General features: G+C 40.9%; 1 protein-coding gene and 3 pseudogenes across 3 annotated transcripts; all 4 read right to left on the bottom strand.

Moving 5' to 3' along the window:
* Positions 1-66723: 66723 nt before the first annotated feature.
* On the bottom strand, positions 66724-68495 carry LOC105605926 (serine/threonine-protein kinase 24-like; annotated as a pseudogene).
* Positions 68496-69699: 1204 nt separating this feature from the next.
* LOC121819374 (endogenous retrovirus group K member 9 Env polyprotein) lies at positions 69700-75202 on the bottom strand. Of its 3 annotated transcripts, none has more exons than XM_042248325.2 (2): positions 74695-75202; positions 69700-71875 (listed from the first exon to the last, which is right to left on the bottom strand). In XM_042248325.2, exon 2 carries the CDS (start codon positions 71872-71874, stop codon positions 70039-70041), a length of 1836 nt encoding a protein of 611 aa, XP_042104259.1. In that variant the 5' UTR covers position 71875; positions 74695-75202; the 3' UTR covers positions 69700-70038. The 3 variants fall into 3 exon arrangements, with proteins under 3 accessions (XP_042104259.1, XP_042104260.1, XP_042104261.1); XM_042248326.2 differs by lacking the exon at positions 74695-75202 and adding an exon at positions 73878-73945; XM_042248327.2 differs by lacking the exon at positions 74695-75202 and adding an exon at positions 73873-73945.
* Positions 75203-83431: 8229 nt separating this feature from the next.
* LOC101115948 (ankyrin repeat domain-containing protein 26-like) lies at positions 83432-146321 on the bottom strand (annotated as a pseudogene).
* Positions 146322-148865: 2544 nt separating this feature from the next.
* Positions 148866-230605, bottom strand: LOC121819488 (ankyrin repeat domain-containing protein 26-like; annotated as a pseudogene).
* Between the last annotated feature and the right edge of the window lie 24438 nt (positions 230606-255043).

Consider the following 255043-nt stretch of genomic DNA (forward strand, 5'->3'; position numbering starts at 1 on the left):
AAAACCATAGCCTTGCCTAGACAGAACTTTGTTGGCAAAGTAATTAATGTCTCTGCTTTTGAATATGCTATCTATGTTGGTCATAACTTTCCTTCCAAGGAGTAAGTGTCTTTTAATTTCACGGTTGCACACACCATCTGCAGTAATTTGGGAGCCCCCTCAAAATAATGTCTGACACTATATCCACAATTCCCCATCTATTTGCCATGACTTGATATGACAGGTGCCATGATCTTTGTTTTCTGAATGTTGAGCTTGAAGACAATGTTTTCACTCTCCTCTTTCACTTTCATCAAGAGGCTCTTTAGTTCCTCTTCACTTTCTGCCATAAGGGTTTGTCATCTGCATATCTGAGGTTATTGATATTTCTCCTGGCAATCTTGATTCCAGCTTGTGCTTCTTCCAGCCCACTCTTTCTCATGATGTTGTCTGCATATACGTTATAGAAGCAGGGGGACAATATACAGCCTTGACATACTTCTTTCCCTATTTGGAACCAGTCTGTTTTTCCATGTCAAATTCTAACTTTTTCTTCATGACTTGCATATAGGTTTCTCAAGAGGCAGTTCAGGTGGTCTGGAATTCCCATCTCTTGAAAATTTTCCAACACTTTATTGTGATCCACACAGTCAAAGGCTTTGGCATAGTCAGTAAAGCAGAAACAGATTTTTTTTAGAACTCTCTTGCTTTTTCAATGGTTCAGCAGATGTTGGCAATTTGATCTCTGGTTCCTCTGCCTTTTCTAAAACCAGCTTAAATATCTGGAAGTTCACGGTTCATGTATTGCTGAAGCCTCGCTTGGAGAATTTTGAGCATTTCTTTACCAGCGTGTGAGATGAGTGCAACTGTGCGGTAGTTTGAGCATTCTTTGGCCTTGGAATGAAAACTGACCTTTTCCAGCCCTGTGGCCATTGCTGAGTTTTCCAAACTTGCTGGCATATCAAGTGCAGCCCTTTCACAGCATCATCTTTCAGGATTTGAAAGAGCCCCACTGGCAATCCATCACCTCCACTAGTTTCTTCATAGTGATGCTAAGGCCCACTTGACTTCGAATTCCAGGATGTCTGATAATACGTGAGTGATCACATCATCGCGATTATCTGGGTCATGAAAATCTTTCTGGTACAGTTCTGTGAATTTTTGTCACTTCTTCTTTATATCTTCTGCTTCTGTTAAGTCTATACCATTTCTGTCTTTATCGAGCCCATCTTTGCATGAAATGATCCCTTGGTATCTCTAATTTTCTGGAAGAGATCTCTAGTGTTTTCCACTCTGCTGTTTTCCTCTATTTCTTTGCATTGTTTGCTCCTGAAGGCTTTCTTATCTCTCCTTGCTATTCCTTGGAATGATGCGTTCAGATGCTTATATCCTTCCTTTTTCCTTTGCTTTTTTCTTCTCTTCTATTCACAGCTATTTGTAAGGCTTCCTCAGACAGCCATTTTGCTCTTTCACCTTTCTTTTTTCTTGGGGATGGTCTTGATCCCTGTTCCTGTACAATATCATGAACCTCCATCCATAGTTCATTAGGCAGTCTATCAGTCTAATCCATTAAATCTATTTCTCACTTCCACTGTATAATCATCAGGGATTTGATTTATGTCATACCTGAATTGTCTAGTGGTTTTTCCTACTTTCTTCAATTTAAGTCTAAATTTAACAACGAAAAGTTCATGGTCTGAGCCAGTCAGCTGCTCATCTTGTTTTTGTACACTGTATGCAACTTCTCCACCTTTGGCTGCAAAGAATATAACCAGTCTGGTTTCAGTGTTGAGCATCTGATGATGTCCATGTGCAGAGTCTTCTCTTGTGTTGTTGGAAGCAGGAGTGTTCTATGACCAGTGTGTTCTCCTGGTAAAATTCTATTATTTGCTCTGCTTCATTCTGTATTTCAAGGCCAAATTTGCCTATTATTCCAGTGTTTCTTGACTTCCTACATTTGCATTCCAGTCCCCTAGAATGAAAAGGACAACTTTATGGGGTGTTAGTTCTAAAAGGTCTTGAAAGGCTTCATAGAACCTTTCAACGTCAACTTCTTTAGCATTACTGGTTGGGGCATAGGCTTGGATTACCTGATATTGAGTGATTTGCCTTGGAAAGGAACAGAGATTATTCTGTCGTTTTTGAGAGGGCATCCAAGTACTGCATTTCAGATTCTTTTGTTGACCACAATGGCTACTCCATTTCTTTTAAGGGACTCCTGCCCACAGTAGTAGATATAATGGTCATCTGACTTATGTTCTCCCATCCCAGTCCATTTTAGTTCGCTGATTCCTAAGATGTCAGTGTTCACTCTTGCCATCCCATTTGACCTCTTCCAATTTGCCTTGACTCCTGAACCTAACATTCCAGGTTCCTATGCAGTATTGCTCTTTACAGCATGGACCTTGCTTGTTTCACCAGTCACATCCAGAATTGGGTATTGTGTTTGCTTTGGCTCCATCCCTTCAGTCTTTCTGGACTTATTTCTCCACTGATCTCCAGTAGCATATTGGGCACTTACCAACCTGGGAGTTCCTCTTTCAGTATCCTCTCATTTTGCCTTTTCATACTGTTCATGGGGTTCTTAAGGCAAGAATACTGAAGTGGTTTGACATTCCCTTCTCCAGTGGACCACATTCTGTCAGCCCTTTCCAACATGTCCGTTCCACCCTGGGTGGCCCCTCATGGCATGTCCTACTTTCATTGAGTTAGACAAGGTTGTGGTCCATGTGATCAGATTGGCTTGTCTGTGATTATGGTCTCAGTGTGTCTGCCCTCTGATGCTGTCTAACAGTGCCCACCATCTTACTTGGGTTTTTCTTACCTTGGTCGTGGGGTATGTATTCATGGCTGCTCCTGCAAAGTGCAGCCACTGCTCCTTACCTTGGATGAGGGGTATCTCATCAGGGCCGCCCCTCCTGACCTTGAATGTGGAGTAGCTCTTCTCGGCCCTCCTTCACCCGCACACAACCTTTAGTGGTGTTGAAACTACAAATCTGTGTGCCAACCACAAGTAAAGTGAAGTCACTCAGTTGTGTCTAACTCTTTGCGATTCCATGAACTGTAGCCCACCAGGCTCCTCCATCCATGGAATTTTCTAGGCAAGAGTACTGGAATGGGTTGCCATTTCCTTCTCCAGGGGATCTTCCCATCCCAGGGATTAAACCATGGTCCCACATCGGGGGCAGACGCTTTACCACCTGAGCCACCAGGGAATCAAGCTTTCACAAATCAAAAAGATAGTAAACTGAACATAAGAGACGACTTGCAAATGATGTATCTGATAAGTGGTTCCTATGAAAAAATAGACTAAGAACAAACGGCACTGAAGTCTCCAAGAAAAAACGCACCACTCTTGTCTCATCCCCCAACACCAACTCCAAACTAAACACTTTCGCTCACTCTTACCTATCCCTAAATCCCATCCTTAATCTAACAATATCCATGTGCATTCAAAGGCATCCATCCATCCACAGGAGAGACAGAGAGAAAGAGAAAAAGCAAGACAGAGACTGAATTTCGAAAGGAAAAGAATGACATGTCTAGAGAGAGACACTGAACAAAAGAGAGGAAATGAGTAGATTTTAGACTTTTTCATAAATCTATCTCAAGTTAGAAGCAATGACAGTGCCAATCCACCGCATAAGTGGGAAAATGACCCAAGCTTATGAGAGTAAAGGAGAAGAATGCAGGGAGGCATTATAGGCTCAGCCACCCACAGAAGCCAAGATGGGGCACTTGAACCAGAATCTCAGTGGAAAAAAGAGGACCAGAAAGTTGGGTCCTCTTTTAAATAAGAGAAGGTGACCTTCCAGTCTCCCTTTCAGTCCTCCATTGGGGGAGGGGAAGGGCTGGTCTAAAACAGGCAGGAAAGGGATTGCCTTTTCCGAGGTCCCAGAGCCCATCCAGGCCTGTTTCTGCCCCATCCTGTGCTAGGTGAGCCATGTATTGAATCTTGCCTTTGGGAAGTCCCAGGGCACAAGCTCCATGTGATAGCAGCCCCAGGTTGAAAGGCATGTAGGTTTTTTAGGCTGACAGACCGAGGCAGTAGATGAGAGATTGACCCCACTCTGCAGATGGAGAGACTAGAGAAACCCTGAGGGGCATATGTCTTTTCAAGGGCCACATCACAGATGAGAAGAAGGAGCCTGTCTGGAAGAGCTGTGTCCTCAGAGCTCAGGCTCTGGCTGCACCCAGGTCTGCCACAGCTGTGGGGTGAGCAGTGTGGGTGTCACTGGGCCTGCACATGGCCTAAGGGGGTGGCTGAACAGACAGAAACCCATAGGTTCGCCTGGGGAGCTTTGTGTAAGGGACCTCGGCAAGGAACCCAGGAAATGACATCACTTCCTGGCAACAGAACCCAACAGAACATGGAAACTGGATCTCCAGGCCTCACAGCGGAGAGGAGCCCCCAGCCAGTTCATGGGCAGCCAGGATGTTTCACTGTTTGCCCCTTCCTAGAGGCTGCGGCCTCAGGAGAGCTCACCAGCAGTATGTGGGAATGCAGTCGGTGCTGCCTAGGACACCCCACCCGAGAGGCCTCTGGCCCTTTGCCCAAAGGAACAGAAAGGTAACACAGAAGCTCCAGCCTGGGCCAGGTCCCCTCTCCCATCGGGGTTACCCTGAGTCCTTTCCCTGTGTGTGTGGATGGGGGTTTCCTGGGGTATCTCTGCCTCAAGCAAGCCCCTCAGATGTGGCTCAGAAGTCTGTGGGCTGGGTGTGTCCACACACCAGGGGAGAGCAGGCTGGGCAGAATGGGGAGAGTCCAGGCAGCACCGGCTGCCCAGGAAGACCCCACACCCTCAGGGACGTCTCCTTCATCCAGGATGGGTACCTGAGCAGACACATGTTTCTGCTGGCAGCAGAATTTCGAGCAGGCAGAAGCAGCCTCCATACTGGTAAGGCCCAGCTCAGTAAACTCCAGGCAGGGCTGGCTGACAGTGTCATTTCAGAGCTTCCCAGTCAATGTGGCTGATGAGGGGGGCACTCCGTTAACCTCCCAGAGGGAGGTGTCAGATCACCATCCCCCTGCCCGTGAAGCCCAGTGCAGGCCCCAGGTGAGCGTGCCCATGGAGGGATCAGCCCAACTGGGAATGAAGAGGAAGCGGGGAAGGCCTCCTCCACACACCACCCAGGACACACCCCGGGGCCCAGTCTCAGGCTTCAATGGAGCTCAACACACCCGGCTCTGACCCTGAGCCCTGAGAAACCCTGCCTCTGAGGCATCAGGTGGACCTGGAGCACAGCACTGCAGAGCACAGAGGTGAAGAGGCTGGGGCTGTGCATGTCAGTGTGTGGGGAGGGGTTGCTGAGCTACACAGGGAGGAGTCCCCCAGAGCTGGGTCTGGGACTGGAACAAAGCCTGGCCTCACACCACCCATCTTTCACACTGCAGTCAGAGTGCATCCTATGCTGGGGATTCTTTGTGATTCTCTGGGTAGCTTTCTGTCCCCGTATACACACATCAAAATACTGGTGATGGGTAACCTTCTCTTCTCTCACAGCTCTAGCACTGACCTCTCGTTACAACCAGACTCCACTTCCAAGTCCTGTCCCTACAGCTGTGGGTGCTACAGGTTCAGGACCCAGGGATCCACTGAGGGGAGATCGAGACCTGAGACTTCCCTTCCCAAAGACACCGGGCCAGTTGGGTACTGGCCAGCACACTGGACATATCGGACCTCTGTGCCTGCAGGACCCCCAGCCACAGGCACCAATGTCCCACGCCCTTAATGAGAACATCCACCTCCACCTGCACCTGTACTTGCTCGGGCTTTGGCAGGAGAATTCAAGTCAGGGGTGAGCTACCACCTCTTCAGGGATGGCCTGCCCTGCCTCCTGCCCAAGACCCAGATGCCCACGATGACTGACCCACCCCTGCAGGGAGAACGGGCCCCCACTCTGTACAGAGACCCGGAGCCCTTTCTGGAAAAACCTCCTCCAGGGGAGTGGTTGGCTCTGCAGCCTCCATCCCTGCCTGCTTCCCGTGGATGTCATCAATTCGCTCCCCACCCAGGGCAGACTGAGTGCCCTTTCCCTGAGCTTATTTGCATCTGGTGTGTGTATCTTTCTTGTGATTTTTTTATGGCTTTATGTATTTTTTTCTGTTAAGTTTTTGTCAATAAATTTTACTATAATTGTTGCAATTTGGGGATATTAAGGCCTTCACAATGCTGTGTAACCATCACCAATGTCTACATTCACATCTTCTCATTCTATCACCCCACTTCCCAGCAAAGCCAGGATTCATGTCAAGCACTCCCTGTTCCTCCTTCCCCCAACTGACAACATTTAGTCTTCTTCTTTCTCCACTTCTTCCCATTCTTAGGGTGTCTTCAATCAATACCAATCACTGAAATGATCGAAATACAGATTATCTTCTTCCTGACAGAAAGGGAACCTTATAGGCACCTAGTCTTGTTAGACTCTTTGCAGTCCCATAGTTTTTACAGTCCATGGAGTTATCTAGCCAGAAAACTGGAATGGGTAACTTTTCCACTCTCCAGGGAATTTTTCTGACTCTCCACATATTGTAAGACTAAGCTTGAGAATTCTTGTTTTTATTTCATTTGAAGTAGCCTTTGGGTAACTGAAAGGACAGTGTAGGTACTTTCAGGATGTCATCTGCAAAACCAAGCCCTTTCAGCAAATGTAATCTGAACCTCCATGTAGGCATTGCTGTGGTAAATGTGACATCTCAGGCAGAAGGGAGATGCAGAGCTCTTCCTGTTGCACAAACAAATTCACAGAAGAAGCCAAAAGAGAGAGCTGGAAAATGAACAACATCAACGACCAAAATGTGTTCCTCATTGGACAAAGCTAGAGAAAACACAACATCCTATGGCCCAAAAACCCTCTTGGAAATGAATGTTCAATAAGGAAGAGAAGAAACATGTGAGGGTGGACAGGCCATGCCCATGGCCAGTGTAGTTTTGAGACGGCCTGACCTCTCAGATGAAGACACATGCCGGTGTAAACCCTTTGCAGACAGCAGCGATGGTCATCACCCTGTAAGTGTTTAGTCTGCAGTCAACATGCCCTGGGTACCACACGAGGTAGCAGACCTGGGTCTTTTCCTCTGCCCCACATCCCACCCTCAGGAAGGCAGCTGGTTCAGCCATGAGCAGCAACCACCTCCAGGGTAGACTCCACCTTCTCTTCTCTATGCACCGTGAGCCTGCACACAGTGGGCCTTCAGAACCTCAAGAAACTCACCCCATCCCCACTAGAGCCAGAAGCCTCCCCTGGCATCCAAACACCTGTGGAGTCACTTTGGCCCAAGCCCTAGTTCTGGACCCCTGGAGCCTACATCAGCTTTATAGTATGAATAATCAGGTCCTTCATACACAGATGCCCAGTTGTCAGATCTGAGCTTTGGATTCAGTCAGCTCTGTCCCTCCCAGCAGGGAAAGGAGCACATGAGCTGAGTTTCAAGGGAGGCATTGAAAGGACAGCAGTGGGTACAACTTGTTGCAAAATGAGGGAGGGTGCCTGCACATCTCAGAAAAGGCCTCTGGTGTGCAAGTTTGGAGGAGGGCCTTGATGGTCCAAAGGAAAGAGATACACAGGGCCAAAGGCTTTTTGCCTCTTCTTTAGCAGTTCCAGTGGTAGCCTGTGAACATTCAAAAGCCAGTGTGGTTACCTGAGCACGACTCTAATTTCCTCAGAAAGCAAGAGAAAGGGAGCAGGGTGTGGGAGGACCCAGAGTGTGTGGCGGGGTGGATGAAGGGAGGTGTCATTCCTTTCTTCAGTGCAAACTGATTTTGTGAGTCTCCGAGCTACCAGATGGCAGTTACAAAGTCAGGTCCCCACAGCACCCAGTGTGGGCTGGGTGCCTTAGCCCCTGTCACAAGGACAAGCTTCACCATGTGACCCCCCCCTGAGTTCTAACAGCAGGAACTTCGGGGTATGTCTGGGTACACACCTCCTTGCTATACCTGAAGTACTCCCTCTTAGAGCCCCAGTTTTGTCCTCTAGAATAAGGACATCAATTACTACCTTAACAGGTTGGTACCTTAAACCTGTGACGACTCTCTATGGTAATCCTACAATTAGTAGCTGGTGTTAAGAGATATTGGGCTTCCCTGATACCTCAGCTGGTGAAGTATCCTTCTGCACTGAAGGAGAGCCCAGTTTGATTCTTGGGTCAGGAAATCCTGATCTGCTGCACAAAGATCAGGCTACCCATTCCAATATTCCTGAGCCTCTCTGTGGCCCAGCCAGTAAAGAATCTGCCTGCATGCGGAGACCTGGGTTCGACCTCTGGGTTTGGAAGATCCCCTGGAGAAGGCTGCCCACTCCAGTTTTCTTGCCTGCAGAATTCCGTGGATCCTATAGTCTATGGCATCGCAAATAGTCAGACATGACAGAAGGACTTGTCCCTTCACTTTCAAAAAATATCGTCAGAATCCAGATTAGACTGGAGTCACCCAGTGCCATCTGGCGTTTCTTTCCTGACGCCAGCCAAAACCCACACATTTGTATTTGCAGGGCCTCCTCTTAGTCCGCTGGACAGAAAAACCAGCGTGGTTCCAAAAGCTCACAGATAAGTGGGAGGACTCACAGGCAGACGACTTCCATCTGGTCTCAGGTGGACTTCGGGCCCACAACAGGAGCCAGCACTCTCAAAAACCTGGGCTCAGCAGCGCCCTCTTTCTCAATCCAGTGCCTCTGCCCTGATGGGAACAGAAAGGTCACCAATCACCCCAGGCTGACCTCACGCTCCTCCCACTGTTGTAGACTGAACTCACCAGCCCTGCCCCTATCAGCAGAACCAGAGTTCCTCTTCCCCTTGATTGCAGCCTGAGTCCCTGGGCCCTGGGTCCTGATTGGTCACTGCCCAAGTCCTGAGCCCATCACAGTAGCCAGGGAGAATGGAACACACAGATTGGACAGATTCAGGTCGTGTGGCCATACTCTTTAGGACACCTGTGAGGGCCTCACCATATCTAAGGGTAGAGACAGGGCGATGCCCCAAGAGCAGGGCTGAGAATCAGGTCACTGTGTCCTTGTGCTCCGTGTCCTGGGACGAGCTTGCACAACGTCTCTACACAGCACTTTGTTCTCTGCAGACAAAATATTCATGACACACCTCTTCCCTTCCCAGGCGTAGTTTCATGCAACACTATTCAAGGGAGCAAGGCCTCCTGTTTGAAGATAGGCATGGAGATCCCCCTCCTAGCATCTAGGCTTCTTCTGTGAGTCATGGTAGAATAACTGATTCAGTGAAAAAATGCCCACTAGCACCACCACATGCTACTCTGGGTTTTCAGGATTCTTGACTGTTCTGAGTAGAGGACATGTTCCAGGGGCCCCTCAAATGGAGTGAATTTTGTCCAAGGAAGCCCCTGAGACACTGAATCCCTCAATCACCTTGCTGTATGCCTTAAACTAACAAATCTTTTAAAATGCATAATATCTTGATTATAAAGTAAGGTATTCACTCATCACAAATTGTTATAAAATTTCTCAAGTTTTCCTTTCAATTGTTAGTTTTTCGTATGTGTCTTAATAGCTGTGGTGGTGTTTTGTGAGGCAGGGATCCAACTTACTTTCCCAATGGGTGCAAAATAGCCCCAATGGGCCTCCTCTCTTCCTTTACATATTCAGTTCAGTTCAGTTCAGTTCAGTTCAGTCGCTCAGTTGTGTCCGACTCTCTGTGACCTCATGAATCGCAGCATGCCTGGCCTCACTGTCCATCATCAACCCACGGAGTCCATGCAGACTCATGTCCATCGAGTCAGTGATGCCATCCAGCCATCTCATCCTTTGTCGTCCCCTTCTCCTCCTGCCCCCAATCCCTCCCAGCATCAGAGTCTTTACCAATGAGTCAACTCTTCGCATGAGGTGGCCAAAGTACTGGAGTTTCAGCTTTAGCATCATTCCTTCCAAAGAAATCCCAGGGCTGCCCTCCTTCAGAATGGACTGGTTGGATCTCCTTGCAGTCCAAGGGACTCTCAAGAGTCTTCTCCAACACCACAGTTCCAAAGCAGCAGTTCTTCGGCACTCAGCTTTCTTCACAGTCAAACTCTCACATCCATACATGACAACTGGGGGAACCATAGCCTGGACTAGATCGAACTTTGTTGACAAAGTAATTAATGTCTCTGCTTTTAATTATGCTATCTATGTTGGTCATAACTTTCCTTCCAAGGATTAAGCGTCTTTTAATTTCATGGCTGCAATCACCATCTGCAGTGATTTTGGAGCCCCGTGAAAACAATGTCTGACACTGTTTCCACAGTTCCCCATCTATTTGCCATGACGTGGTGGGACAGATGCCATTATCTTCGTTTTCTGAATGTTGAGCTTGAAGACAATGTTTTCACTCTCTTTCACTTTCATCAAGAGGCTCCTTAGTTCCTCTTCATTTTCTGCAAAGAGGGTGTTGTCATCTGCATATCTGAGGTTATTGATATTTCTCCTGGCAATCTTGATTCCAGCTTGTGCTTCTTCCAGCCCACTCTTTCTCATGATGTTGTCTGCATATACGTTATAGAAGCAGGGGGACAATATACAGCCTTGACATACTTCTTTCCCTATTTGGAACCAGTCTGTTTTTCCATGTCAAGTTCTAACTTTTGCTTCATGACCTGCATATAGGTTTCTCAAGAGGCAGTTCAGGTGGTCTGGAATTCCCATCTCTTGAAAATTTTCCAACACTTTATTGTGATCCACACAGTCAAAGGCTTTGGCATAATCAATAAAGCAGAAATAGGTATTTTTCTAGAACTCTCTCGCTTTTTCGAGGATGCAGCAGATGTTGGCAATTTGATCTCTGGTTCCTCTGCCTTTTCTAAAACCAGCTTAAATATCTGGAAGTTCACGGTTCATGTATTGCTGAAGCCTCGCTTGGAGAATTTTGAGCATTACTTTACCAGTGTGTGAGATGAGTGCAACTGTGCGGTAGTTTGAGCATTCTTTGGCCTTGGAATGAAAACTGACCTTTTCCAGCCCTGTGGCCATTGCTGAGTTTTCCAAATTTGCTGGCATATCAAGTGCAGCCCTTTCACAGTATCATCTTTCAGGATTTGAAAGAGCTCCACTGGCAATCCATCACCTCCACTAGTTTCTTCATAGTGATGCTAAGGCCCACTTGACTTCGAATTCCAGGATGTCTGATAATACTTGAGTGATCACACCATCGCGATTATCTGGGTCGTGAAGATCTTTCTGGTACAGTTCTTCTGTGAATTCTTGCCACTTCTTAATATCTTCTGCTTCTGTTAGGTCCATATCGTTTCTGTCTTTATCGAGCCCATCTTTGCATGAAATGATCCCTTGGTATCTCTAATTTTCTGGAAGAGATCTCTAGTGTTTTCCACTCTGCTGTTTTCCTCTATTTCTTTGCATTGTTTGCTCCTGAAGGCTTTCTTATCTCTCCTTGCTATTCTTTGAAACGATGCGTTCAGTTGCTTATGTCTTTCCTTTTCTCCTTTGCTTTTCTCTTCTCTTCTGTTCACAGCTGTTTGTAAGGTTTCCTCAGACAACCATTTTGCTTTTTGCATTCCTTTTTCTTGGGGATGGTCTTGATCCCTGTTCCTGTACAATATCATGAACCTCCATCCATAGTTCATCAAGCAGTCTATCAGATCTAACCCGTTAAATCTATTTCTCACTTCCACTGTATAATCATCAGGGATTTGATTTAGGTCATATGTGAACTGTCTAGTGGTTTTTCCTACGTTTTTCAAATTATGTCCAAATTTAGCAATAAGAAGTTTGTGATTTGAGCCAGTCAGTTCCCCGTCTTGTTTCTGCACACTTGTTTCTGCCTCTCCACCTTTGGCTGCAAAGAAGGTATTCAGTCTGATTTTCGTGTTGAGCATCTGATGATGTCCATGTGTAGAGTCTTCTCTTGTGTTGTGGAAAGCGGGTGTTTGCTATGACCAGTGTGTTCTCTAGGCAAAATTCTATTATTTGCCCTGCTTCATTCCGTACTCCAAGGTCAAATTTGCCTATTATTTCACGAGTTTCTTGACTTCCTACGTTTGCATACCAGTCCCCTAGAATGAAAAGGACAACTTTATGGGGTGTTAGTTCTAAAAGGTCTTAAAAGACTTCATAGAACCGTTCAACGTCAACTTCTTCAGCATTACTGGTTGGGGCACAGGCTTGGGTTACCTGATATTGAGTGGTTTGCCTTGGAAAAGAACAGAGATCATTCTATAGTTTCTGAGAGGGCATCCAAGTACAGCATTTCAGATTCTTTTGTTGACCACGATGGCTACTCCATTTCTTTTAAGGGATTCCTGCCCACAGTAGTAGATATAATGGTCATCTGACTTAAGTTCACCCACCCCAGTCCATATTAGTTCACTGTTTCCTAAAATGTCAATGTTCACTCTTGCCATTCCCTATTTGACCTCTTCCACTTTGCCTTGATTCCTGAAACTAACATTCTAGGTTCCTATGCAATATTGTTCTTTACAGCATCAGACCTTGCTTGTTTCACCAGTCACATCCACAATTGGGTATTGTGTTTGCTTTGGCTCCATCCCTTCAGTCTTTCTGGAGTCATTTCTCCACTGATCACCAGTAGCATATTGGGCACTTACCAACCTGGGAGTTCCTCATTCAGTATCCTCTCATTTTGCCTTTTCAGACTGTTCATGGGGTTCTTAAGGCAAGAATACTGAAGTGGTTTGCCATTCCCTTCTCCAGTGGACCACATTCTGTCAGCCCTCTCCATCATGACCCGTCTGCCTTGGGTGGCCTCACGGCATGGCCTAGTTTCACTGAGTTAGACAAGGCTGTGGTCCATGTGATCAGATTGGCTTGTCTGTGATTATGGTCTCAGTGTGTCTGCCCTCTGATGCTGTCTCACAATGCCCACCATCTTACTTGGGTTTTTCTTACCTTGGTCGTGGGGTATGTATTCATGGCTGTTCCTGCAAAGTGCAGCCACTGCTCCTTACCTTGGACGAGGGGTATCTCATCAGGGCCACCCCTCCTGACCTTGAACATGAAGTAGCTCCTCTCGGCCCTCCTTCACCCACACACAACCTTTAGTGGTGTTGAAACTACAAACTTGTGTGCCAACCACAAGTAAAGTGAAGTCACTCAGTCGTGTCTGACTCTTTGTGACTCCATGGACTGTAGCCCATCAGGCTCCTCCATCCATAGAATTTTCTAGGCAAGAGTACTGGAGTGGGTTGCCATTTCCTTCTCCAGGGGATCTCCCCATCCCAGGGATCAAACCATGGTCCCACATCGGGGGCAGACGCTTTACCATCTGAGCCACCAGGGAATCAAGCTTTCACAAATCAAAAAGATAGTAAACTGAACATAAGAGACGACTTGCAAGCGATGTATCTGATAAGTGGTTCCTATGTAAAATAGACTAAGAACAAACCACACACAAGTTTCCAAGAAAAAACACACTACCCATATCCTATTCCCCAACTTCAACTCCAACCTGAACACTTGATCCCACTCTAACCTATCCCTAAAATCTAACCCTAAGCTAACATATCCATGTGCATTAAAGGCATCCACCCATCCAGAGGAGAGATGGAGAAAAAGAGAAAAAGGAAGACAGAGACAGAATTCGAAAGGAAAAGAAAGACATGTCTAGAGAGAGACACTGAACAAGAGAGTTGAAAGAGGATATTTTACAGACCTCTTCATAAAATCTATCTGGAAGTTAGAAGCAATGACAATGACCATCCACTGCAGAAGTGGGAAAATGACCTGCAGGGAGCCATTATAGGCTCAGCCACCCACAGAAGCCGCGATGGGGCACTTGAACCTGAATCTCAATGGAAAAAAGAGGACCAGAAAGTTGGGTCCTCTTTTAAATAAGAGAAGGTGACCTTCCAGTCTCCCTTTCAGTCCTCCATTGGGGGGGGCGGGGTCCAATAATAGGCAGCAAAGGGAGTGCAGTCGAGTTGCAATAGGGATCTGTGGCTTTCTCTCGAGGTGCCACATGGCTGTCACACGTGCCATCGTGTTTTGAGTCGATACTCGGGGTGACAGTCGAGTCAGTGCAGGGGAATCAGGCTTACCTGAAGTGCATGGGACATTGGGGTCTTTCTGAATTGTGGCACGACCCCTGGAGTTCCTCTCGACTTTCAGGTTGAGACCCCCCCCCTTTTGAGGTGCGACGGGAATGCTGGGATTCCTCTCCCGACAAAGCAGGGAAATGGACCCTCATCTCGAGATGAGGAGGGAAAAACGGGGTTCTTCTTGAGTTGTGGCGGGACACTCAGTGTTCCTCTTGAGTGGAGACAGATATGTCAGGGAACTTCTCTAGTTGCATCAAGGGGGTCAAGGACCCTTTCCAGGCTCAAGAGGGAAGGTGGGATTTCTCTTGAGAGGCCACAGCGGAAAAGGGCTTCATCTCACGTTGAGCAGAGAATCTCCTGGTTTTTCTCGAGATGTGGCAGGAAACTTGGGGTTGCTCTAGAGTTGCAACAGGGATTTCAGGGACCCGATCGTGTTTCCTCAGGAAAGTCAAGTCTGCATGTGAGTTGTAAGGGGTCTCTCAAGATTGCTCTCCAGTCAATGCCCAGTCCTAGGTCCTCATCTGGAATTGAAGCTGGAACCTCACGTTTCCTCTCCTGTGCTGACATGTATCTCAGGGTTCCTATGGAGTTTCAACATGGGAGTCAGGCCTCATCTCATGTGGAGACATGGAAGTCCACTTTCCTCTCGAGCTGTCAAAGTGTGTCAGGTTTCCTGTCGAGTTGACATAGGGATCTGTGGCTTTCTCTCAAGGTGCCACAGGGCTATTGCCAGGTCCAGCCCTGGTGGATGCAGGGAATTCGAAGCAGAGATGGAGTCAGTGAGGAAAGACTTGTTTATAAAAAGAGATTAGGAGAGAATAGTGTAGTAGTAAAATTAGTGGAGAAAAGTGGGTGAATAACTTGGTTTATAGAAGAGACCCATAAAGCTCCAAGACAAAGGGCTTGCACCATCTACGTAGGCCACCGGTACATGCTTGAATAGCAGAGGGTGCCCCACCTTGGGCTCCCTCTCTCATGGGTCTTTAAGCCAGGGGAAATAGGTAGACACGGAGAGCCTCTGTGCTCCAGATGGGAATTCAGCCTGAAAAGGAGAGAAAAGAACCACATGGGGGAGACTAGCATTGGTGCCAGACCCACAACGTTATTTTCAAAAGCAGCTTATATACCCCAAGTTGTACATAAGGAAATAATGGAATATGCAGAGTTTTGCAGGGGCAGCAGTCCTGACCCTTATTGAGACCAGGCTTTCTTTTCCAATACCCTCGTGTATACAAAAGGTCTTAGGTGGTTTTACATCATCTTCTGGCCAGGGGGCCTGTTAACATTTTTATGGCTCTTTTCCTAGATAAATGTCTATCAACCAGAAAACTCATTTTCCCTTGAAGTGTTTTTTCTTTAATCCTCATCACCCTCAAAATACTAAATAAAGTTACATTCCTGAAGAAAAAAAGATGAAGTGGGTTATAACAAAGAAAGTACTTAACTCAAAGATCTAATGTTGCTAATGCCAGGGCTACTACCTGTCTTTTCTATATGACAACTATATCAACAAATAAAAGATATGAAACCGTGGCAGCAAGTATTGGCTCAACAATGAAATCCTTAATCAGTGCTTTTCTAATGATCTTGACTCCTCAGAAGCCCCTACAATCCTAGGATCTTTTAAGCTTTCTGTGCCTCTAGCGGTCAGGAGGCCACAAAAAATCACATGCTCAGCTGTAAGGGTCCGGACAAACCTGTCAGGCAGGCTAGAAAGCCACCAGATGGGTTTTTGGATTGAAACACTCTTATCATGCCCAGGAGACACACGTATTATCTAAAAGCTCTAAATTAACTTTTTCCAGAAAAAGTTGGTGGGGGGACAGCCCCCTGTTAATGTCAGAAGAGTAGGTGGAAAGCATAACACAGTATAGCAGGCAGACTCTGGTTTTGGGGGTAGATGCTCCAGAAAATCCAGGGGGACACCTGATGGCTGATCCCACCTTTGCATTTTGTCAGGCCCCTTTCTTCATGACCTTTGCCAAGGGCGGGATTCCCCATGCTGGCTCCCGGTAGGCTGTCATACATGCCATCTACTTTTGGGTTGATACTCTGGGTGAGAGTGCAGGAGAATCAGGTTTATCTGTAGTGGACTGAGACATCAGAGTCTTTGGGAATTGTGGCACGACTCCTGGAGTTCCTCTCAAGGTTCATTTTGAGACCGCCTCCTCTTGAGGGAACACCGGAATTCCTTTCCCGACAAAGCAGGGAAATGGACCCTCATCTCGAGATGAGGAGGGAAAAACGGGGCTCTTCTTGAGTTGTGGCAGGACACTCAGTATTCCTCTAGAGTGGAGATGGGTATGTCGGGGAACTTACTGAGTTGCATCAAGGGTGTCAATAACCCTTTTGAGGCTCAAGAAGGAAGGTGGGTTTTCACTCGAGATGTTGCAGCAGCAAAGGGCCTCATCTCGCATTGAGGGGAGAATCTCCTAGTTTTTCTCGAGTCGTGGCAGGAAACTTGGGGTTCCTCTTGAGTTACGACTGGGACCTCAGGGAACCGCTCGTGTTGCCTCAGGAAAGTCGGGTCTCCATGTGAGTTGCGAGGGACCTCTTGGGATTCCTCTCCAGTTGGTGTCGGGTCCTAGGTCCTCATCTGGAGTGGAGGCCAGAACCTCAGGTTTCTGCTCCAGTGCTGACATGGATCTCGGGGTTCCTATGGAGTTTCAACAAGAGAGTCAGTCCTCATCTTGTGTGGAGACATGGAAGTCAGCTTCCCTCTCGAGCTGTAAAAGTAGTTTCAGGCTTCCTGTCGATGTAACATAGGGATCTGTGTCTTTCTCTTGAGTTGCAACAGGTCTATCACACCTGCCATTGTGTTTCGAGTCGATACTTGGGCTGACAGTCGAGTCCTTGCAGGAGAATCAGGTGTATCTGGAGTGGATTGGGACATCGGGGTCTTTTGGAATTGTGGCACGACCCCTGCAGGTCCTCTCGAGTGTCAAGTTGAGAATGCCTCCTCTTGAGGTGCGACAAGAAAGCCTGGATTCCTTTTCCAACGAGGCATGGAAATGGACCCTCATCTGGAGATAAGGAGGGAAAAACGTGGCTCTGCTTAAAGTGTGGTGGGACCCTCGGTGTTCCTCTCAAATGGAGACGGGTATGTTGGAGAACTTCTTGAGTTGCATCAAGGGTGTCAATAACCCTTTCGAGACTCAAGAGCGAAGGTGGGATTTCTCTCAAGATGTGCAGTGTAAAAGGGCCTCATCTCAAGTTAAGGGGAGAATCTCCTGCTTTTTCTCGAGTTGAGGCAGGAAACTCAGCGTTCTTATTGAGTTACGACGGGGACCTCAGGGACTTGCTCGTATTGCCTCAGGAAAGTCGGGTCTCCATGCCAGTTGTGAGGGGCCTCTTGGGATTCTTCTCCATTCCGTAATGAGCCTAGTTCCTCATCTGGATTTGAGGCCGGAACCTCAGGGTTCCTTCTAGTGCTGGCATGGATCTCAGGATTCCTATGGAGATTCATCAGGGAAATCAGGCTTTGGCTCGTGTGGAGACATGCAAGTGCACTTTCCTCTCAGGCTGTAAAAGTAGTGTCAGTCTTCCTGTCGAGTTGACATAGAGATTTGCGTCTTTCTCTGCGGTGCCACAGGGCTGTCACACCTGCCTTCATGTTTTGAGTCAATACTCAGGGTGACATTCGAGTCAGTGCAGGGGAATCTGGTGTATCTGGAGTGGATTGGGACATCGGGGTCTTTTGGAATTGTGACACGATCCCTGGAGTTCCTCACTAGTTTCAAGTTGAGAAACTTGGTTTTCCTCTCGAGTTACATCAGGGACCTCAGGGTCCCGCTTGTTACCAGGGACCAGCCCCGGTGGGATCCAGCATACTGAAGTTTGGATGGCGTGGCAAGATAAATGTATAGATATATAGAGAGATAAGGAATGAATTTTCAGTTAAGAGAATAAGGGAGAGAAAAGAGGCTGATATTCCTTGGTTTATGCAGAAAGACAATGAAGCCATGGACAAGGGACTCGCACTGTACATGTTTGCTGCTGGGGCTCTCTTGAACATCGGATGGTGCCCCCACCTTGGGCACCTTCTCAAGTGGGTCTTAGAAGCCCAGGCAGGACAGTCCTTTTTGGGGGTCACAACAGTGGAGGAACCAGGTGTCTGGGGAGCTGCGACATGACAAATCAGTCTGTCTGAGATCCAAAACGGTGAAATGCGTCTTGTGAAAAATTACAAGCATATCCTCCACCGCTAGTTAACAATGGATCGGGACCTTTCCATTGTCTGGAGAGTAGATCCTTCCATTTTACCAACGGCTTTACATTTTGTTGTTCGGGACACCAATGACGAAGCATTGCAGTGGTTCTGGATGAATCAGCATTCAGGTTATTTATTACAAACAGAACATGTTGTAAAATCTGATGGGGGAAACTATACTTAAATTCCCCTTCCTTTAATTTTTTTTAAGAGAATTTATTTTATTTTTTTTTAATTTTAAAATCTTTAATTCTTACATGCATTCCCACACATGACCCCCCCCAACCTCCCTCCCCACAACAACTCTCTGGGTCATCCCCATGCACCAGCGCCAAGCATGCTGCACCCTATGTCAGACTTGGACTGGCGATTCAATCTTACATGATAGTTTACATGTTAGAATTCCCATTCTCCCAAATCATCCCACCCTCTCCCTCTCCCTCTGAGTCCAAAAGTCCGTTATACACATCTGTGTCTTTTTTCCTGTCTTGCCTACAGGGTCGTCATTGCCATCTTCCTAAATTCCGCATATATGTGTTAGTATACTGTATTGGTGTTTTTCTTTCTGGCTTACTTCACTCTGTATAATTGGCTCCAGTTTCATCCATCTCATCAGAACTGATTCAAATGAATTCTTTTTAACGGCTGAGTAATACTCCATTGTGTATATGTACCACAGCTTTCTTATCCATTCATCTGCTGATGGACATCTAGGTTGCTTCCATGTCCTGGCTATTATAAACAGTGCTGCGATGAACATTGGGGTACATGTGTCTCTTTCCATTCTGGTTTCCTCGGTGTGTATGCCCAGCAGTGGGATTGCTGGGTAATAAGATAGTTTTATTTGCAATTTTTTAAGGACTCTCCACACTGTTTTCCATAGTGGCTGTACTAGTTTGCATTCCCACCAACAGTGTAGGAGGGTTCCCTTTCTCCACACCCTCTCCAGCATTTATTGCTTGCAGATTTTTGGATTGCAGCCATTCTGACTGGTGTGAAGTGGTACCTCATTGTGGTTTTGATTTGCATTTCTCTAATAATGAGTGATGTTGAGCATCTTTTCATGTGTTTGTTAGCCATCCGTATGTCTTCTTTGGAGAAATGTCTATTTAGTTCTTTGGCCCATTTTTTGATTGGGTCGTTTATTTTTCTGGAATTGAGCTGCAGAAGTTGCTTGTATATTTTTGAGATTAGTTGTTTGTCAGTTGCTTCATTTGCTATTATTTTCTCCCATTCAGAAGGCTGTCTTTTCACCTTGCTTATAGTTTCCTTTGTTGTGCAGAAGCTTTTAATTTTAATTAGATCCCATTTGTTTATTTTTGCTTTTATTTCCAGAATTCTGGGAGGTGGATCATAGAGGATCCTGCTGTGATTTATGTCTGAGAGTGTTTTGCCTATGTTCTCCTCTAGGAGTTTTATAGTTTCTGATCTTACATTTAGATCTTTAATCCATTTTGAGTTTATTTTTGTGTACGGTGTTAGAAAGTGATCTAGTTTCATTCTTTTACAAGTGGTTAACCAGTTTTCCCAGCACCACTTGTTAAAGAGATTGTCTTTACTCCATTGTATATTCTTGCCTCCTTTGTCAAAGATAAGGTGTCCATATGTGTGTGGATTTATCTCTGGGCTTTCTATTTTGTTCCATTGATCTATATGTCTGTCTTTGAATTTGTATTTTTAATTTTTGGTGTGCTCTTTCTACTATAGCTTGTCCCTGGGGATTATAGGAGATGCTTGTGTTACGTTTTATTTGAAACTTTGTACAAAATTCCTGGAAAGACTTAGAAGTGTAAGCAGGGGCATTATCAGAGTTTAAAGCCCTTGGCAGACACAAATATGAAAAAGCAAGTAAAGAGATGTTGCATTACATCCCTATATGCCTGTCCAGTGAGAGCAGTGGCAACCACAACATAAGAAAAGATATATATGGTTACATGAACAAAAGACAATTTTCGAAATTAGGAGACATGAGTTACATCCGTCTGCCAGAGTGCATTAGGTCTGAGACCACGAGGGTTAACTGCCATATACCAACTATTTATAGTAGTGGGACAATGTGAACAGGAACGAACAATCTCTTGAGCAGATACTCGAGGAATCCGAAATTGATATCGTAATACAGTAGCATTTTGATGATGAAGTGAGTGAGAGGCTCAGGCTTCTTCAAAAACAGAGGCCACTGTAACCCTGGTTAGTGAATCTTCCAAATCATTTAAAGAATTTAAAGGTCCAAGCAGTCCAGAATGAGCTCTAATGGTGCCAATAAAAAATGCTTGGTTACGTTTCTAAATTTGCTGCTGCAATTTAGTTAACAAGTGGAAGATAGTAGCTTTGTTTTCGGGTAGAAGTGCAGTCTCAATGTGCGTAAACAGCCCAACCACATACTGAGAGTCAGAGTAAAGGTTAAATTCCTTGTCTGCAAACATAACAAAAGTGTCTATGCCCCAACCAGTAACGCTGAAGAAGCTGAAGTTGAATGGTACTATGAAGACCTACATGACCTTTTAGAACTAAGACCTAAAAAAGATGTCCTTTTCATTATAGGGGACTGAAATGCAAAAGTAGGAAGTCAAGAAACACCTGGAGTAACAGGCAAATTTGCACTTGGAATGCAGAATGAAGCAGGGCAAAGACGAATAGAGTTTTGCCAAGAAAATGCACTGGTCATAGCAAACACCCTCTTCCAACAACACAAGAGAAGACTCTACACATGGACATCACCAGATGGTCAACCCTGAAATCAGATTGACTGTATTCTTTGCAGCCAAAGATGGAGAAGCTCTATACACTCAACAAAAACAAGACCAGGAGCTGACTGTGGCTCAGATCATGAACTCCTTATTGCCAAATTCAGACTTAAATTGAAGAAACTAGGGAAAACCGCTAGACCATTCAGGTATAACCTAAATCAAATCCGTTATGATTATACAGTGGAAGTGAGAAATAGATTTAAGGGCCTAGATCTGATAGATAGAGTGCCTGATGAACTATGGACGGAGGTTCGTGACATTGTACAGGAGACAGGGATCAAGACCATCTCCATGGAAAAGAAATGCAAAAAAGCAAAATGGCTGTCTGGGGAGGCCTTACAAATAGCTGTGAAAAGAAGAGACGTGAAAAGCAAAAGAGAAAAGGAAAGATATAAGCATCTGAATGCAGAGTTCCAAAGAATAGCAAGAAGAGATAAGAAAGCCTTCTTCAGGGATCAATGCAAAGACATAGAGGAAAAGAACAGAATGGGAAAACTAGAGATCTCTTCAAGACAATTAGAGATACCAAGGGAACATTTTATGCAAAGATGGGCTCGATAAAGGACAGAAATGGTATGGACCTAACAGAAGCAGAAGATATTAAGAAGAGGTGGAAAGAACACATGGAAGAACTGTACAAAAAGATCTTCACAACCTGTATAATCACGATGGTGTGATCACTCCTCTAGAGCCAGGCATCCTGGAATGTGAAGTCAAGTGGGCCTTACAAAGCATCGCTATGAACAAAGGCGGTGGAGGCGATGGAATTCCAGTTGAGCTCTTTCAAATCCTGAAAGATGATGCTGTGAAAGTGCTGCACTCAATATGCCAGCAAATTTCGAAAACTCAGCAGTGGCCACAGGACTGGAAAAGGTCAGTTTTCATTCCAATCCTAAAGAAAGGAAATGCCAAAGAATGCTCAAACTACCGCACAATTGCACTCAACTCACATGCTGGTAAAGTAATGCTCAAAATTCTCCAAGCCAGGCTTTAGCAATACGTGAACCGTGAACTTCCTGATGTTCAAGCTGGCTTTAGAAAAGGTAGAGGAACCAGAGATCAAATTGCCAACATCTTCTGCATGATGGAAAAAGCAAGAGAGTTCCAGAAAAACATCTATTTCTGCTTTGTTGACTATGCCAAAGCCTTTGACTGTGTGGATCACAATAAAGTGTGGAAAATTCTGAGAGATGGGAATACCAGACCACCTGACCTGCCACTTGAGAAATCTGTAGGCAGGTCAGGAAGCAACAGTTAGAACTGGATATGGAACAACAGACCGGTTCCACATAGGAAAAGGAGTAAAAGTCAAGGCTGTATATTGTCACCCTGCTTATTTAATTTATATGCAGAGTACATCATGAGAAACGCTGGACTGGAAGAAACACAAGCCAGAATCAAGATTGCTGGGAGAAATATCAATAACCTCAGATATGCAGATGACACCACCCTTATGGCAGAAAGTAAAGAGGAACTAAAAAGCCTCTTGATGAAAGTGAAAGAGGAGAGTGAAAAAGTTGGCTTAAAGCTCAACATTTAGAAAATGAAGATCATGGCACCCGGTCCCATCACTTCATGGGAAATAGATGGGGAAACAGTGCAAACAGTGTCAGACTTTATTTTTGAGGGTTCCAAAATCCCTGCAGATGGTGACTGCAGCCATGAAATTAAAAGATGCTTACTCCTTGGAATAAAAGTTATGACCAACCTAGATAGCATATTCAAAAGCAGAGACATTGCTTTGCCAGCTAAGGTCCATCTAGTCAAGACTATGGTTTTTCCAGTACTCGTATATGGCTGTGAGAGTTGGACTGAGAAGAAGGCTGAGCACCGAAGAATTGATGCTTTTGAACTGTCGTGTTGGAGAAGACTCTTGAGAGTCCCTTGGACTGCAAGGAGATCCAACCACTCCATTCTGAAGAAGATCAGCCCTGGGATTTCTTTGGAGGAAATGATGCTAAAGCTGAAACTCCAGTACTTTGGCCACCTCATGCGAAGATTTGACTCATTGGAAAAGTCTTTGATGCTGGAAGAGATTGGAGGCAGGAGGAGAAGGGGACGACAGGGGATGAGATGGCTGGATGGCATCACTGACTCGATGGACGTGAATCTGAGTGATCTCTGGGAGTTGGTGATGGATAGGGAGGCCTGGCGTGCTGCAATTCATGGGGTCACAAAGAGACGGACACAACTGGGCGACTAAACTGAACTGAACTGAACTGATAACAGCTGTGAGTTCTTCTCTTCGAGCTGAAGTTTCCTGTGTCTGTGGAACCTTATGTTGATTGTTTGTAACTATAGAAGCTTTACCATTAGCCGACCAGTCAGTAAAGGCCATTTGAGCATCAGGAATAGGAAATTGTTTGCCCCTAACAGGAAAAATAACTGGGTGTCTAGATATAAAATTTAACAAAGCAAGTGAGGGTAAATGATGCAGAATTTGACCAAAATAGTTTCCTATAGCAATCTGCCAATTTTCATCAAACATTAGGAGAGCATCAAGCTGTTCTTTGTTATATGGAATTACAATTTCTGATGGCTCCTTACCAAATAATTCAATGCTCCACTTTCTTCCTTTTAATATCAGCATAGCTATCAACCCTGGATAAGAAGCCACTACTTTTTTTGCTTGAGCAGGAAGATGGACCCAGTCTAAGGAGCCGTTTTGCCCTAAAACTCCCATAGGTGAAGTTGGTCATAGCCAGGCAAAGGAATTTCCAGGCAGCTGCCAATTCAATTCTTTTTAGATAACTATCAGATAAAGCTTCTACTTTGTGTAAGGCTTCCTGAGCCACAGTGGTTAATTGCCGCTTTGAAGTTGGGTCAGGATCCCCACGCAGAATGTTAAAAAGAGGCTTTAGCTCATTAGTGGTTAGTTTAAGATAAGGCCTTATCCAATTAATATCACCTAAAAGTTTTTGATAATCATTCAGAGTAACAAGATGGTCCTTTCTTAATTGTAGCAGGGCATGAGTCACTGTTTCTGAATTTATAACCCTTCCTAAGTAAGTTATGGGTGGGTTAGTTTGAATTTTCTCTGGGGCAAGTTTTAAGCCTCTAGCTGACAATGCCTGAGTCAAATCTTGGAGAACAGTTTGTAAATGAGCTCTATCTGGATGAGCTATTAAAATATCATCCATGTAGTAAATCATATATGCTTGTTCATATTTAGCCCTAATATCCTCTAAAACAGCATTGGCAAATTTTTGACATAAGGTAGGGCTACTTTTCATTCCCTGAGGTAACACTTTCCATTGAAACCTCAAATAAGGCTGTTTAAAATTTTCTGATGGCAGACTAAAGGCAAATTGCCTTTTATCTTCAGTATTTAAGGGAATGGTGAAAAAGCAGTCTTGTAAATCTATTACAATTATATTATATCCCTCCGGAATGGCTACTGGGGAAGGGAGCCCAGGCTGTAAAGCCTCCATGTCCTCCATAGTGGCATTAATTACTCTGAAATCTTGTAGAAGTCGCCAATTGCCAGATTTTTTCTTAATGACAAAAATAGGAGTGTTCCAGGGGCTATTGGAAGGCTCAATAAGTCCCAATTGTACTTGTTCAAAGATTAACGCTTTAGCTGCCAGTAATTTTTCTTTAGGCAGAGGCCATTGTTCCACCCACACTGGGTCTTGAGATTTCCATGTAATGGTCGGCAGCGAAAACAATGGCCTCCATTATAAATATGGATACCCCAATCCAGTACGTAGCTGTTGAGAAGTTGGGCAAATTGGCTCAGTTATTCCTGTCTGTTGTTTACCTAATCCTTTTGATGGATCATAGCCCAACTGGAGCATTTGGGAGGTCACTTTGTCATCAGGGCTGAAAAGTAGCACTTCAATTTGAGACAGCGCGTCCCTCCCCCATAGGGTAAAGGGGAATGAAGGAACTATATAGGGCTGAAAAATTCCGCAGGTATCTTTAAACTGCCAATCTAACATTTTTGCACTCTTAGCTACTGCGGGGGCTCTCTCTAATCCCACCAACTCATTTTCAGTAGTATGTGTTGGCAAGGAGCTGAGCCAGTCTTTCCCAGCAATGTGAGAAACATCTGTTCCTGTGTCTAATAACCCCACAATAGACTTGCCACTGACCAGAATAGTTTTCAAAGGGCGTTTCTGAGTAATTTATTTATCTAAAAAACCGTATCACTAGACCCAAATCCTTTCTCCTGCCTTTCACTTTGAGAGCTGTGTGCTCTATGGCAGTGTGGTAAGGCAAAAGTAAAAGTTGAGCTATTCTTTGTCCCTGATGAATTTGTATAATTTTAGTTGGGGATGAAATCATTATCTGAATTTCTCCTGTATAATCTGAGTCAATCACTCCAGGGATAATTGTTAGACCTTGCATAGCTAAGGAAATTCTGCCTAATATAATTCCCACCAAGCCTGTCTGTAATGGACCTTTAACCCCTGTAGGGATTTTTATAGTGGGGCTATCTGTTGTTAATATTGTTGAGGTGGTGGAACTGAGGTCCAGTCCTGTGCTGCCTGGGGTTGCCCTGATGAGTTCTGCGATGGGATGAAGGGTATGAATGGGTTCAGTGTCGTTTCCCCAGTTGTTGTTGGGGCCTGTGGCTGGCCCCGCAACCCGTTTCCCAACTGCTGGTCAGGAATTAGCAAGGTTCCGTTTTTGTGTAATCTTGACCTGCAGTCCTTTACCCAATGATATCCTTTCTGACAACGAGGACAAGGAGACCTAGGGAGGTTAGCAGACACAGCTGGGGAGGCAGAATTTGGCAGATAAGAACCGGCTGCTTTTGGGGAGCAAGCGTGTATAATGTGCCCCTCTCGTCCACAAGGGAAGCAGGCATTGGATAAACCAGTATTCTGGCCTGGACTACTGGAATGACTCTTTGACGGGTTATTCCTGTTTGTAAAAAAAAGATTGTACTGCCTGTTGATAAGAATTTCCCTTTCTAGCTGCAGCTATGGAAACATCCTGCATCACTGCAGGTCCTATGTCTGCACATTGTCTGATATAATCTACTATTTGCCCAAAATTTTTAATAGGACGTAGGATATCCTGCCAAGTAGAGTTAGAATTTTCAAATGCCAGTTCTTTTATCAGTATTCCAGCTGCCTCAAGATTGTAAATTACTCTGTGAACTGCCTCTGTAAGTGGTGAAATAACGTCCTCATATGGCTCTTCCAGTTTTTGCTTAATGTTTGAAAAAGAAGAGGTTCCTTCCCTTGAGGCAACAATCGCCAAGCCCTGAGGGCACAGGCAGTTACTTGGTCTAGAGTCCTTCTGTCTAATCTCATCTGTTCTCTAAGCGTTCCAAATTCATTAGTCCCTACCAACATACTTTTTACAATATATCTCAGGCCATATTTTTGGTTGGTATCGGCCTGTTTGTGGGCAAGGTAATCACATTCAGCTCTCCAAAGTACATATTGCCCTCCAGACAGGCAAGCTTTATCGACTGTCTTCCAGTCATGGGGTGACATCCATCTGGCCGCTAAGGCCTCTACCAGTGATACAGTGTATGGGGCTGTAGGCCCACACAAAGCACAAGCCTCTTTGAGTTCTTTAATCATTTTCATTGGAATGGGTTCCCAGTGGGGGGTTCTTCCCCCACTGCTTCTGTCAAATATTATGGGAAAACAACCCTCAAGGTGGGGATCAAATTCATCCTTGGGGTTAGAGAGAACTCTTCTCCAGGGAACTTTTAGTGGAGGCCCCTCACCCCTATAGGAAGGGGGGGCAGGGGGGACCGTAGCATCCCATGTCTTTCTTTTCCTACTCCAGATATCTTTTAACAGTTTGATGTTTAAACCTTACAGATGGTCTAATTGGGGATGTTTCCCTTAAGTTCCTGGGAGCAGATGGCCTGACTGGGGACGTTTCTCTTAAACTCCTGGGAGAATCTTTATCTAAAAGGGAGCAGTCCTCATCAGAATGGTATCGAGCTGCTGTTTCCTCTAAATCTTCCTCATCCTAAGGGGAAAGCTGATCTTTCTTCTCATCCCTATCTTCTGCATGCTCCTCGGCAGTCATAGCAACTAGCCATTCATTCAGCTGCCGATAAGTAGATATTGCCTCTTTTCCTCATCTTCCTCTTTTACATGTACCTTTTTTTCTTCACTTTCCTCTCTAACATGTACCTTTTCAGATTCAGGAGCAGGGTCTAAAGCTTCTCTAATCATATTCAATAAGGAAAAGGCATCAGTAGGCACTTTCTCCAGATCATGCTGAGTATGTTTTTAGCCATTTTCCTACTTTTTCCCAAGTATCTAAGTTAACAGTGGACATTGCTCTTGTACAAATGTAAAAAAAAGAATGAATATTGGCTTTCTTAACTTTAATTCCTCTTTTATTTAACAATTGCAAGATTACCCCTATAAAAAGTTGTTCTTTTGACTCACTGTTACCCATGTCAGAGATTTAAATCTTTTAAAGATGGTTTCATTTCAACCTTTGTAAAGGGGGGTTTCTTTTCAACCCTTAGAAAGAAGGTTTCTTTTAAACCCGTTCAAAGAAGGTTTCCTTTCAACCCTTTTCAACACTTCCCACTCCTACTCACCCTACCTATCTTATGCAGGGGTGTCCGCAACAGCCTGAGTGAGGTCCTAGCCATCCCGAAAACTGAGCAGTGGGGGAAATCTACCTTTGAAGAGCCTGTTCCAAGCGCCACTTACCAAGGACCAGCCCCGGTTGAATCCAGGGTATCTGAAGCATGGACGGCATGGCGAAAGAGAGATATAGAGAGAGATAAGGAAAGAATTTTCAGTTAAGAGAATAAAGGATAGAAAAGAAGCTGATTTTCCTTGGTTTATGCAGAATGCCAATAAAGCACCAGACAAGGGACTTGCACTGTTCACGGAGTCCACAAGCTCCCTCTCGAATAGCGGTAGGTGCCCCCACTTTGGGCACCTTCTCGAGTGGGTCTTAGAAGCCCAGGCAGGACAGTGAACTCAGAGGGCCCCTGCACTCCACGAAATTAGCCTGAAAAAGAGACAAAAAGTGGAAGAAAGTATGACACGTGGAGGCCAAGCTTGTGCAAGACCTGTAACTTTATTTTCAAAAGGAGCTTAATACCCTAAGTTTTGCATAATGGAAGATGCAGAGTCATGCAGGGGCAGCAGTCCTGACCCTTCTCAATATCAGGCTTTCTTTCTGCATACCTTTCTGTATACAAAAGGTCTCAGGTGATTTACATTAACTTCTGGCCAGGAGGCCTCTTAACATTTTATGGCTCTTTTCCTTGATAAATGTTAATCAACCAAAAACTCATTTTCCCTTGACGTGTCTTTTCTTTAATCTGCATCACCCACAAAGTACTAAATAAAGTTACATCCTTAAAGAAAAAAAGGTTCAGTGGGTTACAACAGAGAAAGTACTTAACTCAAAGATCTAATGTTGCTAATTATTTTTCCTATATACCAACTATATTAATTAATGCAATCCCGGGTACACAACAAATAACAGATATGAAAACTTGGCAACAAGTATTGGATCAACAGTGAAATCCTTCACCAATACTATTCTAATAATTTTTAACTCCTCAAAAGGCTCTACATTCCTAGAATGTGTCTCTCACGGTTGGGAGGCTGTAACAATCACATACGTAGTGGTAAGAGTCCAGATAAACTGTCAGGAAAGTTAGAAAGCTATCAGAGGGGTTTGAATTTAAACACTCCAATTACGCACAGGAGACTTAATAACTAGAGTTCTAAGTTAATTTTCTTCAGAAAAGGTGGTGGGGGATAGCCCCCCCCCCCCCGATGGTAACAGAGGAGTTTGTGAAAAAATAGCAGGACAGGAAAATTCTGGTTTTGGGGTAGATGCTCGAGCAGGTCCAGGGGGTCCCTTGGTTCCTGACTTGGCTTTGCCAGTCACGCCTCTTCTTCATGATCTTTGTCATGGGTGGGATCTCCCATGCTGGCTCCCGGCAGCTCGTGTTGTCTCAGGAAAGTCAAGCCTCCATGTGAGTTGCAAGGGGCCTCTTGGGATTCCTATCCAGTCGGTGCCAGGGCCGAGGTCCTCATCTCTAGTTGAGGCCTGAACCTCATGTTTCCTCGCCAGTGCTGACTTGCATATCTGTGTTCCTACAGAGTTTTAAAAGGGAGTAAGGCCTCATCTCATGTGGAAACATAAAAGCCCGCTTGCTCTCGAGCTGAAAAATATTGTGAAGATTACTGTCGAGTTGACATATGGACCTGTGGCTTTCTCTCGAGTTCCCACAGGGCTGTCACATCTCCCACGGTGTTTTGATTTGATACTCAGGGTGACAGTCGAGTCAGTGCAGGGGAATCAGGATTATCTAGTGTGGACTGGGACATTGCAGTCTTTTTGAAATCTGGCATGACACCTCGACTTCATCTCGAGTTTCAAGTTGAGACCGCCTCCTCTTGAGGTGCCATGGGAATGCCTGGATTCCTTTCCCGAAGAAGCAGGGAAATGGATCCTCAGCTCAAGATGAGGAGGGAAAAAATGGGCTCTTCTTGAGTTGTAGCGAGACACTCGGTGTTCCTGTTGAGTGGAGATGGGTATGCCGGGGAACTTCGTGAGTTACATCAAAGGTTTCAAGGACCCTTTTGAGGCTCAGGAGGGAAGGTGGGATTTCTCTGGAGACGCTGCAATGGAAAAGGGCCTCATCTCGCGTTGAGGGGAGAATCTCCTAATTTTTCTCAAGTTGCAGCAGGAAAATTGGCATTCCTCTCGAGTTAAGACAGGGACCTCAGGGAATCGCTCGTTTTGCCTCAGGAAAGTCATTCTCCATTGGAGTTGTGAGGGGCCTCTAGGGATTCCTCTCCAGTCGGTTCAGGGGCATAGTTCCTCATCTTGAGTTGCGGCCAGAACCTCAGGGTTCCTCTCCAATGCTGACACGGATCTCGGGGTTCCTATGGAGTTTCGACAGGGGAGTCAGGCCTCGTCTCATGTGGAGACATGCAAGTCCGCTTTCCTCTCCAGCTGTAAATGTAGTGTCAGGCTTCCCGTCGAGTTGACATAGGGATCTGTGGCTTTCTCTCGAGGTGTCACAGGGCTGTCACACCTCACTTCGTGTTTAGAGTCGATACTCGGGGTGTCGGTTGAGTCAGTGCAGGGGAATCAGGTTTTCTGGAGTGGATTGGGAATTCAGGGTCTTTTTGAAGTGTGGCACGACCCCTGGAGTTCCTCTCGACTATAAAGTTGAGACTGCCTTGTCTTGAAGTGTGACGGGATCACCGGGATTCCTTTCCCAACAAAGCAGGGAAATGGATCCTTTTCTCGAGATGAGGAGGGGAAAAGGGGGCTCTTCTAGAGTTGTGGCGGGACAGTCGAGGTTCCTCTTGAGTAGAGCCGGGTATGTCTGGGAACTTCTTGAGTTGCATCAAGGGTTTCAAGGACCCTTTCGAGGCTCAAGAGAGAAGGTGGGATTTCTCTCGAAATGCTGCAGCAGAAAAGGGACTCATCTTGCATTGAGGGGAGAATTTCCTGGTTTTTCTCGAGTTGCGGGAGGAAGCTTGGGGTTCCTCTCGAATTACGACGGGGACCTCAGATACCTGCCCATGTTGCCCCAGGAAAGTCAAGTCTCCATGTGAGTTGCGAGGGGCTCTATGGATTCCTCTCCAGTCGATGCATTGGCCTAGGTCCTCATCTCATGTTGAGGCTGGAACCTCAGTCTTTCTCTCCAGTCCTGACATGGATCTCAGGGTTCCTATGGTATTTCAACAGGGGAGTCAGTCTGCTGCAAGCCAGTGTGGAGAATCCCGCCCATGGCAAATGTCATGAGGAAGAGGCCTGACAGGGCAAATATGAGATCAGGCCTCCAGGGACCCACCCTGGACTTTCTCTAGCATCTACCTCAAAACCAGAGTCTGTCTGCCTTATTGTATCATGCCTTTCACCAACTCTTCTGACACTAACAGGGGGCTAGCCCCCACCATCTTTTTCTCTGGAAAAAGTCAACTTAGAGCCTTGGTTAATAAGTTCCCTGGGCATAATAAGAGTGTTCCAATCCAAACCCCTCTGATGACTTCTCGCTTGCCTGACAGGTTTGTTCAATACCCCTGAAGTTATGCATGTGATTGTTTATAGCCTCCCAACCATGACAGGCACGGGAACCCTGTAATATTCTAAAAATACAGAGCCCTTTGGGGAGTTAAGAAATTATTAAAATAGCACTGGTGGAGGGTTTCATTATTGAGCCAATACTTGCTGCTAAGTTTCCATTATGTCTTTGAGAATATACATTAATTAACATAGCTGGTATGTGGGAAAAATAAGTTGTAGCCTTTGATTTAACCACATTAGACCTTGAGTTAATAAATTCTTCCCATGCTATAGCCCACTACACCCGTACCCTATCGGAATGTAACCTTATCTAGTGCTTTCAGAGAGTGGCGCCTGACTTAAGAAAAATCACCTTTGGAGAAAATAAGTTTTCCAGTTGACTAATCATCATCAGAAAGGGTCATAAAATGTTAGCAGGCCTCTTGGCCAGAAGATGATGTAAATCACCTGAGAACTTTGTATATTGGAAAGAATGCAGAAAGAAAGTGCAGTCTCAATAAGGGTCAGGACTGCTGACCCTCATGACTTTGTATTATCCGTTGATCTCTATGTACAACTTAAAGTATAAAAGCTTCCCTGGAAAACAAAGAGTCGGACCAATTCCTGGAAAGACTGGTTTCCCCCTTTTCTTGTTATCTTTCTCTCCTTTACAGGATAATTCCCGTGTGGAGCACAGAGGCTCGCCGTGTCTATTTATTTGTCTGGGCTTCTAAGACCTGAATGGGAAGGCGTACTGCAGCTTCACTCCCTCAGGAGAAAAGGAGGGTACCTGCGGGGATGCAAGTCCCTTGTCTCAGGGCTTTATTGGCTTCCTGTGTAAACCAAGGTATTTCAGCCTCGTTTCTCCTCTATTTTCTCCACTACACTATTCTATCCTAATCTCTCTTTATATCTCTAAATAAATAAATCTTTCTTCGCCAAAGCCATCCCCTATTCAGATACCATGGATCAACTGGAGCTGAAAACCACTTTCCTCTCAAGTTGTAAAAGTAGTGTCTGGCTGCCTGTCAAGTTGACATAGGGATCTGTAGCTTTCTCTCGAGGTGCCACCATGCTGTCACACCTCCTATCCTGTTTTGAGTCAATACTCAGGGTAACAGTCTAGTCAGTGCAGCGGAATCAGGTATATCTGGAGTGGATTGGGACATTGGAGTCTTTTTGAATTGTGGCAAGACCCCTGGAGTTCCATTCGAGTTCCAAGTTGAGACTGCCTCCTCTTGAGATGTGATGGGAAGTCCGGGATTCCTTTCCCGACAAAACAGGGAAATGGACCCTCATCTCGAGATGAGGAGGGAAAAACGGGGCTCTTCTTGAGTTGTGGCGGGACACTCAGTGTTCCTCTCGAGTGGAGACGGGTATGTTGGGGAACTTCTTGAGTTGCATCAAGGGTGTCAATAACCCTTTCGAGGCTCAAGAGGAAAGGTGGGTTTTCACTCGAGATGTTGCAGCAGCAAAGGGCCTCATCCCGCGTTGAGGGGAGAATCTCCTGGTTTTTCTCGAGTCGTGGCAGGAAACTTGGGGTTCCTCTCAAGTTACAACAGGGATTTCCTTGAAATCCTTGATGCAACACATGGTGTTCCTCTCGAGTTGAGACAGGTATGTCAGGGAACTTCTTGAGTTGCATCAAGGATTTCAAGGAACATTTCGAGGCTCAAGAGAGAAGATGGGATTTCTCTCGAGATGCTGCAGTGGAAAAGGGACCCATCCTGCATTGAGGGGAGAATTTCCTGCTTTTTCTCAAGTTGCGTCAGGAAGCTTAAGGTTCCTATAAAGTTATGACGGGGACCTCAGGGACCCGCCAGTGTTTCCTCAGGAAAGTCAAGTCTCCATGCGAGTCATGAGGGGCCTCTCGGGATTCCTCTCCAGTCGGTGCAGCAGCCTAGATCCTCATCTCTAGTTGAGGCAGGAACCTCAAGATTTCTCTTCAGTGCCGACATGGATCTCGGGTTTTCTATGGAGTTTCAACATGGGAGTAAGGCCTCATCTCGTATGGAGACATTTAAGTCTGCTTTCCTCTTGAGCAGTAAAAGTAGTTTCAGGCTTCCTTTCAGGTTGACCTAGAGATATCTGCCTTTCTCTAGGTGCCAAAGAGCTGTCACACCTCCCATTGTGTTTTGAGTCGATAATCGGGGTGACAGTCGAGACAGTTTGGGGGAATCAGGTTTATCTGGTGTGGATTGGGACTTTGGGGTCTTTTTGAAATCTGGCACTACCCCTGGACTTCCTCTCGTGTTTCAAATTGAGACTGCCTCCACTTGCGGTGCGATGGGAATGCCCGGACTCCTTTCCCAAAGAAGCAGGGAAATGGACCCTCGTTTCGAGATAAGGAGGGAAAAACGGGGCCCTTCTTGATTTGTGGTGGGACCCTCGGTGTTCTTCTCGAATGGAGACAGGTATGTTGGGGAACTTCTTGAGTTGCCTCAAAGGTTTCAAGGACCCTCTTGAGGCTCAGGAGGAAAGGTGGGATTTCTCTGGAGATGCTGCAGTGGAAAAGGGCCTTATCTCGCGTTGAGGGGAGAATCTCCTTGTTTTTCTCAAGTTGCAGCAGGAAACTTGGGGTTCCTCTTGAGTTAAGACAGGGGCCTCAGGCTCGTGTTGCCTCAGGAAATTCAGTTCTCCATGGGAGTTGCGAGGGGCCTCTCAGGATTCCTCTTCAGTAGGTGCAGGGTCCTAGTTCCTCATCTCGAGTTGTGGCCTGAACCTCAAGCTTCCCCTCCAATGCTGATATGGATCTCAGGGTTCCTATAGAGTTTCAACAGGGCAGTCTGGCCTCATCTCGTGTGGAGAGCTCGCTTTCTTCTTGAGCTGTAAAAGTAGTGTCAGGCTTCCTGTCGAATTGATGTAGGTATCTGTGGCTTTCTCTAGAGGTGCAACAGGGCTGTTACACGTGCCATCGTGTTTTGAGCCAGTACTCAATGTGACAGTTGAGTCAGGGCACAGGAATCATGTTTATCTGGAGTGGATTGAGACATCAGGGTCTTTTTGAATTGTGGCATGATCCCTGGAGTTCCTCTCGAATTTCATGTTGAGACCGACCACCTCCTCTTGAGGTGTGATAGGAACACCTGGATTCCTTTCCTGATGAATCAGGGGAATGGACCCTCACCTCGAGATGAGGAGGGAAAAAGGGGCTCTTCTTGAGTTATAGCGAGACACTCGGTGTTCCTGTCGAGTGGAGATGGGTATGTCAGGGAACTTCTTGAGTCGCATCAAGGGTCTCAAGGACCGTTTCAAGGCTCAAGAGTGAAGGTGGGATTTCTCTTGAGATGCTGCAGTGGCAAAGGGACTCCTCTCGGGTTGAGGGGAGAATCTCCTGGTCTTTCTCAAGTTGTGGCAGGAAACATGGCGTTCCTCCTGAGTTATGATGAGGACCTGAGGGACCCGCTCATGTTGCCTCAAGAAAGTCAAGTCTCAGTGTGTCCACATGAAATGAGTTGTGAAGGGCTCTCTCTATTCCTCCCCAGTCGGTGCATCAGCCTAGGTCCTCATCTCGAGTTGAGGCTGAAACCTCAAGTTTCCTCTCCTGTCCTGACATGGATCTCGGGGTTTCTAGGGATTTTCAACGGGGAAGTCAGTCTGCCGCAAGCCAGTGTGGAGAATCCCGCCCATGGCAAAGGTCATGAGGAAGAGGCCGGGAAAGGCAAATGCAAGATCAGGTATTAAGGGACCAACCCTTGGACTTTCTCTAGCATCTACCACAAAACCAGAGTCTGTCTGCCTTATTGTATCATGCCTTTCACCAACTCTTCTGACACTAACAGGGGGCTAGCTCCCATCATCTTTCTCTGAAAAAAGTCAACTTAGAGCCTTGGTTAATAAGTTCCCTGGGCATAATAAGAGTGTTCCAATCCAAACCCCTCTGATGACTTCTCGCTTGCCTGACAGGTTTGTTCAAGATTCCTGAAGTTAGGCATTTGATTGTTTATAGCCTCCTAACCATGACAGGCACTGGAACCCTGTAATACTCTAAAAATACAGAGCCCTTTGGGGAGTTAAGAAATTATTAAAATAGCACTGGTGGAGGGTTTCATTATTGAGCCAATACCTGCTGCTAAGTTTCCATTATGTCTTTGAGAATATACATTAATTAATATAGCTGGTATGTGGGGAAAATAAGTTGTAGCCTTTGATTTAACCACATTAGACCTTGAGTTAATTATTCTTTCCATGCTATAGCCCACTACACCCTTACTCTATAGGAATGTAACCTTATCTAGTGCTTTCAGAGAGTGGCGCCTGAGTTAAGAAAAGTCACCTTTGGAGAAAATAAGTTTTCCAGTTGACTAATCATCATCAGAAAGGGTCATAAAAAGTTAGCAGGCCTCTTGGCCAGAAGATGATGTAAATCACCTGAGAACTTTGTATATTGGAAAGAATGCAGAAAGAAAGTGCAGTCTCAATAAGGGTCAGGACTGCTGACCCTACATGACTTAGTATTATCCATTGATTTCTATGTACAACTTAAAGTATAAAAGATTCCCTGGAAAATAAAGAGACAGACCAGTTCCTGGAAAGACTGGTTTCCCCCATGTCTTCTGTTCTTTCTCTCCTTTTCAGGCTAATTCCCATGTGGAGCACAGAGGCTCACCGTGTCTACTTATTTGCCTGGGCTTCTAAGACCTGAATGGGAAGGCGCTCTGCGTCTTCACTCCCTCGGGTGACCGTGAGGGCGCCTGCAGCCTACGTAGATGGGGCAAGTCCCTTGTCTCGGGGCATAACTCCCTTCCTGTGTAAACCAAGTTATTTCAGCCTCTTTCTCCTCTATTTTCTCCACTCCACTATTCTATCCTAATATCTCTTTATATCGCTTAATAAATGAACCTCTCCTAGCTGAAGTCATCCCGGATTCGGATACTCTGGATCAACAGGAGCTCGACTCCATTTTCCTCTAGAGCTGCAAAAGTAGTCACCGGCTTCCTGTTGAGTTGACATAGGGATCTGTAACTTTCTCTCGAGGTGCCACCGTGCTGTCACACCTCCTATCCTGTTTTGAGTCAATACTCAGGGTGATAGTCGAGTCAGTGCAGGCGAATCAGGTGTATCTGGAGTGGATTGGGACATCAGGGTCTTTTGGAATGGTGGCATGACCCCTGGAGTTCCTCTCGACTTTAAAGTTGAGACTGCCTCCACTTGAGGTGTGACGGGAACACCGGGTTTCCTTTTCTGACGAAGCAGGGAAATGGACCCAACTTGAGATGAGGAAGGGAAAACAGGGCTCTTCTTGAGTTGTGGTGGGACACTCGGTGTTCCTCTCAGTGGAGACAGGTCCAGTCGAAACTCCATAGGAACACCAGCATCAATGTTAGCACTGAAGAGGAATCCTGAGGTTCCACCCCAGATGCAGATGAAGACCTCGGCCCTGGCATTGACTGGAGAGGAATCCCGAGAGGCCCCTCACAACTCGCATGGAGACTCGATTTTCCCGAGGCAAAACGAGCGGGTCCCTGAGGTCCCCATAGTAACTCGAGAGGCACCCCAAGTTTCTACCGCAACTCGAGAAATACCAGGAGATTGTCCCCTCAAAGCGAGATGGGGCCCTTTTCTGCTGCAGTGTCTCAAAAGAAATCCTGCCTTTCCTCTTGAGCCTCGAAAGGGTCCTTGACACCCTTGATGCAACTGAAGAAGTTCCCCGACATACCTGTTTCCACTCCTTAGGAACACTGAAGGTCCCGCCACAACTCAAGAAGAGCCCTGTTGTTCCCTTCTCATCTCGAGATGAGGGTCCATTTCCCTCCTTCGTGGGGAAAGTAACCCGGCATTCCATCACACCTCAAGAGGAGGCGGTCTCAACTTGGCACTCGAGAGGAACTCCAGGGGTCGTGCCACAATTTCAAAGACCCTGATGTCCCAATCCACTCCAGACAAAACTGATTCCCCTGCACTGACTCAACTGTCACCCCAAATATCGACCCAAAACACAATGGGAGGTGTGACAGCCCTGTGGCTCCTCTAGAGAAAGCCACAAATCCCTATGTCAACACGACAGGAAGCCTGACACTACTTTTACAGCTCAGGGGAAAGCGGACGTGGATGACTCCACTCGAGATGAGGCCTGACTTCCCTGTCGAAACTCCATAGGAACCCCGAGATTATGTCAGCCCAAGAGAGGTACCCAGAGGTTCCAGCCTCAACTCCAGATGTGGACTTCAGCCCCAGCACCAACTGGAGAGGAATCCTGAAAGACCCCTCACAACGCGTATGGAGACTGGACTTTCCTGAGGCAACTCGAGCAGGTCCCTAGGTCCCCGTGGTAAGTCAAGAGGAACCCCAAGTTTCCTGCCGCAACTCGAGAAAAACCAGGAGATTTTCCCCTCAATGCAAGATGTGGCCCTTTTCTGCTGCAGTGTCTAGAGAGAAATCCCACCTTCCCTCTTGAGCCTCGAAATGGTCCTTGACACCCGTGATGCAAGTCAAGAAGTTCCCCGACATACCAGTCTCCACTCGAGAGGATCACCCCGGGTCCCACCACAACTGAGGTAGAGCCCCATTTTTCCTTCCTCATCAAGAGATGAGAGTTCATTTCCCTTCCCTTGTTGAAACTCCATAGGAACCCCGAGATCCATGTTAGCACTCAAGAGGAACCCTGATATTCCAGCCTCAACTCCAGATGAGGACCTAGGCCCCGGCACCAACTGGAGAGGAATCTGGAGAAGACTCATGCAACTCACATGGAGAACTGACTTTCCTGAGGAAACACGAGAGGTCCCTGAGTTCCCCATCGTAACTCGAAAGGAACCCCAAGTTATCTGCTGCAACTTGAGAAAAAACAGGAGATTCTCCCCTCAATGCGTGATGAGGCCCTTTTCCACTGTGGCATCTGAAAAAAATTGCCCCTTCCCTCTTGAGCCTCAAAAGGGTCCTTGACACCCTGGATGCAACACAAGAAGTTCCACGAAATACCCGTCTCCACTCTAGAGGAACACCGAGGGTCCTGCCACAACTCAAGAAGAGCCCATTCTTCCCTCCTCATCTCGAGATGAGGGTTAACTTTCCTGCTTCGTCGGGAAAGGAATCCCGGAGTTCCCATCGCACCTCAAGAGGAGGCGGTTTCAACTTGAAACTCGAGAGAAACTCCAGGGGTTGTGCAACAATTCTAAAAGACCCCGATGTCCCAAGCCACTACAGACAATGTTGATTACCTTGCACTGACTCGACTGTCACCCCTCCTATCGACCCAAAACATGATGGCATCTGTGGCAGCCCTGTGGCACCTCGAGAGAAAGCCACCGTTCCCTATGTCAACTCGACAGGAAGCTTGACATTACTTTTACAGCTCGAGAAGAGAGCCGACACGGATGTCTCCACACTAGACGAAGCTTGACTCCCCTGTCAAAACTTAGGAACCCCGAGATCCTTGGCAGCACTGGAGAGGAACACTGAGGTTCCAGCCTCAACTTCAGATGAGGACCTTGGCCCCGGTACCGACTGAAGAGGAATCCCGAGAGGCCCCTAGCAACTCGCATGGAGACTGGACGTTCCTGAGGCAACACGAACGGGTCCCTGAGGTCCCGTCATAACTCGAGAGGAACCCAAAGTTTCCTGCCACAACTTGAGAAAAACCAGGAGATTCTCCCCTCAACGCAAGATGGGGCCCATTTCTGCTGAGGCCTCTCGAGAGAAATCCCACCTTCCCACTTGATCCTCGAAAGGATACTTGACACACTTGATGAAACTCAAGAAATTCCCTGACATATCTGTCTCCACTAGAGAGGAATACTGAGGGTCCCGCCCCAACTCAAGAAGAGCCCCGTTGTTCCCTCCTCATTTCGAGATGAGGGCCCATTTCCCTGCTTCGTGGGGAAAGGAATCCCAGCATTCCCATCACACCTCAAGAGGAGGTGGTCCCAACTTGACACTCGAGAGGAACTCCAGTGGTCGTGCCACAATTCCAAAAGATCCTGATGTCCCAATCCAATCCAGGCAAAGCTGATTACCCTGCACTGACTCGAATGTCACCCCAATTATCGACCCAAAACACAATGGCAGGTGTGACAGCCCTGTGGCTGCTCAAGAGAAAGCCACAAATCCCTATGGCAACTCGACAGGAAGGCTTAGACTACTTTTACAGCTCAAGGGAAAGTGGACGTGGATGTCTCCACTCAGACGAGGCCTGACTCCCCTGTCGAAACTCCATAAGAACCCTTGGATGCATGTCAGCACTGGAGAGGAAACCTGAGGTTCGGGCCTCAACTCCAGATGAGGATCTCAGCCCCGGTATGACTAGAGAGGAATCCCAAGAGGCCACTTGCAACTCGCATGGAGACCTGATTTTCCTGAGGCAAGACGAGCGGGTCCCTGAGGTCCCCGTCGTAACTCGAGAGGAACCCCAAGTTTCCTGCCACAACTCGAGAAAAACCAGGAGATTCTCCCCTCTTCCGGAGATGTTGCCCTTTCCCACTGTGGTGTCTTGAGAGAAACCCATCCTTCCCTCTTGAGCCTCAAAAGGGTGATTGGCACACTTGATGAAACTCAAGAAATTCCCTGATATATCCGTCTCCACTCGAGAGGAATACCAAGGGTCATGCCACAACTCAGAAGAGCCTCGTTGTTCCCTCCTCATCTCGAGATGAGGGTCCATTTCCCTGCTTCGTGGGGAAAGGAATCCCGGCCTTCCCGTCGCAACTCAAGAGGAGGTGATCTCAACTTGACACTCGAGAAAAACTCCAGGGGTCATGCCACAATTCCAAAAGACCCTGATATCTCAATTCACTCCAGACAAAGCTGATTTCCCTGCACTGACTCGACTGTCACCCTGAGTATCTACTCACAACACGATAGCATGTGTGACAGCAATGTGGCGCCTCGAGAGAAAGCCACCAACCCCTATGTCAACTCGACAAGAAGCCTGACACTAATTTTACAGCTCGAGAGGTAAGCGGACGTGCATGTCTACAAACAAGACAATGCCTGACTGCCCTGTCTAAACTCTATACAAACCCTGAGATCCATGTCAGCACTGGAGAGGAAACCTGATATTCCAGCCTCAACTACAGATGAGGACCTAAGCCCTGGCACTGACTGGAGAGGAATCCAGAGAAGCCTCTTGCAACTCGCATGGAGAATTGACTTTCCTGAGCCACCACGAGTGTGTCCCTGAGTTCCCCATCCTAACTTGAGAGGAACCCGAAGTTTACTGTAGCAACTCGAGAAAAACCAGGAGATTCTCCTCTCAATGCGAAATGGGGCCCTTTTCTGCTGTGGCATCTTGAGAGAAATCCCACCATCATTTTGAGCCTCAAAAGGGTCCTTGATACCCTTGATGCAACTTAAGAAATACCCAGACATACCCATCTCCACACAGAGGAACACCGAGGGTCCTGCCACAACTCAGGAAGAGCCCCATTTTCCCCTCCTTATCTCGAGATGAGGGTCCTTTTCCCTGCTTCGTCAGGAAAGAATCCTGGCATTTCCGTTGCACCTCAGGAGGAAGCGGTCTCAACTTGAAACCCGAGAGGAACTCCAGGGTGTGTGCCACAATTCAAAAAGACCCCAGTGTCCCAATCCACTCCAGATAAACCTGATTCCATTGCACTGACTAGAAGGTCACCCAGAGTATTGACCCAAAACAAGATGGCATGTGTAACAGCCTGCCAGGAGCCTGCATGTGGAATCCCGCCTGTGGCAAAGGTCATGAGGAACAGGGCCTGACAAAACGCAAAGGCAGGATCAGGCCTCAGTTGTCCCCCTGGGACAACTCGAGCATCTACCCCCAAAACCAGAGTTTGCCTGCTTTACCATGTGATCCTTTCCACCTACTCTTCTGAGATTAACAGGGGGCTGTCCCCCACCACCTTTTTCTGGAAAAAGTTAATTTAGAGCTTTTAGATAATAAGTCTCCTGGGCATAATAAGAGTGTTTCAATCCAAAAACCCATCTGATGGCTTTCTAGCCTGCTGACAGGTTTGCCAGGACTCTTACAGCTGCACATGTGATTGTTTGTGGCCTCCCAGCCACGAGAGGCATGGGAAGCTTAAAACATCCTAGGAACATAGGGGCTTCTGAGGAGTCAAAATCATTAGAATAGGACTGATTAAGTGTTTCATTGTTGAGCCAATACTTGCTGCCAAGTTTTCATATCTTTTATTTGTAGATATAGTTGATAGATAGAAAAGACAGGTAGTAGCCCTGGCATTAGCAACATTAGATCTTTCAGTTAAGTACTTTCTTTGTTATAACCAACTGCATCCTTGTTCTATAGGAATGTCACTTTATTAATATTTTGAGGATGATGCGGATTAAAGAATGAACACCTCAAGGGAAAATGAGTTTTCTCGTTGATAGACATTTATTTAGGAAAAGAGCCATAAAAATGTTAACAGGCCCCCTGGCCAGAAGATAATGTAAAACCACCTAAGTCCTTTTATATCTGGGAAGGTATTCAAAAAGAAAGCCTGGTCTCAATAAGGGTCAGGACTGCTGCCCCTGCATAACTCTGCATATTCCATTATTTCTTTATGTACAACTTGGAGTATGTAAGCTGCTTTTGGAAATAAAGTTGTGGATCTGGCACCAGAGCTAGGCTCGCCCATTTCATTCGTTTCTCCATTTTTTAGGCTGAATTCCCATCTGGAGCACAGAGGCTTTCCGTTTCTACCTATTTCCCCTGGCTTTTAAGACCCACGCAAGAGGGAGACCAAGGCGGGGCACCCTCCGCTCTTCAAACAAGTGCCAGTGGCCTACGTAGACATTGCAAGTACTTTGTCTCAGAGCTTCATTGGTCTCCTGTGTAAACCAAGATATTCAACTGCTTTTCTCTACTAATGTTCCAACTATGCCATTCTATCCTAATCTCTCTTTATAAATAAATCCCTTCTGGCAGACTTCGTCCCTGCTTGGAATTCCCTGATTACACTGGGGCTGGACACAGCAATGGCAGTGTGGCACCTCAAGAGAAAGCGACAGACCCCTATGACAATTCAACAGGAAACCTGACATTGATTTTACAGCTCGAGAGGAAGCGGATTTGCATGTCTCCACACAAGACGAAGCCTGACTTCCCTGTTGAAACTCCATAGGAACCCCAAGATCCATGTAAGCACTGGAGAGGAAACCTGAGGTTCTGGCCTCAACTCCAGATGAGGACCTACGGGACCAACTGAAGAGGAATCCTAAGAGGCCCCTCGCAACTCGGATGGAGACTTGACTTTCATGAGGCAACACGAGCAGGTCCCTGAGATCCCCATTGTAACTCGAGAGGAACACCATGTCTCCTGCCACAACTCGAGAAAAACAAGAAGATTCTCCCCTGAATGAGAGATGAAACCCTTTTCTGCTGTGGCATCTCAAGAGAAATCCCACCTTCCCTCTTGAGCTGCAAAAGGCTCCTTGACACCCTTGATGCAACTCAAGAAGTACCCCGACATACTCGTCTCCACTCGAGAGGAACACCGAGGGTCCTGAAACAACTCAAGAGCACCTTATTTCCCTCCTCATCTTGAGAAGAGGGTCCATTTCCCTGCTTTTTCAGGAAAGTAACCCAGCGTTCCGTCACAACTCAAGAGGAGGTGGTCTCAACTTGAAACTCGAGAGGAACTCCAGGGGTCATGCCACAATTCTGAAAGATCCTGATATCCCAATCCACTCCAGACAACGCTGATTTCCCTGCACTGAGTCTACTGTCATCCAGACTATCGACCCAAAACATGATGGCATTTGTGATAGCCCTGTGGCACCTCGAGCAAAAGTCACTGTTCCCTATTTCAACTCAACAGGAAGCCTAACACTACCCTTACAGCTCGAGAAGAGAGCAGACGTGGATGCCTCCACACGAAACGAGGCCTGAGTCCCCTGTGGAGACTCCAGAGGAACCCCGAGATCCATATCAGCACTCAGGGGGTACCCTGAGGTTCCGGCCTTAACTCCAGATGAGGACCTTGGCCCTGGCAGCGACTGCAGAGGAATATCGAGAGGCCCCTCGCAACTCGCATGGAGACTTGACTTTCCTGAGGCAACATGAGCGAGTCCCTGAGGTCCCCAATGTAACTCGAGAGGAACACCAATTTTCCTGCCACAACTCGAGAAAAAACAGGAGATTCTCCCCTCAGCGCGAGATGGGGCCCTTTTCTGCTGTGATGTCTCGAGAAATCCCGCCTTCCCTCTTGAGCCTCAAAAGGGTCGTTGACACCCTTGATGCAACTCAAGAAGTTCCCCGACATACCAGTCTCCACTCGAGAGGAACACCGAGGGTCCCACCACAACTGAGGAAGAGCCGCGTTTTTCCTTCCTCATCATGAGATGAGGGTTCATTTCCCTTCCCCTGTCAAAACTCCATAGGAACCCCGAGATCCGTGTCAGCACTGGAGAGGAACCCTGATATTCCAGCCTCAATTCCAGATGAGGACCTCGGCCCCAGTACCAACTGGAGAGTAATCCGGAGAAGCCCCTTGCAATTCGCATGGAGAATTGACTTTCCTGAGGCAACATGAGCGGGTCCTCGAGTTCCCCGTCATAACACGAAAGGAACCCCAAGTTACCTGCCGCAACTTGAAAGAACCAGGAGGCTCTCCCCTCAATGCGTGATGGGGCCCTTTTCCACTGCGGTGTCTCGAGAGAAAACCCACCTTCCTTCTTGAGCCTCAAAAGTGTCCTTGACACTGGATGCAACTCAAGAAGTTCCTGAAATACCCGTTTCCACTCGAGAGGAACACAGAGTCCCACCACAACTCAAGAAGAGCCCCGTTCTTCCCTCTTCATCTCGAGATGAGTGTCCATTTCCCTGCTTCGTTGGGGGCGGGGGGTATCCCAGTGTTCCCATCGCACCTCAAGAGGAGGCGGTCTCATCTTGAAACGCGAGAGGAACTCCAGGGGTCCTGCCACAATTCTAAAAGACCCCGATGTCCCAATCCACGCCAGACAAAGCTGATATCCCTGCACTGACTTGACTGTCATCCAACTATTGACCCAAAACATGATGGCATTTGTGACAGCTCTGTGGCAACTCAAGAGAAAGCCACCATTCCCTATGTAAACTCCACAGTAAGCTTGACACTACTTTTACAGTTCGAGAGGAGAGCCTATGTGGATGTCTCCACATGAGACAAGGCCTGACTCCCCTTTCAAAACTCCATAGGAACCCCGATTTACATGCCAGCACTGGAGAGGAACCCTTAGGTTCTGGCCTCAATTTTAGATGAGGGTCTTGGCCCTGGTACCGACTGGAGAGGGATCCTGAGAGGCCCCTCGCAACTCGCATGGAGACTGGACTTTCCTGAGGCCACACCAACAGGTCCCTATGGTTCCCATTGTAACTCAAGAGGAATCCCAATTTTCCTGCTGCAACTTGAAAAAACCAGGAAATTCTCCCCTCAATGCAAGATGGGGCACTTTTAGCTGAGGCCTCTCGAGAAAAATCCCACCTTCCTTCTTGAGCCTTGAAAGGATGCTTGACACACTTGATGAAACTCAATAAATTCCCTGACTTATCTATCTTCACTCTAGAGGAACACCGAGGTTCCCGTCACAACTCAGAAGAACCCCATTGTTCCCTCCTCATCTCTAGATGAGGGTCCATTTCCCTGCTTCGTGGGGAAAGGAATCCTGGCGTTCTAATCAAACTTCAAGAGGAGGCAGTCTCAACTTGATACTCCAGAGGAATTCCAGGGGTCGTGCCACAATTCCAAAGACGCTGATATCCCAATCCACTCCAGACAAAGCTGATTTCCCTGCACTGATGCGACTGTCACCCTGATTATCGACCCAAAACACAATGGCAGGTGACAGCAATGTGGCACCTCGAGAGAAAGCCACAAATCCCTATGTAAACTCGACAGGAAGCCTGACACTACTTTTACAGCTCAAGAGGTAAGTGGATGTGCATATCTACAAAAAAAGACAAGGCCTGACTCCCCTGTTTAAACTCCATAGGAACCCCGAAATCCATGTCAGCACTAGAGAGGAACCCTGAGGTTCCAACCTCAACTCCAGATGAGGACCTCGGCCCCGGCACCAACTGGAGAGGAATCCTGACAGGCCCCTGGCACCTCTCAAGGAGACTTGACTTTCTTGAGGCAACACGAGAGGTTCCCTGAGGTCCCCGTCATAACTCCAGAGTAACCCCAAGTTTCCTGCCGCAACTCGAGAAAAAACAGGAGATTCTCCCCTCAATGCAAGATGGGGCCCTTTTCTACTGCGGCATCTTGAGAGAAATTCCACCTACCATCTTGAGCCTCAAAAGCATCCTTGACACCCTTGATGCAACTCAAGAAGTTCTCCAACATACCCGTCTCAACTTGAGAGGAACATCGAGGGTCCCGCCACAACTCAAGAAGAGCCCCGTTTTTCCCTCCTCGTCTCGAGGTCCTTTTCCCTACTTCTTCAGGAAAGGAATCCCGGCGTTTCTGTTGCACCTCAGGAGGATGCGGTCTCAACTTGAAAATCAAGAGGAACTCCAAGAGGTGTGCCACAATTCAAAAAGACCCCAATGTCCCAATCCACTCCAGATATACCTGATTCCCCTGCACTAACTCGACTGTCACCCAGAGCATCAACCCAAAACACGATGGCATTTGTGACAGCCTGCCGGGAGCCTGCATGGGGAATCCCGCCCATAGCAAAGGTCATGAGGAAAGGGGCCTGACAAAATGCAAAGGCAGGATCAGGCCTCAGTGGTCCCCCTGGATTTTCTCGAGCATCTACCCCCAAAACCAGAGTTTGCCTGCTTTACGGTGTTATGCTTTCCACCTACTCTTCTGTCATTAACAGGGGGCTGTCCCCCACCACCATTTTCTGGAAAAAGGTAATTTAGAGCTTTTAGATAATGAGTCTGCTGAGCATGATAAGAGTGTTTCAATCTAAAAACCCCTCTGATGGCTTTCTAGCCTGCCTGAAATGTTTGTCCTGACTCTTACAGCGGCAGATGTGATTGTTTGCAGCCTCCCGACCGCAAGAGGCATGGGAAGCTTAAAACATCCTAGGATATAGGGGCTTCCGAGGAGTCAAGATCATTAGAATAGGACTGATTAAGCATTTCATTGTTGAGCCAGTACTTGCTGCCAAGATTCATATCTTTTCTTTGTAGATATAGTGGTATATATAAAGAACACGTAGTAGCCCTGGCATTAGCAACATTAGATCTTTCAGTTAAGTACTTTATTTATTATAACCCACTTCATCTTTTTTCTACAGGAATGTAACTTTGTTTAGTACTTTGATGGTGATGCGGATTAAAGAAAAAACACTTCAAAGGAAAATGAGTTTTCTGGTTGATAGACATTTATCTAGGAAAAGAGCCATAAAAATCTTAACTGACCCCCTGACCAGAACATGATGTAAAACCACCTAAGACCTTTTGTATACGGGAAGGTATGCAAAAAGAAAGCCTGGTCTCAATAAGGGTCAGGACTGCTGCCCCTGCATAATTCTGCATATTCCATTATTTCTTTATGTACAACTTGGGGTATATAAGCTGCTTTTGAAAATAAAATTGTGGGTCTGGCACCAATGCTAGTCTCCCCCATGTGGTTCTTTTCTCACCTTTTCAGGCTGAATTCTCATCTGGAGCACAGAGGCTCTCCCTGTCTACCTATTTATCCTGGCTTCTAAGACCCACACGAGAAGGAGCCCAAGGCAAGGCAGCTTGAAGACTGGTCGCAGGTGTCCTACGTAGATGGTGCAAGACCCCTGTCTCAGAGCTTCATTGGTCTCCTGTGTAAACCAAATTATTCAGACTCTTTTCTCCAATAATTTCCTACTGCACTATTCTTTCCTAATGTCTCTTTATAAATAAGTCTCTCCTGGCTGACTCCATCCCTGCTTGGAATTCCCTGGATCCACTGGGGCTGGACCCAGAAACAGCCCTGTGGCACCACGAGAGAAATCCACAGATCCCTATGTCAAATCGACAGGGAGTGTGACACTACTTTAACAGCTTAAGAGGAAAGCAGATTTGCCTGTCCCCACACAAGACGAGGCTGACTCCCCTGTTTAAACTCCATATGAACCCCAAGATCCATATCAGCACTGGAGAGGAAGCATGAGGTTCCAGCCTCAACGCCAGATGAGGACCCAGCACTGACTGGAGAGAAATCCCAAGAGGCCCCTCGCAACTCACATGGAGACTTGACTTTCCTGAGGCAACACGAGCAGGTCCCTGAGATACCAGTCGTAACTCAGGAGGAACCTCAAGGTTCCTGCCGCAACTCTAGAAAAATCAGCAGATTTTCCCCTCAACGCGAGATGAGGCCCTTTTCTGCTGTGGCATCTCGAGAGAAGTCCCACCTTCCCTTTTGAGCCTCAAAAGGGTCCTTGACACCCTTGATGCAACTCAAGAAGTTCCCCGACATACCCATCTCCACTCGAGAGTAACACCGAGTGTCCGGCCACAACTCAAGAAGAGCCTCATTTGCCCTCCTCATGTCGAGATGAGGGTCCATTTCCCTGCTTCATCGGGAAAGGAATCCCGGTATTCCCGTCGCACCTCAAGAGGAGGCAGTCTCAACTTGAAACTCGAGAGGAACTCCAGGGGAGTGCCACAATTCAAAAAGACCCCAATGTTCCAATTCACTCCAGATAAACCTGATTCTCCTGCACTGACTTGACTGTCATCCTGCGTATCGACTCAAAACATGATGGCAGGTGTGATAGCCTGCCAGCAGCCAGCATGGGAATTCCACCCATGGCAAAGGTCATGAGGAAAGGAACCTGACAAAGCACAAAGGCAGGATCAGGCCTCAGTGGTCCCCCAGGACTTTCTCGAGCATCTACCCCCAAAAAGAGAGTCTGCCTGCTCTACTGTGTTATGCTTTCCACCTACTCTTATGACATTAACAGGGGGCTGTCTCCCACCACCTTTTTCTGGAAGGATTAATTTAGAGCTTTTAGATAATAAGTCTCCTGGGCATAACAAGGGTGTTTCAATCCAAAAACCATTCTGATGGCTTTCTAGCCTGCCTGACAGGTTTGTCCAGACTCTTACAGCTGCGCATGTGATTGTTTGCAGCCTCCCGACCACGAGAGGCACAGGAAGCTTAAAACATCCTAGGAACATAGGGGCTTATAAGGAGTCAAAATCATTAGAATAGGACTGATTAAGCATTTCATTGTTGAGCCAATACTTGCTGCCAAGTTTTCATATCTTTTTTTTTGTAGATATAATTGGTATATAGAAAAAACATGTAGTAGTCCTGGCATTAGCAACATTAGATGTTTTAGTTAAGTACTTTCTTCGTTATAACCCACTGCATCCTTGTTCTACAGGAATGTAACTTTATTTAGTACTTTGATGGTGATGTGGATTAAAGAATAAACACTTCAAGGGAAAATGAGTTTTCTCGTTGATAGACATTTATTTAGGAAAAGAGCCATAAAAATGTTAACAGGCCCCCTGGCCAGAACATGATGTAAAACCACCCAAGACCTTTTGTATATGAGAGGGTATTGAAAAAGAAAGCCTTGTCTCAGTAAGAGTCAGGACTGCTGCCCCTGCAAAATTCTGCATATTCCATTATTTCTTTATGTACAATTTGGGGTATAAGCTGCTTTTGGAAATAAAATTGTGGGTCTGCCACCAATGCTAGGCTCCCCCATTTCGTTCATCTCTCCATTTTTCAGGTAAATTCCCATCTGGAGCACAGAGGCTTTCCATTTCTACCTATTTCCCTTGGCTCCTAAGACCCATGCGAGAGGGAGACCAAAGCGGGGCACCCTCCACTCTTCAAATGGGTGCCAGTGGCCTACCTAGACATTGCAAGCCCCTTGTCTCAGAGCTTCATTGGTCTCCTGTGTAAACCAAGATATTCAACATCTTTTCTCTACTAATTTTCCTACTAAACTATTCTTTCCTAATCTCTCTTTATAAATAAGTCGCTCCTGGCTGACTCCATCCCTGCTTGGAATTCCCTGGATCCACCGGGGCTGTACCCGGCAATGGAAGTGTGGCAACTAGAGAGAAAGCCACAGATCCCTATGTCAGTTTGACAGGAAACCTGACATGACTTTTAGAGCTCAAGAGGAAGCGGACTTCCATGTCTCCACACGAGACGAGGCCTCACTCCCCTGTTGAAACTCCATAGGAACCCCAAGATCCATGTAAGCACTGGAGAGAAAACCTGAGGTTCTGGCCTCAACTACAGATGAGGACCAACGACCCAGCATGGACTGAGGAGGAATCCCAAGAGGCCCCTTGCAACTTGCATGGAGACTTGACTTTCCTGAGGCAACACAAGCAGTTCCCTGAGATCCCCATTGTGACTGAGAGGAACACCATGTCTCCTATTACAACTCGAGAAAAACGAGAAGATTCTCCTCTCAGTGAGAGATGAGACCCTTTTCCACTTCGGCATCTCGGGGAAAATCCCACCTTCCCTCTTGAGCCAAGAAAGGCTCCTTGACACCCTTGATGCAACTCAAGAAGTATCCCGACATACCCGTCTCCACTTGAGAGGAACACCAAGTGTCCCGAAACAACTCAAGAGCCCCTTATTTCCCTCCTCATCCTGAGAAGAGGGTCCATTTCTCTGATTCTTTGGGAAAGTAACCCAGCATTCCATCGCACCTCAAGAGGAGGCAGTCTCAACTTGAAACTCGAGAGGAACTTCTGGGGTCCTGCCACAATTCCAAAAGACCCTGATGTCCAAATCCACTCCAGATAAACCTTATTCCCCTGCACTGACTCTACTGTCACCCCTAATATTGACTCCAAACACGATAGCAGGTGTGACACCCCTGTGGCACCCCAAGAGAAAGCCACAGATCCCTATGTCAACTAGACAGGAAGCATGACGACTTACAGCCTGAGAGGAAAGCAGACTTGCATGAATCCACAGGAGATGAAGGCTGACTCTCCGGTTGAAACTATATAGGAACCCTGAGATCCATGTCAGCCTTGAAGAGGACCCCTGAGGTTCCGGCCTCAACTCCAGATGAGGACCTCAGCCCAGGCACCAACTGGAGAGGTATCCCAAGAGGCCCCTTGCAACTCGCATGGAGACTGGACTTTCCTGAGGCAACATGAGGGGGTACCTGAGGTCCACGTCATAACTCGAGAGGAATCCGAAGTTTCATGCTGCAACTCAAGAGAAACCAGGAGATTCTCCCTTCAAAGTGAGATGAGGCCCTTTTCCACTGCAGTCTCTCGAGAGAAACTCCACCTTCTCTCTTGAGCCTCGAAAAGCTCCTTGACACCCTTGCTGCAACTCAAGAAGTTCCCCGACATACTCGTCTCCACTCGAGAGGAACACTAAGTGTCCCGCCACAACTCAAGAAGAGCCCCGTTTTTCCCTCCTCATCTCGAGATGAGGGTCCATTTCCTGCTTCTTCAGCAAAGGAATCCCAATGTGTTCCTGTCGCACCTCAAGAGCAGGCGGTCTCAACTTGAAACTCGAGAGGAAAGCCAGGGATTGTGCTGCAATTCCAACAGACCCCATGTCCCAATCCACTGCAGATACACCTGATTCTCCTGCACTGACTCGACTGTCACCCTCAGTATCGACTCAGACCACGATGGCACGTGTGGCAGCCCTGTGGCACATCGAGAGAAAGCCACAGATCCGCATGTCAACTTGACAGGAATCCTGACACTACTTTGACAGCTCAAGAGGAAAGCGGCTCTGCATGTCTCCACACGAGATGAGGCCTGACTCCCCTGTGGAAACTCCAGAGGAACCCCAAGATCCATGTCAGCTGTGGAGAGGAAACCTGAGGTTCCAGCCTCAAGTCCAGATGAGGATCTAGGCCCTGCCACTGACTGGAGAGGAATCCCTTGAGGTCCATCGCAACTCACATGGAGACTTGACTTTCTTGAGGCAACACAAGCGGGTTCCTGAGGTCCCCGTCATAACTCGTGAGGAACCCCAAATTTCCTGCCTCAACTAGAGAAAAACCAGGAGATGCTCTCCTCAACGCAAAGATGAGCCCTTTCTGCCACGGCATCTCGAGGGAAATCCAACCTTCCCTCTTGAGCCTCTCAAGGGTCCTTGCCACCCTTGATGCAACTCAAGAAGTTCCCCGACATACCCATCTCTACTTGAGAGGAAAAGCGAGTGTCTCGTCACAACTCAAGAAGAGCCCCGTTTTTCCCTCCTCATCTCGAGATGAGGGTCCATTTACCTGCATCGTAGGGAAAGGAAACCCGGCATTCCCGTTGCAGCTCAAGAGGAGGCACTCTCAACTTGGAACTCGAGAGGAACTCCAGGGGTCGTGCCACAATTAGAACAGACCCTGATGTCCCAATCCACTCCATATACACCTTGTTCCCCTGCACTGACTCAACTGTCACCCCGAGTATCAACTCCAAATACAATGACAGGTGTGACAGCCCTGTGGCACCTTGAGAGAAAGCCACAAATCCCTATGTCAACTCAACAGGAAGCCTGACAGTACTTTGACAGCTCGAATGGAAAGCGGACTTGCATATCTCCACAGGAGATGAGGACTGACTCACCTGTTGAAACTCCATAGGAACCCCGAGATCCATGTCAGCCCTGGATAGGAACCCTGACTTTCACCCTTACCTGCTGGACAATCTACCCATGTTGGTCACTGACAGTGAGCCTGACTACTCAGCAAGTTGAGCTATGCTCAGAAGGAAACCGGAGAAGGCAATGGCACCCCACTCCAGTACTCTTGCCTGGAAAATCCCATGGATGGAGGAGCCTGGTAGGCTACAGTCCATGGGGTCGCTAGGAGTCAGGCACGCCTGACAGACTTCATTATCATCTTTCACTTTCATGCATTGGAGAGAGAAGTGGCAACCCACTCCAGTATTCTTGCCTGGAGAATCACAGGGATGGGGGAGCCTGGTGGGCTGCCATCTATGGGGTCGCACAGAGTCAGACACGACTGAAGTGAATTAGCAGCAGCAGCAGCAGCAGAAGGAAACAGCTGGAGCTAATCCACAAGGACAGGTAGAATAAGTCCAGGTTGATGAACTCCTGGCCATGCGTGCACTTGAAATTCCAGGTCGTCTTTGAGAGCAACCTTCTGCTGTTTATAATGCCACAGTCCTTTCTTTAGTACATGATGTCCTATGTGTGCTAAGTGAACTACAATTATTCACTGTGTATCTGACTTACAGATCGACTCCTTTAAGTCCTAAGGAATCAATCACTCTGTTGTTCAATTGTTGTTTAGTCCCTAAGTTGTGTCTGAATTTTTGTGACCCTAAATGCCAACTAACTTTACAGCATTCTTAAGGGCTGTCTCAAATGAAATATCTCACATTGGAGAATAAAAAATAAAGCTACAAAGTCGGAGTAATTATTTTTTTTAACTGTATGTCTGAATACACTTAAAAAAAAAAAGGTATCCTCAAAAGTTTTCCAAAAAATGACACAAAAGCATAGGTGAAGTCAACTTAGCCAGAAATAACTATAAATGTGGGCACTTTGAGGTAAATTGAAACAGGTTTAGTATTTCTCTTGGTTTCTAAAAGTCAGTGTCTTTAATTAAAAATAAAACTACATTTAGATGACTGGTGTTTTGACTTCCAACCAAGTTTTATTTCCGGTACAACTATCCAGGCTAAAACACCACTCACGGCAAAACTTGCCCATTTTTATGTGAATGTTTGTTTATACTCAGCTCTCTTAGCTCCACATCATCATGTCCTGTTGTGTTCCACGTTCGTGGAAGTACACTTACATGTTCATTTCACCTTGCTGTAAGTTCTTTCCAAATGTCTGACAGAGAACCTGGATGAAGTGTGAAGGTAGCCATCAGAGAAGTACCACATGCGAACACCCACCACACTCTCCAGGATTATATGATCAGTAAGGTTTCTGAGTGGGCCACACAAGACTCAAAAGATTCCAGTTGGTTTTCTTTGACCTTAGACTTGCCCATGATGTCTTGCATAAGGTTAAGAGTCTGAAGACAGGTGACCTGCTTCCAGATACTAACTCCACCATTTCTTGCTGTGTCATCACAGGCAAAGCATTTAAATCCTCTGAGCCCCAGTTTCTTCTTTCTACCTACCTACCTACCTATCCATCCATCCATCCACCCATCCATCCATCCATTCATCTTCTACCTTCATCTATCACAGCAGGTTGTGGCAGAGGAAAAGAGGAAGTATAAAGAGGGAGGCACTTTGAAAACTGCAAATGCCCAAATTTATAGCAATTGTTCAGATGATGATAGATGGACAAGGGCTTAGGGCCTAGGCTTAAACTTGGGCTTTCTATTTTCTGAGAGTTTCTGGGATTTGAGGCAAGAGTGAGGTAGGGAGCATGGGCCAGGGGATGATGACTCTCCGGATAGTTCCATGAGGTGGTCCCAGGGCCAAGTCAACATGATCGTCATTAAGTGTGAAAGAAATGAGTGCCACACGTGGGAGGAGGAGAGTAGTGGTAACGTGGAATATTTAGTTGGGAGCTGAGGACCTGTTAGACCTGGATCCTGCACTAGAAGGAGGGCAGTAGGAGGAAGTGTGGAAAGAGCCTGAACCAGACCAAATGGAGCCATTTCTGGACCCCTGTTTTTTCATTCTCCTTATGTGCTGTTGTATATAGAAACCTTCAATTTCCTGCTTGGTTCCCCCTTAAAGTAATTCTTTAAACTGTATGTCTCTTCAAATTATTCATTTGTGCATCTTTCAAAATGCATAGTAACAATATCATTTGAAAAAAAAAAAACTATATGTCTCTTCACATGTGTTCAAGTTAACATCTAAGCCATTTCTTCATCAACTTAAATTGTTGCAAAGGATATAACCTCTGGTGAATCAGAAATAGGAAATTTTAAAAATAAAATCCTAATATGACTTCTTCACTGTTTCCAGGACAATCTAATACCACAGCATTTTTATATCTACCATAATTCATTTTAATATACACATACAAGCTCATCTTTAGTAGGCAAAAATTATTTCATTTCCTCCTTAAACTGGTATTTCCACTCTACTTTCTTCACATAATTTTATGTTAATGTGATACATTTTATGCCTAAAATCCTTTCATTGATCATCCATAATTATCTGCAGCAAACATATATATATATAACTTGAATTCAATTTTGTACATTTTAATTTGAAGGTAATGTTTAAATCCTATAGCCAAATAGCTCTAGATTTTAAAGGAATAATTCTAAACTGAATTATCACTATAGGTACTATTAATATGTGATTTATCACACAGTATTTTATTAATATTAAATACAAAAAGTAAAATTTTATTGGAAAATTGTTCATCAGACTTATTAAATTAAGATGCATCTATTTCCTAAAATAGATGGCAATCCTCACCAACATTAATCTCATTTTACAATTATTGTTGTTACGTTTGTTGTATACACTTTGAAACATTTTTCATGAAAATGAACAAGAAAATGAAAGGAACTTTATCATAGCAATGTCCGTTACCAAGCTCCCTCTGATAGGGTAGTCTATCATCAAGATGATTTTTAATGATCTAATTTCTGATGGCTCAATTAAGTCTTCCCTCAATTTTCATGAAAGCAAAGTATTAGAAATCATCTGAGTTGCAAAAAGATTTAATACTAAATCAACAGACTCTTACACTTTCTTTAAAAAACACATTTTATCTGGCACCTGGGAGATGTGTGGGCCCTGGAGAAACTCATCATAGTGAGCAGAGAGAGAGAGGCTGGTCTCACCTTTACGGAGAGGTCTTTGTAGAAAGCAAGACCCTCTGCCCACCTGGGACCACTCACTGCCCCTCAGATCTTGGCAGAGCAAGCTTTGGAAAGGGCACACTGGCAGGCTGTGGATATTCATTTTTTTTTAATCCACGTATTGATGTAACCTTAGCAAGCATTCACATACCGCCAAGCCTGTGGGGGTCCAACTGCGAAGGCCCTCCACCTGCAGACTGTCTGGGAGCTGATTCCCAATGACCTGGGTGCTGAGTCTCCACAGAGCTGTCAACCCTGGACAGTGGGGGATTCCTTGACCTCTCCAGCTGCCATTCTACAAACTGGGTTGGGGCAGGGGTTGGGGGGGGGGGCGGCATTTGTGTGCATTGAAATGTGAGTGATTCTCAGTGAAGATGGAACCAAAGTTGAAAAACATTTGGGAAAAGCTCTCTTTTATTTCCCCCTCTTAGAGGTTTGCAATCAAACCAGAATATTAAATACTAATAACATTCTTTAGTGCAGAATTTTGAAAGCAGTTTGCTGCCCCACCCCAATCTTTTTTCCCAAAGAACACACAGTTATATAGAAAGAGACTTTAAATTATCTGCTCTGATCCCAAGAGCGCCAGATTGAGTCTCCTATGAGATCTATGTGGTCTGACTTGTTCGTGACAGCTACAGGCCTCCCTAGTTTCCAGGGGACCTGAGATTTGTTGTTTATCAAGGGCTGTTAACCTGCTAGGGCAGTGTTACCCTCTGCCCCAGTTTTCCGACTGATGTTACCCATTTTTAGATGGACGTTCTGGTACAACAGGAAGGCTTCTGTGCTACTGATGTAGGGGCAGCACCCACTGCAGCCATGAACTTGAAGCCTGATGATCAGCTCTCAAATAACCACTAGTGGACGGTCAGTTTGGTGCCTCCCTAGCTGTCTTTCTGTGCCGCATGGTCCATGATGGTGTGGGCCAAGTCAAGAGAGGAGTATAAGTAGATGCAGAGTACAATTAAAATCAAACATATATGAGTGGAATGTGTGTGTGAGAAAGAGACTGTATCTCATCATGCGACTGTCTTTATTACATCCAGAGCCACGTGCATTATAATCGTCTGGTTTGAATTGTCCACCTCTTCATTGCCAAGCATGAAGAGTTTGTTACATTACCATGATGAAGATGAGAATACACAGTTCAACTACCCGCTGGGGAGAGACGTCCCTGACGCTGTTCAGTACATGAGAAAGAGGGCTGGGTCACCTGACTTGGGTCCCAGTTTGGAACTTCGCAGGCATTTGATCTAAGACACCACCACTGACAATACACAAGAACAAGTCCCTGCTATCCTTTCCTCCAGGACTTCAAGTTAGAAATCAGTCAATATGCAATGTACCAGTGCTAAACATTTTGGTTATCACAGAGATCCAATCAGACTCTCCACTCTGACAGCAGCTCAGGACTCAAACAAGTCTGTCGTACCTGCTGGGAACAAGGTTCAAGACTGAGCTGGTGGAGCATCTCCGTTCTTGGAACACAGGAACCGTGAAACGTTTCTGCCTGTATCACCGTTTTGCACGCCATCTTCACTCTTCATAGAAGAAGACAGCTGATGAGAACCAGAGGCCAACCACATGGATGACTGATCCAACCTCAAATTGAACTGGATTGGCCCTTGGGAAGCCTCTGCTCTCACCTGTGAAGCTGCAAAATAACCAATGCTTTTTTAAAAAGCTTCTGCTAACCGAGGAGAACAGAACTCAAAACAGCTGGAAGGAATGAGATAAGGCATCAAAACCAATCTTTGATCTGAAAACCACTGGAGATTTCCTGGGAAACTATCCTCCAAAACTCCCTTTTATGGGAAGACAAGGGGAGTAGAAATCAAACGGTTTGCCTACAGGTGAAGGGGGAGAGCTCTCAGCACTTCAGGTCATGGATTCTAGATGTTAAGGTTCAGAGAAACCTGCGGGGAAGTGCCAGGGAATAAACACAACAGCGAGTCTGTGAGCAGGATACTCTACATGCTCAATGAAACCTCCTGGACAAATTTGGCTTAAATATTTTCTTTTTAATGCTTTGTAGGAGGGCTGGTAAGAAGAGATGGGTGAGGAAAACAAAGTAACAAGATTCCAATTTCTTCCATGTAATGAGGTAGGCAAAATACAACCTCAAACAATAATATGTCTAAGTGTAAATCTTAAGGAATATAGCTTTCTTTATTAAACAAGAAGTATGGGGTCTCACAGAGTCTGACATGACCGAAGTGACTTAGCAGTAGCAGCAGCAACTTTTAATTACACTAATCTTCCTCCTTTGGTTTCAAATTGTCCTGATCCTCTTCTTAAGATGCTTATTGTCTATGCCCTTCATGTGTCTTATGATCATAATTTTAACTCTTTAAAGCAGCTGGATGATATAAATATGGATCTGTGAAAAATATGTCATGTCAATCTTTCCTACCATTTACCAACTTATTAATTTTTTAAAACTATGGTACAATTGATGCAAGAACACTGAAAAAACCAGATGATGTTGCTAAACTTGGAACTTCTGGCTTCTCATCCTTTATAACTCCTCTGAAGGTTGTTAACAAGATTATTCTTTTAATCCCTTTGCCACTCTGCCATCTTTACTGTAGGTTTATGGATGTTCATAACATCCTTGCTTAACAACTATTCTAGGAAGCAAATTCTGTTCATTCATCTCAAATATACTGTTCATTCCCATCACTCAGGGCCCAGGCCATGTCCCAGCCCTCCCGACCTAGTCTTCTCTCCAGACCACACTAGCTCACTTCCATGCTACTTCCTCCTAAATTCCTGCCACACTCTCTTTGATATCATTGAAAATTCAAAACTTACCACCTGACATTGTCATTCACATATATATACTATATATAATATGTAAAATATAGTATGTAAGATATATGTAAAATATAATATAGAGAAATTATAAAGAGTCCTTGAAATAAAGAATTCCACTGAATTGGTTCCAGATGACTTGGTGTGTTTCTTCTTGTCCTCTACTTGTATGACAGTCATTTGAAATTCTAGAACTGCAAGAAAGAGAGGACTAGGATCTTGCCTCCTGGAGCTCCCGTGGCAGTACTTTTATCCAACTTCCCTGGTCTCATGCCCCCTTGAGCTCTCCTGTCTCTCTTTCTCTCTTTCATGGCCCACTATTTTATTTTTTTATAGGTTTTTCTACAATATTTTCTCTTTACCTTTTTTTTAAGTGTGTTTCATCACTTCCATTCTTTACTGTTTAATCTTTCTCAGAAGCACAAGTACACACACACACACACACACACACACACACACACACACACACGTTCCCATACAAGCTCTGTGTTTAGGTGCTGTTTGGGCTGTCTCTGTGTTTGACTTACATTTTCATATTCCACAATATTACCACATGCCAGGAGAGGCAACCATTTTCCTGTCTGCTTCTCCTTTTGACCCACATTACACTAAAATGAAAAAAAAAGGAAGTGTTGCAGACAGACCACTGAATGCTTTAAGATGATGGCCTTTTAGACTTACATCTCACATTTTCCAAAGCATCAGAACCCTGGCCAGTCATTTGGCACCTTCTGCAGGACACAAAGAGCCACAGGCTAGGAAAATCAGATCTGATTTAATGAATCTGATTGAATCTGATTTAATTCAAGGTGGCCACCACATACCTAGACCACTCTGAATAAACCGTTTCCTGCTGTCGAAAATAACTATACTAACCAAAGCAATCTACAGATTCGACGCAATTTGTATCAAATTACAAATGGTGTTTCTTGCAGAACGAGAACAAAAAATTTTACAGTGTGTATGGAAATACAAAACACCCTGAAGAGCCGAAACAATCTTGAGAAAGAAGAGCAGGCTCCCTGAATTCAGAGTATAACACAAGCTATAGTAATCAAAACAGTGGTACTGGCACAAAAATCAAAATATATTGCATAGATCAATGGGATAGGATAGGAAGTCCAGAGAGAAACTCATGCACCTCTGGTCAATTAATCTAAGACAAAGGAAGCAAGACTATACAGTGGAGAAAAGACAGCCTCCTCAATAAGCAGTGCTGAGAAAACTGGACAGCTACATGTATAAGAATGAAATCAGAACACTTCCTAACACAATCCACAAAAATAAACTCAAAATGGATTAAAGACCAAAATGTAAGGATAAACATTATAAAACTCTTAAAGGAGAACATAGGCAGAACACTCTCTGCCACAAATTATAGTGATATCTTTTTTGACCCATCTCTTAATTGTAATGAAAATAAAAACAAAAATAAGCACATGGGACCTCATTAAACTTACAAGCTTTTGTACAGCACAGGATATCATAAACAAGAGAGAAGACAACCTACAGGATGGGGGACAATATTTGCAAATGATGCAACTGACAGGAGATTAATCTGCAAAATATTCAAGCTTTCCAGGAGTCATGTACACATGTGTGAGTTGGACCATAAAGAAGGCTGAGCGCTGAAGAACTGATGCTTTCAAACTGTGGTGCTGGAGAGTCCCTTGGACAGCAAGGAGAACAAACTAATCTTAAAAGAAATCAACCTTGAATATTCATTGGAAAGACTGATGCTGAAGCTCCAATACTTCAGCCACTTGATGCAAAGAATCAACTTATTGTAAAAGACCCTGATGCTATGAAAGACTGAGGGCCAGAATGAAGGGGGTCACATGGGATGAGATGATTAGAAGGCATGTTTGATTCGATGGGTATGAGTTTAAGCAAACTCTTGGAGTTGGTGAAGGACAGGGAAGCAAGACATGTTGCAGTCCATGGGGTCACACAGAGTTGGACACGACTGAGCAATGAAACAATAACATGCAGAGGTTCACAAGGAAATGTGACTGTAAGGGGTGACTACCACTGGGGGTTGATATCAGTCAGTTCAGTTCAGTAGCTTAGTCGTGCCTGACTCTTTGTGACCGTATGGACTGCTGCATACCAGGCTTCCCTGTCCATCACCAACTCCTGGAACTTATTCAAACTCATGTCCATCGAGTCAGTGATGCCATCTAACCATCTCATCTCTGTCATCCTCTTTTCCTCCCGCCTTCAATCTTTCCCAGCATCAGGGTCTTTTCCAGTGAGTCAGTTCTTCAAATCAGATGGCCAAAGTATTGGAGTTTCAGCTTCAGCATCAGTCCTTCCAATGAATATTCAGGACAGATTTCCTTCAGGATTGATTTGTTGGATCTCTTTGCAGTCCAAGGAACTCTCAATAGTCTTCTCCAACACCACCATTCAAAAGCACCAATACGTCAGTGCTCAGCTTTCTTTTCAGTCTAACTCTCACATACATGTATGACCACTGGAAAAACCATAGCTTTGATCAGACAGACCTTTGTCGTCTAAGTAATGTCTCTGCTTTCTAATATGCTGTCGAGGTTGGTCATATATTTTTCTTCCAAGGAGCAAGCATCTTTTAACTTCAAGGCTGCAGTCACCATCTGCAGAGATTTTGGAGCCCAGAAAATTAAAGTCTCTTACTGTTTCCATTGTTTCTTCATCTATTTGCAGTAAAGTGATGGGACTAGATGCCATGATCTTAGGTTTCTAAATGTTGAGTTTTAAGCCAACTTTTTCACTCTCCTTTTTCACTTTCATTAAGAGGCTCTTTAGTTCCTCTTTACTTTCTGCCATAAGGGCGGTGTCATATGCATATCTGAGATTATTGGTATCTTCCCAGCAATCTTGATTCCAGCTTGTGCTTCATCCAGCCCAGCATTTTGCATGATGTACTCTGCATATAAGTTAAATAAGCAGGGTGACAACATAAAGCCTTGACGTACTTCTTTCCCAATTTGGAACCAGTCTGTTCCAGTTCCAGTTATTGCTTCTTGACCTGCATACAGATTTCTTAGATGCAGGTCAGGTGATCTAGTATTCCCATCTCTTTCAGAATTTTCCAAAGTTTTGTTTGGCTTTGTTTTTGTGATCCACACAGTCAAACGCTTTGGTGTAGTCAATAAAGCAGAAGCAGATGTTTTTCTGGAACTCTCTTGTTTTTTTCTGATGATCCACTGAATGTTGGCAATTTGACCTCTATTTCCTCTGCTTTTTCTAAATCCAGCTTGAATATCTGGAAGTTAAAGGTTCACATACTATTGAAACCTGGCTTAGAGAATTTTGAGCATTACTTTGCTAGTGTGTGAGATGACTTCAATTTTGCGGTAGTTCGGACATGTTTTGGCATTGCCTTTCTTTGGGATTGGAATGAAAACGGACATTTTCCAGTCCTGTGGCCACTGCTGAGTTTTCCAAATTTGCTGACATGGTGAGTGCATCACTGTAATAGCATCATCTTGTAGGATTTGAAATAGCTCAACTGGAACTTCATCACCTCCACTAGCTTTGTTCGTAGTGATGCCTCCTAAAGCCATGGCTTCACATTCCAGGATGTCTGGCTCTAGAGGAGTGATCACACCTTTGTGGTTATCTGGGTCATGAAGATCTGTTTTGTATAGTTCTTCTGTGTATTCTTGCCACCTCTTCTTAATATCTTCTGCTTCTGTTAGGTCCATACCATTTCTGTCCTTTATTGTGCCCATCTTTGCATGAAATGGTCCCTTGGTATCTATTACTCTCTTGAGGAGGTCTCTAGTCTTTCCCATTCTATTGTTTTCCTCTATTTCTTTGTATTGATCACTGAGGAAGACTTTCTTATCTCTCCTTGCTATTCTTTGGAATTCGGTATTGACGCAGGTATATATTTCCTTTTTTCCTTTGCCTTTCACTTCCCTTCTTTTCTCAGCTATTTGTAAGCCCTCCTCAGACAACCATTTTGCCCTTCTGCATTTCATTGTCTTGGGGATGTTCTTGATCACTACTTCCTGTACAATATCATGAACCTCTGTCCATAGTTCTTCAGGCACTCTATCGGATCTAATCACTTAAATCTATTTGTCACTTCTACTGTATAATCATAAGGGATTTGATTTAGGTCATACCTGAATGGCTGCAAAGAATGTAATCAATCTGATTTCAGTATTGACCATCTGGTGATGTCCATGCCTAGAGTCTTGTTTTGTGTAGGTGGAAGAGGGTGTTTGCTATGACCAGTGCATTCCCTTGGCAAAACTCTGTTAGCCTTTGCCCTGCTTCGTTTTGGACTCCAAGGCCAAATTTGCCTGTTACTCCAGGTATCTCGTGACTTCCTACTTTTTCATTCCAGTCCCCTACCATGAAAAGGACATCCTTTTGTGGTGTTAGTTCCAGAAGGTCTTGTAGTTCTCCATAGAATGTTCGACATCAGCTTCTTCAGCATTAATGGAATTCCTGGGAGTTGATATACTACTTAGTAAATGATAAGAAGTAGGAGAAAAAGGCATCTTCTAAATAACAGGTGACTTGGGTGAGGCACTTATGGGAGAACAAATAACATTTAGGAAGGATAAATGGTACCTTAGGAGGATATATGGGAGTTAGGGGAGTTTTGTTGATAATGTCTGTTTGTCTGGTCCTATCTCAAAAAAAAAAAAAAAAAAGTCTTCCAAGACTTTTTCCAAAAAGCAAACCAAAAATAGATAGATTGGTAGATAGGTAAAGATAAGGTGAAAAATCTTAGGCAAATCCTATTTATCTAGAGGAACTTTCTCTAATTTTAACTCTGTCTCCAAAAGTAAATCAAAAGTCAACTAAAACTGACTCAAATGCGTTCCTTTCTATAGTTGAATAATACAGAGCTTCTTTATCCATTCATCTGTTGATGGACATCTAGGTTACTTTCATGTCCTAGCTACTGTAAGTAGTGCTGCAATGAACACTGGGGTACATGTGTCTTTTTTGAATTTGCTGTATGATGCAGGGAACCCAAAGTTGGTGCTTTGTGACAACCTAGAGGCGTCAAATGGGGAGGGAGGTTCAAGAGGGAGGGGCCATACGCATACCTATGGCCAATTCAAGTCAATGTTTGGCAGAAACCATCACAATATTGTAAAGTAAATATCCTTTAATTAAGAATAAAAATTATAAAAAAGTTAATTCATGCAAAAAACTCAGGCAAATCTTATTTCTCCATGAGGAAAGGACTATGATTCTGTGTTTAAAGTTACATATAGTAAGTTTATGCCACTATTAACAATTGTAACACATCAAAACATTGACGAAAGCCATAACAGCAGTATCTAAATATCTAGGTAGAGATAAAAACTGGAAAGTACAAAAATGCTATCAATCAACACCACTAAATATTAATGACAAGTCTGCTCGTTTGGGTGCTGTTTAAATAGCTGGTATTAAAGCTCAGTCTGAGTTTATAAAGGGCGTCCCTGGTGGCACAAGTGGTAAAGAATCCACCTGCAATGCAGGTGACCTCGGTTTGATCCCAGGATCTGGAAGATCCCTTGGAGAAGGGAATGGTTCCCCACTCCAGTAGTCTTGCATGGAGAATTCCATGGACAGAGGAACCTGGTGGGCTACAGTCCATGGGGTCACACAGAGTCAGACACAATTGAATGACTAATTGAATGACTAATGACTAATTGAATCACTTAGAATATAGAAAACTCAACAGTGCTGATGTTTAAATCTGCTAAAAAGTAAGGTAGATGCAGGGAAACATCACTTAAAATGCTACATAAATTTTCATCATACACACAATACAAAACTAGATTCCTTTAATAAATATTTTATCATCGCGTTTAATGGGAAACAACAAAATGTGATGGAAACGGTCCAGTAGAGAAACTTTTCCTATTTATCTTTCTAAATCATGTATTTTTCCTTTCAACTCTGTATATCTTGTTCTTCTGTTTACAAAAGTAGGTCATCACACATATTTGACACATTTGTAGATCCTCATGAAGACACTCTAAAGGCATCAGAGGCAAACTGAGCATCAACTGAAAGAAAAGGAAAGAATTATATTCTTTACCTAAAATACTCGGGTTAACTAAGATTAGTAAAACAAACAAACAAACAAAAAACCTGAGACCTTTCCTAGTATTCTGAAAAATGAAATATATCTATACATGACACAGCATAAAATACTAATCAAGATTACAATTTTATAATCTACTTATGGTCGCATGTGGGGCTGAGTATCAGAGCTCCTGGTTTTCTCATTCTTCATTCATGTACTCATGCAATTGAGTGACTTGATGAATACTCATGTATTTGTGCAAAGGTTCTGTGACAAGCACTGGAATTACAAGATGAAGGTGACCCAGTCCACCCTGAAAAATGATATGCCCTAAACTGGAAAAACAGACAAACAGGCAATTTCCATACAGAGTCACACATACTAAGATATAAAAGACGGCACAAGGAACATTGAGGAGAGGAAGCCAGCTTTGTGTCAATACTGCCAGCTCTTTGGTGGAGGTGATATGTATGTAGCTACTTGAAGGACAGGAAAAAGTACAAGAGATAGAGGGGAGAAGCACGTACAAAGACTGGAGGTGAGCAAGCGAATTTGTGGGATCCTACACAGCCTGGCTAGTTAGACGCAGAGCTAAGCGGCAGAGTAAGCTGGTAAAGAGATAAGGCCAACTACTTTGGCAGGACCCAAATTGATGTGGGTGTTTGGAGCATTTCCTAAGGGTAAAAGATAAACTGGTAACGTATCAGGGGCAGAGAAATTTTAAAGTCACCCACCAAGTGACAGCTACACAAACGTGACTGCTTGAGTCTGGGTTTCCTAGCCTTAACCACTACCAGACACTTGAGAAGTTGATGAATGCCACGTTTTCTGAGAATAGTGTCAGGGTGTAGGAAGACAGCTCCACAGGGATGGAGGAAGCAGAAGAAGAATACAGCTAGAAATAAAAAGAAATACACAGACCTTCAGAGACTGTTTTTCAAGCTATGGTACATGATGAATAAATGAAGAGGGATATTTTTCACTATGACTGCTCATGTTTTCACATTTTTAATTAGCTATGTATAAAAAAATATTTAACATAGCATCTGTTATCCAAACAATGGAAAGAGATGCCATTTATTGTTTACAGTGATTTCAGAAATCAATGTCTAAATTTAATTCATACATTTTGGCAACATATCTTCTCTTAGTTCTCTAGCTATGCTCCTTGTCCAACTCCCGCTGCATCTGAAATAAGTCAAATATTTATCTTTAAGATAAAAAGTTATATGTTTATAACTTATTAAATGTGACTTTTAAATAATACTTTTAGAGAATAGACCTAACCTGAAGATTACCTCAGTATACAAAGAAAATCACATTTTAAAAAAAAGAAAATGAATTCCTACTTATTCTGCTTATAGATAACAGAGAACATATATATGGAATGCTATTTAGATTAATCTGATAAAAAGTACAATAAATATCAGTCTATCAAGTACACATAATTTCAGAGAATTAGGGAATGACCCATAATCCTCGGAATGAGCCACAAGATTACTATCTTTTCCCCTAAAAGCTCCTGGCCTAAATATGTACTTCTGAGACTTTATTTTGATTTCTAGGTGAGTATCCTGTTCAAATGCAGGAAGTAGTTTGAGTCAAATGTTAGTAAGGAGAACACATCTGTGATTTTCTTTAAACTTTTCCATTTACCGAAAACACAGAAAGGTGAGAAAATTATATACAAGAAAATAATGTGCCAGCAAGATTTAATTCTGAAGATGTTTAGAGAGAAGGATTCTCTCATAAGCGTTAGTTTCCGAACTACGTCCCATAGAAGGGGAAGGTCCTACAGGGGTCACTGCAGGGGTGAGGAACAGAGAAGTCACTCTTTAGCTAAATGGTTCTATACTTGTCTCCATTTTATATAACATGGTTCCACGCAGAAGTTTTTTTTAGAGGAAAGGTTGTTTTCTTTGAAGAAAAAACTTTTGTAAGATATGAGACTCATTGATTTACTCAAAGTTCGTAATTCTACAAAAGAAGTAACAAAGCCAATGGCATTCTTACTGAGTCTTGTACCAGCTACTTCCTCAGGTCAAGAAAAAACACATAGATTTTTCACTATTACATGGACAGAATGAATATATAAATCCTTCTTATATAATTAAACAATGCTTGTGGCATGACATGACTTTCAAACTAAATTATATGCTTTAAAAGCATAAATAAGAATAAATCAATAGCAAATTCCTATTTGTAGCAGTTGATATAGTTAATTTAGAAAGGATAAATATTAAAAAAAAAAAAAAAACAAGACAGGAACTTGAAGGAGAAAATCTTTATTTGAATCAAGCAGGCCAAAACTGAAGAGATTCGTCATTAAAAGGATGTTCATTTCCTCCAGATAAAACCTGATTAACTAACTTAACACAAGTCAACAATGAATTATCCACATTTTGGGTTATTTAGAGAAAAATTTAAAACATGCAACAGATCTCTACTGTCTAGCATACTTCTATCCAAGCTCTCATCATTAGTTAGTTTATACAAAAAATATGAGTGTAATCTCAATTATAATCTAAATCTGATCAGAAATTACAGTTGAACTTAATTTCCTCAGTCTGAAGTTTCAAGGGGAGAACTTATACTCCTACCCTTCATATGAGAAGAGAGATTTATCTAACGGGTGAGTTTGGGACAAGGAACTAAGAAGTGCTTGCTTGGTTCCAAATCTCTTCTTTTTTTTTTTTTTTCCTGTTATAAAATTTATTCGTGAAAGCATTCAGACATGTTGAGGTTTCAAAAGATGATATGCAGGTTTCACTACAAGATGCAACAGAAAACCCTCCTGGGAGGATAGGCCAGCTGGTGTGGCGTGACATGGGCCAGGCGCTCCAGCCAAAGTGAGACAAGGACGCTTCATTGGGGGGAAACTTGAAATAACTTAAAGCTTCATGAGGCGTGATATGTTTCCATTTAAAACACTTAAAAAATAGTACCATCAATGAAAACAGGAAAATCAACTTCTAAGTGTACCGAAGGGGTCTTAGGGCACACAGGAGGAAAAAAAAAAAAAATCTGCATTTGCTGAGGTACAAACAGCGGGAGTGTTCCCGAAGAGGGGCATTTAATTATTATTAATGGCAAATCCTGCAGAAACAAAATAAAACCCAAATCACTGGTCACATAATTCAAAATTTACATGTAATAAAGGCAAGGCAATAGACTCAAGTTATGACCTGTCAAATATTTACTCCACTGACGGTATCTACAGAAGCACTTGGCTGATGTGTACACAGTGATTCCTATGCACTCGGAGAGGGTTTCCGTAAAAATGACACTATTTACAAGTCTGTACACTGACCCACCAGAGCGATTTCTCTGTCTCCTGGGGTGGGCGGGGTGGGGGGGGGGTAAGGAGGGGGGCGGGGGGTGCTTATCAACGTAAAGCAGGATACCTGAGGTTTCATTTCTTCAGTCGCCTTATCATAATCCCAGATATACATTTCAGGGTTTATTTTTTTCAAAGACACTTTCCTTGATATGTGCACTATGGTTAAAATTAAAAACGAGAATAATAAAATAATCGCTTGGAGGAGCTGGCCTTCCCCCATCCCATCCGGGAGTCCATCAGGCCCCAGGCCAGCAGAGACGGGCTGTGGGGCCCTGGACAGGTGACCCTGTGGCGGGAACGGGCCCCTGATGGTGCGCCTCTTCAGCGGAGTCAGTAAAGGCTCTTGTTGAGTTTTGAAAAGGAAGAGGGTGAAGAAGGAAACAAAATAAAAGGAAAAACAAAACCCCAAATGCCAAAAGGATTTCAATGGGATGAAGTTCCTCCACCACTTAGAGAATATCTCTGCAGCCGCTGCACCAGCTGGGCCACCATGGTGTCCGAAATGCCGGGGCAGGCCTCCTCCGCCAGGTAGATGGCTCCGCTGCAGCTCCTCGATGGAGCCCAGATTTCCACCGCATGCCTGGCTCTTCTCCTTCAGCTCTGCAAAGAGCGGATAAATAATTGTAGATAAACACTGAGAGAAAGGCCTCTTTGGGATGTCTTTCATCTTGTTTCTTTCCAGATCCGATGGCTGGAGAGCTCCGTTCTCCAGACTCTTTGGATCCTTCTCCCGAATCGTGAAGATCCAGTCCCCCGAGTCGCTGCCTCCAGAAGCCTGGCCGTCTGTGTCCGTCTCCGTGTCGGAGTCTTCCAAGCTGGAGTCTTCATGGCTCTGCTCAGCCTTCCACCTCTTGTACCTGTCGATGAGCTCGGTCAAGTAGGAGGTTTTCTTTGCATTGTGGATTATGAACTTGTGCTTCAGTAACTCCTTAGCAGTGGGTCTAAAGCTCAGCTCCTTGTTCAAACAGGCCTCCACGAACTCCTTGAGGGGTTTGCTGTAGTTCCCTTCCAGCGTCGGGGGGTTGTTCTTTGGGATAAGGAATAGGACCTTCATGGGATGCGGCTAGGAATGCGGCGGCTCCCCCTTGGCAAGCTCGATGGCCATGATGCCCAGGGACCAGATGTCCACCTTTGAGTCGTAGGCTGACTGCTTGATAACCTCGGGTGCCATCCAGAAAGGGGTGCCCACGAAGGTGTTTCTCTTTATCTGGGTGTCTGTCAGCTGGCCCGCCACTCCAAAGTCTGCCAGCTTCACCTCAGAGAGCAGAACGTTGGCAGCTTTAATATCTCTGTGAATTTTCTTCTCTGAATGCAAATAATCAAGTCCTTTCAGTATTTCTCTTAATATAGTAGCAATCTGGGTTTCATCTAAAGGGCCAGGTTCTAAAAGGTACAGTGCAGAAACCCTGCCAAGATATTCCATTATTATCCACAATTCAGTGTCCTTCAGGTAGGATCCATAATATTTGGTTACGTAGGGACTGTTGCACTGACTCAGCACTGTGATTTCCTGCTGAATGTCCTCGATCTCGTCTTCTGCCTCCTCCAAGTCAATGATTTTTATGGCGACCACTTTCTGAGTCCGATTGTCAATGCCTTTGAACACCTCGCTGAAGGAAGCCCTTCCCGATTTTCTCCAGTTTGGTAAAAAGCTCTTCGGGATCTGCTTTTAGGTTCTGCATGCCGGGCAGGCCCGACTGCACCGGGGAGTGAGCCATGGCGGTCAGGACTGCCACTTCCTGGGACAGGACGGCCGGGCCGCGGCGATCCGCGCGGGCGACAAGGCCCGCGGGCAGCGCGCAGCCCTCCTCGGGCGGCCGAGGGCGGGAGATGGGGGACCGGCCGACCGGAGCCCGAGGCCACCCTAGCCCCCCGTGGGTCCTGGGCCGGGCGGCGGGCTCACGGGCGGACGGCGTGCCTCGTCTCCATGCATCGCGCCGGGGACGGGCTGCGAGGAGCGCGGGGCCTCCCTGCGAGCGGCCGCCCTGCTGCTGCTGCTGCCGCAGCCGCCGCTGCTGCTGGACTGGAACCGGGTGGCCTGGGCCCACGCTCTGGCCCCTGGAGCTGGAGTGGGGCGCGCACCGCCGGCCGAGCCCGCGAGCGCCGAGCGCGCCCTGGCCCGTCCAGGCCCGCCGCCCCGCGCCCGCCCCCGCGGCCGGGCCGGGGACCCCGCCCCGCGCTTCCGGGAGGGGGAGGAGGCTTGCGGCCGCCGGGCGCCCTAGGCCGCAGGGTGCGCGCCGCCGCAGGGCCGGGCCTGGTAGAGGTCCGCGCGGCTCCCGCGGGCTAGAACAGGTGGAGGGGGACGCGCGGGCGAGTGCGGAGCTAGGGGCCTCAGTTAGCAGGGAGGCAGAGGTCCCCCCCGGTGGTGAGATGGGAGGGCGCGGATCTTCCGAGTCAGGGATGGGCCATGTGCCCACCCCGCCCTGCAGGCCCGGGCCCCAAATCTCTTCTTTGAAAAGATGTTATGTGCCCACAGCACTGTGAACTTGGGTCTGCAGTAGGCAGCTTGTGTCTGGGATGGGGGTCAAGCATTTGCTTCCTCTCCTTAGGCCTGCATGGGAAAGTGTCTTACTTGGGATGAAGTTTTCAGAGGCCTGCTGTGACTGCACAGCTAAAGCACATCCTCCAGTTTCACAGCTCTCAAGTACTAAGACCCAGCATAGCCACAGTGCTGTCGAAGAAACTTTAGATTGCTCTTCTATGATGGCAAGAAGTCAAATGAGAAAACAGGTTGAGACTGCATTGAACAAAGGCTGCTTGTCTCTGCATCACCAACATCACAAAAACATTATTAAAATGATAAACCCGTGTGCACTGACTGAAATGGATATTTTAACCACAATGATTACACAATGAAAACTGGTTGCAATTTCAAGACTCCACATTATTGCTATCTTAGATAACATTCATCCAGATGATGTCTGCCGCGGCCAGCACAAGCAAGAGTCACACCTGCACAGGGAGAGAACGGAGCGTCCCCGCTAAGAAAATAAGAGAGAGACAAAAGATGGGGTTGAGAGGATCAGACCAAAATGGCTGATACCTTGCTTTATTGTGCTGCGGTATATATAGGGTAAAGTACGTGACTTAAGGCACTCACAAGGTTGTTTTTTAATCTCAGGATACAATCACCAGACCCTTACCATTGTATACAGAACACAATCAGAATATCTATCTTCTATGAAATATACACAATAAGATAATCTATCTTCTATGAAATGTTGCCGAAACCAAACATCTTGGAGCCTTAAGGGTTATAAAAACTCTTGAGGGTGGCGGGACAGGGAGCTTAGGCACGTGTCCTAGGGCCTGGCATACCTGCCAGGGAGCTCCCAAGACTTAACCCTTCACGGGTCATCCCCCGCAGCTCCCCTCTCTTTATTTTTTAAAAGCTCCATAAGATGTTGGTGTTGCAACATGTTTTTATGTATTAAAACTCTCATATGTAGAAATTCTTTAACAATGCTACGAATAAGACAAGGAGCTAGACAAATTATGATAAGCACAACAGTCAGAACCGCGCCCATAGCAATTATACTTCGCCACAGTGAATGAAGGCTAGGAAAGTTAGAAAATAAATTTTGTAAAAAATTATCGACGGTATCAGCTATATTCAAAGTAGCTTTTGGAGAATTTTCGATGTCAAGAATTTCATTGTGCAATTGTAAAAGATCTAAAGAAACATTAGTATTAAACCAAATTCCTTGCAGATGTTTTTTCACCTTATCCCACGGAAAGTCAGAAGTATTGTAAGGCTTTTTTGTAACACAAATCCATTTATAATTAGCATCGCATTGAATTTTCATGCGAAAATTAATGCTCTGAACTTGTTCTCCTAAAACTCTAACTACATCATATAAAGCTGATAATCTATCTTCTATTTTTTTATCTATATCTTCTTGAGTTCCCATTACTTTAGTAACATTATATGACAAGGAATCTACAGTATGAGCAGCTTGAATGGATTGTGCTAAAGATACAGAAGCAGTAACAGCAGTTGCTATAAGGGTGATTAAAGACACTATACCCAGAATAATCAGGCTCAGACCTCTTTTAGGACGGCTAAGAGCCGTATTAATGCGTTGTAACAATTCTAAAGCAGTTTCATCATACCATTCTTCAGTTATTTCAACAGGTAACATTACAAAAGCAGGTTGTTTTACTATTATAACTTGTTCTCCTTTGGCTACACCTCTAATGCAATTAGTAAGTATGCAATTAGAACAATTTAAATGATAAATATTCAATGACAGCGTTATTTCCATATGGCCTTGTATCAACATGAATGGGTAAGGAACACAAGCTCGGGGATATAAAAATCCTGTAACTCCTACATCACCATATTTACTCCCACTAATATTGGGCTGTAAATATAGGCTATTGCCATGACCAAAAGCAGCCAAAAGTTTCCACAGTTCAGTTTGAAATATAGGAGCAGTGTTTACAGAAAGAATGGGTGGATGCTGTCCTCGATATTCGGGGAAATCAGGTGTTCCTCCAGGTGCCCAGTCCCATAAAAGGGTGGTATTGGCATTGTTGATGTTATACACCGATGCAATTCGTGCTCGACATAAAGTCCAAGGAGTGTCTATTCCTATGCCGATGCTTAAATGTTTGTCACAAAACGGAATGTCGAGGGGTCCGGTTCCATCACGGTACGATCTCTTTCCGTTTTTTTCATCAATGCCTGAAATAGTCACTCGAGGATAGGATATATCAGCTGACACCTGTATACAATGAGGATGCTGTGATTGATAAGAAAAGCACATAGGGTATTGAGTAGTAAGACCATAAAAGGAGATACTGGCTTGCTGAGGAGAAATGTGAATATCTGATTTTCCTCCTAAAAGACTTGTATCATTAACATATACAGGTACTGTTTCTTTATCCCATCCTAAGGACTGAATCATAGGCGGATCAGGAATGTATGCCCAAAAAGCCGCAGCTGCCCCGTTTTGTATCCGCTGTAACAATAATAATAACATGATCAGTATATTAGTAGGTGTCACTGGAGGTTGTACATGAGCCTCATTCCAAGCATAACGCATCAGCGCCTCAATTTGCCTCTGGGTAGGCAGCTCACTCGTGGGCTCACTCAGTGTCATGCGTTGCATTTGATGTGTCAGGGAGTTCCTCTGCCGCGCGTACCAGCCTTTCCGGAATCCAGCGCGGCGCTTCGGCATCCTGTGGAAAAACACAAACATGCCCTCGTCCCCATATTAGTACAGGGTCTGGCCCATACCACAGATTGGTAAGTGGATCCTTCCATCGTACAAGTGGTTTTTTGCATGAGGATTGTTCTCCCCAAAAACGCTGGGCTGCTGAATTGCCTTCTGTGTCTAAAGTTAAAAAATTTAAAACATAAAGAGCATGGTTTAAGGCGTTATGCGGTGAGGGGCTATACAGTTCATTCCCCTTTTTTTGTTTTAATAATTGATGTTTAAGGCGTTGATGGGCTCGTTCCACAATACCTTGTCCCTGTGGGTTATAAGGAATTCCTGTTTTATGATGAATTTGGAAAGAAAGGCAAAAACGTTGAAAAGAACGGCTAGTATAACCAGGTCCATTATCTGTTTTAAGGGTTTGTGGGATTCCTGAAGTAGAAAAGCAAAACAGCAAGTGTTGAATACAGTGACGTGTTGATTCTCCAGTGTGAAGGGAAGCCATGAGAAAATTGGAAAAAGTGTCAATAGAGACATGAACATATTTAAGACGCCCAAATTGAGGAATGTGAGTAACATCTGTTTGCCAGAGGTGATTAGGGCGTAAACCTCGAGGGTTGACACCATATTGAGGGAGAACAAAGAATTGAGGACAAGTAGAGCAAGATTTAACAATTTGCCGTGCAGCTTCACGGGAAATTTTAAATTGCAAGCGTAAAGAATGACTATTTTGGTGATGTAAATCATGGGATTTTCGGGCTGCATCAATAGCTGATTGGAAAAACACTTGTTTAGTAAGAACGTCCGCAGTGTGATTGCCTTGTACCAGGGCACCAGGAAGGGTGGAGTGTGCACGAATATGTCCAAAGAAACAGGGGTGTTGGCGGCAATGGAGAACCTGTTGAATCAATGTAAATAAGTTAAGAACTTCAGGAGAGGTGGTGCCGATAATTGGAACAGTTTCAATCATCTGTAAGGCACCGACCACATAGGAGCTGTCTGTAAATAAATTGAAGGAAGTAGGTACAGTTAGCAACGCTTGGTGGACTGCAAATAATTCCACAACTTGAGCAGAAGAAAAACTGGTTTGTGCGTAATAGGTTTGATGGTTAATGATTAAAGCTGCAGTTCCATTAGAAGATCCATCTGTAAATATAAGTGTCGCTTCGGGAATAGGTTGTCGGCGAACTATTTTTGGAAAAATAAAGGCATGAGAGCTAGCAAATTGTAACAATTTATCAGAAGGGTAATGATGAGTAATCCGTCCCGGGTAATTTGCAAAAGCTATAGACCAATTATCTGAAAATTGAAAAAGCCAATCTTGTTGTTCTAAAGCATAAGGAACACAAATGAAGGGGGGTTCCATACCAAAATATTGGATGGCCTCGTGACGTCCCTTTGCTACAATTTTTGCAACAAGTTCATAGTAAGGGAGCAGATGTTTAGTTGGAGTAGCAGACAAATATATCCATCGCGAAGGTTTATCTTGATAGAGAACCCCTGTGGGTGCTCGGGGGGTAGGAAGTATATACAAACCCCATGATCGTTGGTAATCACAATAAGTAATCTGTTGTTGTCTAATAGCTTCTTCTATTGATTGTAAAGCAGTTCGTCCTTCTAAAGAAAGTGTTTGGGGTGACGCAGGATCAGAGTCACCTTTAAGGATGTCAAATAATGGCTGCAAGGTATAAGTGGGTAATTTTAAATAAGGACGTATCCAATTAATGCCTCCTAAAAGTTTTTGAAAGTCATTTAGAGTTTTTAAATGGTCAGTCTGCAGTTTTACTAATTGGGTATTATAAACACGAGGATATAAGGAGAAACCCAAATAATTATAAGGAAAATGAGTCTGAATTTTTTCATCAGCAATAACAAGACCATTAAGGCTTAAATGTTGTTTTAGAATCGAAAAAGCTTGATACAATAGATGTTCGTCAGCATGAGCTAGTAATATATCATCCATATAGTACCTGTATATGTTAATGATACAAGTCTTTTAGGAGGAAAATCAGAGACAACCTCACCAAGTCGCTGTGCCTGTCTCAATGCCTTTTGCAGCGGAGACATGTTCTCAGACGGTGGAGGGGGCCCTGGAGGGGGATCGAGACCAGCCACAACAGAAGGAGCATAAGCAGGGGGAAGAGGCGGAGCAGAAGGAGATTTGGCATTGTTACTAGGAAGCTTGATTCCTGCGTTCTGTAAAGCAATAGTGAGGTTTTTAAAGCATTCAACCAATTCATCTTTAGATGTTAACGCCCCTTTTCTTGTGCTAAAAAACCCCAATCTTCTTGATGGTATTTAGCAGCTTCTTCGTCTAATTCTGCCTCATCTGTGGATGAAAGTAAATCATCATTATCTGAAGGATGCAATAAGTTAGAAAACGGAGGGTCGCTTTTAACCCCCTCGGGAACAGCATATCTGGGTTCCGAATCAGGAACATGGAGAGGATCTTCTTCCTGTTTTAATAAATTTCCTAAACGTTTTAATTCATCATTATCAAAGTCCAGGCAGTCACGAATTAGTGTCCAAAAGGATAAAGTTTCGACAGGGATTTTTTCAGGGCCATGTAAAGTATAATGAGTCCGAATTTGTTCCCCTACCTTCTTCCATGTCTCTAAATTTACTGTACCTTCTCTGGGGAACCAAGGGCAAACTTCCTCGATGAATGAAAGAAAATTGATTAATTTAGGTTTAGAAACAGTAATTCCCCTATGTTTTAACATTACAGATAACATATGCACAAACAACTGACGACTATGTGTCTGTCCCATATTTATACTCTCAACTATATACCTTACTACTCCTCCTCAATTTAATTCACTTGTTTACTCATATACTCACTCTTTTCAATTAATAAGAGTAGTGGCGAGGAAAACTGTCGAGCTCGAGCCCCACGTTGGGCGCCACCTGCCGCGGCCAGCACAAGCAAGAGTCACACCTGCACAGGGAGAGAACGGAGCGTCCCCGCTAAGAAAATAAGAGAGAGACAAAAGATGGGGTTGAGAGGATCAGACCAAAATGGCTGATACCTTGCTTTATTGTGCTGCGGTATATATAGGGTAAAGTACGTGACTTAAGGCACTCACAAGGTTGTTTTTTAATCTCAGGATACAATCACCAGACCCTTACCATTGTATACAGAACACAATCAGAATATCTATCTTCTATGAAATATACACAATAAGATAATCTATCTTCTATGAAATGTTGCCGAAACCAAACATCTTGGAGCCTTAAGGGTTATAAAAACTCTTGAGGGTGGCGGGACAGGGAGCTTAGGCACGTGTCCTAGGGCCTGGCATACCTGCCAGGGAGCTCCCAAGACTTAACCCTTCACGGGTCGTCCCCCGCAATGTCAAGTCAGAGATAAAGTGAGCTTCATTTATCATTTTTAAATGTTTGCATTAACTACAAATTTAGAAACATTCTACAACTGCTCAGCAAGATAGTTTTTAGAAATTTAAATCAAAATTCTATGAGTAAAATAGCAATTAAAGACATACACTTGTACAAGAGAATAACAAAAAATGTTAACCTAAAACCAGAAATTAATCTTCCAATTTAGTATTACAAGTTTGTTGAATTCATAAAAAGGATTTATCTAGGATTCTTTCAAATAAAAACACATCCATATGTGGTTAGTGTTTAGATGCCAGTGATTCACTTATGCTTGCTGCTGCTAAGTCACTTCAGTCGTGTCCAGCTCTCTGCGACCCTGTAGATGGCAGCCCACCAGGGTTCCCCATCCCTGGGATTCTCCAGGCAGGAACACTGGAGTGGGCTGCCATTTCCTTCTCCAATGCATGCAAGTGAAAAGTGAGAGTGAAGTCGCTCAGTTATGACCGACTCTTCACGACCCCATGGACTGCAGCCTACCAGGCTCCTCTGTCCATGGGGTTTTCCTGGCAAGAGTATTGGCGTGGATTGCCATTGTCACTTATGCTTAGGGGTAGATAAACTGTAGTGGGTGCAGCAAAGCTTGGAAGTGATTATGAACCACTGCCAAAGTGAAATCAATCAGAAAGTAAGTCAAACATCTTAAAGTATACTTTAAGTTACTAGGCAATAAGATTTCCTTTCTAAAGTAGAATTTCAATGCATCTTTTCAAGAAATTTAAAAAGTACCTCTTAAAAACAAGAGATCTAGGACAAAAAAATCATTAAATGTCTCCTTGATTAGCACGGTTAATGACAGCTTTTACTTAGTGTGCATAAGTCAAATAAACAACTCAGAAGTTCACCAAATTGAAAACAAGGATCATTCATATCAGAAATCTGAAACCCAATGAACAAAAGATAATAGAACTAACTTCGGTCAAGTAAGTCTCCGTGCTGTTATTTGAAGGACATGGAATTGAGGTAGAAAACCCTATGTTTGCTCTTGGAGTAAGATTTCCACTGGGCACTAAAGGATTATTGAAATTTCTGACACAAGGGGGCTCCAGGACTGGCCTCGTGCTAAGAGGGCTGAGTAAACATCTGTTCTGCTCTTTCTTCACCTCAAGTTTGGTGCTGATCACTGCCAGCCTCTCATGAGTCCTGAGGAAGATGGAAAACAGCAACTTTACTCATGTTTCCCTAAATTATCAGCATTTTTTAAATTGCCATATAGTAAATGAAATTCCCAATAAACTGTTTGAACACTGAAAACACAGAGCAGACCTCCTGTAAACAATGATAGTTGTAACCTTGCTCTAAAAAAGTAGACATATCTAGGGCTCCTCAAGTAACAAGTCACATTTGGGAGAGGAGAGAAAGGACATCAGAGAGAAAAGATGGGGGCCTCAGAGTGAAACCTGCTGCCCTCTGGGACACACCTGCCTCCAGGAAACAGTTCAGGGATGAAGAAACACCACATCCCACAAAGCCACCTTCAAGCATTTGCTTTCACCACTCTTGTATACAGGTTTCACTCATGACCTCAGAGAAATTATGCTTTTGGCTCTGAGGCATCACCTAGAGCCACAGTCTCAAGGGAGGAGGAGAAAGTCAAAGGGTGAGGCTGAAAAGAGCTAAAACGGCCCCAGGATCAATTATAAGTATCCCCTGCTTTTCCAAAGTTCACTTAAAAAAAAAAGTTCACTTTATGTTACTTCACTTCTACAAAGGGCCTATGTCAGAACCTGTTTTTAATGATTAAGAAAAAATGAAATTATCTGAAGACAATTTTTGGCCTCATTTAAAAAGCCAAAACTCTAAACAGTGTTCAGTGTATGTTTTGCAGCAAGAGGCACCAGGCTCCCCAAGCAGGGAGACTGGCCCCACTGAGCTCCTTCCCCAGAAGCCACACCCCACATCTCAGCATCAAGTCGCCACAACCCTAAACCCTGTCTGGGAGCACCTGTGCTTCACTTGTGCTCATTCGTTTTATGTATTGAGTAGCATAATGTGTCCTCGGGTACCTGCTTCTTGGCTTTATGCTGCTTTGGCTTATGAAAGGCTTCCTAGGAGTGCTCTGCTTTCAGAGAGTTGGGAAACCTGGACTAGGCACTGCAGGTGGGATCTGCCCTTTCCATTCTCCAGACCCCTCAGTCAGGTCACGATATCACTTTTAGCCACTTTGTGGTTTATCCTGCCTTTAACCCAGGTGTTAATTTCCCCTTATTTCATAAGTATGCCTTTACATAGTGTGGAACAACTTGATACGGTACTAATAGTTTGTCTTAAGGCGCCCCCTTAGCAGTGACCATCTAGTTAGCTTTCACTTCCTACTAATCTCATGTACCCCACTCTATAAAAATTAGGCTTTAGAGACAAATTAATGAACTAAATTTAGTTTCTGTGATTCTCTGTTTTGACTTACTTGTCTAGTTTATCTTCCAATGACTTTATAACTTCACGTTCTAGGTAGAGTTGCTTACATTTTTCCAACTCTGCTTTATTAGAATCTTCTTGCAAACTTTTCATTTTGGAGAGTTCAGATTCCAAGTCTTTAATTATGAGTTCCATCTGTTGAAATTCAGCTTGTGTCTAAGGCAAATTGAAAAAGATAACATTTTTAAAATAATCATTAACCTGGAAAAGTATATTTGTTCCCTTTAGATTTTAGTCAGTGATTCAGCGTGTGATTTCAAAGGTGAAAAAAAGAAAAAAGAGAGAGAGAGAGAGCAGAAGTTTAAAACGATTATCATTAATGTGAAGTGAATTAAATCTGAATTATAAAATTAAAGTGGAATCACTGTTATAGTAGTACTTATATAATCTGATAATTCAAAGAATAAGAGGATCAACTTAAAATTTTAAAAATTGAACAAGACGACTTAAGAATAATTCAAGAGGACGGTACCAGTTTTAAAACACAATGTTTTATTTTCTTCCTAATGGTCTTATTTTTTACCAATTGGTCTTATAAGTAAAAGGATTCGCTAGTGAGAATCATTCTGAAAGGTCAATTTAGTGATAACTGTGATGGAAACTGAAATATTTAAAGGGAAAACAAGTGCCCCCTTCCTTCCAGAAATCCACAAAACTACCTGCTCTAAGGAAGGTAGAGGAAACACATTAGCTGTATAGATCCAAAATGTAATGTACAGTGAAAGTGAATTCAACCACATGACAGATTAGCAAATTAACCTGCAAAAATAGGTTGCCTTCCTTTCATTTCTCTACGAGATCCTGTCTCGCTCTTTCTTCAGTCTCCTGTTGATACTGCTCTACTTGACTGTGTTCTACCTTATTCATTTCTATATGACTTCTGAGGTTCACTGCTTCTGCTCCAACTTCTTTTTCTTCTCTCTAGTTTTTTACATTTCTTTTGCATTAGTTTCATAGATAACAACTCCTGTTGATAAACTTGATTTTTTTTTTGCATCCAGGTGCAGACATTTTGAAGATGCAGTTTCCAGCTCTGCTGGATAATTATCAGTCTTCAAGAATAAAATGATACTGTTTGCTAATGAAGAAAGTGAACTGAGCACAGCCTAACTCAAACCCAGGATCAAATAAATATGATGGTATCTGTATTGTAGACTGTAGGACCAGGGATTACTCAGAGATCTATCAAGAAAGAAGTTCGAACCACCAAGAGTCAAAAAATATATTCTTCACTGTCATCTTTGTCACAGAACAGTTGCACTTGATTTTACACTCTTTTATTGTTCTACAATAATATTTGTCTATCTTTCCTCATAAAATGACTACAAGTCACCTCTTAGTAGGATATCTCTTACTTCTCTCCCCATCTTAATGTCCCAGGATTTTAAAGACGTTTGAGGGATACTGTATTAAGTTATCTAGGGCTAAGTTAATAAGTCCCTCCCAAAAGAAGACTGTGAGAATAAGGCTCTAATTAATAAATCTTGTAAATATGGATTCTAATCCCATAAGCCTTTTTCTGAAATACAAAGACTTTTTGCTAATTTGAATTGCATTCCAAAGGGAATTATTTGCAAAGTTAAAGAAATCCCATTTCCTAACAATTTACAGAGGTGATCCACATATTTTTCTGAACAGCAACAACAACAAAAAAAGCCTCATTCTTGTAATCTTTCGTTACTGTTCATTTATGCAAGACAAGTGTTGTGCATATCAATAAATATTCCGTTACATCAATGTATAATTAGCCAAGATTCCCCCTCATGGAAGAAATGTCAATGGTGTAAAATTAGGGGCTAAACTGTTCCTCAGAGACTAGGTAACAAGCGCTGATGTGAAAAGGCCCAAAGAGCTGGACAGTCACGAAAGCTCCATGAAGGAGGGGAGACTGGGCGCCAGGTCTGAAATAATGAAGGACTACCCAAGAGGAAAAGAAACTGTAAAGACAGAAAGGACAGTCTGAGCAGGGCCAAGAAAAGGTGAAATTAGCCAGCTAACTTTGAGGATAAGATCCAACCACAGGGAAATAAAAACATGTGCACACAGAATGATGGAAATCAATGTTCACAACAACATTATTAATAGTCCCAAAGCAGAAACAACCCAGAGCTCCATCAAGTAATGATGGATACATGGTTAGTTTACTGTTGACAACCAACAGAAATGAAAGACCTGATACTTGTTATCACACGGATGAACTGTGAAAACATGACGTCAAATGAGCAAAGCTAATCCCAAAGAAGCATACTGCATGATTCCATTTATATAAAACACCGAGGACAGGCTTGTCTAGAGAGACAGATATTAGACTGGGGGTTGCCTGGGGCTGAGGGAGATGAGAGGCCACCGGTGGTGGCTAAGGGATTCAGGGGTTAGGGGATGATGGAAATGCTCTAAAATTGACTGCAGTCACCGGTTACACCTCTCTAGACTAAGAGATACTGAACTACACATGTTGAGTGGGTGAATTCTATGATACGTCAATTATATCTCAATAGCTTTTTAAAAAAATTCAATCGCAGGATCCAGATAATCTTCTTAATTCTCTAGTTTGGATGTACATATTCTATACCATCTGAGTACCTCCATGCTTTTACAATATCCTTAAAATGAAAAGGAAAGAAGGCAATGCCTAAACTTCAACTGGTTTGTATAGTATCCTTGCTGCACACATTATTCTGAAATCCATGAAATAGATATATACAGAACTCTACAGCCATTCACAAAAGGCAACATGAGAAATAACAATTTCCTGAACGTTCCATTAAACTAATATTATCCTCTGATTCTAACCTGGCTTGCCTCATCATGGTAATATAGCTATCACTTTTAAAAGTATTGTTTCAAAGAAAAAAAAGGCTCTCAACTTGTGTGAATAATGAGGCACAATTCTCAACTTTCCTAAGGGTAAATAATATATGAAAAAAGTAATATAATGCAAATGGCAGGATGAAAGTCAGAGTTTAAGAAACAAGTGCATTAATCAAGACCACAGTGAGGTATCACTTCACACCAGTCAGAATGGTTGCGATCCAAAAGTCTGCAAGCAATAAATGCTGGAGAGGGTGTGGAGAAAAGGGAACCCTCTTACACTGTTGGTGGGAATGCAAACTAGTACAGCCACTATGGAGAACAGTGTGGAGATTCCTTAAAAAATTGCAAATAGAACAGCCTTATGACCCAGCAATCCCACTGCTGGGCATACACACTGAGGAAACCAGAATTGAAAGAGACACATGTACCCCAATGTTCATCGCAGCACTGTTTATAATAGCCAGGACATGGAAACAACCTAGATGTCCATCAGCAGATGAATGGATAAGAAAGCTGTGGTACATATACACAATGGAGTATTACTCAGCCATTAAAAAGAATACATTTGAATCCGTTCTAATGAGATGGATGAAACTGGAGCTGATTATACAGAGTGAAGTAAGCCAGAAAGAAAAACACCAATACAGTATAGTAATGCATATATATGGAATTTAGAAAGATGGTAATGATGACCCTGTATGCGAGACAGCAAAAGAGACACAGATGTGTAGAGCAGACTTTTGGACTCAGAGGGAGAGGGAGAGGGTGGGATGATTTGGGAGAATGGCACTGAAACATGTATACTATCATGCAAGAAACGAATCTCCAGTCTATGTTTGATGCAGGATACAGGATGCTTGGGGCTGGTACACGGGGATGATCCAGAGAGATGTTATGGCGTGGGAGGTGGGAGGGGGTTCATGTTTGGGAACTCATGTACACCCGTGGTGGATTCATGTCAATGTATGGCAAAACCAATACAGTATTTTAAAGTAAAATAAAGTAAAAATAAAAATTTAAATAAATAAATAAATACATCTGTATAGAGAAGGAAGGAAAAAAAAAAAGAAACGAGTGCATTATAAAGATAAGAAAATTATAGTAAGTTACTTGTGACAAAAATACAGAAGAAAGCTGACCACGGAAACGAGTGTCCTAAAACACTTTATCCTACATATTGACTGTTAACACGTTCAATTTCATACATACCTGACTTGCGAGTTGACGTAGCTGTGGTAGTTTGCAATTGTTCTTCAAATCCTGTGCCTCAGCTTCTAACTTAGCACAATAACATGACATGACTTTCAGTGAAGCCTCCGACATAGACTCCATTTTATAGCGTCATTCAGTTCTTGTTGAAGTTGTCTCACAACTGCCTAATAAGATGCTCTGTCATTGAGTTTATCTAATCACTTTACTATTATGTTATGTTAATAATAGATAATTCCAACATATGGACTTTGAAAACTATCACCACAGACAGCACCTCACCTTTTTCCTCCTCACTGAATCTGGTTACAGACAGGGAAGGGGCCACCTTCCAGCCTTCATGATATTAAGTTACTCAGACAAAAGATGCGGCTCCACTGTCCATGCCCGCCCCTCCCAATAAATCTGCAGAGCTTCACCACTTCACGTCCAGAAAGAAATGAGTGTGTAGGTGGGAAAAGTGATGGGAAATTCCACACTGTGGAAACAGTGTGGAAACATTTTCCTTTCCTATTGGAAGCTTTGATTAACTCAGAGATATTCACATATTCCAACCAGTGCTCAGATCTTTCCAATAGATTCCTACCTCAGCAGAAAAATGAGGCCATTCCCTTGTGGCTTATCTATTTTATATCTATTAGTGTGTCTATGTTAATCTCAAACTCCTAATTTATCCCTCCTCCCCACCTTTGCCCTTGGCTAACCGCTTTATTCAATATTCTGTAGTCACCTACCTGGGAAAAGGAACTGAAAAATAATGGATATAATGAACAAATAACTGAATCAACTTGCTGTACAACTGAAACTAACACAAAATTGTAAATCAACCATATTCCAATATAAAGGGAAAATGCCATTTAAAAAATGAGGTTGCTCCCATGGCCTTCAAGGAGCCTCGATAACTTGGCCCTCTACCTGCCTCCAGACCTCAGCTCCTACAACCCTCTCCATGACTCACTGCATTCCTGCTGCTCACAAATCCTGCCATCCTTCATTTTTAGAGGACAAGCTTGTATTCAAATGATAGTAATTGATACTTAAAATGAGAATTATGAGCAAATTGTTGTAAAAATGTTAAGTAAAGCATAAATAGCAGTGGGAAGATTAAATCAAGAATAGTTTTGCTAAAGCTCACCACCTGAGTCCCAAATTATGATTTCATGATAAGTAGATGCATTTGAAGAGTTGAGAGGCTTTTAGAATAAATGATTCAAGGCTGAAATGTTTCCCATATTAACTCAAATTGACATGGACCAAAATAAAATTGGACCAACAAATATAACAAAAAGCTATGACAAGCTACTGAAGCCAAAGTATGATATATAAAATACAGCCTCCGGGAAACCTGGAAGTGACTACCAAGATAATCCAGGTAAGTGAAGCTTCATTTCAAGATATTCACTTCAGGTTTGAACATCTCATTTATCTGCTTTATCATGATACTGAAATGTGGTAACATAAAGATTAAAATTATTACCTTAATAAAGAGTAAATTACTAGTACCTGTCTATGTTAAAAATTTAGAACTAAATCTCTTAACATTTCATAAACAACACGATGTCCCTACTCAAAGTAAAGCATTTCTTCAGTCTAATTTTTTATTTGCTGGATACAAGGTATGCTTTTAGGCTGGCTTAGAGACCATAGATTCACAGCTTGTGTATGTTTTTATACTCAACTAGATTCATCATTTAGCCAGAATCAAGAATCACTTTGAACTTTCTTTGAGGAAGTCTGAGAATTATTTCTCCTTCTGGATACTCACTTCTCCTTCTGCTTTCTCATTTTCGTACCAATACATTCTTTCTTTTAAATGATTACACTCCTTGATCAACTACTTGTTTCTTTCCTCCAGCATCAGACCTTGTTTCTTACGTTCGGCCTGAAGTTTTCTCAGGATCTGCTAAAAATGATCTTGGATGCTAATGACCACCTTCTCTTTACTGTCGGCTCTGTTTCGTGCATTACCCAGTTGCTGTCGGAGCAACACGTTTTCACTCTGGAGTTGAGATAATCTCTTCTCTAAGGATTTATGCTTTCTAAAGTATGTATTCACTTTGCTGTGTTCGTTCTGATACATGTGTTCAATTTTCTGCTTTTGACACTCTGATTGGCTTAGATCTCTCTGGACACGTTCTAACATTAAAGTCTTTTCTCTAAGATCATCTCTCATGTGATGCAGCTTGATTTTCAGCTTATTGAAGATACTTTCCACTGTAGATAGTTGCTGGGAAAGCTTCTCATTGTTATCTCTTAGATTAGCCACATCGAATTGCATTTTGTCCTGCAAGCATAACCACTTGTCTCTTGCTCTCTGGAAGGCAAGTTCCAGATCTCTTTTTGATGTCTGACCTTGATCATGATCGTGTAAGGCAGCAGCCAGTCTAGAACGGTAGGATTTCACTTCCGTTTCCAGTCTTTGTTTACTTTCTTTTTCGTTCTCCAGCTTAGAGGTTAGCATTGTATTCTCAGCTGTTAGAGCATTAAGCTGGCCTGTATAGTGGGATAGAGTCTTTGTTAACGTTTCCTCACTCAATTTTACTGCCTTTTGTAGATCATCATTCTTTACTTTGAGAATTTCCATGTTCTCAAAATAGTTCTCTTCCTTTTCCCAGTGCTGTTTCAGTGCATCTATCTCCAGTCTCAGCGTGGCAAGTTCATCCTGCAGCATGTGGTTTTTGTGCAACAGGTCTTTTGCTTCTTCACAACTATCAGAAACCTAAGTTAAACAAAGGAAATTTTTAGCTAGTACTCAATAAAGTGATATTCCATAATTTCCTCTGAAATGAAAGACTAACTTGTATGCTTATACAATGAAAAGACTTCACCAAGTGTGTCTCCAACAGGGAAAAATAAGGTTCAATTCAATCCTCAGACTTTATACAAGCAGAAATTCCCAAAGGTTCAAACATTTAATGGAAGACAATGAATCCACGAAAGTAAAAATGAAATCCCAAGAGACTTTTCAAGAAGCTCAGAACTGGAAAGGCTTCTTTCTGAACTACAACAAACCCAGAAGGCTTAAAATAAAAGATTCATAGATCTGACTACACTTAAAAATTGCATCTAATGTGGAATATTTATATAATGGAAAACTAGTAAGCCATAAAAAAGAAGGAAATAATGCTATTTGCAGCAACAGGGATGGACCTATACATTATCACCCTAAGTGATGTAAGTCAGAAAAAGACAAGTATTATATCATACTGATGTAGAATCTAAAGTGCACTTACTCACACAACAGAAAGAGACTCATGGATACAGAAAACAAACTTGTGGTGACCACAGGGGAAAGCGGGGTAGGGGGAGGGATATATTAGGATTTTGGGATTAACATATACACACTAGTAGATATAAAATAACTAAGAGAGATGTACTGTATAACATAAGGAACTACACTTAATATTCTGCAAGAAGAATCTGAAGCAGAATATGTGTGTACATGTGAGTGTGTGTGTGAGTGAGTGTGTACGTGTATTAGTCACTCAGTCATGTCCAACTCTTTGCGACCCCATAGACTATAGCTTGCCAGGCTCCTCTGTCCATTGGATTTCCCAAGCAAGAATACTGGAGAGGGTAGCCATTTCCTTCTCCAGGCTGCTGCTGCTAAGTCACTTCAGTCGTATCTGACTCTATGAGAACCCATAGACTGCAGCCCACCAGGCTCCCACTTCCCTGGGGTTCTCCAGGCAAGAACACTGTAGTGGGTTGTCATTTCCTTCTCCAATGTATGAAAGTGAAAAGTGAAAGTGAAGTAGTTCAGTCATGTCTGACTCTTAGCAACCCTACGGACTGAAGCCTACCAGGCTCCTCTGCCCATGGGATTTTCCAGGCAAGAGTACTGGAGTGGGGTGCCATTGCCTTCTCCACCTTCTCCAGGGGATCTTCCCAACCCAAGGATTTAACCCAGGTCTCCTGCACTGCAGGCAGATTCTTTACAGTCTGAGCCAGCAGGGAAGCCCCATTTATATAATATACACACACATATACATATATATCTGAATCACTGTGCTGTGTACCCAAAACTAACAGAATATTGTTAATCAAGTATAATTCAATAAACAACACCACTTACTAGGTTTATAAACACTGCATTTGATACCTCCTATACATCTACTTCACAGTAAGAGCCTTACCTCTGTATAAATAGACTAAATTTTGTACAAAAAGTTTTTCCTTGAGAATATGCTACCTTCTAACATTTTAATAGGCAATTACAAGAATTACACCTATTAACAACTGTACTAGGCAGTTGTACAAACATTAATTAACTCATTCACTGTAATGATTCTGGAAAAGAAAAAGTTAAAAATATGAGTAAGCTGCAGCCTTTTTGCCAGGTCTTTGGACTCTACTAGTCTTCTTACGTCAAAACACATGTCTCTAGTACAAACATATCAATACAAAATAAGCTTCCTATTTCATTCTTGGTACATGCACTCATGGTAAATAAGGTAAAATTTAGAAAGCTCTTAGAAAACTATGAGATTCTTTTCTGCTGCAATAACTTTTATTATCTGTCCATAGTGTTTAAAATAGTAAGATGGGGAAAATACAATGAAAAACACTTAATAACTATCACTAAGTATATATTATGGCATATCTATCACTGTTTTCAAAAGTTCCTTGTACTGAAATAAGACACTCACAGAGCAGATGCTCATTTTCTCACAAGCAGAAGAATGACATTCAGAATGTGGTCTCTGAACTGCCTATAGCTTCCTCCTTACCATCAGGGGAAGTGATAAACTAACCTAATGATCCATCGATGAAGTGAAATCATTACCTAAACCCAGAATATCTTTAATTGGTGGCAAGAGTTCTTTTTTTTTCCCCTCTCCTTGGTGTGGGGGAGGCACTTTTATATGTTTTTCTAAAGAAACAACTTTTTAAAGTGTTAAAAAGTGTTTTTACAACTGATGTTGCAGTTTTTACAAAATGAAAAACAGTAAATGGTGTGAAAAGGTCGCTGACAGGGTATTGGTTAAAGAAATGACAGTGGAGCCAAGAATGGACTCTGATTTAGACACTGAAGGTGATGACATGCATGGAGTGACTGACACGTTCACTCCAAGGCAGAGGGACTTGGTCGGGTAGCGCAGTCAGTGGTGGACCACACACGCTCTTCCTTGCCTAAACCACAATCAGGGTCCCGGCTCCTCCAAGATAGTCACAAAAGATTTGAGATCGATTCCTATGGAAAATATTAAAGGCCTCTCCATGGATGAGGCCATCATATGTCACTACCTGACTGCTCTAGACAAATGGATTTGAATTACAAATACTACTTTCCCGAGCTCTTCCCGAGAGCTTTTCGTTGTGGGAGATCTGCTGCTAGGACATCAGGGATGGGACCCAGTCCATGTTTTAAAGGGACATCGGGTGTGGGAGCAAATTCCTCTGCTCTGAGATGCCACTTGAGAACTCTGCAGAAAGAAGGACAACCAACTTCAAGAGTGTCTGGTTTCTACCAACTGCTGGAAAAAAATTCCTGATTCTCTCAAGGACGCCAGTTAACACCTGTCCTTGAGGACTCTGCTGTGAAGGAGGATGCAGCTGGGGAAGCTGGAGCCAGCTCTGAGCTGTTCATGGGGCAGGTGGACTGGAGGGTGATGGGCACAGAGGAAGGGGGGTCCACGACCCTCAGCCACCTGCCAGATTGAAGGCCAGAGGCAACCTGAGGTAAAATTAGGCATGATGGTCCCTCCCAGAACCCCTTCTCTTCTAGACCTATTCACTCACGAATGGTCTGTCAAGGCTGAAGGATCGGTTGCCTGAGGTTAGCTGAGAGCTTAACCTCCAGTTTCACACCATTCTCAACCCTGTGGTTTCTCAGGATCTATTGTGTGAGCTACTGATGTGACCTCTTCCTCCCTCTGCTCAAAAAAGTGCACCCAGCATGTCAGGATCACACAATTCTTATTTCTAGCCTTGTTTCTTTGGGAATTTTGAATTTCTTTTCTTTTGTTTTTAACAATTAACCTAAAAGTTCCTCTAACACTAAACAAAATGACACTAAATAAATGGCATTTTTTAAAAACGGGATATTATAAATAATATTGATAAAATCATGTTAGAAATTTGAAATTTTCACCAAAGATTACTCTACCTGATTCAGATTATTTCTCTCAGGCTTCAGTTTCATTTCTACTGCTTGGAGAGTGAGTTCTAGGTGCTGTTTCACTTCAGCTTCTTTACTATATTGGTCTTCTTTTCTTCTTCAATGTTCCCTTATTTTTTCATATAACATCTCGGCATTTCTTCTATTCTCTTATTCTTGCTTTAAGGTGAATCTGCAAAATTTAAACCTCTTCTTAGAAAATCATGAGATTATTCACTGCTGCAATAACTTCCGTTCCCTCTTCACAATGTTTAAAATAGTAAACGTGGGGGGAATGCAATGAAAAACACCTAATAATGGTCACTGTTTTCAGACAGAGGGTTAAGAAAAAAACTGCATAAAATTTTGTTTCATTTTCTCTTGAGAAAAATGGCTACTTCATAAATCTATGGGTGGGAATGTAAAGTAATAAAAACTTTCCTAAGAATAGTTTAGAAATATAGACCACAGACCTTTTTTAAGTTCTCATACTTTGACCACATTATATGATATTATTAAAGAAAATGTAGTTCAAATAATTAGAAAGGTAAAAATGATTTATAGAAAGGTGTTCCTTGCAGTATTAAATAGAACACAGAAAAGTTAAAAACAACTGAAAGTCAATTTGGTAAATACTTAATGGAGTTTCCATTATGGCAGACTTTTGTATGGTCATGAAAATGATTATTTGGAAAAATATACATTAAGGTATTAGAAGCATTCAGTGTTAAGAACCTGCTATATTATTTCCAAGAATTTCACATTCCACAATACAAGTAACACTTTCTCCTCTGTAAAATCCTAGAGGATAAGTTAGTCTTTATAACACGTCTATGTCTCTGCAGTATTAAAACAAACAATAGTTCAAATATTTCTTTAAAAGTGAGGTGTACAGTACCTCAAGCTGCTGCGCTCACGTTCCCACTCCACTTTCTGATGCTTTAACTGTGATTTCACTACTTTGGTTTCTGACAGCTCTTTTTGTAGCCCACGAACCTTAAATTTCATTCTGTAAAATTCTCCTCTAATTAGTTCACAGTGGCTTCTTTGAAAATCTACTAATCTTTCATGTGACAGAATTGTATCTTGAATTTTCAACAAGCTAACAGAATTTGCATGATGAAGAAAACAAAGATAGAAACAAACAAACAAAAATTATGTGAGTAATTTTTAAGTATAAAGGACTGTGCCTTTCACGTTCACTCATCCACACACTGAACAAGTATTAAGGGTCTATAATGTGGAAGACATTATTATTCTAAGCTCTGCAAATAAAACAGATGCCCCTGGCTCTTGTTTAGCTTGAAATCTAGTAGCAGACAAAGACAAATAAAATAAATATGAACTCAGATAGATATTCTAAGAAAAGAGAGTTCTATGATCACATAACAGAACTTGACGTAGACTGGGTCCAGGAAAGATTTCCCTGGGGAAGAGATGTCACACTGAGAAATGAAGGATGAGCAGGAAGTAATAAGTAGAGTAGGAGGAACAACCCTGTGGACAGTCTCCAGCTGCCATATGTTTTAACCAAGACAGAGTGAACAGCTACTGATTTACCTTCCTGAGTGGAGCGAGCAAAAACAATGCCGACAAAATACATTAAACAATGATTTTCATGACAAAGGACTTCAGGGAACGAAAGACAATGATCCTGGAAACACTTGAGGTTAGCCTAAGGAATGCCCCCAGCTCACTGCCTTGAGAGAATTTCCAGGCCCCAACACGGGGAGAAGGAATGGAAGCTGAGTCAGCCAGACTCCCTGACAGGAGGTAATGAAGCTGATAGTATGGTGAAACCAAAATGGGCAGAGATCACAGATCAGAACTGTGGAGAGGAGAGAGTGGAACAGAGAGGAAAAGGACCCTGGAGACCTGAGGAGGAGCCCCTCGGGCATTCAGCAGAGGAACAAACAGCACTCATCTGGGAGAAAACACCTGAGACCAGGGAGAAACCATCTGAAAGACTATTGGAACATGTGGCTGGTGCTCACTCAGTCCCAGGAATTCTACCTATTCTCATGAGCCAGGCTGGAAAAACCCCTAGGTACCAGCAGAATGAACAGGGTAGTCAGCAAGGTCTTGCCTCCAAGGCAGGAAATAATCAGCCCTAGCCCCAAGGCCCCTCTGGATGCACCTAACGAATCATGAGAAGCAAGAGGGCAGAAGGATCTCTAGAAAACTCAATAAAATATTTGGAAACTAAATCACACGGATCTAAATAACCCTTGGATCAAAGAGGTAATGAAAAGAGAAAGTACAAAGTATTTTAAACTGAAGGAAAATGAAAACGTTAAGACCAGCAGACATTTTAGGGAACTGACAAGCTGATTCTAGAATTCATGTAGAAAGAAGGGTGAAAAATAAAACCAGATGGAACTACATAATTTTGACCTTTAACCAGGCAGCAAAGAGAGGCAACAGTTGGGCTTGAAGCAAGGGGGTAGCATGATGAGACCTGAATGTTTAAAAATAGGCAATAATTACAGTTGCTGTGCAGACCAAGGTTCTGCCAGGTGGAGTGTCAGGGAAAGCAGTCCTGAGATTATTTCAGTTACTCTAGGAGGAAAATGATGCTGACCTGACCATGGGTGGAGGCATAGGAAAGAAGAGTCAACAGAAGGTACAGTGAGTGAGAAGATCATAGACCTGTGGCTCAGAGTATACACTCATTTTCATGTTCTTTTAATGCAAAAGAAACTTCTGAGATGCACAGCACTGTAACATATCCCTGGCTCTAGAGCAGTACTGACAAGGTGTGCATATATCACTACTCTATACACAGACAGGCTTTACGTTAACATTTACACTGCGGTCCTACCTTTACACCCCACGTCGAGAGGTTCTACTTGCAACGTGGAATTCGTAAAGCACATCACCATCCTCAGAATCAGTTTCGGATGACTGAGTTAAGTCATCCAGGTCGTTCACATAATTGATTTATTCTTTAACCTACACGTAAACAATACTGTTTCACAATGTCCTTAAAATATGTATAAATACACCAAGTGTACAGAGGTGATAAATCTCCGTATCAAAACAAAAACAGACATTTCTTAAAAAAAGAGATTTTTATCAAAAGGATAACTTTATCAACAGTGTTTCTAAACGATGTGTTCAAAGTAAATTTCTCTACAACAAAGGAAGATTTTCTTTTTTACCACTATTCCTTTGACAAAGTACTTTCAATAAGGATAATATTTTTGAAAGTTCATTTTTTTTTTTTTACTATACCTTCTTTTCATACGGTGTTTTCCTTGCAGGCCTAAAAGAACAAATGATTCTTTTCAGGCTTATATTAAATATTCAAAAATACAAACAATACATAAACTTTTCTTTTTTTATATAAACTCTTTGCATTGGCAAGTAATTGTCTATAAAGGATGCAGAAATAAATAAAAGCAGCATTAAAGGACACAGAAAATATATCAGTAATATTAAGAAAGTATTAAAGTTAGATCCAAGGAAAGGAAAAACATAAAGTTACTTGCGTTCTGTGATAGGAAACAGTATACCAGTGTTTTTTGCACCTGTCCTTTTCCATAAGAACTAACTTTTATGACAATACAACCTATCTGGGAAGTATTCCTTCAGTCCTTCTAAGAAAGAAATCCATTTGAATAACCAAGATATTAGCTTTTTGAGGACTTCCTATGCATCAGCCATGCATTATTAGAAACACCTGACATGTCCTAAAGGCATTTTAATCCTCACAGCCATTCTAGGAGATAGGTATAGGAGGAAATGGAGCACACAAAGGCTGAGGAACTTGCCCAAGCCCACTCAGCATGTCACCAACAGACCCAGAATTCAAACCCAGGAAGTCTGGCTTCAACACTGCTCTTCCAAAATATGTTGAGAAAGTAATATTGAAATGCCTTTTAAAGTAATATGATAGCAAATGAATCTATGGTGTTATTTCAGGTCTAGCTATAGCTATAAGTAATGATGTCTGAATCTTAAAACATATTTCTCAAAAATTAAAAAGACTTTAGAGGTAGACAAGCCTGCAAATAACTGTCAATAAAGTTTTGTTTTCTGTAAAGAAATTCATCAATAGGCATTCATTCATCCATTCTGCTGTTTCTTCATGCATCTGACATACATGTATTGCGCACACAATATGTGCTAATGACACGCTTAGTAAAGGAAGCACGGGTTTTGTCATTTAGATCTTTATCATGAAAAAGGAATAATTTGTGAAAGACTGCTAATAATGTTTTTCTATTGAATATAGACAAAATCTTCCCCTTTTCCTTGGAATCTATAAACAACTATGAAGTTAATATGATGTGATGTTTCAGAGCACCTTACAGAATCATAGTTACTCACCATGTTACTATCAACTAGAATCATCAAGGAATGACCATATCCTAGTCAGTATAGCCTAAGTGTTTGTAAATTCACAATTATGTAATTTTTGAAAATCTATATATGATAGAATTAACTTAAGCAATCATCTGCATATTCCATTACATAGAAATATTACACTTCAGAACCAATGAACAAGCCCTTACCATAAAACTATACATGAACAGAAGTATTATGTACAATTAGTTTACTGTAATAGTTTAAAGATAATGTCATGCAATCAATAAGCTTCCTAGTATTGGAAATGCAAACAAGACTAAACTAAATAAACACTCCCTCTGCTGGCTCATTTCCAATAGCATGCTGCTGCTACTGCTAAGTCACTTCAGTCGTGTCTGACTCTGTGCGACCCCATAGATGGCAGCCCACCAGGCTCCCCCGTCTCTGGGATTCTCCAGGCAAGAACACTGGAGTGGGTTGCCATTTCCTTCTCCAATGCATGAAAGTGAAAAGTGAAAGTGAAGTCGCTCAGTAGTGTCTGACTCCTAGCGACACCATGGACTGCAGCCTACCAGGCTCCTCCATCTATGGGGTTTGCCAGGCAAGAGTACTGGAGTGGGTTGCCATTGCCTTCTCCTTCCAATAGCATCCATACTCTAAAAGCTCCCTTCTTAACATAAAACAAGTAACACCTGTGAACTCCACGTCCCTCTTCAGTTACCATCCAGTTCTTCATTTTCTGTCCCAATAACATTCCCTACTGAATGTTTATGTGTATTCATTACAGTCCAGCTTCCAAGAGGTCTGTTTACTGAAATGACTTCTGGCCAAAGGCACTGGTCCTCACCTTAACCTTTCAGCAGTGTTCGTCCACTAGAGTTGAGCAATCTTAGCTTGAGCACTGTATACTGCTGCTCTATTTCCAGAAGAAGTATTAAGTGTTAATATTTCTTCCCCTACAAACAAGGAATCTGGAGAATGTACCTGTCATCACCCTGATCCACTTCCCTTAAAATGCTGTCATCATTCACATGCAGCAGACCACCAGTCAGTGAATAGGTCTTTTCAAATATTGGTGCAATCACACATTCTTCCGGTGTCCATTTATCATCGTTCTTTTTCTTTACTTCCTTCCTGTGCACGCCAGGATAGCTACTTTAAAAAGTCCACAAAAAATCCAATGTTTTCTAATAATTCAACTGGTAAAGAATAAAAAACAATCAATTCTTATAATATTCCAACTCTTACCCATCTTAAGTCATTGATTAATTTACAAGACAGTTATAGAGTACCAACCATATGCAAGAAAACAAATTCTTCTTTCAAACACGGATATGATTATGATACAATATGATGTATAAAACTTGACATATGAAAGTAATAAGTGAAATAAGGAAGGATTTGCAGAAGAAGTGAAGAGAGGAGGTCATGAGAAACAGAAAAGGGAGAAAATCATTCTACTTGGAGACTCGAATGTGAGCACAAACATCAGGCACAGGGCATCTGGGTTGTTTCCGAGAAACCTGGAAGGAAGAGCACAAAATACATGGAAGAAAGTAGAGAGATGCATCTGGAAAGACACTGAGAAGAACCTCAAGGGCTACACTGAAAACCTGGAGTCCACTGGCTAAGCGCCTTGACTCTTAGACATGGGAGTCATAAGTAGATTTATATTGTATTTTTTATTTTGCTACTAAATATAATAATGGCGAATTTAGGGACTTCCCTGGTGGTCCAGTGCTTAGGAGTCCACCTACCAATAAAGGGGGCAGGTGTTCCATTCCTGGTCAGGGAAGATCCTGCATGCCATGGTGCAACTAAACCGTGCTCCACAGCTACTGAAGCCAACACCCTAGAGCACATGCTCAGCATCCAGAGAAGCCACCACACTGAGAAGCCCAAGAACTGTGGCAGCAAAAACCCAGCGCAACCAAAAATAAGTCAACAAGAGAATTCACAGAAAAAAAAGCCACACTTAATTTAGGTGATATTTTAAATGACATGAGGCACATATACCATGAAAGAAGAAACCAAGGAAATATTTGGCCAGGGGAGGAGAGTTTATTTGTAAACCACCCGCATGATGTGGTGACAGCGGCATCATGGCTGAAAGATCGATGCCTCATCAGTTCTCCCACCACTAACAGCAATCTCGCCTCCACCCACGGACACACTCAAAGTTCTAGGAGAGAAAAACCTGCCGGCCAAGAGTACTCTTTCCAGAAAAGTTGACTTTCAGAAATGAAAGAGAAATATAAACTGTCCCAAACAAAGCAAACCTGATGGAGTTCATCACCATAGTCCCGCCTCATGAGAAATGCTGAAAAAAGTCCTCAAACTGAAATGAAAGGATGCTCATTAGCGATGAAACAAATTTAAATATACCACACACTGATTAAAGCAAGTATGCAGTCAAATCCAGAATATTCCAATATGTAACATGGTGGTATGTTAACAAAGGAACTCTAGTAAATAAGGCCAAGAATATTAAAAAATAACTATATCTCTAGTAAAATATAAAATCTGTACATCACAAACATTAGCTCAAGTTAGAAATTATTTTATAGGAAAATAACAAGGGACGTGCTGTTAAATATTGATATAGGATTACCTATCAGAACCCTCATTCTGATAGCAGGAAACTCCTGGTTGCTATTTCCTCCACGCTTTCTCTGCTGAAACAATCCACTCTCATCAGCAGCATTGCATACATTCTCTGATACTTCCACTTCACTACTTTTGTGTTTCTTTTCTTCTTCAAACTTTAATGGAAGTTTGACACTAAGAATAATTGCTATATACTGATTATAAAGATCTTCGTTTTCAATTTTATTATTTGACTCAGTGCTCGCCCTGAATTTAAGTGATAAAAATATTTCTGTGTTTATTTTAATTTTATCACTTACAAGTCACTGAAATGTTTGTAAAATCTGCTCCTTTCTGTTTGAGGAAAAGAACAAAATTCCCAAAATTTCAAAAATGGCTTTCTTAATAAGATGCAATTATTCATATTCAGTCTTCCCCATCTGACTGGCAGAGACAGAGAAATACAAAGACAAAGACACAAAATCTGTCATCTTTGGTCTTTACCACCTGGAGTTTCCATTAAACAGCCAGATGTAGAGGATGTGACACCTTCATGCCTCAGAAAGAAAACATTCTTCTCTCTGCACTAAAGCTATTCTTTCCCCTCTGCCTTTTACAATTCTTTTTTCACTTCCATCTGGGAGATAGCAAAAAAAGTCACAGTGAACCAGAGTTTACCAAAACCCAAGGAGCAGAATGAAACTGAGCAGTTGTTAGTTAGTGTGGAATTCTGGAATATAAGTAATGCTTCCCAATTCCACATTCAATAACCATCAAACCTTACAGCTAGAGGGTATAGAAATAATTACCTAGTATTGCCTCACTATTTACCAAAAACAGCAATAAAATCAAAAAATGTTCAAGGTTTTCTTTAAGGCCCCTAAACTGGCACTCCCTAGCATTTTATGCCACCAAAAGAGATAATACAATTCTGGAATGTCAAATGTTTTATATTACCAAATAAATTCATCAGATTAATCAGGTAAGTTAAAAGCGTGACTTTGGCACAGTAACTCAATGCCTTAGTTGGGGGTAGGGCTCATCTCCTTTTTTTTTTTTTTAAACAGGAGAATACATAGAGTTTTTTTCTTTCTTTCTTTCTTTCTTTCAGTCTTTCTTTCTTTCTTTTTTTTTTTTTGGTCTTTTTGTCTGTTCAAACTCAGTCAGAGCACCTCTTACACAAAAGAGCAAACAAACAATTTAAAAAACCTTATTACTGAAAAAAAAAATCTCATAGCATCTCAGAACTCAGTCTTCTCCTTTGTAGAGAAACCCTTAATTTTTTTTTTCTTTTTTGCTCAGGGTTTATACTACCTATGGTCTTCCCTGGTGGCTCAAATATTAAAGAATCCACCTTCAATGCAGGATACCTGGGTTCAGTCCCTGGATTAGGAAGATCCTCTGCAGAAGGGAACAGCTAGCCACTCTGGTCTTCTTTCTGGCCTAGGAAATTCCATGGACAGAGGAGCCTGGCAGGCTACAGTCCAAGGGTTTGCAAAGAGTTGGACATGACTGAGCAACTTTCACACACACACACATACACACTATCTATGTAACAAAATCACACATGTCAAAACTTTCTACATTTTAGTAAACAACATAATGGAAAGGTCTGTCTCAAAAGAAACATCTGAGAGTACTGATTAAAGCATATGTGGGAGCACATGTATTTGTTAGTTAAAAGATCCTGAAGTGGCCAGAAATCTATGTGCCCAGCGATTGCGGAAAGCAGAGAAGATCACACATATTCAACCACAATGAAGAGATTAGAGGGAACACATGTTCATGTCTCATCTCTCAGTCATTCTTCCCATTCTATGGAAATATAACTTATATTTAACCCAACAGAGTTAAAGGGGGGAAAAAAAAAGACACAAAACCCTAGCTGATTATTTTTCTTTTTTTTTTTTCTTTTCTTTCTTTCTTTCTTTTTTTTTTTTTTTTTTTTTTGATTATTTTTCTTAAGCAATTTCCTTGGTGCTTATTCTGGCTCAGAAGACCACATAGCACATAGCTAACTGAGTTTCCCAGTCCATATGAAGACAGATGGAGAAGAATTAGATATTAGAATTGATTGAAGGACAAAAGCCATGAAAATAGTTTCCTGAATTCCTGTTATTGAGATAATAATTGATTTCTACACAATTACTTCTTTGGATGACCCTGCTTTATTCATAAATGGAAAATCAAAATGGACCACATCATCAAGAAAGAGAAAAACCAAAGCAAGAGAAAATGAGAAACTCTTTTGGAAGTTAAATTTTCTCTTTTTCCAGAGCCAGCAACTCTACTTGAAACATGTCTATTTCATTCTTAAACCTCTGCATATCCTTCTCTAATTCTTCATTTACATGCACTTCAGATGCGCTATGACTATTAGGTGGAGAAGAATTCCCATTTTCTAATTCAGGTTCCATGCTTTTATTGTCACTAGCACTGCAATTATCTGCATACAGTGGCTTCTGGAACCAGTCCTGTATTGCTTTATTTTTTAGATCAGTATTTAACAACAGCAAGGGGAACGTGAATTTTTATTTGAATTTGATGTTTCATCTCACCAGAGTAGACAAGCCACAGACTAGAGTGACATGCCTGTCCCATGTCTAATTTCCGATTAGTGGAATCTTGCTTCATTTTTGTGACATCTGCATATCAATCTCTTGGTCTTTCACTTCGAATATAATTACCAGCTCCCCTACTTTTTTATTTTCTGTATCATTACAAAAACTCTCCTCAATTTTCATAAGCACATGTACAATGTCTAGCTGGTAATTTTAAAAGTCTACTTTATTTTCAGGGACACAAAGCTTTGAAGATGACCCACAAGTCTATCCAAGGGACCTACACTTTACAGACCACAGAAAAATATTTTTGAGACTGGGTTCTTTTTGTTCAGGAAATGCTTGGAATACTAGAGAGACAGATACTCCAAATGCATCTTTTTCCTCACAATCAGGTATATTATTTGTGAGATTAGGAGATATTTCCTTTTGGTTTGCTCCTTCTTTAGGGTTATCACCTAGTGGATCTTCCTCGGGAGAAATGGTAATTTGGTAGTCCTCACAAAATTTCACTGAACTTCCATTTTAACTCATTCGTGATGGGTTCTAACTTATCTTTCCATTCTAATTTGCCTTGTTTGATACACATTTTCCCATACAGTACTACACCAGATATTGAAATTTACAGTTTTACATACCTGTGCATGGTTATTCTCATCTTCATCAAGTTTTTCTTGTTCTTCCTCTGTTATCACTTCCAAGTCTAGTTCTCTTGACAGATCTGCATGTTTAGTTAAAATTACTTTGAATGTTTAGATAAAAGACATAATCGTCACTTAAAACATAGATCTAAAACATTGTGTGAAATGACATTAAATCAATCTTAATCTTCAGCTGAATATTTACTTCTTTAAGAACTACTTCCAATGATCTAAAAACTTAAACAAACCATTTGGGAAATACCAGATGTCACCAGGTTACAGGAACACAAACAGCTCAAAGAGTCAGTCATTGCTGCTGCTGCTAAGTCGCTTCAGTCGTGTCCGACTCTGTGCGACCCCATAGACGGCAGCCCACCAGGCTCCCCTGTCCCTGGGATTCTCCAAGCAAGAACACTGGAGTGGGTTGCCATGTCTTTATCCAATGCATGAAAGTGAAAAGTGAAAGTGAAGTCATTCAATCGTGTCCGACTCCTAGCGATCCCATGGACTGCAGCCTACCAGGCTCCTCCATCCATGGGATTTTCCAGGCAAGAGTACTGGAGTGGGGTGCCATTGCCTTCTCAATCCAAACAGCAGTGAACAAAACAATCAGAAACAAAACAAAATACAGCACAGACATATAAAGTCACCATACATTCTCTTCTCTACTTCATAACAGGACCTTTTTAACAACATGCCAAGCATCAACTGCAACATTATTCAGGGTTTACAAAATTCCTCTTGCTTTTTAGCTTTAATCAGTTCCTTCATCTGAAATGCTTCCCTCTACTCTTCTGACAAATTACTTTTCATCTTTTAAGGCTCAACCTGCTTTGTGAAGTTGTCTTTGATTACTGCCATCTTTCCTCTGATAAAGAGGTATGCCTTTCCTTGTGGCTACCTTAGGCCTTTAAAGATTTTTCTAGTGTATCTTTCTAAATTTTCCTAGTGATAGATATAGACCTGAACTGTAAATTATTCTTTTACATGCCTATCTTCTTGGCTCCTAGAATGCAGAGGACAAGCTCTTAAAAGTCATCTCGGTATATATAGAATTTTTATTTTTTTTAATTGAAAGATAACTGCTTTACAGAATTTTGTTGTTTTCTGTCAAACCTCAACATGAATCAGCCACAGGTACACATATATTGCCCCTTTTGAACCTCCTTATCATCTCCCTCCCCATCCCACCCCTCTAGGTTTATACAGAGCCCGTGTTTTATTCAATAATTATTTCTCGGGTTTCCCCTCAGTACTAGACATTGGAGTTTAACGAAAAATGTAGAAAAAGGTGTAAGGGATGGCTTGTCTAGAGATAATGCCTGAGGGCAGACTTACACAGTTCAAGGGAACAGAGGGCAGGAGAGGGAGAGCATTTCAGGCTGTAGCAATATGGGGAGAGAAGCACGCACACCACAGGGTAGATGTTTGTCCAAAGTGAAGGGATGGGACTGACGAAGGTCATGGCATCCAGTCCCATCACTTCGTGGCAAAGAGATGGCGAAACAATGAGAACAGAAACAGACTTTATTTTCTTGGGCTCCAAAATCAATGCAGATGGTGAATGCAGTCATGAAATTAAAGGACACCTGCCCCTTGGAAGAAAAGATATGACAAACTTAGCGTAACATTACTTTGCTGACAAAGGTCCATCTAGTCAAAACAAAGTCTTTTCCAGTAGTCATGTATGGATATGAGAGTTGGATCAAAAAGAAGATTGAGCACCAAAGAACTGATGCTTTTCAATTGTGGTGTTCGAAAAGACTCATGACAGTCCCTTGGACTGCAAGGAGATCCAACCAGTCAATCCTAAACAAAATCAGTTCTGAACATTCATTGGAAAAACTGACGCTGGCACTGAAGTTCCAGTACTTTGGCCACCGGATTTGAAGAGCTGACTCATTAGAAAAGACTCTGATGCTGGGAAAGGTTGAAGTCGGGAGCAGAAGGGAATGACAGAGGATGAGATTTTGGATGGCATCACCAACTCCATGAACATGAATTGAGCAAGCGCCGGGAGATGGTGAAGGACAGGGAAGCCTGGTGTGCTGTGGTCCCTGGGGCCACGTATAATCAGACACCACTGAGCGACTGAACAACAACAGGGACAAGTGACGAGGGAGCCAGCAGTAGTTCAGAATTCTAGAGCAAAGGACTGAAAGGGCTAGAGATAAAGGGTCAGGCAGAAGGCAGATTATGAGAGCATCAATGGCGCCTTAAGAGGTCTGGACACTAATGTGACTCAGAGTGCCTCATGGTCACGTGTGCTTTTGAGACTGGTGACTCTAAACACCACGGGAGGGAGGAATCTGAAGGGCATACGAATAACCAGAAGAAGGTGAATCTGAAGGCATTAATACTGGGAATAACAAGGTGATGCAGGCCTGAACTGAGGGAGTGTTTACAGAAATATTTAGGGTATGAAACTTTTAGGGTACAGTATAGACTGAATCTTTAAGAAACCAATAAATGTACAAATCCAGGGACCCTGAAGGATAAAATAACTGCTCGTTATTTTATAAAATGTATTGACTGAGAAGAAAATGATCCACATGAACTGACTGAAGTGGCTTCTATCTATTCTGTAGTTTTCCTATCTCACATCGTCCAGTGTTGAAGGGACTCGTGTAGGCATTTTATTTGAATTTGTTTTTCTTGGACCTACCAAGCTCATGGAGAAACAAGAGCAAACAACTCAGTTGTATAGATTAAAAGAAAAAAAGACAAACACGTTGAGTTTAGAGCCTGTAGTCACTATTCTAGGAGATAACTGAGAATATTCTGTAAATGCAAGGTGAGGATAGAAAAGAAAAAAGTACAGGAGTGAAAAAAGAAACAGTGGATGATTTCTTACCATAGTCCTGACAGTATGACTGATTAAGGGTGCTAAATTAATTAGTATTTATGGACAATACATTCTTAGACATGGTTACTCAATAGACTGGGCATCCTAGTAGACTCAGAATTGACTTTCTATATACTGCTTTTAAGTGATACACCACTCCTTTATACCAACCTCGTGAACTCTTAATTCATTACAAATACTAAAACAAGTTGATATACTATGTGGACACAGCTGAGAAGGAGGTACTATATAGCAAATTTCCCATGACTCCCATTCCCACTGGGAAAGTCAATTCTAAAAATATGAAGTCACAGAAAACACAAGAAATATTTTACTATTTGGTATCAGAGTTGATTTTGCAGTTATACTGAATATAATCATAACTAATACTTATGAATTGACGGCCATATAAAAACATCACTACGAAGTCCCATTCTGAGAAGGCAGTCTCTAGATGGCTACCTAGTCTCCCAACTAGTCTCAAAGTTCTAAACATAATCCTGCTACCCACTCTCAGGTGTATGCTAAATACCAGCCTGAACGAACTTACTTTTTCCTAACTCTCTTTGTTATTTATTATATTACTATGGTCAGAGGGAAAATGCAAACACCTTGCTAAGATGTATTGATTGGCTGTAGGTTGCATAAACGGAGAAGGCAATGGCACCTCACTCCAGTACTCTTGCCTGGAAAATCCCATGGACGGAGGAGCCTGGTAAGCTGCAGTCCATGGGGTCGCGAAGAGTCAGACACGACTGAGTGAATTCACTTTCACTTTTCACTTTCATGAATTGGAGAAGGAAATGGCAACCCACTCCAGTGTTCTTGCCTGGAGAATCCCAGGTACGGGGGAGCCTGGTGGGTTGCCGTCTATGGGATCGCACAGAGTCGGACAAGACTGAAGCAACTTAGCAGTGGCAGCAGCAGCAGGTTGCATAAAAGGAGTCAGCACAAGGTAGACTTTGCCACAAAATCTAATTTGGAACCATCAGAAGGACGGTAAGGCTGTGCCCAGGTGGCCCACAGCTGAGTGCTCTGGGCTTCTGCATTGCCTTCTTTGCTTCTTCTGTTTCCTGGCAGCTCCAACTTTCATAACTGATGGAGCGAGTAATTCCCTACCGGGAAAACTGCTGCAGTCTTCATCTTCGTTTTATCTATTACAGTCTTCTGTCCAAATTCTGTGGATGCTGACTGATTTTTGGTCATTGAATGGGACACAAATGCACACTGACCATCAACTTTCAAATGCCTGGCTCTTTGACAAGTCTCATTATTGAGGCTCAGAGCGGCAGAAGCCCAATTTGAAAAATGTGAAAACAAAGTCTCCACTTATTAGAATGTGAGAATGCAACTCTGACTAACTTGTACAAAGTCTTTCTTCAGAGAATCAGTTCCATGTCCTCCTCTCCCTTGAAACTCACTAGTCCTTCACAGCTTACAGTATCTCACATGTCACTGTCATTCATGAAGAGATGTAAACTAGTGTGTCTCATTTCTTCTACTTTTTCATTGCCTAGTATTACTGATTTTGATTCACTCAACTTCTATTACATATTCTATAGTTCTTTTTTTTAATATTTTTACTTTATTTTACTTTACAATACTGTATTGGTTTCGACATACACTGACCTGAATCCACCATGGGTGTACATGCGATTCCAGCATGAACCCACCTCTCTCCCCACAACATCCCTCTGGGTCATCTCCATGCACCAGCCCCAAGCATGCTGTATCCTGCATCAGACATAGACTGGTGATTCGATTCTTACATGATAGTATACATGTTTCAATGCCATTCTCCCAAATCATCCCACCCTCCCATGCACACCGAGGAAACCAGAATTGAAAGAGACACATGTACCCCAATGTTCATCGTAGCACTGTTTATAATAGCCAGGACATGGAAACAACCTAGATGTCCATCAGCAGATGAATGGATAAGAAAGCTGTGGTACATATACACAATGGAGTATTACTCAGCCATTAAAAAGAATACACTTGAATCAGTTCTGTTGAGATGGATGAAACTGGAGCCGATTATACAGAGTGAAGTAAGCCAGAAAGAAAAACACCAATACAGTATACTAACACATATATATGGAATTTAGGAAGATGGCAATGATGACCCTGTATGCAAGACAGCATATTCTATATTTCATAAGAACTTTACCAATAATTATTTTTTCAACATCAGTTCAGTTCAGTTCAGTCGCTCAGTCATCTCCGAATCTTTACAACCTCATGAACTGCAGCACGCCAGGCCTTCCTGTACATCACCAACTCCTGGAGTCTACCCAAACTCATGTCCATTGTGTCAGTGATGCCATCCAACTATCTCATCCTCTGTCGGCCCCTTCTCCTCCTGCCCTCAATCTTTCCCAATATCAGGGTCTTTTCCAATGAGTCAGCTCTTCACATCGGGTGGCCAAAATATTGGAGTTTCAGCTTCAACATCAGTCCTTCCAATGAACACCCAGGACTGATTTCCTTTAGGATGGACTGGTTGGATCTCCTTGCAGTCCAAGGGACTCTCAAGAGTCTTCTCCAACACTACAGTTCAAAAGCATCAATTTTTCTGTGTTCAGCTTTCTTTATAGTCCAACTCTCACATCCATACATGACTATTTTTCAACATACAAATATATTATTAAGAAAATGTATATCTACCTTCTTTTACACTTAATTATGCCTTATAATACTGTGTGCTCTAGAGATCATGGTTTTAAAAACACTTTTAATGAATGCTACTACTTTAATTAATGTTACAAACCTAGACAACATTAAAAAGCAAATACATCACTTTGCTGACAAAGGTCCGTACAGCCAAAGCCATGGTTTCTTAAGTAGTCACATACAGATGTGAGTGTTGGACCATAAGGAAGGCTGAGTGCCAAAGAATTGATGCTTTCAAAGAGTGGTGCTAGAGAAGACATCTGAGAGTCCACTGGACAGCAAAGAGATCAAACCAGTCAATCGTAAGAGATATCAATGCTGAATATTCACTGGAAGGATTGATGTTGAAACTAAAGGTCCAATACTTTGGACACCTGATGTGAAGAGCTGAATCACTGGAAAAGACCCTGATGCTGGGAAAGATTGAGGGCAGAAGGAGAAGGGGGTGGCAGAGGATGAGATGGTGGGATAGCATCACTGATGCAATGGATATGAACTTGGGCAAACTCTGGGAGATGGTGAGGCACAGGGAGGCCCAGTGTGCTGCAGTCCATGGGCTCACAAAGAGTTGGACCTGACTTAGCGACTGATCACCACCACCAATGACAACTTCTTTAATTACAATGAGATGGTCTTTCCTCAGATTGCCAATATCTTCAGAACTGATTTTTAAGCCCTGGATAGACATCATAAACTTATATGAGACATGATACTCTTGTGGGTGACCAATTGTTTCCACGTGAAAATAGGATAAGTCTAGGACCACACTAGATCCAAAGAGCACAGAGCACCATGGGGGAAGAATGAGCGCAACACAGAAATATTTGCTTAACAAAAAAAAGGGAACTCTCAGGTCTAAATTTCTTAAGAGAAATCAAAGAAACAAGCAAGAAATGTAAAAGCGAAACTTTAAACCCCATGTCAACACAAAGGTCCCTTTATCATTTCACATCCAACCATGCCAATGGTTTAAAATGGTGGTTCTGTAGTGTGCCCTGAGAATTCCTGAAGTCCAGAGACCCACTGGGCCCGAAGATCCAAGAGGTCAAAACTCTTTTCACAACAACTCTAAATGTTACTTCCATGCTCAGTTATGTTCTGAGTGCACACAGGAGTTCTCCAGAGACCGGATATGTGACATCAGAACTCTAATGACTAGTGGAATTAGCCATTATGATTGTGTGTGCCTATATTTTTACCATTTTTAGTTTTATTTTCCAGGAGTCTCTGGCTGAGGCGAGGGTTGGAGGTGGCTTGCTGCACGGTCAGTGTCACTGAGTGCAGCAGTGCATGTATGGGACCTGTTGAAGGAGGTGCCATTATCTTCATTACCTCCACCATAGTTTGGCCTTAGGTCAAACAACAGGGAGGGAACACAGCCCCACCCATCAACAGAAAATTGGATTAAAGATTTACTGATCATGGCCCTGCCCATCTGAATAGGATCCAGTTTCCCCTTCTGTCAGTCTTTCCCATTAGGAAGTTTCCATAAGCCTCTTATCCTTATCCATCAGAGGGCAGGCAGACTGAAAACTTCAATCAGAGAAAACAAACCAAACTGATCACATGGACCACAGACTTGTCTAACTCAATGAAATTATGAGTAAGCCATGCTGTGAAGGGCCATCCAAGACAGACAGGTCATGCTGGAACATTCTGACAAAACATGGTCCACTGGAGAAGAGAAGGGAAAACCACTTTGGTATTCTTGCCTTAAGAACCCCATGAACAGTATGAAAAAGCAAAAAGACAGGACACTGAAAGATGAACTCCCCAGGTGAGTAGGTGTCCAATATGCTACTAGAGATTGGTGGAGAAATAAATCTAGAAAGAATGAAGAGACGGAGCCCTAAAAAAACAACACCTAGCTGTGGATGTGACTGGAGATGGGAGTCAAGTCCAAGGCTGTAAAGAGCAATACTGCATAGGAACCAGGAGTGTTAGGTCCATGAATCAAGGCAAATTGGAAGTGGTCAAGCAGGAGATGGTAAGAGTGAACATCGACATTTTAGGAATCAGTGAACTAAAATGGACTGGTTTGTGGTTTACGACGTATGTCGTGATCCGACGCTTCTGACCCCATGGGCTATTTGTAGCTCGCCAGACTCCTCTGGCAATAGGATTTTCCAAGCAAAAATGCTGGAGTGGGTTGCTGTTAGGTAGGTAGAATAGGGAAAAGGAGTCCAAAATGGCGGTGGCTAAAAGACAAGGAAGGGAAAAGCCCGCGAAAATAGAACAAAAGAAAGTCCGAGGACCAGAGTGAAGACTTCAGGTAGAACAAACAACACTCCTTGCTAAGCCCAATTTGCATAGGGCAGGCCCAGGTGGAAGAAAAACATATAAAAGGAGGAGCCAAAGCTCTCTCTCTCTCTCTTTCTCTCCCACGTGCATGTGCTCTTTCTCTCTCTCCCTCCCCCATGCACTCCTCCACTCTCTTCCCTTCAAGTCTTTGGGTTGGCATGCCCTCATGCTTCGAGGATGGAATCTCCTGCTATCTTCTAATAAAATAGCTGTAACACTGATTTGCCTAAGCGCTATAACAAGATTTGTCCAAGACCCTGTGATGCTGTGATGTGCCAAGGGCTTTAATGTCCATCACTCCAAATCTTTGTTGTGACAAGACAAAGAACGGAGGAACATACACTCCCATGACAGTTGCCATTTCCTTCCTCAGGAGATCTTCCAGACCTCAGCATCGAACTTGGGTCTCCTGCACAGCAGGTAGATTCTTTACCAACTGAGTTACCAGGGAAGACCCCAAATGGACTGGAATGGGTGAATTTAACTCAGATGACCATTATGTCTACTATTGTGGGCAAGAATACCTTGGAGCAAATGGTGTAGCCATCACAGTCAACAAGAGTCCCAAATGCAGTACTTGAATGCAATCTCAAAAATGACAGAATGATCTTTATTCATTTCCAAGGCAAACCATTCAATATCACAGTAATGCAAGTCTATGATCTGACCAGTAATGCTGAACAAGCTGAAGCTGAACGGTTCTATGATGATCTACAAGACCTTCTAGAACTAACACTGAAAAAAGATGTTCTTTTCAATATAGGGGACTGGAATGTACAAGTAGGAATTCACAAGATACCTGGAGTAACAGGTAAATTTGGCCTTCAAGTACAAAACGAAGCAGGACAAAGGTGACCAGAGCTTTGCCAAGAGAACATACTGGTCATAGCAAACACCCTCTTCCAACAACACAAGAGAAGACTCTACACACGGACACCACCAGATGGTCAATCACGAAATCAGACTGATTCTATTCTTTGCAGCCAAAGATGGAGATGTGCTGTACAGTCAGCAAAAACAAGACCGGGAGCTGACTGTGGCTCAGACCATGAACTCCTTATTGCCAAATTTAGACTTAAATTGAAGAAAGTAGGGAAAACCACTAGACCATTCAGGTATGACCTAAATCAAATCCGTTAGGATTATACAGTGGATGTGACAAACAGATTCAAGGGATTAGTTTTGATAGACAGAGTGCCTGAAGAACTATGAACAGAGATTTGTGACATTGTACAGGAGGCATTGATCAAGAACATCCCAGAGAAAAAGAAATGCAAAAAGGCAAAATGGTTGTCTGACAAGGCCTTACAAATAACTGAGAAAAGAAGAGAAGCTAAAGGCAAGGGAAACAGGAAAGATATACCCATTTGAGTGGAGAGTTCCAAAGAATAGCAAGGAGAGATAAGAAAGCCTTTCTCAGTGGTCAATGCAAAGAAATAGAGGAAAATAATAGAATGGGAAAGACTAGAGATCTCCTCAAGAGAGTAAAAGATACAAGGGACCATTTTATGCAAAAATTGACACAATAAAGGAGAGAAATAGTATGGACCTAACAGATGCAGAAGATACTAAGAAGAGTTGGTAAGAACACACACACAAAAATTGTATAGAAAAGATCTTCATGATCCAGATAAGCATGATGGTGTGATAAGCAGATGGCTCTTTACTTAGAGCCAGACATCCTGGAATGTGAAGTCAAGTGAGCCTTAGGAAGCTTCACTATGAACAAATCTGGTGGAGGTGATGGAATTGCAGTTGAGCTATTTCAAATCCTAACAGATGATGCTATGAAAGGGCTGCACTCAATATTTCAGCAAATCTGGAAATCTCAGCCGTGGCTACAGGACTGGAAATGGTCAGTTTTCATTCTAGTCCCAACGAAAGGCAATGCCAAAGAATGCTCAAACTACTGCACAATTGCATTCATCTCACATACTAGCAAAGTAATACTCAAAATTCTCCAGGCCAGGCCTCAACAGCACATGAAACATGAACTTCCAGACATTCAAGCTGGATTTAGAAAAGGCAGAGGAACCAGAGATCAAATTGGCAACATCCACTGGATCATCGAAAAAGCGAGAGTTCCAGAAAAACATGTACTTCTGTTTATTGACCACCCCCAAAGCTTTTAACAGTGTGGATCACAACAAACTGGAAAATTCTTCAAGAGATGGGAATACCAGACCACCTGACCTAACTCCTGAGAAATCTGTATGCAGGTCAAGAAGCAACACTTAGAACTGGACATGGAACAACAGACTGATTCCAAATAGGGAAAGGAGAACATCAAGGCTGTATAATGTCACCCTGTTTATTTAACTTATATGCAGAGTACATCATGCAAAATTCCAGGCTGGATGAAGCGCAAGCTGAAATCAAGATAGCTGGAAGAAATATCAATAACCACAGATATGCAGATGACACCACCCTTATAGCAGAAATCGAAAAAGAATTAAAGAGCCTTTGGATGAAAGTGAAAGAGGAGAGTGAAAAGGTTGGTTTAAAACTCAACATTCAAAAAACTCAGATCATGGCACCTGGTCCCATCCCTTCATGCAAATAGATGGGGAAAGAATGGAAACAGTGACAGACTTTATTTTGGGGGCTCAAAAATCACTGCAGATGGTGACTGCACCCATGAAATTAAAAGACATTTGCTCGTTGGAAGAAAAGCTATGACCGACCTTGACAGCATATTAAAAAGCAGAGACATTACTTTTCCAACATCAATCTCTCTCGTCCAAGCTATGGTTTTTCCATTAGTCATGTATGGTTGTGAGAGTTGGACTGTACAGAAAGCTGCACATCGAAGAAGTGATGGCTTTTGAATTGTAGTGTTGGAGAAGACTCTTGAGAGCCACTTGGACTGCAAGGATATCCAACCACTCCATCTGAAGGGAATTCAGTCCTGAATTTTCATTGAAAGGACTGACACTGAAGCTGAAACTCCAATACTCTGGGCACCTGATGTGAAGAACTGACTCACTGGAAAAGACCCTGATGCTGGCAAAGACTGGAGGCGGGAGGAGAAGGGGAATATAGAGGATGAGATGGTTGGATGGCATCACCAACTCGATGGACTTGAGTCTGAGTAAACTCCGGGAGTTCTGATGGACAGTGAAGCCTGGTGTGCAGCAGTCCATGGGGTCGCAAAGAGTCGGACACGACTGAGCGACTGAACTCAGCTGAACTCCCATATAGTAAACATCAGTAGCCATAAACAAAATTTCCTTGGAATTCTCAATAGTTTTTAGAAGTATAATAGGATCCTAAAGCCAACAACTTTCAGAATCAGTTTCAAAAGATCGTATCTATCCAATAGCCATTAAAGTATGATTACTTCCCCTACTTCTAATAATCAAAGACACCACAAACTCACACACACACACACACACACACGCACATACAACACACACACACACAGTCCGCTCATCAAAACATCTGATTGGCCTACATTCATCTGTGTAATGATACTATAATGAAACAATTATGAGCTGAAATACAACTGACATATTAGCAAGTGAAGTTGTACTCTAGGGAAAGGCTAGAGTTAAAACAAGCATTTTTGGACATTAGAAAAAACTTAGAGTCTATTTAGTTCTTTGGACCATTTTTTGATTGGGTCTTTTATTTTTCTGGAATTGAGCTGCAGAAGTTGCTTGTATATTTTTGAGATTAGTTGTTTGTCAGTTGCTTCATTTGCTATTATTTTCTCCCATTCAGAAGGCTGTCTTTTCACCTTGCTTATATTTTCCTTTGTTGTGCAGAAGCTTTTAATTTTAATTAGATCCCATTTGTTTATTTTTGCTTTTATTTCCAGAATTCTGGGAGGTGGATCATAGAGGATCCTGCTCTGATTTATGTCTGAGAGTGTTTTGCCTATGTTCTCCTCTAGGAGTTTTATAGTTTCTGATCTTACATTTAGATCTTTAATCCATTTTGAGTTTATTTTTGTGTGCGGTGTTAGAAAGTGATCTAGTTTCATTCTTTTACAAATGGTTGACCAGTTTTCCCAGCACCACTTGTTAAAGAGATTGTCTTTCCTCCATTGTATATTCTTGCCTCCTTTGTCAAAGATAAGGTGTCCATATGTGTGTGGATTTATCTCTGGGCTTTCTATTTTGTTCCATTGATCTATATGTCTGTCTTTGTGCCAGTACCATACTGTCTTGATGACTGTGGCTTTGTAGTAGAGCCTGAAGTCAGGCAAGTTGATTCCTCCCGTTCCATTCTTCTTTCTCAAGATTGCTTTGGCTATTCGAGGTTTTTTGTATTTCCATACAAATCTTGAAATTATTTGTTCTAGTTCTGTGAAAAATGTGGCTGGTAGCTTGATAGGGATTGCATTGGATTTGTAAATTGCTTTGGGTAGTATGCTCATTTTCACTATATTGATTCTTCCAATCCATGAACATGGTATATTTCTCCATCTATTAGTGTCCTCTTTGAATTCTTTCATCAGTGTTTTATAGTTTTCTATATATAGGTCTTTAGTTTCTTTAGGTAGATATATTCCTAAGTATTTTATTCTTTTCATTGCAATGGTGAATGGAATTGTTTCCTTAATTTGTTTTTCTACTTTCTCATTATTCGTGTATAGGAATGCAAGGGATTTCTGAAGAAGACATACGGATGGCCAGCAAACACATGAAAAGATGCTCAACATCACTCATTATTAGAGAAATGTAAATCAAAACCACAATGAGGTACCAGTTCACACCAGTCAGAATGTCTGCGATCCAAAAATCTGCAAGCAATAAATGCTGGAGAGGGTGTGGAGAAAAGGGAACCCTCCTACACTGTTGGTGGGAATGCAAACTAGTACAGCCACTATGGAGAACAGTGTGGAGATTCCTTAAAAATTGCAAATAGAACTGCCTTATGACCCAGCAATCCCACTGCTGGGCATACACACCGAGGAAACCAGAATGGAAAGAGACACATGTACCCCAATGTTCATCGCAGCACTGTTTATAATAGCCAGGACATGGAAATAACCTAGATGTCCATCAGCAGATGAATGGATAAGAAAGCTGTGGTACATATACACAATGGAGTATTACTCAGCCGTAAAAAAGAATTCATTTGAATCAGTTCTGATGAGGTGGATGAAACTGGAGCCGATTATACAGAGTGAAGTAAGCCAGAAAGAAAAACACCAATACAGTATACTAACACATATATATGGAATTTAGGAAGATGGCAATGACGACCCTGTATGCAAGAGAGGGAAAGAGACACAGATGTGTATAACGGACTTTTGGACTCAGAGAGAGAGGGAGAGGGTGGGATGATTTGGGAGAATGACATTCTAACATGTATACTATCATGTAAGAATTGAATCGCCAGTCTATGTCTGACGCAGGATGCAGCATGCTTGGGGCTGGTGCATGGGGATGACCCAGAGAGATGTTATGGGGAGGGAGGGTGGTGGGAGGGGGGTTCATGTTTGGGAACGCATATAAGAATTGAAGATTTTAAAATTTAAAAAATAAAAAACTAAAAAAAAGAAAAAGAAGAAGAAATTAACACTAAAAAAAGAAAAAAACTTAGAGTCTAAAGTTTAATCTCTGAGAGTTCCTGAGAAGTATAGAGATTCCAAACTGAGAACTTCAGAGTATCAAAGCATATACAGAAACATGTTGAGTTGAAGCTTACAATTTAAAATTTTCTTGTTCTTATCCTTGTTAATATCTTTTGTTTCAAAACACAGGTATCAACAATGACATTTGCTTTATGTATGTCCAATTCTTCAATTAAATTTTCAAAGACAATATTAGAAGTATGAAGACTGAGCATTTCAAATAGTTCAGTGTCCCTCTTTCCAGAGCTACCTGTGTACTGCAAAATTTATCTGAACTGGATGTTTGTAAATCCTTCATTCTGACTGTTTTATTAGGAACAGACTCTTTCATTCTTACTGCTGGCTGAATGGGGTTTGGAAACAAGTTGATTACTAAATTATGTACATAGGAGACGATCCACAGTTCAGAATTCAAGATAAAATCATAAACTTTTTTACCTTCACGTTAGGGTATTTCCCAGGAGAATCTAAAAGGAAAAAGGGACAAAAAGTTAATTACATGTAAATATGAAAGCTAGCTGTACATTCATGCAGAGTTAGTACCGAGCAGAATCCTTGTGCTCAGCCTTGGCACCGAATACATTCAGTTTTAGTGTCTTGTTTTTAGGGGGATTTTAAGACACTGGTAAGACAGACATAGGAATCCACTAAAGATAGTGAAAAGGAAATACTACATTTAACTGCCATAGAATTATTAGAAATTAAAAATCTTGCATGTTTCAAAATCAGTGTAGTATTTATTAGAAGTATTTCTAGCATTTAGGGAATGGACCCTATTAATCTGTTTGGCTTCAAAATTTAGTTTTGTTTGGTACATCATGCTAATGCTTTAAAGGATTTTGATGAAACAACTTTCAAAGAATCAGCTATCTTTAAAAAAAAAAAGTCAATTGTAGGGAACAAAGTATAAGGAAGGTTGAGAAGTGCTTGCAAACGAGATGTTCAGCTAAGAATCCTCAGTTTGTTTCCGTGGGAAAAGAACATTTCTTGCACACAAGGATGTTTCTCTGATTCCTCAGAAGGAACAGACCCAGGGACAAAATGGATTCTAAGTTGATAAGGAAGTTCCCCAAAACAAAGTCTTAGCTGCAGTAAATAAGTTAAGTAAAGGTTATCTCGCCCCGTGCCTGCGCACTGTATAGTCATTAAATCATAGTGTTTGGCAACTTGCCCTGTAGATTGTCATGCAAAAGATATAAAATAAAGCAGCTGTAAGAAGCAAAGAGTTAAAGTAAAAAGATTCAAACCACTCTGCAGTGTTGGTGTTTCATTCCGTCACCAACAGTCAATCCCTCTTTTTTCAAATTAATCTAATTTGAATAACAAATACCAGCACAACATATACCTTTGATGCCTAAGAGTTACTCGGAGGAGCTGTGGTTTTCCCCACTTCTAGCACCCCCTCCCACCTCCAAGATTCTCTGCAGCAATAATGATCTTATCTCTTTTCAGGGCAAATACACTGCAGTCATCTAGAAGGAGTTCTCTCAAGTGTCCTCATCAACTCCAAACTCACCTCCCTAAGGCCTTCCTTTCCTCCTTTCGTCCTTTCACTAGATTCTCTCCTATCCAAAGGGTAGTAATCTCTGCATCTGCGGACTTAAATTTTCCCCATTGACATCCTTTCTATGGATCATACCTACCTGTGGTCTTCTTTACAGACTGGGGCCTGGTGGACCGGAGTTGATGAAAAGAAAGCAAAAGAGAGAGACTAATATACCCTGGGTTACATGGAAAACAAATAAAGCCCTAGAATAGGGCTTGTACTGCTCACTAAGGCACAGGGCGTCCTCTCAAGGAGGTCTTGAAAGCCCAGGTGGCAAAGTGAGCTCAGCAGGCCTCCATGCTCCAAAGAACTAGCCAGGGAGAGAAGGAAGGACATGGGAGACTCAAGTCTCTAGTGGAACAAGGGTGCATTATTCGTGTTTGTGTGAGTTTATATATTGTAATGCAAGGAAGCTTTAGGCAAAAAAATAAAGTTAAGAAAACAACAAAAGCCAGATGTATAACAACCGTTACCAATGGAATAACTAGGAGAAACAATCGTCACAAGGCCAGAAGACAATCCAAATCTTGAGTGAAAGGGTCTTGACTAAACAGTTTTACTGTAGGGTAAAAGTTACTGAAGGAAATCCATGTATGTGTTCCATCTCATGACCTCAGTCCTGGGAACAGCGTGCTGCTCCACTTGTTCCTGGCATACCAGGAACTGATAAGGAACAGAGGGTTCATGAGAAACAGAAAACAACATACAGGAGCTCTAAAGTTAAACATTCCCTGACACCTACCATTTCTTTCTCCCTCTTTGCTTAGCAATGGTATCTTATACCTATAACTGCTACTTTAACTCTTTGCTTCCCTCTAGCTATAAACATGCTAGGAAAGAAACACAAAATAATGCTTTTCTTTGATCCTGTTATGTCCTGCACTATCCAAAGCTCTTCTTCCAGATTTCGCTATATGCAAGGCTACACCCTTGCTACTCAGAGAGCTGGTCAAAAACACAGAATCTCAGACCTCCTCCTCAGCATGTGCACTTCACACATGGTCCCCAAGCAACTAATTAAAATTTGAGAAACTCTGGTCTACACGGAGTCTGCTTCTACATGACTTCAACTTAATTCATTCTCCGGAAATCTCAGCATCCATTTCCTCACACAAACATGCCCACTCCCCCGAACTGAAATGGCACTAGAAGTTGGAAACCTTCCAGTGGACTCTCTATGAGGCTGTGGGATCCTTGGTCTCCCCATCACACCCCCTGCTCTCTCCTTCTTTCCAGCTCTCTTGTTTTGTCCTATGTGACACCATGCTGGAAAGCAGCAACATTTCGTATGACACCGATTTGCATACATTACAGCTGAGCACCTATGGCCATGCTCACCCCAGAGGATGACACACCGTTCTGCACGCTCAGGGACCACAGTTCTGAATGTCTTCCTAATTACGAGTAAACAGGAAGAGGAGAGAACTTTGCTGTTCTTCTCTGACAAGTTTTGGTGCTAGAAGCTCACTTCAGATTCACCGTCCATGTCAAATACCCTCCCTTTATCTAAAGACCTACATTACTTATTGCCCCCTTCCCCCACAGACCTGTGCTTCCTTTTCTTCATTTCCTCCCTGTACCCTCGGCCTCTCTTATCCTTCATTCCCTCTTGCCTCTTATTTCCTGACCTTCCTTAGGTCATAGAGTATCTTGAAACAAAACTAATAATTTGTTTTTGGTCATGTGTCACATGGAATCTTAATTCCTTGAGCAGGGATCGAAACTGCACCACCTGCATTGGAGAGTCTTAACAGGACAAAGTTTTAAACATTGGGCTGCAAAGTTAGTCTAAGAACTAATAATTTAGCTCCTTAAACTGGATTCTCAATGTAATCCGTGGTAGACACCTGATAAGATACATAATTGCCCTCCTTTTCTCATCCTTTTTCTCACTACACATCCGACAGGTGATTTTCTTTGCCTGTCAGAATGCATCAGCATTCTCATTTTCAATCAACATTCTGTCAAATTATTTTTCTGTAAAATATAGTTCTTACCTTCTACTTGTCCATTTAATGTCTTTTTTCCTCTTTGACCAGCAGTTCCAAGTAAATGATCCACATACTTCTGTGGAAGGCTTTCAGAGATACTCTGCTAGAATGGATGATAACAATGAGTTGCATGCAGTTTTCCTAATCACTTTTGAAGAAATACTCTACTTTTAACCTGGTTAAGACAGGTTTTGCCAAGATCCCACAGTTGCTATATGACAGAACCAGGATACTGAATTCAAACATGGTGCTGCATCACCAAGCAGTGGCTGCCACATCTAAAAGATCAGGCCCTTCTTATCTCCTTCCATAGCTGCCACCTTCAAACAGGGCACTGTTACATTATGTTACTTCAAGTACGGCTGCCATAAAGGTACTATGCACGTGCTACTTAAGCTATGCAAAATGGTTTGCACTTACTAAAACATCACTAAAGCTAACTGCTATTATTATAGCCCCACATATTTATTACTATTTCACATGCTTTTGCTTCTCTTGAAATGTTCCTTGCAGATCAACTTGACAATCCAAATGCAGTAATACTTTCAAGCTTCAAGCACTATCTTGTCAATGTTTACTTGGTAAAAAAAAAACCACAGTAAAAATAAAAATCAAAACTATGAGATACCACCTCACACCAGGCAGAATGGCCATCATCCAAAAGTCTGTTACCTCTGCTGCTGCTTAGTTGCTTCAGTCGTGTCCGACTCTCTGCCACCCTAGGACTGAAGCCTTCCAGGCTCCCCTGTCCATTGGATTCTCCAGGCAAGAATACTGGAGTGAGTTGTCATGCCCGCCTTCCCAACTCAGGGATCAAACCCAGGTCTCCCACTGATAGGAGATTCTTTACCGCTCAGCCACAATTCTTTACCACCTCACACCAGTCAGAATGGCCATCAAAAAAAGTCTATAAATAATGAATGCTGGAGAGGGTCTGGGGGGAAAGAGAACACTCTTGCACTGCTTGTGGCAAGATAAATAGATACAACCACTATGGAAGACGGTATGCAGGTTCCTTAAGAAACTAGGAATAAAACCACCATATGCCCTAGCAATCCCACTCCTAGGAGAATACCCTGAGGAAACCAAAATGAAAAAAGACACATGCACCCCAATGTTCATTGCAGCACTGTTTATGATAGCTAGAACATGGAAGTAACTTAGATGGCCATCGACACATGAATGGATGAAGATGTGCTGCTGCTGCTGCTAAGTCGCTTCAGTCGTGTCCAACTCTGTGCGACCCAACAGACGGTAGCCCACCAGCCTCCACCATCCCTGGGATTCTCCAGGCAAGAACAATGGAGTGGGTTGCCATTTCCTTCTCCAATGCATGAAAGTAAAAAGTGAAAGTAAAGTCGCTCAGTCGTGTCCAAATCTTCACAATCCCATGGACTGCAGCCCACCAGGCTCTTCCATCCATGGGATTTTCCAGGCAAGAGTACTGGAGTGGGGTGCCATTGCCTTCTCCAATGAAGATGTGGTGGTACACATATACAAAGGAACGTTACTCAGCTGTAAAAAGGAACGCATTTGAGTCAGTTCTATTGAGGTGGATGAACCTGGAGCCTATTATACATAGTGAAGTAAGTCAGGAAGAGAAATATAAATATCTGATACTAACACATATGTATGGAGTCTAGAAAGATGGTACTGATGAATTTATTTGCAGGGCAGCAATGGAGAAACAGACAGAGAGAACAGACTTAGGGACATGGGTGAAGGGGAAGAGGGGAGAGGGTGAGATGGATGGAAAGAGTAACATGGAAACTTACAATTCCATATGTAAAATAGATAGCCAATGGGAATTTGCCCTATCACTCAGGGAACTCAAAGAGGGGCTCTTCAACAATTGAGAAGGGTGGCATGGAGAGGGAGATTGGAGAGGGGTTTGGGAGGGAGTGGACCTGGGTGTCCCTAAGACTGATTCTTGCTGATGTCTGACAGAAGACAACAAAATTCTGGAAAGCAATTATCCTTCATTTAAGAATAAATTTTTTACAACCCTATTTGAACATTCACATGGTTTACTGCTTCTTTCCCTGTAAACAGCACACTAATGACTCTAACTTTTTATCTATGTCTTTTGGAGAGGCAGGTAAAGATTAAAGGAATGACCTAGAAAAAAAAAGAGTAAAACTATGATTATCCAAGTTGAGGTTTAAAAGTTTTCAAATACATTTATGATTATCAACAAAGACTCAATATTCACAATGGGAAAGAAAAAAACAACTAAAAAAATCAAGTAACCACAATGACTAACTTTTCTATATGGAAAAATTTACACATTAGTTTCACATGTATAACAAAGAATTGACATGGTAATTTAACATCTATAAACACTGAAATTAATAAAGTTTCTTAATAATAATATGGGGGAACACAGTCCTAAGATGACAGAGGAATAGGACAGGCAGACCACTTTCTCCCTCACAAGTTCGGTGAAAGAAAATTTGAACGCTGAGCAAATTCCACAAAACAACTTCTGAATGCTCGCAGAGGACATCAGGCACCCAGAAAGGCAGCCCATTGTCTTTGAAAGGAGGTAGGACAAAATATAAAAGATAAAAAGAGAGAGAAAGTGGTAAGGATGGAGATCCATCCCAGGGAGGGAGTCTTAAAAGGGGAGAAGTTTCCAGACACCAGGAAACACTCTCACCAGCAGGTCTGTGGGGAGTTTTGGAATCTCAGAAGGCAACATAACCGGGAGGAAAAATAAATACATAAATAAATAAAACCCACAGATCACGTGCCTAATCGGAACTCCCTGTGCTTCCATCCACCACCAGCAAGTGGGGCTGAACAGGGAGGGGCGGGCTGTACTGCTTAGGGTAAAGATTGGGCCTGAGTGCCCTGAGGGGACAATCTGAGGGAACTAACATGAGATAGCTATCCAAACTGTGGGATAGCCAGAGAGAGAGAGAGGAAAAACAAAAGAGAGAGAGAGAGAGAACTATCCTGCGAAAACCCCTAACCTAAGGCACTGCCAGGCCCACTCAAAAAACAAAGGACTGAGCAAAAACCAGAGGAGAACTAGATGGCTGTGGATCGTCCCATCCCCCACTGGAGACAGGGAGGCAGGAGGGGGCAGCCAGAGCTGGAAAGAGGCAAACTCAGCCCCAGAGAGGCACCCTCTACCAAGCAGCAAGCAGGCACCAAATCGCTAACCAAAACCCCTTGGGATTTTGGATGGTTGACTTTTGACCGGAGGGTCACAGCCAAAGATCAGCTCCCCAGAAGAGACATATGGCACCCCCCCTGCCACCCAGGAAACTGAGCGGCTGGGACCGAGGAGGTAATAAGACACACTCCCCACCTGGGGAGACAGCGCTCGCCAAGCACCTGGTTTCCTGAGCTGCTCGGACCTGGGAAGGGTACAAAATGCACGCCCAACCGAGTTCTGCCCCTTTGTGGGGTACCTGAGAACCTGAACCTGAGTGGCTTAGACCTTGGTAGTGCACGCAACCCAGGGCCTGCCTCAGATAGTTCCCTGGCAGAGCAACCTAGAGCCTGAGAAGTGTAGACTGGAAAAGTGCACGCGCCATGAGCAGGGGCAAACCCAGTGTGGCCAAGACACTGCAAGCACTCCCCACACATGCCAGTGATATTTGTTTGCAGTGTTCCTCTGTTGCCATAGCATTATCGAACAAGTGAGCCTAAATAAGTGACCACCTTCGCCCCCTTGTGTCAGGACAGAAATTAGACACTGAAGAGAACAGCAAAAGGAAGAAGCTAAAATACACAGAGGGAACTGCTTTTGAAGTGACAGGTGCAACAGATTAAAAGCCTGTAGTTAGCAGCGACTACATTGGAAGGGGCCTATAGATCTTGAGAAGTATAAGCTGGATCAAGGAACTATCTAAAACTGAACTGACCCCATACTGCCCACAACAGCTCCAGAGAAATTCCTAGATACATTTTTACTATTATCATTATTTAAATTTTTAATTTTTTTAAGTTCTCTATTACTCTGTCATGGTCTTTGTAGACCGGGACCTGGAGACTGGAGTTGATGAGAAGAGGGATGCAGGGAACCCAAGTCTCGAGTGAAACAAGGGTGCTTTGTTTGCAGAAAAGCATGTTTATATATCTTCATACAAGGCAGCTTTAGGCAGTTAAAAAAAACTGAACAAAAACAAAGCCAAGCAAATAACAATCTTCAAAGGGCCAGAAAACATTTCATGTCCTGAGTGAGAGGGGCATAACTGAGCAGATCACGTTTGAGTGAGGTCACTGGAGGGAGTCACTGAAGGGACCTAGCAGGTGCCCTTTCTCAGGATCTCAGTCCTGGGAACTGTGTGCAGCTCTGCTTGTTCCTACAGCAACTGATGAGGAATAGAGAATCCTTGAGAAATGGCACACAAAAGAAAAGAATAACATTTGGATTCCTGAAAGCTGAACATCCCCTGACATTACTCCTTTAATTTTCATTTTTATAACCTACTATTACCTTGCAAAAAAAAAAGACCTTGTTTTTAAACCAAACTTCATATCTATATTTCATAATTTTTATGACTTTGTTTTGTTTTCCTAATATTGTATTTTTCAGAGTCTAACCTCTACTCTAGATTATTAATCTTTGCTTTTTGGTATTTTTTATCAATTTTGTACCTTAAAGAACCCAATCTTCAGTACCCATTTTTACTTGGGAGTATGATTACTGGGTTAATTGCTCTCTCCCCTTTTTGACTCTGCTTTGTCTCCACCAGGTCGCCTCTATCTCCTCCCTCCCCCTTCTTTTCTATACCCAACTCTGTGAATCTCTTTGTGTGTTCCAGACTGTGGAGAATACTTAGGGACCTGATTAGTGCCCGGATCTGTCTCTCTCCATTTCATTCAAGCTTTTCTCCTCCTGGTCACCTCTGTCTCCTTCCTCCCTCTTCTCTTCTCTTTGTAACTCCGTGGACCTCTCCAAGGGATCCAGACTGTGGAGAGCACATAGGGAATTGATTACTGGCTAGCTGGCTCTCTCCTCTTTTGATTCCCCCTCTCCTACTCCTGGTCACTTCTATCTCCCTACTCCCTCTTCTCTTCTCCATGTAACTCTATGAACCTCTCAAGGTGTTCCTCACTGTGGAGGAGCTTTTCATCATTAACCTAGATGTTTTATCATTGGTTCTGGATAGATGGAGAAGTCCTGAAGCTACTGTAAGAATCAGACTGAAAACCAGAGGCGGGAGGCTTAAGTCCAAAACCTGAGAACACCAGAGAACTCCTAACTCCTGGGAACATTACTCGATGAGGGCTCATCGAAAAGCCTCCATAGCTACACTGAAAGCAAGCACCACCCAAGATCCAACAAGTTCCAGAGCAAGACATGCCAGGCAAATTCTCCAGCAATGCAGGAACATAGCCCTGAGCTTCAATATACAGGCTGCCCAAAGTCACACCAAACCCATAGACATCCCAAACTCACTACTGGACACTTCATTGCACTCCAGACAGAAGAAATCCAGCTCCACCCACCAGAACACCGACACAAGCTTTCCTAACCAGGAAACCTTGACAAGCCAATCGTCCAACCCCACCCACAGGGAGGAACCTCCACAATAAAGAGGAACCACAAACTGCCAGAATACTGAAAGGCCACCTCAAACACAGCAATCTAAACAAGTTGAAAAAGCAGAGAAATACTCAGCAGGTAAAGGAACATGATAAATGCCCACCAAACCAAACCAAAGAAAAGGAGATAGGGAGTCTACCTGAAAAAGAATTCAGAATAATGATAGTAAAAATGATCCAAAATCTTGAAAACAAAATAGAGTTACAGATAAATATCCTGGAGACAAGGATTGAGAAAATTCAATACATGTTTAATGAGGAGCTAGAAGAAATAAAAAAGAGTCAGTCAATAATGAATAATGTAATAAATGAGATCAAAAACACTCTGTAGGGAACCAACAGTTGAATAGCAGTGGCAGAAAATAGGATAAGTAGAAATAAATGAAATAAATGAAGCAGAGCCGAAAAAAGAAAAAGGAATTAAAAGGAATAAGGACAACCTCAGAGACCTCTGGGACAATGCTAAACACCCCCACATTTAAGTCAGAGGAGTCCCAGAAGAAGAAGACAAAAGAAAGGCCATGAGAAAATATACTTGAGGTGATAATAGTTGAAAACTTCCCTAAAATGGGGAAGAAATAGTTATCCAAGTCCAAGAAATCCAGAGCGTCCCAAATAGGATAAATCCAAGGTGAAACACCCCAAGACACATATTAATCAAATTAACAAAGATCAAACACAAAGAACAAATATTAAAAGCAGCAAGGGAAAAACAACAAATAACACACAAGAGGATTCCTATAAGGATAACAGCTGATCTTTCACTAGAAACTCTTCAGGCCAGAAAGGAATGGCAGGACACACTTAAAGTGATGATAGAGAAAAACCTACAACCCAGATTACTGTACCCAGCAAGGAGCTCATTCAAATATGAAGGAGAAATCAAAAGCTTTACAGACAAGCAAAAACTGAGAGAATTCAGCACCACCAAACCAGTTCTTCAACAAATGATAAAGGATCTTCTCTAGACAGGAAACATAGAAAGGGTATATAAACTCAAACCCAAAACAAAGTAAATGGCAACGGGATCATACTTATCAATAATTAACTAAATGTAAGTGGGTTGAATGCCCCAACCAAAAGACTAAGACTGGCTGAATGGATACAAAAACTAGACCCCTATATATGTTGTCTATAAAAGACCCACTTCAAAACAGGGGACACATACAGACTGAAAGTGAAGGGCTGGAAAAAGTTGTTTGATGCAAATAGAGACCAAAAGAAAGCAGGAGTAGCAGTACTCATATTCAATAAAATAGACTTTAAAATAAAGGCTGTGAAAAGAGACAAAGAAGGAAACTACATAATGACCAATGGATCAATCCAGGAAGAAGATATAACAATTATAAATATATATGCACCAACACAGGAGCACCACAATATGTGACGCAAATGCTAACAAGTACGAAAGCGGAAATTAACAAAAACACAATAATAGTGGGAGACTTTAATGCCCCACTCTCACCTATGGATACATCAACTAAACAGAAAATTAACAAGGAAACACAAACTTTAAATGATGCAATGGACCAGTTAGACTTAAATGATATCTATAGGGCATTTCACCCCAAAACAATGAATTTCACCTTTTTCTCAAGTGCATATGGAAACTTCTCCAGGATAGATCACATCCTGGGTCATAAATCTAGCCTTGGTAAATTCAAAAAATTGAAATCATTCCAAACATTTTTTCTGACCACAATGCAGTAAGATTAGATGTCAATTACAGGAGAAAAACTATTTAAAATTCCAAGATATGGAGGCTGAACAACACGCTTCTGAATAACGAACAAATCACAGAAGAAATAAAAAATGGAATCAAAATATGCACAGAAATGAAGGAAAATGAAAACAAAACAACCCAAAACCTATGGGACACTGTAAAAGCAGTGCTAAGGGGAAGGTTCAGAGTAATACAGGCTTACCTCAAGAAACAAGAAAAAAAGTCAAATAACCTAACTCTACACCTAAAGCAACTAGAAAAGGAAGAAATGAAGAACCCCAGGGTTAGTAGAAGGAAAGAAATCTTTAAAAATTAACTCAGAAAGAAATGCAAAAGAAATAAAAGAGACCATAATAAACAAAGCTAAAAGCTGTTTCTTTGAGAAGATAAATAAAATTCACAAACCATTTGCCAAACTCATCAAGAAACAAAGGGGGGAAAATCAAATTAACAAAATTAGAAATGAAAATGGAGAAATCACAACAGACAACAGAAATACAAAGGATCTTAAGAGACTACTATCAATAACTATATGCCAATAAAATGGACAAATTCTTAGAAAGTATAACTTTCCAAAACTGAACCAGGAAGAAATAGAAAATCTTAACAGACACATCACAAGCATGGAAATTGAAGCTGTAATCAGAAATCTTCCAGCAAACAAACGCCCAAGACCAGACAGCTTCACAGCTGAATTCTACCAAAATTTAGAGAAGAGCTAACACCTATCCTGCTCAAACTCTTCCAGAAAATTGCAGAGGAACGTAAACTTCCAAACTCGTTCTATGAGGTCACGATCACCCTATACCAAAACCAGACAAAGATGCCACAAAAACTACAGGCCGATATCACTGATGATCATAGATGCAAAGATCCTTAACAAATTTCTAACAAACAGAATCCAACAACATATTCAAAAGATCATACATCATGACCAAGTGGGCTTTATCCCAGGGATGCAAGGATTTTTCAATATCCATAAATCAACCAATGTAATATATCATCTTAACAAACTGAAAGATAAAAACCATATGATTATCTCAATAGATGCAGAGAAAGCCATTCAACATCCATTTATGATAAAAACTTTCCAGAAAGCAGGAACAGAAGGAACATAAGAAGTTATATATGACAAACTCACAGCAAACATTATCCTCAGTGGTGAAAAATTGAAAGCATTCCCCCTAAAGTCAGGAACAAGACAAGGGTGCCCACTCTCACCACTACTATACAACATAGCTTTTGAAGTCTTGGCCACAGCAATCAGAGCAGAAAAATAAAAGGAATCCAGATTGGAAAAGAAGAAGTAAAACTTTGACTGCTTGCAGATGACATGATCTTCTACCTAGAAAACCCTAAAGACTCCACCAGAAAACTACTAGAGCTAATCAATGAATATAGTAAAGTTGCAGGATATAAAATTAACACACAGAAATCCCTTGGCATTCCTATACATGAACAATGAGAAAACAGAAAGGGAAATGAAGGAAACAATTTCATTCACCATTGCAATGAAAAGAATAAAATACTTAGACTATACCTACCTAAAGAAACAAAGGACCTATATATAGAAAACTATAAAACACTGTTGAAAGAAATCAAAGAGGACACAAATAGATGGAGAAATATACCATGTTCATGGATTGGAAGAATCAATATAGTGAAAATTAGTATACTACCCAAAGCAATCTATAGATTCAATGCAATTGCTATCAAGCTACCGAAGGTATTTTTCACAGAACTAGAACAAATACTATCACAATTTGTATGGAAATATAAAAAAACTTTGAATAGCCAAAGCAATCTTGTGAAAGAAGAATAGAAGTGGAGGAATCAACCTGCCTGACTTCAGGCTATACTACAAAGCTACAGTCATCAGGACAGTATGGTACTGGCACAAAGACTGAAATATAGATCAATGGAACAAAATAGAAGGCCCAGAGATAAATCCATGCACCTATGGACACCTTATCGATGACAAAGGAGGCAAGAATATACAATGGAGAAAAGACAGTCTCTTTAACAAGTGGTGCTGGGAAAACTGGTCAACCACTTGTAAAAGAATGAAACTAGAACACTTTCTAACACCATTCACAAAAATAAACTCAAAATGGATTAAAGATCTAAACATAAGACCAGAAACTATAAAACTTCTAGAGGAAAACATAGGTAAAATGCTCTCCGACATAAATCACAGCAGGGTCCTCTATGACCCACCTCCCAGAGTAATGGAAATAAAAGCAAAAATAAACAAAAGGGACCTAATTAAACTTAAGGGCTTTTGCACAACAAAGGAATCTATAAGGATGGTGAAGAGAGAGCCTTCAGGATGGGAGAAAATAATAGCAAATGAAGCAACTGTCAAAGAATTAATCTCAAAAATATACAAGCAGCTCCTGCACCTCATTCCAGAAAAATAAATGACCCAATCCAAAAATGGGCCAAAGAACTAAACAGACATTTCTCCAAAGAAGACATACAGATCACTAACAAACACATGAAAAGATGCTCCACATCACTCATTATCAGAAAAATGCAAATCAAAACCACCATGAGGTACCATCTCACGTTGGTCAGAATGGCTGCTATCCAAAAGTCTACAAACAGTAAATGCTGGAGAGAGTGCTGAGAAAAGGGAATCCTCTTACATTGTTTGTGGGAATGCAAACTAGTACAGCCAATGTGGAGAACAATGTGGAGATTCCTTAAAAAACTGGAAATAGAACTGCCACACGACCCAGCAATCCCACTGCTGGGCATACACACTGAGGAAACCAGAAGTGAAAGAGACACGTGTACCCCAATTTTCATCACAGCACTGTTTATAATAGCCAGGACGTGGAAGCAACCTAGATGTCCATCAGCAAATGAATGGATAAGAAAGCTGTGGTACATATACACAATGGAATATTACACAGCCATTAAAAAGAATACATTTAAATCAGTTCTAATGAGGTGGATGAAACTGGAGCCTATTATACAGAGTGAAGTCAGCCAGAAAGAAAAACACCAATACAGTATACTAACGCATATATATGGAATTTAGAGAGATGGTAACGATAACCCTATATGTGAGACAGCAAAAGAGACACAGATGTAAAGAACAGTCTTTTGGACTCTATGGGAGAAGGCAAGGATGCAGTTACTTGAGAGAATAGCATTGAAACATGTATATTATCATATGTGAAACAGATCGCCAGTCCAAGTTCAATGCATGAGACAGGGTGCTCAGGGCTGTTACACTGGGATGACCCAGAGGGATGGGATGGGGAGGGAGGTGGGAGGGGAGTTCAGGATGGGGAACACATGTACATCCATGGCTGATTTATGTCAGTGTACAGCAAAACCACTATAATATTGTAAAATAACTAGCCTCCATTTAAAATAAAAAATAAAATTGATGTGGAATGTACATGTTGCTAGAGATATTTTTTAAAGAAAAAATATCTTCCACAGATAATTTTATAAACTCTGGTGGTAATTTTTCTTTGCTTATAATTTTATAATAACAAGTAGTCTATCTAAGAAAAAAGCATAAGTTGTGATTTCATTCATTTAATGTATGTAATTGACCATTATTTGCTGACATTCAGAAAAAAAGAAAGTAGAATCTCTCCAGAGGAAAAAATATACTTCTACATTTCTTCTTTCAGACTGTTGCAGCTGAAAATTTTCTCATTTAATGCAGAGAGATTAAGAATCTCATTTATAAAATTATAAATTATAATTTTAGTAAAAAGAATAGATAAAATGCTTATGTACTTCCTCTTTATTTTTAGAAAGATCTAAAAAACCCAGCAAGGTTATAGCAAACAGTAAGATAAATTAGATAAGTACATTAAGTATTGAGCGTCAGACACAACCGAGAGACTGAACTGAACTGAAGTTAGAAACCAGAAGAAACAAAAGAGCCAGAAATTCTTAATTCATAATATATCTCCTAAGGCCTAAAACAGGACTCATTTTGAATTATCTCTAAATGAAAGTTTTGCTAGGTTAAATAGAAGACATTGCTTCATTAATTTCAAAGTGAAAATTTTTAAAAAAAGAGAAATGACTTCAAATTTAAATGAACTTCCAGAGGGAAGTATATTCAAAATGTATATATATACACACATACACAAGTATAAACAAATCACATTCCTGTACATCTGAAACTTACACAGTATTTTAAATTGACTACACTTCAACGAAAAAACAAGAACCACCACCAACCTTGAAAACAACCACCAAAAAAAAATAAGGAACACATTTTTTTTTAGTTCTTCATAAAAATCAGCTATATGTCATTCAAAAGAGTTTGAGCATTGTTTTTTTTTACAACCTCACTTTCTCTTCTTGAGTTGAACTTGAAATAATTTCTTGCATATTTATAATATAGAGTTCCTGGTCTGACTGACCCCCACTATTTCTGTTGTGTTTGTATAATATCTGTCTCATCTTCACCCTCATTCCATCTTATATTCATCTTGTCCTTCTGAAAGGAATTATTCCCCTTTATCCTCCTCCCCATCTTCATATTCATCTAGTTGTTTTTCCTCAGTGCTTTGTTATTCTCTTCTTTCATAACGGCCCAGTTAGTATGCCAATATTTATAAATCTGAATCACGCATATGTATGGCTCTCATTACCACACCACTTCATATCTTGACTTTGAGGGCTTCTATTTCTGTGGTGGGATCCTTTTTGTCACCATAAGGATCAGGGGACTGGTTTGTGAACAAATACAGGGAAAGAAGAGCTACAAACAGAACAACTTACCTTGGTACGACCAAGGCCTGCTACAGACTTGAGAAGTTTTGAAACAGGTTCAGGCTATGGGAAGGCAGGGTGACAGATGCCCTCCAACCAGGGTGATGATTTGGGAAATGTTTCAACCACATCTTCAACGTTTCTATCAGAATTATTGTCCTCAGACAAAGTTGTACTCTCTGGTCTCAAAATGCCACGTTTTGCTTCTGCTACAGTGAAAACAGGAAAGAGTACTTGAGAACATGTGTCATTTCAAATCAAGGAATAACACCAGGAAGACAGTCCTCAAATAACTTACTGTTTCTCTTGGATTGCTGAGAAGCCTTCATTAGTTTCGTTAACTTTGATTTCAGGACATGCTGAAGAAGAAAATAAGAGCTTGAAGAATGTAACAAGTATCAACCTGAAGAAAAGAATTATAACATCCCCCATTCCTCTCTGATCTAACACAAAGAGCACAGGCTCTGGAGTCATTCAGATGTGGATTCAAATCCCAGTTCTGTCACTGACTGACCTGCTCATGGGGAAAGGATTATGACAGATGACATCAGAAGCCCCAGATGTTCCTCTCCTTATCCCTAACTGACTGCTATACAAATACTAGGACACCCACTAGATTACTTTCTCTTCCAAAACGTTCTAGAGTAGTAATTTATCCCTGGTAGTTTAGAGCATTATTGAAAAACTAAGACATTTAAATTAATTGCTATATTTTGAAATTTGCTTCCATGATTAATATATGCATAGATTATCACTTGTGAAGGGAAATATGAAAGTTTAGGTTTTAACAGAACCTTATTTAGATAGGCTAAAACTGAAAACAGGATAAGCTACTTCTATTCTGTTTGTCAAACAGCTAGAGACCAATGAAACAGGGAAAAAAATTCAGCTGCTTCCATGAAACAGGGAAAAAACAAGGTAAAACCCATAGGGCAATGATCATGAATGAAAGCCACACTATAAATAGAAAGCCATAAGCAAACATGTTCACAATAGAGACAGAGAGAGATGGACTGAAAGAACAGACATTGAAGAAATGTGTTCTGCGAGGAAAAATTAGGTTAACAGTAAATATTTTTTTTTAAAAATTAAAAAGGTAGAGGAGTAAGAACAAAGGAAAAAGTGAGACATTTCTAGTCAAGAACAAACTTTATGGGAAAAAAACACAAGTATAATAATGTATGTGGAGAAACATATATTTAGAATTTATATACAATAAATCAATAACATATCAGCATTCTTAAGCCTTATACTATTCAGTATTCTCATGCTTATACTATGAGCAAAGCCTCTGTTTCATATTATTTTATTAATATAGTTTTATGCATCTACACTGTTCTTCAAATTTTATGAAAATATCAACCTCAGTTCAGCTCAGTTCAGTTGCTCAGTTGTGTGCAACTCTTTGCAATCCCATGGACTGCAGCACACCAGGCTTCCCTGTTCATCACCAACTCCGAGAGGTTTTACAGACTCTTGTCCATTAAGTCGGTGATGCCATCCAACCATCTCATCCTCTGTTGTCCCCTTCTCCTCCCGCCTTCAAACTTTCCTAGAACCAGTATTTTCCAATGAGTCAGTTCTTCGCATCAGATGACCAAACTATTGGAGTTCCAGCTTCAGCATCAGTCCTTTCAATGAATATTCAGGACTGATTTCCTTTAGAATGGACTGATTGGATCTCCTTGCAGTCCAAGGGACTCTGAAGAGTCTTCTCCAACACCACAGTTCAAAAGCAGCAATTATTCGGCACTCAGCCTGTTTTATAGTCAAACTCTCACATCCATACATGGCTACTAGAAAAACCATAGCTTAGACTACTAGAAAACCATATGAAACCATAGCTTTGCCAGAACTTTGCTGGCAAAGTAATGTCCCTGCTTTTCAATCTGCTGTCTAGGTTGGGCATAGCTTTTCATCCAAGGAGCAAGAGTCTTTTAATTTCATGGCTGCAGTCACCATCTGCAGTGATTTTGAAGCCCCCCAAAAAGAAGTCTGTCACTGTTTCCATTGTTTCTCCATCTATTTGCCATGAAGTGATGGGACCAGATGCCATGATCTTAGTTTTCTGAATGTTGAGTTTAAGCCAACTTTTTCACTCTCTTCTTTCACTTTCATCAAGAGGCTCTTTAGTCCTTCTTCAATTTCTGCCACCATGGTGGTGTCATCTGAGTATCTGAGGTTATTGATATTTCTTCTTGCTATCTTGATTCCAGCTTGTGCTTCATCCAGCCTGGCATTTCACATGATGTACTCTGCATATAAGTTAAATAAGCTGGGTGACAATTTACATCCTTGATGTACTCCTTTCCTGATTTGAAACAAGTTTGTTTTTCCATATCCAGTCCTAACTGTTGCTTCTTGTCCTATATACAGATTTCTCCAGAGGCAGGTCAGATAGTCTGGTATTCCCATCTCTTGAAGAATTTTCTACAATTTGTTGTGATCCACAGAGTCAAATGGTTTAGCACATTCAATAAAACAGAAGTAGACGCATTTCTGGAACTCACTTGCTTTTCATATGATCCAGAGGATGTTGACAGTTTGATCTCTGGTTCCTCTGCCTTTTCTAAATCCAGCTTGAACATCTGAAGTTCATGGTTCATGTACTCTTAAAGCCTGGCTTGGAAAATTTTGAGCATTACTTTGCTAGCATATGAGATGTGTGCCATTATGTGGTAGTTTGAACATTCTTTGGCATTTCCTTTCTTTGGGATTGGAAGGAAAACACTTTTTCCACTCCTGTGGCCACTGATGAGTTTTCCAGACTTGCTGGCATATTGAGTGCAGCACTTTCACAGCATCATCTTTGAGGATTTGAAATAGCTCAACTGCAATTCCATCACCTCCACCAGCTTTGCTCATAGTGATGCTTCTTAAGGCCTACTTGACTTCACATTCCAGGATGTTTGGCTCTAGGTGAGTGATCACACCATCCTGGTTATCTGGGTCATAAAGATCTTTTTTGTAGAGTTCTGTGTGTTCTTGCCACCTCATCTTAATATCTTCTGCTTCTTTTAGGTCCATACCATTTCATCCTTTATGGTGTCCATCTTTGCATGAAATGTTCCCATGGTATCTCTAATTTTCTTCAAGAGATCTCTAGCCTTTCCCATTCTTTTTTTTCCTCTATTTCTCTGCATTCACCATTGAGAAAGGTTTTCTTATCTCTCTTTGCTATTCTTTGGAACTCCGCATTCAAATGGGTATATCTTTCCATTTCTCCTTTGCCTTTTGCTTCTCTTCCTTACTCAGCTATTTGGAATGCCTCCTCAGACAACCATTTTGCCTCTTTCCTTTTATTTTTCTTGGGGATGGTCTTGAGAACTGCCTCTTGTACAATGTCATGAATCTCCATCCATAGTTCTTCAGGCACTCTGTTTATCAGATCTAATGCCTTGAATCTATTTGTCACTTCCACTGTCTAATCATAAGAGTAAATACTACATGAAACTAATTTCAGAGCAGGAAAACTAATTTCACAACAGAACACTTTACCTTAGTTTTAAAATCTAAGACATCATCATTTGATGTAGGCCCTAAATCAACGCCATGTTTGTTGGGAAACATTTAAAGCAAAAACACAATAAAAATGAGTGAGCTCATGTCCCTGAACAAAGGAAAAAAAAAGTGAAAGTTTGTCTATATATTAAATGAACTTTCTTGACATGAATAAAATTTGCCCTGTTTTAAAACAGCTTTTTTTTTTTTTTTTTAAGATTTCTTGACGTGGACCACTTTTAAAGTCTTTACTGAATTAGTTCCAATGGTGCTTCTATTTTTTTTTTTTTTTTTGCTGTCTGACCCCAGGTCATGTGAGATCTTAGCTTCTTTGACAGAGTATTGAACCCACACTGCCTACATTGGAAGATGTCTTACTAACCATCTTAACCATTGCACCCCCAGGGAAGTCTCCAAAAAAGTTTTTCATTACCTATTTCTGCATCCATCTCTCCAAACCTATGAAATATCTAGTTAACACTCATTCTTAGTTTCCATAACAGAGAGTGACAGCCAATATATCGGCAGAGCCTAGAAATAATTTGTTTTCACTAAAAGTTCTAATAGCTGAACTGAAAATCCAATTGATAGATTGCAGTAATTCTTGTTTGCCCAAACTGAAATAAACCTGATGACTTAAAACAAAGCAGAAGAATAGGCTTTTCCTTCTCCATTGTCTGTTAAAGGTTCAGAGACAAATCTGAGTCCATCCAAAATGGGAGTCTTGGTCCGTCAGCAGGGATACCACTTACTGAGATGGCACCACTTCTCTCCTTTACTCTAAGGGAGTACAGGGAGTTTGCCCACAATGTCGAAACTTAAAATTTACTCAAGTCAAAGAACTAACTTATATCTTTAACTTATGTGCTACATGGGCACTTCTCAGTCTCTGCTGAGGGCAATGGGAGTGGACCTGAGAGCCAGGAAGGCCAATTGTCAAACCTCCTAAAACCACAGTTGCATAATTAAGTAAAAGTAGGACACAGTTACTTTACAAAGCTGCTATGATGACTCTATGAGGTCACAAATGTTAAGCACATAATGCAGTGTCTAACCCAGAGTAGAACACTCAACAAACATTAGTTTCTCTTCTCCATGTTCCCTTAGATAAACATATAATTTAAAACATCCATAAAATCCTACCTCCTTTAAGAGTCCTCTTCAGAACTCTCATCCACTATTAAAGAAAAAAGCAAGATACATTTTAAATCAATGGAAGAAAAATACAGAATATTAAAACCTCAAGACTTAGGCTTTGTTTAAAAGTATTCCTTTCAAACCACACCCAGAGGCCACACTAGAGGAAGGGAACAGTGGTTGCACTATACTCGTAGGCCACTAATGCCATAGAACCACTCCTCCCCTTTATAGTCATCAAATGCAAAACAAAATAACAAAGAAAAGAACTGCTCTTTACAATGACCATAATCTTAACCAAACTCCAGGAGACTAACAGAAAATTATATTATACCATTAATACAACCAGTACTATAAGCTGACAATAGCACGCTTAAACAACACAGTATTTCTGGATTTCTATTGCCTGGAGCACTGAACAGAGACTATAGGTGTCTTGCTGGGACATCACAACTTCTCTGGCTCTTCAGTTCACAGTGAAAATGCTCTATCACAGGGAAGCTTGGTCAAAGGCACTGAACCTCAGAGCAAGGTAAAACATCGGAAACAAAAGTCTTCTCTTCCTGGCTCTCTTTCCAAAGGCAAGAGAAGTATGAAAGATGTAGTGATTCCAGGTTTAGAAAGGATAATCTCTAGAAAGGCAGGTGGGGGAGGGCAAACGGGTAAAGGGGCTCAACTCAGTGGTGAGAATGGGGAATAGACTTGTAGTGGTGAGCATGAAGTAGGGTACACAGAAGCTGAACTTTTTTATAAAGTTCTCTCTCTCTCTCTCTCTCTCTCTCTCTCTCTCATATATATATTTCCCTATATATAGTTCCTTATATATATAGAGAGAACTATATATATATATAGTATATGGACTATATAACTATAACTAATAACTATATATATATATATATATATATATATATATGGACTTCTTTTAAAAAGTTCAGCTTCTGTGCATATACTAACATGCTTAAAAGGAATCTCTTGAGACTATCTCCTTCCATTGCTCAAGAGTATCTGGACCACACAGAGGAGGATGGTCCAAAGAGTGGTGTGTACTAGTTAGGGATATCATTATATCAGTCCTTCCCATTATATGGCAAATGTTTACAGAAATCATGCTTTTTCAGTTTGGAAGCCATACATCATCACATCCTAAGCTGATGAACAAGGGGAGAGAGGGAAGGATGGAGGGAGCCACAGACTCTGGTGCTGTTGGACAACATTTCCCAGGGGTCGTCATGATCTGATGCTGGAGGGATAATTCACATGCAGTGACTCCACGAGGAGAGGAGCACTGCAAGCTTGAGCAAGGAGGGCAGGGGCAGTTATTTTTCAATGTTTGCACCCTGTGACATCAGAACAATACTTAGTACATAAAAGACACTTGAAAGTTATCTGTTTAGTGAACAAATGAACAAATAAATAAGCATGTTTTCTTTGAAAATTTTCTTTAGAAAAATACAGAAATTAACCAGAGAGAACTCTATTCTTAGCGTATTGAAGACCAAGACACTGCCATCTCTGTATCTCCTCTGACTAGTGTAATAAACCAACCTACATTTTTTGTTGTTCAGTCACCAAATCGTGTCTGACTCTTGTGACCCCATGGACTATAGCTCACCAGGCCCTTCTGTCCATGGGATTTCCCAGGCAAGAGTACTGGAGTGTGTTGCCATTTTCTTCTCCAGGGGATCTTCCCAACACAGGGATCAAACCGTATCTCCTGCATTGGCGGGTGGATTCTTTACTACAGAGCCACCTGGGAAGCCCCCTTTGATTAGATCGCAAACAGTCAGACACGACTGAGTGACTTCACTTTCACTTGACTCAGTTAAAGGAATCATTGAATACCTTGTACAATGTGCTAGATGCTACATCCAGTGGACCTAATGCTGTTTTTGTGAATGCAAAGTATTTTTGTGCTTTTATTAGAACCTGCAGAGTCCCAAGTTGTTCTATTTGAATATCTATTATGATAATCTTTTAACTGATGGCAAGAGAACATCTTGTTCTTACAAAACTATATTCTCATGACAATTGTCCAACACACAAAAGAAAATATCTGATCCTAATGAAGTCAACCTATCTCATTCTCTCTGGATCTGTAAGGAATGAAGTTGGTAATCTAGATCTGCTTGGTACAATAGGCAAAATAACTGGTTCTCAACCAGGCATTGCTTTTCTGCCTTCTGTACAATTGGTAGGTATCTTTCAGAAATAATCTCTCACTACTATGCTGCACACTGGCTCAGCTTTGCAGTTATTGTTTATCATTTATCTTACCAGCAAAGGATTATTCAAGTTCCCAGTTTTAATGATGGTAACTATTTTAGTGAGACTAATCACTACACAGTAACTACTAACTATTCATTCACTAAATGCAAACCATTTCTAAAAATGAAAGTTCACTTTCATAAGATGTCCAATCTGCTATACTATAACTATACATGAAATATACATCATACTCACTTAATTTTTTTTTCTGATTTACACAAAGATCTAAGGACTTTAGGGGTCATACTAAAGAGATGGATTTCTTTTTTTTTTTTTTTTTTTGATTTCTTTTCAGAAAATACTGTCTTTGATGTTAAATGACCTACAATTAACTTCTTAAAGAATTCTGAATACTAGAGTATAAAGAAATTAATTTAAAAAATAAAATTCACATGCAATTTACACTAATTTTTTCACAGTTCTTTCATTATTAAAACTTCCTCATTCCTACTTTATCTATGGTAGAATCACTGAGAGTAATTTGGTGTCAGATGACGTACCTGGGTTGCTATTTTCAGGAGAAATTTTAGATCTCCTTTCTTTATATTCAGAAATCAGTTGGTGAAAGCTATGTATTAAAAATACGATAAATTATATTTTAACAGTGATATGAAAAACAACTACCAAATTCTTAGATCATTTCAGACAATGTCAGAGATAATATTAAAACTTCAATTGTCGCATACATTTCAAGTTTCTATGTTCTATAAACTTTTATTTAGCATGTAGTAAAGGAAAAAGTAAAGGTATATTTTTACCCTGCTTATTTAACTTATATGCAGAGTGCATCATGAGAAACACTGGGCTGGATGAAGCACAAGCTGGAATCAAGATTGCCGGGAAAAATATCAATAACCTCAGATATGCAGATGACATCACCCTTATGGCAGAAAGTGAAGAACTAAAAAGCCTCTTGATGAAAGTGAAAGAAGAGAGTGAAAAAGTTGGCTTAAAGCTCAACATTCAGAAAACTAAGATCATGGCATCTGGTCCCATCACTTCATGGCAAATAGATGGGGAAACAGTGACTGACTTTGTTTTTTTGGGCTCCAAAATCACTGCAGATGGTGACTGCAGTCAAGAAATTAAAAGACACTTACTCCTTGGAAAGAAAGTTAGACCAACTTAGCATATTAAAAAGCAGAGACATTACTTTCTCCACAAAGGTCCGCTAGTCAAGGTTATGGTTTTTCCAGTAGTCATGTATGGATTTAACAGTTGGACTATAAAGAAAGCTGAGCACAGAAGAATTGATGTTTCTGAACTGTGGTCTTGGGAAAGACTCTTGAGAGTCCCTTGGACTGCAAGGAGATCCAACCAGTCCATCCTAAAGGAAATCAGTCCTGGGTGTTCATTGGAAGGACAGTTGTTAAAGCTGAAACTCCAATATTTTGGCCACCTGATGTGAAGAGTAGACATTTGAAAAGACCCTGATGCTGGGAAAGACCGAAGGCAGGAGGAGAAGGGGACGACAGAAGATGAGATGGTTGGATAGCATCACCGACTCAGTGGATATGATTTTGGGTAAACTCTGGGAGTTGGTGATGGACAGGGAGGCCTGGCATGCTGCAGTTCATGGGGTCCCAAAGATTTGAACACGACTGAGCAACTGAACTGAACGGAAAGGAGAAAGAAAAGGAAGATGAAATAATCATGAACTCAGGGCCGTACAGCTCCAATAATTAACTAGATTTAGCTTGGCATATGAAAAATCTCTCGAGCTTGCAAATTCTAGTTCTATAACCAATTGCTCTTTGTTCCTGCAGGAATTGTTTCTCTTCAGTTCAAAGTCTTCCTCTACACAACTGGGATATTACTACCTTATTTCACAAGAGGGTTAACAGGATGTAATGAGATAATATACCCCCAAAATGCTTGCAGAAACAGTCAATGAGTGGAGTAATTTCACCTTCAACTTTATTGCTGTAACTACTTTGGAATTCCAAGTAAATCTCAGTGTGCCTTTTCATATGTTTAACATTCAAGTGTTGCATGAAACTGTTATTAATTCTGGTGATTAGCTGTTCTTTGTGGTTTGCAATGTAAGGGATCTCAGCTGTTAGATAATGTGTACCTAAATTTATTTATAACATAGGCATTCACTACATTAGAGAACATAACGATCCCCCATTATTGCAGCTAATTACACCAAGAGTAGAAAACTAATCACAATCAAGACCTGCCCTGGACCACTACTCTTCCTTCTCTACCTACTCAAACTCTGAACCAGCAGATCTTTCTGACAATGATTTTTAATCTCTATGTTCCTCTCCAATTCACTTGGAAGACATATCCCTACTCTTACAGTGGGTACTGGCAAGCTCTAAACAGGGCTTACCTCTCTGAATTCCAACTATCTTACTTGAGATTTAGGGATTTCTGCTGAGTGGGTTCCTTATGGGGCAGATTCTGAAAACATTTAAGGTGGAGACAGAGAGAAATCCGTTGGAAGATTTTCATTATTAAAGGAAACAGATCCTTTGAGGGGCCAAGCATAATTAGGGAATCTCAGGCAAGCTGGCACCCACTACTCTGGGAAGGATGACAGGGAACCTGTGACCTAAGAAAAGGTGTCCCCACTGAACAAAAAGCCGCCTTGAGCTTCAAGTCTAGATACAAAGGGGAAAGGGAAGTCTGCTCAATCTCTGCAGGAGCACTTGACCCTCTCTGACAGCCTAAAATGGTCCCCACTGACATCTGCTAGCGGAAAAGATAAATAAGAGCCTCAAGAGCACCTCATCGGGAAGATCTAGGCTTCCACATGGGCTCCACATAACGTCTCTGAGTGAAGGGGGAAGCTAGGCAGCCCAGCTGCCTGAACTGGGTGCTGGTGCTTTGTTTGCAACAGTGACTGAGTGACAAGCATATATATGAGAACAAAGGAGCTCTCACTCTGAAGTCGACTTGTGCATCACCTTAAAGGCTGGGAAACCTGGACCCAGAGGGGTGGCCTGGGAGCAAAGGTCAATCATGAGCCCACTGCAGGATGAGGTTTTTTTTTTTTTTTTAATCTCTCTCCTTTTAAAATGATTTTATTAAAGGTCTTTATAGAGCCACATCCAGACTACAGATCCAGCTGCCAAGTAGACCCTGTCAAGACAAGCTGGAACCGCAGTGCTGCAGCAGTAGAATCAATGCAAGCAACAGAATGATGAGAAAGAACTATTTTCTCCCCTCCAAATGACTTGTGGAACAGGACTGTCTCATTGACCTTAGGGAATCCTCTAGGTTCTTGGAAAATTCAAGTGGAAGTGTATAGAGAGGCAAGTTCTCAAGGGAAAACAGGATTTGCTGCTAAACTAAGTATTTCGAGACCCAAAGAACTAGTTAGAAATATCACAACTGTGACACTGTTCATACACTGTACCGAGAGGTCACACTCGGAATGAAGTGGCTAATGTCAAGCTCTCTAAGGATCAAGGTCTACATGTCCTGAGATAAAGCACCCCAAACCCACAGCCAAGAGTAACTAATTGGCCTTTGCTTGGCTTTCAGCTCTTGAGGGGAAACATCTCACCACCATTCTCCAAACTGCCTGCACCAAACTGGAACTCTCACTGGTCACGTAGCAAGTAACAGTTAAAATTATTTTTGGCTGCAGTTTAGTGAGAACTAGCATTTTAATGTGAACACTTACATATTAAACCCACTAATAACAGCATATTCTTCTACAGTCCATCCAAAAACATCTTGAGAAAAGATGTCAGCACCTTGCTGAAGGAGAAGTCTGACGACATTTGCTGATTCATACTTGACAGCAAGCATGAGGGCTGTTCTAAAACAACAGAGAGATGACTTCAGCCTCAGGAAGTTGAGTTGACTTCCTTAAACAGTTAATTTGATATGCTTTACCAAGTGAACGCCTTGCCCTTTCATGAAGAACTGACAATTTACAGGCTCAAGTGTTCATCTTTGCAAATTACCTCCAAGGCTAAAATGAAGGGACCGAAAAGAAGCCTCCTGTTCCACTGGGATGCCAGGTAGGAGCACTTACTATTTCAAAAGTCCGTGATGGGGACTTCCTTGGTGGGCCATTGGATAAGACTCCAGGCTCCCAATGCAGGGGGCCTAGGTTCCATCCTTGGTCAGGGAACTTGATCCCATATGCTGCAACTAAGAGTTCCCTCAACTAGGACTCCATGCAGCCAAACAAATAAATGCTTTTTAAAAATAATAATAAAGTGCTCGATGGACAAGAAATGATACTGAGGTCACTTATCTGAGGCAGGTGACTATTTAAAGGATAAATTCCCCATTTCCTCCTTAATCTGATATATTCAGCTTCAAAGTCAGTTAGAGGTTGGGTTAAGGAAAGGCTACTTGCAGGTTTAAATCAAAAATATTGATAATAATGAGAATAAACATAGTCATGGTGGCAGTTAATGATGTGGACGAGCATGTGATAGGCATTAAAAATGAAATACTATATATAAAATCTTTCTTACACACAGGCACCTTTGAAAGATGCATTACTATTTGCCTTTTTTATCAGGAAACTTATTTGCTGATGATAACCCTAATTGGTAGGAAACCTAGGAATTGAACCTAGCCTGACTCTAAAGCCCATCATTTTCATCTGTATCGTCCACCTCTGACTTGTCTTTGTTAAAGGAACTGTTTATCCAATCAAAGCTATCTTTCTTCCTTCTACCTGCATTAAAAATGAAAATATCAAAATGTACTAAAATGAGAAAGGATAAAAATTGATGAGCCCACAGGATCTGGTGACAGTGAGTAATAATCACCTTTTTGTGGCTGTTGTTATTTAGCCATTATGATGTATCTGACTCTTTTGCAACCTAGTAACATCAGCATTCTTCAAACAAAGTAATTTAAAACAAAGAGTTATCCAAAAGACAAAATCAAGTCTTTTAGGTTTACTATGCATCTTATAAAAATATATACATACAAAGTAGAGGTTAAAGAATTCTTTTTAAAGAATTAAGAAACTTGATATTGTCATGAGGTAAACTAAAAAGCAGAATCCATATTTCACAAAGCTAATAAAACTAATTTGAAATCTCTCAGCTATTACAAGATCAACCAACAAAACAAAAAGAGGTTGCATATGACATCAGTCAATATTATAAAGGAATATGAAACCTGCTATACATTCCTGCTATATATTGTTCATGATTCCCAGTCAGAATAATTGATTTTCTACCTAAGTGATGATGTGTTGATCACAAATGAATCCTCTTATTCATTTAATCTTGATATTACCATCCTAGAACAGCACTAAGGGTTTTAAAAAGAAAAAGAACAGTACCTTTTCATCTTATCAACAGCATGTATATTCGCTTCTTTCTTTAGTAAAAACTCCACCATTTGCCCTCTCCTTTCATGTATCACAAGTAACAGTGGTGTCAGGTCATCCTGTAAAACAGGGAAAACCATTTCTAATGTACACAGTTAACCTATTTCTAAGTTGAAATTAAAATTGTGCAATAGATTCTCTGAACTTAAGAATAAAAGTCAGAAAGTAAATGAAAGAGAACCCCCTCATCACTGCCCTGTGCACCTTCTTTCTCTTTAATATGCTCCTCCTCTGGGCCTTCCCTGGTGGTCCAGTGGCTAAGTGTCAAGCTCCCAATGCAAGCGGTGTGGGTATCATTTAGCTACTGTATCAACTGCATATTTTAGGGACAATGCTGAGGCAGAAATACATAATACTATCTGTAGCATGCATAACCTATCCAAGGATGACCATGAGTAAACTCAAACGGTTTACAGACATTCCAGTGGGAACGTTACTCTCTACATGAACATGCAAAGAAAGAAACTTTTTATTTTTTCCAAAAAATCAACTGTGGGAACCCTGTTTTACTGCTTTCTCAGAAATGTCTCCTGGAATTTAACCTTACTCATTCTCTCTTCCTTGCTTGCTCTTTCCACCGCCCTTCCTTAAGTTAGATGTTCTGGCTGAGAGGTCAGCATTTAGCTAGCTGCTAACTGCATGCAGAATGAGTGCCCTCCCCACCTTATCTTCAAAGACCCTTCATGATGGCTCTCATGTGATTACCTCCAGATGACCAGGAGGAAGCTTCCAAAATCCTAGAGTTCTGGTGTCTGTCTTGCTTTACTGCTCTTAGTTAAAGATTGCAGCATAAAATTACCAATAAATACATGCTCAACATTTTCTCGGGGAGTTGCTCTTCCACCAGCTCTCCCTGCACTGTCTCTTATAATCTGTGTGTTTGTGAGAGTTATTCAGTGCAAAACTGCCACAAGCAACTTAACAATTCTAATTTGAAAAATTCAATCCCATTCTTAAGAGATTTTTTTAAATATGAAATCAATTATAGATTAATTAGACTGTCTTAAAAAACTTTCAAATATTTATCAAAATGAACTATCAATCAAAAATTGGTAACTCAAATGCTTATGGATGGAAAGCTGATGACCTGAGTAAGTGAAAAAGCCAGGTGAGACCGGTAACCCCCAAAACACATGTCCCACACAGAAGGGGTAGCCTCTGCACGCAGACCAAACAGTAGGATGGGCTCAAGGGGGTCTAGATTTGGCCCTTGGAGAAGCCTGAACTTCTGCATGGGCCTCCTAAATTTGAAATGTTGACTCAATGTGTGGAGGTAAACTAAACATATCCAAGAGCCATGTTTGGTCTATGGTCCACTTTTTGTTTTATGTTTGCTGTTTCCAAACAGGTGGGTATAAAGCAAATATTTGTATGTGAAACCTTTCCTTTCTTTAGTATCATATGTTTCACAAAAAGTGTGGGTCCCAGTATGTAATAAATATGGCTATTAAGACTCATAATTCAAGTAAACATAAATTATTTTTAAAAGACTCATAATTCACAGTCAAGAATGTTTCCACTGCCTGTTGAAACTACAGTCTATCTCTAGAATTCTTCTAGATTGTTAATAAAATGGATCATGAGTTACCAAGCCTGCTGAAAATAAATGCTTAAAACAATTCTAATCTGTACTGTTACTAACTTCATGGGTTTTAAAGCTCTCATCTGCTTATGCCAGGGATCAGCAATTCTAACAGACATACTGCAAGAGTCTGTCCTGCAGCTGACACCAAAAAAGGCTCATGAGTTACTATTACTGCAGTCAGGAAAACCCTGTTGGTAACAAACATCCGTTGACCTAATGACCTGGACTATAAGTGAAGGTGCAAAATCCTTAAAGGGTCAGACTCTACAGACGAAGTGACTTCGCCATGAGCAAATCGCTAAAGACTCTCGGAGTGTCACTGAATGATGAGTGGTTGGAAGGAAAAGGAGTTATTGTTCAAGCCCATAGACACTGCCAAAGATATTCCTTTTAATGTCTCAAACACAGGGGCAGAGAAAAAGTCAGGCTAATATTGTTGGAAAGGAGGGAGCTGATGGAAGTAGCTAGCATTGATCAAACTCCAACACTTCAGGAGACTACTTTCCTTTGTGAAGGGTGCATTTAGAAATTACATGTATTCACTCCATAGTTATTCATCAAGGATTGGATCAGAATCTCAAGGGAATAATTCTAAACACACACGCCCAAGAGTTCCTCAATTTACTCAGTCAAAATCTACAGCGAACAGCCTAGGCTAATACATTTTAAAAATACGTTTTCCCAAATAACTGTGGTTCACCAGCAGAATATAGCTGAGGATTAGTGCAGCAGCCACTCCAGTCTCATCTCTTACTCACACTGCCAATTCCTTCTCTTATGTAAAGGTTTGAATAAAAAAGAAAAGTGTAAGAGGCAAGAGTCATCAAAACTGCAATTTTTTAAATTTTCCTGGGTAAACAGTGGTAGAACAGGGACTAGTAAAACCAAAAGGCAACCTGATCTCATTATTTATAAACCCCTTACTTCCTTCCCATCAAGACATTCTAGATGGGAGAGGAGAGTCTAGACTCTTACCTAAGTGGATGGTTCTGCCAGAATAGGGTAATATCAGGTAGTTATTTGCTCTTCTCTCTTAATTCCCACTTAATCACCACCTGTTCACTGTCAGTCTGTTTGGATCAGAGTCTTCTTAAAACTGGCACCTAGGCAAGTTTACAATTCACTCACACTCTTCTTCAAAATAACAACAATTATCCCTGAAAACTGAAAAGCATATAAGAAATATATAAACTGAAGGGAATAAAAAGCACAAAACAAAATCTCGGGACTTCTGTGGTGGTCCCTTGGCTGGGTCTCAGTGCTTCCCAAGAAAGAGGGCCTGGGTTCGACCCCTGGTCAGGAAACTAGATCCTACATGCTGAAACTAAGCCCAGCTCAGCCAAATAAATAAATACTAAAATAAATAAATCCTCCTCTTGGCATTTCCCAACTGTCAAAATTCCAGCTCGGCTTGCACTTTTCACTTGCTTGCTCCTTTTCTTTTCCTTTTACCCTCTTAAGACTTGGGCAATGAGAGAGAAACTGTGTTTATATAAACCATTTTTCATAAAATGGGAATTTGTGAACAGCAGCAAGATTTCTAATATGTTGTAAGACGCTTTCATTATGTTTGAATTTCAAGACAAAGTCTACTGAGGCAAATTTTGCTTTACTGTGTTATTTTAGACTGATTATCAAAAAAAAAAAAAAAAACTTAAGTGGGGGAAAATATTTGGAAAATGTTTTACCTTTAACAAGTGCAGTGTTATCACGAATACCAGCCATAAACACATAAAGGAATGCTTTACTCTCTAATGCTTGAGAAATACCATGATTTCAAGTGAAATCATAGACAATTTGGTTCCTTCAAAATAGTTTGACACAGCGAAGGCTGGACCTTCCAAAGACGAAAAACTGAGCCCACCTGTGAGAATGGAGGGAGTTCCTGGTGGGGCTGCCGCTGCAGGACGTCACATGTGTCCTGGAGAAAGCAAGAAGGGCAGCTTCGCCACCACCAGCTCCACACGCACAGCTGCAACCCCACTGAGCAGCTCCCCGGGGCTGAACGCAGGAGACCCCGAGGTGTACAACGCGAACCAAGCGGTCACCAGCACAAGTGAACGCCCTTGCTGTGTGTCAAACATGACCTGACCCTCTTGGCTGGATCTCAGAACCGGGGTCCTGGAGGGCTCAGGGCTCTAGGCCTGCTGCCTCCCAGGCCCACTTGCACTCACCCGGCTCCCCCTCATGGGCACTGGGTCTCCTTCCTCCTCGCACCCACCTCCAGGGGTACCCATTCCCTGAGGCCCTGGAAGCAGCCACTCCTCACATCACTTCACTTACCCCAGGCCTTCATCATTTGTGGGCTCTGAGCCTACCACCCACTCTCCAGCACGTTCTGACGAGAAATCTTCCTTCTGGTATAGACAGCTGGCTGGGAGACAAAGCTTTGCCCTCTCTGTGGGCTCCAACATCTTTCCCCACCCTGCTGCAGTGGCTTTGGAGTTGTTTCCATGGTAACAGGGCTTGATGGACACTATTCAGTTTACTTATTTACATAGTTAGAAATAAAACACTTCTAGTTTAAAAAAATGCTTTGCAAACATTTTGTAAATAAAGTTAGTTGAGATATACCTTGTTCCTGGCTTCTATATTGGCGTCGCAGGAAAGCAGCTTTGCTGCAAGTGATATATTCTGGCAAAAGACAGCATAGTGGAGAGTGGTGTTCCCATTGACGTCTGTGACATTTGGGTCGGCACCATGCTCCAGCAGAAGAGTTGCACACTCCTCTTCTTGGCATTCTATGGCCTGTCAGTGTTGCACCAAGAAACAGAGTGCAAATTCTAGGAATTCAAAGTAAACAGTCCACAAGCTTCACCGCTTTGCTATATCTAAATGAGATGTTTTCACTTTAGTCTCAGTAGTTAAATCACATCCACCTCATGTGGACAAGGTTCGCTGCCCCATACCTTCATCAGCACTGTTCTGTTTTCATTGTCACAGAGGTTAAGCAGGCATTTTCTCTCCAGGAGCAGAGTTACCACCGCTGAATGGCCATTGGTACAGGCTAAGTGGAGGGCAGTCCTATGAAAGCAAGAGGAGTTTTCAGGAAACTGTAGTGTTACTGTTTCAAAACAAACAATTGCTCTTGTGATTGAAAACATTCAATAGCATGCTATTCTTATCGCTGTAAAACAAATATTTCATTTCCTTCTGGAGAAAGAACATTATATATTAGCATAAGCTCTTCTTAACACAGTAATGAAAGAACAATTTACTTGAATTGAATGACCATGACCTTGAAATTCAGCTCAACTTGGGTTTGAATTTGACTTTCACTCTGTCACTTAGCTGTCGCTCAGCCTCTCTGTGCCTCAATTTCCTCAACAACAAAATGGAGAGAGAGAAGTAGTTCTCTCACAGGACAGCACTGCGATGCTTAAATGAGATCCATGCAAAGAGTTTAGAACCGTTCCTGGCACAGGTAACAGCTCAGTAACTGTTAGGTAATATAATCATACTTATTATTATTACTACTATTTCACAAGGACAACATCTCAATGAAGTCAAAGGATATCATACCTCCTTTGCAGATACATTTTGAGGATTAGAGACAACACTGTACTTCAATAATTCTAATACGTTCATTTTCTGACATTTTAATGTCTCTGACATTGGAACGAAATCTATAATTCACAATGTCTGTACAACTAAAATTGGTAGCATTTTTGTTTGCTCATTTCTCATTTTTCCTGTTGATCTAATTACCATAAGGTCTTTTTGTCTAAGGTATCTTCTTTTTAATTAAAATATAGATGATGCATATTACATATTATTATATATTACAGGTACACAACATAGTGATTCACAATTTTTATAGGTCATACTCCATTTAAAGTTATTATATGACATTTGCTATATTCCCCATGTTGTACAATATATCCCAGTAGCTGGCAGGATTTTAGTTCCCCCACCAGGTATTGAACCCTAGGCCCACAGCAGCGGGTCTTAACCACTGGATGACCAAGGAACTCCCTAGATTCCCTTGACTTCTGAAAAGGCTGAAAGTTGTCAGAAAATATCAATCCTCAAAAAACTTGAAAGTGAGAAATCATTTTTATCTGTGCCAAAATCCAGGAAACTCCAGAATTCTTCCTTCTGAAATCATTCTTAGAAAGGTCTTTGGGGTGGGAGGGAGGCTCACAAGGAAGGGATATATGTATACTTACAACTGATTTATGATGTTATACAGCAGAACACAACACAACATTGTAAAGCAATTATTCTCCAATTAGAAAAAAATAAGGTTAAGAAACAGAAATAGAAAAAAACACAGAAGGTCTCCGTCAGCAGATAAAAAATGTATAAATAGGAATCTGAGTTTTATTCTGATACATTTCTCACTGTGCATATTTGAAATGTTTGATACATACTCTACCTGGAATTTTTTGGTGAGATAAAAACTGAGTTACTTTTCTCTTTTACCAGGTTATTTCTCCACCATCTACACACAGTTTATTATTTCTCACAGAAAAGGTCATCATTTTCAAGTTTTAAAGTTTTACATACATTTGGGTGTTTGGGCATTCTGTTCCATTTGTTTATCTTTTCAGTCGTTAGTAAATGAACACTTTGTGGGCACTTATAGCACATTTTGATATCTAGAAGGGCAAATCTTCCTCTATTATACAAAACTTTTAATTTCATCACAATAATTAAAGACAGTATATGCAACCCCAAATCTTTAAAACCATGAAATGTTGATTTGCTTTAAATATAGAAAGACCATACATCCTAAGAAAATGCCTTCCTATGCAAGGACACAGCCAGCTTCCAACTTCAAAGCTGTCTTCTAAGGTCCTTCATCAAAGAACACATATACCAAAATGTACACTGATATAAAATGGATATTGAATTTTATCTGAAGAATTTTTAATCCAGAAGTTGATTTGGCATGGGAATTATTTTGCTCACTATGCAGTTTTCTGTAATATATAACTTTATGGTATAAAAAATATACACATTAAAAATAAGATATTGACAACATCAGGAATCTCTCCACTGCCATGATCCACAATAGGCGATCCATGAAGAAGTGCTTTCATAAATCACATGAGAAAAAATGTGAGAGCCAGAAAGTTCAGAAGATTCCTTGAAGGCTATATAACTTGAGAGCTTTTACTCATGAGTACATCATGAGTACATCATCATGCTAACCCATGCAAATAAAAAGCAGGAGGAAGAAAGGAAAAACAGATGCCATTCATGCTTCATTTCATTTCTGTGATTACCGACATGCAGTTAAATGACTTCAAAACTATCAGTAAATATCTATAAGAGGAATTATAAGTGGGTCCAAAACCAGCTAAGGCTTTTTGCTGTCTATAAAGTCTGCGGGGTGCTGGATCCCAGGAAGGTATCCAGGAACCTTGGAGGGCAAACTCACAGGAGGGATCTCTGCCAGGCCCTTCCAGCCCGCTTACCTCTTCATCTTGCCCCTGTCGTTCAGGCCATTTTTTCCAAACAACAGAACATGCTGCACTTTGGCTACGTTGCCCACAATGGCAGCTTTGTGGATCTTTCGGAGGTCTTTGTCTCGGATGTGGTACCTGGGCTGGAAGTTGATTCCATGACCACTGTCTCTCACCAGGTTGGTGGAGGAGCCAAAGGACGACACACCCTTCTTACTCCCGAAGCCAAAAATCTTCATCGCAGAGCCTATGGACTTTAAAAACACCTCACCTCTCCCATGACTCTTCACAGTCCCCTAAACCCAACACGAGCACTACAGGTAAGCCAGAGCCGTCCCGCCACAACCTTGCAGCTGGGAAGCTCAACGGTTTGGAATCTTCCATCCCAGAATGATCGTTGCTAAGCAACACCTCTAAACACATTTTCCATGTGCACAGAGGCCTGGTGTGCCAGCCCAGTGCTCATATGCAAGAACTGTAAGTTCATTTCCTGAAAGAAACAATGTCAATACCCTTAGCTAAACTAAGAAGGAAAGAGAGGAAACTGAAATACAGAAATGTAAGTGACATTATAACTGTATAACTGTCATAATAACTATAGTATCCAAAGCAATCTACAGAGTCAGTGCAATTTCTATCAAATTACCAATGGCATTTTTCACACAACTGGAACAAAAAATTTTACAGTTGTGTATGGAAACAAAAGACCCCAAATAGACAAAGCAATCTTGAGAAAGAAAAGCAAGAGCTGAAAGAATCAGGTACCCTGACTGCAGACTACTCTGCAAGCTTCAGTAATCAAAACACAGTACTAGCAAAAAACAGAAATATACTGAATGATCAATGGAACAAGACAGAAAGTCCAGAGAGAAACCTACGTATCTGTGGTCAATTAATCTAGGATAAAGGAGGCAAGACTATATACAAAGGAGAAAAGACAGGCCCTTCAATAAGTGGCCTGAGAAAACTCAACAGCTGCACATATAAGCAGGAAATTAGAACACTCCCTAACATCATACACAAAAATAAACTCAAAATGGACTAAACACCTAAATATAAGACAGGTCATGTAAAACTCAGAGGAGAATATAGGCAAAACACTCTGACATAAATTACAGCAGGATCTTTTTTTCATCCACCTCTTAGAGTAATGAAAATAAAAACAGAAATAAGCAAATGGGATCTAATTAAACTTAAAAGCTTTTCCACAGTGCAGGAAATCATAAACAAGACAGGCGAAAACCCACAGACTATTTGCAAATGATGCAACTGACAAGGGATTAATCTCCAACATATTCAAACAGCTCAAAGAGCTCAATATCAAAAACCAAACAACCTGATCAAAAAATGAGTATAAGATCTAAATACACATTTCTGTAAGGAACACCTACAGATGACCAAAAAGCACATGAGGGATGCTCAGAAAGGAAGCTCCCCATCACTAATTATAGAAATGCAGAAATACTATAATAAGGTATCATTTTACACCAATCAGAATAGCCACCATCAAAAAATATACAAACAATAAATGCTGGAGAGAGTGTGGAGAAAAGGGAACCCTTCTACACTGCTTATGGAATGCAACTAGGTACACCCACTGTAGAAAACTCTATAAAGTTTTCTATAAAAACTAAATATAGAGTTGCCATATGATTCAGCAATCTCAGTCCTGGGCATATATCTGGAGAAAACAATAATTCAAAAAGGTACATGCACCGCAATGTTCACTGCAGAACTATTTACAATAGCCGAGATATTGAAGCAACCTAAGTGTCCATCAACAGAAAAATGGATAAAGAAGATGCAGTATACACACACACACAGCGAACATGAAATATTACTAGGCCATAAAAAGAAATAATAATGCCATTAGCAGCAACACAGATGGATCTCGAAATTGCAATCATAAGTGAAGTAACTCAGACAGAGAAAAACAAGTATCACATCACCTACATGTGGAATTTAATAAAAATAAGCTTATTTACACAACTCACAAGATCTCAAAATCAAATTATGGTTATGAAAGGGGAAACATGAGGGAAAAGACAAATTAGGAGATTGATATTAACATATATACACTATTTTCTAGTAGCCATGTATGGATATGAGAATTGTACAATAAAGAAGGCTGACTGAAAAAGAATTAATACTTTTGAACTGTGGTGTTGGGAGTAGACTCTTGAGAGTCCTTGGACTGCAAGGAGATTAACCCAGTCAATCCTAAAGGAAATCAATCCTGAATACTCATTGGAAGGACTGATGTTGAGGCTGAAGCTCCAGTACCTCAGCCACTTGATGTGAAGAGCTGACGCATCAGAAAAGACCCTCATGCTGGGAAATATGGAAGCCAGGAGGAAAAAGGGGACAAGCGGGTTGGATAGCATCACCAACTCAATGGACATGAATTTGAGCTAACCCCACAAGATAGTGGAGGACAGAGGAGTCTGGCGGGCTGCAGTCCATTGGTCACAGAGTCGGACACGACTGAGTGACTAACACTTTCACTTCAAATATGGAAAACTTAACAGTGCTGGTTTTTAAATCGCTCAAGTTAGCTGCAGAGAAAATACATGGGATACTTAGATACTACTGTTGGCATCAAAAGTACTTAGATACTGCTGTTTAAAAGTAGTATTAATACTACTTAAAAGTAGTATTTTTAAAATACCATATAAATTTTCATCATACACATAAAAATATTTTCCTTTAATAAAGATTTTCTCATCATGTTTAATGAGAAACAACTAAAATGTTATGAAAACAGTCCAGAAGGGAAATTTTTACTATTTATCTTTCAGATCATTTTTCTTCAAAATCTGTACATATTCTTGTGATGTTTTCAAAAGCAGGTCCTGAAACAGATTTGACCCATCTGTAGCTCCTAGGGGAGACAATCCATAGGACTCAGATTCAAATTCAGCAGCAGCTGGAAAGAAAAAGGATTCCATTCTTTATCTAAAATACTTGAGTTAACTCAGTAAAAAAAAAAAAAAAACAGATATTTCTAAGTGCTCTGAAAAATGAAACATATCTATAAATGACAGAAAACAAAATACAAGATTACAATTATATAATCAGCCCACGGTCCCACATGTGGCTGAGTATTCTGGCTTTGTCATTCTTCATTCATTTACTCAATAATTATCTGCTAAGGTGCTGCAATAAACACTGGAATTACAAGATGAAGGTGACCCAGTCACCCTGAGTGTTGGAGATTACAAGTGAAATGACACAGAACAAGACATAAAAAAGACAGACAACACGCACACTCCGGCCGGAGGGACAGAACTGGGCAAAAAACTGATTGCCGTTGATTATAAAAGCCCCCTACGCAGAATTCCAGACTGCATGAATAAGCCTTTTCAGCACAGCGCAGGTGCATACATGTTATCGTATAACAAAGGGGAGTAAAATCCTAGTCTACTGCAGAGTCTGTACAAAACCCTCTATTCCTTCTTTATCACAAGAAGGGAATGCTCCCTCGTTTGCATGGGACCATTAAACTCAAGGCTGTGTCCAGACTCTTTGGCAGAATGCCTCGTTTGCAAGGACATCCAGTCCTAGCAAAGAGGCCCGTTTGCAGGCACATCTCTGCTACCTTAATAACCCTTCATCTCCCCCTTTTTTATTTGCTTTTACAAACTGTAGCATGGTCCGGATCTTCTCTGCTTTGCTCTTTAGTTGTTTCCCTTTCCGCCATCGCTGGAAGACTAGAAAAGCAACACAACATAAAAGTAATATAAACACAGTGTTCCCAAAAGTAGTCCCAATTAGTGAGGATACGTGCCCTAATGGATTTAAGTTATTCATTCCCTCTTGAAGACTTTTCAGCAAATCAGACCCCATAATGTCAGATAAAGTCCTGCTAAAAGTAGACAAAATTTGTCTTTCCAGGTCCATAATCTCCATAGTGAGATTTTGATGCCCAGTCAAGGATCGTTTTACTTTATCCCATCCTTCACTCATGTTAAATGGTACAGGTGTTATACAAAACTGAGAAGAATTTCAATCACATTTCAACACACTTCGTGTAGATAAAACAGCCGATTGATCTCCAAGCCAGGAAATGGTGTGTTCAAGATTGAGCACATCGATAGCAAGTTGGGCATCCAAATCTCACTGTTGTTGCCATAACTAATGAGAGTCTTTATGCCAGTCCCAAATAAAATCAGCTGTTTGAATTCCTTGGTGTAACACAAGACCTGCTACTGCTGCTGTTGCAGTTACTGGCACAACTGCTAAAATCGAAGCAATGACCACAGCAAGCATACCTCGAGATCAGTGTAGCAAAGTCTGTACAGTGGTTACTAGATGAGAAACAGCAAAAGAATCTGACCACGGCAGAGTCAGATTTATAGGTAACCATACTTCTGTCCGAGCCTTAACAATTACTAGCGAGAAGTTGGAATTATAGGTTGGTCTTTCAAATTCTTCCCACCAAGACTGATTTACACATTAAGTTAGATTACAATAGTCACATGACACAGACACCACAGTATCATTCCAGGTCCAATTCCCATATAACAATGCAAAAGGATATTTTACACATGCCATTGCAGAATAAGATTTATTAACATGTAAATTAACATGGAATGGACCTGAAGAGTCACCACTGTCCAAAGCATAGTTTCCTGACCAGATAGTGAGGTTACCAGAAACCACCCATAGTTTCCAAATATCTCCTTGAATGTGCGGATATCCTTGCAATTGTAATTGAGGAGGGACAAGTGCAAATTGCTGCCATTTAACTGTTTCATTACCATTGCCCATCAAAGTGCTATTTGCACGATGCCACCTAAAAGATTTATTTGACCATTTTTCTAAGAATTGCCCATGATCTGGACTCCAATCTACAATGATGGCCCCAGAATAATTCATGACTTTAAAGGGTCGATGACCTCGGCAATGTTCCCACTCCAAAGATTCTAGAGAAGGAACAAAAAAGTTAACAGGACATAGCGACATGTGTTTCCCATTATGAATATCTATCAGTTCTGTCGAGGTGCTAAATCCCCTGGTGGAAACAAGCACAGTAAAAGTAGCAAAATGGTAATTATTATATTTCACCCCGTATGTATTTATAAGAATGATGAGAATGTTCCTTGGTGGACAGACAAAAGGGGTGTCCCCCTATACATAAAGGAATACCTTCTACTGCAATGGTCAAATTACTAATATTATATTGTTGTTCATGATGAGATAGTTGTTCTATTCCCCCACAAGCTAGCGGAGGAAAGAAGGCAGTCTCATTAGTACATACCTGCACTTCTGGTTCCCCCCAGGAAACTGCTCTTACTAATGGGGGATTAGGTATATATGCCCAATACGTATGATTACTTGCCGATACACCGATTACCTGACATGTCACCACTGCCATCATGGCAAGCAAAAGATTGGTAGGATTCAGAGGTTGCCCCGCCTTCATTAACGTCTTCTCTGCTTCCTGGGTCAACCTCTTCATTTGACCCCATGTAGGAGGTGTTGCATCCCTTGTACGGGAAGTAAGGCTTCTCTGTATAGTAAGCTCTTTGAATTTTTGAACAAGGGGATCAGCCATTGTTGATTTAGATCAATCTTGCTGGGGTCCAAAACCTGTAATTATCAACAGAAATGAAAGCATACCCTCGTCCCAAATATATTAATGATGCTGGGATCCAACCTTTCTCTTTATCTTTATACCAAATAGGCATATTCAAGATCTTTTTATCCTCTTCTTTCCCTAGAAAATGCAACTCTGCTGCTGATAGATTTCCCTTGCTCCAAACATTCAAAAATGTAGGGTAAGTAAGGTTTTATTCAAAATGTCTTTAAGTTTCATAAATCTCTCTTGTTCCCCCTTTTTTATTTTTTCAAGATAATCATGCAAGCTATGATTAGCTCTTTCCATGATAGCTTGCCCTTGACTATTATAAGGAATACAAAAAGTATGAGTTATATGGTATTGAGATAAAAAGTGAGCTAATTTTGCGGATTGGTAAGCAGGTGCAGTTTTCAATTCAATTGGTAATCCCATAACTGCAAAACAAGACAACAAATGAGTAATAACAGCATCAGCCTTTTCAGAATGTAATGCAGTGGCCCATTGAAAATGTGTGCAATTATCTACAGTATGATGCACACATTTTTGTTGTCCGAAGGAAGAAATGTAAATTACATCCATTTGCCATATCTGATTTGCTTGTAGTCCTCTTATGTTGACACCTGGTGGGGTGAATGACAAAACAAAAGGTGCACATATAGAACAAGAATGAACAATATTTTGAGCTTGTTTTCGAGTAATAGCATGGGATTTTTGTAACCCTTTGGAGTTGGTATGTTGTCAGAGATGTTCTTGTTTTGCTGCTTCTATAGGATAAAGTAAGACATCAATTGTAGCATTTCTGAATGATAAGGGTCCAGGAAGGGCAGAATGTGCATGGATGTGACTAAAGAAAATTAACTCTAAACGCTGCAAGAGCAACTGTTGTACTTGGTAAAACAATTTATCAATAACTGTTTTAAGAGTCAATGGAAGGGAGACATGGGGAAGCTGTAGGCAAGAGAGAACAGCATATTGAGAATCTGAAACAATGTTAATAGGAAGTTAGGGAAAATCTTGCAAAACTAAATAGATAGCCCACAATTCAGTGGGCTGTACAGAAGAAAATGAGTGGGGGAGAACCTTGGAATTTTCCAGGTTCCAATATCCAGCAGTATTTTTATTTGCATCTGTAAAAATAGCGGGTCCCTTTACTGGAACATCTGAAATCGGGGAATGAGATATCATAGTGTTAGTCCAGAGAAAATCAATTAATTTAGATTATGGATAATGATTAGAAAATGAACCAGGATATGAGGCAAGAGAAATTTGCCAGTTTTCATTAAATTGTAAACATCGAGATATTTGAGCAGTTATTAACTGAGTAACAATCTGGTGTGGTTCACATCCTGATAATTGTAAAATATGATGGTGACCCTTCTGTATAAGGAAGGCTAATTTGTCCATATATACAGTCAATTTTTTGGAAAAACAGTTAGGTAAGAAAACCCATTCTATTAATCCTTTTTCTTGAGCAATTATACCAGATAGGGAGTAAGGGGTATGAAATATTACAAAAGAAATAGGTTGAGATGCATGTAAGTAAGTCAAAAAGCCGTCATTTAGTCGTCGCTCAACAAATTGATATTCCTGTAAAGCCAATGGGGTTAAGGTCCGGGGGGCTATCCAGAGCTGTGTCTCCTTCTAAAGTAGAAAACAAATGTCGTAATTGATAAGTAGGAATCCCAAGTACCAGGTGTAGCCAATTAATATCTCCCAATAACTTTTGAAAATCATTTAAGGTTTTGAGATGGTCTCTTCTAATTTGCAACTTTTGGGGCCTAATTCTATGTTGTTCCAATATTGTCCCTAAATATGAAATAGGAAAGTCCTTTTGAATTTTTTACGGGGCTACTTGCAAATTGTATAGTCTTAAAGCCTCCTGTACTTTTAAAAAGAATTCATCACGTTCAGCAATACTAGGAGCTGCCAATAGGAGATCATCCATATAATCATATAGAATATAATTGGCGTATTCTTGATGGAGGGATTGTAAAGAGCAAGCTACAAATTCTTGGCATAAGGTAGGACTATTTATCATTCCTTGTGGTAAGACTGTCCATTGATAATGCTTAACAGGCTGAGCATGATTAAGAACAGGAACTGTAAAAGCAAATTTATCTCTATCTTTCAATTGGAGGGGAATGGTAAAAAAAAAAAAAACAGTCTTTAAGATCTAACACCATTAAGGACCAATTCTGAGGAATAAGAGCTGGAGAGGGGAGTACCAATTGCAAGGCTCCCATAGGTTCAATACATTTATTAACTTTTCGTAAATCAGTTAACATTCTCCATTTTCTAGATTTATTTTTTAAAACAAAAACAGGAGAATTCCAGGGGGAGGTAGAGGGCTCTATATGACCAAGTTGGAGTTGTTCTTGTACTAATTATTCTAATGCCTCGAGCTTCATTTGTGGTAATGGCCACTGCTCAACCCATTTTGGAGTATTAGTTAACCATTTTAATGGGAGTGCTCGAGGAATTTGAGCAGTGGCTCCTAGTTTTCCTATAGAATGGTTACAGAAGCCCCCAAAGGAGAGAGAAGATCTCTTCCCCATATATTAATAGGTATATTTACAATATAAAAGGTAACAAACACTGATCTTCCATTATGGAATTGACATTGTAAGGGATGGGTACTCTTCCAGACATCTGCAATGGAGCCCAATCCCGTCAGCATTAAAGGGCTTTTTTCTTTTTCCCAATCTTGGGGCCATTGTTGAGAAGAAATGGCTGAAACATCCACCCCTGTGTCTACTAGTCCTTCAAAGTTGTTTCCCTGTATATTCAAGGAGAGAACAGGGCGGGAATCTTTGACAAGCATTTCCCAAAATATATGTCGCCCAGTACTTCCAAATCCTCCTGTTTGTTCATTAGGAAGAGCCAAAAAGGGGTGATAAGGTAGGAGAAGTATTTGAGCAATATGTTCCCCAGCTAACAATGAAAGTGTGATAGAAATAGAGACCATAATTAAAATTTCCCCAACATAATCAGAGTCTATTACCCCAGAAAATATGGTTAAACCTCTCAAAGCCGTGCTGCTACAGCCTAATATCAAGCCAAAAGTGCCTTTAGGCAGTGGTCCAAATACATTTGTTTTTAATTTATAAATGCCTTCCCCTGGTGACAAAAGAACATTATCAGCTAGTGGCAAATCAGCAGCAGCACTCCCTGAAGTAGCAGACCGTAAGTTCAAAATCATCATCTGAGGTCCTTTTAACAGGGCATTGACTCGTAACGGTTGTTGGGAGGGAATAGGGTTGGGACAGATGGGATGGGAGGAGGGCAAGGAGGATAAGTCCCCGGTATTGTTCCTGGGCCCCAAGGACTTAGGCCTGCAGGATAGTTTCCCAGTATTGGGTTGGCCATTTTGTCTGTTTTAGATCTGCATTCATTAGCCCAATGAAACCCCTTCCTGCACTGATGGCAAAGTCCAGGAGGAGTCTTATTCTTCCCAGCAAGAGATCTGTCTTTAGGAATTACACCTTGATCAACTTTTAATTTCCGACACTCTCTTTTCATATGACCAGGTTTTCCACAATGAAAGCAGTTACCTCCCTTTGGTGGTCTCATAACTTTGGCCAAGGCTGTAGCAAAGACATTAGCCTAATGCTCAGTCCCTCCTATTCCTGAGCAGGCTCTGATATATTCAGCTATCGATGCACCCTGTCCCTTTAAAGGTCCCAGTATATGCTTGAGTTCAGGATTTGCATTTTCAAATGCTAAAGTTTGTAATAATATCTCTGAAATCTCATTCCTCCCTACAGCCTGTTCCACAGCTACCCTCAATCTTGCTAGAAAATCAGTATATGGCTCATTGGGGCCTTGCATTGTTTTAACAAAGGAGGGCTGGGTGTGGCCAGTAGGTGCCATGCTCGTAAAAAGACCTGGCGGACTTGTTGTAAGTCTTGGTCAGAGTATTGAGTCTGTTCTCTTAAAGCCCGATATTGGCCCTCTCCCATTAGCTTGTCCTCAAGAGGATCAGGGGGATTCTGTCTCTCATTAATCCGAACCTGCTTTCTAGCTTCTTCTTCCCACCAGCTATGAAGTTGCAACCATTGAGAGCCCTCCAAGACAGCTTGGACAATAGATTCCCAATCTAATGAAATGATTAATTTGCCTTTTCCCAATGATTCCAGCATAGCCAAAACAAAGGGAGATTGAGGACCGTACTGCACTACTGCAGTTTTAAGATCTTTAAAAAATTTATATTCCAAAGGAGCATATTGAACATTTATCACATTGCCATCCTGCTGTCTCTGGATGGGAAACAATTGTGGAAGATCGATAAACCCACCAGGGGGAGCAGGCGAGTCATCATCATGAAGCATAGACAAAGGAAAGGAGAACCGACAATGTTCCCTGCCCACATTGGGCTGATTAACCACAGAGGGGAAAAGAGAAGCACAAGGAGGAGCAGAAGGTGTAGATTTTTTCTCCTCCATATGGGATTTCCACCATTCCTGGAATAGATAGGTCATTTCTTTAATCTCTTTGCCCTCCTCTGACAAAACCGAAGAAGCCTCCAAATCTGATTCTGAACTATCAGATGTTTCACCATTTACAGGAGAAGGCTCATTTGTATCCTTGCCTTCAGGCGATGCAGAAGCCCCACCAACGTCTGACACATCCTCATAAAATTTTTCCCCTCCTTGAAGCATTAGATTTAGTTTCATTATCAGTAGAGAGCAAGGTCAAAGCCTGTGTTATAGCACTACACAAAGTCCACAACTTCAAAGGGATCACATAACCCTTCTGATGTTGCTTTCTCAATTCCTTTTGAATTATTTTCCATTCCTTCAAGTTTAACTGTAACTTAGTTTGATATTGAAACCAATGACAATATTGCTCCACTAAGCGAAAGAGCTCACTCAACCGACAAGTCGAGGCTTTAATGCCTATGGAGTGGAGAAGTCCTTGGACTAACTCCATGTATTGTGCCCATAATGATGATGAGGAATTCCCCATGATTTTTTTTTGAAAGCTCCCCTCTGCTAGGGTGAGGAATTCCCCATAATTTTCCCGAAAGTTCCCCTGCTATGGATTTAAAACCCCCCCGGGGTTACTCACCCTTTCGATTTCACTCGAGCCCCACGTTGGGTGCCAGATGTTGGAGATTACAAGTGAAATGACACAGAACAAGACACACAAAAGACAGACAACATGCACACTCTGGCCAGAGGAATAGAAGTGGGCAAAAAACTAATTACCGTTTATTATAAAAGCCCCCTAGGCAGAATTCCAGACTGCATGAATAAGCCTTTTCAGCACAGTGCAGGTGCATACATGTTATCGTATAGCAAAGGGGAGTAAAATCCTGGTCTACTGCAGAGACTGTACAAAGCCCTCTATTCCTTCTTTATCACAAGAAGGGAATGCTCCCTCGTTTGCAAGGGACCGTTAAACTCAAGGCTGTGTCCAGACTCTTTGGCAGAACTCCTCGTTTGCAAGGACATCCAGCCCTAGCAAAGAGGCCCGTTTGCAGGCACATCTCTGCTACCCTATTAACCCTTCACCTGAGAAATGATAATGCAATAAACTGTAAAAATAGATGAACAGACAATTTCCATACAGAGTCATAAATACTAAGACAGGTATACAAGATGGCACAAGAAACACTCAGAAGGGACAGCCGGCTTTGTGGCAATACTGCCAGCTTTTTGGTGGAGGTGCTATAGAAGTAGCTACCTGAAGGACAGGAAAAAGTACAAGAGTCAGAGGGGAGAAGCACGTACAAAGATCAGAGGTGAGGAAACGAATCTGTAGGATCCTATACAGTCTGGCTGGTTAGATGCACAGCTAAGGGACAGAGTAAGGTGGTAAAGAGATAAGGCCAACTACTTTGGAAGGACCCAAATTGATGCATGTGTTTGGAGCTTTTCCTGATGGCAAGAGATAAACTAGTGACAAAGTCAATGACACAGAAATTATAAAGTCACCCACCAAGTGACAGCTACACAAACATGACTGCTTGAGTCTGGGTGTTCTAGCCTTAACCACTACCCGACACTTGAGACGTTGATGAACTCCATGCTTTCTGAGAATGGTCTCAGGGTGCAGATGGGCAGTTCCACAGTGATGGCAGTAGTAGAGAAAGGATACAGCCAGAAATAAATGGAAATACAGAGACCTTTTGAGATTTTTTTTAAATTATGGAACATGATGAATAAATGAGGAAGAAGAATATTTTTCACTATGACTGCTTATGCTTTCACATTTTTCATTAGCTATGTATAAGAGGAAAACATTTAACATAGCATCTGTTATCCAAACAATGGAAAGAGATGCCATTTATTATTTACAGTGTATTTCAGAAATCAATATCTAAATTTAATTCATACATTTTGGCAACATACCTTCTCTTAGTTCTCTAGTTATAGTCCTGTCCAACTCCTGCCATATTGAAATAAGTCAAATATTATTTATCTTTAAGTTAAGCAAGAGATATTATCATAAGAATGTTATATAGCTTACTAAATGTGACATTTAAATAATACTTTTATAGACTAGACCTAATTTGAAGATTACTTAAGTAGAAAAATAATCACATAAATAAAACAAAATGCATTCCTACTTATTCTGCTTATAAATAACAGAGAACCTATGTATGGAACATTAATCTGGTAAAAAGTATGATAAATATCAGTCTATTGAGTACACATAATTTCAAAGAATTAGAGAATGACCCATGATTCTAGGAATGACCCACAAGATTACTATATTTTCCCCCTAACAGCTCCTGCCCTAAATACACCTTTATTTTGATTTCTAGGTGAGGATCCTGTTCAAATGGAGGCAGTAGTTTGAGTTGAATGTTATTAAGGAGAACACAACTGCAGTTTTCTTTAAACTTTTCCATTTAACAAAAACACAGGACCACTGGCCACTCCTTTGTCTAAAAGGCTTTATACTTTTCTCCATTTTATATAATATGGTTCCACACAAAAGTTTTTTTTTTTTTTTAAGAAAGGTTTTTACTTTGGAAAAAAAAAAACTTTTTTAAGGTACGAGAGTCATGATTTAGGCAAAGTTCATAATTCTACAAAAGAAGTAAAAAAACCAATGACTTTCTTACTGAGTCCAGAGTCCTATGCCAGCTACTTCCTCAGATTAAAACACATAGATTTTTAACTATAATGCAGAGAAAATGAATATGTAAAACCTTCTTACATAGTTCAATAATACTTGTGGTATGACATGACATAGTAGCTTTCTAATTAAATCATGTTTTAAAGGCAAGAACAAGAATAAATTATTGTTAAAGTCCTATAAGTCGCAGTCAGGTGATACAATTAATTTATAAAGCATAAATCAGGGAACTTGAAGGAGAAAAGTTTCAAGGTGAGGACTTGTACTCCTACCCTCCTTATGAGAGGTGAGGAGATTAATCTAATGGCTGAGTTTTGGGAGAGTGCTTGCTTGGCTCTAAATCTCTACTTTGAAAAGATGTATGCGCCTACAGCACCATGAACTTGGGTGTGCAGTAGGCAGCCTGTGTCTGGGATGGGGGTCAAGCATTTGCTTCCTCCTCTTAGGCCTGTGTAGGCAAGTGTCTGACTTGGGATGAAGTGTTCGGAGGCCCGTTGTGACCGCACAGCTAAAGCACTTCCTCCAGGTTCACAGCTCTCAAGTACTAAGACCCAATGTAGATGCAGTGCTGTGAAAGAAACCTTAATTGCTCTCCTATGATGGCAAGAAACCAAATGAGAAAACAGGTTGAGACTGCATTTAACAAGGGCTACTTTTCTGTGCATCACAAACATCAGGAAAACACCATTAAAACTATAAACCTGTGTGCACTGACTAAAATGGATATTTTAAACACAATGATTGAACAATGAAAACTGGTTGCAATTTCAAGACTCCCCATCATTGCTATCTTAGATACCATTTATCCAGGTGATGTCAAGATACAGATAAAGTGAGCTTCATTTATAATATTTAAATGTTTGAATTAACTACATATCTAGAAATATTCTACAAATGCTCAGCAATATTGTCTTCTTTAATTTTAAATTAAAATGCTATAGGTAAAATAGCAATTAAAGAAAATGACAAAAAATGGCATTTTTGTAAGAAATGACAACATTTATGTAAGAAAATGACAAAAAAATGTTAAGCTAAAACTAGAAATTAATATTTTAGTTTAGTATTATAAGTTTATTTAATTCAAAGAAAAGATTTATCTAGGCTTCCTTTAAACAAAAAGCATCCATATGTGGTTAGTGTTTAGATGCAGTGATTCACTTATGCTTAGAGGTAGAAAAACTTCGTTGGGTACAGCAGAGCTTGGAAATGATTATGAACCATTGCCAACTGAAATCAATTGGAAAGGAAGTGAAACATCTGAAAGAATACTTTTGGATACTAGGCAATAAGATTTCATTTCTAAAGTAGAATTTAAATGCAGCTTTTCAAGAAATTTAATGTTAGTAAGTATCTCTAAAAATCAAGAACTTTGGGACAAAATAATCATAAAATTTCTGTCTCCTTTATTAGCACAGCTAATTATGACTTTTACTTAGTGTGCATTAAGTCAAATAAACAACTCAGAAGTTCACCAAATTAAAAACAAGGATCATTCGTATCAGAAATCTGAAACCCAGTGGAAAAAAGATAATAGAACTAACCTTGGTCAAGTAAGTCTCCATGCTGTTATTCAAAGGGCGTGGAATTGAGGTAGGAAACCCTATGTTTGCTCTTGGAGTAAGATTTCCGTTGGGCACTAGAGGATTATTGAAATTTCCAACACAAGGGGGCTCCAGGACTGGCCTCGTGCTAAGAGTGCCGAGTAAAGATTTGTTCTGCTCTTTCTTCACCTCAAGCTTGGTGCTGATCACTGCCATCCTCTCATGAGTCCTGAGGAAGATGGAAAACACCAGCTTAATGATTTGCATTTTTAAAGCTGCCATATAGTAAATGGAATTCCCAATAAACTGTTTGAACACTGAAAACACAGAGCAGACCTACTGTAAACAATGATAGTTGTACCCTTGCTCTAAAGAAGTACACATGTCTTTAGGGCTCTTCAAGTAGCAAGTCACAGTTGGGAGAGGAGAGAAAGGGCATCAGAGAAAAAGGGAGGTGGCCTCACAGTGACACCTGCTGCCCTCTGGGACACACCTGCCTCCAGGAAACATTTCAGGGTTGAAGAAACACTGCATCCCACAAAGCCACATTCAAGCATTTGCTTTCACCACCCTTGTATACAGGTTTCACTAATGACCTCAGAGAAACTAAGCGTTTGGCTCTGAGGAGTCATCTAGAGTCACAATCTAGAGAGGAGGACAAGAAAGTCAATGGGTGATTGAAAAGAGCTAAACCAGCCCCAGGAACAATTACAAGCATCCCCTGCTTTTCCAAAGTTCACTTTATGTTACTTCACTTCTAGGAAAGGCCTATGTCAGCATCTGTTTTAGAAAAAAAAAAAATTTTTTTGAAGAGACTTTTTGATTTATAAAAAGGTTCAGTGTACGTTTTACAGTGAGAGGCATCACGCTCCCCAAGCAGGGAGACTGGCCCCACTGAGCTCCTTCCCTGGAAGCCACACCCCACATCTCAGTGTCAAGTCACCACAACCCTGAACCCTATTTGGGAGCACCTGTGCTTCACTTGTGCATATTCACTTTAGGCTTCAACTAGCAGAACGTGCCCTCGGGTACCTGCTTCTTTGTTGTATGCTGTTTTGGCTTATGAAAGGCTTCCTAGGAATGTTCTGCTTTCAGACAGTGGGGAAACCTGGACTAGGCACTGGAGGTGGGACCTGCCCTTTCCATCCTCGACACCCCGCCTCAGTCAGGTCACCATACTATTTCTAGCCACTCTGTGAATTATCCTGCCTTTCACCCCTGTGGTAACTGCCCCCAATTTCACAAGCATGCCTTTATGCAGTGTGCTGCTGCTGCTAAGTCACTTCAGTCGTTTCTGATTCTGTGGTAAAACTTAAAAGTACACAGTATTAATAGTTTGTCTTAGGGCGCCCTCTAGCAGTGACCATCTAGTTAGCTTTCACTTCCTACTAATCTCAGGAACTGCGCTCTATAAAAATTAGGCTTTAGAGACAAATAGACGAACTAAATTTACTTTCTGTGATTTTATATTTTGACTTACTTGTCTAGTTTACCTTCCAATCACTTTCTAACTTCTAGTTCTACTAGGCAGAGTTGCTTATATTTTTCCAACTCTGCTTTATGAGAATCTTCTTGCAAAGTTTTCACCTTGGAGAGTTCAGATTCCAAGTCTTTAATTCTGAGTTCCATCTGACTTCCTACGGAAGCATTACCCTTCTCTTGTAACTGCTCTAAGTTCTCCTGAGATGCTGCTTGTATCTAAGGCAAATTTTACAAGATAACATTTTTAAAATAATCATTAACCTGGAAAATGGTATTTGCTCCCTTTAGTTTTGAGTCAATGATTCAGAAAGCAATTTTAAAGGTAAAAAAAAAAAAAGAGCAGAAGTTTAAAACAATTATTGTCAATGTGAAGTGAATTAAATATGAATTATAAAATTAAACTGGAATTATTGTTATGGTGGTGCTTATATAACCTGATAATTCAAAGAACAAGAGGATCAACTTAAAATTTTAAAAATTGAACAAGACAACTTAAAAATAATTCAAGAGGATGGTAACAGTTCTAAACCACGGTATTTTCTTTTCCTCCTAGTAGTCTTGTTTTATACCAGATGGTCTTATAAATGAAAGGATTCTCTAGTGAGAATCATTCTGATAGGTCAATTTGGTGATAACTGTGATGGAAACGGAAATATTTAAAGGGAGAAACAAGTGGCCCCTTCTTTCCAGAAAACTACCAAACCAACTGCTCTAAGGGAAGTAGAGGAAACACATAAGCTGTATAGATCCAAAACATAATTTACAATGAGGTGAACTCAAGCACATGACAGATGAACAAATTAACCTGCAAAAATATGTTGACTTCCTTTAATTTCTCTATGAGATCCTGCCTCGCCCTTTCTTCAGTCTCCTGTTTATACTGCTCTACTTGACTGTCTTCTATCATGTTCATTTCTATATGACCTCTGAGGTTTACTACTTCTTGCTCCAACTTCTTTTTATTCTTCTCTAGTTTTTCACATTTCTTTTGCATTCCTTTCATAGATAATAACTCCTCTCGAAGAACTTGATTTTTTGCATCCAGGTGCAGACATTTTGAAGATGTGGTTTCCAGCTCTGCTGTAAGATCATCAATCTGCAAGAATAAAATTATACTGTTTGGTAATGAGGCAAGTGGACTGAGCACAGCCTAACTCAAACTGAGGATCAAATAGATATGATGGTATCTGTATTGTAGAATGTAGGACCAGGGATTACTCAGAGAATCAAGAAAGAAGTTCAAACCACCAAGAGTCACAAAATATATTCTTCACCGTCATCATCTTTGTCACACAACATTTGCACTTGATTTTACACTCTTTTCTATTTTTTCTCCATAAAATGCCTACAAGTCACCTCTTAGCAGAATGTCTATTACTCCTTCCCCCCATCTTAATGCCCTATGTGTTAAAGAAGTTTGAGGGATACTGTATTCAGTTATCTAGGGCTGAGTTAATAAACGCTTCCCAAAAGAAAATTGTGAAAATAAGACTCATTGATAAATCTTATAAATATGGATTCTAATCCCATAAGTCTTTTTCTGAACTATGAATAGCTTTTGCTAATTTGAACTGTATTCCAAAGAAAAATAATTCAAAAGGTTAAAGAAATCCCATCTCCTAATAGCTTAGTGAGATGACCTATACATTTTTCTGAGCAACAACAACAACAACAAAGCCTCATTTTTGTAACCATTTGTTACTTTTCACAAAACAGAACATACCAAACAAAATAACAAACAAATTTTGCGGGGAATTTCAGTGACACCAAGTTGCAAAGAACTTTCCTTTAGACAGAATGATTACTCGGTAAGTCGAGGTGAGTGGAGGTGGTGGTATTGAAACTGTCTACAAATTTTGTGACACTTTTCTCTGAAATTGCCTCCCCTTAAATATGTGCTGGCCTCAGTAACTGATTTCTACTGGACAGAGTCTGGGGAAACTGACTTTTGCTCTGTGGGAAAGCCCACCCTTAGCATCAGTCACTATGTTGCGAAGCCCAGACCGCATACTGAACACCTTGTCAGTGCCCCCACTGACACCCCCAACTAATGTCCCAACCAAAAGCGAGCTCCAACTGCCAGACATGTGCATGAACTAATCGTCAGATGACTCTGGTCCCCACCTTCACGACATCCAGCTGCTGATAACTGGAAAAGAAACGTGCTGGCCTCACTCACTGAGCCTTGCCCCAACACAAATTTGTGAACAAAGGAAGTGCTGCCTTGAGCCACTAGGCTTTGACGTGGTTTATTATACAATTTGCTGGCGATAAATACCTGGCACAGATACGGTTATTAAAAATGCCACTCAGTTCAGTTCAGTTCAGTTCAGTTACTCAGTCGTGTCGACTCTTTGCGACCCCATGAATTGCAGCACTCCAGGCCTCCCTGTCCATCACCAACTCCCGGAGTTCACTCAGACTCACAACCATCGAGTCGGTGATGCCATCCAGCCATCTCATCCTCTGTCGTCCCCTTTTGCTCCTGCCCCCAATCTCTCCCAGCATCAGAGACTTTTCCATTGAGTCAACTCTTCACATGAGGTGTCCAAAGTACTGGAGTTTTGGCTTTAGCATCATTTCTTCCAAAGAACACCCAGGGCTGATCTCCTTTAAAATGGATTGGTTGGATCTCCTTGTAGCCCAAGGGACTCTCAAGAGTCTTCTCCAACACCACAGTTTAAAAGCATCAATTCTTCAGCGCTCAGCTTTCTTCACAGAAAAGAACTAAAAGATGTGAGAATGCCTTTCAACCTGGAGGTAGGTGAGGTCTGAATGGATGCAGAGAAAGAAATGAAAACACAAAGGGCTTCATGACATTGTAAACTGAATCCTGATGCCCCTTAAAGAGGCTGCTGGTGACAGCTTCTAGGCAAGAGAAGAAAATGACACTGAAACACAGTAGAAAGGAGACTCTTGCTACGAACCAGCTGAAAGTAACATCAATGAGAGGGAGAAGCTATCATAAAAAGGTAAGGGGACTATTAAATATAAAGCTTCCAGGCTCAATTATATTTGGGTTCAATATCTGTTATCTCCTTTACAGCATCTCCACATGTCCAGTGGTCACATGATGCTAACATAGAGAAAGAGCTTCTAGGCTAAGATCAAATCTAGGGTGCTGCCAGAAAAACATGGTCTAAAGGTGAAGCCTGTAGACTGTAAAAGCCTTCATTAAGACTTTGGAAAGACTTAAGGTGGTGCCTCAAATTCCTATAAAGATCTTAAAGGCATAAGAATTTTAAAGGCATCATCCTACAAAGCTTCACAAGAAGCCCAAGGTGCAGAGCTTCTCTCAAAAAAAGATTTGTGAGGGTAGCCTCTCCAATGATGTGAACCCCAATCCAATTCACAGGACACTAAAAGCTTTAAAGATAACCTTGGCAGCAAAAAATAGTGCTTGGCCTAACAGAGACCAAGACATACAAATGAGAATAGGCCTTTGGGATTTTCTTAGAAGTTCAACAAAGAGGAAGCTGGCTTAAGAAACATGACTCAGCTACAGACAGAGGTCATTTCTTTTGAAAAGGACAGCACACAGAGCTCAGAGGGTAGAGCAAAGGAGAAGCACTCCTATGGGCAGGATCAAGTCCGCATCAAAGAGCTGGCAGCACCAAACTGGACCTTGAGGTGCCATGGACCACGGTGCCTCCCGTTTCCCATTTCTGGACAGGAGAGTCTAGTCATTCAGCAGAATGGTGGGGGTGTAGGTGGCAGATAACTTGCCCCTTTAGTTCTCAAGTCTTAGTACTGAGAGGGTTGTGCTCACAGGGTCACACTCTAGAAATCACACCCAGAAACCCCATCCCCATGTGCCATCTGTACCTGATGAAGATGGTAAGACCTCGACTTGAGCCTGGGCCTGACACTTAACAACTGAGACTTGTGAGGGAATGAGTAGGGAAAAGGGTATTTTTCAGTGGAAGGAATATGAAAAATTGTGGCCAGTGAGTAACTGTGCTAGTTTTTAAATGTACCCATTAGTTTTAAAATCTTTATTCGGTAAAAAAGGTAGAATATAGGCGAGGTATAACTGACTTGCTCCTATTGAACAGAAGATGATGAAAGTGATGCTGTGTGAACTGCAAAGCGAGGTTAGACAAGGAGGTAGAGCTTCTGCCTGGCTCTCAACCTGGGAACCAGGCTCCATGTTGCAAGTAAGCCCAGGCTGCAAAGAGCCTAGGTGTTCAGGGTAGGTGTTTCACTTGTCTGCCTTCACCAAAGTCCAGCCAACCACAGATATCAACTATCAAGCATGGTAATGAACACACCTTCACCCGATTCCAGCCCCCAGCCCTTGAGCTGACCCACCTGAAGCCTAGGGGATGAGAAGCCAGCCGTCCTGGCCACCTTTTCCTAAGTGTAGATTTTGAACGAAACCAATGTTGTTTATTGAAGACACTAAGCTTAAAGCTGATTAGGAAAAAAAACAGAAAAATGGATTTTTGAAAAATTAAATAAAAGCATAACTTAAATGCAGGTAGAAATTGATCTCCTATAAACTGGAATATAATAAAGGGTGAAATTTTTTATGACAATGTTGATGAGAAGAAGCAAATAACTAGAAGAAAGACTTAAGAACTATTCACGAAGAAGTTTTTTTCAAGGTGCCATTCAATTACAATTTCTTACAAATAGGCAGGTGTGACTCTTTAGAATTTCTGCTCAAGTTTGAAAACAATGAAGACTAGTAAGCAATGAGACCTATGATTTGAACTATAAGAAATAACTAGAAATAGTTTAATTACCAAAATCAGACTTTTGACCTCATCTCAATTTACTGAAATTCTAAAAGAGATGGGTAGCTTTGAGTAGTTACTAATCTAGAACTCAATCTTCATTGTCCTCTCCTCAGAGAGAGAAATGAAACACCACGAGATGCCACTTCATACTTGCTAGGATGGCTATACTCACAGACAGGTAATGACTAGTGTTGACAGGAATGTATAGAAATGGGAACGTTTTACATACTTTGGATAAAAATATAAAATGATGCAGCCATGCTGGAAAACAGTATGGCAGGTACTCAAAAGGTTAAACAGAGTTACTGTGTAATACAGCAATTCTATTCATAACTGTATTCCTGAAAGAAGTGAAAAAATATGTTCACACCAAAACTTAGACATTAATGTTCACAGCAACATTACTGACATTAGCCAAAAAGTAGAAACAACCCCCAAAGGTCCATCAGATGATGAATGGATAAATAAAATGTGGTACTTCCATACAATAGAATATTTTTGAGCAATAAAGGCAAGGAAATACTGATGCATGTTAGATGTACCTGGAAAATATTATGCTAAATGAAAGAAGGCAGTCACAAAGGTTCCCATATTGTGTGATTCCACTGACACGAAATGTCCAGAAAAGGGATGTCTCCACAGTCAGGGAATGGAGTCATGGTTCCCTCAGGCTGGGAGACCAGGAAGGGAAAACTGGCACAGGGTGATTTCTTTGGAGGTTGATGAAAATGTTCTAACGTGGTAATGCCTGTATAACTCTTTAAACACAATAAAGTTACTGAACTATACAGTTTAAATGAATGAACTGCATGCTATGATCATTAGATTTCAACAAACTTGTCACCAAAAACAACGGGTGCTTTGGGGTCATTAATGCTGTGCTGTTCAGCTTCAGATCACCAGCCAGGGTTCAAGACAGAGAGAGTCAACAATGTGCCCTTTTTATCTAAAAATGATATATGGAAAAGCTGTCTTTTTTACTGGTGTCCAACCTAAAAAATTAAAAGACCAATCTGTGTTTCACTGCTCAAAGAATGTAATGATTTATATTTCCCCAAAATAAGTGATTTTGGGGCTCTAAAACTGACTAAAAATTACCTTATGTTTTACATATTAATTTGAATATCCATTTCAGTTTGACTGGTTTTTAAATCTCCATGGAAACTAAGCTCTCCATTTTCATATTCATTTAACTTCATTCTTGTAATTTTTAAGAGTTTCTTAAATCTGTAGCAGAGAAGGTGATGAAATGTATAGAATGAGTAAGTTCTTTAAGAGCAGATATTTAATAATTAAACAGATATATGTTCTATCAGATAAAACAAACAAATCTATAAATTAGAATCCTTTGTCATTGTTCAAATTTAATATTCCTTGAAAGCATAATAACTAAATTCTAATCTTAGATAAATATTATGAAAAAAATTTTTATCACATCTAAATATACTGTGTGTGATATATGGAATATATGAGTTCTTATAAATAAGTTAAAGTCAATTTTTAGCATGCTAGTATGAAATATTAATGTTATTAAATATTAGTTATAAAGCAGAGATCAGTATTCAAGCTAAAGATGAAGAGATATGACATATGAATGTTTTTTGAAAAGACACAAGACACGTTTATTCCTACTGATCACAGGCTCTACAAAAAGAAAAGAATATAGATTTAAAAAACCAACAAGATTCTCACTTAAAATTGAAAAAATAAAAGAAAAATCTTTGGTGCCTGAGTTAAGCAGGAAATAACCCAGGCTGAGAGTTTTAGAAGAAAGGAAATCAGAAGAGAGAGAGAGTGTACCAGTCTCTTCAAGACTGTTTTAACAGATGTAGAAATCTTGCCCAGCACATTGTTAACAAAATGCAAGGCAATGTAGAGAAAATTAAAAGAGAAAAATATTAATAAGAATCCGAGAAGAATCCTTTGTATAATCATCACTTGGCATCCACAGAGGACTGGTTCAAAAATCCCCCAACACTCCGTGGATACAAAATCCATGGATGCTCAAGTCTCCCTAAGCACATCTTCCCTATACTTTCAGTCATCCTTAGATCTTTTACATTATCTAATATAATGTAAACACTTGTAAATAGTTATAAATACAGTGTAAACACTATGGAAATAGTTGCCAGCTTGAGACCAATCCAAGTTTTGCTTTTTGGAACTTGTCAATTTTTTTTCCCTGAATACTTTTGGTCTTGGGTTGGCTGAATCTGTAGATGATGAGGGTTAACTGTACTCAGCAAAAATAACAGAAACAGTGTTTTATCTTACTGATCAAAACATGGTCACTGATTTTATTATTCTTTAAGTTACACCTAGATTTTTGGATGTACATTTCATAACTAAAATTTGGGGGCACAAAGAAAATATAAGCCAAATCAAGATACTTATTACTGTTGTTCAACAATAACATAGGTAGGTTTTTAGATAATACATTACTTGAATAATGAAGGGAAGGAACACAGTTAAAAGAAGGCAGGATTACCAAAAAGAACAAAGATACTTTGCAGAAGTAAAATTCAGCATAGATGATGAGGAAGAGAGTGACATTACTATATGCAGAGTCACGGTTGTTACTGTTTTAGAAATCATTACAGATAAGTACAACACTGCTTCACTCAAAACCATTTCAGATTGTGCTGATTTTCCACAGTAAACTTTTAAATAGGATAATGTGTTTAATTATGAAAATACACATGAAAATGAATTTGTGTCTAAGGTTTTAAATAAATTAAAATTATACTTTTATTAATAGTTGAGATTATCAGAAATATTAAAATCTTACCCAGTAATCTCTTTTTCTAACTCACTGTTTTTCTTCTTTTCTTGGTCCAAGCTATTTTCCAGAGATTGTTTTAATTCAATGTATTTAATTGTTCCTTTTTATCTTCAGACTTAGAAGAAAACAATTTAAGAAAATTATTTTTAAACACCTGGAGAGACTTATTCTTTCTTAAGAATATTATTTCTCATAGGTTCACAAGTTAACATGAATTTATAGTAAACACAGTTTTTAAACCTGACTGATGCCGATAACAGTTTTCAAAATGATGACTTTTCTTAAAATAACTTAAAATGATTTTTCATTTCATCATTTTTCTAGAATTTAAATTGCTAACATTTATTTGTTAGAAATAGAAACTTTTACACATAAAATACTAAATGTTAATGAAAGTTTTTTTAAAGACTGCCTATATTTACATTTTACTTTCTAGAGATGCTCTAAAATTATTTTCATCAATGGTTCAAGATGTTCCAGGTTTTGTTAAGTCACACCTTACTAAAATAATCTTTGAAAAATTCCCATGCAACCCCCATCTCTTAAAAAAAAAAATCCAACAAATGAAAAATACATACATTTGTTCAGAAAAATGGTTCTATACAGACATAGTATTCATTCTTAATGAAGAGAACAAACTACAATATTTAAAATGATTCATTCTCAAAAACTCACAGAAAGATCTGAATTACAAAAGAAACTCAAAATTCTCAATCAAATCATTACGCAAATTTCTGGACTCAAATAGATGTTTGTGTATGAATGTTCAAAGCAGCATTATTAACAATAGTCAGAAGGTGGAATTTCATTGACAGATGAGTGAACAAACAAAATTTGGTCTATATAAAATATTGCTTTTGGACTGTCACAATTTTTTTAATTAAAATCTTACTATAAAAATCATTAATTTTATGAATTCAGTCGACTTCTTCTATAGAGGAATCACAGTACCAGTAGCAAGCAGTACCAGTAAAAATACACTAAGCTAATGAATGAAACTTTTCACATTGTGCAAAATATTCTTATCATTAGTAAAAATAAAAATTAAAATCCTTTCTCAGTATGACAGAAATTAAGAGGTTAGCTTACTGATCTTGTACTTGACAGGTTTTTCTGAAGCTGTTCATTTTTGCCCGCTTGCTTTTTGACTGTAGTTTGTAACTCAGCATTTTCCATTTCAAGCCTAAAATGCAGATTTTAAAATAATTATTCTCACACATAGGGTTTTTTTAAAAGATTTTTTTTTTTTTACGTAGACCATTTTTAAAGTCTTTATTGAATTGACTGCAATATTGCATCTGTTTTATGTTTTGGTTTTTTTTGGCTGTGAGGCACGTGGGGTCCTAGCTCCCCAACCAGGGATCAAACCCACACCCTCTGCCTTGGAAGGCATAGCTTTAACCCTTGGACTGTCACGGCATTCTTTCACACATAAATTTTTAACATATCACACTGTTTTTGAACAAACATCTGCAGGTACAATTACATAGGTTCTTAGAAATTTGAAAAGTAGATGATTCGGCAACTGTACTGTTTTTCTATTTGTGACTAATTGCCTTCCCTGGTGGCTCACATGGTAAAGAATCTGCTGGCAATACAGGAGACCCAGGTTCGATCCTTGAGTCAGGAAGATCCCCTGGAGAAGGGAATGGCAACCCACTCCAGGATTCTTGCCTGGAGAATTCCATGGACAAAGGAGCCTGGACGGCGAGAGTCCACAGGTTGCTAAGAGTCAGACATGACTGAGCGATTAAAACTTTCACTTTTCACTTGTGGATAATGTGCAAAATATGGAAATAATGGGGGGAAATTATGCATCTCAAAACAGCTCAAAGCTGAAATGTTACACAGCTTCACGATAATGTGTTTATTATCACTATTGATCTATTCTTATATTATACTGTTTATCTGCTTTATACTTATTTTCTATGCTGCTTTAAATCATACTTCTTGATGTGATCTTGTGTTTTCCAGCACATCTCACAGCCTCTGTAAGTTGATCCTGTGCTTCTTGCAACAAAAAAAGAAAAAAACAACTCTTTTAACTACTAATAACCTAGTAAACCCACCATCATTGGTTTTTGTCTCTTTTGTCTGCATACTGTTAACAGCTGTTTTCCTGCCATACAGCAGAGATGAGTTGTTACAACAGACATCTTACAGTGCACAAAGTGAAAATATTTCCTGTCTGCCCTCTGCAGGTTACTGACCTCTCTTCCAGCACTCAAACACAACATCCTCCATGTTTTAAATCAGATTTTCTCAAATAAAGACACAAATTTATAAACTACTCAAATGCGGAAAGACAGAAAACTACCTTATGATGAACAAATATATATATATTTTTTAATCCAGGCTCCACATCGGCCATCACTTTAAATATCCACATATGTAAATGACCACAGGTCTTCCAGTGGTTATGACAGCTAACACTGCTGTTGGTGACAACCTAGTGTGAGAGGCAGTAGCTACACAGGAGCCAGAATGCATGGGCCTCTGTCACAGTTCCATCAGTTCTGAGCGGCATGTCCTAGAGCAAATCACTTAACCTTCCTGTATCTCAGTTTCTCCATCCATAAAATAGAGATAACCTCAGTGGGATGTTTGGAAGATTATATTGTGGAGTTTACATAATGTACTTGAGAGAAGGAAATGGCTCTAGTATTGCCAGAAGGAAACCTGCTCCAGTATTCTTGTCTGGAGAATGCCATGGACAGAGGAGCCTGGTGTGCTACAGTTCATGAGGTCACAAAGAATTGGACATGACTGAGTGACTAAACACATACATAAACTATTTAAAAGAGGAAGTGGCGTAGAATAAGAACTGTTTGTAATTGGTGTTTTTACGGTCGCTGTATTTTATCTGCAAAACAATTTGATATATCAGGCAGATGTCATGTCAACAAAAGTCATTTTCAACACAAGTCACACTGAAATCCCTCTCCATACCAAGTGGCAGTAAGGGTGAGCATGAGGCCCAGAACATATGCATCCAGTACTTCAAAAATGTTCACTGACTCCACTAATCAACTAGCAGTGTTCTCCACTTATAATAATTTGTAACTTACTTCTCTGTACTACTCAGTGGACAATGACCATGGGTGAATATGCAAAGAGCACCTCCTGGATGGTGTGGTACAGAACTTAACATGACCATCAGAGGAAGGGTAAAGCCACTGCAATGGAAATATTACCCTACTGCTAAATCAAAGTCCTGAATCAATTCATTCCCGGGAACTGTTAATGTCTAGCAAGTACTCAGATGAGAAAATTAAGGTTACAAGCTACGGATATCAGAGAAGCCAACTCCAGAACCTTACAGTTGGTGAAAGGCTAGAAATCCATAAATCCCACTTCTGGCTGTATAATGAAGGAAGGAAAATTTACATTTTTATTCCAGAGTCAGGGGAAAAAAATGAGCATTTAATTGAACAATTCTATTCTATTACACTAATAGAATTTAGTTTCTTAATAAAAGCTTTACTATACCAGTATCTCCAAGAAGAAATTATTGGTATGGTAAAAAGTACTTAGTTGTATCCTAACAATTGTTAAGCTAAAATATTTTCCATTTATGCAGACAAGTATTATGCATATCAATAAATATTCCCTGTTAAACCAATGTATACTTGGACAAGATTCTCCCTCATGAAAAAAAAAAGGACAACAATATAAAATTAAGGGCTAAAATATTCTTCACAGACTAGATGAGAAAGGCTGAATAGAAAAGGCTCAATGAGAACTGGACAGTCAGGAAAGCTCCATGGATGAGAAGAGACTGGGCACCAGGTGTGAATAAATGGAGGACTACCCAAGAGAAAACAAAACTGTGAACACCGAAAGGACAGTCTGAGCAAAGGCCAAGAAAAGGTGAAATAAGCCAGTTAACTCTGAGGATAAAATCCAACCACAGGAAAAGAAAACTGTGTCCACACAGAAACTTGTAAATCAGTGTTCACAGCAGCATTATTAATAGCCTCAAAGTGGAAACAACCCAAAGCTTCATCAACTGGTGAATGGATAAATGGCTTAGCCACATACTGTTTATTTTTTGACAATTGACAGAAATAGAAGAACTGATAACGTGCTATAACATGGATGAAACTCAAAAACATGACATCAAATGAGAAAAGCTCATCACAAAGGAGCACACACTGTGTGATTTCATTTATATGAAAGCCCGAGACAGATACTACACTGCTGTTTGCCTGGAGCTGAGGGAGATCAGGGGCCATGAGGGGTGGCTAAGGGATGCAGGGTTTCCTTTTTGGGGTGATGGAAAGGCTCTAAAATTGGTCACAGGTAACACCTTTCTACACTGAGATAGTGAACTACACATTTTCAGTGGGTGAATTATATGATACACGAATTCTATTTCAATAGCTTTTTTTTTTAATCCAATGGCAGGGTCTAAATAATCTTCTTAATTCTCTATTTTGGATGTACATACTATACACCATCTGAGTACCTCCAGGCTTTTATAATATATCTAAAATGAAAAGGCAATGTTTAACTTCAACTAGTTTGTATAATACCATTTCCACACAAGTTATTCTGAAATCTATGAAATATATATATATATATATATATATATATATATATATATATATATATCTACAGTCATTGACATAAGTGAAGATGAGAAAAGATAATTTCCTGAAACATTCCATTAAACATCCTCTGATTTTATCTGGCTTGCCTTATCATGGCAATACAGGTATCACACACACACAAAAAGTATTGTTTCAAAGAAACAGTCTCTCAACTTCTGTGAAGAATGCTGCACAATTCTTAACTTTCCTAAGTATAAATAATATAAGAAAAAATATATAATGCAAATGGCAGAATGAAAGTCAAGTTTTAGAAATGAGTGCATTATAAAGATAATAAAATTGTAGTAAATTACTTGCAATGAAAATACAAAAGAAAGCTGTCCATGAAAACGAGTGTCCTAAAACACTTTATCCTACATATAAACAGTCAACATATTCACTTTCATACATACCTGACTTGTGAGTTGACATAAATTCTTTAAATCCTGTGCCTCAACTTCTAAGTTGGCACGATAATGTGACAACCTCCAGTGACGCCTCTGAGGCTTTCTGAGGGTATCAGCCAGTTCTTGTTGAAGTTGTCTCACAACTGCCTAATAAGATGCTCTGTCACTGAGTTTATCAAATCACTTTACTATTATATTATGTTAATAATAGATAACTCCAACATATGTACTTTGAAAATTATCACCACAGACAGCAACTCACCTTCTTTATCCTCTTTACTGAGTTTGGTTACAAACACAGAAGGGGCCACCCTCCAGCCTTCCTGATATTAAGTTACTCAGACAAAGGATGTGGCCCCACTGTCCATGCCCTGCCCCTCCCAATAAATGTGCACAGCTTCACCACCTCACGTCCAGAAAGAACTGAGTGTGTAGGTAGGAAAAGTGATGGAAAATTCCACACTGTGGAAACATTTTCCTTTCCTTTTTTATAAAAGCTTTCATTAACTCAGAGATCTTCACATATTCCAACCAGTGCTCAGCTCTTTCCAATAGATTCTACCTCAGCAGAAAAATGAGGCCATTCCCTTGTTGCTTATCTATTTTATATCTAGTAGTATGTCTATATTAATCCCAAACTCCTAATTTATCCCTCTTCTCCAACTTTGCCCTTGGCCAACCATAAGGACCTACTGGAGAGCACAGGGAACTCTACTCAATATTCTGTAGTCACCTACCTGGGAAAAGGAACTGAAAAATAATGGATATATGTGTAGGAATAACTGAATCAATTTCCTGTACATCTGAAACTAACACAAAATTGTAAATTAACCATATTCCAATATAAAAGAAAAATGAAATTTAAACAATGAGGTTGCTCCATGGCCTTCAAGGAGCCTCGATATCCTGGCCTCCACCTGCCTCCAGACTGCAGCCCCTATGACCTTCTCCCTGACTCACTCTATTCCTGCTGCTCACAAATCCTGTCATCCTTCACTTTTAGTGGATAAACTTGTATTCAAATGATACTAATTGATCCTTAAAACAAGAATTACGAGCAAATTATTTGTAAAACTGCTCTAAGTAAATAACATAAATAGCAGTGGGAAGATTAAATCAGGAATAGTTTGGCTAAAGCTCACCACTTGAGTCCCAAATTATGATTCAATGACAAATAGATGCCTTTAAAGCATTGAGAGGCCATAATAAAAAATGATTCAAGGCTGAAATTTTCCCAAATTAATTCAAATTTATATAAATAAAATTATACCAACAAATATGACAAAAAAGTATGACAAGCTACTGAAGGCAAATTACAAAATATAAAATATAGCATCTGGGAAACCTGGAATTGACTGTCAAGGTAATCCATGTAACTGAAACTTAATTTTGAAATATTCATTTTAGTTTTGAGCATTTCATTTATCTGCTTCATCATGATACTGAAATGTGGTAACATAAATATTAAAATTCTTATCCTAATAGTAAAATAGTAAATTACTAACACTATCTATATTAATAATTTAGAACTGAATCTCTTAACATTTCATAAAGCAATACGATGTCTCTACTCAAAGTAAAGCATCTCTTGGGTCTAATTTTTATTTGCTGGATACAAGGTATACTTTTAGGCTGGTTTAGGGACCATAGATTCACAGCCTATGTATTTTTTATGTTCAACTAGATCCAACATTTAGCCAAAATCAAGAATCACTGTGAACTTTCTTTCAGAAAGTCTGAGAATTTCTTCTTCTGGATACTCACTTCTCTTCCTGCTTTCTCATTTTCATACTGACACATTCTCTCTTTTAAATGATTACATTCCTTGATTAACTCCTTGTTTCTCTCCTCCAGCATCAGAGCTTCTTTCTCACGTTCGGCCTGAAGTTTTCTCACGATCTGCTGAAACTGGTCTTGGATGCTAATGACCGTTTTCTCTTTACTGTCAGCTCTGTTTTGTGCATCATCCAGTTGCTGTGGGATGTTTTCACTCTGGAGTCGAGATAATCTCTCCTCTAAGGATTCCTGCTTTCCAATATATTTATTTACTTTGCCTTGTTCATTCTGATATGTGTGTTCAATTTCCTGCTTCTGAAACTCTGTTTGGCTTAGGTCTCTCTGGACATGTTCTAACATCAAAATCTTTTCTCTGAGAGAATCTCTCGTGTGATGCAGCTTAATTTCTAGGTTATTGAACTTACTTTCTGCTCTAGAAAGTTGCTGGGAAAGCATCTTGTTGTTATCTTTCAGGTTAGCCACATCAGTCTTCATTTTGTCTTGCAAATGTAACCACTCATCTCTTGCTCTCTGGAAGGTAAGTTCCAGGTCTCTTTCTGATGTCTGACATTGATCATGATCGTGTGAGGCAGCAGCCAGTCTAGAACGGTAGGATTACACTTCCGTTTCCAGTCTTCATTTGCTTTATTTTTCATTCTCCAGCTTAGAGTTTAGCATTGTATTCTCAGCTGTTGGAGTGTTAAGCTGACTTAATATACTGGGATATAGTCTTTGTTGATGTTTCCTCATTCAGTTTTATTGCCTTTTGAAGATCATCATTCTTTCCTTTTACAATTTCAATGTTATCAAAATGTTTATTTTCCTTTTCCCGGTGCTGAATTTTCACTGCATCTATCTCCAGTCGTAGCATGGCAATTTCATCCTGCATCATGTAGTTCTTGCACAACAGGTCTTTTGCTTCTTCACAACTATCAGAAGTCTAAGTGAAGCAAAGGAGACTTTAATTAGTAGTCAATAGGGGGGCGGTCCTAAGATGGTGGAGGAATAGGACTGGAAGACCACTTTCTCCCTCACATATTCCTCAAAAGAACATTTCAACGCTGAGCAAACTCCACAAAACAACTTCTGTAGGCTGGCAGAGGACATCAGGCAACAGAAAAGAAGACCATTGTCTTCAAAAACAGGTAGGAAAAAATATAAAAGGGGAAAAAGGAGACAAAGGAGGTAGGGCGGAAGCTCCGTCCCAGGAAGGGAAGCCCATCCCAGGAAGGGAATTTTAAGAAGAGAGGTTTCCAAACACCAGGAAACACTCTCCCTACCGAGTCTGTGGCGAGCCCTGGAAACACACAGGGCAATATAACAGGAAGGGAAAAGGCAATATAACAGGAAGGGAAAAATAAATAAATAATTAAAACCAAGAGATTACAAGCCCAACAGTAACTCCCCCAGTGGAAAAGCAGCACAGACACCTGCATCCACCACTAGGAAGTGGGGGCAGGGCAGGGAAGCGCAGGAGGCGCAGGCTGCAGTGCTTTGTAAGAATCGGGCAGGAACGCCCCACGCGCAACCAGAACGATCTAACTTGGGCTAGCAAACCAGACTGTGGGATAGCTACCACGCGAAAAGCTCAAACATAAGACACCGCCAGGACCGAGCACTGAACAAAGGATGGAACAGAAAAAGCCAGCTGCAGACCATCCCCTGCCGGGGACAGGCAGCCAGAGCTGTAAGGGCTGGAAAGGGGCAATTGCAGACCCGGAGAGACTTCACTTACCAAACTGCAAGCAGGCTTCTATGCTAAGACTTCTGGGGGTGCTGGACAGTCACCATCTGCCTCACAAGGGGCGCCAGCAGTCCACCCAGAAAACTGAGCAGCAGAGGCAGAAAAGGCAACAAGTCGCAGCGATCGTGCTCGCCAAACTCCTGAGCTACTAGGACCCAGGAAGGGCACAAAACGCAGTCCCAACCGAATCTGTGCCTCTGAGGGCTACCTGAGGGCCAAACCTGAGCGGCTTAGACCCAGGAAGTGCACGCAGCCTAGGGCCGGCCTCAAACAGTTCCTGGCTGAGCATCGTAGAGCCGGAGCGGTTTGTACGCCGAGAGAAGGGACAGGTCCAGAGGGGCTGAGACACTGTGTGCACACGACAGCATTATTTGTTTGCAGCATCCCCCCTCCCCACAGCACGACTGAACTAGTGAGCCTATAAAACCAGCATAAAGAAGAAGTTAAACAGAGGGAACCGCCTTGGAAGTGACCCCACACTGCCCACAACATCAGAGAAGGGCTAGATATATTTTTACTATTTTTTAAATCATTCCTTTTTTTTCTAACTTTTTTTTAATAGTTAAGTCTTCTATTTCTCCTCTAATTTTTATTTCTATAACCTATTACTACTATTCAAAAAAAAGACTTTTTTTTTTTTTTTTAAGGCAAACACCATATATAGTCTTTGGGTGGTTATTGTTTTTTTGTTTTTTGTTTTTTTTTTTAATAATTCTTGTGGCTTTTTTTTTTCTTTCTTCCTTTTTCCTTCTGCTTCTTTTCTTTAATATTGTATTTTTGAAAATCCAACCTCTACTCTAGATTATTAATCTTTGCTCTTAGGTTTTTGTTGTCAATTATGTACATTTAAAAACCCAAACTTCACTACCCAGTTTTACCTGAGAGCGAGATTACTGGCTTGACCACTCTCTCCTCCTTTGGACTCTCCTTTTTCTCCACCAGGTGGCCTCTGTCTCTTTTCTTCCCCATCTCTTCTCTATCCAACTCTGTGAATCTGTGTGTGTTCCAGATGGTAGAGAACACCTAAGGAACTGGTTACTGGCAGGATTTGTCTCTCTCCTACTCATTCCTCTCTCTTATCCTCCTGGCCACCTCTGTCTACTTCCTCCCTCTCCTCTTCCCTGTATAACTCCGTAAATACCTCTGAGTGGTCCAGACTATAGAGCGCACATAAGGAAGTGACTACTGGCTAGCTTGCTCTCTCCTCTTTTGATCTCACCGCATCTCATTCCAGTCACCTCTAACTACCCCCTCCCTCTTCTCTTCTCCTTGTAACTCAGTGAACCTCTCTGAGTGTCCCTCAATGTGGAGAAACTTTTCATCTTTAACCTAGATGTTTTATCATCGGTGCTGTATAGATGGAGAAGTCTAGAGGCTACTGTAAAAATAAAACTGAAAACCAGAAGCAGGAGGCTTAAGTCCAAAGCCTGAAAACATCAGAGAACTCCTGAATTCAGGGAACATTAAGCAATAGGAGTTCATCAAATGCCTCCACACCTACACTGAAACCAAGCTCCACCCAAGGACCAACAAGTTCCAGAACAAGACATACCATGCAAATTCTCCAGCAACACAGGAACACACCCCTGAGCTTCCATATACAGGCAGCTCAAAGTTATTCCAAAACCTTTAACATCTCATAACCCATTACTGGTCACTCCACTGCACTCCAGAGAGAAGAAACCGAGCTCCACCCACCAGAACTCCAACACAAGCCTCCCTAACCAAGAAACCTAGACAAACCACTGATACAACCCCACCCACAGTGAGGAAGCTCCATAATAAAGAGAACTCCACAAATTAACAGAATATAAAAAGGCCACCCCAAACGCAGCAATATAATCAAGATGAAGAGACAGAGGAATACTCAGCAGGTAAAGGAACAGGAGAGTTGCCCACCAAACCAAACAAAAGAGGAAGAGGTAGGGAATCTACCTGAGAAAGAATTCCAAATATTGATAGTGAAAATGATCCAAAATCTTGAAATCAAAATGGAATCACAGATAAATAGCCTAGAGACAAGGATTGAGAAGATGCAAGAAAGGTTTAACCAGGACCTAGAATAAATAAAAAAGTGTCAATATACAATGAATAATGCAATAAATGAGATCAGAAACACTCTGGAGGTAACAAATAGCAGAATAACGGAGGCAGAAGATAGGATTAGTGAAATAGAAGATAGAATGGTAGAAATAAATGAATCAGAGAGGAAACAAGAAAAACGAATTAAAAGAAATGAGGACAATCTCAGAGACCTCCAGGACAACATGAAACGCTCCAACATTCGAATTATAGGAGTCCCAGAAGAAGAAGACAAAAAGAAAGATCATGAGAAAATCCTTGAGGAGATAATAGTTGAAAACTTTCCTAAAATGGGGAAGGAAATAATCACCCAAGTCCAAGAAACACAGACAGTTTCAAATAGGATAAACCCAAGGCAAAACACCCCAAGACACATATTAATCAAATTAACAAAGATCAAACACAAAGAACAAATATTAAAAGCAGCAAGGGAAAAACAACAAATAACACACAAGGGGATTCCCATAAGGATAACAGCTAATCTTTCAATAGAAACTCTTCAGGCCAGGAGGGAATGGCAAGACACACTTAAAGTGATGAAAGACAATAACCTACAGCCCAGATTACTGTACCCAGCAAGGATCTCATTCAAATACGAAGGAGAAATCAAAAGCTTTACAGACAAGCAAAAGCTGAGAGAATTCAGCACCACCAAACCAGCTCTCCAACAAATTCTAAAGGATATCCTCTAGACAGGAAACACAAAAAGGGTGTATAGACCCGAACCCAAAACAATAAAGTAAATGGTAACAGGATCATACTTATCAATAATTACCTTAAATGTAAATGGGTTGAATGCCCCAACCAAAAGGCAAAGACTGGCCGAATGGATACAAAAACAAGATCCCTCTATATGCTGCTTACAAGAGACCCACCTTAAAACAAGGGACACATACAGACTGAAAGTGAAGGGCTGGAAAAAGATATACCATGCAAATAGAGACCAAAAGAAAGCAGGAGTGGCAATACTCATACCCGATAAAGTAGACTTTAAAACAAAGGCTGTGAAAAGAGACAAAGAAGGCCACTACATAATGATCAAAGGATCAATCCAAGAAGAAGATATAACAATTATAAATATATATGCACCCAATATAGGAACACCACAATATGTAAGACAAATGCTAATAAGTATGAAAGGGGAAATCAACAATAACACAATAATAGTGGGAGACTTTAATACCCCACTCACACCTATGGACAGATCAACTAAACAGAAAATCAACAAAGAAACACAAACTTTAAATGATACATTAGACCAGTTAGACCTAATTGATATCTATAGGACATTTCACCCCAAAACAATGAATTTCACCTTTTTCTCAAGTGCTCATGGAACATTCTCCAGGATAGATCACATCCTGGGCCGTAAATCTAAACTTGATAAATTCAAAAAAAATCGAAATCATTCCAAGCATCTTTTCTAACCATAATGCATTAAGATTAGATCTCAATTACAGGAGAAAAACTATTAAAAATTCCAACATATGCAGGTTGAACAACACACTTCTGAATAACCAACAAATCACAGAAGAAATCAAAAAAGAAATCAAAATATGCATAGAAACTAATGAAAATAAAAACACAACAACCCAAAACCTGTGGGACACTATAAAAGCAGTGCTAAGAGGAAAGTTCATAGCAATACAGGCATACCTCAAGAAACAAGAGAAAAGTCAAATAAATAACCTAACTCTACAACTAAAGCAACTAGATAAGGAAGAAGTGGAGAACCCCAGAGTCAGTAGAAGGAAAGAAATCTTAAAAATTAGGGCAGAAATAAATGCAAAAGAAACAAAAGAGACCATAGAAAAAATCAACAAAGCCAAAAGCTGGTTCTTTGAAAGGATAAATAAAATTGACAAACCATTCGCCAGACTCATCAAGAAGCAAAGAGAGAAAAATCAAATCAATAAAATTAGAAATGAAAATGGAGAGATCACAAGAGACAACACAGAAATACAAAGGATCATAAGAGACTACTATCAGCAGTTGTATGCCAATAAAATGGACAACGTGGAAGAAATTGACAAATTCTTAGAGAAGTACAATTTTCCAAAACTGAACCAGGAAGAAATAGAAAATCTTAACAGACCCATCACAAGCACGGAAATTGAAACTGTAATCAGAAATCTTCCAGCAAACAAGAGCCCAGGTCCAGATGGCTTCACAGCTGAATTCTACCAAAAATTTCAAGAAGAGCTAACACCTATCCTACTCAAACTCTTCCAGAGAATTGCAGAGGAAGGTAAACTTCCAAACTCATTCTATGAGACCACCATCACCCTAATACCAAAACCTGACAAAGATGTCACAAAAAAAGAAAACTACAGGCCAATATCACTGATGAACATAGATGCAAAAATCCTCAACAAAATTCTAGCAATCAGAATCCAACAACACATTAAAAAGATCATACACCATGACCAAGTGGGCTTTATCCCAGGGATGCAAGGATTCTTCAATATCCACAAATCAGTCAATGCAATTCACCACATTAACAAACTGAAAAATAAAAACCATATGATTATCTCAATAGATGCAGAGAAGGCCTTTGAGAAAATTCAACATCCATTTATGATAAAAAAAAAAACTCTCCAGAAAGCAGGATTAGAAGGAACAAACCTCAACATAATAAAAGCTATATATGACAAACCCACAGCAAACATTATCCTCAATGGTGAAAAATTGAAAGCATTTCCCTAAAGTCAGGAGCAAGACAAGGGTGCCTACTTTCACCACTACTATTCAACATAGTTCTGGGAGTTTTGGCCACAGCAATCAGAGCAGAAAAAGAAATAAAAGGAATCCAAATTGGAAAAGAAGAAGTAAAACTTTCACTGTTTGCAGATGACATGATCCTCTACATAGAAAACCCTAAAGATTCCACCAGAAAATTACTAGAGCCAATCAATGAATATAGTAAAGTTGCAGGATATAAAATCAACACACAGAAATCCCTTGCATTCCTATACCCTAATAATGAGAAAGTAGAAAAAGAAATTAAGGAAACAATTCCATTCACCATTGCAACGAAAAGAACAAAATACTTAGGAATATATCTACCTAAAGAAACTAAAGACCTATATATAGAAAACTATAAAACACTGATGAAAGAAATCAAAGAGGACACTAATAGATGGAGAAATATACCATGTTCATAGATCGGAAGAATCAATATAGTGAAAATGAGCATACTACCCAAAGCAATTTACAAATCCAATGCAATCCCTATCAAGCTACCAGCCATATTTTTCACAGAACTAGAACAAATAATTTCAAGATTTGTATGGAAATACAAAACACCTCGAATAGCTAAAGCAATCTTGAGAAAGAAGAATGGAACTGGAGGAATCAACTTGCCTGACTTCAGGCTCTACTACAAAGCCACAGTCATCAAGACAGTATGGTACTGGCACAAAGACAGAAACATAGATCAATGGAACAAAATAGAAAGCCCAGAGATAAATCCACACACATATGGACACCTTATCTTTGAGAAAGGAGGCATGAATATACAATGGAGGAAAGACAATCTCTTTAACAAGTGGTGCTGAGAAAACTGGTCAACCACTTGTAAAAGAATGAAACTAGATCACTTTCTAACACCACCCACAAAAATAAACTCAAAATGGATTAAAGATCTAAATTTAAGACAAGAAACTATAAAACTCCTAGAGGAGAATATAGGCAAAACACTCTCCGACATATATCACAGCAGGATCCTCTATGATCCACCTCCCAGAATACTGGAAATAAAAGCAAAAATAAACAAATGGGACTTAATTAAAATTAAAAGCTTCTGCACAACAAAGGAAAATATAAGCAAGATGAAAAGACAGCCTTCTGAATGGGAGAAAATAATAGCAAATGAAGCAACTGACAAACAACTAATCTCAAAAATATACAAGCAACTTCTGCAGCTCAATTCCAGAAAAATAAACGACCCGATCAAAAAGTGGGCCAAAGAACTAAATAGATATTTCTCCAAAGAAGAAATACAGATGGTTAACAAAAACATGAAAAGATGCTCAACATCACTCATTATTAGAGAAGTGCAAATCAAAACCACAATGAGGTACCACCTCACACCAGTCAGAATGTCTGTGATCCAAAAGTCTGCAAGCAATAAATGCTGGAGAGGGTGTGGAGAAAAGGAACCCTCCTACACTGTTGGTGGGAATGCAAACTAGTACAGCCACTATGGAGAACAGTGTGGAGATTCCTTTAAAAATTGCAAATAGAACTACCTTATGACCCAGCAATCCCACTGCTGGGCATACACACCGAGGAAACCAGAATTGAAAGAGACACATGTACCCCAATGTTCATCGCAGCACTGTTTATAATAGCCAGGACATGGAAACAACCTAGATGTCCATCAGCAGATGAATGGATAAGAAAGCTGTGGTACATATACACAATGGAGTATTACTCAGCCGTTAAAAAGAATTCATTTGAATCAGTTCTGATGAGATGGATGAAACTGGAGCCGATTATACAGAGTGAAGTAAGCCAGAAAGAAAAACACCAATACAGTATACTAACACATATATATGGAATTTAGGAAGATGGCAATGACGACCCTGTATGCAAGAGAGGGAAAGAGACACAGATGTGTATAACGGACTTTTGGACTCAGAGGGAGAGGGAGAGGGTGGGATGATTTGGGAGAATGACATTCTAACATGTATACTATCATGTGAATTGAATCCCCAGTCTATGTCTGACGCAGGATGCAGCATGCTTGGGGCTGGTGCATGGGGATGACCCAGAAAGATGTTATGGGGAGGGAGGTGGGAGGGGAGTTCATGTTTGGGAATGCATGTAAGATTTAAAGATTTTAAAATTTAAAAAATAAAAAACTAAATAAAAAAAAGTCTGCAGGCAATATATGCTGGAGAAGGTGTGGAGAAAAGGGAACCCTCTTACACTGTTGGTGGGAATGCAAACTAGTACAGCCACTTTGGAGAACAGTGTTGAGATTCCTTTAAAAAATTGCAAATAGAACTACCTTATGACCCAGCAATCCCACTGCTTGGCATACACACCGAGGAAACCAGAATTGAAAGAGACACATGTACCCCAATGTTCATTGCAGCACTGTTTATAATAGCCAGGACATGGAAACAACCTAGATGTCCATCAGCAGATGAATGGATAAGAAAGCTGTGGTACATATACACAATGGAGTATTACTCAGCCATTAAAAATAATACATTTGAATCAGTTCTGATGAGATGGATGAAACTGGAGCCGATTATACAGAGTGAAGTCAGCCAGAAAGAAAAACACCAATACAGTATACTAACACATATATATGGAATTTAGAAAGATGGCAATGATGACCCTGTATGCAAGACAGCAAAAAAGACACAGATGTGTATTATTGACTTTTGGACTCAGAGGGAGAGGGAGAGGGTGGGATGATTTGGGAGAATGGCATTGTAACATGTATACTATCATGTAAGAATCAAATCGCCAGTCTATGTCCGATGCAGGATACAGCATGCTTGGGGCTGGTGCACGGTGATGACCCAGAGAGATGTTATGGGAAGGGAGGTGGGAGGGGGGTTCATGTTTGGGAACGCATGTACACCCATGGTGGATTTATGTCAATGTATGGCAAAACCAATACAGTATTGTAAAGTAAAATAAAGTAAAAATTAAAATTAAAAAAAATAATTAGTACTCAATAAAGAAGTGATGGAATTCCAGTGGAGCTATTTCAAATCCTGAAAGATGATGCTGTGAAAGTGCTGCACTCAATATGCTAGCAAAGTTGGAAAACTCAGAGTGGCCATAGGACTAGAAAAGGTCAGTTTTCATTCCGATTCCAAAGAAAGGAAATGCCAAAGAATGCTTAAACCCCACCACACAATTGCACTCATCTCACATGCTAGTAAACTAACACTCAAAATTCTCCAAGCCAGGCTTCAGCAATAAGTGAACCGTGAACTTCCTGATGTTCAAGCGGGTTTCAGAAAAGTCAGAGGAACCAGAGATCAAATTGCCAACATCCGCTGGATCATGGAAAAGGCAAGAGATTTCCAGAAAAAATATCTATTTCTGCTTTATTTACTATGCCAAAGCTTTTGACTGTGTGGATCACAATAAACCGTGGAAAATTCTGAGAGAGATGGGAATATCAGACCACCTGACCTGCCTCTTGAGAAATCTGTATGCAGGTCAGGAAGCAACAGTTAGAACTGGACATGGAACAACAGACTGGTTCCAAATAAGAAAAGGAGTATGTCATGGCTGTATATTGTCACCCTACTTATTTAACTTTTATGCAGAATCCATCATGGGAAACCCTGGACTGGAAGAAACACAAGCTGGAATCAAGATTGCTGGGAGAAATATCAATAACTTCAAATATGCAGATGACACCACTCTTATGGCAGAAAGTGAAGAGGAACTAAAAAGCCGCTTGATGAAAGTGAAAGAGGAGAGTGAAAAAGTTGGCTTAAAGCTCAACATTCAGAAAACGAAGATCATGGCATCCAGTCCCATCATTTCATGGGAAATAGATGGGGAAACAGTGGAAACAGTGTCAGACTTTATTTTTGGGGGGCTCCAAAATTGCTGCAGATGGTGACTGCAGCCATGAAATTAATAGATGCTTACTCCTTGGAAGAAAAGTTATGACCAACCTAGATAGCATATTCAAAAACAGAGACATTACTTTGCCGATGAAGGTCCTCCTAGCCAAGGCTATGGTTTTTCCTGTGGTCATGTATGGATATGAGAGTTGGACTGTGAAGAAGACTGAGTGCCGAATAATTGGTTCTTTTGAACTGTGGTGTTGGAGAAGACTCTTGAGAGTCCCTTGGACTGCAAGGAGAGCCAACCAGTCCATTCTGAAGGAGATCAGCCCTGGGATTTCTTTGGAAGGAACGATGCTAGTGCTGAAATTCCAGTACTTTGGCCACCTCATGCGAAGAGTTAACTCATTGGAAAAGACTTTGATGCTGGCAGGGATTGGGGGCAGAAGGAACAGGGGACGACCGAGGATGAGATGGCTGGGTGGTATCACTGACTCAATGGATGTGAGTCTGAGTGAACTCCGGGAGTTGGTGATGGACAGGGAGGCCTGGCATGCTGTGATTCATGGGGTCGCCAAGAGTTGGACACGACTGAGCAACTGAGCTGAACTGAAAGTGACATTTCATGATTTTCTCTCAAATGAAAAACTAACTTCTATGTTTATACAATGAAAAGACTACACAAAGTGTGTCTCCAAATGGAAAAAATAAGCATCAAACTCAGACTTTATACATGCACAAATACCCAAAAGTTAAAAAATTTAATTGAAGACAATGAATCCGTGAAGGTAAAAAAGAAACCCCAAGAGACTTTTCAAGAAGCTCAAAACTGGAAAGGCTTTTTTTGAATTACAATGAACTTGGGAAGGCTTAAACAAAAGACGTATAGACCTGACTACACTTAAAAATTGCATCTGCTGTGGTATATTTGTACAAATGGAATACTAATATACCATATAAAAATGAAGTGCTATTTGTAGCAACAGGGATGTTGGACCTAGACATTATCACACTAAGTGAAGTAAGTCAGAAAAAGACAAGTATTATATCATACTGCTTACATGTGGAATCTAAAAATGAACTTATTTGCAAAACAGAAAGAGCTTCACAGACACAGAAAACAAACTTATGGTCACTCTAGGTGAAAGGGAGGTACAGGAAGGGAGAAATTAGGATGTTGGGATTAACATATACACACCAGTATATATGAAACATATGAATTGATACTTTCTAACTATAGTGTTGGAGAAGACTCTTGAGAGTCCCTTGGACTGCAAGGAGATCCAACAAGTCCATCTTAAAGGAAATCAGTTCTGAATGTTCATTGGAAAGACTGATAGTAAATCCGAAACTCCAATACTTTGGCCACCTGATGGGAAGAACTGACTTATTTGAAAAGTCTCTGAAGCTGGGAAAGACTGAAGGTGGGAGGAGAAGGGGACGACAGAGGATGAGATGGTTGGAATGGTATCACCAACTCAGTGGACATGGTTTGAGTCAACTCCGGGAGTTGGTGATGGACAGGGAGGCCTGGTGTGCTGCAGTCCATGGGGTCGCAAAGAGTCAGACACGACTCAACTGAAACTGAACTGACATATAAAATAACCAAAAAGGATCAACATAAGGAACTACACTTAATATTCTACAAGAAAATCTGAAAAGGAATATGTGTGTGTTTGTGTTAGTGTGCATGTGTGTTAGTCACTCAGTCATGTCTGACTCTTTTTAACCCCCATGGACTGTAGCCCATCAGACTCCTCTGCCCATGGCGTTCTCCAGGCAAGAATACTGGAGTGGGTAGTCATTTCCTTCTCCAGAGGACCTTCCCAACCCAAGGATCAAACCCAGGTCTCCTGTATCGCATGCAGATTCTTTACAGTATGAGCCAGCAGGGAAGCCCTATATATATATATATATATATATATATATATATATATATACACACACACACACACACACACACACATATATATATACATATATATACATACACATATATATACACACATACATATGTATACATATGTCTATGTACATATACATATATAGCTGAACCACTGTGCTGAATACCTGAAACAACACAATGCTGTAAATCAACTATAATTCAATGAAGAGCACTACTTACTAGCTTTAAAAACACTGCATCTGATAACTAACCTATACAGCTACCTCACAGTAACAGCTTAGCTCTCTATATATTTAAATAGACTAAATTTCATTTAAAAAAAAAACTTTTCTGAGACTATGCTATCTTTCTAACATTTTTGCAGTCAATTAGAAGAATTATCCCTACTGATAACTGTAATAAGCACTTCTGCAAACATCAATTAGCTCATTAGCTATAATTCTGGAAAGGAAGAAGTTAAAAATATAAATAAGCTGCAGGCTTTTCACCAGGTTTTCTGACTCTAGTTGTCCTCTTACATCAAACCACAGTTACTTCTTTAGTACAAACATACAAAGTAAGCCTCTTATTTCACTCATGGTACACACACTAATGGTAAATAAGGTAAAATGTAGAAAGCTCCTCTTAAAATATCATGAGATTATTTGCTACAGCAATAACTTTCATTATCTCTTCATAATGTTTAAAATAGCAACATGGGGGAAATACAATGAAAAACACAATAATCATCACTAATATATATTATGGCATGTCTATCACTGTTTTCAAAATTCCCTGTACTGAAACAGGACACACAGAGCAGAGTGATCATCTTCTCACAAGTAGAAGAATGACATCCAAAATGTGGTCTCAGAACTGCCTATAGATTCCTCCTCGCCATCAGGGAAGTGATAAACTAATCTAGTGATCTTTCGAGGAAATGACATCACTACCAACAACCAGAATATCTACTGTCAGTAGCAAAGTGTGTTTTCTTTAGAGGGGGAGGGGGGACTTTTATAAGTTTGTTCTATAGAAACAACTTTTTAAGGTGTTCAAAAGTGGTTTAACAACTGATGGCACAGTTTTTACAAATTGAAAACCTGTAAATGATGTGAAAAGGTCGTTGATAGGGTATTGGTTAAAGAAATGACAGTGAAGCCAAGAACGGACTCTGATTTAGACACTGAAGATGTTGTCGTGCGTGGAGTGACTGACATGTTCACTCCAAGGCAGAGGGACTTGGTCGGGTAGTGCAGTCGATGGTGGACCACACATGCTCTTCCTTGCCTAAACCACAATCAGGGTGCTGGCTCTTCCAAGATAGTTGCAAAAACTTTGAGATCAATTCCTATGGAAAATATTAAAAGCCTCTCCTTGGATGAGGCCATTGTGTGTCACTACCTATCTGCAGCAGACAAACGGATTTGAATTACAAATATTACTTTATCCAACAAATGGAAAATGTTTCCCTCCTCAAAATATAGATGTATAGGCTTTCAAAATACTCTACACTTTCTATGATGTATAGTGTTGGTTTCTAAAATATATACATACACAGAGACATATACACATATTTGAAAATGACTATAGAAAATACCTCAGTTCATTTCCTTCTTAGCCATTTCTATATCTATATAGATATAGATATAGATATATAGATATATATATAGATATATATTGGCAAGGTTATTGGCCAGAATTCCATCCTGTAACATTCTGGCATTCCATTCTAGAGAAAGCTGATTCTGAGTGTCATTTCACTCTTCTATAACCTGGAGAGACATTATATGAAGTTTTGGGCCTATACCATTTAAAAAAAAAAAGTTAAAAGCTTAGGAGAAGAATCTAAAATGAAAAAAAAAAACTGTTTAAAGGAAGTAGCCTTTTTAAGCACAAGGATTCCCAGATGAGTAACTCAGATCTTAATTTAAATGCATGATAAATTTATCACAGAGCAAAAACATAGGCAGACATAGTATTGTGAAGGAAAACTTCTTTACAAAGCACTTAACTAGTTTCTTCACAGTGTCAAAGCAAGTTAGCTTGTATTTTAACATAAAAAAGGCCAAAATTAATACATGGATTGGAATTAAGAATATTACTTTGTCTAATTTATCAAAAATGCCAACCATTATGTTAATGATTAAGCTTGATTTATGCCCATTCCTCCACTCAGAAAACATACACAGACCATCTATGAGAAGCCAAGAATGGCAAAAAATTAAAAAATTAAGCTCTAAATGTCACAGTTCATTCTTCAGATAACAATTCTGTTCTAAACCTAAAAATACATATTAAATTAAAGGGATACTATACATAATATTGATGACATAGTGTCAGAAATTTGAAAATTTCACCAAAGATTGCTCTACCTGATTCAGATAATTTCTCACAGTCTTCAGGTCCATTTCCAGTGCTCTGAGAGTGAGTTCAAGTTGCTGTTTCATTTCAACTTCTTTACTATATTGGTCTTCCTCTTTAGTTCAGTTCAGTTGCTCAGTCCTGTGCAACTCTTTGCGACCCCAATGCCATTCTCCCAAACAATCCCACCCTCTCCCTCTCCCACAGAGTCCAAAAGACTGTCCTATACATCTGTGTTTCTTTTGCTGTCTTGCATAGTGGGTTATTGTTACCATCTTTCTAAATTCCATATATATGTGTTACTATACTGTATTGGTGTTTTTCTTTCTGGCTGACTTCACTCTGTATAATCGGCTCCAGTTTCAGCCACCTCATTAGAACTGATTCAAATGTATTCTTTTCATGGCTGAGTAATACTCCATTGTGTATATGTACCACAGCTTTCTTATCCATTCATCTGCTGATGGACATCTAGGTTGCTTCCAGGTCCTGGCTATTATAAACAGTGCTGCGATGAACACTGGGGTACACGTGTCTCTTTCAATTCTGGTTTCCTCGGTGTGTATGCCCAGCAGTGGGATTGCTGGGTCATAAGGCAGTTCTATTTCCAGTTTTTTAAGGAATCTCCACACTGTTTTCCATAGTTTGAGTTACCTGAGTCATACAGCAAATTCCCACTGGTTGTCTATTTACAAATGTCAGTATACATGTATCCATGCTGCTTTCTCCATTCATCTCACCCTCTCCCTCTTTTCCCCACCCTTGTCTGTAAGTCTGTTCTCTATGTCTGCATCTCCGTTGCTGCTATGTGAACAGATTCGTCAGACCTATCCTTCTAGATTCCATGTTTTTCTCTTTCTGACTGACTTCCCTGTTTAATATGCTCTAGGTTCATCCCCTTCATTAGAACTGACTCAAATGTGTTCCTTTTTATGGCTGCATTGCACACAGGCTCTGATTGTTCCTTAGCCATGTTTTGAGGAGGGTCATGGAGCTATTCTGCTCCATTTCATTTTGGGCCTCCAGTCTGAGTGCTCACAGTAGAGTTGCTTCTGGGTGAGCCCTCTGAGGTCTGTGAGCACGGGGCTGCCTGCTCTTCTCTGGCGGCCCGCAGGGGGCCCCAAACCCCCTCTGACCCGCGGGCATAGGACGCTTTGCCTTCAGACTGGGCTCAGTGACCAGCTGGCGGGAGCTTTGTCTCCTCAGGGCCGTCAGGACTCGGGCTTCTAGATAACGGGGCATGGTGACCCCATGAATTGCAGCACTGATCCCTAATTTTTTCATACAACATATCAGCATTTCTTCTCTGCTCTTCTTCCTTTAAGCTGAACCTGCAAAATTTATACAGCTTTTCTTAGAAAATCATGAGATTATTCATTGCTACAATAACTTTCATTCCCTCTACATAATGTTTAAAACAGTAAAATGGGGGAAAATATAATGAAAAACACTTAATAATTTCACAGTTTTCATGCAGAGGGTTAAGAATAAAACTCCATCCCTTTTTTTTTTTCTGTCTTGAGAAAAATGACTACTGTATACATCTGTGCATGGGAATGTAAAGTAATATAAACTTCTTAAAGAATAGTTTAGAAATATAGATCACAGACCTCTTTTAAGTTCTCATACTTTGACCAAATAATACAATATTATTAAAGAAAACGTATTCAAAATAATTAGAAAGGTAGAAATGAATTTATAGAAAAAAACATTTCTTGTAGTATTACATATAATACAGAAAGTGAAAAACAATCAAAAGTCAATGTGCTAAATAATTAATAAGGTTTCCATTATGGTGGACTTCTATATGATCATGAAAATGATGATTAGGAAAAACACACATTAAGTTATTAGAAGCATTCACTGTTGAGAACCTGCTATATTATTTCCAAGAATTTCACACTCCACAATACTAGTAACACTTTCTCCTCTGTAAAATCCTAGAGGATAAGCTAGTCCTTATAACACGTCTACATCTCTGCAGTATTAAAGGAAACAATAGTTCAAATATTTCTTTAAAAGCGAGATGTATAGTACCTCAAGCTGCTGAGCTCTCGTTCCCACTCCACTTTCTGATGTTCTAACTGTGATTTCACTTCTTTGGTTTCTAACAGCTCTTTCTGTAGCCCACGAACCTTACTTTTCACTTTTTTAATCTTTCTGCTAAGCAGTTCACAGTGGCTCTTTTTTAAGTCCCACTAATCTTTCATACATGTGCAAAGTGGCAGGTTTTCAGTTCGATTTTGGTTAGATGATCTAGAGGATGACCTTCACTGATGTTCTTCCATGTAGGTGACCAGTTTTCCTGTCACTGTTTCTTGAGAAGACTGCCATTTCCTCTTCGCTCGCTCCTGGTTTGATTTTCATGAACTGACCACATACATGAGGCTTCATCCCTGGGCTCTATTCTTTCCTGGAGTCCATGTGTCTGTGTTACTGCCAGTTCCTCACTGGGATGGTTACTACAGCTCCTTGATGTACTTTGAAGTCGAAGAGGAAGATGCCTCTAGGTGTGTTCATCTTTGTCAGAGTCTTTTTGGCCGTTTAAGGTCCTGTTCAATATTCAGAACAGTTCAGTCACTCAGTCATGTCCGACTCTTTGCAATCCCATGAATTGCAGCATGTCAGGGTCCTCTGTCCATTACCAACTCCTGGAGTTCACTCAGACTCCCGTCCTTCGAGTCGGTGATGCCATCCAGCCATCTCATCCTCCCTCGTCCCCTTCTCCTCCTGCCCTCAATCCCTCCCAGCATTAGAGTCTTTTCCGATGAGTCAACTCTTCACATGAGGTGACCAAAGAACTGGAGTTCAGCTTTAGCATCATTCCTTCCAAAGAACATCCCGGGCTTCAGAATGGACTGGTTGGATCTCATTGCAGTCCAAGGGACTTTCAAGAGTCTTCTCCAACACCACAGTTCAAAAGCATCAATTGTTCAGCACTCAGCTTTCCTCACAGTCCAACTCTCACATCCATACATGACCACTGGAAAAACCAAAGCTTTGACTAGACAGACCTTTATTGGCAAAGTAATGTCTCTGCTTTTCAATATGCTATCTAGGTTGCTCAAACTACCGCACAATTGCACTTATCTCACATGCTAGTAAAGTAATGTTCAAAATTCTCCAAGCCAGGCTTCAGCAATACATGAACCATGAACTCCCTGATGTTCAAGCTGGTTTTAGAAAAGGCAGAGGAACCAGAGATCAAATTGCCAAAATCCACTGGATCATCAAAAAAACAAAAGAGTTCCAGAAAAACATCTATTTCTGCTTTATTGACTATGCCAAAGCCTTTGACTGTGTGGATCACAATAAACTGTGGAAGATTCTGAAAGAGATGGGAATACAGACCACCTGACCTGCCTCTTGAGAAATCTGTATGCAGGTCAGGAAGCAACAGTTAAAACTGGACATGGAACAACAGACTGGTTCCAAATAGGAAAAGGAGTACGCCAAGGCTGTATATTGCCACCCTACTTATTTAACTTCTATGCAGATTACATCATGAGAAATGCTAGACTGGAAGAAACACAAGCTGGAATCAAGATTGGAGGGAGAAATATCAATAACCTCAGATATGCAGATGACACCACCCTTATGGCAGAAAGTGAAGAGGAGCTAAAAAGCCTCTTGATGAAAGTGAAAGAGGAAAGTGAAAAAGTTGGCTTAAAGCTCAACATTCAGAAAAAGAAGATCATGGCATCTGGTCCCATCACTTCATGGGAAATAGATGAGGAAACAGTGGAAACAGTGTCAGACTTTATTTTTTGAGGCTCCAAAATCACTGCAGATGGTGATTGCAGCCATGAAATTAAAAGATGCTTACTCCTTGGAAGAAAAGTTATGACCAACCTAGATAGCATATTGAAAAGCAGAGACATTACTTTGCTGATGAAGATCCATCTAGTCAAGGCTATGGTTTTTCCAGGACTTCCCCAGTGGTTCAGATGGTAAAGAGTCTGTCTACAATGTAGGAGACCTGGGTTCGATCCCTGGGTAGGGAAGATCTGCTGGAGAAGGAAATGGCAATCCACTCCAGTACTATTGCCTGGAAAATCCCATGGACAGAGGAGCCTAGTAAGCTACAGTCCATGGGGTTGCAAAGAGTCAGACACGACTGAGTGACTTCACTTACTTCACTTATGGTTTTTCCAGTAGTCATGTATGAATGTGAGAGTTGGACTGTGAAGAAGGCTGAGCGCCGAAGAATTGATGCTTTTGAACTGTGGTGTTGGAGAAGACTCTTGAGAGTCCCTTGGACTGCAAGGAGATCCAACCAGTCCATTCTGAAGGAGATCAGCCCTGGCATTTCTTCGTAAGGGATGATGCTAAAGCTGAAATTCCAGTACTTTGGCCACCTCATTCGAAGAGTTGACTCTTTGGAAAAGACTCTGATGCTGGGAGGGATTGGGGGCAGGAGGAGAAAGAGGCGACAGAGGATGAGATGGCTGGGTGGCATCACTGACTCAATTGACATGAATCTGAGTGAACTCCGGGAGTTGGTAATGGACAGGGAGGCCTGGAGTGCTGCGATTCATGGGGTCCCAAAGAGTCGGACATGTCTGAGCGACTGAACTGAACTGAAGTGAATCTTTCATATGCAAGAATTGTATCCCAGATTTTCAACAAGCTAACAGAATCTGCATGATAAAGAAAAAAGATAAAAACAAACAAAAAAATTACGTGAGTAATTTTTGAGTATAAAGGACTGTGCCTTTCACATTCACGTATCCAGGCATTGAACAATATTAAGTGTCTATAATGTGGAAGACATTATTCTAAGCTCGGCAATTAAAACAGACTCCCCTGGCTCTTGTTTAGCTTGAAGTATAGTAGAACAGAAAGATAAATAAAATAATTATGAACTCAGAAGGATACTTTAAGAAAAGAGAGTTCTATAATCACATAACAGAACTTGACATAGATTGGGTCCAGGAAAGATTTCCCTGGGGAAGAGATGTCACACTGAGAAATGAAGGATGAGCAGGAAATTGTAACTAGAGTAGGAGGAACAACCCCGTGGACAGTCTCCAGCTGCCAAATGTTTTTAACCAAGACAGAGTGAACAGCTACAGATTTACCTTCCTGAGTGGAGCAAGCAAAAACGACACCACAAAACACATTAAACAATGATTTTCATGACAAAGGACTTCAGGGAATGAAAGACAATGATCCTGGAAACACAGGAGATTAGCCTAAGGAACGCCCCAGCTCACTGCCTGGACAGAATTTCTAGGCCCTGACACGGAGAGAAGGAATGGAAGCTGAGTCAACCAGACCCCCTGACAGGAGGTGATGAAGCTGAGAGTCTGGTGAAACCAAAGTGGGCAGAGATCACAGATCAGAACCGCGGAGAGGAGAGAGTGGAACAGAGAGGAAAAGGACCCTGGAGATTTGAGGAGGAGCCGCTTGGCATTCAGCAGAGGAACGAACAGCGCCCATCTGGGAGAAACCACCTAAGACCAGGGAGAAACCACCTGAAAAGACTACAGGAACCTGTGACTAGTGCTCACTCAGTCCCAGGAATTCTATCTATTCTCATGAGCCAGGCTGGAAAAACTCCTAGGTACCAGCAGAATGAACAGGGTAGTCAGCAGGGTCTTGCCTTCAAGGCAGGAAATAATCAGCCCTAGCCCCAGGGTTCTTCTGGATGCACCTAACAAATCATAAGAAGCAAGAGCACAGAAGGATCTCTGAAAAACTCTCAATATTTGGAACTAAATTACACAGATCTAAATAACCCTTGGATCAAAGAGGTAATGAAAAGAAGAATTACAAAATATTTTGAAGTGAATGAAAATGAAAACATAAGACCAGCAGACATTTTAGGAAATTGACATGCTGATGCTAAAATTCATGTGGAAAGAAGGGTAAAAAATAAAACAAGATGAAGCTAGACAATTGTGACCTTTAACCATGAAGCAAAGAGAAGCAACAGTTGGGCTTTAAGCAAAGGGGTAACATGAAGAGATCTGAACTTTTAAAAATAGATAATAATTGTAGTTGCTGTGCGGACTGAGCTTCCGGGAGGTAGAATGGCAGGGAAAGAAGTTCTGAGATTATTTCAGTTATTCCAGAAGGAAAGTGATGCTAATCTGACCTTGGGTGAAGGCACAGGAAAGAAGAGTCAACAGAAGGTACAGTGAGTGAGAATGATCATAGGCCTGTGGCACAGAGTATACACTCACGTTCATGTTCTTTTAATACAGAACCTACTTCTGAGATGCACAGCACTGTAACATATCCCTGGCTCTAGAGCAGTACTAGACAAGGTGTACATGTATTGCTACTAGACCATACACAAACAGGCGTTGTATTTATATTTACACTGCAGTCCTACCTGTACACCTTGTGTCAAGTTGTTCAATTAGCAACATGGAATTCTCATAGTAAAGCAACTCACCATCCTCGGAAGCTGTTTCAGATGACTGAGTTAAGTTATTAAGGTCATCCACATAATTAATTTGTTCTTTCACCTATACATAAATAATACTATTTCATAATGTCCTTAAATATTTATAGAACATACTATTTGTACAAAGGTGATAAATATCTCTTCATTAAAGCAAAAACAGACACTTTTTAAAAGGACAGATTTTCTTTATCAAAAGGATAACTTTATCAATGTGTTTCTAAATTAAGTTGTCAAAGTATATGTCTCTACAACAAAGCAAGATTTTATATTTTGCTACTATTCCTTTTACTAAGTATTTTTTACCAGGAAAATATTTTTTTATAGTTAACTTTTTCACTATACCTTGTTATTTTCATTAGATTTTATCTTTGCAGGCCTAAAAAACCAAATGATTCTTTTCAGACTAATATTAAATACTTAAAATTCAAATACTTAAACTTTGTTTTTTATATAAAATCTTTGCATTTGCATTGGTAAGTAATATTTTTATAAAAGGATTAAAACAATAAAGAAGAGTAACATTAAAGGACAAACAAAATACATTTATAATATTAATAAAGCATTTAATTTAGATCAAAGAAAAGGAAAAACATAATATTACTTGCATTATGTGAAGGGAACAAGTATACCAGGATTTCTTGCAGTTATTATTTTCAATAAGAACTATGTTTCACAGCAATAAAACCTATCTGGGAAGTATTCCTTAAGTTCTTATAAGAAAGAAGCCCAGTTTTACTAACCATGATATTAGCCTTCTGAGGACATCCTATGCAACTGCTATGCATTATTATAAGCACTTTATATGTCTTAATAGCATTTTAATCCTCACAAATATTCTGGGAGATAGGTAATACATTAGGTCCTCTACATAGGAAGAAACGGAGCTCAGAAAGGCTGAGTAAGTTGCCCAAGCCCACACAGCAGGTCACCAACAGACCCAGAGTTCAAACTCAGGAAATCTGGCTTCAACACTGCAGTTCAAAAATATGCTGAGAAAGTAATATTTAAATAAGTCTTCTTAAGTAATATGATAGCAAATGAGTCAATATTATTATTCCATGTCCAGTTATAACTATAAATAATAATTTCTGAATTTTAATACGTTTCTCAAAAAATAAAAAAACTTTAGAGGTAGGCAATGCTGGAAATCTACTTTCACTAAACATGTGCTTTTGTAAAGAAATTCATCAGTAGGCATTCATTCAACCATTCTACTCTTTATTCATGAATCTGATATACACTTATTGAGGACACAATACGTTTTGATAATACTCTTATTATGGGAAGCATAGTTTTTCTAATTTAGAACTTTATAAACCAAAATTAATTAATTTGTGAAAGATTGTTAGTAGTTTTTTTTTTTTTTCTGCTGAATATAAACAAAAAATTTCCCTTTTCCTTAGAATCTACAAACAACTATGACGTTGATATGAGGTAATGGTTCAGTGTACCTTACAAAATCATAGTTACTCACGATGTTACTATCAAATAGAATCATCAAGGAATGATCAAATCCTATTCAGTATAGCCTAAGGGTTTGTAAGTTCATGATTACATAATTTTTTTATTTTTAATTTTATTTTTACTTTATTTTACTTTACAATACTGTATTGGTTTTGCCATACATTGACATGAATCCACCACGGGTGTACATGTGTTCCCAAACATGAACGCCCCTCCCACCTCCCTCCCCATAACATCTCTCTGGGTCATACCCATGCACCAGCCCCAAGCATCCTGTATCCTGCGTTGGACATAGACTGGCGATTCGTTTCTTACATGATAGTATACATGTTTCAATGCCATTCTCCCAAATCATCCCACCCTCTCCCTCTCCTTCAGAGTCCAAAAGTCCGCTCTACACATCTGTGTCTCATTTGCTGTCGGGCATACAGGGTCATCATTGCCATCTTTCTAAATTCCATATATATGTGTTAGTATACTGTATTGGTATTTTTCTTTCTGGCTTACTTCTCTTCGTATAATCGGCTCCAGTTTCATCCATCTCATCAGAACTGATTCAAATGTATTATTTTTAATGGCTGAGTAATACTCCATTGTGTATATGTACCACAGCTTTCTTAACCATTCATCTACTGATGGACATCTAGGTTGTTTCCATGTCCTGGCTATTATAAACAGTGCTGCAATGAACATTGGGGTACATGTGTCTCTTTCAATTCTGGTTTCCTTGGTGTGTATGCCCAGAAGTGGGATTGCTGGGTCATAAGGCAGTTCTATTTGCAATTAAAATCTATGTAGGATAGAATTAGCTGAACTAATCATCCACACGTGCAATTACTTAGGAATATTACACCTCAGAACCAACAAACAAGCCCTTACCATAAAACTATGTATAACAGAACTATTATGTAAATTAGTTTACTGTAATAGTTTAAAGATAATGCCAAACAATCAATAAGCTTTCTAATACTGGAAATGCAAACAAGATTAAACTCAATAAACACGTCCTCTGCTGGCTCATTTCTAAGAGCATACATACTCTAAAAGCTCCCATCTAACATAAAACAAGAAACTCCTTTGAACTCCACATTCCTCTTCAGTTACCATCTAGTTCTCTATTGCCTGTCCCAGCAAATATTCCCTACAGGGATGTTTACATGTATTCAGTACAGTCCAGCTTTTGAGACTATTTACTGAAACGATTTCTGGCCAAAGGCATCAGTCTTCACTTTAATCTTTCAGCAGTGTTTGTCCACTATAGTTGAGGAATCTGTTGTCTTGGCCTATACACTATATTATGCTGCTCTATTTCCAGAAGAAGTAGTCAGTGCTTATTTCTTCCTCTAGAAATAAAGAATTTGTAGATATTACCTGTCATCATCCTGATCCACTTCACTTAAAATGCTGTCATCATTAACATGCAGCAGACCACCAGTCAGTGAATCGGTCTTTTCAAATATTGGTGCAATCACATTCTGGTGTCCATTTGCTATTGTCCTTTTTCTTTACTTCCTTCCTATGCATGCCAGGATCACTTTAAAAAATCCACAAAAAAGCCAATATTTCCTAATAATTCAACTGATAAAGAATAAAGAAGCAATTCTTGTAAAATTCCTACTCTTACCCATCTTAAATCATTGATTAATTCACAAAATAGTTATTAAGTACCAACCATATGCAAGAAAACACAAATTCTTGCCTCAAAGACAGATATACAATTATGATATGATGTGATATGTAAGAGTTGATATATGAAAGTGATCAGTGAAATAAGGAAGGCTTTACATAAGAAGTGAAGAGAGAAAATTACAAAGAAGAAAAAATGGAGAAAATCATTCTTCTTGGAGATTAGAATACGGAGCACAAAGATCAGGCACGTGGCATCTAGTCTGTTTCCTAGGAACCTGGAAGGAAAAGTATGAAACACATGATAGAAAGCAGAGAGGTCCATCTTTGGAGAGACATTGGGAAGAACCTCAAGGGCTACACTGGAAACCTAGAGTTCACTGCCTAACATGACGACTCTTACCCATGGGAGTCATAATTAGATTCACACTTTATTTTCTGTTTTGCTTTTAAATACAATAATGCTTAATTTAGGGGTTTCCCTGATGGTCCAGTACTTAGGAGTCTGCCTGCCAGTGAGGGGGCACTGGTTCAATCCCTGGTCCAGGAAGACCCCACATGCCATGGGGCAACTAAACCCATGCTGCACAACTACTGAAGCCAGCACCCTTGAGCCCATGCTCAGCATCAAGAGAAGCCACCACACTGAGGAGCCCAAGCACTGCAGCTGCAAAGACCCAGCACAGCCAAAAAGGAAAAAAAAAAAAAAAAACTAAAAAAAAAGTAACGCTTAATTTGGGTGACTTTTTAAATGACATGAGGCACATACACCATGAAAGAAAAAAATCAAGGAAATATTTGGGGTGGAGGGGCGGCGAGGCAGTTTACTTTTAAACCACCCACATGATGGGGTGATTTCAGCATTATGGCTGAAAGACCAGTACCTCATCAGTTCCCCCACCATCAACAACAATTTGGCTTCCATCCATGAACATACTCAAAGTGATATGAGAAAAAAAAAAAAAAAAAAAAACCTGCCAACCAAGAATACTTTATCCAGAAAAGTTATGTTTCAGAAATGAAGGAGAAATAAAAACTTTCCCAGAAAAATCAGAGGTGAGGGAGTTCCTCACCACTAGACCTGTTTCATAAGAAATGCTGAAAGAAGTCCTCAGACTGAAATGAAAAGAGGTTAAGTAGTGACATAAAATATATTTAAATATACCAAACACTGGTAAAGGCAAGTAGGCAGTCAAATTCAGAATACTTTAATACTGTAATATGGTGGTATGTTAAATTAACTTTAGTATTATGTCTAAAGGACAAAAAATAAAAATAACTATATCCCTAGCAAAATGTAAAATGTGATCATCACAACCATTAGCTCAGTTCAGTTCAGTTCAGTTTAGTCACTCAGTCGTATCTGACTCTTAGCAACCCAATGGACTGCAACACGCCAGACCTCCCTGTCCATCACCAACTGCCAGAGTTTACCCAAACCCATGTCCATTGAGTCAGTGATGCCATCCAACCATTTTCTCCTCTGTTGTCCCTTTCTCCTCTGTTGTCCCCTTCTCCTCCTGCCCTCAATCTTTTCCAGCATTAGGGTCTTTTCCAATGACTCAGCTCTTCGCATCATGTGGCCAAAGTATTGGAGTTTCAGCTTCAACATCAGTCCATCCAATGAACACCCAGGACTGATTTCCTTTAAGATGGACTTGTTGGATTTCCTTGCAGTCCAAGGGACTCTCAAGAGTCTTCTCCAACACCACAGTTCAAAAGCATCAATTCTTAAGCACTCAGCTTTCTTTATAGTCCAACTCTCACATCCAAACTTATTTCACAGAGAAATAACAAATGACCTGCTGTTATTCTGAAGGAGATCAGCCCTGGGATTTCTTTGGAAGGACTGATGTTAAAGCTGAAACTCTAGTACTTTGGTCACCTCATTAGAAGAGTTGACTCATTGGAAAAGACTCTGATGCTGGGAGGGATCGGGGGCAGGAGGAGAAGGGGACGACAGAGGATGAGATGGCTGGATGGCAACACTGACTCGATGGACATGAGTCTGTGTGAAGTCCGGGAGTTGGTGATGGACAGGGAGGCCTGGCGTGCTGCGATTAATGGGGTCGCAAAGTGTTGGACATGACTGAGTGACTGAACTGAACTGATCAGAACCTTCATTCTCCATAGCAGCAAACTCCTGATTGCTGTTTCCTCCACTCTTTCCCTGCTGAATCAATCCACTCTCATCAGCAGTATCACATACATTGTCTGATACTTCCACTTCACTACTTTTGTGCTTCTTCTTTTCTTCTTCAACCTTTAATGAAAGTTTGATACTAAGAAATTCTGTTACTTAATTATAAACATTTTTTGTTGTTGTTTTCATTAATTTTATTATTTGACTCAGGGTTTGGCCTGATTTTAAGTGATAAAAAAATCTTTTTGTGCTTACTTTACTTTTATCATTAACAAGTCACTGAAATATTTGTAAATCCTACTTCTTCTTGTTTGTCGAAAAGAAACAAAATTTCCAAAAAGGCTTCCTTAAGATGATGCAATTATTCATCCCCAGTCTTCCTAATCTAACTGGCAGAGACAGAAATAAAAAGACAAAACACACAAAATCTGTCCTCTTCAGTCTTTACCACCTGGATTTTCCATTAAACAGACAGATTTAGAGGATCTGACACCTTAGTGCCTCTAAAACACTAAAGCTATTCTTTCCCCACTGCCTTTTACATTTCTTTGTTCATTTGGATCCAGGATATAACAAAAAAGTGATGGTGTTCACTAAAATATATGAACCAAAGTTTACCAAAACACAAGGAGTAGAGTGAAACTGATGAGTTGTTAGTGTGGAATTCTGGAATATAAATAATGCTTCCCAATTCCACATTCAATAACCATCAAACTTTATAGCTAAAGGGTATAGAAATAATTACCTATTGTAGCCCCATTATTTACCAGAAATAGGAGTAAAACTAAGAAAGGTTAAATGATTCTTTTTCAAATTATTTTTTAATTGAACAAAATTGCTTTACAAAATTTTGTTGTTTTCTGTCAAACCTCAACATAAATCAGCCAAAGTTATACTATATCCCCTGCCTTTTGAACCTGCCTCCCATCTCCCCTTCCCCCATCCCACCCCTCTAGGTTGATACAGAGCCCTTGTTTGAGTTTCCTGAGCCATACAGCAAATTCCTGTTGGCTATCTTTTTACATATGGTAATGTAAGTTTCCATGTTACTCTTTCCATGCATCTCAACCTCTCTTCCCCTTGGTCCAAGTCCATAAGTCTATTCTCCATGTCTGAATCTCCACTGCTGCCCTGTAAATCAATTCTTCAGTAACATTTTCCTAGATTCCATATATATGTGTCAGAATACAATATTTATCTTTCTCTTTCTGACTTACTTCACTCTGTATAATAGGTTCTAGGTTTATTCACCTCATTAGAACTGACTCAAGTGCATACCTTTTTATGGCTGAGTAATATTCCATTGTGTGATGAACCACAATTTCTTTATCCATTCATCTATCGATGGACATCTAGGTTGCTTCCATGTTCTAACTATAGCAACAGTGCTGCAATGAATGATGGGATACATGTGCCTTTTTCAGTTTTGGTTTCCTCAGGGTATATGCCTAGGAGTGGGATTGCTGGGTCATATGGTAGTTTTATTCCTAGTTTTTAAGGAATCTCCATATAGCCTTTCATAGTGACTGGATCAACTTACATTCCCACCAACAGTGCAAGAGTGTTCCCTTTTCTCCACACCCTCTCCAGCATTTATTGCTTGTAGACTTTTTGATGATGGCCATTCTGACTGGTGTGCAGTTATCTCTCATTGTAGTTTTGATTTGTATTTCTCTAATAATGAATGATGTTGAGCATCTTTTCATGTGTTTGTAAGCCATCTGTATATCATCTTTGGAGAAATGTCTATTTAGGTATTTTCCCCACTTTTTGATTGGACTGTTTTTCTGATATTGAGTTGTATGAGCTGCTTGTATATTTTGGAAATTAATCCTTTGTCAGTTGTTTCATTTGCTATTATTTTCTCCATTCCTTAGGATTGTCTTTTCACCTTGCTTATAGTTTCCTTTGCTGTGCAAAAGCTTTTAAGTTTAATCAGGTCCCACATGTTTACTTTTGTTTTTATTTCCATTACTCTAGGAGGTGGGTCACAGATGATCTTGCTTTGATTTATGTCATCGAGTGTTCTGCCTATGTTTTCCTCTAAGAGTTTTATAGTTTCTAGTCTTACATTTAGGTCTTTAATCCATTTTAGTCCAATCAAGCCAGAGAAATCAACCTTCTTGACTTCAGATTATACTACAAAGCTACAGTCATAAAGACATTATGGTACTGGCACAAAAACAGAAATATAGACCAATGGAACAAGTCTGAAAGCCCAGAAATAAACCCATGCACCTATGGGTACCTTAGTTTTGACAAAGGAGGCAAGAATATACAATGGGGAAAAGACAGCCTCTTCAATAAATGGTGCTGGGAAAACTGGACAGCTACATGTAAGAGAATGAAATTAGAACCCTTCTTAACATCATACACAAAGATAAACTAAATGATTTCTTCAAAGCCCCTAAAGTGGCATTCCCTAGCATTTTATGGCACCAAAAGAGATGATAAAATTCTGTAACCTTGAATCTGATAAGTTATCAAATGAATTAAATGAATCAGATAAGTTAAAAGCATGACTGTCCAAGTAATTTAATGCCTTAGCTGGGGATAGGGCTGATCTCCTGTTCCTTTTAAAGGAGAATACCCACAGACTTTTGTCTGTTGTTAAAACTCAGTGAAGGCACCTCTTACACAAAAGAGCAAGCAAGCAAAGAAATTTAAAAATCTATTACTGGAAGGAAGAAAAATTGCACAGCATCTCAAAACTCAGTTCCTTTGGAGATAATTTTTTGGGGGTGGGAGTTTATACTACCTATGTGACAAAATCACAGGTGTCAAAACTTACTACATTTTACTAAACAACATAATGTAAAAGTCTGTCTCAAAAGAAATATCTGCAAGTGAAGATTAAAGAATATGTGGGAGTACATGTGAAAGTTAAAGTGAAAGCCACTCCGTTGTGTCTCTGACTGTTTGCAACCCTATGGACTATACAGACCATGGAGTTCCCCAGGCTAGAATACTGGAATGGATAGTCTTTTCTTTCTCTAGGGGATCTTCCCAACCCAGGAACTGAGCCCAGGTCTCCTGCACTGCAGCCAAATTCTTTTCCAGCTGAGCCACAAGGGAAGCCTTATACATATATTGGGAAGGCAGTACATGTATTTGTTATTAAATTTTTTTATTTTTTAAATTTATTTTATATTGTTTATTCTATTTTTAATTTTATTGTTATTAAAATTGTTATTAAATACATAAAAGGAAGGAAGTACATGTATTTGTCATTAAAAATATCCTGAAGTGTCCATGTTGGAAATCTAAAATTATTAAAATTTAACACTTAAACTTCTTAATCTATGCTTAGCTACTCACAAACCACCGGATCACAAGTAAGAAGTGAAAAATAACTTGCCTTAGCCTAAAATAGAGGAAAAACATGAACTCACAAACCCAATTTTGTCACTGTTTGAATTAAGTAATTCATACGTTAAATCTACCAATAATTATTTAGATGATTTTTAATGTTATAAAGGCTTCCTCACTTAAAAATATTTCACCTCACTATATCTTAAATAGAGAGTCCCTACAGCACATTTGCGGAGAAGGCAATGGCAGCCCACTCCAGTACCCTTGCCTGGAAAATCCCATGGATGGAGGAGCCTGGTAGGCTGCAGTCCATGGGGTCGCTAAGAGTCGGACACGACTGAACGACTTCACTTTGACTTTTTAGTTTCATGCATTGGAGAAGGAAATGGCAACCCACTCCAGTGTTCTTGCGTGGAGAATCCCAGGGACAGGGGAGCCTGGTGGGCTGCTGTCTATAGGGTCGCACAAAGTAGGACACGACTGAAGCGACTTAGCAGCAGCAGCAGCAACAGCACATTTGTAAGATTTTTTTCTAACGACTAATACATGCAAAACAGACAAACTTTATATTACTAGAAACCAAAATCAAATTAACAACAATCAGAAAGAGGAACAAATCCCTAAATTTTAATGCAAATTATATATTATGATAGTGTTACTCATCAATACATATTACCTGCTTACATTCAGTTATGTGTGTGCTCAGTCATGTCTGGCTCTTTCCATCCCTAAGGACTGTAGCCCGCCAGGCTCCTCTGTCCATGGGGATTCTCCAGGCAAGAATCCTGGAATAGGTTGCCACATCCTCCTCCAGGGGATCTTCCCAACCCAGGGATTAAACCTAGGTCTCACACATTACAGGTGGATTCTTTACCATCTGAGCTACCAGGGAAGCCCAACAATACTGGAGTGGGTAGCCAAACCCTTCTCCAGGGGAATTTCCTGACCCAGAAAATGAACTGGGGTCTCCTGCATTGCAGGTGGATTCTTTACCAGCTGAGCTACCAAAGAAGCCCCTACATTCAGTTCTATTCTAATATCTACCAATGAAAGTGGATAAAGCATTTTTAGTAATATTTATTGATTTCTCACCCCAAAATGAGATAAATTAGAAAGTTATTATTTGTGTCCTAACAACAAAGGTCCAATCTGGAAGCTTTGATTCTCTTAATAGGTAACTGGGTTGATTCTATGACCCCACTCTCTCCCTGAATGTACATCCCTAATCAATTACGCTGAGATCACAGACAGAATGACTCTTTCATCTTGGCATCACTGACTGGCAATTTCAATGGAAAACCCTGAACCACTGGGAATGATTTCTCTCTACATGTATCTAGGTCAGGGATCATCATTGTCATATTGTTCATAATTTCAACTGTTTACTCTTACAATTCAGTATTTGATATCACCTTCTTAATCATGTAATGAAGTTATAAAACTGGAAGAAGCAAACAATAGTCAGGAATTGTTTTCCCTCAATTCCAAAAACAAACAATAAATATAATAGATTCTAACAGTATGTGAAGTTTAATAATTAAGGTGCCATAAAAACTATTAAATTATTATCTATTGATTCTAAAAGGCTAATTTTGAAAGGTAATTTTATTTGTTATGACCTCTGTTACACACTGTATTATGCTGTTGAAGCATAGGAAACAGTATTAAAACAGAAATTTAAATTTGCATTTTTACATACCTGGGAATGGCTATTTTCATCTCCAACAGGTTTTTCTTCTTCTTCCTCTGATGTCATTTCTAAGTCCAGTTCTGCTGACAAATCTGTATGTTTAGTTAAAATTACTCCGAATATTTAGACAAAAGACATAATCTTTATTTAAAACATGTATTTAAAATATGATATCAAATGGCACCTTAAATCAATCTTAATCTTCAGCTGAATATTTACTTCTTTAAGACATACTTTCAATGATCTAAAATTTCAACAAACAATTTGGAAAATACCAGATGTCACCAGGATACGGGCACACAAACAGCTCAAAGATTCATTCACAAAATCATCCAAACATCAGTGAACAAAACAATCAGAAACAAAACAAAATTTCAAAATACAGGACAGACATATAAAGTCACAATACATTCTCTTCTCTACTTCATAACAGTACCTTTTTAACAACATGCCAAGCTTCAACTGCAACATTATTCATGGTTTACAAAATTCTTCTTACTTTTTATGCTTTTATCAATTCCTTAATCTGAAATGCTTCCCTGTACTCTTCTGACAAATTACTTTTCATCTTTTAAGACTCAACCTGCTTTGTGAAGTTGTCCTTGATTACAGCTATCTTTCCTCAGATAAACAGGTATCCCTTTCCTTGTAGCTACCTTAGTATTTTATAGATTTTTCTAGTGTATCTTCATCACCTGAATTGTAAATTATTTTTTCACATGTCTATCTTCTTGGCTCCTAAACTGCACAGGACAAGCTCTTAAAAATCACTTTTTAGCCCTTATTTATTTTATTAAATAATTATTCATCAGCTTTCTGATCTGTAGTAGACTCTGGAGTTTAAAGAAAAATATAGATAAAACATGTCAGGGAATGCTTTTCTAGAGATAATCTCTGAGAGGAGACTTACACAGTCCAAGGGAAGGAGAGGGAAGGCATGCAAGGCTGTAACAAGATGGGGAGAGAAGCACACACACAACAGGGTAAATATCTGAGAAAGTACAGAGACAGGTCAGGAGGGCATCACCAGCAATTCAGAATTCCATAGCAAACGACAGAAAGGGCAAGAGATGAAGAGTCAGGCAGAAGTCAGATTATGAAAGCCTCATGTGTCACTTTATGATGCTTGAACATTAATGTGATTTGAAGAGTGGTTCACAGTCACACTTGCTTTTGAGAGAGGTGACTCTAAATGCTACAATAGGAATGAATTTGAAGGGCATACAAACAAATGGAGGGAGATGAATCTGAAGGCATTATTAATGGGAAAAAAAGGTGATGCAGGACTGAACAGGGGGAGCATTTCCAGAAATATTTAGGATATAAAATTTTCTGAGTCCAGTATAGAATAAATCTTTATGAAATGAGTAAATGTACAAATCCAGGGACCCTGAAGGAGTAGACTCTGCTGGTTACTTTATAAATGGTATCGACTGAGATGAGAAATGATCTACATGAATGGTCTGAAGTTGCTTCTATTTATTTTGTAGTTTTCCTATTTCACATCTTCCTCTGTTGAAGGGACTGGATAGGTTTTATCTGAATTTGTATTTCGTGGACATAGCAAGCTAATGGAGAAACAAGGGCAAACAAGTCACTTCTATAGATTAAAAAAATAAAAACACTTTGCATTTATAGCTTGTAGTCACTATTCTAGGAAATAACTGAGAATCTTTTGTAAATGCAAAGTTAACCCTATAGGTGAGGATAGAAAAGAAAAAAACTAGGAGTGAAAAAAAGAAACAGTATATGATTTCTTACTATAGCTCTGACCATAAGACTGATTAAAGGTGCTAAATTAGTTGGTATTTATGGACAACATATATTAGACATGATTACTCAACAGACTGGGTAGAATCAGAATTGACTTTGTATATACTGCTTTTGAACTGTGGTGTTGGAGAAGACTCTTGAGAGTCCCTTGGACTGCAAGGAGATCCAACCACTCCATTCTGAAGATCAACCCTGGGATTTCTTTGGAAGGAATGATGCTAAAGCTGAAACTCCAATACTTTGGCCACCTCATGCGAAGAGCTGACTCATTGGAAAGGACTCTGATGCTGGGAGGGATTGGGGGCAGGAGGAGAAGGGGACAACAGAGGATGAGACGGCTGGATGGCATCACTGACTCGATGGACGTGAGTCTGAGTGAACTCTGGGAGTTGGTAATGGACAGGGAGGCCTGGCATGCTGCGATTCATGGGGTTGCAAAGAGTCGGACATGACTGAGTGGCTGAACTGAACTGATACTGCTTTTAAATGATACAATACTTCTTTAATATTGCTATGAAGTTACATTTTGAAAAGGCAATCTCTAGATGTATACCTAAATCTCCCAACTAGTCCCAGAGTTCTAAATATAATCCTGCTACCCACTATCAGCTGTATGCTAAATACTAGGCTGAACGAACTTACTTTGTCCTAACTCTCTTAGTATTTATTGTATTACTATGGTCAGAGAATGCAAACACCTTGCTAAGAGGTATTGCTTGGCTGTAAGTTGCATAAAAGGAGTTAGCACAAGGTAGGTTTTGCCACAAAATCTAATTTGGAAGCGTCAGAATAACAGTTAGGTCGTGCTCAGGTGGCCCACAGCTGAGTGCCCAGGGCTTCTGTGTTACCTTATTTGCTTTTTCTGTTTTCTGGCAGCTGAAACTGGCTCAGGTCATGGAGTGTGTAATTCCCCAGAAACACCACTCCAATTGTCATCTTTTATCTATTACAGTCATCTGTCCAAATTTTGTGGATGCTGACTGATTTTTGCTCATTGATTGTGACACCAGTGGACACCGATCAACTTTTAAATGCCCCCTTCCCCGCTCTTTGATAAGTCTCATTATTGAGGCTCAAACTAGGAGAATAGGAATCTGAAAACAGTTTCCATTTATTAGAATGTCAGTAAGAATACTACTCTGACTAACTTGTATAGTCTTACTTCAGAGATCAGTTCCATGCCCTCCTCTCCCCTCACTCACTAGTCCTTCAGAGCGTATTATATCTTACACTTCACTGCCATTCATGAAGTGATGTTAACTAATGCCTCATTTTTTCTACTTGCTAATTTTCTAGTATTACTTACTTTGATTCACACAATCTCTACTACATAGTCTGTATTCCATAAGAATGTTATTAATAATTATTTTTCCTCAACATACAAATATTTTATTAACAAAATTTATGGCATTTATTTTACATTGAATTATGCATGACAATATTGTGTGTTCTAGAGACCATGCTTTTAAAAACACTTTTATTGAATAGTTCAGTTTAGTCACTCAGTCGTGTCTGACTCTTTGCGACTGCATGAATCGCAGCACGCCATGCCTCCCTGTCCATCACCAACTCCCGGAGTTCACTCAGACTCACGTCCATCAAGTCAGTGATGCCACCCAGCCATCTCATCCTCTGTTGTCCCCTTCTCCTCCTGCCCCCAATCCCTCCCAGCATCAGAATATTTTCCAATGAGTCAACTCTTCGCATGAGGTGGCCAAAGTACTGGAGTTTCAGCTTTAGCATCAGTCCTTCCAAAGAAATCCCAGGGCTGATCTCCTTCAGAATGGACTGCTTGGATCTCCTTGCAGTCCAGGGGACTCTTAAGAGTCTTCTCCAACACCACAGTTCAAAAGCATCAATTCTTCAGCGCTCAACCTTCTTCACAGTCTAACTCTCACATCCATACATGACCACAAGAAAAACCATAGCCTTGACTAGACGAACTTTCATCAGCAAAGTAATGTCTCTGCTTTTGAATATACTATGTAGATTGGTCATAACTTTTCTTTCAAGGAGCAAGGGTCTTTTAATTTCATGGCTGCAGTCATCATCTGCAGTGATTTTGGAGCCCCAAAAAATAAAGTCTGACACTGTTTCCACTGTTTCCCATCTATTTCCCATGAAGTGATGGAACCAGATGCCATGATCTTCGTCTTCTGAATGTTGAGCTTTAAGCCAACTTTTTCACTACTCTTTCACGTTCATCAAGAGGCTTTTTAGTTCCTCTTCACTTTCTGCCATAAGGGTGGTGTCATCTGCATATCTGAGGTTATTGATATTTCTCCCTCCAATCTTGATTCCAGCTTGTGTTTCTTCAAGTCCAGCGTTTCTCATGATGTACTCTGCATAGAAGTTAAATAAGCAGGGTGACAATATACAGCCTTGATGTACTCCTTTTCCTATTTGGAACCAGTCTGTTGTTCCATGTCCAGTTTTCGGGGTTTTTTTTAACTTGCAGTTTTATTTTTTTATGTTTATTTATTTTTTTAATTTTTATTTTTATTTCATTTTACTTTACAATACTGTATCGGTTTTGCCATACATTGACATGAATCCACCACGGGTGTACATGTGATCCCAAACATGAACCCCCTCCCACCTCTCTCCCCACAACATTCTTCTGGGTCATCCCCCGTGCACCAGCCCCAAGCATCCTGTATCCTGCATCAGACATAGACTGGCGATTCGATTCTTACATGATAGTATACATGTTTCAATGCCATTCTCCCAAATCATCCCACCCTCTCCCTCTCCCTCTGAGTCCAAAAGTCAATAATACACATCTGTGTCTTTTTTGCTGTCTTGCATACAGGGTCATCATTGTCATCTTTCTAAATTCCATATATATGTGTTAGTATACTGTATTGGTGTTTTTCTTTCTGGTTGACTTCACTCTGTATAATTGGCTCCAGTTTCATCCATCTCATCAGAACTGATTCAAATGTATTCTTTTTAATGGCTGAGTAATACTCCATTGTGTATATGTACCACAGCTTTCTTATCCATTCATCTGCTGATAGACATCTAGGTTGTTTCCATGTCCTGGCTATTATAAACAGTGCTGTGATGAACATTGGGGTACATGTGTCTCTTTCAATTCTGGTTTCCTTGGTGTGTATGCCCAGCAGTGGGATTGCTGGGTCATATGGCAGTTCTATTTCCAGTTTTTTAAGGAATCTCCACACTGTTCTCTATAGTATTTGTACTAGTTTGCATTCCCACCAACAGTGTAGGAGGGTTCCCTTTTCTCCACACCCTCTCCAGCATTTATTGCTTGCAGATTTTTGGATTGCAGACATTCTGACTGGTGCCATGTCCAGTTTTAACTGTTGCTTCCTGACCTGCATACAGATTTCTCAAGAGGCAGGTCAGGTGGTCTGGTATTCCCATATCTTTCAGAATTTTCCACTGTTTAGTTTAGTGTGAGGTACCACCTTAATTAATGGTACAAACCAAGACAACATATTAAAAAGCAAAGACATCACTTTGCCAACAAAGGTCTATACAGTCAAAGCTACGGATTTTGCAGTAGTCACAAAAGGATGTGAGAGTTGGACCATAAAGAACGCTGAGTGCCAAAGAACTGATGGTAGAGAAGACTCTTGAGAGTCCCTGGAGAGCAAAGAGATCAAACCAGTCAATTCTAAGGGGAATGAACCCTGAATACACACTGGAAGGACTGATGCTGAAACTGAAGCTTCAATACTTTGGACTCTTGATGTGAAGAGCCAACTCACTGGAAAAGACCCTGATGATGGAAAAGACTGAGGGGAGGAGAGGGGGACAGCAGAGGATGAGAAGGTTGGGTAACATCACTGATTCAGTGGACATGACTAGGCAAAGTCAGGGAGATGGTGACGGAGAGGGAGGCCTGGCATGCTAAAGTCCATAGGGTCACAAAGAGTTGGACACGATTTAGCGACTGAACATCACCACCAACAACTACTTTAATTACAAATAGACAGCCTTTTTTCAACCTATCAGTATCTTCAGAACCCATTTTTTAAGCCTTGGATAAACATCACAAACATATAATAAATGATAAGCTTGTGTGTGACTAATTGTTTCCGTGTGAAAATAGGATAAGTCGAGGACAACACTGGATCCAAAGAGCACAGAGCACTATGAGACAAGAATGAATACAACACAAAAACGTTTGCAAAAAAAAAAAAAAAAAAGAAAGAAAGAAAGAAAACCTGTCAGGTCTAAATTTCTTAAGAGAAGTCAAAGAAACAAGCAAGAAATGTATAAGTGAAACTTTATACCCCATTTCAACTCAGGGCCCCCTTTATCATTTCACATCTAACCACTTCAACAGTTTAAAACTGTGGTTCTCAAGTGTGCCCTGAGAATCCCTGAAGTTCAGAAACCATCAGGTGAGGGGGTCCATGAGGTCAGAACTATTTTCATAACAACACTAAATGTTACTTCCATTCTCATTCTCTTCTGAGTGCACAGTGGAGTTCTTCAGAGACAAGATATGTGATATTATAACTCTAATGACAAATGGAATTAGCCATTATGGTTCTGTGTTCTTGCATTTTAAGTTTTTCAGCTTTGTTTTCCAATACGGTGAACATCAATAAATACAACTGACTTAAACAAAAGTTCCATGGCATTCTAATAATTTTTAGAAGTACTAAAGGATCCTAAAGCCAAAACTTTCAGAATCACTGTTTTAAAAGATTATGTCTACCAAAAAGTCATTAAACTATGAGTACTTCCCCTACTTCTAATAATCAAATACACTACAAACACAACACACACACAAAGTCTGCAAAACAAAACATTTGGTTGGCCTACATTAATCTGTATAACAACACTAAAATAAAATCATTATAAGCTGAAATACAACTGATATATTAGCAAGAGAAGCTTTACTCTAGGTAAAGGTCAGAGTTCAAATAAGCATTTTTGGACACTGGAAAAATCTTAGGATCTAATAATTAATTTCTGAGAATTCCCTAAGAAGTATACAGATTGCAAACTGAGAACTTCAGGGTATCGAAACATATACAAAAACATATTGAGTTCAAGTTTACATTTTTAAAATTTCTTGTTCTTATGCTTGTACTTATCTTTTTTTAAAAACATGGATACCAACAATAACGTTTGCCTTATGTATGTCAAATGCTTCAATTAAGTTTGCAAAAAAAAAGTTAGCAGTATGAAGACTGAGCATTTCAAATACTTCAGTGTCCCTCTTTTCAGAGTTACGTGTGTATTGCAAAATTTACCTGAAGCGGATGTTTGTAAATCCTTCATTCCGACTGTTTTACTAGGAACAGAATCTTTCACTAAGACTGCAAGCTGAATGGGTTTGGAAAAAAGATGGTTAATAAATAATGTACCTTTGATACAATCCACAGTTCATAATTCAAGATAAAAACATAAACGATTTTACCTTCACATTAGGATATTTCTCAGGAGAATCTAAAAGGCAAAAGGGACATAGAGTTAATTACATGTAAACATGAAAGCCAGCTCTACATTCATGCAGAGTTAGTACTGAGCAGAAATCCTTGTGCTCGGCCTTGGCAGTGAATACATTCGGCTTCAGTGTCTTGTTTTCAGGGGGATGTTAGGACACCAGCAAGACAGACTATGAATCCAGTATACATAGTGAATAAAAAATAGAAATAAAGGTTTAACAAAACATGCAGTTAAGATTTCAAAAGTAACATTACATTTTCAATGATTTTATAAAATATTAAAGTGCACACAGACCAATGTGAACATGCCAAATGATGAGGAGAAAAGTGATCTTAACCAGAGGAACAAATCATGACCTTAAAGAGATAAATGTGAAAGTAGATGGTAAAATGCAACAGCATTATCTAGAATGCAGTACAGCAGTATCATTTACACCATTATACTACAAGTATTTATCATGTTCTTCAATCTGTCCAGTCATTTAAGAAGTGCACAGCTGGGATGATAGTTCAACTGAATGCATAATTCATTGCTCATCAGAGAAAGAATAATGAACTGATTAGCTGGGATACACACTTGTAGAATAATGGTTCATAAAAATATTCACTTTTTCTCATACCCATGTGGGCTACTGGTATGCCTACATGTCTTGGCTCCTCTAGGTTAGCCATTTTAAAGTTTCTCAATCCAATCATGCAAGAAGCTTTATAAGACACATCTAGAGAATAATGTATAATAAATTCTCAATATTGAAATATAATCACCAAAAAGGAAATAATAAATTTAACTGTCACACAATTATTAGATATTAAAAATCTTGCATGTTTCAAAATCAGTGTAGTACTTATCAAAAATTAACAATTCTAGTATTTATGTGATCCACTGGAGAAAGGAATGGCAAACCACATCAGTATACTTGCCTTGAGAACCCCATGAACAGTATGAAAAGACAAAATGATAGGATACTGAAAGAGGAACTCCCCAGGTCAGTAGGTGCCCAAACTGCTACTAGAGATCAGTGGAGAAATAACTCTAGAAAGAATGAAGGGATGGAGCCAAAGAAAAAACAACACCCAGCTGTGGATGTGACTGGTGAATAGAAGCAAGGTCCGATGCTGTAAAGAGTAATATTGCATAGGAACCTGGAATGTCAGGTCCATGAATCAAGGCAAATTGGAAGTGGTCAAACAAGAGATGGCAAGGGTGAACATCGACATTCTAGGAATCAGCGAACTAAAATGGACTGGAATGGGTGAATTTAACTCAGATGACCATTATATCTACTACTGTAGGCAGGAATGCCTCAGAAGAAATGGAGTACCATCATGGTCAACAAAAGAGTCTGAAATGCAGTACTTGGATGCAATCTCAAAAGCAACAGAATGATCTCTGTTCCTCTCCAAGGCAAACCGTTCAATATCACAGTTATCCAAGTCTATGCCCCAACCAGTAGCGTTGAAGAAGCTGAAGTTGAACGGTATATGAAGACCTATAAGACCTTTTAGAACTAACATCCAAAAAAGATGTATTTTTCATTATAGGGGACTGGAATGAAGACAGAATTTTTCCAGTCCTGTGGCCACTGCTGAGTTTTCCAAATTTGCTGGCATATTGAGTGCAGCACTTTCACAGCATCATCTTTCAGGATTTGAAACAGCTCAACTGGAATTCCATCACTTCCACTAGCTTGTTTGTAGTGATGCTTCCTAAAGCCCACTTGACTTCACATTCCAAGATGTCTGGCTCTAGATGAGTGATCACATCATGATTATATGGGTCGTGAAGATATTTTTTGTACAATTTTTCCGTGTATTCTTGCCACCTCTTCTTAATATCTTCTGCTTCTTTTAGGTCCAGACCATTTCTGAACTTTATTGAGCCCATCTTTGCATGAAATATTCCCTTGGTATCTCTAATTTTCTTGAAGAGATCTCTAGTTTTTCCCATTCTGTTGTTTTCCTCGATTTCTTTGCATTGATCACTGAAGAAGTCTTTCCTATCTCTTCTTGCTATTCTTTGGAACTCTGCATTCAGATGCTTATATCTTTCCTTTTCTCCTTTGCTTTTTGCCTCTCTCCTTTTCACAGCTGTTTGTAAGGCCTCTGCACACAGCCACTTTGCTTTTTTGCATTTCTTTTCCATGGGGATGGTCTTGATCCCTGTCTCCTGTACAATGTCATGAACCTCATTCCATAGTTCTTCAGGCACTCTGTCTATCAGATCTAGACCCTTAAATCTATTTCTCACTTCCACCGTATAATCATAAGGGATTTGATTCAGGTTATACGTGAATAGTCTAGTGGTTTTCCCTACATTCTTCAATTTAAGTCTGAAGTAATGCTCAAAATTCCCCAAGCCAGACTTCAGCAATACGTGAACCGTAAACTCCCTGATGTTCAAGCTGGTTTTAGAAAAGGCAGAGGAACCAGAGATCAAATTGCCAACATCTGCTGGATCATGGGAAAAGCAAGAGAGTTCCAGAAAAACATCTATTTCTGCTTTATTGACTATGCCAAAGCCTTTGACTGTGTGGGTCACAATAAACTGTGGAAAATTCTGAAAGAGAGGGAAATACCAGACCACCTAACCTGCCTCTTGAGAAATCTGTATGCAGGTCAGGAAGCAATAGTTAGAACTGGACATGGAACAACAGACTGGATCCAAATAGGAAAAGGAGTACGTCAAGGCTGTATATTGTCACCCTGCTTATTTAACTTCTATGCAGAGTACATCATGAGAAACGCTAGAATGGAAGAAACACAAGCTGGAATCAAGATTGCTGGGAGAAATATCAATAACCTCAGATATGCAGATGACACCACCTTTATGGCAGAAAGTGCAGAGGAGCTAAAAAGCCTCTTGATGAAAGTGAAAGAGGAGAGTGAAAAAGTTGGCTTAAACCTCAACATTCAGAAAACGAAGATCATGGCATCTGGTCCCATCACTTCATGGCAAATAGATGGGGAAACAGTGGAAACAGTGTCAGACTTTATTTTGGGGGGCTCCAAAGTCACTGCAGTTGGTGACTACAGCCATGAAATTAAAAGACGCCTACTCCTTGGAAGAAAAGTTATGACCAACCTAGATAGTATATTCAAAGTATATAGTAAAGCAGAGGCATTACTTTGCTGACTAAGGTCCGCCTAGTCAAGGCTATGGTTTTTCCTGTGGTCATGTATGGATGTGAGAGTTGGACTGTGAAGAAGGCTGAGTGCCGAAGAATTGATGCTTCTGAACTGTGGTGTTGGAGAAGACTCTTCAAAGTCGCTTGGACTGCAAGGGGATCCATCCAGTCCATTCTGAAGGAGATCAACCCTGGGATTTCTTTGGAAGGACTGATGCTGAAGCTGAAACTCCAGTACTTTGGACACCTCATGTGAACAATTGACTCATTGGGAAAGACTCTGATGCTGGGAGAGATCGGGGGCAGGAGGAGAAGGGGACAACCCAGGATGAGATGGCTGGATGGCTTCATGGACTCAATGGATGTGAGTCTGAGTGAACTCCGGGAGTTGGTGACGGACAGGGAGGCCTGGCATGCTGTGATTCATGGGGTTGCAAAGAGTTGGACACGACTGAGTGACTGAACTGAACTGAACTGAACTGGAATGCAAAAGTAGGAAGTCAAGAAACACCTGGAGTATCAGGCAAATTTGGCCTTGGAATGTGGAATGAAGCAGGGCAAAGACTAATAGAGTTTTGCCAAGAAAATACACTGGTCATAGCAAACACCCTCTTCCAACAACACAAGGGAAGACTCTACACATGGACATCACCAGATTGTCAACACCGAAATCAGATTGATTATATTCTTTGCAGCCAAAGATGGAGAAGCTCTATACAGTCAACAAAAACAAGACCAGGAGCTGACTGTGGCTCAGATTATGAACTCCTTATTACCAAATTCAGACTCAAATTGAAGAAACTAGGGAAAGCCGCTAGACCATTCAGGTATGACCTAAATCAAATCCCTTATGATTATACAGTGGAAGTGAGAAATAGATTTAAGGGCCTAGATCTGATAGATAGAGTGCCTGATGAACTATGGAATGAGGTTTGTGACATTGTACAGGAGACAGGGATCAAGACCATCCCCATGGAAAAGAAATGCAAAAAAGCAAAATGGCTGTCTGCGAGACCTTAAAAATAGCTGCGAAAAGAAGAGAGAGGAAAAGCAAAGGAGAAAAGGAAAGATATAAGCATCTGAATACAGAGTTCAAAAGAATAGCAAGAAGAGATAAGAAAGCCTTCTTCAGGGATCAATGCAAAGAAATTGAGGAAAAGAACAGAGTGGGAAAGACTAGAGATCTCTTCAAGAAAATTAGAGATACCAAGGGAACATTTCATGCCAAGATAAAGGACAGAAATGGTATGGACCTAACAGAAGCAGAAGATATTAAGAAGAGGTGGTAAGAATACAGAGAAGAACTGTACAAAAAGATCTTCACAACCCGGATAATCACGATGGTGTGATCGCTCATCTAGAGCCAGACATCCTGGAATGTGAAGTCAACTGGGCCTTAGAACGCATCACTACAAACAAAGCTAGTGGAGGTGATGGCATTCCAGTGGAGCTATTTCAAATCCTGAAAGATGATGCTGTGAAAGTGCTGTACTCAACATGTCAGCAAGTTTGGAAAACTCAGCAGTGGCCACAGGACTGGAAAAAGTCAGTTTTCATTCCAATCCCTAAGAAAGCCATTGCCAAAGAATGGTCAAACTACCACACAATTGCACTCATCTCACATGCTAGTAAAGTAATACTCAAAATTCTCCAAGCCAGACTTTGGCAATAAGTGAACCGTGAACTCCCTGATGTTCAAGATGGTTTTAGAAAAGGCAGAGGAACCAGAGATCAAATTGCCAACATCTGCTGGATCATGGGAAAAGCAAGAGAGTTCCAGAAAAACATCTATTTCTGCTTTATTGACTATGCCAAAGCCTTTGACTGTGTGGGTCACAATAAACTGTGGAAAATTCTGAAAGAGAGGGGAAAACCAGACCACCTAACCTGCCTCTTGAGAAATCTGTATGCAGGTCAGGAAGCAATAGTTAGAACTGGACATGGAACAACAGACTGGTTCCAAATAGGAAAAGGAGTACGTCAAGGCTGTATATTGTCACCCTGCTTATTTAACTTCTATGCAGAGTACATCATGAGAAACGCTGGAATGGAAGAAACACAAGCTGGAATCAAGATTGCTGGGAGAAATATCAATAACCTCAGATATGCAGATGACACCACCCTTATGGCAGAAAGTGAAGAGGAGCTAAAAGCCTCTTGATGAAAGTGAAAGAGGAGAGTGAAAAAGTTGGCTTAAACCTCAACATTCAGAAAACGAAGATCATGGCATCTGGTCCCATCACTTCATGGCAAATAGATGGAGAAACAGTGGAAACAGTGTCAGACTTTATTTTTTGAGGCTCCAAAATCACTGCAGATGGTGACTGCAGCCATGAAATGAAAAGACGATTACTCCTTTGAAGAAAAGTCATGATCAACCTAGATAACATATTCAAAAGCAGAGACATTACTTTGCCGACTAAGGTCCGCCTAGTCAAGGCTATGGTTTTTCCAGTAGTCCTGTATGGATATGAGAGTTGGACTGTGAAGAAAGCTAAAGAATTGATGCTTTTGAACTGTGGTATTGGAGAAGACTCTTGAGAGTCCCCTGGACTGCAAGGAGATCCAGCCAGTTCATTCTGAAGGAGATCAACCCTGGGACTTCTTTGGAAGGAATGATGCTAAAGCTGAAACTCCAGTACTTAGGCCACCTCATGCAAAGAGTTGACTCAGTGGAAAAGACTTTGATGCTGGGAGGTATCGGGGGTAGGAAGAGAAGGGGACGACCGAGGGTGAGATGACTGGATGGCATCACTGACTCAATGGACGTGAGTCTGAGTGAACTCCGGGAGTTGGTGATGGACAGGCAGGCCTGGCGTGCTGCCATTCATGGGGTCGCAAAGAGTCGGACATGACTGAGCAACTGAACTAAACTGAGTATTTAGGGAATGAACCCTATTAATCTGTTTTGTTTCAAAATTTAGTTTGGTTTGGTACACCATGTTACTGCTTCAAAGGATTTCTGTGGAACAACTGTCAAAAAAACTCCATGCCCCCATAGTCACATTAATCTAATTTGAATAACAAATACCGATACAACATATCTTTGATGCCTGATAGGTATTTGGAGTGGCTGGAGTTTCCCCCACTTCTAGCACCCCCTCCCACTCCAGTTTTCTCTGGAGCAACAATGATCTTACTTCTTCTCATTGCAAATACACTGAAGCCATCTAGAAGGAGTTCCTTCAAGATTCCTCAACTCCCAACTCACCTCCCTAAGGCCTTACTTTCCTCCCTTTGTCCTTTCACTAGATTCTTTCCTCTATAAAGGGTAATCTCTGGATCTGCGGTCCTAATTCTTCCCCCTTTACATTCTTTCTATGGATCATCCCCACCACTTCTTTTTCCCTCTTTGCTTAGCAATGGTATCTTACACCTGTAATTGCTACTTCAACTCTTTGCTTCCCTCTGGCTACAGACACGTTTAGAAAGAAAACAAAATAATTCCTTTCCTTGTCCTGAACTCTCCAAAGCTCTACTTCCAGATTTCTCTAAATGTAAGGCTACACCCTTGCTTCTCGTAGAGCCTGTTAGAAACACAGATTCTCAGACTTCCTGCTCAGCATGTGCACTTCACACAAGGTCCCCAGGCTACTAGTTAAAATCCGAGAAACTCTGGTCTATACTGAGATTGCTTCTACATTACTTCAACTTAATTTATTATCTTGAAATCTTAGCCTCAACTTCCTCACTCTAACACTTCCCCCCCAAAGTGAAACTGCATTGCAAGTTGGAAACTTTCCAATGGACTCTCTATCAGGCTGTAGGTTCTTTGATCTTGCTATCATGCCCCCTCTTTGCTCCTTCTTTCTAGTTCTCTTTTGTTGGCCTATGTGACACCATCCTATAAAGCACCAACATTTTGTATGACACCAATTTACAAACATTTACAGCTGAGCACCTATGCCAGTGCTCCTCCACAGAGGATAACACACAGCTCTGCATGCCAAGGGACCACAATCCTGAGTGCCTTCCTAACAATGAGAAAAACAGGAAGAGGGGAAAGCTTTGTTGTTCTTTTCTGACACATTTTGGTGCTGGACACTCACTTCAAATGCATCGTCCATATGTATCAAATACTCTCCCTTTTTCTAAAGCGTTATCTTACTTATTGCCCCCTTCCCCCACAGACCTGTGCTTCCTTTCCTTCATTTCCTCCCTACACCCTCTGCCTCTCTAATCCCTCATTCCCTTTCCTCTTGTTTCTCAACCTTCCTTAGGTCATAGAGTATCTTGAAACAGAATTATTATTATTTTTTTATTTTTTTGGCCCATGTGTCAAATGGAATCTTAGTTCCCTGAATAGGGATCGAACCAGCACCCCCTGCATTGGAGACTCTTAACTGCACAAAGTCCTAACCACTGGGCTGCCAAGGAAGTCCAGGAGCTAAATAACTTTGCTCCTTAAACTGGATTCTCAATTTAATCTGTGGCTGACACCTGATAAGATACACTATTTCCCTCCTTTTCTCGTCTTTTACCTCACTACACATCTGACAGGTGATTTTCTTTGCCTATTAGAATATATCAGCATTTCCATTTTAAATCAACATTCTGTCAAATGACTTTTTTATAAAATATAGTTCTTACCTTCTACTTGTCCATTTAACGTAATTTTCCCTCTTTGACCAGCATCTCCAGATAAAAGACCCACATGCTTCCATGGAAGGCTCTCAGAGATACTCTGTTAGAATTAATACTGAGTTGCAGGAAGATTTCCTAATTCCTTTTGAAGAAAATATCTTACTTTTAAAAACTGCCTACATTTAACCCAGTTAAGACAGGTTTGCCAAGATCCACTGCTGCTAAGTGACAGATTCAGGATGCTGACTTCAAACACGGTGCTGTATCAGCAGGCAGCAGCTACCTGCACCTAAGAGATCAGGCCCTTCTCATCTCCTTCCATAGCTGCCGCCTTCAAACAGAGCACTGCTACTTCATGCTACTTCAAGGACGGCTGCCGTAAAGGTTCTCTGCACATGCTGGTTAAACTATCCAAAATGGTTTGTACTTACTAAAACATCACAAAGCAAAGCTAACTGCTGTTATTATGCCACATATTTCTTACTATTCCCTATGCTTTTGCTTCTCTAGAAATGTTCCTTACAGATTAACTTGACAATCCAAACGTAATAATACCTTCAAGTTTCAAGCACTATCTTTTCAATGTTGACATGGTAAAAAAACCACAATTCAACCCGTTTCTCTCTGGCCCTCTCTAGCAGTTTTACACATGCACATGTGCCAAAGAAATATACATTTGCTTGGGAGATTGGGGATGACACAAACACATTACACACTACAGTGTATAAAACAGATAACTAGCAAGGACCTACTGTATAGTATAGGGAACTCCACTCAATATTCTGTACTGGCCCATGCAGGAAAAGAATCTAAAACAGAGGTGATATACATATAGAGAGATATAACTGATTCACTTTGCTGCACACCTGAACCTAACACAGTATTGTAAATCAACTGTACTCCAACAAAAATCGAAGGAAGAAAGGAAGAGAGGAAGAAAGAAAGAAAGGAACATTTGATCATAGACTCACCTGGAACAATGCTTCAGTTTTTAGATAAATGCAACTTCAGAACACAAACAGATTCCTTATGACTTCTAAGCCTTGATTTCTGTATTACACTGATTTCATTAGGTAAACCTTGACAATTAGCTAAAGTGTACTATGTGGTAGTATTTAGCACAGAATTATCTTCTTGGTTAAAAATCAATAATTAAAAGTAAAGATTAAAATCAGATTAAAAATTAAAAAATATATTTCTGATGGGCAAATCCAAAGATGAGAAAGTCACAGCATCTTCTGCTTTTATGTTTTTACATCACTCGGTTGTTTACATTTCAAAATAATAACAGAAGACAGTACCTCAGAATCCCAAGGTGATTCTATGTCTTCCTCTTCTCTTACGTCATATCTGTAAAATAGAATCACAGATACGACCATGAATTAATACTTATATGTCTATCTCTATCCATAAATAGTTTAATAAAATGAACTAGTGGAAAAGAATTTCAAAGGGTTGAAGCATTTTCAGAAAGAAAAAATTGGTAGTACTTGGGACACTTCTGAAGAAAGAGAGCAAAAGAAACACACTTAAAAAGAAATGGATGCCATATTTGCATCGATACATTTTAAAGGTTTCTATCTGAGCTTTTAAGGATAGAAAAAAATCCACAGACATTCACGAATTTACCACTTCTATTATTTTTTTGTGTTCCATCAACAAAACTCAAATGGTCATGATTTATTTGCTCTTGGGGAGCCCTTTCAATAATATCTGTATCACTTTCTCTGTCTACAATCTCTGGCTTTGTGGCTCCTTTCTATAAAAACAAGACAAAATAAAACAAAAACCCAACTTCAGAAAACATATTCATTTATTTGGTCATTCAGTCAATAGTAAGATGACATTCACTGTTGTCTAAGAAATTATAGACGCTGTCCTCAGAGAAGTTAGAAATGTAAAGAAAAGAGTGATTCTGTTCTGTGTTCTAGGCAAGGCAGAGACATGTAAAAACAAACAAGAGGACAGAAAAGCGTCCTTCAACAGCTCTGCAACTGAAGTGGACCAAGGACAAGAAGGACATAAAGGAGAGAGGAGGCAGGTGAGCCCATGAAGCTCAAGGAACTCTGTGACAAAGGGCTGTGTCTCAGAAGACAGAGTACAGAGCCGGGGTGTGAGGGAGATTCTGGAAAGGGCAGCCCAAGAAAAGGACGAGGTATGAAACAATCTGAATAAGTCATGTGGAAAACTAGAGCACAGTTACTGGGAGCCCTACAGAGAGACAAAACGGAAGGACCGGGTCAAATGGCAAAAAGCAAGTGTCATCTTTTTTCTTCACATGACAGGCATCTACTTACACATGTAAAGGTTTACATCATCACAAATATATTTTATTTCATTTGGTGCCATGCTTTTTTTTCAAATGAAAGGGGAAAGACTACACTGCACCAGGGAGTAGCAAACATGACATTATTTTACAGGACAGCACTGTAAAAAAATAAATAAATAAATAAAAACAAAAACACTACAAGCAATGCTCCAGAGTGGACAGAAAGCAAACTAAACACTGCCCATTACCCAGAGTTTCCATGAAACTGTAATTAAAAAGTTGAATTTGGCTTTAGAAACAGCCAAATAAAAACAGTAAATATCATTCTAAAACAAACTTCAAAGCCAAGAGGAATGAAAAGATTGACAAATATATTTTAGAAAGATTACTCTGGCAGCAACACAAAGATAAACATCAGGGAAGCAAAACTTGAATATTTCAAGATTACAGATGAGAAAGTAGATTATGATAATAAGACATGAAAAATGATAAGCAGGTAGAAAATACTGAACTTGCTGAGTGACTGGATGCAGTAATTTCAAGGAAGTTTGGAGTCCAGTATCTTTCCTGCTGCAGCATTTCAGTGATGCTGTCTACTAGGATGGGGAAAACAGATAACAGTGTAGGTTACAAAGAGTCAGGGATGAGGGAAGCCTTCAGTTTGGGGAGTAATTAATTAATCTGAGGCATGGAAGGGGCTCAGAAGAAAGGATTTGGATAAATACCTTTGGATTAGAAATAGATAGCCTTATTCAGGAAAAGCATAGCTGTTAAGATAACTATTTGTAAAATATGCTAACCTGGTATAATCAATGCAAACCTATGCAGAATTCTGAACTTTTGAAAATAAAACAATACCAGGGGAAGAAAACTATGACATTAAAATTTTCAGTTATATATTTTAACACTTGTTTCAAGGACATAAAAATATACTTTTATAAATATGTGCAAATATTCATGTCTGGGATATTACAATAATAAGCATTTTTTACTGTAATGAAAAGGTTTAATAGTAAGACACCAATTCAAGATGCTACAAGAAGATTCCTTTTTAAAATTGATCTTAAAAGACAACTTTTAAATTGTAGATGAGAAATGTTTTTGTGAGTATGGAATTATGAGTCATTTTAAAGTACTACTATGAGCTAAGAAAGAAATATAAAACCCTATTTGAAAATTCACAAGGTTTTCTTCTTATTACCCTGTAAACAGCACACTAACAACTCTAATTTCCTATCTGTGACTTTTGGAATAGTAGGTAAAAATTGAAGGAATGATCCAGATATTAAAAATAGTAACAAAATTATGATTATCCTAGCTGGAGATATAAAGGTTTTCAAATACATCTATGATTATCAAGCAGGACTCAAACTTCGTATCAGGAAAGAACAAACAAATTAAAAAAATCAAGTAACCACAATTTCCGAGTTTTGAATACAAAAGAATTGATATGTTGGTTTCATATGTATAACAAAGAATTGAAAGGCTAGTTTAACACCTATAAATACTAAAGTTAATATAAAGTTTCTGAAGAATAACATGGCGTATACATATGGCTAGAGATAATTTAAACAGTAAAAAATTATCTTCCAGAGATAATTATTAAACCCTGTTGGTAATTTTTCTTTCCTTATGATTTTATAATAACAAGTGGTCTGCATAAGAAAAAAAAATAATAAATTGTGGTTTCATTCATTTACTATAAGTGCCATTACATGTAGATATTAGGAAAAGACAAATCAGAATCTCTTCAGCAAAAAGAAAGTTCTACATTTTTTCTCTAAGAGTATTGCAGCTGAAAATTTTCTCATTGAATGAAGAGAGAGTAAGAATCTCATTTACATAATTATAACTTTTGTAAAAACACTAGATAAAATGCTTATTTATTAAACACCCACCAAGATTATACCAAACAGTAAGATACATTAGTTAATTACATTAAGTCTTATCAAACAGTAAGTTAGAAACCAAAAGAAACAGAAAGGCCAAAAATTCTTCAATCATAATAAATCTGCTAAGGCCTAAAACAGAACTCACCTTGAATTGTCTATGAACTAAAGTTTTGCTATATTAAATAGAAGACATTGCTTCATCAGTTTCAAAGTGAGAATTTGTTTAAAAAGACAAATCACTTCAAACTGAAATGAACTTCCAGAGGGAACTATATTCAATACAGATATATACATACATGTGTGTGTGTCAGTCCCTCAGTTGTGTCCGACTCTTTGTGACCGTGTGGACTGTTATCCACCAGGCTCCTCTGTCCATGAATTCTGCAGGCAAGAATACTGGAGTGGGTTGCCATTTCCTTCTCCCAGGGATCTTCCCGACCCAAGGGTTAAACCCAGGTCTCCCACATTGCAGGCAGACTCTTTACCAACTGAGCCACCAGGGAAGCCATATATACATATATATAAGTATAACCAAGACACTTTGCTGTACACCTGAAACTAACACAATATTGTGAATTGATTATACTGCAATTAAAAAAAAAAACAATAACCACCACCAACCCCAAAAACAGACACCAAAAAAGGTAAGGAACAAATTTTCTTTCAGTTCTTCATAAAAATCAGCTATATGTCATTCAAAAGAGTATGAGCATTGCTTTTTCACAAACTCACTGTCTCCTCTTCAGTTGAATTTGAAATAATTCTTCTCATATTCATAATATAGAGTTTTTCATCTGACATACCCCCACTCTTTCTGTTGTGTTTGTGTAATAATCTGTCTCATCCTGACCTTCATTCCATTTTATATTCATCTTGTCCTTCTTAAATAAATTCTTCCCCTTCATCCCCCTCCTGTCCCCAGCCTCATATTCATCTAGCTCTTCTTCCTAATTGCTTTGTGATGTTTTTCTTTCATAATGGCATACTTAGTATGCCAACATTTATAAATCTGAATCATGCACATATATTGCTCTTATTATCATACCATTTTGTATCATGACTTTGAAGGCTTCCATTTCTGTGGTAGGATCTTTTCTGTCATATAAGGGGACATGATATGTGAATGGCATGTGAAAAAATACAGGGAAAAAAGATTTACAAACAGAACAACTTACCTTTGTGAGACCAAGACCCGCGAGAGACTTGAGAGGTTGTGGAAGAGGCTCAGGCGATGGGAAGGAAGCATGAGAGAAGCCCTGGACTCCAGGTGATGGTTCAGGAATGGTTTCAACCACATCTTCAATTTCACCATCAGAATTATTGTCCTCAGAGAAGGTTGTACTCTCTGGTCTCATAATGCTACATTTTGCTTCTACTACAGTGAAAACAAGGGAGAGTACATGAGAACATCTGTAATTTCAAATCAGTGAATAAAACCAGGAGGACAGTCTTAGATAACTTACTGTCTCTTGGATTGCTGAGAAGCATTCATTAGCTTCGTTAAGTTTGGTTTCAGGACATTCTGGAGAAGAAGATAAGAACTTTAAGAATAATGAGTCAAATTTAATAAAAGAATTATAACATTCCCCATTCCTCTATGATCTAACACAAAGAGCACAGGCTCTGGAGTCATTCAGATGTGGATTCAAATCCCAGTTCTGCCACTAACTAACCTTCTCATGGGGTAAGGATTATGACAGATGACATAGGAAGCCCTGGATGTTCCTCTCCTTACCCCTAATATACTGCTATACAAATACTATGACACCTACTAGATTACTTTCTCTACCAAAATGTTCTAGAATAAAAATTTATCCCCAATAGTTTAGAGTACTATGTCTGAAAAACTAAGCTATTCAAATTAGTTGCTATGTTTTGAAATTTGCTTGCATGATTTCTATATGCATTAATTATCACTTGGGAAGGGAAATATGAAAGTTTAGTTTTTAGCAGAACCTTATTTAGATGGGTTAGAACTGCAAACAGGAAAAACATTTCTATTCTGTTTTTCAAAGAGCTAAAGACAAACAATTTTTTAAATTCAGCTCATTCTAAGAAGGAGGGAAAAAAATAAGAGTAAACCTGTAGGGCAATGATCATGAATGAAAGCCACCAACACTCTAAACAGAAAGCCATAGGCAAACATGCTAACAATAGAAGCAGAGAGAGATGGACTCAAAGAACAGACATTGAAGAAATGTATTCTACAAGGAAAAATTAGGTTAACAGGAAATATTAAAAATGACAAAAGGTAGGGTAGGAAAAAGAAAGGAAAAAGTGAGATATGCCTGGTGAAGTACAAACTTAAGGGAAAAAAAAGAAAAGCATAATGAACAAAGCCTGTGCTTTATATGTTTTTATTAATACATAAATTATATATCTACACTCTTCAAGTTTTATGAAAATATCAACATAAATTTTATATAAAACATATATTTAAAACAGAGGCTTTTGTTCATTGTATATCCCTAATAATAGTGATTGGGAGCTCATATACACCCGTGGTGGATTCATGTCAATGTATGGCAAAACCAATATAGTATTGTAAAGTAAAATAAAGTAAAAATAAAATTTAAAAAAAAACTGTTTATAAATAATACTGTAATAAACAGTTTAATTTTGCCACTATAAAAAAGAAAAAAAAACATTCAGTTAGTCACACATGGTCATCTATCAGTACCTGAATGCTGTCAAGTATTACTAGAGAGAGAGGAATTGATAAAGAAATATTCCTAACATTTCACCAGGAACAAGGACTGGTAGTCAGAATTCTAAGGAGACTATGCTGTTTGGAAAAAAAAAATTAATGGAATACAAGATGGAGCTAAAAAGCTATGGGGTGGGAGAAGTTTGGGGTTGGCTAAAAAGTTTGTTTGGGTTTTTCCATAAGATGTTACAGAAAAACATGAACGAACGTGTTGGCTAACCCAATATATGGGAGTTCTCTGCACTGTCTATTCAATTTTGCTGCGAACCTAAAAGTGCTCTAAAAAATAAAGTCTATTATTTTTTTTTAAAAGAAAACAGAAACAATGGTTGGATGAAATACTGAAACATGTTATAACACTTAGGACCCTTGAGAACATTATACCAAGTGAAAGAAGCCAGTCATAAAAACCACATATAGCATGATTTCACGTATATGAAATGTCTAGAAGAGGCAAATCTATAGAGACAGAAAATAAATTAGTGGTTGGGCTGGGCTAATGGGGGTGGGGTGTCTGAATGAAATGGGGAATGATTGCTAATTCGGGATTCTTTTGAGATGAGGAAAATGTTCTGAAAGTTGTGGCCATGGTTGCACAACCCTGTGAACATACTAAAAACCACTGAATTATACATATTAAATGGGTGAATTGATGGTATGTGAATTGTATCTCAATGAAACTGTCGTTTTCTTAAGTAAAGCTGCAATTTTTAAAAAGTAACTGGTTAGAACCCATAGCATGCATACTTCAAACATTAGAATGCTAAAGAATACTGACGAAGTCTCTAGACTTCAAGAGACAGCAGATAGACTTCTCATAGCGATAATTCAGCAGGAAGGTATGTCATAAATATCCACATGTCTAACAACAGAGCCTCAAAACAAACAAAGCAAGAACTGAAGGAACCAAAGCTAGAAACAGATGGAAATTTTAAACACCAGTTTCTTAACAGGTAATATAAGTAGATCCAAAGTGGGGGGGGGGCGGGGCAGGGATATAAGTAATGTACACAATACCATAAACCACCTTGTCCAAAACAAATATGTTGAGGATTGACACATGTACACTACTGATGTATAAAAGAGATAACTAATGAGAACGTATTGTATAGCTCAGGGAACTCTATCCAATGCTCTGTGGTGACTTCAGCAGGAAAAGAAATCTAAAAAAGAGGGAATATATGTATACATATAACCACTTTGCTGTACAGCAGAAACTAAAGTAAGATTGCAAAGCAACGCTACTCCAATAAAAATTAATTTTAAAATACGTTGAGTATAACAAGCAGTGGTTAAGCATTCACTTCATAATAATTTTTTTTGTCTCCTTGGAACCTCTAAGGATCTTTCAGTGGTCTGAAACCTTTCTTTAAGATTTCCTATTATCTTTTTTCCTCTTAATATTTATGTATTTACTCTGGGCTGTGCCAGGTCTCCGCGGCCGCACATGAGCCTTCTGTGGCTGCGGCAAGGGGGCATCGCTCTCAGGTTGCGGTGCGCGGGCTTCTCCTTGCTGGGGCCTCTTTGGCTGTGCAGCACTGACTCTAGGATGCGTGGGCTTCAGACGCTGCGGCCTGCAGACTCTAGAGCACAGGATCAGAGGTTGTGGTACACAGGCTTCGTTGCCCTGCAGCATATGGAATATTCCTGGACCAGGGATGGAACCTGTGTCATAGGCAGATTCTTAACCACTAGATGAACCATCAAGGTGGTCTTCTGACAGGAGGTGACCAAAGTAATTTGCACAGATGCCTTTTTCCTTCTTAACACCCTTTCCAAACATGAAGACTTATTCAAAACCATCCCATTTTCCCCAAGACACAAACCCTGTATTCTTTCCTCTTAGATGTTTTAATTCTCTACTCCCTGGAACCAAGGCAGTTTTGACAAGAAGCCCTGCTCCCCTGCAGAAATGTGCTGGGGGCCAATCACAAGCCATCAGCCAGAGACAGACAGCATCCAGGCAGGTGGGTTTGGAGTGCTGCAAACCGCACAGCAAAGGAAATGGACCTGGGCTGCACCCCTGTCTCATCACACAGCAGTGGCATCTGGTAGGCAAGTGTTCATTTCCTATCAGCAAGCAGCAAAGGCGAGGCATGAGCTGGAGCCCCCTGCTTTTCCCAGGAGGTGGTTTCACTGCCAATGCCTTGTGATGCTCTCCAGGGTCTTATGTTCCATAGCACGGTTGCTTTTCAGCTGTTACCTGCCAGCTTCTGACTCATGAGACCTGTACAACCTCCTTCAACAGATTGTGCTGAGTCACTCAGTGTGTTCAACTCTTTGTGACCCCATGGACTGTAGCCTGCCAGGCTTCTCTGTCCATGGGGATTCTCCAGGCAAGAATACTGGAGTGGGTTGCCATACCTTCCTCCAAGGGATTTTCCCAACCCAAGGATCAAACCCAGGTCTCCTGCACTGAAGGCAGATTCTTTACTGTTTGAGGCACCAGGGACTATCATATAATGACCCGCATAAGACCTGAAAGGACAGGCCTGTGTCAGGGCATCAGCATATCAGCTGGCCTTCCTTCACACAGAAGAGGCCACATCAGGGGCCCGTGCTTCTCCATCCTAAAGCTCAAGGGTCCCAGAGCATGTCATTTCCCTCAAATCACTTGCCAGTAGTAACAGCACACTCTGTAGCTTTAGGACCAAGCTAGGATGGCAGAGAGCATGTATGCTAAGTCACTTCAGTTGTGTCTGACTCTTTGTGACCCCAAGGACTGTAGCCTGACAGGCTCCTCTGTCCATGGGATTCTCCAGACAAGAATACTGGAGTAGGTCGCCATTCCCCCCTCCAGGGGATCTTCCTGACCCAGGGATCGAAGCTGGGGCTCTTATGTTTCCTGCCTTGGCAAGCAGGTTCTTTACCACCAGCGCCACCCGGGAAGCCCGAGGATAGCAGGGGGAACATGAAAAGAGAGGAGGTGCCCAGTGTTGTTATGTACACCATGGGAGGATGTCAGGGTCAACTTCTTTTTAAAAAGGAAGAAGAGCAAGTTGCAAAACTGTGTTCTTTCATTCAAGAAATATTTACTGAGGGAATTCCCTGGCAATCCAGTAGTTAGGACTTCATGCTTTCACTGCTGAGGGCCTGGGTTCAATCTCTCGTCAGGGAACTAAGATCCCACAAGCCCGCAGCAAGGTGTATATATATATATACTGAGCATGCAACATTCTAGGCACTTAGGACACTGCAACTAACTAAACAGACAAACCTGGCAAATAAGCAAACCCTGTCTTAAATGGTGATAAGTAATATGAGAGAAACAGAGCAGGAGGAAGCGGGGTATCATCGACTCACAGCCTTAAATGGGGCAGATGGGGAAGGCCTTCCTGAGAAGGGGACCTTTCTGCATGTCTGAAGGTCGTGTATCTTGGTCTGCATACATATGCCTGGTGCTTCCCTGGTGGTTCAGTGGTTAACATCTGCCTTGCAACGCAGAGAACAAAGGTTCAATTCCTGGTTGGGGAACTAAGATTTCACATGCCATGGAGCAACTAAGCCAACAAGCTGCAACTAGAGAGTCCACAATGAAGATCCCACGTATGGAAACTAGGACCGAACATAACCAAATAGATAAATAAATATTAAATATTTTTGAAAAGCCAGCCTGGCCTCAAATGATTACAAGAGGTCCTTAAACCCCTGAGTATTCCCCTGCCTTCTTCTAAAGCCTGAAATTTCTTTAATGAGGGGGGAAAGAAACCTATTTAATTCCATTTAATTCTATTAAATTCCTATTTAATTCTGTACTATCAAAGAGAAATATCTGATGGTTTTGGAAAAGCTGGCGCACAGTGCTCCCATGCTACCAGGTGACCTTGGAAGCATATGGTTGATGTCTGGACTTTCCTCCATCACAAGGGAAGGGGAACACAAATTTCAAGAAGATAGGTGGGTCACTGAGTCAGAAGGAGCAAAGGCAGCTATCAGATGGCACTCATCCGGGCTCAGCTGCCTCTGCCTGTTTGGTGCAGGACAGGGCAGCTGTCTGCTATGTGGTGTGCATGTTGTGTGACTAAAACCAGGCAATTCCAGTACAATAACCATGACGTTCACACAAGGCAATTTAGCAGTGATCAGGCATCGTGGACACTCACTGATCAACAGCGCTACGCTGAATCCTCACCTTCTGTACCATCTGCACTAAAGTGAGAAGGGAGCTCTCTAGCAGACCCACTTTGAAAGAAAGGTTAAAGGAAATTCTTCAGATTCAAAGAGAATAATACCAGAGGGAAACAAATTTCAAGAATAAAGGAAGAGCAATAGAAATGGCAAATAACTATGTAAATATGAGTCTTATGGTTTTTTGGTCTGTGCCATCCAATGTGTGGGATCTTAGTTCCCCGACCAGGAGTGGAACCCTTGCCCACTGCAGTGGCATCTCCTAGTCTTAATCACTGGACTGCCAGGGAGTCCCTAATTTTAAAGAAGTGGCCAAAGCAGTCAGCTTTTTATACTTCTTATTTAAGAAATATTTATTTTTATGTATTTAGGTAGCTGTGCCAGGTCTTAGTTGTGGCACTTGGGACCTTCCATCTGCATTGCAGCAGGTGGGATCTAGTTCCCCGACCAGGGATCAAACCCAGGCCCCGGGCACTGGGAGCACAGAGTCCTAGCCACTGGACCACCAGGGAAGTCTCGAGACTATTTTGTATGTATATATGATGTATATATGTATGACAGCAAAAAGCAAAATTTCTAACACTGTCTGAAGCAGTTTTTGATGCACTAAGATGTAGCACTAAATGGTGGTGAGGCTTCCATGTTCCCCTTGACGCGGCACAATCTTATTTCCAAGCAGACAGAGAAAAGCTAAATATGAATACTATAATCTCCAGAGCAACCACTAAAATACAGAGATACATGGGGAAAAACATCAATATGGAACACTAAGAATATAATCAACAATACAGTCAATAATAATGTAGGGGAATATAGTGAGTAATAAAGTAATACCTTTCATGGTGACAGATGGTAACTAGATTTATGGCGATCATTTTGAAATGTATAGAAATGTCAAATCACTATCCTGTGCACCTGGGAACTAACAGAGGGCTGTAGTCAATTATACTTCAAAAACAAACAAGTTCATAGAAAAAGAGATCGGATTTGTCGTTACTGGAGGTACGCAGAGGGGTGTTGGGAGGGGAATTGGAAGAATCTGGTCAAAGGGTACAAACTTCCAGAACACCACCCAGCCGGGTCAGGCAGCCGGCCCGGGAGACCCGGCCCTCCCGGCCTCTGCCCCCGGACCCAGATCTACAAGGAGCCCCGGGGCCGAAACACTCTCTGCGAGCCCGCCACCGGCCCACCGGAGCCGCGAGCCCGAAACACCGAGCGGCGCCCGGCGAGCCCGGCTCCCGCCGCCAGCCCGGCCGGCCGGTGTTCAGGAGCGTCCTCCCGTCCACGGGCTCCCCGGAGACATGCGCTCCTGCAGCCGATCCGAGCGCTCCAGAAGGACGCGCCTGCTGCTAAGAAAGACCCCTTCTGCCACCTGCAACTCTCTCATCCAACCAGCCTCCCGTCCCTTCCCCTGCCCCGAGAGACTGTCTCCTCCTCTCCCATCTCTGAGACCAGGAGAGCCGTGTCCGCCGTTTCTAAACTCCCTGGAGCTGACATCAGCCACCAGTTAGGTTCCAAGAATAAGCACCAGGAAAGAACAGAGGTGAAGATTCACGGAGACTCGCAGAGTCTCCTTTTCTTATCTTCTCTTGAGTCTCCTTTTCCTCTCCACTCCTCGCCCCATCCCCGCTCTTCACCGGCAAGAGAAATACGTGTTAAATTCACTCGTGGTGTGGACTTCAGTTGGCAAACCCAGGCCCTGTTGGACCTGCAAGAGGCCTCAGAAGCGTTCTACTTCGTCTCTTCCAGAATGCCTGTCTCCTCTCCTTACACACCAGCCGCATCACAGTCTCCTCTAAGGATGCTCAGCTGGCCCAGAGGATCAGGGGCATTCAAGGGCACGTCTGGGCTCTGGGCACCCACCCGTATCTCTGGTGGACACCAGAGCCCCTCCCTGTGGCTAGGACCAGATCCATGGGGTACAAGGTGTTGCCTGCACTTGCTGTCTCTGAACAGAGTGTGTGAGTTGCTTTCCTAGTTAGTTTTTCTGAGAAGGAGAAGACTGCATGGCTTTCCTCTGTAACAGAAGTAAAATATGAGAGAATCAAGGTATTCCAGCAATCCTGAGAATAATTTTCAGATGAAGATACTCGAAGGTTGACTTCGCTTTGCAAATTATTCATATGACTGTTTGATGACTTGGAAAACATCAAATTTTCTAGGTTATAGGAGAAAAGGATCATTATTGATTATTTTAAATCCTCTTGTACCATTTAAATGTTTTACCATATGTATATTTACTTTTATTTAAAACATGATGGAACAAATAAGGGAAGACCACTCCAGTCAGTTGCATGGAAGAGCCTGGTGCATCCAGGATACAAATATCTGTCCCTCAGACTGACTTCATCATTAGTGGCAGAAGCAAGTTCCTGTGTGCACTGTGCCTTGTCAACAGCTCAAAAATTCAATTGAGATGAAAACAGAAAATTGTTAAGGTCTGATGTCTTACCTCCTTCTGGTAAACTCCTACCAAAGTCATTCAGAAATCCCAACTTGTAAAATTTATTTTATTCTTTTATTTGCAAATCATAGATGTATCATAATTCACACTTCAGAATTCTTCATTCAAGGATTTTAAAGAGCCTTTTCAATGTTTTTACAGGTATTTTTATAACTTCCTTGTGGAGAGATAATAAAAATAATTCTTAATGAAAAAAATTTGAAGCAAAGTTACTGTTATACAGAGATTATACTGTGTTCTTTGTGTGTTAGTGCTAATTTCTTCATTGGGACACTGTTTTCCAAGAGTCACAATTTAAACAAGAGAACTGAGGGCTGTATTTTTGTCTCCAATGGAGTAGAGTGTGAGGTGATAAAATCCTTGCCCTTCTTTTGTAACTGAAAGCAGTTTAAGAGACTTCCAGGGAAACATGAAGTGCCACCAGAAGACTTGATATTGTGTGTGATGAAAATGATTAGTGAGAGTGGATATTAATAATGATGCAGTCAGCCAACTGAATTCAAACTAAATGGAAGGACCAAGTTCTGTTGTTTAATACATTTTAACCCTTTGGAAAAACTTTTTCCTGTTCTACATCAACTCATTTTTATGTAAACACTGGAATAAACCGTATCTATGAATACTTTTTTTTTAAAGGTACAAACATCCAGTTGTAAGATAAATAACTACTAGGGATATAATCTACAACACAATAAATACAATTAATAAACAGTGTTCTATGTTATATATGAAAATTGTTAAAGAGGAGAGTAAAAAGTTTGGCTTAAAGCTCAACATTCAGAAAACAAAGATCATGGCATCTGGTCCCATCACTTCATGGGAAATAGATGGGTAAACAGTGGGAACACTGTCAAACTTTATTTTGGGGGGCTCCAAAATCACTGCAGATGGTGACTGCAGCCATGAAATTAAAAGACGCTTACTCCTTGGAAGGAAAGTTATGACCAACCTAGATAGCATATTGAAAAGCAGAGACATTACTTTGCCAATAAAGGTCTGTCTAGTCAAGGCTATGGTTTTTCCAGTAGTCATGTATGGATGTGACAGTTGGACTATGAAGTAGGCTGAGTGCCGAAGAATTGATGCTTTTGAACTGTGGTGTTGGAGAAGACTCTTGAGAGTCCCTTGGACTGCAAAGAGATCCAACCAATCCATTCTGAAGGAGATCAGTCCTGGGATTTCTTTGGCAGGGATGATGCTAAAGCTGAACTCCAGGACTTTGGCCACCTCATGCAAAGAGTTGACTCCCTGGAAAAGACTCTGATGCTGGGAGGGATTGGGGGCAGGAGGAGAAGGGGACGATGGAGGATGAGATGGCTGGATGGCATCACCGACTCAATGGATGTGAGTCTGAGTGAACTCCGGGAGTTGGTGACGGACAAGGAGGCCTGGCATGCTGCGATTCATGGGGTTGGAAAGAGTCGGACATGACTGAGCGACTGAACTGAACTGAACTGAACTGAATATTGAACAGGACCTTAAATGGCCAAAAAGACTCTGACAAAGACGAACACAGTTTGGAGGCATCTTCCTCTCCGACTTCAAACTACATCACGGAGCTGTAGCGACCACCGCAGTGAGGAACTGGCAAGAACACAGACACGTGGACTCCAGGAAAGAATAGAGAGCCCAGGAACGAGCCCACATGTATGCGGTCAGTTCATGAAAATCAAACCAGGAACGAGAGAAGAGGAAAGGACAGTCTTCTCAAGAAACAGTGACAGGAAAACTGGCCACCTACAGGGAAGAACATCAGTGAAGGTCATCCTCTAGATCGTCTAACAGAAATCGAACTGAAAACTCGCCATTTTGCACGTGGAGCTGTTTCCCCTCTGAGTCCTCTGAGATGGACCTCCGGTCACGTCTACTTCGTCCTCATTTTTCCTTCTTGCAGCACCTCCCTGCTGGCGGGCACTGAGGCAACCCCGCTCCTCTCAGCCTAGACGAAGCCCCGTTATCCAGGACCCCTATCCCTGACCGCCCTGAGGAGACAAAGCTCCCGCCAGCCCAGTCTGAAGGCAAAGAAGCATCCTGCGCCCCCAGGTTAGAGGGGGTTTTGGCGCCCCCTGCGGGCCGCCAGAGAAGAGCGGGCAGCTCCGCGCTCACAGACCTCAGAGGGCTCACCCAGAAGCAGCTCTGCTGTGAGCACTCAGACTGGAGGCCCAAAATGAAATGGAGCAGAATAGCTCCATGTCCCTCCTCAAAACATGGCTAAGGAAAAATCAGAGCCTGTATGGAATGCAGCCATAAAAAGGAATACATTTGAATCCATTCTAATGAAGGGGATGAACCTAGAGCATATTAAACAGGGAAGTCAGTCAGAAAGAGAAAAACATGGAATCTAGAAGGATAGGTCTGACGAATCTGTTCACATAGCAGCAACGGAGATGCAGACATAGAGAACAGACTTAGGGACAAAGGTGGGGAACAAAAGGGAGAGGGTGAGATGAATGGAGAGAGCAGCATGGATGCATGTACACCAACATTTGTAAATAGGCAACCAGTGGGAATTTGCTGTATTACTCAGGGAACTCAAACTATGGAGAACAGTGTGAAGATTCCTTAAAAAACTGGAAATAGAACTGCCTTATGACCCTGCAATCCCACTTCTGGGCATACACACCAAGGAAACCAGAATTGAAAGAGACACATGTACCCCAGTGTTCATCGCAGCACTGTTTATAATAGCCAGGACCTGGAACAAACCTAGATGTCCATCAGCAGATGAATGGATAAGAAAGCTGTGATACATATACACGACAGAGTATTCCTCAGCCATTAAAAAGAATACATTTGAATCAGTTCTAATGAGATGGATGAAACTGGAATCGATTATACAGAGTGAAGTAAGCCAGAAAGAAAAACACCAATATAGTATACTAATGCATATATATGGAATTTAGAAAGATGGTAACGATAACCCAGTATGCAAGAAAGCAAAAGAGACACAGATGTATAGAACAGTCTTTTGGACTCTGTGGGAGAGGGAGAGGGTGGGATGATTCGGGAGAAAGACATTGAAACATCTATAATATCATATACGAAATGAATCACCAGTCCTGGTTCGATGCATGATACAGGAGCTCTGGAGCTGGTGAACTGGAACAACCCAGAGGGATGATACGGGGAGGGAGGTGGGAGGGGGATTCAGGATGGGGAACATGTGTATACCCGTGGCAGATTCATGTTGATGTATGGCAAAACCAACACAATATTGTAACGTAATTAGCCTCCAATTAAAATAAATAAATTTATAATAAAAATAAATAAATAAAAAGAAAAAAAAAGAGTGAGGGGACACACGTACACCTATGGTTAATTCATGTGGGTGTATGACAAACCAAACCAATATTGTAAAGCAGTGATCAATGAACTAAAAATAAATGACTGTCAAAAAAAAAAAAGATGACATGAAATGAACAGAAACACAAACTTTGCAACTAACATCATAATTCAATTTAAAAAACTATGAAACTTTAGAAAACAACAAAAGATCTACATGACCTTTGGTCTGGCAATGAGTTCTAACACACAACAAAAAAGTCAACTTACCAAATTATGAAGATAAATTATTTAAAACATTGACTTTTACAATTTTATACATTTACTCTGTGAAGGACCTTATTTGAGAGAACCAAAAGACAAACTATGAAATGAACCACTGACCACCCACCCTTGCCAGGCAACAGAGAAGAGAAACCACTTGCAGGAGTCATCTTACAACAGGAGGTCCTGGTAAGGAATAAGGAACTAACAAGCTACCACCAACAAGGATTCTAGAGAGGTCAAAAAGAGATGGGAGACTGCAGTGCAGAGGTCCTACCAACTTCCCAGAATCCTCCTTGCTGGAATCCATCCCAGCTGAGTGATGCGTGTGCCCCCAGGGAGGATCCCAATTCAGAATGACTGGCAAGAGACAAACCAGAAACTAACCCAATGACCAGAAAACCTGAGACTGTGAGCCACGTGGCAGAGCAGTTCTCTCCGTTTCCCTCACCCTCCTGCCCTCCGCCCCAGCAGCCCTTTCCAATAAAGTCTCTCGCTTGGATGGCACTCCTCTCCTCGGACAATTCATTTCCAAGTGTCAGACAAGAAGCCACTCTCAAGCCCTGCAAGGGATCCCCCTTCCTTCACCAAAACCACGATCCAGGAGAAAATATCTTCCAAATGCTACCTTGTAGAGAAGGAAATGGCACCCCCTCCAGTATTCTGGCCTCAGAAATCCCAGGGACAGAGGAGCTTGGTGGGCTACAGTCCATCAGCTGGGCATTTCTGAGGGGATGAACCAGTCCCAGGGAACTGAGGCACTCACCAAAGGCCCCAGAGCTTTGGATGGCACAGCCAGAACTGTGGCTGAGGACTCCAGTGGCCAGGCCTCTCGATCCTGGCCTCTCTGCCCAGGTACATGTGTGGAAAACTAGAATCAAAAATATGCCTGAGGGCTTCCCTGGTGACTCTGTGGTAAAGAATCCGCCTGCCAGTGCTGGACACACAGGTGTGATCCCTGCTATGGGAAGATCCCACATGCTATGGAGCCTAAGAGCCACAACTGCCAAGCCTGTGCTCTAGATTCTGGAAGCCACAATGCTGAGCTCACATACTGCAACCACTGAAGCCCGTGAGCCTGTGCCCCACAACAAGAGGAGCCACTGCAGTGAGAAGCCCGCACACCACTAGTTATGGCCCATGATTGCCCAAACTAGGGAAAAGCCCACACACAAAGACCCAACAAAGCCAAAAATAAATACAATTGTTTTCCTAAAAAATGCGTATCTGACAAAGAATCTCTACTCAAATTGTCCAAGAACACTAGAGCAAACAAGCCCATTCAAAATTGGTAAAGATTGAAATAGACACCTGAAAACAGAGGGTACACTGATAGTAAACTATCCTATAGAAACACACTCCAGATCCTGGTGGGATGCGTGCACAGCCCCCTTTAGAAGACAGTCTGACAGATTTTTCAGTAACCACATGGGACAAGCACTGAATTCTATACATGACAAGTGGTGGAAGCCAGGTGTCTTACCATTGGAATGGGAAGTTACTGAGAAACAAAAGGAAAGGTTACAAGATCCATACAGACATCATCACAAATTACCTTTAACTGAATATGACGGGTTCACTACCTCGTGCTAGAAGATTCCACATGCCAGAGGAAACTAATCCCCCGTACAACCATTGAAGTACGTGCATGCTCCAGACCCCAAGTTCTGCAACCAGAGAAAGCACTGCAATGAGAAGCCATGGCACGGCAATTAGAGGGCAGCCTCTGCTCACTACAACTAGACATCTAGTAACAGAGACGTAGCATTGTGGAAAATAATTTAATGTTAAAAAAAAAAAAAAAGGACAGAAGTTCTTTGAATAAATGACTGAGCTTAGGAGTGAGGCAGTAAACATATGAGCCAGGATAATCTTACAGTTCAGTTCAGTTGAGTTCAGTTGCTCAGTCATGTCTGACTCCTTGTGACCCCATGAATCGCAGCACGCCAGGCCTCCCTGTCCATCACCAACTCCCAGAGTTCACTCAGACTCACGTCCATCGAGTCAGTGATGCCATCCAGCCATCTCATCCTCTATCGTCCCCTTCTCCTCCTGCCCCCAATACCTCCCAGCATCAGAGTCTTTTCCAGTGAGTCAACTCTTCTCATGAGGTGGCCTAAGTACTGGAGTTTCAGCTTTAGCATCATTCCTTCCAAAGAAATCCCAGGGTTGATCTCCTTCAGAATGGATTGGTTGGATCTTCGTGCAGTCCAAGGGACTCTCAAGAGTCTTCTCCAACACCACAGTTCAAAAGCATCAATTCTTCAGCGCTCAGCCTTCTTCACAGTCCAACTCTCACATCCATACATGACCACAGGAAAAACCATAGCCTTGACTAGACGGACCTTAGTCGGAAAAGTAATGTCTCTGCTTTTGAATATACTATGTAGGTTGGTAATAACTTTTCTTCCAAGGAGTAAGTGTCCTTTAATTTCATGGCTGCAATCATCATCTGCAGTGATTTTGGACCCCCCCAAAAATAAAGTATGACAGTTTCCACGGTTTCCCCATCTACTTCCCATGAGGTGATGGGACCAGATCCCATGATCGTCGTTTTCTGAATGTTGAGCTTTAAGCCAACTTTTTCACTCTCCTCTTTCACTTTCATCAAGAGGCTTTTTAGCTCCTCTTCACTTTCTGCCATAAGGGTGGTGTCATCTGCATATCTGAGGTTATTGATATTGCTCCCGGCAATCTTGATTCCAGCTTGTGTTTCTTCCAGTCCAGCATTTCTCATGATGTACTCTGCATAGAAGTTAAATAAGCAGGGTGACAATATACAGCCTTGACATACTCCTTTTCCTATTTGGAACCAGTCTGTTGTTCCATGTCCAGTTCTAACTGTTGCTTCCTGACCTGTATACAGATTTCTCAAGAGGCAGGTTAGGTGGTCTGGTCTTCTTATCTCTCTCAGAATTTTCCACAGTTTATTGTGGTCCATGCAGTCAAAGGCTTTGGCATAGTCAATAAAGCAGAAATAGATGTTTTTCTGGGACTCTCTTGTTTTTCCCATGATCCAGCAGATGTTGGTAATTTGATCTCTGGTTCCTATGCCTTTTCTAAAACCAGCTTGAATATCAGGAAGTTCACGGTCCACATATTGCTGAAGCCTGGCTTGGGGAATTTTGAGCATTACTTTACTAGCATGTGAGATGAGTGCAATTGTGCGGTAGTTTGAGCATTCTTTGGCATTGCCTTTCTTTGGGATTGGAATGAAAACTGACTTTTTCCAGTCCTGTGGCCAATGCTGAGGTTTTCAAATTTGCTGGCATATTGAGTGCAGCACTTTCACAGCATCATCTTTCAGGATTTGAAATAGCTCACCTGGATTTCCATCACCTCCACTAGCTTTGTTTGTAGTGATGCTTTCTAAGACCCACTTGACTTCACATTCCAGGATGTCTAGCTCTAGATTAGTGATAACACCATCATGATTATTTGGATCATGAAGATCTCTTTTGTACAGTTCTTCTGTGTATTCTTGCCACCTCTTCTAAATATCTTCTGCTTCTGTTAGGTCCATACCATTTCTTTCCTTTATTGAGCCCATCTTGGCATGAAATGTTCCCTTGGTATCTCTAATTTTCTTGAAGAGATCTCTAGTCTTTCCCATTCTGTTGTTTTCCCCTATTTCTTTGCATTGATCGCTGAAGAAGGCTTTCTTATCTCTTCTTGCTATTCTTTGGAACTCTGCATTCAGATGCTTATACCTTTCCTTTTCCCCTTTGCTTTTTGCCTCTCTTCTTTTCACAGCTATTTGTAAGTCCTCCCCAGACAGCCATTTTGCTTTTTTGCATTTCTTTCCGTGGGGATGATCTGATCCCTGTCTCCTGTACAATGTCATGAACCTCCATCCATAGTTCATCAGGCACTCTATCTATCAGATCTAGACCCTTAAATTTATTTCTCACTTCCACTGTATAATCATAAGGGATTTGATTTAGGTCATATCTGAATGGTCTAGCGGTTTTCCCTAGTTTCTTCAATTTGAGTCTGAATTTGGTAATAAGGAGTCCATGATCTGAGCCACAGTCAGCTCCTGGTCTTGTTTTTGTTGACTGTATAGAGCTTCTCCATCTTTGGCTGCAAAGAATATAATCAATCTGATTTCGGTGTTGACCATCTGGTGATGTCCATGTGTAGAGTCTTCTCTTGTGTTGTTGGAAGAGGGTGTTTACTATGACCAGTGCATTTTCTTGGCAGAACTCTATTAGTCTCTGCCCTGCTTCATTCTGCATTCCAAGGCCAAATTTGCCTGTTACTCCAGGTATTTCTTGACTTCCTACTGGTGCATTCCAGTCCCCTATAATGAAAAGGACATCTTTTGGGGTTGTTAGTTCTAAAAGGTCTTGTAGGTCTTCATTAAACCGTTCAACTTCAGCTTCTTCAGTGTTGCTGGTTGCGGCATAGACTTGGATAACTGTGATATTGAATGGTTTGCCTTGGAGACGAACAGAGATCATTCTGTTGTTTTTGAGATTGCATCCAAGTACTGCATTTCGGACTCTTTTGTTGACCATGATGGCTACTCCATTTCTTCTGAGGGATTCCTGCCCACAGTAGTAGATATAATGGTCATCTGAGTTAAATTCACCCTCTAGGCTTTTTCTCAGAACACCCTTTTAACTACATGTGTACTGTACTACATGTGTGAACCATATTAAAAAAAAAGAAATGTTAGTCACTTTCAATTAAAATACTAGATGGAAAACCCTACACTAGATAGCAAAGAAATACATACTTATAAAACATTCTTCTTCTCAATGTTTTCACAAGGCCTGAATTATCTTGTAATCTGATGATGCTATAATTTTGGCATCTACATTTAATTCAATCTCTGTACTTAGAGCCTCTTGGGAAGTTAACCTCCTATGAGGTTTATTTTAGACTTAAACAGTTTCATATTTTTCATTTTACTACAGAATATAAAAAAAGGCTAAATTAAAACAAAAACCAGGGACTTCCCTAGTGGTACAGTGTTTAAGACTCCGCACTTGCAATGCAGGGTGCCTGGGTTCTATCCCTTGCCAGCAAACTAAAATCCCATATGCTGTGCAGTGTGGCCAAGACAAAAAAAAGAGGACCTCAAAATTACACTGATCATTGGCAAATGCCCTGTTGTAGAAGTGTAGAAAAGTCCTTGAAGTTATTAAACAGATACAGTCTGCCCAGCTGTAAACTTAGGCATCTATTTTTAACCCCTTTCACACAGTCAGAGTGTAAGACTTGGAAGGGACCTTTGAGGTCATCTGATCCAAGCCACTCAATTTCCAAAGGCAGGTAGTAAAGATCAGAGGCATAAGAGACTCTCTGAAGTCAAGCAGGAGATTATTTAGTATAGCTGATCTGGAACCTTTGTTTTTCAATTCTCAGCATTACTGTTCTTTGCTCGCTTTTACTTATATTTGTTTTTTAAATTGTTAACTATCATTGCACCGTATACAATAAAAAACAAAAACTCTCTCTTCCGACAGACTTCCCTCCCACTCTTCCATGTTGTCCAGCTTTTTAGAGGAAACCACTACTGATAGCTGGGCTTCTCTGGTGGCTCAACTGGTAAAGAACCCACCTGCCAATGCAGGAGACATAAAGAGACGTGGGTTTAATCCCTGGGATGGGAAGATTCCCTGGAGGAGGGCATGGCAACCCACTCTAATATTCTTCCCTGGAAAATTCCATAGACAGAGGAGCCTGGAGGGCTACAGTCTGTGGAGTTGCTAAGAGTCGGACAAGACTGAGCACATGTGCACACACTATTAACAGTTTGCTGTATACATATGCAAATTCCATGTGTGTGTCTAAGTACTGATACATTCATTCACATACATATGGGTATATACACGGGATAAGATTTTTTTTATTTGTATTATATTTAATTTTTATTGAGTTATAATTGACATATTGTTAGTATCAGGTGTACAACACAGTGATTTGACAGTTTTTTAAATTTTAATTATTTTTTTATTGAAGGATTTTGCTTTACAGAATTTTGCTGCTTTCTGTCAAACCTCAACATGAATCAGCCATAGGTATGCATATATCCCCTCCCTTTTAAACCTCCCTCCCCTGTCCCTCCCCATCCCACTCCTCTAGGTTGATACAGTGCCCCTGCTTGAGTTTCCTGAGCCATGCAGCAAATTCCCATTGCCTATCTATTTTACATGTGGCAGGCTAAGATTTTTGAAAATACTTTTACTCCAAACTAGAACCTAACTCAGAGAAGGCAATGGCAACCCACTGCAGTACTCTTGCCTGGAAAATCCCATGGACAGATGAACCTGGTAGGCTGCAGTCCATGAGGTCTCTAAGAGTTGGACACAACTGAGCGACTTCACTTTCACTTTTCACTTTCATGCATTGGAGAAGGAAATGGCAACCCACTCCAGTGTTCTTGCCTGGAGAATCCCAGGGAAGGGGGAGCCCTGGGGGCTGCTGTCTATGGGGTCTCACAGAGTCGGACATGACTGAAGTGACTTAGCAGCAGCAGCAGAAGCAGCAGAACCTAACTAAACCAAAATAAAAATGGGGGGAGGGAAATAAAATGGGAATTCCGAACAACAAAATAAATATCATTTCTAAAAAAATTGTTATTTCTCTTATCATTGCTCATCTAGAAATTATCATGAAATTTTTAAACATTTTCATTGATTTGACTGCACTGGGTCTTAGTTGTGCCATGCGGGCTCTTTAGCTGCAGCATGCAAGCTCTTGCCGCATGTGGGATCTAGTTTCCTGAACACAGATGGAACCCAGGCCCCCTGCATTGGGAGCACAGACTCTGAGCCACTGGGCCACCAGGGAATTGCCTAGAAATTCTTATAAAATTTGACAAAAGCTATTCAGGCTTCCTAGGTGACGCCAGTGTTAAAGAACTCACCTGCTGGGACTTCCCGGGTGGTCCAGGGGCTGACTCCATGCTCCCAATGCAGGGAGCCTGGGTTTGATTTCTGGTCAGGGAACTAGATCAAACATGCTACAACTAAGGGTTCACATGCTTCAACAAAAACTGCAACCAAGTAAATTAAAAAAAAAAAAAAGAAAACCCACCTGCTAATGCAGGTGATATAAAGGACATTGGGTTCGATCTGTGGGTCATGAAGATCCCTTGGAGGAAGTCATGGCAACCTACTCCAGTATTCTTGCCCAGAGAATCCCACAGACAGAGGAGCCTGGTCACCTATAGTCCATGGGGTCTCTGAGAGTTGGACATGACTCACTGACACACGAAGGGTCCTCAGTGCTATGCACGGTGGGTAGGGTGGAATTTATCCTTTGGAGCAGTCTGTTATCGCTTTTGCTTCATAGGGTTAGTTTGAAATTTTAGAAAGATCATTCTGGGACCAGAAGAGAGGACAGATTAGAGACAGTGAAACCAGCTGAGGGGTTATTGCAATGTACCAGGCGAAGGGGGGTGAGTGTGTGAACTGAGAATGTTGAGCTGGATGTGCACAAGTCAAAGGAGAAGAGGGGTCTGGATGAAGAGACCTCAGAGGAAGACTCACAGAACCTGAAAACCAGCTGGATATGGAGGTGAAGGGGAGCTGGTAGACACTCCGCCTTCTCATCTCCTAAATCTTTTAAAAAATATTTATTAATTTATTTGGCTGCACTGGGTCTTCGTTGCAGCACACAAGGTCTTTAGCTGCAGTATGTGGGACTGAATTCCCTGGCCAGTGATAGAACCTGGGCCCCTGTCCTGGGAGCAGAGACTCTTAGCCACTGGACCACCAGGGAAGTCCCTAAGATCTTCCTTTCTAAGCAGGAACTCTGTATCTCTTGCCAACTCTGGCCATGTGACTGGGGCTCAATTAAACTTTTCTTTATTTTTGTTCTAAATTTATTTCAATTTTTTTCAATTAAAATTTTTGAAGAAATCCTTCATTTTGTTTTTTTTTTTTTATAATCCACTACACAATCCTAAGCAATTCCTGTTCATGTTTTGATTACCAAAATTTTAATTTTTTGTTTCCTTTAAAGCATGATTTCAACTAATAAAATAGTTCTTATTACTCACTCGGTCATTCAAAAGCTGATGGTTTAGGGGTGTCCAGGTACTTATCTTAGTCTGCATTTTAGGAACATCTGTGTATTTTGGAGGTGCAAATTCCATCATGAAATAACTGGATATTCTCCTGTAAGAAAAACTACACCTGCAGAAGAAATGAATCATACAATCTTCAGAATACTAAAAATACTAACACTATATAATCTTTTTTAGTACACTGGGTCAGGGACTAGGGAGAGAGTAACATTTACCAGCAGCGTTTTATATGTCAGGCACTTAACAGGTTTGCTCAATCAAAACCCATAACAATATGGTAAGGTGGTGGGTTTTAGCTTATTTTACAGATGAAAAAAATGAGGCTCACTGAAGTTACATGCTTTGCCCAGAGTTATACAGACAGTAGGTGGTGAAACAGGGAATCAGACCCAGATCTGTCTAACTCTGTTTGATTTTCACTGGACCAAGGGGAAGAAATCAGAATCAGTCTTAGCTAAGAACATACCATATTGGTCAGAAAGAAGTATTTATAAAATCACCGTGCAATCTGAACTACTCCATCTTTGTCCGTTGTAGCCTCCTTCTTCCTCTGTTAATTTTCTGACATCTAGCTAACAAGGGCTCTAGCTTGCTACCATATTTAAGAAGTAGAATAGTACAATGGGCAAGGCCAACAATTTACATATGGGCAGATTTGGGTTTACTGGGGAAAATACACTGGTTTTAGACGCCCAGTACTGTATATGTCTGCCTTCATTTTTGTGGCCTCACGGCATGTTGGATCTCAGTTCTCCCACCAAAGATGGAACTCACATCCCTTGTATTGGAAACATTGAGTCTTAACCATGACTGCTGTTGTTCAGTCACTAAGTTGTGTCCAACTCTTTGAAACTCCATGGACTGAAGTACACCAGGCTTCCCTGTCCTTCACTATCTACCAGAGTTTGCTCAGACTCATGTCCATTGAGTTGGTGATGCCATCCAACCATTTCATCCTCTTTTGCCTCCCTTCTCCTCCGGACTTCAGTCTTTCCCAGTATCAGGGTCTTTTTCAAGGAGTCGGCTCTTCGCATTAGGTGGCCAAAGTTTTGGAGCTTCAGCTGAAGCATCAGTCCTTCCAATGAATATTCAGGGTTGATTTCCTTTAGGATTGACTCATTTGATATCTTTGCTGTCCAAGGAAGTCTCAAAGGTCTTCTCCAGTACCACAATTAAAAAGCATAAATTCTTCAATGCTCAACCTTCTTTATGATCTAATTCTAACCATTGGACAGCCAGGGAAGTCCCTATGTCTGCCTTCATTGGATTAAAGCACTCTAATTTCCATGAGGGATTACTTTTCTCTCAGTGTTTAGGGTCTGCTGGGTTGGTTAATCAAGGTGGTCTCCCCTTGCCCAGTCATGAGGCTAAGCTAGGCCAGGTAACTGAGGCTGGCTTATCCTTGCTTTACAGCCAAGGTGATTATTCAAAGTACTGTAGATGCTCTGAGTAGACTGTTAAGCTGTTCTTAGACTCTTCTTGTAGGGGCTTTCTAGGTGGTGCTAGTGGTAAAAAATCTGCCTGCCAATGCTGGAGACATAAGAGATGCAGGTTTGACCCCTGAGTCAGGAAAATCCCCTGGAGGAGGCCATGGCAGCCCACTCCAGTATTCTTGCCTGGAGAATCCCTTGGACAGAGGACCCTGGTGGGCTATGGTCCACAGGGTCACAAAGAATCAGACACAACTGAAGAAACTTAGCACGCATGCATGTCCTTTCTTATCCATTTTGTGAGCCACCTAATAGCCTCCAATGAATTTCACCTACATTAGCTAGAAGACCCTTCTTGTAGGGGCATCCCTGGTGGCTCAGACAGTAAGGAATCTGCCTGCAGTGCTGGAGACCTGGATTCTATCCTTAGGTTGGGAAGATTCCCTGGAGGAGGGCATGGCAACCCACTCCTGTATTCTTGGCTGGAGAATCCCCATGGACAGAGGAGCCTGGCAGGCTACAAAGATTTGGACACAACTGAGTAACTAAACACACAGCAGGCACACATTAGCTAGAATCTATTTCTACTGTTTGCAACCAAAACTTTTTACAATACACAGTTTGGATCCTGGCTCTAAAACTTACTAGTTTTGAAACTTTTTGCAAGTAGTCCCTCAGTCATGTCCGATGAACCCCATGGATTTCAGCATGCCAGGCTTCCCTGTTCTTTACCATCTCCCGGACGTTACTCAAATTCATGTCCATTGATTCAATTATGCCACCCAACCATCTCGTCCTCTGTCATCCCCTTCTCCTCCTGCCTTCAGTCTTTCCCAGTATCAGGGTCTTTTCTAATATGTGGGGTCTTCACATTAAGTGGCCAAAGAACTGGAGCTTCAGCTTCAGCATCAGTCCTTCCAATGAATATTCAGGACTGATTTCCTTTAGGATTGACTTGGACAGGTACACACTGCTGTATTTAAAATGGATAACCAACAGGGACCCACGATATAGCACAGGGAACTGTGCTCAATGGCAGCCTGGCTGGGAGGGGACTCTGGGGGAGAATGGATACATGTATAAGTATGGGTGAGATCCTTCATTGTTCATGTGAAACTACCACAACACTGTTAATTGGTTATACTCCAATACAAAATAAAAAGTTAAAAAAATAATAAATAGCATCACCACAGACTTTCTTAGAACTTCCTGTTATTTACAGAGTTCTTCAAAGTCTGTCCTTGAAGGGGGCACAACAAAATATTTTAAGCTAAAAAATATTTAAAGCAGATTGATGGCATTTTCACTATATATCCTCAGTGTTTCTGTTTGTTTGTGCCTTCTTCCTCTCTGAAGGTATGTTTCACATCCAAAGCAGTGGTGCTGAGCTGAGGACTGTATAGGATTTGCCTGCCTGACCCAGGGCTCCAAAAAATTTAGCGGCAAATATAAGACAATTAAAAATATATTTATTTTTATTTATTTATCTGGCTGAGCCATGTCTTCGTTAGGGCATGTGGGACCTAATTCCCTGACTAGAGATAGAATCCAGGTCCCCTGGACCACCAGGGAACTCACCTGGACAATTTTTTGATCCACACTTGACATTTAATATTCCCTCTCAGGTTTAAATTAGAGCTGAAGATAAAGCCAATGTTTTAAAACCTCAGGGTTTTAAACCATAGATAATATCTTCCTGCAGTTGCCTGCTGATACCACTCCACTGGAGTAAGGGGGAATTAAGGATGTTCAGATGAGCCCTCACATTCTTAGCTCCTAACAGCTAAGTTGCAAAGGTGTAAGTAATGATTTCATTACAGTATTATTAATTGGCTGCTATAAAAGTACACATGAGCAGGCAAATATATAAAGCACAGTCACTAAGTCTAGATCTGCTTAGTGAAAAATCACATATTTCTTTTTTTATTGCTATTTATTCATGTGTGATGTTTCTTCTATTTAAACTGATTGAAGTTGTGTGTGTGTGTGTGTGTTTGTGTTTTTTTAAATTATTATTTATCTGTTTAGGCCAAGCCACTCGGCTTGCAGAATCTTAGACCCCAACAAGGGATTGACCCTGGCCCTTGGCAATGAAAGTACAGAGTCCTAACCACTGGATCGCCAGGGAATTCCTTAAACCAGTTGTTTTTAACCTTTTATTTTTTTTTCAGGGCCATAAAACTCTTTGAGGATATGATGAAAACTATGTATCTTCTCCCTAGAAAAATGCATATTAACATTATATTTTGCTTATACCAGGTTAAAAACTTCTGTTGTAAGCTGAGAAACTCTCTTTTCCCAGTTTGAGTAGAAAACAATCTGACTGATTCTAAGCATGATTTCTGATTAGAACAAAGTAGCTTTTCCAGGGCCTTCCTAAGTTTTGCATTGTTTTTCCTTTCATTCCTGGTTCTTCAGAGCTAGAAATTATTTGAATTAGGCTTTTTTTTCAAATCAACCTGAATAAAGTTTGGTTTTCAGGAGATGGGCCTGGCTGAGAAAAAGAGCCCTCTTGGTAATAGTCTTCCTGAAGCAGGCAAATGGAGGTACCCTGCCCTGGTTTTTGTCATTATCCTTTTACAGTTTTTTCCTCCATCCATTCTAGAAGATGGGCAATGTGCATATCTGCAGGCCCACACTGGTTCACAGTACAGACCACTCAGAGACTTTCATACAACATACAAAAAAATTACAAGACAAAGCAAGTTGCCTTCCCTCCTTCTACATACAAACTTTGCTGTTGTTTTTTCATGACCTCTTTCCCCCTTAATGGCTGTCCTTGCATGTTCCCCTTTAATTTTTCTTTGGATAAAGGGGAAGAAAAAAGGCTTATGGCCCTTACCCCCAGTGTGTGCTTCTAGTGTCCTGTTTAAAGGCAAGGATAGGTCCTCTGGTAAAGTTCCAGTGGTTACACACCTCCAGTCCCATCTTCAAAGCTATTCTTCACACTGTCACCATTGCACAACTTCACTAAAGACTTATCAGGTCTGTATTAGAAGTATAAAGACGAGTCTTGACTATAATGGAGATTACAGTCTACTACAAGAGGGTTTTTTTTTAACAAATAAAAATGTATATATTTAAGGTGATGTTTTAATATATGTACACATTGTGGAATGCTTATCACAATCAAACTATATAACATATCCATCACCTCCCATTGTTACTGTGTGTGTGTGCATGTGTGTGTGCATGTGTGTGTGTGTGCATGTGTGCACGTGTGTGTGTGCTTCTGTGTGTGTGATTGCCGTTGAGATCTACTCTTCTAGTAAATTTCAAGTATATAATATATTATTATTAACTATAGTCGCCATGATCCCTGGGCAGGAAGAACCCCTGAAGAAGTAAATGGCAACCCACTCCAGTATTCTTGCCTGGAGAATCCCATGGACAGAGGAACCTCGTGGGCTACAGTCCATGGGGTTGCAAGAGTGGGACACAACTTAGCGACTAAACTACCACCACCATCACCACTAGTCACCATGCTGTGCATAAGGTCTCTAGAACTTATTCATTTTATAACTGAAGTTTGTACCCTTTGGTCAATATCTCCACATTTCCATACTCCCCAGCTTTGGCTAACCACTACTCTATTCAGGGAAGTAGTTTTTAAAAGGTCTATTAGTCATTTTTCAGCTCGAAAACCTTCAGAGACTCGATCATGGCTACAGAATCCTTAGCATGTTAATCTAGGTACACCATGAATTCATCTTTTTGGTTCATCCTCCTTCCTCTCCCTTCATGCACTATCTGTACAGACACGCTACTTCAGATCAGAGAATGTGGTACAAACCTGGTGCTTCTTTGCTAATGTGGTTTTCTGAATGTGCTCACCTGAATCCTAAACTCAGTAGTACACAGTAGATGCTCAATAAAAACTTGTCTAAATCAGCGGAATGAATGAACACAATAGTGGAGGTGAGGTGGTTTAAGGATTAAAGCTAGTGGCAAAGAAGGTAAAACTCACTAGGAACTGAGCACTAGGGTTAGACAGGATAATCGGGTTCTTATTTGGCGTTTACAGAACAGAACACTAACACACAGCTAACCCATTGTACACTGCAGTATCATCAGAGAAGGAAATAGATTACCAGGAAATGATCAGGAAATAGGGTACGGTTAAATTTAAATATGAATTCATCTTATATTCAACTAGGTGGAAACAAAGAGAAACTATAAGACAATGCAGAGAGCTAGTGCTTTGATAAGCATAGAAGTAATTATTTGTTGATTGTTAATTCCATATATGATGCATCTGGTAATTTAACTGCTAACAGAACAAAATGTAATTCCCAGGGTCACTGCCAAGGCTCGTGAGAAGCCCAGGAGGACCTCAGAGAAGAGCTCTCAAAAGAGTCTCCATCTTTTTCACGCAGTGATCACTGCTCTCACCTCTTTAAGTCTTTCTCTTCAAGACTTTCTCCCCAAGCCTCTAGCACTGGTGTTGCCATAGCTCCTGTTTCTGTGACTCCGTCTAGCCCCCACCCCTTCCAGTAGGCCAATCACTACCTATTAATCTTTTCGCTGGCATCCAGGGTCTCTTAAGCAACAATGTGTGGTCTCTTGATTGGCCGGGAGATCCTAGAGGGCTGGCTCCAAAATTGGGCACACGGACAAAATGGAAAAGTGTGAGTGCCCAGAGGGTGGGAAAGGCTGCCAACTCTCAATATAATGCTAGGACGAAGATGCAGCCAATCCTGAAACAAACAGGATTAAATGCCCCCATTCAAGCCTTAAGTATGTTTCCAATCAGGCCAACCTACTGAGCATGCCCAGTTACATCGTTCTGGTCACTCCAGGGTTCGGAAACGTGAACTCCGTTTCTCCGGGTTTTTCGAGTGGCCAACAGGTAAAAGAAGGTTGCAGGAAAAACAATTCCTGAGAGGTTCAGTGAAAGAATAGCAACTGCACACAGGAGGTGGAAGAACGCGGGAAAATTTCCCAACACACAAACTCAGCAATTCTTCAACATGAATTTTAATTTATTGGATTAAAGAACCAGGGAACCAGCAGATGGCATGCCTAAATAAGGATAACTCCAAATTTGGGAAATTTTACGATCTGGTCTAATTTAACTAATTAAATTTATGAAGCATCTACCATGTAATGAGAGGCAGAGTGAGAATGCAAGAATTAAAAAAAAATCTAACAAGGAGGATTTGAAAATGCAGTGTAGAAATAACTACTGTGATAGAACTATAAACTAATGCTGGAGAAAAACAACATTTCAGAAGGGACGTCTGGGAAGTGTAAAACAGTTCTTATGGGCAGCAGCTAACCAAATTAAAAATAAAAGACTTTTCTCATTATCTCATGTTTCCTAAAATAAATAAAAATGCACTCTCTTCCATGGTAAATAAATGTAAACCCTATGTTTATATTGTTTCATTGTTTTGAAATAGGCAGCATTCGTATATCTCCCATTTAAAAAGAAAATGAAAAGTAAAACTCATAGAGGTTGCTGCTTTCTTTAGAGTTGACAAAGGATCAGTAAGTGGCCAAATTGAAATCAGAAATTATGTTGTCTGAATTAAAGCCCAATGGTTTTAAGTATGGTTGTATATTTTATGATCAGGTTGTATGTAAAATGAATAAACAAAGACTTTTGCAGGGGTGAAGGCCTGGGGAAGGTAAGTAGATGCAATACTAAATTACCATGTATTACCAGTCAACATGGATGGTTTCAAAACGGGTTCATCCAGAAAGAGACCAGTTTTAACAACTCCCTGGGAGAATGTTGGGTCTCGGTGAAGTTCCTGCTCATTAAAGACTTTCTATTGGTGGTTATAACATTGGATAAAAGAAAGATGGGATTAAAGAGAGCTTGACACTTTATCCCTGTTAGATCTGAATATTTTTATCCCTGAAAAAAAAAAAAGGTCCCTTTCATTGATCCTCTCAACTAGCATCCTCTGGACCTCTCCTTGTTCAGCCCTTCATCAGTGTGACTGCTGATCCCCCAGTGAACAGCACCATTCATTGTGTTCACGGTGAGCACATTGGCTCAATGTCCTTGAACATTTAACATTACTTTCATTAAAAAATTTTTAAATTCCTTTAAAAATATTTATTTATTTGGCTGCATTGGATCTTAGTTGCAACACACAAGATCTTTGATCTTTAGTTACAGTATGTGGGATCTTGTTCCCAGTTGTTCTTCAGTTGCTAAGTTGTGTTTGACTCTGCAACCCCATGAACTGCAGCATGCCAGGCTTCCCTGTCTTTCACTAGTTCTCAGACCAGGGATTAAACCTAGGTCCTCTGCCATGGGAGGGTGGAATCTTAGTTACTGGACCACCAGGGAAGTC

This window comes from Ovis aries, chromosome 4 (assembly GCF_016772045.2).
Source record: "Ovis aries strain OAR_USU_Benz2616 breed Rambouillet chromosome 4, ARS-UI_Ramb_v3.0, whole genome shotgun sequence".
Lineage (NCBI taxonomy): Eukaryota > Metazoa > Chordata > Mammalia > Artiodactyla > Bovidae > Ovis > Ovis aries.

Coding starts and splice junctions, on each gene's coding strand:
- LOC121819374 (XM_042248325.2), bottom strand. CDS start 71,874: ATGCCGAAGCGCCGCGCTGGATTCCGGAAAGGCTGGTACGCGCGGCAG.